General features: G+C 40.2%; 2 protein-coding genes and 1 non-coding gene across 5 annotated transcripts; 2 read left to right on the plus strand and 1 right to left on the minus strand.

The window, feature by feature from the left end:
- Nucleotides 1-346: 346 nt before the first annotated feature.
- On the minus strand, nucleotides 347-130,920 carry LOC126191961 (probable RNA-binding protein 19). Its single transcript, XM_049932567.1, has 17 exons — nucleotides 130,782-130,920; nucleotides 87,512-87,716; nucleotides 81,905-82,065; nucleotides 71,246-71,485; nucleotides 70,855-71,137; nucleotides 67,966-68,166; nucleotides 59,393-59,587; nucleotides 51,239-51,378; nucleotides 40,198-40,320; nucleotides 39,610-39,745; nucleotides 24,517-24,684; nucleotides 15,343-15,533; nucleotides 11,892-12,094; nucleotides 10,826-10,942; nucleotides 8,137-8,242; nucleotides 7,731-7,854; nucleotides 347-602 (listed from the first exon to the last, which is right to left on the minus strand). Exons 1-17 carry the CDS (start codon nucleotides 130,815-130,817, stop codon nucleotides 541-543), a joined length of 2,691 nt encoding a protein of 896 aa, XP_049788524.1. The 5' UTR covers nucleotides 130,818-130,920; the 3' UTR covers nucleotides 347-540.
- Trnat-agu (transfer RNA threonine (anticodon AGU)) lies at nucleotides 119,025-119,099 on the plus strand. Its single transcript has one exon. It is a non-coding gene; the product is annotated as a tRNA-Thr (tRNA).
- A 22,284-nt stretch (nucleotides 130,921-153,204) lies between the features above and the next one.
- On the plus strand, nucleotides 153,205-277,386 carry LOC126191977 (exocyst complex component 8). 3 transcript variants are annotated; one of them, XM_049932568.1, is made up of 13 exons: nucleotides 153,205-153,388; nucleotides 153,930-154,085; nucleotides 164,297-164,511; nucleotides 182,529-182,671; nucleotides 198,320-198,473; nucleotides 203,221-203,362; nucleotides 204,593-204,782; nucleotides 214,312-214,456; nucleotides 216,506-216,686; nucleotides 225,517-225,647; nucleotides 242,075-242,300; nucleotides 265,478-265,668; nucleotides 276,730-277,386. In XM_049932568.1, exons 1-13 carry the CDS (start codon nucleotides 153,334-153,336, stop codon nucleotides 276,937-276,939), a joined length of 2,139 nt encoding a protein of 712 aa, XP_049788525.1. In that variant the 5' UTR covers nucleotides 153,205-153,333; the 3' UTR covers nucleotides 276,940-277,386. The 3 variants fall into 3 exon arrangements, with proteins under 3 accessions (XP_049788525.1, XP_049788526.1, XP_049788527.1); XM_049932569.1 differs by lacking the exon at nucleotides 276,730-277,386 and having other exon boundaries at nucleotides 242,075-242,293; nucleotides 265,478-265,647; XM_049932570.1 differs by lacking the exon at nucleotides 153,930-154,085 and having other exon boundaries at nucleotides 153,251-153,388; nucleotides 164,400-164,511; nucleotides 276,730-277,384.
- The last annotated feature ends 10,972 nt before the right edge of the window (nucleotides 277,387-288,358 follow it).

Below are 288,358 nucleotides of genomic sequence, written 5' to 3' on the forward strand. Positions count from 1 at the left end.
TTGATGATGAGATAGAACACTACAAAAATCAAAATGTCCCTCTCTTCTGTCTGTTGACATGATACACTCCTTCTCTGTGTAGAAATATTTGAAGAGTGATTGTAGACACTGTATTGTTTCACACACACACACACACACACACACACACACACACACACACACACACACACACTATCTGTTTTAATTTTCTAGACATGTGAGTGAAGTAGCTCACTATTCAGGAGTAGTTAGTCATAGCATTCTGTAATGTAAGTGGACAGCACAGTGAAACATTGTCATACATTCACCAACTATAAAGCAAAATTAATGACTAACTTGGTTAATAAATAATTCATTTATGGAGCAGTTTCATACAGAAATAATATATTTGTACAAAGTATTGACTATTTTTACTTAATTTACATGCAGATTGTATAAAATTAACTGAAAGAATTCACCGATTTATTCAGTGACTGAATACAAAGCACGTTTTCAATTATGATGTCATCCACTACCTATTTCACATTTCCACTACCTATATTGAAAACTAGTTTTCATTCCTCAGCTATTTTCCATTTCTTCAATTGAAACTGTACTTTTCCTTATATTCTTGCTAGGCAGCTCTGAAATGAGAGGAAAAATGTGTGTATAAAATAGCATCCAAAAAATAAAGCAGACAGTGAATGCCACAACTTCCACTAATTCAAGGTAAAAAAAAAAAAAAAAAAAAAAAAAAAAAAAAAAAAAAAAAAAAAAAAAAAAACACTGATTGCAGCCAAAAATGCCTCGCACACTGAAATACACGATTATGTTATTTTCTGAGTAAAACAGTACTACCAATTAATTGTTTCAAAAAAGTTTTTAGTTGACTTCTGAAGATGAATTTTTCTGAAGTTTATTTAGTTGAGAAGGGGGATGTGGGGAAGGATTACCCATTACATTTTAATTTTTCATTCCGTACTATCTACAAAATAAAAAAAAATAATACTCAACAAGATGATGGATGCACCTAAGCTCACTTAAACAAAGTGTAAGTTCAGAAGAAACTTAAAAATATACATGCTACTGTCTGATTTTTAGATTTGTTGTCTATTGCTCCCTCTCAGGTCCTTGTTCCCAATAACTCTTGTGTCTATCCGTATCAAATCAACAAAACTCTGCTTAGTTTTGGACCATAATGTACTATTTTACAGCACCCACGCAGTTAACAAATACTGCAGATTATTTTAGCTTTAGTTTCCAAAAGATGAAAAACTGCCTGATTTTCTGAGCATTTTGAGAAATGAATTTGAGTGTATCTTCAAAATTATTCAAATTATAGAGATGCCTCTGATGCCATTTTAAAGTTTTTGAACTGTGCATTAATTTGATATTCAACAAAACACTGCTGTGAGATTAAATTATTGTTGCAAAAATTAAAAAACTCTGGCTTTTCAGAATCTCAAAAACACCCTTCCTACTTTTTATCAAAAATATGTTTTTCTTAACATTGCTATTTATCTTTGATAAAATTTGAAATGAAGGTAAGGTGGGTTGAAAAGGAAATTGACTTTTAAATAGAATACTGATTTTTCTTAAAAGTTCAATTGGCAAGTAATGGTCAACAACTATAGAGTGTGGAATTATTGGTTGTAGCTTTTACTCTGCTGTTAAGATTGTATATAGTTTTTACTTTGCAGTATTTGCAGATATTAATGCGTGTTTCATGATGGGAGACACTCTTAACCACTCAGGAGTGAATTAATTCAATTAGGTACTTAACTGGTGACATTTAATAGTCATCACTGAAGCTCCTTTTAAAAAAAGAGTGATCTCAGATTTTGTTATTATAATCCGTTCATCATAAGAATAAACCTGATGTATACAATGCACTATGTATTCTTCCACGTTTGCTGGAACCTCATTGGATTTCTGTTTCATGTGGGACTACAGCCAAGCTGTCTCGAGTTCTGTCAAGTACGATAATAAGGGTACGTTTTGTGCTGTGCTTTACGCGCTCATCGACACAGCGATAATATGGGATAACAGCTTTACCAGCGTGTTTAACTTTGACAGCACTGGCTGGTCAGTTGGTACAGCTAGCCTGCAATGACGTGGCCAGCTGCAGTTCACACGTAAAAGAGACGAGCACAGGAGCATACAGCTCTGGATGTCATTTAATTTTTAAGCAGAATGAAATAATACACTGTAAATCTCCCACAATATACCCCTTAGACGACTAGACGAAAACCGCAACATGTTATTGTTTTTAGCTAACGTACTATTGTAATTAAAAACAAGACTGATGAAAACTCCTGACTTAACCACAGGGTATTTTTTCTGCACAAGCTGTGTGTAACATAAGTGAGTATTGAAGGATTTCCTGTATAGTTAAATATTGAAGCCGCTGAAGGTATTACTTACAGCAGGTCAGTCTGGTAATCTCTTAGTTCCTTCCTTATCTGAATTAGAGAAATACATTTCAGTTCTCAAAGTGTCACCTGCTACTTTGATAATGAGCCTATCAACAACAGAATCCACAAAGCCAACCAGGTGCAGCATTTTCTCTTTTTTTTTATGATGAGCCGTTCTATATCCCGCCAGCATTCAGCAGAGACGTGTGAAAAAGCTGCGTGCGTCAATTCCAGGATGTCTGGCAGCTCAACAGTCTTATTACTTCTCGGGCCAAATCCCGCAGCTTGCCTCCAGATCAGTTCTGGTGGGTTCATATTGTAATGGTACAGCAGCAAATGTAAAAATGCAGCATTTGTATGATGTACTTGATGCTCTGAAGATGATTGTTTTTCATATTTCTATGGTACTTATCTACCTCTGGGGTATAAAACGATGGACATAGTCAAAATAAAGAGAATTTGGTTTTATGTTTTTGTCTTAAAAGATTAAATTGTTTGTTGTTGTTGTTGTGGTCTTCAGTCCTGAGACTGGTTTGATGCAGCTCTCCATGCTACTCTATCCTGTGCAAGCTTCTTCATCTCCCAGTACCTACTGCAACCTACATCCTTCTGAATCTGCTTAGTGTATTCATCTCTTGGTCTCCCTCTACGATTTTTACCCTCCACGCTGCCCTCCAATGCTAAATTGGTGATCCCTTGATGCCTCAAAACATGTCCTACCAACCGATCCCTTCTTCTAGTCAAGTTGTGCCACAAACTTCTCTTCTCCCCAATCCTATTCAATACCTCCTCATTAGTTACGTGATCTACCCACCTTATCTTCAGCATTCTTCTGTAGCACCACATTTCGAAAGCTTCTATTCTCTTCTTGTCCAAACTGGTTATCGTCCATGTTTCACTTCCATACATGGCTACACTCCATACAAATACTTTCAGAAACAACTTCCTGACACCTAAATCTATACTCGATGTTAACAAATTTCTCTTCTTGAGAAACGCTTTCCTTGCCATTGCCAGTCTACATTTTATATCCTCTCTACTTCGACCATCATCGGTTATTTTACTCCCTAAATAGCAAAACTCCTTTACTACTTTAAGTGTCTCATTTCCTAATCTAATTCCCTCAGCATCACCCGACTTAATTTGACTACATTCCATTATCCTCGTTTTGCTTTTGTTGATGTTCATCTTATATCCTCCTTTCAAGACACTGTCCATTCCGTTCAACTGCTCTTCCAAGTCCTTTGCTGTCTCTGACAGAATTACAATGTCATCGGCGAACCTCAAAGTTTTTACTTCTTCTCCATGAATTTTAATACCTACTCCGAATTTTTCTTTTGTTTCCTTTACTGCTTGCTCAATATACAGATTGAATAACATCGGGGAGAGGCTACAACCCTGTCTCACTCCCTTCCCAACCACTGCTTCCCTTTCATGCCCCTCGACTCTTATAACTGCCATCTGCTTTCTGTACAAATTGTAAATAGCCTTTCGCTCCCTGTATTTTACCCCTGCCACCTTCAGAATTTGAAAGAGAGTATTCCAGTCAACATTGTCAAAAGCTTTCTCTAAGTCTACAAATGCTAGAAACGTAGGTTTGCCTTTTCTTAATCTTTCTTCTAAGATAAGTCGTAAGGTTAGTATTGCCTCACGTGTTCCAACATTTCTACGGAATCCAAACTGATCTTCCCCGAGGTCCGCTTCTACCAGTTTATCCATTCGTCTGTAAAGAATTCGTGTTAGTATTTTGCAGCTGTGACTTATTAAACTGATAGTTCGGTAATTTTCACATCTGTCAACACCTGCTTTCTTTGGGATTGGAATTATTATATTCTTCTTGAAGTCTGAGGGTATTTCGCCTGTCTCATACATCTTGCTCACCAGATGGTAGAGTTTTTTCAGGACTGGCTCTCCCGAGGCCATCAGTAGTTCTAATGGAATGTTGTCTACTCCCGGGGCCTTGTTTCGACTCAGGTCTTTCAGTGCTCTGTCAAACTCTTCACGCAGTATCTTATCTCCCATTTCATCTTCATCTACATCCTCTTCCATTTCCATAATTTTTTCCTCAAGTACATCTCCCTTGTATAAACCCTCTATATACTCCTTCCACCTTTCTGCCTTCCCTTCTTTGCTTAGAACTGGGTTTCCATCTGAGCTCTTGATATTCATACAAGTGGTTCTCTTCTCTCCAAAGGTCTCTTTAATTTTCCTGTAGGCAGTATCTATCTTACCCCTAGTGAGACAAGCCTCTACATCCTTACATTTGTCCTCTAGCCATCCCTGCTTAGCCATTTTGCACTTTCTGTCGATTTCATTTTTGAGACGTTTGTATTCCTTTTTGCCTGCTTCATTTACTGCATTTTTATATTTTCTCCTTTCATCAATTAAATTCAATATTTCTTCTGTTACCCAAGGATTTCTATTAGCCCTCGTCTTTTTACCTACTTGATCGTCTGCTGCCTTCACCACTTCATCCCTCAGAGCTACCCATTCATCTTCTACTGTATTTCTTTCCCCCATTCCCTTATGCTCTCCCTGAAACTCTCTACAACCTCTGGTTCTTTCAGTTTATCCAGATCCCATCTCCTTAAATTCCCACCTTTTTGCAGTTTCTTCAGTTTCAATCTGCAGTTCATAACCAATAGATTGTGGTCAGAATCCACATCTGCCCCTGGAAATGTCTTACAATTTAAAACCTGGTTCCTGAATCTCTGTCTTACCATTATATAATCTATCTGAAACCTGTCAGTATCTCCAGGCTTCTTCCATGTATACAGCCTCCTTTCATGATTCTTGAACCAAGTGTTAGCTATGATTAAGTTATGCTCTGTGCAAAATTCTACAAGGCGGCTTCCTCTTTCATTCCTTCCCCCCAATCCATATTCACCTACTATGTTTCCTTCTCTCCCTTTTCCTACTGACGAATTCCAGTCACCCATGACTATTAAATTTTCGTCTCCCTTCACTACCTGAATAATTTCTTTTATCTCGTCATACATTTCATCTATTTCTTCATCATCTGCAGAGCTAGTTGGCATATAAACTTGTACTACTGTAGTAGGCATGGGCTTTGTGTCTATCTTGGCCACAATAATGCGTTCACTATGCTGTTTGTAGTAGCTAACCCGCACTCCTATTCTTTTATTCATTATTAAACCTACTCCTGCATTACCCCTATTTGATTTTGTATTTATAACCCTGTAATCACCTGACCAAAAGTCTTGTTCCTCCTGCCACCGAACTTCACTAATTCCCACTATATCTAACTTTAACCTATCCATTTCCCTTTTTAAATTTTCTAACCTACCTGCCCGATTAAGTGATCTGACATTCCACGCTCCGATCCGTAGAACGCCAGTTTTCTTTCTCCTGATAACGACGTCCTCTTGAGTAGTCCCCGCCCGGAGATCCGAATGGGGGACTACTTTACCTCCGGAATATTTTACCCAAGAGGACGCCATCATCATTTAATCATACAGTAGAGCTGCATGTCCTCGGGAAAAATTACGGCTGTAGTTTCCCCTTGCTTTCAGCCGTTCGCAGTACCAGCACAGCAAGGCCATTTTGGTTAATGTTACAAGGCCAGATCAGTCAATCATCCAGACTGTTGCCCCTGCAACTACTGAAAAGGCTGCTGCCCCTCTTCAGGAACCACATGTTTGTCTGGCCTCTCAACAGATGCCCCTCCGTTGTGGTTGCACCTACGGTATGGCCATCTGTATCGCTGAGGCACGCAAGCCTCCCCACCAACGGCAAGGTCCATGGTTCATGGGGGGGATTAAATTGTTATGTTTTCTTAATTTAATCAACTTTTATGAACAGTCTTTCATAAAACATCAATAATTAAGAATTTGTAATTGAAATGGAAACAGGAATTTCGCGTCAAATAAGTAATTAGAAACAAGAAGACCACATTATTCATAAAAAATGATGACGAGTTCAATAATTACGAGATGTAGATATTTCAAATAAAAATAAAAAAAGGCACAGGGGTAATTTGAAACAACGCACTAATAACCTCATGTGATTCACATTCTACTACGCTATCGAATGTACTATACATTCAGTGTTAAGATCATTGTCAACTGCAGTATATACAGCCCTGGGAAAACTTGAAAGCCGATTATCTCTGTAAATTCATGAAAAACATTAAGAACAGCTTACTTCTCAACACTTTTTAACCATGTTCCACGTGCGTGTTCCACTAAAGAACAGGAAGCAGCCTCAGCCATTTTCGTACAGCGCATTAACAGTGCGACAATCAGACCACAACTCTGCAGAGGCTGTGACTGTACACGATTTTTGAAATAAAAACTACGTAACTGAAGCTTGATTAAGAAGAAAAGTTAATAGCTGTTAACACATTTGAATGTCTTAAAGTTTCATTTAATGTAACTTAATAACAAGATATCTAATACATAAGTAGAACCTACTTCCAAGAGCATAACAACACCAGTGTACATGTGCTACGGCTTCTGACCAAACATCACATTTGTGTTTGTTTACATCAGGTTTAACCTTATGTTGAACTGATTATAGTTCATTTGATAAACAAAGTACTGCAAACCAGTTTTTGGTTGTATAAAATCACTTACAAGAGACAAATTTCTTTTAAGCTTTAGTGCTTGAAGATAAAAGTTATGTCCTGCCCCTGGACCACCAACTAAGCCACATTGTGTCCTTGTGTTGGACCTACAAAGAGGATGACTCTGAACTCAAACACCTGGATCAGGTTTTCATTTTTGGCAGGTTCAATGAAGGTACAGGGACACAGAAAATTTTCCAGTCAAAGCTGATATCAATAACAAAGAAAAACTGCTTAGCATAAAATGACATTCTGCTCTTTTGGTGGCAGTGTTGCACAACAGAAGAGCATAAAAAATTTCTCAACATGTGCCTTCACAAAACTCATTACAATACTGACACAAAATGGCCTTGTTTTGTCACATTATAGGGTAGAAGTCCTTGCAATGAATGTGAGGGCACTGTCACAAGGCATGCTGCTAAAGTAAGTTTATGAAGACTATTTGAAAATCAAATCATGACACCCAAGAAGCTGTATAGTTTTGCTCAAGAAATCATTCCTTGCATCCATTTTCAATTATATATGACAGAGGAATACTAACAATATTCCCCTAATTTAGTAATACAAAAACCATCCAAGAGACTGATAAACTAATTATTGAGTTCTAGATGCCAATCATTGATTTATTAAAATATTGATGAAATGCAAGGCAACTTTTGTGTATAGGGAATAGAAAATGTTTATTCATTTTCTGGAGAGAATGGTTTGGTGAAAAATATTTGCTCCAGTAAAAGTCACACCTGCAGTAAATATTACTAAGTATATTTACTTACCATCTAGGAAATGCTCAGCAGTTCTTTTCCTTAGTTCATCAACATTCTCCTCAGTTTCTGCCCATTCCAGCACAAGTCGTCGACCATATAAATGTGTGCTCTGACAAAGTGTCTTAAATGCTCTCTGAAACATAATATAATAATTAAAATGATGGCAACAGAATAAGGCATAACATGACAAATGTATCTCAAAAACATTTAATCTATGTTATAACTACTTTTTCCTAGAACTTCTTAACATACATATAGTTTGTCTCATCAAATATACATTGTACCAAAGTCTTTATCAAGGTTTCATCACGAAACCTACAAGTTTTAAAATTTGTGAATGATGCTACAAATGCCAACAGTTACAAACAACTACTACAACTACAGTTTCACACAGTGAAAGCTCTTATCATCTTACCTTTGCATCATGCTTTGTGTGATAGTCAATAAATGCAAAACCTCTGTGTTGTCCAGTGCCTACCATCTTTTTAGGAAGACGGACAGCCTTAAGTTCACCAAAAGTCCTGCGAATAAAGCCAATAATTACTATTCTTGGGCATTAAGGCATATCATAAGACAAAAAGGAAAGGATATTTGACAGTGCACAATTCTCACTTGATAGTTTATTTATATATTTATCTAGAAGAAAAAAAGGTTGACAATGTTTTTTTTATACTAGGCATTGCATACAGTCTTCCAATTGCCTCATTAATTGAGATGTTCTCCTTACAGCACATTTAAGCAGGTTAAGCATGTGTAAATCCTGCTACTGACCATATAGACATTGAGTTGCAGACAGGCTCAACGAAAAGACTGCTATACTTATAAGCTTTGGATCAAAAGACCTTCTTCTGGCCATTGTAGCTGGACTGTGGATTGGAACTGCACCTGATGGGTACAGCAGTCTGGAGTGGGTGAGGGGTAAGTAGGAGGAGGATGGGGAGAGGGAGATATAGCAGGGTAGGCGTGGGGGAAGGAGTAGTGCTGCTTGTGGGAGCATGCACGGATGCTGCTTGTGGGAGCATGCACGGACGTGGTGCCGACAGGCTAGGGCTGCTACTTGCAGTCGGGAGGTTTGGGGTGGAAGAAGAGGGGATGAGGAGAAGGGCAGCAGAAAAGTAGAGAAGAGGATAAAGACTAGTGGGTTTGTTGGTGGAGTAGTAGACTGTGTAGTGCTGAAGTGGGAGCAGTGCAGGGGATAGGTGGAGGAGGAGGAGATTACTGTTTAATGTCCCGTCGACATAAAGGTCGTTAGAGATGGAGCACAAGCTCAGATTGGGGAAGGATGGAGAAAGAAATTGGCCATGTCTTTCAAAGGAAACATCCAAACATTTGCCTGAAGTGATTCAGGGAAATCACAGAAAACCTACATCAGGATGGCTGCACAGGTTCAGAAAAAATGGTGTTGGTAGGAAGGATCCAGGAGGCGCATGCTGTGAAGCAACAGGAGACGCAGGCTGTGAAGCAATCATTGAAGTGAAGCACTCTGTGCTAGGCTGCATGTTCAGCAAATGGCTGGTCCAGCTGCCTCTTGGCCACAGTTTGTTGGTGGCCATTCATGCAGCACGTAGAAAGTAGCACAATGGTTGCAGCTTAGTTTGTCAATTACACGGCTGCTTTCACAGGTAGCTCTGGCTTTGATAAGATAGGAGATGCTTGTGACTAAACTAGAGTATATGGTGGTGGAAGGATATATGAGGCATATCTTGAACTAGGTCTATTGCAGGGATATAACCCACGAGGCAATGAGGAATGGACTAGGATATTGTGTAGGTTCAGTGGGCAGCAGAATGCCTCCGTGGGAGGGGTGGGAGGGATAATGGGTAGGATATTCCTCTTTTCAGGACATGAAGAGAGATAGTTGAATCTGAATCACATTCTCTGCCAGAGTTTCAACTACATCTCATTGTGTCCTGAAACAAGGAATAACCTACCAATTACCCTTCCAACCCCTCCCTCAGTGGCATTCCACTGCCACTGAATCTAGGCCTGGGTTCGAATCCTGGACTGGCACAAACCTCCTATCGCACCAAAAGTAGGGCTACCTGTCAACAAAGCCACGTGATCTAGTAACTATGCTGTAACCACTGTGCTGCTTTCAACAAGGGCACGACAACTAACAACCTGTCTGTCTGTGTCTGCCTGTCTGAATGGCCACTGGCAAACTGTTGCAAAGAACAGCTAGACCACCCAATTACTAAACATGCTGCCCAACATGGGGTGCTCCACTTCCATGACTGTTTCACAGCCTATGCCACCTGGATCATTCTTCCTAACAGCAGCTTCTCTGAACTGCACAGGTGGGAATTCTCCTTGCAGTATATCCTAAGTTCTAGTAACCTCATTGGCATCACCCATTGCTATTTCTGTGCTCCTGTTAATTAATTCATTTTTTGTATCTTTTACAGTTGATAAAATTTTCACTTACTTAATGATATGTCAGATGACTAATATTAAATCAACTTCAACAAAAAGGATTGGTTTGAACATCATAGTGCTTTACCAGGTATGATAATATGGAGGGGTATGCCTCTGTCTTTTGCAAATGTGGGAATTCACTCATCCAGTTAGTTAACAATTTAACATAGACCCCAAATTACAAGGGAGCATGTCTGCATCCTCCCCCCCTCCCCCCCCCCCCCAAATATGCAAAGTAACTTCCAGAGGTATTACATAAAAGACAAATAAACACAACGAAGGACTTACATGGAAAAATCATGCACACCCTGGATTTTTTACATAACGGATTATTCATTCAGGGTACCACAATACACTTGATAACAATGTTACAAATCTTTCTCAGTAATAAGGGCCTAAAGGAAACCAAATCCTGGACTTTTACATTTTCCCCATGCAGCCAGAAGACTGTATGCCATCAAAGAATTAATTCTTTTAGAAGGCAAATACTGAAATAGATGACAGAATTTTGGAAGAGCCGACTTATTCCAGCATAATGTATTTCCTCTCTCTCTCTTTTGTTTGTTTCACACAAAGTCAAATTCCATCATTTCAGTTAGACTGGGAAGAGTTATTTCTTTATTTCTTCTAGTCGCAATGGGACAGTGGAAACAATAACCGCAATCATCAATAAAGTGAGCAATACATACTTGAAGAGATCAAAGATTTCCTTCTTCGTAGCTTGAAAAGGAACATTGCGAACCAAGATTTTTGTTCCAGTTTGCTTTCCTATTTTTGTTTTCTTCCTGGCTGTAACAACTTCATTTCTGAAATTAAAATAACGACTGAAATTAGCTACTGAAAGAGATCAAAATATACAAAATTTAAGAAATAAGGTGGTAATGTTGCATAGTCTACAGAAAGTATATAAATGTGTCGAAACAACAGCATCTACAAAACTAAGTTTCCTTGTGGCCATTAACACCAATATTTTTACAAATTTCGGAGCTTACTTCAGCAAAATGATCACTTACAAGGAATTTACATGGCAGACTAAGCAATTATATAAATTTGAACTTTAATTCACATTTTCTGGCTTTTTGAAACCAATTATAAATAACATAATTTATTCTTTTAAGGTCATGATTACATTTAATAACAACACAGCATGTTATTACTGCAAAGTAATATCAGTGTTGTTAACTGTCACAAGGTTAGTTATTTACAGCCTTGAAGAAAATGGTCATGGGATGGGGAAAGGACGGTGGGAGTGGGAGAGAGAGAGGGAGAGGGAGAGAGATTTTTTGAAATCAGGTTTCTTTAAGTTGTGCTGTCTAATGTGAACTTACAATACAACTGTTTTGGAAGAAGGTGGAATCTAATATAAGAGTATGCTAAATGAAGGAAAGAATTACATGTAATACAGGGATGACTGTGCAGCACAAGGAAAAGTTGTAAAATAAGCCGTTTTACTGTTTCTGCAATAAGGAGCAAATAAATTGTAATGACAAATAACTCATGAACGAAATTTACAGCATTTGAAAATTGAGTAAAGAAGGATGACAACTGTGTAAAGCATTTTCAATCATGTCCATTCTGGCTAACCACTATATATATTTGTCTCGTGTCTCAGAAATTAAAATTTCTACACACACACACACACACACACACACACACACACACACACAAATATGTACTTTTTATTAGAATAAACTCCACAAGCCACAGTGCAGCATTGTTCCACTTCACTCTTTGAAGCTAACAGCTGTTACTTACTTTAGTGTCCTGTTTGAACGCTTCAGTTCAATGCTATGGCCATCAATAACAGAATGCTGGAGTGTCTTTAAGGCTTTATCGGCACTTTCCTTATGCTTAAACTGAATAAAGCCATACCCCATTGACAGCATCTTCCCTGGGCTTTTTGGATCTTTCTTCATTGCAATTGTCACATAATGTACTGGACCACAATGTCTGAAATGCTAGAAGTTGGGCAACAGTTATAGCAACTCCTTCTAGACTATCAAAATTAAAAGTATATTCATCTACACCTACATTCAAGACCTGAGTCAAAACAAGGCCCCGGGAGTAGACAACATTCCATTAGAACTACTGATGGCCTTGGGAGAGCCAGTCATGACAAAACTCTACCATCTGGTGAGAAAGATGTATGAGACAGGCGAAATACCCTCAGACTTCAAGAAGAATATAATAATTCCAATCCCAGAGAAAGCAGGTGTTGACAGATGTGAAAATTACCGAACTATCAGTTTAATAAGTCACAGCTGCAAAATACTAACACGAATTCTTTACAGACGAATGGATAAACTGGTAGAAGCGGACCTCGGGGAAGATCAGTTTGGATTCCGTAGAAATGTTGGAACACGTGAGGCAATACTAACCTTACGACTTATCTTAGAAGAAAGATTAAGAAAAGGCAAACCTACGTTTCTAGCATTTGTAGACTTAGAGAAAGCTTTTGACAACGTTAACTGGAATACTCTCTTTCAAATTCTGAAGGTTGCAGGGGTAAAATACAGGGAGCGAAAGGCTATTTACAATTTGTACAGAAAGCAGATGGCAGTTATAAGAGTCGAGGGGCATGAAAGGGAAGCAGTGGTTGGGAAAGGAGTGAGACAGGGTTGTTGCCTCTCCCCGATGTTATTCAATCTGTATATGGAGCAAGCAGTAAAGGAAACAAAAGAAAAATTCGGAGTAGGTATTAAAATCCATGGAGAAGAGATAAAAACTTTGAGGTTCGCCGATGACATTGTAATTTTGTCAGAGACAGCAAAGGACTTGCAAGAGCAGTTGAACGGAATGGACAGCGTCTTGAAAGGAGGATATAAGATGAACATCAACAAAAGCAAAATGAGGATAATAAGTGATGATGTTCGAATTAGAGAGGATGTAAAATGTAGACTGGCAATGGCAAGGAAATCGTTTCTGAAGAGAAATTTGTTAACATCGAGTATAGATTTAAGTGTCAGGAAGTCGTTTCTGAAAGTATTTGTATGGAGTGTAGCCATGTATGGAAGTGAAACATGGACGATAACTAGTTTGGACAAGAAGAGAATAGAAGCTTTTGAAATGTGGTGCTACAGAAGAATGCTGAAGATAAGGTGGGTAGATCACGTAACTAATGAGGAGGTATTGAATAGGATTGGGAGAAGAGAAGTTTGTGGCACAACTTGGAATAAAAGAAGGGATCGGTTGGTAGGACATGTTTTGAGGCATCAAGGGATCACAAATTTAGCATTGGAGGGCAGTGTGGAGGGTAAAAATCGTAGAGGGAGACCAAGAGATGAATACACCAAGCAGATTCAGAAGGATGTAGGTTGCAGTAGGTACTGGGAGATGAAGAAGCTTGCACAGGATAGAGTAGTATGGAGAGCTGCATCAAACCAGTCTCAGGACTGAAGACCACAACAACAACAACAACCTACATTCAGACTCTGCAGAAGGCATTTTAAGTGTCATTATCACTCCCTCTTCCCCCCCTTCCTGTTCCAGCTACGAATGGTGCACAGGAAGAATGGCTGTCGGCATGCAACATGCACAACACTTATTTGTAGCATCTGCCACAGGTTTAATGAGCATCTCTCTGTAGCACTCACACACTGACTAAATAAACACATAAAAATAACTGCTCTTCTTTTGCTCTTTTCTATAGCCTCTTGTATTTCTTTAGGCTTCTTCCAACAAATCCCAGCCTGGCATTTGATTCTCCTACAACTAGCTTTATGTCGTCATTATAATTTAGGTCACTCCAGACACATACTCCTAGATATTTAGCATAGTTAGTACATTCTCACTTCCTAGTTAGGCTCAAAATGTTATCCAGCTACAAATTTCCTTGAAGGTAATAGCAGGAGAAGATATTGCAACACAGTACGAACATTTCACAGGTTTTCAGAATCCCTCTTTAGAGACTGAATGTGTGCATCTAAAAGACAACAATCTTTCACCTTTCCCACACATGATGCAAGAGACTACACACTGTAGTGTAACATCACTAAACAAATGAAAAGATTCAATTTATTACATACAGTTAGCTCCCTTCCCTATGAAACTAACCCCCCATTATATACTATTATTCATAACTAAAGGTTGAAAACAATGGTATAATAACAAATGTCAAAACTTCAAAGCAATAACAGCAGTTACACAATGAATCTTTCAATTTGCAGTGGAGTGTGCATTGTTTTCCAGCATATTAAAACTGTGTGCCAAATTGGTACTCGAGCCCAGGACCTTTTGCAGAAAATTTTCTTACAGGCTGATTTATCCAGGCTTGGCCTGCCATCAAAGCATCACTTCTTACTTTCCAAAATTCACAGAAGTCTCCTGCATACCTTGCAGGACTAGCACTTGTGGAAGAAAGGATACTGTGGAGAAGTGGCTTAGCCATAATCAATCCTTTCACACAAGAGTCCTAGTCCAGCAAGGTATGCAAGAGACCTCTGTGAAGTTTGGACAGTACGAGAAGTTCTGGCAGAAGTGAAGCTGTGAGGGCAGGTCATGAGTTGGGTCTGGATAAATCAATTGACAAGAACACTGCCCACAAAAGCAAGGCTATGCTTCGAGTCCTGGTCCTGCAACAGTTTCAATGTGCCACTAACTTTAAATAATAGCACTGTTAAGATGATTACACTGATTTGATAACCAATTGGTTTGGGCAAGTGTTTTCTGGGCTAAAACTTCATTGCACCTTTACAACTTAGCAGTGAATGTCAATAAAAACAAAATGAATGGAAAGCTGCTAAGTGGGGAACAAATGACAAAAACCTATTATACAGCAAACACATAACCAGTACAAAAACATAGTGTATCATCCAAAAAGCATTTTCCATCATTTTACATAGGCAGGCAACACAAAACATGCTCTCAAGTTCACCATTAAGTAATAAAATGCAAGCAGCAATGGTATGAAGTAATTTTATCTGATGGGAATAAATCAAAATGAAATGAACTGTTGTAATGCAGTGCTAAATTTCTCATTAAAGTATCAAATCGGCTGATGATTATTTCAATTAAAGCTTCTCACGACATCAGCTGTTTAATGAAAATGACATTGTCATTTCTTATGACTGAAGAACTACCATAAATTTAAATAAAATTCGATCACAGTGCCTTTAAACAGATTAAGTATTAACTTCAATACAAAAATATGTATGAAAAAGGCATCAACACAGCAAAACATACAATTAACCAGAACCATATGACATACCTCTATCACATCTTTTTCCCTTGAGTTGAAATTAAGACCTTTAATGAACAAGACTGTATCCTGTTCAGGAGGTTCATCATCCTCCTCACACTCATCAGTTTCCTTTGCGACATCAGACTTTTTAGTCAGTTTATCACACTCTTTCACAGTTTTGGTTGCAGCACAAATGCTGTTTTCCCCCTTATTCTTTTCTAAAAATACAAAAGTAAATAAATTAACACTGTACAATACAACAGCATATAAAAATAACACACACACACACACACACACACACACACACACACACACACACACACAAAGACTTAAATGGAACACCATAAATAATGCCATTGTTTGCAGATGAAAAATGTACAGCTCTGTGCAGATGACAGCTATTATTTGTTGAACTGTGTTAGTAATGAAGCATACATTGTAAAGTGTATACTTGGAGTTTCCTCATACAAAATTGAACCAGAATAGCTGAGAAGAGAGATGTGAACATTGATGTAGCTCAAGCTTGGTTGATAACATAAAGGGGGAGTAGTAGCCAATCAAAATGAACTTTCCTTATATTTTTTTGCCATCATTGAATGTACTGCTGTCTCTGGCACAGACTTCCCCCACTTATCAACTGAACAAATAATTATGGTTGGGTAAGCTCAGTTACATTAAAGAGGCCAAGGCATGATATGTTGACTGTAGAAACACCTAATAAAATTGGACTAGTTTTGAATTTACTATAAGTAATTCTATCAAAATATCCACAAGCATGAACAAAATGAGAGTCCTATTTGATTCTCAGGTTCAATACATGAAAAAAATTGTTGTCTCTGTAACAGCATTTATCCACTGATCTGAATAACAAACTAAATTATGTAACCAAAAAAGCTATCAATACTTAAGAGAACTGAATCTTATTTTAAATCAAAATGTAATTCAAAGGCAAGATTTGGCATTGCATATGAGATCCAACAGAAAAGTAGTATTGTACAGCACCGAGAACAATGAAATAATGGAACTTGCAGAATGAATTTAAGCAGTTGGGACAATTTTCCTATTATTATACCAATTCTAAACCTTAAAAATTTAAAAGTAAATTTTGCACACAGATTTTTAATAAATGACAGTGAATCATTTCACAGAAAATTGTCACAAAAATTGTCACAAGACACAAATATACCAAAACAACAGAAACATCTATCACAGCAGTGGGTGAGATGTAGCATGAGCTATGATGTCAGCATGAGCAGTCTCTACCCACTGGTTTTTCGTGGTGGGGGGGAGCGCTGGCTTGCAACTACCTCTGTGCACATATCACTTATTATAACTGCCTCTGTGCACACATTATGTACTTGACTTTGATCAAAGCAATTTTAGGTAGCTGTGTATGCAAGTTCATGAGTTGCAAGGTTGCTGTAAACCACCTTACTCGTTTCAGAATTGTTGATGCTGTGGGTGTACTTGTGTATACTTTAATGAAATGGAATGTGCAGATGGGTCATATAGTTGACACAGAAGCTGGATCATTCACAAATACAAAACATCCCAAGAAGAAGTTGTAATGGAAATTGATGATTTCAATAGATGTCTCATTTACTGGACAATAAAATGTTACTTCCAAATATAAATGGTGAATGCACTGTTGAGAACAATGCTTTTATTTGGATTCTACAAAAGATTAGTAATGATTTAATATATAGATGGAATAGGATTGGGGAGAAGAGAAGTTTGTGGCACAACTTGACCAGAAGAAGGGATCGGTTGGTAGGACATGTTCTGAGGCATCAAGGGATCAAGGGATCACCAATTTAGTATTGGAGGGCAGCGTGGAGGGTACAAATCGTACATGGAGACCAAGAGATGAATACACTAAGCAGATTCAGAAGGATGTAGGTTGCAGTAGGTACTGGGAGATGAAGAAGCTTGCACAGGATAGAGTAGCATGGAGAGCTGCATCAAACCAGTCTCAGGACTGAAGACCACAACAACAACAACAACAACAACATAGATGGAGAAAAATGGTAGGAAACAGGAAAGGAAGACATAACAAAAACTGGCTGCAATTTTTCCAAGGCCTTGGGAAATGTGATAATTGTGCAAGATCTGTTATGTATGTTATTGAGACTAGAGTTCACTTCTTATACAGTAATCATTATTTTTGGAGTTGTGATGGGGACAAAGGCTTCTTGCACTTGTTTATAAGAGAAAGTGAGCTAGTACTGTGATTTTTGGTGATGAGAATGGGTTTGCACTAAACCCGTTATTATTATTTAAGTCTGGGATGAAATACTGTGATTATGCTTATTGTAACATTAAAGTTAATCCACCATCTAACTTTCTTTTCAGAAAGCATACCTTCCATGAAAATTTATTTTATTTCACAAAGCTATGGAAAAAGTTGTGGTGTGTTTCTATTTTAACAACAACACAGAAAGATTTGAAACATTTAAAACTGATGACATCAATGTATATGAGCACTCAGTTCTTGGATTGGTTGGTTGATTTGGGGAGGGGGACCAACTAATGAGATTATCAGCCCTATGATCTAAGATGGCAGAAATCCAAGAAGGGTCAACACTAACAACACAATCCAGTCAAGGAGAAGGGTTAACGTGCAAACAAGGAGGGGAAAAGGAACATCAGGGCAGCAGAAAAAGGACAGAACAGGAGACTAGTAGGTGGAAACAGGTAGATCCCCAGACAAGCCATGTATGATGGGGCACCAGCACTGCCACCAACAGGTCCTGACACCCCACCATACCATATCACTATACAATAAGGACAACACCAGGGGAAGAAGGCACAGGAAAAGGAAAAACAAAACAATACAACAGACCAGACAAAATGTAGGGAAAAGGCAGTTAGAGTCTTGCCGGTGTGGAGATAACATCAATTGTGGGACTCAAATTCCAGAGGTAAATTCAAGGACTTCTACCCGAGTTGAAAAATCACTTCTACAAAGAAAACTGATGACAGACGTAAGCATAAGAGAGTCGTCCACTAACACCTGAAACAAGGAAGGTGGTAGGGCACATTAAATGAGAATGGCCAAAAGGCGGGGGCAGTGCAGCAAAATATGGATCACCAGGAGAGGAGTCTTGCAACTACAAAGAGAGAGGGGGTGGGGGTGGGGGGGGTGGGGTAGGGGGACGATGGCCACTCAATGCAGAGTAAAAAAAGTAAAAAACCATGGGTCAACCTAGTATGGCCAATACAAAGATGGCAGAGGATGGTAGATTCCTGCCAGGAGAGGCAGAGGGAAAGAATGCCACATGGTGGTGGGAGTCTCATTGATGACATGAAGTTTATTCAAGAGTTAGCTCATGATCAAGCAAAAAGGGATTTGATGTAAAACTGCAGATCCGGTCCCAGAAGGGTTATGGAGAATGGGGAGGATAGGTTGCTGCCTCCCCCCACCCCCAGTCAGATGATAAGCAAATTCATTACCCACAATACCTACATGGCATAGAACCCAAAGGAAATTAACCGAACAAGCACCATCACCAAGATCAGCGAGTAGGTCGTGGATGGCAGAGACCACGCAACGCCAGGAAATATAATGAGCGATAGCCTTAAGGCTATACATTGAGTTTCTAGATAACAAAACTCAAGTGAGTGAGAACTATTTAATAAAGCAGAGGGCCGACAGCCATCAGTTCCACAGAAACACCCCACACTTGGCAGGCAAGAGATGGTGTTCTGTGCCAACAGAAGATGTGAAGGCATATCCCTCACGATCGGTGGTTTTGGAGCCATAGGTGTAAAAAACAACGGCGTCCTGAAACTCCCTTAAGAGGATTCGGAACAAACAACGGAACACCACTGGAGCAATGGAAGCCTTTGGTTCCCAGATAAGAGCTGTCCAAATCAGGGGCCAAGGAACTAACCAAGTGGGGATGGTCGGGAGAGAATGTGGGGAAGAAGACAAGGAGGGGAGATGGAAATCATGGTGGAGAGAAGTGAGGCGGAGCCCAACCGGTAAACCCACTAAGGATGCGCAGTGGGCAGGCAATGGCCCAAAGTCACTTAAAGATAGACTAGGAAGGGTGAGCAGGGGAAGAGCAGATAGTTATACCATAGGAAATCAGGAGCTGGGACCACTGAATCAGAAGGGGAGGGATCCCAGAAGACTATCGGTAGGGCTAGTGCAAAAGGTACCAGTGGGTAAATGGACACTACAATGGTAAAACAAGTCCAAGAGGAGCAGCGTGGAAGGGGCTGCTGATCCATAAACTCAACAACCATAGTCCAGACGAGACAGAACTAATGCCCAGTATAGGTGGAGAAGGGTCGAATGACCTGTGCCCCAAGAGGTGCGAACAAGGGAACAAAGAATACTGAGTTTACAAAAATCGCCAATCTTCAGATGATGAATACGGGGCAACAAAGTTAGCTTTTTGTCAAAAAGAAGACCCAAGAAACAGAACTGGGGGACCATGGTCACGCGTAGGGCACCGAGATGGAGCTCGGTAACAGGATGGACTGTGGTATGGTGACAGAAATGCACCACTCTCAACTTAAGGGGAGACAACTGAAAACGGTGCGAAATGTGCATGTGGAAGCACACTGGATGGCACCCCAGATCTGTCATTCAGCAGATGCGAATGAGTGGGAGCTAGCCCAACTACAGAAATCATCCACATAGAGAGCACGGGTGACCAAATGTCTGGTAGAGGCCACAAGTCATTAACAGTGTTGAGAAAAAGGACACTTAATTCGGAGTCCTGAGGAATGCCATTCTCCTGGACCAGAGGAGAGCTGAGAACAGTGCCAACCCAGACTCTGAAAGACTGGTGGGAGGGGAAGTGATGAATAAAAATCAGAAGGGATCCCTGAAAACTCCACTCATGCAGTGTAAGGAGGATGTGATGGTGCCAAGCTGTCACAGGCTTTACGAAGATCGAAGAAGACCGCAACAAGATGGCGGCGCTGAGAAAAGGCCTGCTGAACTGCAGTTTCCAATCAAAGAAGATGATCTTTCGGAGACCCACCACCTGTTCTAGTAACTTACAGGGGACACTGATCAGGCTGATTGGCTGGTAACAGTCAAGGGACGACAGATCTTTGCCAAGCTGATGGACAAGAATCACAATACTGCCTCTCCAATGAGAAGGGAAAATGCCTTGGAGCCAAATACTGTTAAACACCTTGAGGAGATCTGTAATTGTGGAGGATTGAGGTGTTGAAGCAACTGGTTGTGGATGGAGCTGGGGCCAGAAGCTGAACTGTGGGGAGAAGAGAGGGTCAGAAGATGCTCCCAAATTCAGTAAAAGGTTTATTGTAGGATTCTGCCCCTGACAAAGGGTAAAATAAGAGGGAAGCTTCAGCCCATTATTTCTGGAGGAGGAAGGCAGCTGGATGAGGGGGCTGACTCTGAAACCATCACAAAATGGGTCATGAGGTATACCGCGAGAACAGGAGGATCTGTACAATGGCCACCTGGAAGAGCACGGACTGGAATGAAAGACTGCCGCTGACAACCTTGGAAGGTGTGGAGTGTAACCCACACCAGTGACGGAGGGTCAGAAGAACCTAGAGAGGAAACAAAGTATTCTCAAGATGCCCATTTGATTTGTTTGATTAAGTAATGAGTTTTGGCATGAAGATGTTTAAAGGTAATAAGACCAGTGGAGAACAGAGGCCACTTAAGACATTGCAAGGCGCGACGAATATAATGGACAGTGGTGGAAATGGCTGTGCTCCACCACAGAACTGGTCAACAGCAAACGGGGTATGTCAAGGGGGGAACAGCAACGCCAGTAGTGTGGGTTATCTTATCAGACAAATCACAGACGACTTCATCAAAAGAACCCAACAAAGAAGGGGTAAAAACGACCTGGGAGGTATATAGAGGCCAGCCTATGTGATGCAAAGCCCAGTGGGGTATCCTGGTGATTGGGAGGTAGGAAGGCAATAACAAAATCAAGGGGAAGTGGTCACTATCACAGACATCATTGTGTGACGACCAGTGTAAGGAAGGAAGAAGGGGATGGGAAAAGAGCGAAGATCAATGGCAGAGAAAATGCCACTTGTGGCACTGAAACGAGAACCATTACCATAGGGGAACCATAATTAGGAAGGCACAGTTCATGGTTCGCGAGAAACGGGTCAATGAGGAGCCCCCAACTAGATGAAGAAGCGCTGTTCCACAAAGGGTGATGGGCCTTAAACTCCACGAGGAGTAGGAAGGGAGGGGGGAGCTGCTGAAGGAGAACAGTTAGGGCAGCAAATGAAGGTGGCCTGTCAGGAGGATGATACAGATTGCAAGACGTGACCCCAGAGCCCAAGTGGACCAGGACAGCAGCTGCTTCCAATGGGGTTTGAATTGGGATCCATGTACTAAAAATATCTGTACGGACCAACATGCAGGTGCCACCAGAAGCTCTCAAAGGGCCAACCTGGTTCCAACAGCTAGTACAGAATCCAAAACGAGTCAGTGAATGATTATCAGTAACATGAGATTTCGGCAGAACAACAAAACTGCTGAGTAAAAGGCAATTGCAACTCTGGGGGATGATGGTAGTAACCACTACAGTTCCATTGAATAAACACTGAGTAGGTATCCAAACAGGAGGCAAAAGCACTGGATCCAATCACATTGCCAGGTCACCATCTGTCACCAATGAGGACGGGGTGACATCCATAAGTACGTGATCAGACTCTAGTTGTGCAGGGGAAGATGGCACCTCTGGGCAGGAGTGAAGGTTTGTCCTGCGACTTATTTCTTCTTCTTCTTCTCTTTCATAGGTTGAGGTGGGCAGGGCACAGAGGGAGAGCAGGCTTCAGCATGATCCAGGACCAAAAAACAGTGGGTGGCCTTAGAGCACTTATGACTGTGCATAAGGTGGCCGAGATGTGACAGTAGGCCTCTGACCTGAGAGACGCCAGCCATGATGAGGGCTCCCAGGAGGGAGGCTCATCACTGGCAGGTGTTGAAGAATGGGGCACTTCTTTGGCCAGGGAGAGGGAGTGACACCTGGAGGAGAGGGCGTGGAAACTGCAGGAGAGGGGGAGACGAGAGGGAGATGGGACTGGGGTATGGAAGAGGGATGAGGGGAAAGGACGTAACAGAGGTAAAAATAGAAGTCATTGACACAGGATGAAGTCGGTCAAATTTCTGGCCAGCCTCAGTGTAAGATAAATGATCCATAGACTTTTACTCTAGCATCTACTTTCCCTTGTTATAAGCCGGGCTATCTGGTGAGTAAGGAAAGTGACAGTCATGAAAATTAACACACACGGGTGATGAACACAGGGGCTCCCTCATGGAGTGGGGTCCACAATCACCACAGAGAGTCTGCCCTACATTGGGAAGGCACGTACCAAAATGCAAGCACCGAAAGCAAACAAAATGAACGCCCCATCATTCCAGATTGACCTGGAGTTCCTCATCAGTTTGAAGGATGAGGTCCCTATGAAAAATTACTCTCTGGACCATATTCAAAGCATGGTGAGATATAATGCACACCAGGACATCACCAAGATGATCACAAGCACAAAGAGCTGCAGATTGTGTGTTAAAAAAGTTTGATCAATAGGGAACCCGACCACACCTTATTCTGACACTCCACTTTGCCAAACTTCTCTTTCACATTTTCTGTAAAAAATAATGGCTTTCTGGTGGCGAATGTGTGCCCGACTGCCCTAGTACAGACCAGGTAGCAGGGAAAGTATTTCACACCAAGTCAGTGTGTCTGGCTCTCCTCCCAGGATGTAGCCACGGAAAGGTAGGCCACAGGGTCAAAAGAAGCAGCATTCAATGATCCGTCACCATTCAAAGAGACAGCTGTAGAACAGCAACCAGATTTTTGGAGCTTAATATATTTCATATGCAAAGCATCCAACCTGATACTCCAATCAAGAGGGTCCACTCACGGGTGCCACCCAACCACACCAAGGGCCATCTGGCGCAGCGGCCACTGCCGGGAATTCGATGCTCCAGAATGACAAGCAACCACTCATAAGCATACATGGGGAGGCAACAGCTCAGATATCAGAAGTGTGACACCTGTGGTGTTCGGGGACTAAGCCAGAAGGGTACATGATGACAGCTGCACCACATGATATGGCTACACATACTGGTGGCCAAGCAGAGCAGAGGGTGGGCTAAGGAGGGGGGATGAATCCACACCATGGACACTAGGGAGGGAGCTCTCCCCAAATGGCTTACACTAGGGACTGAAAATTTAGAAGTGGAGGTCAGACCCCAAAGGAAGACCAAAAAGGCCAAAAAAGAAGGATGAAATAGAAAAGGCAAGGAGAACAAAACTGCATGGAATGCAGCAAAACCAGATGGGGAGCCAGGTTAACATAAGTAAGAACACTGAGAGATAGGAAGGAGGGGGCAGTGGAGAAGGAGCAGGGATGGGGAGGGAGAGGCACAGGGAAGAAAATGCAGCCTGGAAAGAAGAATGGGCTGCAATAGCTCGGGGACCCACGGGTGCCACACATGAACTCACAGAAGAACCGTGAGCCCCCCCCCCCCCCCCCCCCCTTGAGGGATTCAGTTCTTGGATTACCTCTTTACTTAAATCATATTTAAATGCAATAAATCTAATTTGCATAATAGTGAAACAATATTTACAAAAGGAGAAAGTTACTACTTTCACATTGGATGGTGCACTTGAAAAGTGAAAGAACAATTTCATATTGTAAAGATGATTAGGCTTCTCGTTAGAGTCATTTTCAAAAATTTTTAGAGGAATATCTATTGACACAATGGCAGAACAGTTTATTTCAACGTACAGGGCTATTGGGAGTGAGAGTACTAATGTAAACAGCAGTGTCATTTATATGAGTGGTGTTAGTGTCACTTTACAGGTAGTGTGTGTGCTATTTGACACCTTAATATTTTTACGGTGGGTTATAGCAGGAGTGCACAGCCTCCCTCCAGCTTGTTGTCACCATGTGTGGCTGCTCCTTCCCCTAACATGCAGTACATGCTAAACTTAACACACTATAGCACTGGCAATGGCTGCATGCAAGAATACACTTTTGAGGGTATGAAAATCATTTTGGTTGATGTCAAACTTGGCTCTTTCTTAGATCAAATTCAATGTGGCTTTATTGTGGAGTAAACAATCCTAAATGACTCACAAAGAGTGCAGTTCATTCAAATTTATAAAACTGGTACTAAACAGGAGAGAGGGAACAGAAAATCAAGTGGAATGGTAAATGTAGCCAAACAGAAATTACCTTCATTCACTGCTTGATGTACTGAATCATCATCTTTTTTCATTTGTGCTTCCTTCAGAGCATCTGAGGGAGCCCACTCTAAATAAAGAGGGAGATGCTTAAATTTTGTGTATGCTAACTTCATGAAAGCTGTTCGTGCTTCTGAAGGCTCCAAGAATTCAATAATTGCTGTAAAAATGAAGAAAAGTTAAAACCAAGTGTAACATACTATTAAATACTAATTAGGAGTAAAGGAGATCACTCACCGAACAGTAAAGGCAATGAGTTGCTGACAGGTTCACAAAAATGAGTGAAATCTCTACTAGCTTTCAGATGAATCCCTTAATGAGCTAGAGTACACATACAGACTATCTCTCTCTCTCTTTCTCTTCTCTCTCTCTCTCTCTCTCTCTCTCACTCACACACACACACACACACACACACACACACACACACACACAGCTACATTGTGCTAACTGATCACAAAATGCTGGGACAGCAGCTCGGCAAGCACACTGGAGTGAATGGTTGTGCTGATAGGGGTGGGTAGAGGAAGAAAGAGGCGGGAAACAGGAGGCGGCATTGGGGAGGGGTGGCTGACAGCTCAGAGGGAGGCAGTGGGTGTGCAGGATAAGAATGTGAGAGGAAGACGCAGTAAGTGCACGGGATAAGATCGTGATGACATACGGACACTGGAGCGAGTGAGTTCATGTTGTGCCCAAGACAATTCTGTGGAGTGAGCGAGCTCATGTTGTGTACAAGACAATGATGTGAAGACAGGGACTTGGACATGGTGACGGGACAGAGGAGGAGGATGTTGTTGTTTGTGGAGACAGAGGCCATGAATATTGTGGGAGTGAAGGATGTTGGAAGATGGAAGCAATGAACGGAGCAGGGAGTGGTAAGGTACTGGGCCCCAGAAAGTATAGTTCTTACAGAACAATATATAAAAACACAGATGATGTGACTTACCGAACGAAAGTGCTGGCAGGTCGATAGACACACAAACAAACACAAACATACACACGAAATTCAAGCTTTCGCAACAAACTGTTGCCTCATCAGGAAAGAGGGAAGGAGAGGGAAAGACGAAAGGATGTGGGTTTTAAGGGAGAGGGTAAGGAGTCATTCCAATCCCGGGAGCGGAAAGACTTACCTTAGGGGGAAAAAAGGACGGGTATACACTTGCGCGCGCGCGCGCACGCACACACACACACACACACACACACACACAAACACCCATCCACACATATACAGACACAAGCAGACATCTCACAAGCAGACATATCATGCATGCATTAAATATGTCTGCTTGTGTCTGTATATGTGCGGATGGATATGTGTGTGTGCGAGTGTATACCTGTCCTTTTTTCCCCCTAAGGTAAGTCTTTCCGCTCCTGGGATTGGAATGACTCCTTACCCTCTCCCTTAAAACCCACATCCTTTCGTCTTATATATCACAGGTGTAACAACTGAAATTTGGCACACTTTAAGAAAAAAAATCTTCAAGCAAGTCTTAATATAAGTAAAATACTACAAAGCAGAATCAATTACAGCTTCTAACAGTTGAAAAAATCTCCAAAGAAAATTTACCATGGTTGAGACAGGCAATTTTCAATTAAACTGATCACAGTTGGGAAAGCAGTTTCCAAGAAATTTTAACATTCTCTAATTAATAGTGAGTATTACTTTACCATTTGTACACTTAACAAATAGAACAACAACTTCAGTGATTAAAAGTAATAAAAGAATTAAAATCTGCTTCTTTGTACTAAGGGCGCTGATTCAACATGTTAACTGATGTCGTATTTATCAGCCACTTTACAACACAAAGAAAACAGAATGATATACTTGCCATGTATGAAATTCCATAAAACAGAACACACTCAGTTAACATGCCAAAAATAACTGCAAGCTAAGAAATGGGAGATATGATACTGCGTGAAGAGTTTGACAGAGCACTGAAAGACCTGAGTCGAAACAAGGCCCCGGGAGTAGACAACATTCCATTAGAACTACTGACGGCCTTGGGAGAGCCAGTCCTGACAAAACTCTACCATCTGGTGAGCAAGATGTATGAGACAGGCGAAATACCCTCAGACTTCAAGAAGAATATAATAATTCCAAGCCCAAAGAAAGCAGGTGTTGACAGATGTGAAAATTACCGAGCTATCAGTTTAATAAGTCACGGCTGCAAAATACTAACACGAATTCTTTATAGACGAATGGAAAAACTAGTAGAAGCCGACCTAGTTCAAGATCAGTGTGGATTCCATAGAAATATTGGAACACGTGTGGCAATACTGACCCTACGACTTATCTTAGAAGCTAGATTAAGGAAAGGCAAACCTACGTTTCTAGCATTTGTAGACTTAGAGAAAGCTTTTGACAATGTTGACTGGAGTACTCTCTTTCAAATTCTGAAGGTGGCAGGGGTAAAATATAGGGAGCGAAAGGCTATTTACAATTTGTATAGAAACCAAATGGCAGTTATAAGAGTTGAGGGGCATGAAAGGGAAGCAGTGGTTGGGAAGGGAGTGAGACAGGGCTGAGCAAGCAGTGAAGGAAACAAAAGAAAAATTTGGAGTAGGTATTGAATTCCATGGAGAAGAAATAAAAACTTTGAGGTTCGCCGATGACATTGTAATTCTGTCAGAGACAGCAAAGGACTTGGAAGAGCAGTTGAACGGAATGGATAGTGTCTTGAAAGGAGGATATAAGATGAACATCAACAAAAGCAAAACGAGGATAATGGAATGTAGTCGAATTAAGTCGGGTGATGCTGAGGGTATTAGATTAGGAAATGAGACATTTAAAGTAGTAAAGGAGTTTTGCTATTTTGGGAGCAAAATAACTGATGATGGTCGAAGTAGAGAGGATATAAAATGTAGACTGGCAATGGGAAGGAAAGCGTTTCTGAAGAAGAGAAAGTATTTGTATGGAGTGTAGCCATGTATGGAAGTGAAACATGGACGATAAATAGTTTGGACAAGAAGAGAATAGAAGCTTTCGAAATGTGGTGCTACAGAAGAATGCTGAAGATTAGATGGGTAGATCATATAACTAATGAGGAGGTATTGAATGGGATTGGGGAGAAGAGAAGTTTGTGGCACAACTTGACTAGAAGAAGGGATCGGTTGGTAGGACATGTTCTGAGGCATCAAGGGATCAAGGGATCACCAATTTAGTATTGGAGGGCAGCGTGGAGGGTAAAAATCGTAGAGGGAGACCAAGAGATGAATACACTAAGCAGATTCAGAAGGATGTAGGTTGCAGTAGGTACTGGGAGATGAAGAAGCTTGCACAGGATAGAGTAGCATGGAGAGCTGCATCAAACCAGTCTCAGGACTGAAGACCACCACCACCACAACAACAACAACAACAACAAGCAACACTCGGCACACCATTGCATATGAAAAGTAATATACATATATCATCAATTCCTATCTGCAAGAGAAGCTGTAGCAAAGCAAACTGGGACCCATTTCCATTTTGTTTTGTTATTTGCTCCCTAAAATATTTTTTTTTTTACTTTATTAATTATAGAGATGTGATATCATCCTGTAATTCTGAGTAAAAGACTAGGACCAACCTTGCTAAATTACATTAGAATAATTTCCTAATTAGTTTAAACCATTTTAGGTAACTAATTCTGCTAAAGCTCAGTTCAGTTACCTAGCAGTAATTATTTCCTACTCCAATCACAACATTACTGACATGTAAACAGGTGTAATTACTATATTACTGATAAAGTTAGGAAAATAACCCATAGAAATCCTTAAAGTATTCTTACAGCTAATTTCCAAAATGTGGTAGGAACATCAGCAAGTAATTAGTGTCCAGGTATTTAACACTTATGATATTGTGTATTTACCTATTGGGAGAAGAGATTGGGGAGAAGAGAAGTTTGTGGCACAACTTGACTAGAAGAAGGGATCCGTTGGTAGGACATGTCCTGAGGCATCAAGGGATCACAAATTTAGCATTGGAGGGCAGAATGGAGGGTAAAAATAGTAGAGGGAGACCAAGAGGTGAATACACTAAGCAGATTCAGAAGGATGTAGGTTGCAGTGAGTACTGGGAGATGAAGGAGCTTGCACAGGATAGATTAGCATGGAGAGCTGCATCAAACCAGTCTCAGGACTGAAGACCGCAACAACAACAACAACAACAACCTATTTTTGCAGTTTTCATCATCAGGGACGCTTATTTCAGTCAAAACTCTTATTGTGACAATGTTCAGACTGAAATCAAATTTCCTGCACTATTCAATTAATTTGAGATGTAAAATTATAATTGTAAATTATCAAAATTACGTATTTCAGAAAGTGAAACTTGAGTAGAGTTTCACAAAACTATATAAGCACTGGGCCTGAAACCATTTTAAGTCAGTCTGTTCTGAGATTTTGAGAGTAAAACTCATGTCAATCAGAACTGTAAAAATGTAATGGTGCAATGATGTGTTGTGAGTGTGGACAGTGAAGCAGGGCAATAAACAATGACTACTGATTAACTTTAATACATAAGTGCCATACATACCGTTCATCTGGGCAAGACTGTTGCCGATTGGTTAGGTTTACTGCATAGTGACTATTGTCATATAATTAGAAGGTTCAGAATGTGCACACTGGTTAAATAATGACTTAATCATGTAATTAAGACACAGACTGATCATAGCTAATTCAGTGAGTGGGGGAGGTCTGACATTTATGGAAGTGAAACCTGCAAAACTAAAAGTGTGTATGTCAACCACGTTACTGGATCTAGGTAGTGCTGTACTTACAGCCAATTTTTTGCTGTGATTGCTGCCACTGAGGAAATACAAGCTGATTTATGATCAGGTATGCAACACAGTTCATGTAAAGATACGAGCTTCTGGGGAAGCAACCAAATAGAAGTTGATGTCACCACATGAAAAACCTCATATAAAACATATTCATAACCTCTCACACTTACTTTAGTTTGCCAAAGAGCAGTCAAGGCCATTACACTAGAATGAGTCTCCAATGAATCAAAACCAATGGCACAAGTTTAACAAATTTAGGTTCACCAGACTCAACATAAACAAGTTACTTGGATGAAATTCCAGCAAATCAACAGCGAAATCCACCCCAGTAACCAGCAGCCAAGAGTTTAGGACCCATTCAGTGGTAACCTTCTGACCACTGCGGTGTCCTACTCACAAGGCCAATAACTGCTAAATTTGTTACACTTTCTCTTGATCTGTCACACAAAGAGTATGTAAATGGGTATGATCCACCTGCCATGTAACAAACTACTCCAGTCCTCAAGCGCCATCAACACCAGGCTGTGTACCAAACAAGGCAGACCTCGTGCACTTGCATCTGCACTACATTTTCTTACGCACCTCTTCAAGTGCTCCCTAACAGGACGCTGTGAAATCCACCACCCAACAATGAGGTACAAAGGTCTGGCCACAGACTTAACTCATCAATATGAGCGGGTGCATGGCTCAGATTGTGTTACAAGGGTAACTCCCACCTGCAAAGTTCAGAAAACCTGCTACTGGTGGGAAGAACTGAGATGATGCGGGATGCAAAGCAGTCACTGAACTCTATCAAGTTGTGCTCAGTAGCATGTTCTGCTACTGGGTGGTCTAGTCTTGGCCACAGTTTGGCAGTGGCCACTCATTCTGATGGACAGTTGATTGACGGCCATTCCTAAATACCACACTATGCAAAATGTGCAGCAGAGCTGGTATGCTGGTATATGATATGGCTGCTTTCACAGGTAGCCGTCTCTGGTGGGATAGGATGAGCCTGTGACAGGACTAGAATAAGATGTGCTAGGTGAAAAAAATGGGCATGTCTTGCACCAGAGTCTTTCACAGGGATATGTCCCCTGTGGCATGGGGATGGGAGAGTGAGTGGTGGCATGGGGATGGAACAGGATGTTGTGTAGTTTGGATGGTTGCAGGATAACAGTTCAAGAGGGATGGGAAGGATTGTGGGAAGGATGTTCTCCATTCCTGGGCATGATGATAGATATTTAAAGCCCTGGCACAGGACATGCCCGGTTGCTCCAGTCTGAGATGATGTCGCGTGATAAGATGCTCTTTAAAACCTCATCCTTGGAGGTGGTGGGGTATTAAGAGTGTCTGAGGATAAGGTAAGGGGTTTCTGTTTGTAGATTAGATTTAGGAGATAGCACCTGTCTGTGAAGACCTTTGAGAGATCTTCATCACACTATACAAGAGAATTCTGTCATTGCAGATATGTCCATGGGTGGCCATGCTAAATGGAAGTGACTTTTTGGTGTGGAATGGGTGACAGCTGTCAAAATTCAGGTACAGTTGGTGGTTAATGCATTAACTATTAACAGTATAGATGGAGCCATCAGAGAGGTAAAGGTGAATCTCGAGGAAGATGGCAGGTTGGGATAAGGAGGACAAAGTGAAGCAAACTGGAGAGGTGTTGAGGCTGTAGAAGAATGGGGATTAGGTGTCTTGGCCCTAGCTCCAGATCATGAGGATATCATCAGTGAACCTGAACAAAACAAGGGTTTGTGGTTTTTGGAGGCTAGGAAGGTTTCCTCTAGACGTCCGTAAACAGACTCGTATAAGAGGGTCCCATAGCCATACTTCCAATTTGTTTGCATATCTCCCCCTCAAAGGAGAGGTAGCTGTGTACCAAGATGTTAATTGTTTACATGTATAAGAAGTGAAGTAAAGGGTTCGGAGTAAGAAAGACATTGGGAGAGGTTGTGTTTGATAGCAGCAAGGCCACTAATATGAGGGCTGTTAGTATATGGGGAGGTGGAATCAACAGTGATGAGTGCAGATCCAGGTGATAATAGAGTGGGGATGGCCGGGAGTTGGTGTAGGAAGTGGTTTCCATTACTGATATGAGAGGCTAGGCAATGAGCATCTGGTTGGAGGCACTGGACGACAAGGGTGGAGTTCCTTCAAGTGGAAGCACATTAATCAGCTGTCACAGGCATATTCTATTCCATTAGCGGCTGGTATTAACAATTTCTGTACAGCATTTTATGTGGGCATTAGAAGTCTGCAAACTGGGCATTTTGCTTGCCAATACTCATTTGAGAAGACCATGCTTGGGAATGGCATGCACCAGTATGAATGCTCGAATAGGCAGACTATGGTTGAACACGGCACCGTGGGTAGGGCAGAGAGTGCACGGTCTGAGGTGCTTGCCGCATTACTTTTGTAGCTCTGTGTGCATACAGGCTGGTGTTGTTTCTGACATACTTCCACCAGCTGACGGAACTACACTCAGATCAATTTAGTTATGCTGTGACATATATTCCTGGATGGTAATGTCTATTCACAATTTCATTATCATACATAAGAAAAAAATAGACTGCCTTGTGCAATAACAAAAATTTAAATAGTTAAATGTTTCACAGAAAAATAACTTAAAGACCAATTTTTGTACTGATGGTTGGTCTCAGAATGAGAAATCACACTCGTTTTTTATAACACGATCTGATTATTGATTCAGATTTACATATGCGAATTTTACCCTCTAAGAAATTAGAAGTCTAACTGGAACAAAACTTGAAAAAAAGAGACAGCATTGGTCGTATATTTTTTACTATTGCAAAATCGATTTTCTGTCACTGAGTGACCATCTTCAGTGCTATATTGTATAACTTAAATTGGGATGCACTGTTGTCACTAAGCTTACGGCGATCACATAGACTGAAAACAGCGACCTCAGTCTATGTGATCGCCGTAAGCTTAGTGACAACAGTGCATCCCAATTTAAGTTATACAATATAGCACTGAAGATGGTCACTCAGTGACAGAAAATCGATTTTGCAATAGTAAAAAATATACGACCAATGCTGTCTCTTTTTTTCAAGTAAACCTGTTATCTGGTCGTGGTGCACAGGACAACATGGAGTCGCCAATCAATGGAACAAAACTGACTCCCAATTATGCTTTATTAACATTGCAATTACAATCACCTGTCAGGATATCATCATCTCGTCTCGTTGTGGATCAAGTCTGCTTACTCTGTCTGAGGTTAGGATTTCTGATGCCTTTTGCTAACTGCATTTAAGGCAAGGCTGTAACACACAACATTCTTCTTGTTACAGCAGACAGAATGAGAAAGAGACTACAGTTGCACTTACACGTCTCATTATGTGGATTGTGGATCGTTGTCGTCATCACTATCCACTTGGGTTACATACAAGTGAAATGCATCTGTAGATTGGAGACCACTCACCAAATGGCAGGACTGTTGAGCTGCTTATACATATAACATCGTGTGTGTGTGTGTGTGTGTGTGTGTGTGTGTGTGTGTGTGTGTGTGTGTCCGTCCATCCGTCCTCTAGGTCTTCTTCTGAACGTTACCAAAAGTTTCTTCTCTCTTGTGTGTGCCCTGTCGGTGACTCAACACTTCTGCTACTCGGTGAGTGGCCTCCCTTACTCATAAATTGCATACATTCTTCCAGAACTTATCTTGCTATATTTTCATTTGATTGAATATGAAGTGGCCGTAGTCTATAGTCCATTCCACGAATGATGGCGATTTGTGTATGTCGAGGCACAGACTGGGATTGCATTGTTGACTATTCCAAGCAACAATTGTGATACATGCATACACGTGCTTTCTGTTTGAAATCCTGCAAATCGTGTCTCTTGCTTGCTTGTGCAGAATTTGTCACTGCTGCAGTCAGCGATGAAAATTCGCAACAAATGGAATAGAAATTCATTAAACAACTCACTACAATCAAGTTTAATGCTCACATTAGCTACAGCATTTACAACAGAGTGTGCAGAACAGTACTGGCTGTCAAAGAATACGTGATGTAGGTGTGCAGAACAAGCCTAAACTCTACCGCCATTGTTCGTGACTCCAACTATAGTCATTCTGCAAACAATGACTACATTTTCTGACTGGTGTGCCCTAAACAAATGTTTAAAGATATCACAAAAACAGAGTAACACATTATTTTCATATTATAATTTTGCTGTAGCTCACCGGGAATAGATATTCCATCACAAATTTGAGGTACAGTATTCAACGTCTCATCTCTATCACAGACATTAGTTTTAATAATTGGAATCACTACAGTCCTGTGCAATGTCCAAATTTTGACCATCTCCTCTATGAGATGGAGACAGGGCTTTTAGTAGCTACAGTTAATACGACAGCTGTAATGAACTGCCAAATTCTAGTGACACTGAAACTGGCATTTTGGAGCATACAGTTTTCATTAGCTGCATATGCAGCACAAGTGAAACAAGAAAACTGGTTCTAAAGTAATATAAATGTACCTCTGTTTCTTCAAGCACTACGTTACAATGAAACTTGCAGTTTATGCACCCATAACAAAACAAACTGAATTGTACGATACCTCTGCTTAGGAGCACCTCCGTAGCATCTTTGAAAAGCTCTAAAAATGTCACAAACTCTTTCACAGGGTTGGTGTCATAACCAGTAAGTTTTACAGAGATGTCCTTCTCCACTAGCATTTCCAAGATTCCATCATACTGCCTAACTACAGTCTGTAACATTCAAAACAAGCTGTTCCATCTAGTCTTTGTTTCTTGCTTCAAGTTCTTCTGGATGAATTCTCTTTACCAGAGTTTGTCATAAAACAGAAAATTTAAATATAATTGGATAGATAAACAACTGATGATGGTCGAAGTAGAGAGGATATAAAATGTAGACTGGCAATGGGAAGGAAAGCGTTTCTGAAGAAGAGAAATTTGTTAACATCGAGTATAGATTTAAGTGTCAGGAAGTCATTTCTGAAAGTATTTGTATGGAGTGTAGCCATGTATGGAAGTGAAACATGGACGGTAAATAGTTTGGACAAGAAGAGAATAGAAGCTTTCGAAATGTGGTGCTACAGAAGAATGCTGAAGATTAGATGGGTAGATCACATAACTAATGAGGAGGTACTGAATAGGATTGGGGAGAAGAGGAGTTTGTGGAACAACTTGACCAGAAGAAGGGATCGGTTGGTAGGACATGTTCTGAGGCATCAAGGGATCACCAATTTAGTATTGGAGGGCAGCATGGAGGGTAAAAATCGTAGGGGGAGACCAAGAGATGAATACACTAAGCAGATTCAGAAGGATGTAGGTTGCAGTAGGTACTGGGAGATGAAGAAGCTTGCACAGGATAGAGTAGCATGGAGAGCTGCATCAAACCAGTCTCAGGACTGAAGACCACAACAACAACAACAACAGATAAACAACCTACTCGCCAAGCAGTGGCATGAGAAAACACACATAAAAGTTACGGAAATGTGCAAGCTTTTGGAGCTAGTGTCTTCTTCCGGCAAAAGGATTGAAGGAGAAAGAAGAGGCATGAAGTAAATGGAGTGGCAAGAGGTATGAGGAGAGCTATGGAAAAGTCGCCCAAGAAGTTACCGGACATGATGGGAAGGAAACGTTGATTGTTGGGAATTGTACTAGATAAGATATGAAAACCTAAGAGCTTGAAGGTGGAAAGTACGATAATAAGCAAGACAGATATTACTGACAAAACACAGTGCAAAAACTAATAAGAATAGAAAACTAAGTGCATTATATGTGGTAGATATGTGAGGTGAGGCAATAGACAGGTCAGAAGACAAAAGATACAGAAAACTAAAATGGAGCAAAGAAAGAAATAGTTACTGAAAAGAAATGCTAAGACCAAAGAAACTAATGTGAATTAAGGCCAGGTGATGGTGAGAACCAAGGACAAGTTGTAGCATTAGTTCTCACCTGTGCAGTTCTGAAAAACTGGTGCCAGATGACACACGTGATGAAACAGGTAGTGAGGTCAGGACTGTCATGTTGTACAGCATGCTCTGCTACAGGATACTATGTAGTGTTTACATAACAGCTGGCACATGAGATGTGTCATTTCACAGGTTCATCTCCCTGTGATACTATCCTCCCTGAAATCAGAACTGTGCAGGTGTGAAGAAGTGTCATTGGTTCTCATCTCCCACCAGGGCTTAATTCATGTTAATTTCTTCTATCTTAGCATTTCTTTTCAGTAACTATTCCTTTCTTCATTCACTTTTAGTTTTCTGTATCTTTTATTTTATGACCTGTTTATTTCCCCACCTCACATGACTACCATGTATAATGTACTTCACTTTCTGCTCTTATTAACTCTTGTACAGTGTTTTGTCAGTAATCTCTGTCTTGCTTATTACTGTAGCTCCCATATTTGAGCTCTCAGATGTCCGAATCTTGTTCAGTGCAGTCCCCAACAATCAGTCTTTCCTTCTCATCTCATCTGGTAAGTATCCCCAAGAGCAGGGGTTCTGGGAAAGTTTTCTGTAACTCTCACCATTTTCTCAATATTACAATTACTTTTCCTTTTCCTTCATCCTTCTCCTTCTATCATTCTGCCAGAAGAAGGAGCTGCTGGCTCTAAAAGCTTGCCCATTTCCTTGATGCTTATATGTGATTTCTCTGCTCAGTACCTTCGGTAGCGAAGTTGCGAAATCAACTACTGCAACCTTATTTTTCAAACAACTGTCATCAAAAATGTGTTGCAGGACAGTGCTTAAAACATGTGGAAAGCTTGAATAATGCTGAAAGGATTGGCAGTAGTTAGCATACATTAGCACCTCGGCCAGTGTCAAATGAAATCTTATTAAGAATTTGGGGAATATACCTAAGTTAAATATTGTTTCCTAAATATAGTTCATAATAGATTCCTTAGATTTTTGCTTCTCAAGAAAGTCAGTTGTCAACAATATCATATTTACACTATGAGATCAAAAGTATCCGGACACCTGACTGAAAATGACTTACAAGTTCGTGGCACCCTCCATCGGTAATGCTGGAATTCAATATGGTGTTGGCCCACACTCAGCCTTGATGACAGCTTCCACTCTTGAAGGCATACATTCTATCAGGTGCTGGAAGGTTTCTTGGGGAATGGCAGCCCATTCTTCATGGAGTGCTGCACTGAGGAGAGGTATCAATGTTGGTTGATGAGGCCTGGCATGAAGTCGGCATTCCAAAACATCCCAAAGGTGTTCTACAGGGTGTATCAAAAAGGATGGCACAAACTTACATCCCAAAATATGGAAACCAAAGAGCTTGCAGTAGAAGTGATCTATTTCACAATACTGAAAATCAAGAATATCTCACAGTTCTTAAGGTATGAGTTTTAGAGCCCGTGTTTACTAACAGTTGTGCTTCTATTATTGTGTATTTTCAGCCGTGTAAGCTTGTGCCATCCTTTTTGATACACCCTGTATAGGATTCAGGTCAGGACTCTGTGCAGGCCAGTCCATTACAGGGATTTTATTGTCATGTAACCACTCCAACACAGGCCGTGCATTATGAACAGGTGCTCGATCATGTTGAAAGATGCAATCATGACCCCCGAATTGCTCTTCAATAGTGGGAAGCAAGAAAGTGCTTAAAACATCAATGTAGGCCTGTGCTGTGGTAGTGCCATGCAAAACAACAGGGGGTGAAAGCCCTCCTCCATGAAAACTTGGTAAGTATTCCCAATACTAGGGGAATTTTATTGTTGGCACTACACAGGCTGGCAGGGGACGTTCACTGGGCATTCGACACACCCACACCGTCATCAGATCGCCGCATTGTGTACCGTGATTCATCACTACACACAGCATTTTTCCACTGTTCATTTTTCCACTGTTCAACTGTCCACTGTTTATGCTCCTTACACTAAGCAAGGCATCGTTTGGCATTTACCAGCGTGATATGTGGCTTATGAACAGCCACTCGACCATGAAATCCAAGTTTTCTCACCTAACTGTCATAGTACTTGCAGTGGATTCTGATGTACTTTGGAATTCCTTTGTGATGGTCTAGATATATGTCTGCCTATTACACATTACGACCCTGTCAGTCAACAGACAAGGTCGGCCTATACGCTTTTGTGCTGTATGTATCCCTTCACACATTTCCACTTCACTATCACATCAGAAATGGTGGACCTAGGGATGTTTAGGAGTGTGGAAATCTTGCATACGGACATATGACACAAGTGACACCCAATCACCTGACCATGTTCGAAGTCTGAGTTCCACAGAGTGTCCTATTTTGCTCTCTCATGATGTCTAATGACTACTGAGGTTGCTAGTATGGGGTACATGGAAGTAGGTGGCAGCACAATGCACTTGACATGAAAAACGTATGTTTTTGGGGGTGTCCGGATTAATACCTAATTTTGATATACAAAGTGCACAATAATAGATAGACAACAACTTTTCTGGCATGTATCGGTCCAAATATTTGTTGTACATGCACCTGCAGTTAGGCCTGCGGTCTGGACAATGGTGAGTATCATACTCACCTTTCATCTGCTTGCCTTTCAATTTTTCGTCCTCGTGTCATAGGATGAGGCAAAATGTTGGAGACATCAACATGTCCCAATTTTGAACTGATGGCATAAAATGATGAAATTCTCCACTCAATTTTAATATAAACGGACAAAGATTTCTTGTACACAATTTGACACACTTCTTAGATACAGTAACTTTCACTGAAACTGGTCGTGTTTCAGACCTTACAATCCGTTGTGTTCTGGAGACATGTGCCTTCAGGTGTGTGGGGGTAGATTTGTAAGATAGCAGAGAAGAGCACCTGACCACAATAAAAATAGCCAACAAGATTTCCATTCTTATCAGTCACTAATAAAAATCTCTCCCAACACAGCTCCGACCATCATTTTTTGCACTCAGAAGATATTCTTTCATCTCATGTTCACGCATCATGGTCCTGCAGCAGGCAAAAGAGTGGTGATCAGGTAACAAGATGGCTGAGGCACTTGAGTATGGGATGCTCAAACGGATGTGGAGGAAGTTGAGTGCAGTTGCCTCCTGCATTCAAAGTGGCTGTATTGACATCTGCCAGACATTCATGAAACTACATGCACTGAACAATTAAGTGAGCATAAATGATAAATGAAATGCTGGATGTGTATGTGAAATCTTATGGGCTTTAACAGCTAAGGTCGTCAGTCCCTAAGCTTACACACTACTTAACGTAAATTATCCTAAGGACAAACACACACACCCATGCCCGAGGGAGGACTCGAACCTCCGCCGGGACCAGCCGCACAGTCCATGACTGCAGTGCTCAAGACCGCTCGGCTAATACCGTGCGGTTGACATGCTGGATGTACGACAACCTACCAGCTGTCCTCTGGAATAAATACCACCACCAAACTGTGGTCAAGGTCAGAGCTACCATCTGGTGACAGAACACACTGTCAAGCACAACATACCTGAGATCTGAGTTCAATGGCTGCCCCAAAAACTGTTCCATCTGCCCCCCCCCCCTTCCACAGCACTAACTTTTCTGAATTGTGTAAATGGGAGTTATCTTTACAATGCATTCATATACTGTGTAACTATTGCTTCTCCCTCCCACATTCCTATCCTGCACATTTGCTGCCTCCCTCTGAGCCACTAGCTATCCCTCCCCACCCTTCTTCCACTTTCTACTTCTTTCTGCATCTACTGATCCCAGCCGACCCCAGTCTACCAGCAGAACTGCAGTCCCAGCATTGTATGTTCATCTGGGACAACATAGCTACACGTGTAAACATGAGGGAGTGACTGTGTGTGCATACTGTAATATATTGATTAAATACTGATTACACAATGACTTGTCTGTGGAACAGATGTTTTGAATTATTCTGGATGGAGTTGTATTGAAGAGTATATTCACTTTACTAAAATGTAGTTATTACTTAACTGACTGTCTTGAATTTGGCTTTGTTGTCTTCTTATAGAGGTATGATAATGCTGCAGTGTGCTACATCACAATCATGACATGTCTCCATTACTCTTCAACTTCCCGTCAAGTGTTCACACACAAGCAGTACAATGATAGCATTTAAAGCAATGAGATTTGCATTGTTGTCAAAGACATTAACTGATTGACAGATTTAAATTAACAGATTTTTAACTTAAGTCTTCATCGCTTTTTGTGTGCCTGTTGACAACTCAGTACTTCTACTATCTGGTGAGTGGTCTTCTTTGGTCCTAAATTATTTACATTTTGCCAGAACTTGCTTATCGTAATATTTTTACTTAAAAAAGACAAACAACAGTTTTTTAATCGCCAAAAATATATGTTAATTCAAAGTGTATAAAAAGTCATGTCCACATATTGAAATTTACCTGTAATGCCACTTGGTGGTAAAATCACTCTCCCCAGCTCTCCATATTTACCAAATAGATTTTGGATTTCTTGTAAGCTTGTCTTTGCAGGCAAATTCTTAGCTAAAATTACGGTCTTGGATCTTGCTTTCGGGGCCTAGAGCAAATGGCACCATTACAATCTGCTTAAGCGCTGCGCAAAAATGCCATGAAAAATCAGTGATTTCCTTATTAGCACAAATGTACAACTGTTTTGTAGTATGTATGACCAGCCATATCAAATTAAATCACAATAATACCATCACATCCACAACAGTGTCAAAGTGCATCAATGGCATATATACAAAAAAACTGTGAACATCTACATCTGCAAATATACTCCAAATGTGAATGGAAAGTGTATGGCACAGAGTTATTGGTATAAATACAAAACCCTTTTGAATAATAATATAAATCAGGTGTTGAGTATTTTGATTTCTTTTATAAATGTTATACTGACGACAACCATTTTCTTCAAATTCAATATTTGTTACAAACCGTTTTATATATACCTGATTTGTTTATTTTAGAAAAAATGCAAATTTTAAACCATAACAAGAAGTGCCTTACCTGGTTAAAAGCATCAAGATGAACACCATTTTCAATTAGGAAATCTCTTGTTTCTGTCACTATCTGTGTTTCTCCCAAAGCAAGACGGACAGCTAAACTTTCAGGTCCTCTTGGATCCAAGACCTTGAATAAATGAAAACAAGTAATGAAGCTAACATCAAATGTAGGCATTTACGACAAAGTATTTTAATTTCAGATTGAACTTACAGTCAATGATCCTGGACCTCTCAAGAATCTTTATAAATAACACATTTTTTAAGTATCTACGACTGGCATATATGGAAATTGCACTCAAAACTATAAAGTACAACAGAAAGTCTTGGAATTACAGGTAAGCTTGACATGGTAATGATTTAACAACCAAGCAATAGGCTAAGTGGTTTGAGTAAGGAACTAGGAGCACATACGTGAGCTCCTTGTCAGACAAAGCACTGAATCGAAGCAAAAGATGCTTAGTGAACAATCACTACTGTGCTGTACATGCAGCACGACTTGACACTTAGCTTGGGGACTTTGGGAGAAGATGTAATCTCTGCTGGACACATACAGTGCTTTTGCAGGGCAATCAGCACATAAAAAAATATGCACCTGTGTTTTTACGAAAGCAGAGAGGACAAATGGAAGTAACAATTGCTTAAATGATTTTATAAAATAGTCGAAACTGAAATCTTGTTGCTACAAATTACAAAACACTATAATACAATGCTCCTGTGAAAAGTATTGTCTGCTAATGTTGACATCAAATGGAAAGCTCTATATACCATCCGAATTTTATTGTTTCCCATTCTCCTATGTGAAAAGGGGCATCTTCTACTGCACATATAGTAATTTTGCTAGGACGTCTTTATAAATCTGATAGAAAATTAGTTACCAGCACAAAAATTGTACATTTCTTGGGACACGAGACAGACAAGGCAAAGGACAGAAATAAAGAACTGAAAAATAAGGTTCCCACCCCCCCCCCCCTCCCTCCCTCACTCTCTCACTCTCTCTCTCTCACACACACACACACACACACACACACACACACACACACACACACCAAAAATCTATAGACTCTGCTACGCATTTTCATAAATATTTTTCTTTACCCCATGTCAAATTTTTTCAAATGCATCGACAGAATTTATTAGCTCCTAATTTGACCACCTTAAGTTGAAGCACTTGCGCTGATATCATATGCCCAAAGCCAAGAAATAATTCAGCACTGCTATTATCTTGTGTTTGCTATATATGTTTCGACCTAAAACTGATTTACAAATGTATATTTTTGCAAAATAAGCTCAGTTCTGACCAGTATTTGGATACTGACACTTTACACTTGGTAACAATGTTCTGGCGGTTAACACTGTAGTAAGGTGTCTATTGCTATGTTATTATTTTCAATGTTAAATATGTTTTTAAAATTTGTTACGAGGCTTTTATACTAACTGAAAGGCAATTTTTCTTGTTGTTTCTATATATCTGAGGACAGCTGCTAGTCAACTGAAATCATTTGTCATCTATTGTGATCAATATTATTAAAATTTACAATCAGCAGTTCAAAGAATTGAGGACAGTTTTTTCAAAACTTGCTTTCTGCAAAATTGGTCAAAATGAGTTTTTTTGTGGCATACACTATTTGAGATAACCATCTTTCTTATGCAGAAAACCATTTTTTTCGAAACCCACAAAACTACTACCATGGTTAGAAGCTAAGCTACCAAGCATCCTCCATTATTCCAAAAGTCACTTTCTGCCACAAAACTGATAAAGCGAAACTTGCTTTCTGATTTTAATACTGACATTTCCAATGGAAGTTCTAAGACTTTTCTTGGATTCGTGAATGTCACAAAGCAAGAACAGTATTTTAATGAAAACTTTATCGAGATTCCTGGAAATACCCAAAGTCTTCACAAGTACTGACCATTACTTTCACATTTGGGGAGCACAGCTGTATGCCTCCTGATTGGATGTTTGGTAATGTGGAAAAAAAAGTACAGAGAGAAGGTTGAAATAACATCTTCCATTTTAAATTAGCCCTTTCACATTAAAGTGATCAAGATTCATACCCCTAGATATTCTAAAACGGTGACTGTTACCATGGTCTGATTGCCAATACAGCAAGTACACAGCGATGAAATCCTTCCATCTGTTTGTAACCAAAAAGTTTCATTCAGTTATGTTTAGGGTAACTGCCTGGCCATGCACACATCTATCCTATGAAGGGCTTCTTCACTTCTCTAATATTTTGCAGGATTACATCTGCCATAAACACAATTGTGCTGCCCATGAACTGTGCCACGATGCTTTCAGTGTTACACAACAAACCATTTTAATATTTGGGAAAGTCAACACATATCTGTACTCACTTTATGTAAATTATTGAAACAATGGTACAAGATATGTGATGACACTATTTTTCAAAATATTCCCCCAGGTTTTCAAGCAGATGGACTGTAGTGGTTTGCAATACAGTATTAGATATTACTAAAACAAATTATAATTATATTGTGAATGTAGCTGGAGAAAACAACATACTACATTTTTTATAAACAGATATACCATTTGTCAGGACTTACAGACATAATCATTATGTGTTAAAACAACATGCAGAGATACCAGTATCAATATTAACTTTTATATCAGTGCAATACACCATTGTCATTGTTTTCTTTAAAAACTGTTTTCGACTTAGCAGCAAATTACATATGGAGCACTTCCTCCACCTCTTGACCAAAAATATATGAACAGGTAGATCTCTGACATCTTTAAAGGGACCCTCAAGTGTGATACACTGATGAGATGAGATCAGAACAATATGCAGTATGCACCAAAACCTCAAAATGCACATTTTCGGCTGCTGCCACAGTAACATATCTGCTACTAAGATTGAAGGATCATAAAGAGTGACAGGCATTCACTATACAACATCAAGCTACAAAAAATTAAAAAAAAACTTTTAAAAGTTAACTCATTAAAAAACTTGAACTTGCAAAACAAGGATCAGTGTCACTACTAAAACCTATGCCTAAGCAGCATGTCAACTACAACTGGGTCAAAAATGATACAAGACGTACGTTGTAGCTGACAGGTGGCGTCAATGTGGGGGACTTGGCCATCAAATTTTTATTTCACTTTATTATTATTCAATTTTTTTTCATCTTCCACTTACCTCTACATTCACTGGATCTAAAAGTTCAGGCCCATTTTTCAACGGGAGACCTAAGACAATACCCTCTTCAAATACGCCTTCTCAGACTAAAATTACCTTCCCCACTTTGCCCAGAAACACATCTCCCACACTTTGTCTCCCTACCTATCATCCCCACACACTGGCCACAAAAGAATACACAGCTTGTTACTCAATACCACTCAGGATTTGAGCAAATGAGAGGTATCCACCCCAGCCCACCCACAGTGGTATTCTGCAAGGCCCCCAACCTTTGCAATATCCTTGTCTGTCCTTGTTCCACCCTTGTTCCCAACTTGCCCTGCAGCTCATATCCTGGTGAAGCAAGACCTTCCCCATTCGTTCCTTCCACTACCACCTTTTCCAGTCCAGTCACATGTATATCCTACATTATCAAGTGCAAAAGCAGCCATGTGGTCTACTAATTTATCCGCAACTACTGTGCAGCATTCTATGTGGGCACGATCACTAACAAACTGTCTGTTCACATGAATGGCCACAGTCAAACTGTGGCCAAGAGGCAGCTGGACACCTAGTTGCAGGTAATGCTGCATAACACAGTTAATTTGAATATGACTGCTACTTCATAGCCTGTGGCATCAGGATTCTTCCCAATAACAATAGCTTTTCTGAACTGCACAGGCGGTGACTCTCCATCCAACATATTCTTTGTTCCCATTACCCCCTGGCCTCAACCTACGCTAGTCCCTATTCTCTACCTAACTCTACCCCCTTCCCTGTTCCCATTCCAGCTTCAAGCATGCCTTCTATCGTTCAGTGCAACTGCATAGTCTTTCCTTCTTCTGTGCTTCTCTCTTATTTTTCCTCTCGTCACAGTCTCCCAATGCTGAAATATAGCAGTCACTGCCACATCCCAAACATGTCCTTGCACACACCCACAGCCAGTTGACAAAGGACTTTGTTTAGTCGCTTAACAATAGCCAAAAAATATCCCTGACTGTCACTCATTGCCTCCTATATGTGGCAAGCACCATTCTAGCCTAATTTATATTGTTGATAAGAACAAATAAAATATTCTACTGCTTGCACCTGCAACATATTTGCAAACCATATTAACTATCACAGAGTTCTGCCTAGCTACTAAAAGGAGGTAATTAAGGATGGTTATTTGATTAACTGTACTATTTGTCATGCTGCCACTCATATTATCACTGGTGCCTAGTCCACTTCCATAGAAGGCCAAGTTATTACTCCGTGTTTGCTACACCTGCTTCAATTTTGCAATGGATGCATCTCATGACATACTCAGTTGCAGGTCAATATCCTTTCGGAGGTGTTAATTGGTATGTTAATTCCTGTAGCTTCTTCTGTGTCGCTATGTCATAAGCCATTTGTTTGACTAATGAATGTGCTATTATCAAATATATTTTGATCTCCATTTTCCACAGCATGTTACGCTATATTTGAGTTCTTGGAGTAGTATAAGTGGAAGGTTAGCTGATTCCTGTAGACAGGCAATACTACATCAATCGTCAAGCCTCCACCAAAAATTGAGCAACTCTTGAAACTTGTGAAGGATGACAAGAGATTCACAATTGCCAATGGATATTTATTAACCCAAGTGTAGACCTCATCAGACCAAGTAGAGCAGTAGCAAAGGGATGTGTGAGGTGAAGAAATCTATAAGAAATTACACCACACAAGATGGACATCATACTGTACTCAATACTGTCAAACAAGTAACATCTGGGACACTCTTAAAGAAATTCTGGAAATTATAACAGCAATAGGACTGATGGCTCACAGTTATGTATAACATGCGACCTTGCATAACTGAGTTGAAATGGGCACAAAGGCTATGTAGTGAAACCTTTGTCCAATATCATAATGGACTAGTCACAACCAACAGTAGCAACAAGACTACTGTCGATGATGATGATGAAGTCCCATACTTCTTTACAGAGCGTAGGCGCCGCCTTACTAGGCAAGGTCCTAGTGGAGGTGGTTTGCCATTGCCTTCCTCCAACCGTAATGGGGATGAATGATGATGAAGACGACACAACAACACCCAGTCATCTCGAGGCAGGAAAAATCCCTGACCCCGCCGGGAATCGAACCCGGGACCCCATGCTCGGGAAGCGAGAACGCTACCGCGAGACCACGAGAGGCGGACCTACTGTCAATACTGAGTAGCAATCAACCCAGGGACTGTGGTGTGTGAACCACTTGGCACAGCTGGAAGCTCATATTGGCACAAGGATATGCTAAGTGCAATAAGAACTAGAAGGAAAAAGAAATGGAGGAGAAGAAGAAAAAATAACAATGGGGAAAGGGGGAGGAGAACAAAGATGAAACACTGAAAGCAATAAAGAAACCAGTCAAAAAAGACATAATAAATAAATGCACAAATAAAAAAAAAAACGACAAAAAAATAAAGGGGGGGGGGGTAAAATTTTAATGATTGTTAAGTCCAGGAGGATGTTGGGATGCCAGAATATGCTGGAAGGCAAGTTCTGTCTCCAGAGGTCATGAGAACCAGTACTGGGTAGGAGGATCTGTGGTGTAGCACACACACACACAGGTCCCTTGAGTCACACTGCAGAGCATGTGCAGCAGCTGGATACTAGGTTTCACCAACGCGGACAGTTCTTGTATGCCCATTCATGTGTTCAACAAGTTTGGTGGTTATCATTCCTCTACAAAAAACTGTACACAAATTAGTTGATAACCAATATTTGCAAATTTCTCTGCAAGTTGTGAGGGTGGAGTAGGTGGTTGGTTGGTTGGATTAAAAGAGGGGAGGGGGTGAATAAACTGCTAGGTCATCAGTTCCTTGTTCTGATTAAAATAATCTCACAAGGGTGGGTGTAAAATAATCGAGATATACAAAACACAGCTGGAAGAAAGGAGAAAACCACAAGAATGGCAGAAGGGCAACAAACACCAAAATTGACAACAGACAAGAAAATCACAGAGAGACGCAAGAAACATGTGTAAGAGATCAAAACAAGAGGGCTGGCTGACCATGAGAATAAAAAGGAGAAGCCAGCCACTGTGCGACACATTAAAGTCTCCACCCTAAAAGCACTAGGGTGGAGGACACAGAGAGACAAAGGACGTGCTAAAACTTAGATCAAATGATAAAACCCACCCTCACGAATAAAACATAAAACTAAAGCTGCTGTTGAGGCACTGTTGCCCAACACCGAAGGTAGGATGCTGGGAAAGTTAAAAGTCTGCTGCAGAGTGGCTAAAAGTGGACAGTCCAGCAAGAGGTGGACAACCGTCATTTGTGAGCCACAGCAACATCGAGGTGGGTCCTCACAACGGAGGAGGTAACCATGTATTAGCCACATATGGCCAATGCAGAACCGGCAGAGGACAACTGATTTCCTGCTAGAGGACCACATGGAAGACTTGACTCCAGGACCCAACCCAACCTCCAAAAGCTTATAAAGAAAGTTGGTGAGGCTGATGGGCTGGTAGCTACCCACATCAAGCGAGTTTTGACCAGGTTTGAGCACCAGAATGAGGGTGCGCTCCCGTCATTGCAATGGAAGGAAGCCATTGCACCAGATCTGGTTGAAGATTATCTGACTGTGGATCTGAACCAGCCCAGGAGCTGTGTCGGGGCAATGTGCAAGGGCATTGAGGAGCTCCCACTCTGTACATGGAGTGTTACAGGATTCACTGTGGCCTATAGTGAACAAGGGGACTTTCCTTTCCATCCGCCATTTGAGGGTGTGAAAGGCTGGGGGGTAGTTCTCTGACGCAGAGGCTTGAGCATAGTGCTCGGCAATCGTGTTTGTGTCGGCAGATAAAAAGCCATTGATGTTAATGCCAGGGACAAATGTTGGGGTCTGCTACCCAAAAAGACGTCTGATCTTTGTCCAGGCTTGGGAAGGTGATGTATAGCACCCAATGGTCGACACATACCCCTCCCAACACTCCTGTTTCTGTCGCTTTATAAGTTGGTGAACGCAGGCACGGAGCCGCTTAAAGGCTATTAGACGTGAACTCCACCTAACACTCTATTATAGTTACTACAGATCCTGTAATATCCCTTATAGCTGCGGAGGGCATGGGACCGCATTGTTGGGAACCGGGTTTCCTGGAGGGCAATGCAGAAAGCAGGTGTAAAGCTTAACAGTTGCTGTAGCTCAGCCAGGTGGTGGAAAAAACTGCCACGATTCCACTGGAGGATTACATGATTGTGAGATTGGGAAGGCATGAAACACTCAATGAGGCAGTCTACACCTCAGGGTCACCTGCTGCCACCAGATGAGTACCTGTGTGATTAACATCCATTGTGTCTGAGGGCCCAGCAAGATTTATGTCCTCAGCGGATGCCAGAATCTCCACCTCATCCTCAAATGCAGCTTATTGTAGGTAGTAGTGGTGGGTGCCACCGCAGTGCCTTGGCTCTTGGGGTCTTTTTCTTTTTAGGTTTCTCTTGCCGCTCCTTAGGTTTGTCCAGCTGGGAGGGTTTCACTGATTCAATCTCAGGGACTGAGGAGGACTGTGAAGCCCTACGACCAGCTACCTATGGTTGCTTCAGCCTCTGGTGGGTGTCAGCTTTGCCACTGGTAGGAACCTGGGAAGGGAGTGACGTAAGGGATCCCTTCCAGGTGAGAGAAGCTGAAGACATCTTACGCTTCTACAACTGAGAAGTGGGGACTGACATCCCCGATGGTGGGGGGTTTTGCTCCTGAAGTAGGTTGTGCAGGAGCAAATGGAAGTGCCCACCACCATCAAGGGGGTAGGTGGAGTCTGAGGGCTCTGAGAGTCAACTGTATGCGGCAGAACAGCAGATGGTAGAACCGTTGTTGTAGCAGTGGCGTAGGCTAACATCGTATGTACAGGATGTAGCCTCTCATATTTTCTCATAGCCTCAGTGTAGGTCAGTTGGTCCAGAGTCTTGTATTCCATTAATTTTCTTTCTTTCCGGAGAATCCTGCAGTCTGGCGAGCAAGGCGAATGGTGCTCTCCGCAGTTGACACAGATGGTAGGTGGGGAGAGGGAGTTTTGGGATGTGAAGGACATCCAGAATCCCGACAGGTGACGCTGGAAGTACAGTGGGAAGACATATGGCTGAACTTCCAGCACTTAAAGCACCATATCGGGGGAGGGATATAAGGCTTTAGGTCACAGCGGTGGACTTTCTCGTGTAATGTGTCATCCTCGAAGGCCAAGATGAAGGAACCGGTGGCAACCTGATTATCCCTCAGACCCCGGTGGACGCGCCAGACAAAATGGACACCTCGCCGCTCTAAACTGGCGCTAAGTTCGTCAGACTGCAAAAGAAGGTCCCTGTGAAATATCATACCCTGGACCATATTTAAGCTCTTATGGGGCATGATGGAAACAGAAACATCCAACAGCTTGTCACAGGTGAGCAGTGCATGTGACTGGGCAGAGGATGCTGTTTTGATCAAAACTGACCCTGATCACATTTTGGACAAGCCCTCCACCTCACCAAACTTGTCGTCTAAATGCTCCACAAAAAACTGAGGTTTCATTGACAAGAAAGAGTCCCCATCAACTCTCGTACATATGAGGAACTGGGGTGAATAAGCTTCGCTGCCATCCTTAGCCTGGCATTCCTCCCATGGTGCGGCCGGAGGAGGGGTGTTGGGAAGAGGGGGGACACGATTTGGGGTCGTATTTCATAGCACTGAAGTTAGAGTTTGACCGCTTAGAGACTGCTGCTGTTTGACCACCAGCAAGAGATGACATACTACGCTTCATGGCGTGTGATCTGCACAGGGGCCCTCCTCACGGGCCCACCCCAGCCGCAGCAAAGGCCACCTGGCAGGATGGCCATTGCAGGGATTCCCAATGCCCCAGGGTGAAAAGCATCTACTCCTTGGCATATGGGAGAAGTTAACGATGCAGGCATCAGCAGAGTGATCCCTGTGTGGTCAGGGGGCTACAACCAACAGGGTTCATGGTGGCTCCACCACAACGGCTGGCTACCATGCTAGATATCAGGAGCAAACAAGCTAAGAAGTCCATTGTCGTCGAAAGCGCAGAAAGCGATACTGCACAGAGGATGGAGGAAAACACACCCAGGAGGGTGACCTTGCCCAGCAGCTGGAGAATGAGTGCAAGTGCAGATCCATGTTGAAGAAGGATGTGAGAGGTCTCAGTGCATGATGGACACTATGCACCATGTAAGGTGTCCTTCCCCAGTTGGCTCGCTCTTCAGGAAATTTTTAAAAAATGGAGGGCAAACCCCACAGGGGACCATCACATAAAAGCCGAAACGTGCGAGACTCCTTTTTGTCGTCTCTTACGACAGGCAGGAATACGTTGGGCCTATTCTAACCCTCAGACCTGCAGGGGAGGGTGTAGGTTGTGGCTGGATGCATATGGCAGGTTTCTGCTGGAAATGTTTACAAGCGAAGGAACCTTAGGGTAGGATTAATGGATTGTCATTGTCATATGAGGTGACTACGATCATACAGAGGTTATGAGGGTAGCAGAAGGTGACAGTGGGTGGTGTGGGGAGGATATCAGGGAGAGAGAATTTCATTTCAGAGGCTGATATGAGAAAATCATAGCTTTGGCAGAGCAATCTATTGAGGAATTCACGGTCTGGGTGGTAGTGGGTAGCAAGTGGGGTGCTTCCAAGGTTTTTGAAAGTGGGAGCTGTATTAGTCAGTGGGTGAGAGGAGGAAACCACCTAGGAGATTTATTATTGGATAAGATCTTTATGACAGCTGTGAGGCAGCAAACCCTGCGAGAGGTTATCAGTTTAGATGTTCAGGAATCCACTGCTGTGGCAGATACATTTGCCATGGCTGCCTAGGCTATAGGGAAAGGAATGTTTGGTGTGGAATGTATGGCAACTGTCAAAGAGAAGGTATTGGTTGTTTTTTTGTTTTGTGTCTTGTGGACTGACATTTGGATGCAGGGTTCAGTCTGATGGAGGCCAAAATCAAGGAAGGTAGCGTTGGATTTGGAAAAGGATGAAGTGAAAATGGGTTGGGAAAAGCTATTGCAGGAAATGGAGTAACACATCTTCAACATGAGTTCAAAGATGCTGTCCACAAGTCTGTACCAAGCCAGGGATTCCAGCTTCTGGCTCTTCAGGAAACCCTCTGGCTCTTCAGGAAACCCTCTCCAACACAGCCCATGAATAGGCTCAACATATCTCTCTAATTTGATTGTACGCCTGGTGTCATGTACTTTTACTCATATATATGTCTATTGGCAATAGTAAAAATTTTGCAGCCTGAAGCATTGGCGAGCAGCTCTGTCTTATAATTTTAAAAGTTTTCTCGAGTGCATTTTCCCTTTGATACATTATCTTTCAAATGTACACTAACAGAACAGAATATATTATTCTAAAAAGCATTTTAAGTTAAAGTTATAATACTGGCATATACATTTATTTTTTCAGTTGGTGGGCTTCCTATCCAAACCTTTCATTACTCTTGCATCTTGTTCAGATAACAATGATAATTCTACCACAGATGGTAATAATACAACAGAACCAAACAGTTGTTGGGCTTGAAACCTCATGCAAGATGGCACTTCCAGTGGCTCACTTAGTCCTGCCATCTGGAGGGCATCTTGCCTTCATAAGCAGTGGCCAGAAGTGATACATGCAAAATGTCACTGAATGAAGAATGCTTACGTCCTCCACGTGGCGTACTTCTGGAACCTTGCTTTCCTCTGACAGATATCGAATTTGGTTCAATCAGCAAACTGTTACAGGAGTTTTACAAAGACATACAGACTTTCTTGTTTCATTCTTCTACAGTCTAGTTTGCTAGCTTGTGCCAATTCAGCATGTTCAGATTTTGCGAATTTCTACTTTGTTCTAAGGTTGCTTTAATTCAGAGTTAATAAAGATAGTGCATTTTGGTACACATGAACCTTATAATTGTGTATAAAAATTACCTTGTCTTTTGTAGTGTTGTATGTGTCTGCTATAACATCAGCTACAGCATTCTGACCCAAAAATAAAGTATTCCAGTTGTGTGAAGATGCTGCTTCTGCCTTCATTTTCAACATCTTTTTCTGCTTGAAGGTAAGGCCCTCTGAAACAAAGAACTCAGAACCATCACAAGAGGCACAAAAGAAGAATATCAATAAGAACAATAAGAGACTAAAAAGTGAACAGCTAAAATATAAATGTGTCAAAGAGATACGATGACACAATCAAGAAACATGGTGTTATTGTCACAATTCTTTAACAGATGAAAAGGAGTCCATGTGAACATTTTTGTGAACTGCCAATGCAATAAAAATATGTTTTGGTTACTAACAACATCAGTCTACAGGATATTCATATTGTCTCAGAAAACATATTACTTTCTCCCATGTTTTGGTGACGTGTCAGTACATCATAGTCTGTGTGTCATTGAATACTAACAGATGATGATTATTGTTTTTCAAGGTATGGCTCTTTATCTTTGGACGACTCAGCAGTGGTGAGACTTTTATCAGGTGTATCCTTATGTCTGTTCTGTTAGCTGTAGCTAGTGTAACAGCTGTGTGAGCAAGATGAAGATAACCCAGTAGGGAAACCAATATACTCTACCATATTTAACACGGTGCATCACCCAAGAAGAGCTCACTGTGAGGGTGTTAAGTGCTAAAGTTTGAACAAGTGCATAGCTGGAGTTTCTAAGGGGTTGAAATCAAATCCCTATTTTGAAGCTCCCCGCCAAAAGCAGCTTCAGCTGTACTCCTCTATCTTCCTGGTGATGACCGTACATGCATGTGGCATCTGGAAAATGGCAGTAAACCTGGCACACAAGCTATATGTTTTTCACCGATCATGCTTGAGCAAAATTTTGAATATCAGCTATTGCAACTACATTTCAAATGATAACGTGCTGGGAAAATATAGTCTACACAGCCTGTGCAAAATCTTTGCTGAAACGACACTGAAGCCTGTAGGGTAAGTCCTACACATGACAAATAGAAGGAACCCCAAATAAGCACTGTTGTGGAAACCAATGGATGGATACAAAATTAGAAGAAGATTTTATACCATCTGAAAATGAGTTTTTGCAAAGGATCTTTAATGCATGGACATAAACTGGGAGAAAACTGAAAACTTGACAGCTGATCAAGTTCACCGGAGGAAATTTATTGCCCAATGTGCTACATAGTATTGGAAAAACTAAGTCCAAGTCTAAGTCTAAGTAAAGTGCCATCTGTGTATGAAAGCTTCTTTAGTTGCAGTTTCCAAAAGCACCAGATGGATAGTGGAGAATCGCAACACGCAGAAACCAAATTAAAGCTGAGAGAAGAGGCCTTGGGATCTGAGATACCACAGTAGGCACTTTTATTCAAGGAGCTTGCATAATCTGTTGGTCACAACAGCAGTGTGGCCCTTTCTCTGGCCTCAACAGAAACAATGATTCCTTCTCATCACTGGAAGGGGACTCCCCCTTTACATCAGATGCGGTTGAATATCTTGAGAGTAACCTCCACCTCCCATTAACAATGGACCTTGCCATTGGTGAGGAGGCGTGCTAGCCTCAGCGATACAGATACCACTACTGTAGGTGCAACCACAATGGAGAGGTATCTGTTGAGACGTCAGACAAATGTGTGGCTCCTGAAGAGGGGCAGCAGCCTTTTCAGTATTTTCAGGGGCAACAATCTGGATGACTGACTGATCTGGCCTTGTAACATTAACCAAAACAGCCTTGCTGTGCCAGTACTGCAAACGGCTGAAGGCAAGGGGAAACTACAGCCGTAATTTTTCCCCAGGGCATGCAGCTCCACTGTATGGTTAAATGATGATGGCATCCTCTTGGGTAAAACATTCCGGAGGTAAAATAGTCCCCCATTCAGATCTCCGGGCAGGGACTATGCAGGAGGACATCATTATCAGGAGAAAGAAAACTGACACTCTAAGGATCAGAGGGTGAAATGTCAGATCCCTTAATCGGACAAGTAGGTTAGAAAATTTAAAAAGGGAAATGAATAGGTTAAAGTTAGATATAGTGGGAATTAGTGAAGTTCGGTGGCAGGAGGAACAAGACTTCTTCTGCTCAGGTAAATAAAGGGTTATGAATACAAAATCAAATAAGGGTAATGCTGGAGTAAGTTTAATAATGAATAAAAAATAGGAGTGCAGATAAGCTACTATGAACAGCCTAGTGAACACATTATTGTTGACAAGATACACATGCAGCCCACACCTACCACAGTAGTACAAGTTTATATGCCAACTAGCTCCGCAGATGATGAAGAGATTGATGAAATGTATTATGCGATAAAATAAATTATTCAGACAGTTAAGGGAGATGAAAATTTGATAGTCATGGGGGATTGGAATTCAACTGTAGGGAAAGGAAGAGAAGGAAAAGTAGTAGGTAAATATGGACTGGGGGTAAGGAATGAAAGAGGAAGCCACTTGGTAGAATTTTGTGCAGAGCGTAACTTAATCATAGTTAACAATTGGTTTAAGATTCTTGAAAGAAGGTTGTGTATGTGGAAGAGGCCCGGAGACACTGGAAGATTTCAGACAGATTGTATAATGGTAAGACAGAGATTTAGGAACCAGGTTTTAAATTTTAAAACATTTCCTGGGGGAGATGTGGACCCTGACCACTATTTATTGGTTATGAACTGTAGACTAAAACTGAAGAAACTGCAAAAAGGTAGGAATTTAAGGAGACGGGATTTGGATAAACTGAAAGAACCAGAGGATGTAGTGAGTTTCAGAGAGAGCATTAGGGAACGATTGACAAATACAGGGGAAAGAAGTACAGTAGAAGAAAAATGGGTAGCTTTGAGGTATGTAATAGTGAAGGCAGCACAGGATCAAGTAGGTAAAAAGATGAGGCCTAGTAGAAACCCTTGGGTAACAGAAGAGATATTGAATCTAACTGATGAAAGAACAACATAAAAAATGCAGTAAATGAAGCAGATGAAAAAGAATACAAATGTCTCAAAAATGAGATCAACAGGGACTGCAAAATGGCTAAGCAAGGATTGCTAGAGGACAAATGTAAACTTGTAGAGTCATATATCACTAGGGGTAAGATAGATACTGCCTACAGGAAAATTAAAGAGAAATTTGTAAAAAAAGCGAACCACCTGTACAAATATCAAGAGCACAGACGGAAAACCAGTCCTAAGCAAAGAAGAGAAAGCAGAAAGGTAAAAGAAGTATGTAGAGGGTCTACACAAGGAAATATTAAGGAAGTGGAAGAGGATGTAGATGAAGATGAAATGGGAGATACAATAAATTTTAAAGAAAGCAGATGGCAGTTGTAAGAGTCGAGGGGCATGAAAGGGAAGCAGTGATTGAACAGGGAGTGAGAAAGGGTTGTAGCCTATTCCCGGTGTTATTCAATCTGTATATTCAGCAAGCAGTAAAGGAAACAAAAGAAAAATTCAGAGTACGAATTAAAATCCATGGAGAAGAAATCAAAACTTTGAGGTTTGCCGATGACATTGTAATTATGCCAGAGACACCCAAGGACGTGGAAGAACACCTCAATGGAATGGACAGTGTCTTGAAAGGAGGATATAAGATGAACATCAACAAAAGTAATAGGAGGTTATTGGAATGTAGTTGAATTAAATCAGGTGATGCTGAGGGAACTGGATTAGGAAATGAAGTAATTAATGTAGTAGATGACTTTTGCTATTTGGGGAGCAAAATAACTCTTTATGGTCAAAGTAGAGAGGATATAAAATGAAGACTGTCTCTGGTGCTGAAAGCGTTTCGGAAGAAGAGAAATTTGTTAACATCAAGTATAGATTTAAGTATCAGGAAATCTTTTTTGAAAGTATTTGTGTGGAGTGCGGTCACGTATGGAAGCAAAAAATGGACGATAAATAGTTTAGACAAGAAGATAATACAAGCTTTCGAAATGTGGTGCTACAGAAGAGTGCCAAGGATTAGATGGGTAGGTCATGTAACTGAGGAGGTGCTGAATAGAACTGGGGAGAAGAGGAATTTGAAACAACCTGACTAAAAGAAGGGATCGGTTGGTAGGATATGTTCTGAGGCATCAAGGTATCACCAGTTTAGTATTGGAGGGCAGTATGGAGGGTAAAAATTATAGAGGGAGACCAAGATATGAATACGCTAAGCAGATTCAGAATGATATAGGCTATGGTAGTTACTCATAGATGATGAAGCTTGCACAGGATAGAGTAGCATGGAGAGCTGCAGCAAACCAGTCTCTGGACTGAAGACCACCACCACAACAACAACAACAACAACTGTTAAACTTTCATTGCTTGGGTGCTTTAGCATCTGGTTGCATACAGCTAGGGCATAGAGATATGCAGTGCTACAGTGGTAGTACACTGTGAAGCTTCCACTTACTGAATGAGTCATTTTAAGGTTCCACATGTTGTAAAGTAAAAGGTAGATGCAAAGAATCTGCCATGTGTTTCTGAGGTACAAGTGTTTGTTAGCAGTTACTATTTGTGAATACTCTGATAGAGATGTAAGGGTGGCTGCTATAGACAAAAGGTAAGTGGCAACACTGCAGTTGATAAAGAACCCTGGTACCATAGTGGAGGATTGGTGAACACGGAACATCTTTGTTTCACCCACAAATGCGACGATGGGGGGTGTGTCCACACTGTGCAGATGAAAATTAAAAATGAAACCATTTGTCAGATCAGTAAAACCCATGAAAAACCTGCCAGAAGTCAAGAGCAAATAAGTTCAAAAAATATATAGATAACAATGAACATACCTAAAATCAGTACAAAGTGTGCATGTCCAAGTTAAGTTAAAAGGCAGTACGACTCATCACCACCTTTCAAATGTGCATGACGTAAGTGAACGATGTAATGAGAATGCCGGCATGGGACTAGGATCAAAATAAGCCCAAACAGAGCCAATTAGACACTGTACAAAAGACAAGGCGCTACAAAGTAAGGCTTGAGACAAAAATAGCTACACTTATGGTACATCACTTGATGCCAAGTTTGCACAGCGCTATTATTGATAGGCAACATGCAAATTGCCATAACTGTAACAAACAAAAACACTATTCAAGTATCTGCACTATGTAACTAAATGTTTGAGAAATGACATGACTGCAATGTCTGCTACATACCAATTTCTCGTAGAAAGTGGCAATGTGACCATTGGAACAGAGACTGAGTAATGTGCCTTCAATGTGGACCAAGTCCAGCGTAACCAAAAAATATATCACCAGGTCATATAATTAAAACATATAAAATAATGAATAGCAGTAAGAAAACTTCTAAGACGGCATCATAAAAAGTACTAATGATGTCATTTAAAAGCATGTGACACCAGGACGAAAAACATAGAAATTGCGATTAGTAATCAAATCAGTACTGATGCAACCAGACATTAAATGGCCAACAATCATAAAAACAGATAAAGAACACTAGGAACAGGGGCAATGGAAGGACAACAGGAGTAAATTAGGTAAAAAATAATTGGCTACTTCAGCCATTGGAAAAAATTGCTCAGACTGTTTTCATATTTAAGCTCTACCTCAAAAACTAGTGCCCTTCTAATCTATGATTAACAGGTTGCATGAGGTACTGCTTAATAAAGAGGACACTAACACAGAATGGGGCACTTTAAACTTTCTAACATACATGAATGTTACACAATAAAGGAGGTCAAGAATACTCATAGGCAAATGATGGTAAAGATTAGGAACCAGGGGCTGAAGGCAGTAGGCTCATTGTACACAATGTAGATGAGAAGAAAAAGTTCATTAGGATTCCATACCACATGAATATTTTGGATTAAATGGGTAACTGGCTGAGGTGTCTAAATATTATTCCCGTATTCTTTATACCTAATAATAATAGACAGCAGCTGATTCGGCATGAATATAGAGCACCCCAGCCATTTAATAAAACAGATTTAACATATTAAGTGCCCACAGTGTGACTGTAAGTGTGTGGGGGCAAACTGGTACAAGTTTTTACTCCAGGCTCAAGGTGCATTCAAACGCAAGTAAATGCAACCCTGCATTATCTACGTGTCTTGTGCTTAATGATCACAGGTTGGATAATACCATGGAAGATCTGTCGATATTACATATCTATCCTAAGGGCTTGTCTCTGAACATCCTACAAGAGAGAGAAATTTTCAAAGGTACAACTAATATTCCTCAAGTTGCCGTGAATTAAAAGGCACAACTTAAAACATACAAATATTTTGAGTAATTTTATGCAATAGCTGTAACAGGCAATTATTTTTTACCTCTTCTGCTCCTGTTGGTGCTGTTCCACAGTCTTGCATAGTCCCTGTTCTTACCGTTCTTTTTTATTTTTATGTTTGTTGACCATTTAATGTCTGGTTGCATGGATACCGGTTTTGGGTACTCATTGCAATTTCTACACTTTCTGTCCTGCTGCCAAGGAGTTTTAGACTATGTCATTTACATTATTTATGGTGCCATCTTGTAAGTTTTCTTACTGGAATTTTTTTACTTTATACGTTTCAATTATTTGACCAAGTGGCTGATTCAGATTATATGCAGTTTTATCAAAGATTCTAGCCTGGGTTTTGTTGTCACAATTGCTTCTGTGCTTTTATTATAGCAGTCATTTACTCGACTTCCACATGCATCTCATGTAGTGCACTAGTTTGACATTATATATGATCTCTCTAAGTTTTTGCGTTTATTAATTTTACTGGTTTTACCTCAAGTTTTTTTATATTTTTTCTAGTTACTTTTGTCTTGGTCCTGTATGTTTTTTATGGGACAGGCACCTCTCGCACTTGTACCATTACCTTCACCTGCCCATTACTATTTTCACCGCTCCGAGCTTTATCTTGTTTCTCTTTTGTCGAATGGGGCAATCCTCACATAGTGTTTACTTTAGTGCAGCTTGTAGGCACATTACTCAGTCCCTGTTCCAACAATAGATGGATCACACTGCCACTTTATGGGAGAAAATGGTAGTGGCAGACATTGTGGATGCGCTGTTTTTCAGACTTTTAGTTGCTTAGTTACGGATACCTGCATAGTGTTTTCATTCGTTGTCAGTTTCCATGTTGTCTATCACTGTCGGCACTGTGCAAACTTGGCATAGGCTGGCCTTCCATATGTGTACCTATTTATTGTTCTGTTTTAACCTTACTTTGTATTTCCTAGCTTTTCGTATAGTCTCTAATCCAGCGCTATTTGGGTTTATTTTGACTCTAGGCTCTCACCGGCACTTGTAACATATGGCTCACTTATGTCAGACACATCTGAAAGGTGGATTTGACAGTCACTTTTCCATACTCCCTTAGATGAGCCATGCATGGCAGAGGTACTGCCTTTTAACTTGGACATGTACAATTCATAGCCGGCCGGAGTGGCCGTGCGGCTCTAGGCGCTACAGTCTGGAGCCGAGCGACCGCTACGGTCGCAGGTTCGAATCCTGCCTCGGGCATGGATGTGTGTGATGTCCTTAGGTTAGTTAGGTTTAATTAGTTCAAGTTCTAGGCGACTGATGACCTCAGAAGTTAAGTCGCATAGTGCTCAGAGCCACTTTGTACAATTCATACTGATTTTTGGTATTTTCGTTGTTGTCTATATATCTTTTTACCTTATTTATTCTTGACTACTGGCCTGTTTTTTGTGAGTCTTACTGTTCTGACATATGGTTTCACTTTTAATCTACAATTGTGCCTGAAGATGGGGATGAAAGTCCGAAACCGGGTTGTGTAAGACTTTGGTATTAATTTTGTACAACTGTAGTGGAAGTTTCAGTTAAAACAATTTATAAAACAGTTGTGGATGTACCACTAACAGATATTTATGCTCATATAGTGTTGTTGGCCACTAACAGACAAATCCAAGATTCAATTGTCAATGACTATTTCAGTTTTTTCTGGCATGGGAAGGTCTGCAACCAAATGCGAAGCAGCTGGAATAAACAGCAGTGAAGCCGACGAGCTAGCTGTCAAAGAGGTGGTATTAAAAACAAGAAAAATCACAACCCAGATGAAAAATCATGTTAAATGTCAAAGGATAATCTTAGGACCAGTTTTAGTCTGCATTATAAAGTAATATATGAACACAGCCACAACACTTAAAAGAGTTTCCTTGATGTTACAAAATTCACATCCATTAAACTTACCCATTTGTAACATCTCTTCCAAAGTCTTTTTTGCCTTTCCTGGTAGTAAATGTAGCATTCTGCCATGAAAAACAGATCCATCCAGTTCTGTATACGCTTTAGCTGCATGTTCAGGCATCAAGAAAGTCACTACTGCAAACCCTTTTGTTTTTCTGGTAAGCCTGTCAACAGGCATAACAACTTCCGTAAGAGGTCCTGCAAAACAGTGTAAGCTAAGAAAAAAAGATTCTGCATTTAAAGAGAGAGATTAAATGATTCAGTCATACCAGAAATTTGCACGAAACAGATTTTTAGCTTTGCTGCATGCATACAACGAAGTCTTTACTGCTGCAATACACAGCAGACTTTACCTTTTACTTAAATCATTGCTAATGCTCTTTTGAAGTAAAAACCTTCATATTTTCTCCCAATATTTCATACCCCTAAAACTGCAATCACAGTGAAACAAAAGATAAAGTGATAATCCAATAAGACAAATTGTCAGAGGAACTAATTTCAGATAACTTTATCAAGTTTCTTCAATTTATTAACAATTAAGGGTGAGCTTGCAGACACCAGAAGGAATTTCTCAGTTTGCCACCATCAGTTGCTATAGAACAGAGGACAAGTAATTAACATTTCTCATCTCTCCCACTCGATTGTTTATTGCATTAAATGCACATACGTAATTAAATCACATGTAATGCATAATTCTTAATACTCCTATGAAAAAGTTATTCTGCTGAAGCTTTCTGGCATACTAAACTGGGTGTCATATCAGGACTCGAACCTATGGCGTTTTGCAGACAAGTGCTCTACCAAATGAGCTATCCAAGCATGACACACAAGTGCCCTCACATCTTTACTTCCGCCAGTACCTGCAGGACTAGCATCACCGCAAGAAAGAATATTGCGGAGACATGGCTTATCCACAGCCTTAGAGATTGTTTGCAACAAATTAGGCCACAGAGTGAAAATTCATCCTGGAATTTCTTCTCTTTCTCAGCTTCTTCAACAAAAACTTTTCTTGATTGGGTATCAGTAAAAACCTGCTTGCTAACTGTCATTATGCACAGCATTCCCAACAAAAAATTCACGAGAAAAATTGTTTTCCATAAAATTCTTGACTTTATAATAAAATATGTTCTTCTTAGAGAAATGGGAAAAATCTGGGAAACAACCATTCATCTGTCGCAGATTGATGCATGGAGCAGCCTAATTATCTAAATGTTTATGCACTGGGAAACTAGAAAAACTAGGGTTGTTATAATTCCATTTGATAAAATTATCATCTTTGAACTGTTACAAGTCTTTGGCTATGGTTTTGCTTGTTGCTTCGACTCAGGTGTCAGATTAAGTCCAAAAATATGCTTAGATTCTAATGGACTGTCATTAATTCAGCTTCCCCTTTAACTATAAAATCAATTACCACAGCAGTAACAGTCACTGTGTCCGCAGTTACTGCCGCCTGCTGCTCGTTACGCGAGCACCAGCTCTACACCAGAGCTAAAATCTCATTACTTTTCTTTTTCACCTGCATTTCAGAATCTTCTGAAATGATAATCTGAAGATTTTCTTTTTTTACAGTAATCTTGCAGAATCAAACAAAGGCACCCAAGAACTCTCAACTCCCTAAGTCTGGTGAAAAGGGAGGGCCACCAAAATGATGAAAAGTTTCCAGGATGTTAACGAAGTTCTTGTAACCAATTTATTGCATCCTCAATACATTTCCCATTCCAGCAACATGCTGATTAGATCCAGGACAGTCAACTCATTATAGGTAAGCTGTAGCATACAAATACAGATGTACTGCTTCCCAATCTTCCCCCTGTGCAAATGGTAGGACTATTGGCGACACATTGTGTGGCATATTTATCAGTCTCATAAGCCGCTGCCATTGATCATTGTCCTCTTCTGCATAGTCCACGGTAGTAGAATGTTTAGCAGCTGTTCAGTTGAGTCCTTCCACACTTGTCTCATTACAACATATCCCTTTTTTTATCATGAGCATTAACAGTGGCAATTAAGTTTTTTTTCTGCTGCTATTTTGGAAGGGGCTGACCTGAGATTTGTTCCCAACATTTCCCATTTCTTCGCCTTTGTGCTTTGAATTTTATCTCAGTACATCTTCTTCGGTAAATATGGTAAAGTAATAATTGCCTTGTTCTTTCTGTTTCTTGAGTGTACTTTGGTGTCTTTGTTGTATCTGTACTGGAGGTGGCAAATAAACACAAGCACACATCTACAAAAAGATAACACATTATTAAGTTTATTTACAGTATATACACTTAATAACTGAATTATACATAACTCTGAATACAGTAGGTTCTTCTCTGGTACTGAGCTATATGCAAATGATGATAAGGTTACTGACTGTAACAACCAGTCTTTAATGCTGATTCAACATTGATTATATTTAGTAGTATTGTGCTGCTTCATTGCAATGTTCCTCACTGCAGTCATCCACATTTATGTCCATAAATCTCTAGATGTACTGTATCAGGGGCGAGCTCTGGATTGTGGATGCTGTCTAATCAGATCTGTGTGGAACGGGGTCACATGATCTGAGTGTCCTCTAGTGGCATATATGCATAGTACCCCTCACTGGAGACGATGGAAGGTGGCCTCGCCTGGCAGTACGCTGGTGGGAGAGTCAAAAGTGCTGTCTCTTGTGTAGCCACGAGCTGCACTCAGCACACAGGGTGCAGTCAACAGAGATGCTGTCGATACTGCACCTTTGGTCTTTAGATTGTGTTTAAGAGAGACTGGTTTGCACTTATGAGCAGACACTTGGTTCTATAACAGTTCAAATGCTGACCAACTGCTGAAAACCTCACAGTGCTTTAGGCTGTGGCAGCAAAAGATTGAAGAACTCCCAAAGAGAACAAAAAGAGGACATGGCTAGTGTTTCTTCACTTGATAAATTACTCCACTAGCTTCAAAACAGTATGAGAGGCCATTAGGAGAACTTCTGGCCCGCATAGGTTGTTACCAATCGCTGTCATACTCAAATAGGAATGTCTTTAAACAAATCCCAAAGACATTGTCGAAACAACAATGATGTGATACGTTGCAGCCTCTGAGGAAGGCAGTTGGAACATCTACTATAAGAAAATTCATGAATATATATGTCCTTTTTCTTTAAGGTAGCTGAATTAAGCAGTGACCGAGTCTCGTAAACTTGTTTCTCAATGTAATCAAACACAATGCAACATGCTGCAACACCTAAGAAATGAGATAAAGTCAACCACCAAGAAGTTTTCATAATACATGGCTGGATGGAAACTTTTCTGACTCATGAAAATAAGCTTTCTTGATGCCCCTCCTCAAACCAAGGAAGGCCACACACAGTCCAGCAGTTATTACAGAGTTGCACTCACTAAGTGTCTAGGAAAGGACCTTGTGCACATGGTCAGCTGACACCTCACTTGGGTCCTGAAGTCATGTAAACTATTCAGGTTGTTTCCAGTATGAGTTCATGAGATACCTCTCAACCTTTAACAACCTAACACCACTGTAGGTGGCTTTCTTACACAAACAATATCTGTCCACCAAGATGGGATTAGGTTCATCGCAGATACCCGCATGCCCACAGTCTGGCTTTGGCAGGTGAGTTTTCACTAATAACCTGGAGGAAACTTCTCATTATGCAACAAGCATATAGGTTCTTACCTGATAAACAATCCCTCATATTCCAACTAATTAAACATTTACCCATGGAAATGGATTTTTATAATCAACCTTGCAATACAAAGCAAACATGACCCTAATGGCACCTGCTGTCTTTCGCAAATTGAGCTTTTCCCCAGAGTAGAGACAACTGCCACTTTGGTTAGTTATGAGGTCCAGTATTACTGTAATCCACATTCTATGAGGGTGCACTGAAAAGTAATGCCTTCACATTTTATATGTGGAAACTCTTAAAGCTTTTAAAATAAAACAATCATCATTAACATTTTGCATCTTTATTCTTAATGTCTACATATTTGTAGCCCCCTGCCACTAGAGTGCTATGAATTGTAACATGTAACATGGCAATGTGTAATGTAACTTTGTTGGTGAGTGAGAAACAGCTTGCTGTAACCAAGTGTCAAATTCAAAGAGTTCGTCCACACATTAAGCACGGTCTCCTTCAGCATGACAATGCCAGAAAGATAAACAAGTGCTGCGACATCTGCAACGATCCAACACTTTGGATTCGCTGTCATCCATCATCCTCTAGACAGTCCCGACTTGGCTCCATCTGATTTTCTTCTGTTACCAAATCTTAGGTGGTTGGTTTGTGGGGTTAGAGGGACCAGACTGCAAAGGTCATCGGTCCCTACCAAACCTTAAAGAACATCTTCGACAACATCACTTTGATAGTGACGAAGCCTTGCAAGCAGAGGTGAGGTTGTGGCTCCATCAACAAAGTCAAACATTCTACAATGACGATATCAACAAACTGATCTCTTGGCATAAATGTGTTCATCGTCAAGGTGTTTAAGCTGAGAAACAAGTATGCAGACATGAAGAATAAAGATGTAAAATTTTAATAACGTTTGTTTTATGTAAAAAACTTTAAGAGTTTTCACATAAAAAATTTGGAGGCATTACTTTTCAGCACACATTCATAATTCCAGGCCAATATTTTATACCAGCACCACAACTGTATATTAGTCAACAATGTATGGTCCAAGTGGGGGACAATCTTGTCTGTTCTACAGTTTTCCCTGATGATGTGATCAAGATCCATTTACTATCTACAGAGGAAATATACAAGGAATTTCAAAGGCAATGTGACATTTAAAATGAATTTATGATACAAAATATCTCATTTCCCCCAACTCCCTGAGTACACTACAAGTCATCCATGATATTTAGCAGAAGAAGTAGACATGCACTACATTTATGATAGCACAGTATACCATCCACTGGGTTGCCATGTCATCACTCTTGAGGCACAAGGTCTAACATGAAAGAGAGTGAAAAATGATTACAAGTGAGTCACTGAAACCTACAACCAGGCTTCCCGCCACAGTTTATTTCTCCAGTGATATGGCCAACCCGTTTTGGTGCTTGTTGAGTACAACAACTTGTAACTACATTTTAGAAGAAAGCAACCGACTCACACATGAAAATACAATCCATAATTTGGTTGAGGACTATTTTAGGTGATGAAACACTGAAGTGTAAGATGTTTGCCAAACTTTTGTTCAGATTCCATCTTCCCAGCTTTTGCACAGAGTACTGGGAAGAAAAATACAGTTCAGTCCTCAGATTGGTTCAGTTAAACAACCTTTTCTGCTTTTAACATTTTAGATTTATTTTGGCACTTTTTATACCCTTTCATATTTTTATTCTACCACTCTTTTTCATTAAGTTTCACTCTCTGGTCGTAAGTAACACATTAGTGAAGTGTGGTCAATGTTGATCGGCATCCCTTAATCAATAAAACAGCAGCAACAGTAACACCCTGAGCTCATTTATGTTCACCTTTTTTTTTACGAAGAATGTTATGTACTCATTAGGTGATAAGTGCATACAGTATCAGCTCTCATACACAGACTCATTTAGTAATCTCTGATTGCCATATAATGAACTGTTCCCACAGTTTCCTGTATGATTACCTGATTTTACAGCACTCATACAATGCAAATGAAAATCTTTGGTAACTGAAAAAAACTCATTTTTCTCCACATCCAATTAACTACTTTAGGTGACTAACAAAAGTAGGTACCAACACTCATGCTGCTTAACAAAATGCTCCATTTTATGACTAACAGTTTAACATTGTGAGGAAGGGGCAGAAAACTGTAGCAGCAAAAATCAGATCTGAGCTGGTGAGCTACCAGACAATGCACTTATCACTGTGCCACACAACTAACTTGAAAATCATTGAAAAACAGTCCCTCACATTTTACTCAAAAGTCTTCACACAGGGTTTTACCTTTTCATACGACCCATTCAAGCAAGATATTCTAGGAACATGAAAGGGACATTATCTCCTCCTACTTGAACAGTCTTGGCCAAATTGATAAGGCCCAGACTGTAGCATTACTCTGTCAGTACTGAATACACATGATATCCAAGAGCTCTACATGTAACATGTCCAGATTCTTAAGTAACAATGCTGGGAACTTGGCATTTTTCACACTGACAAATCATTGCTGCTGGTGGTAGGATGAATTGGGGAGCAAACCCTGGACCTTAGGAGTTGTATTCTGGTACTTACCCATTGAACCAAACTTCAGGTTAAAAATTGGAAAAAGAAACTTTATTTAGAAATGACAACAATTTTCATTCAAAACTGTTGTATGAAAAGCACAGGGTATAAACACTGTAGGAAGTTTTGGCAGAAAGCAAATTAAAGGATTAAAGGAGACCATTCACTGAAAAGCAGAAGTGTTGAGTAATTGATAGGCACTTGCTATATTTTCCTTTTTTGAGCTGTAGTAAAACACACACACACACACTCACTCACACACACACACACACACACACACACACACCTCTATGCCCCTACAAGGGCAGTGGATGAACAGTACCAGTGCTACATTTCAGTAGGTGGGACATAGGACAGGTTATGGTGGGCATGGTATTGGGTAGGGTGCTTAGAGTCAGAGAGAAGAGAGAGGCAAGAGGCAGGGAAAAGGATTGGGGGGGTGGGCGGTTAGTGGCTTACAAGGAGGCAGCTGGTTTTCAGGCTAAGAATGAAAGAGGCAGGACGAGGGATTGGGAATGGTTAACTAGTGGCTCAGAGTGAGGCAGCTGGTTTGCTGGCTATGAATGTGGGAGGAACAGGTCGCAGATACACAGGCTAGGCATGAGATGCACAGCTGTCAAAGTTGTTGGGGAGCAGTGTAGACTGAAGGTGATGTGGGGATGTGAATATATGGAAGTGATGACAGAATGGAGGAAGAGGAAACTATTTGGTAGAGTTGTTTTTTTTATGATGCTGCTGCCATTTGACTGTAATAAATTTTTGTTTTATTGTTATATGATCCAGATATTGGCCTTAGGCCATTTTCGAGTATAAAAAGTTATTTATATGTACTTGAAAATGGTCAAGCCCATAATCTGGATCATGTAACAATAAAATAAAAATTGTGACAGCCAAATGGCAGCAGCATCATTCAAAAAATTTACCATCACTATGCCTCCAGCCAAAATAATTGGGTCATTCCAGTGGACAGCGGGTTGGTAGTCATACTGACATATCCTCACACACCCCCAAGAATAAGCTATAAACATGTGTCCCCCTCATCACCCATTATCACCCTTGACTGGAAAAACTGAACTATATCCTTTGTCAGGCCTTTCATTATCTGTCACCATGCCCTGAAATGAAGGACAGCCTACCCAAGATCATTCCCATTGCTCCTAAAATGGTGTTCCATCATCTACCCAACCTACACAACATCCTAGTTCATCCCTATGCCATCCTCAACCCCTTGGTACAGGGATTATATCCCTATGGTAACCCAAGCTGCAAGACCTGCCCAAACCACCCATGCAGCACTTCCTACTCCTTCAATTCATAGGCTTATCTTACCCTTTAGTCTTATCTTATCAGAGGACAGGACATGTGTGAATGCAGTCATTTCATATACCAACTTTGCTGCAAACACTGAAGAGCTTTTTATGTTGGTAAGATTACCAACCAGCTGCCCACCAGTATAAATGGCCACTGCCAAACTGTTGGCAAGAACAAAGTAGACCACCTGGTGGCACAACAAGCAGTTGGGCACAAAATGCTCAATTTCAATGACTGCTTCAAATGTGGACCATGTGGAATCTTCCCTCCAACACCAGTTACTCTGAACTACGCAGGTAGGAGTTATCTTTGCAACACATCCTTAGCTCCCACAATTGTCCTGGCCTCAGTCTCCAGTAATCCACTGCCCCCGCACCCTCCACCCAACAGTATCCCCTTCCTTCGTCCTGTCACCCCCATACTATTCAAGCCTCATATCACCTTACCTTCAGTTTGTCAGCGTGTGCCTCCCTACGCCCCCCCCCCCTCCCTCCAACAACCGTGCATCTCATGCCCAGCTGGCGTACCTGCCACCTCTCCCTCCCACATTCTTGGCCAGCAAACCAACTGCCTCCCTCCAAGCCACTAATATGCAGCACTGGCACTGTTTGTCCAGATGGCACTATGTAAGGGTGTAGGCAAGTGTGTGTGTGTGCTCGTTTGTTTGTTGCTTGAAAAAGTATTATTCTGAAAACTAGATAGTTTTCTTTTTTTGTGTATGCTTATTGTAACCCTTTTTGGTGAGTGATCTCCTTTAATTCTAAAGTATTTACAAAAGTATAAGGTATTTAGCCTCCTGAAAAGTATTGTATTTGATCAACACAAACTTGAGCCCATAAGCAAGCCATAATGCATGGCAAACACAATACAGTTAATATCTGTACAGAGCCAGGAAACGGTAATTACATATCTTCCATCAATAATATATATGGAATCCCAAGTGTTAAATCCCAAAGTAGTGTGACAGCACTGCACGTAGAAATACTAGTCTTAGTTAATTGTTTGGAGTACCCTGCTTGTTGTAACATCACTTAAAATTTATTGGTAATGTTAATATGTGACATTTTTAACAACTCACCGTATTTACTGAATAATTTTTCAATATCATCTTCTGTGACAGTGTATGAAAGATTTCTGATAAATATTCTCCCTGATTCAGCAATTGTTTCTTCATTTTTCAAGGTATTTTCTTGTTCCTTCCATTTATTCTCATGCAGATTTTCTTCAGCTGTTTCTTCAGTTTTTGAAATGTATTTCAGAACCCATATCCTCCGACCAGCTACAAAATAATGAAAGAGGAAGAACTTCTGAAAAATGGCATTTATAATGCTTTTATTCTAATTATCACTCAATGTTACAGCAACAAACAAGTCCATAAGTGAATTTTTTTTAAGAGGGAAGTTTATAATGGCTTATTCCATGATGCTATATTCAGTAAAATACGAATTTAAATTTGAGAATCTCAAAAACGGATAATAAAACATAGCATTTCAACATATTCCTTATGTATTATTTTCACAATACAATGGGAGAAGCTAGTGTTAATCGAATCTTGCACAGAAAACTTACATCAAAATGATGCCACTTGGTGCAACTATGAAAGTCAATAGCAGCTGATGAAAAAACAACTTACGACACCCCATATTGGATCTCACTGCATTTAGTTGTTTTTGTATTATAGCTTATGTGCTCTGAAAGAATACTGTTTCAAGTTAATGACACATCAAAGATTTATCACAAACACATAAGTGCTATAACTGAACACCAGTTAATGGCTCATCGGCAGTAAAAGCCTTTGGGAGTTGTTAACAGGAATGATAATTTCACTGAGAGTTGTAAGCATCCACTGTGGTATTGTGAGATAAGAAGTGGAATAATGAAGTTAAATGAATTAGTTTTCCATCCTTCTATTAGCTTTTTCGAGTTTGTAACAGATTCTGGGACTTTCTTTGTTATGTCATAGAAGTATGTTCTGCAATATTTGATACCATTTACATATAAGTCCGCACTCTCTCAGGAATGAATTTATTCCATTTTCTGATTCAATCTGATTAAAAAATGAAAGATTCAATTACAGAGAGTGAAAAGATCAGCAATGACATGTGCATTCTTGCTTGTCAGAAATGTCTGACCGCTTTTTCCAAATACTGTATGATTTCTGAGGGTGTGGTTAGGCAGGAGCCTAAGAGTGCAGCTTATTTGCTGCGAGTGATACCAAGACAAAACTACTGAACTTGGTATGCTAGATACATGAGACCCTCAAACTTCACGAAGAATGCAATAATTCGAATTGCAAAGGCACAGGTGCTGTCAGGTCATGTATTACCAAACCATCAGTTATAGTAACAAAGTATCAACAATATTATGAAAAGGATAGATTGAAACTCACTGTAAATATGACCAGTTGCGGTGCAGACAGGCACAATGAAAAGAGTTACACATTAGAACTTTCGGCCAAAGCCTTCTTCAGCAAAGAAAACACACACATTCACACACGCAAGCACACCTCATATACATGACCACTACCATCAGCACCTCAGACCAACAGTCACTACTCTTCCTCCCCCTCCCACTTGTACCCTGCTATCCCTTCCATTATCATGCCCCTCCACAATGCTGCTTCTGTGCTATGTGACAGCCTCATTCCGGTCCAAGCTGCTGGACATGGCACTCATGTGTGCATGAGGTGTGCTTGCTTGTGTGTGTTTTCTTTGCTGAAGAAGGCTTTGGCCGAAAGCTAAAATGTGTAACAGTATTTTCATTGTGCCAGTCCGCAACTCAACAGGTCTTCTTTACAGGGGGTTGCAATTTATCCTTTTCCAAATACTGTTCATATTCCAACCTGGAGTTCCCATTTTTTGATAGTTACAAAATTCTAAGAATTTTGTGGTCTGACTGGTAGGCACACACACAGTAACTGACAATTCCCAGGTTGTGTGTGTGTAATACTTTACTAGCAGAACACATAATAACAAAGGTAGATTCTGGTAGATCCTCATGATCTGGTAGGGAATACGACAAAGTCAGGGCCTATTGTGACACTGGTCATGACAGTCACTATTAGAAATAGATTCACAAGGTAAGTTCATAGAAGAAATATCAATCCAGGGACACTGGGAGCAAGGAAGACCAGCGTTGGAGAAGGTGATGGCTCTGAGAATGATGGCTGGCAGCTCAGTATTGATGCTGTAGAGTATCTTCGCCGATGATCCAGAGGCAGGGCTCAGTTAGACGGGCCTGTGGAGCTTGGAGAGACAAAAGTCGCTGTGGGCGGCCAGAGGGAGCTCCATTGGAGGGGCCACCGCACAATAACCCTGGGTTTGGTGTGGGGCAGCAGTGGGGTGGGTGGACTGCTGTGGCCTGTTGTGGGGTTGTGAACCACTGAGGGCTATGGTGGGACGAAGCCTCTCTTCCATTTTTAAGTCCCCGGTTTAATACATAACACACAAAGTACATATGGAATGGATGACACAATGACAGGATGCCGGAACAAATAATGAAAGGCAGATTGTATTCCCCCAGAAGGAAGGGCCGACTAATAGCTAGCAGGCTGGACAATGTGTCGGCTGACTTTACCAAGATGGAGATCCGAGGACTGAAAAGAAAAATTGAGAACAGAGATGTCTGTAGGAAGATTATTGAAGAGGTCAGTATCCATCAAAGGTTTTAGTGCTGAAGAAGAAGAAGAAGAAGAAGAAGATAGTGGTGAACCTTAAGAAAAGCAGACAGCCAATCTGGCTTCATACCATCCCAAAATGCCACTAACATGAAACTATCAATGCTCAGTCACCTAGATGCATAAAGAGGATCCTGCAAAGAAAGCGTCAACAGTCTTGCCAGTAATAAGAAGTGTCTCTTCTTTGATCATTTTACCTTTAAATACCAATAACTTGACTGTCTTCTACCAAACAAGAATATTACTATAATAAAGAGAGAATGAGCGCAACACCATTCATTATCACCTTACCCAAAAAGCTCTTATTTTTTACTAAAGCCTGCTTCATTTCCTTTTCTGTTTTGAAACAGACATATGCTATTCCTTTTATTTTGACAGGAATTCTGATTGATTTTGGCTTCAATGGATGAAAGAACTGTTTTATGTCTTTCTTTTTAGCACTGATGGCCAACCCACGGACTTTGACAGTAAAGAATTTCTGAAGTGGTTTGTCATTCTTCTTCTTTTGCGGAATATCTCCAGATGGTGGAACATCTGTATGGTCATCATTTTTCACTGTCTTCAGCTTCAGGTACTGTAAATGCAAGAATTCATTGTTAAGAAACAATTCATTGTTAAGAAACAATTACCCTGGAATGTCATCATTGGAAATCAAAGCGCAAAGCCCTTAACTACAAATTACCTCAAGATCAGATATATTCTTCTTTGCCACACTGTCATTGTTACTCAAAGTTTTCACATCCTCTGATTGCTGTTCTTCACCTTCACTTTCATTGCCAGAATCATCTGAATGTTTGCTGTCATGGGTAGCAAGTGTTCTTTCATTCTCAGGTTTAGAAATGAGAATATCATTATTCCATGGTATCTTACTTGTTTTTGCACGTACTTCCATAAATTCAGCAAATAATGGATCATCTTTATGCTGTTCAGAACAAAGTAATGAAAATAAATATTGTACATTACATGCTGAATTAGTTTATAACTAAATTAAGTAAGGACTTAGGCAAACATACAGTATCTATGCAGTGTCTATCCTACACACTTGGTTATATATTGTAGATCGATAAATAAAAATCTGCTCACCAAGTGGCAGCAGGAAGGGTGGGGGGTGGGGGGTGGGGGTGGGGGGGTGCGGGGTGGGTGGTGGGAACACACACACACACACACACACACACACACACAAAGGTTTAACTTCTGCAAACTTTCGGAGCCTGTGGCTCCTTGTTCAGGCAGAAGAGTTGAAGGGGAAGGGAGAGGGATGAAGGAAAAGGACTGAGTGACAGATAAAATTTGCAATTCACACACTTTAAGGTGCAATATTAAATGGATGAGTGAAATACTTTTTATGTACTTGCCATTATAAAAATTTGCAATTCACACACTTTAAGGCACAATATTAAATGATGAGTGAAATACTTTTTATGTACTTGCCATTGTAAGAGGCTGGTACTGCTTAAGAGGTACCTAAACAGCAAGATTGCAAATAAGAACAGTCCAAAATGCAACTGTATCCTGCCTAACTCGACAGTGTAGGATGCGTATATTACTTCTTAATATTAATATAATAGAGGGAAACATTCCACGTGGGAAAAATATATCTAAAAACAAAGATGATGTGACTTACCAAACGAAAGTGCTGGCAGGTCGATAGACACACAAACAAACACAAACATACACACAAAATTCAAGCTTTCGCAACAAACTGTTGCCTCATCAGGAAAGAGGGAAGGAGAGGGAAAGACGAAAGGATGTGGGTTTTAAGGGAGAGGGTAAGGAGTCATTCCAATCCCGGGAGCGGAAAGACTTACCTTAGGGGGAAAAAAGGACGGGTATACAATCGCACACACACACACACATATCCATCCACACATACACAGACACAAGCAGACATATTTAAATATGTCTGCTTGTGTCTGTATATGTGTGGATGGATATGTGTGTGTGTGTGTGTGCGCGCGCGAGTGTATACCCGTCCTTTTTTCCCCCTAAGGTAAGTCTTTCCGCTCCCGGGATTGGAATGACTCCTTACCCTCTCCCTTAAAACCCACATCCTTTCGTCTTTCCCTCTCCTTCCCTCTTTCCTGATGAGGCAACAGTTTGTTGCGAAAGCTTGAATTTTGTGTGTATGTTTGTGTTTGTTTGTGTGTCTATCGACCTGCCAGCGCTTTCGTTTGGTAAGTCACATCATCTTTGTTTTTAGATATATTACTTCTTAATATGTTTGTCAGGCAAATCCATATGATGTGCATGCACATACAAATAGTCAATAAGGTGGAGCAGATGATCTCCATGCAAATACAATTTCAAATATTAACTTTATTTAAGGATTAAGTCATCATTCAACCGTGCCTGTCATCAGTTATGATCCAGAAAGTTTGCTAAATGATGAAAATTAAGAACAGTGTTCCTTGCTGTGGAAAAATTAAAAACAAACTGCTAATTATAAATTGCTTTTTGTTGTTGTGTGGTTAGAAGAAGAGCACAAAACAGAAAAATAGTCTATAAACAGAGCACATTAAGTTGGAGTCTGTACAAAGTATGTTACACAATCAATCGCTACCCTGAAGACTATTACTTAAAAACTGCCTAAGGAGGATAACACGCCCCATTTCAAAGTCATCTTTCAATACACCAGAAGTGGTATGAAAAATGGTAGTGAAAGAAAGAAGAGATGGAAGCAGGTACCCAAAATCCCCACTTGGAAGCTATCCAACAGCTTCAAACAGCACCAATGACCTTCTACACATTGAGAAAGAAGCAGCTGTCAGATGCTCTTTCCATAAGGAGACATCATGTATTACCGCCTCTAACAAGGTTACAACATTGACAGCCAAGCTACATCACTGAAGCTATACTCAGGGCAACTAACCAGTTTCATAAAACAAGGATCTGGTTCAGCTCACCATCTACAACAGGTCTCTGATATGTGACCAGTAAGTGCAACACTATATTACTTTTTTGGATAGGGATGTTCTTCCAGGATTTTCAGGATGGAAAATTAAGGAATCTTGTTTCTACGAGTCACGGAATTTTCCTGTTTTTTGTAGTGAGTTATAATCTTATGGAGAATATTGTCACATCAAAACCACAATAAATGGATTTCCTGAATTCAGTGGCTGTGCGAGTGGCTGGGTGTATGTGATGGCAGCACCCTGATACTTCTGAAGAACTGAAGGAACAGACGCTGAAAGGTCATGTGAGCATGCGAGCCTTAATTCGTGGTCTGGGAACTAAACAATGAGGATTGTGCAAATATACAGGGGTAGGAAGAGATTGTGGCAAGATGTCTTGAGGTGCATTGCAAATGATAATACCACCAGAGAATGAGTGTATGTGGGTCAACGTCCATTACATGAAAAAAGAATATGATAAATTAGATGATCAGGAAATTGTTATATGATGATTTCAAAAGTGAGCAAGAGTTGGTAACATTGGAACTGAAGACGTAAAATCAGTGAAGAGACTATCTACATAACTAGTCCGGAAGGAGCAAGTGGCCAGTCTTACTCCATGATGATGTACTGGGGTGAGCCTTATCAAAGCACCAAAGGTGCCAAGAGGTCAGATTAAAGGGAAACAATGAACAAAGGTGTGCTGCTAGATTTGTCATTGGTTAAGTCCAATCAGCACATGAGTATTACAGAGATGCTTAGTGAACTTAAACAGAAATCCTCAGACGGAAGAAGACATTCTTTTTGCCAGGTGACTGGCAACCAAGTTCATTCAGGACAAGAACAGGGCACGATAAATATGGAGTAGATTAGTGTGACCCACAAGAGATACGGACATGGAAGCAGAGAGCATTAAGTTTTCATATGCAGATAGTCTTTAGTTGATGAATAGGGGGTAGCCAAGTCACATTTTCATTGAAGAGGAGTCTCACAAGTCAGGCCTGTGTAACGACAAATGTTGGGTACCCAGATAGCGTTCTGTGATATCACAACAGAACTAGAGGAATTGTGTTTTTGTGCGAGAAAACTGGAAGCTATGGTAAGGTGTCCAAGAGGAGGCTCTTTGGAGGGCTCCTTATAGCTATCATTCAGCCAAGGTTACAGATTGGGTTGGGTTGTTTGGGGGAAGAGACCAAACTGCGAGGTCATCGGTCTCATCGGATTACGGAAGGACGGGGAAGGAAGGCGGCCGTGCCCTTAAAAGGAACCATCCTGGCATTTGCCTAGAGCGATTTAGGGAAATCACGGAAAACATAAATCAGGATGGCCGGACGTGGGATTGATACAGATTGGGAGTGACACCAAATTCAAAAGTCGTCAACATTCAACAACTATCCAACACCCATTGGTGGGGATGAGCAGGAATATAACACTCAGCACGGTGAACCCATGCAGAGCTGGGCGATGTACCAGCTATAATCCGAAGCAACTAGATGAAAAGTGATGAATAAAAATTGTAGGGAGCCAACCACGGACTGTAAGTAAAATGTGAAGCTGCCAAACAGTGTTGTATGCCTAAGTGGGTCAAGACTACAGTGAGAAGTTGGCATTTAGAAAAAGACTGTAGGATTGCTGTTCCAAAATCTAACCAGATGGTCAGCTGTACATCATCCCTCCCAGAAATGACACTGATTGCAGGACAAAAAGCCCCACAATTCGAGAACCCAGCATGACAGTCCATCACGCTATCATCCTTTCAAGAACCTTGCAGAGCACATTGGTGAGGCTAATCAGTCACAGCTGTCAATAGATGTTGGGTTTTGGTCTTGTTTAAGGACCAGGGTGATGATACTATCTCTCCACTGTGAAGGGAAAACACCTTCTAGCCAAATACAGCTGAGGACTCAGAGTAGATCAAACTCTGAGTCACATTCAAATATTGTATTATCTGTATATCAATAGAATCAGTGCCTGGACAAGATGATTCAAGAGCTTGAAGCAGTTCACAGTCAGTGAAAGCTTCTTTATATAATCGAGAATAGTAGTAGTAGTAGTAGTAGTAGTAGTAGTAGTAGTAGCAGCAGCAGCAGCAGCAGCAGCAGCACAACCACAACCACTACCACCAGCACAATCATTTATTTTCTTCAGTACGAAGATTGGTTTGATGAGATCTACACAGTAATCCGCGATGATCAAGCCTCTTCATTTATACAGAACTATCTCAAGAAAGCCAGCAGAGCTCCACATTCTGGCACTGACAGGCCAACTGGGACTGTTTGACTGCCACGTCGCCCTCTGCTAATGGTATCACTGGACCAGCACACCACTCTCCCAGCTGTTGTCGGCTTTCTCGACCTTGGAGCTGCTACTTCTCATTCAATTTGCTCCTTGAGTGGTCTCAAGGATGAGTGCGCCCTGATCCAGTCATCTCACCTAGGAAAAATCCCCGGCAATACTGGGAACTGAACTGTGGTCCTTTGCACTACAGCCAGAGACACTCACCACTGAGTTACATAGGCAGATAAAACTATCACAATTAATGTCCATTTGAAATTACTTACTGTATTCAAGCCTTAATCTCACTCTACAATTTTTACCTGCCCCCCCCCCCCCTTTCCACACACACACTTCCATTACCATACTGACAATTCCTTGACGTCTCAGGATGTGTCCTATCAACTGACCCATTATTTTAGTCAAGTTGTGCAGTAAATTTATTTTTTCCAGGATTCAATTCAGTACTTCCTCATTACTTTTCCAATCTACCCATCAAATTCCCAACATTCTTCTGCAGCACCACATTTCAAAAGCTTCCATTCTCTTCTTGTCTGAACTGCTTATCGTCCATGTTTCGCTTTTGCAAAATGCTAAATTCCGTATAACTTCAGAGAAAGACTTTCTAACACTTAAATTTATATGCATTGAGAACAAATTTCTCTTTTTAAGAAACATTTTTCTTGCTACTGCCAGTCTGCATTTCATATGCTCACTACTTTGGACATCACTAGTTATTTAGCTGCCCAAATAGCAAAATTCACCAAATTACTTTAAGTGTGTCTTTTTCTAATCTAGGTCTATCAATATAACATGATTCAATTCGATTGCTTTCCGTGACCTTTGGTGGCCCACTAGATAGGAACTCGGCCCATATCTGGAATGAAGAGGCTACATTCCCCAGAAGGAGTCGTAGTGCTCCCAGCATTTCTTCTTGCTGCATTTAATCAGATGCTTTGCTGAGCCTTGGTCAACATGGTGATGACAAGGAAGTGACAGGATAACCAAAAATAGGTCACTGTCACAAGATTATCAATAATAACCATTTTAGCAAGGCCACAAGATTGGGGGAAGGGACTGTAAGGTCAATAGTTGAAAAGGTGCCACGAGTGGTGCTACAGTGAGTAGGAATATCATTATTGAAGAGAGACAGATTAAGACTGGAAAGAAAGTGATCAACCAGAAGGCGCTTATTAGATGACGTGGTACTCTCTCACATGGCGTGGTGTCCACTGAAACCCCAAGCAGGAGATAAGGGATGGGAGAATTTGCAGAATCAAGGAGGGCATCTCAGGGTAGTAAATGCCCTGTCCATTGGTAAATGAATGATCAATGGGGTCATTTGCACTCACACTGCTATTGTTTCCAATGTGGTACAGAGGGGAGTCCACTCACTCACAATATCTGTGGGGACCAATGTACAAATCCCTCCAAATGCTCCCTCAAGGTCAGTATTGATTCTGACAGGTCAAGTACAGTTGCGACGAAAGCATGGTAACCTCAAAAAGTTGGAGAATGGTCCCTAAGTGAAATGCAATTCTCTGAGATCAACACAGACCTAGAATAGAGCATTTGTTGCTGTACTTCTGGCAGGTGACAATAATATCCATTGCAGTTCCACTGAATTATCATGTTGAGGGCATCTTGGTTAGGCACGAAGGAGCAAGAAGACAGGTCACACCCCAGGATCATTCTCTGTTACCCAGCAGCAGTGGAACAACACTGATGAACGAAGGTACCAAGCTAACAGCATGTGGGGATCCAGCTGGTCTGAGGTCACTGGGTTAGCCTTCATCTGAAATTCTCAGGCTGAGGATACAGAATCAAATTCCCCAAAGATGGTGCTGCAGGTCAAGGTACTGCAAATGAATGGGCCATAATAGTGGCAAAAGTCAGTATCACTGGAATGGGACATAGCTGATTGTATCACTGGAATGGGACATAGCTTATTGTACTTCTTCCTAGCTTCATAATATGAGAGGGTATCAGAGAAATCAGTTTTCTGGATTTTGGGTTCCTTGATTAGGGTAGCACACTTTGAGGATCATAAAGTGTTGTCACCTCTGCAATTGATACATAGAAGAGGTAGCTCACATAGAGTGTTTACAGGAAGTTGTCAGTTATGGTCTTCACAAATTGGGTTGTTTGCCTACCAGGAAGACAGATGCCCAATGCATTGGCATTTGAAGGACTGCATTGGGAACGAGAGATATGGCTTTACAACACAATACTAGGTCATGACTTTTGACTTTCTCAGGAAGCAAATATCCCTCAAAAGGGGTGATGAATGCTCTGGTGTCATCCTTGTTGTCTATGAGCCTGGACATACAAACTGCACTACTCGTTTCGCCAAGTTTTCGCACAGTTCTTTATCTTCCAGCAGCGGCAAGTCTCAGTGAAAAATTAAACACTCTACCCTGTTCAAGCTGTAATGGTGTGTTACGGTAATAGATACATCAAATTTTTTACATGAGAGTAATGCTCAGGACTGGTTGGGGTTTTGCTGCTTTAAGACGAAACCATTTCATAATTTAGTAAGGGAAGAGTTTTCTCCAAATACATTTTCAATCTTCTCCCTAAAATACATTGGTTTAGTAGACAGCAAAGGCCCTCCATCAGTTTGGATGCAAGTCAAGAACTGAGGATGATAAATTTCTGCAGTTTGTTTAATCTTGCTTTCCTGCCATGATGTTGTCAAAGACAGAAAGTTAATAGGGTCATAATGATCTGCACTGAGGAATTCAAATTTGTCTGAGGAGACTGATCCAGCCAGAGCAATGAGTACCTGGCTTGGTGGCTATCGCAACAAGTCCCAGTGCTCATAAATGGACAGGCACCTTTGCATTTGTGCACTGTTGACACCTCTGGTGTCAACAGTGCATTCCAACATAGTCAGGGGACTAGCACACATCTATCGCACTTCTGTAACTTTTTTTTTTCTTTTTTTTTGATAAGTGCAGGGCAAATACAAATGTGGGGAAAGCACCTGGATTAAGCAAAATAGGTGGTGTAAAATACAGCAGGAAGAGTAATAATTAATGTCCTGCAAGACAGCTCAGTTGTAAGCAGGGAATCTGTTTGTCTTTGAGACCAAATCTAAGAAACAATACAGCCAGAGAGTAAGATTGCAGCACAGGAAAAGAAGAAGTACTGCAACAGTCTGCGGTTCCGTGCTCACCATGCAAATACTCATAAAGAGTTCTGAGCCTCCTACGTATAGATTCAGCATGTATGCCACGAATTCCCCTAAATTGCTCCCGGCCAATGCTGGGATCGTTCCTTTGAAAGGGCATGACCGACTTCCTTCCCTAATCCTATGAGGACCGATGACCTTGCTGTTTGGTCCCATCCCCCAAATCAACCAACCAATCCACAAATTCATCATCTGTCGTCTTGAGTGGTTTTCGTTATTACTTTTTCACATTTCATTGTCCTTAAGGCCTGATCTTGTGCAATCACTATTTGAGTTTCTGACTCTGCTCTCAGGTGTGTCTTATTTCTGGTAATGTTCCAGCTCTCCAAGCAGTTTAGATAATGCCCATGCCAATATTGCTGTCTCCAGGATTGTTTTAGCTTATTCTGAGTCTCAATTTCACTGTCACACTGCAGAAGTAAGTAAGTATCAACTCCTGCAAACTGTCAACACTTTCTTGCTTCTTCTTCACCTTGGCAAAAATTGAGTTTGCCTCTCAGAATGAATTATTTGATGGTTAGATGATGTGGTAGGTCACAAACCTGCCAAATCTGACTATGGAATTTTCAGCTCTGTCCTTATCCTCCATCTTCACTTGTCACACACAATGTCAACTGTGGAGTGCAAAGCAGCATACGTGTTACGCAATTTTCATGTCTTGTGATCTGCAGATAAAGTTACTTCTTGTATCTAACCAACCGGACCAAAGCAGTATTTGATTACATGAACAGCCAGTGATCTTATAACCATAATTTTGTTCCTGGAATGATATTGAATTCTCAGCACATGCTTTAGCCTCCTGAAGAACTCTTTTCTCAATGGTTTCTTTCATAATTTCATTATTTTTCTCTATACCATGGTAACAGTAAGCCTACATTATTTTAAGAAGCTGATGATAAAATTATGATCTGTACAATAGCTGTATGTAGCTTTAAGAAGAACAATCAATTTTGGTCAGATAACAGACCATCATGAAGTATAAAATGACATGTCATTCCCCAACAGATTTCACTGCTTCTCATCTAAACCACAGCACTGAATTACCATTCCATCATTTTCTTAACTTTTCACATTCCTGAGGCAGAAGAGATGTCTTTACAATTGTTAACATGCAGACTTTTGAAGTAGTTCATTTATGAAGGGAAAACAACAATGTGAAATATATAAAATGTACAGGAGCTAGATAGGGTATGGAATTATTGTAAACAATCATATCTACTGACCCTGCCTCCGAAAGGTGCCTGTAATGGGACTGGAATGGGAAGTGCTGTGTGTGTGGATAAGATAGGTCTTGCACTTACCCCGTCTGTGTAATAGCTTGTTCCAAACTCTTGCCACATGGGTCTTAACACTCTGGAAGACAAAACAAATCACAAGTTGCAATGACTTAAAAGCAACTGTCTTCCCCATTTTCTGGACATTTCACTTCCTCAGTTATCTACTGTCCCTCCCCCTCTTGTATATTTCTCTTTTCACTTCTGTGAATCCTGACAAACTGGAAGACAAGACATACTCCACTGTTCTTTACTAAGTTGTAATAATTCCAGTTGAAGGTGATTGTTCTCAAGAAATGACTTTCAGACCACAGTTAAGAACAAATATATCTTAAACAGCAGAATGCTACTCACGAAGTCCTTCTACATCTTCAGTCAAAAATGTGAAGCAGAGAAAAATGAGCTGAGGGACAAAAGATGGAAAGGGAATAAGAGAAAGATGACAAAAACAAAGATAGAGAAAGGTATGTTGATAGACAGAGAAAAATAAATGCATTGTATTACACGTGAGTAATCTTCATTGTTCTACTTCTTTTGGTTATATAAGGTTACACCAAGTTACCCCTAGAAAAGACTGGTGTGGTTCCAAAAGTTAATAAATATGTTACTATTTGAGATACATAAAACAGCATAAGCATCAGTAACTGCTTATGTTTTTGAGAAACTACGAACAGTTTGCCTTTTATAGTAACTGTGGGACAGTATACCACATTTTAAAAGCAGCATCAGGCAGTACGAAGTTTTCTGAGTCACTGCACTTGATGTGTCAAAACCTGTACTTATAGCACAGTGAGAGTTTCATGAACAGTTCAATAAAAAATTGTCACACAAACATTTCAAATGGATGGTGTCAACATTTTGTGGCAACTGGACACCTGTATAAGAAAAAAAGTAATATAGACCTTGTATGCCACAAATAAAGTAGAAAAAATGCATTAAGTGTTCTTTACATAGTTCCTGCAAGTCTGTCACATATGTGGGCATGATAACTTCATAAGAAATTGCACCTTAGCCTCTACAACCTTTTCTGGCGTACACTCTCAGACAATTAAATTTTATAGTCATTTTTTGTTTGTTTACTGTTACATGTCTGCAATCCTGGAACACACTGAAATCCTCACATCATGGTACAATAGCACACAACTTGAAGGGCCTAAACAAAATGATGTAGCCCACTGATGCAGTGGAGTATCATGGTGTAATTCATTTCTGGCACTTAAGGGGAACAATACTGCAATAATCCTTACTGAGTTAATGGAAATGTACAACAATAATCTGCCAACATACAACCCTGGTTACATGGCACAGACACTTCCACTGTGGTCAAACAAGACCAGATGACAAAGGACGAAGTGGTAGATCATCTCAGTATAAAGAAGTGGAAATAACATGAGAAGCGAGGCACGAATGCTCCAAGACTGACACATCCCAGTCAAGGTGACAGTGGGAAAAGTGGAAAACCAGTGCAATCCAAATTACTTCTTTAGTTGTTTCGATTATTTTGACACAGTTGCAAAATTTTTATTAAAATATAAAAGTTTTTTGAATGTCAGATGTACTCTTATAGTTTATGAAAATCTGACATAATTCTTTAAATCAATAATTTATAGTATACAACCTGTAACATTCATAAGTAAATATATATAACTTTTATCTGGTTAACAAGTAACAAATGTGGTTAATATCGTAATAATGTACAATTTAAGTACCTTATCAAGCACTTCCTTGATTATGTTGTCTCTTGCTTTTTTGTTCGAGTTACTTTTTTCCTTGCCATCTTCATTCACAGCATCTGTTGTCTCATGACTTTTCTTATATGCAGAACTATCAAATGAATACTTGCTCCACGCTTTTGGTTTTGTTGGATCACCTGAAGGAGAAAAATATACTACAAACAAGTTTTACGGACAAATTCAAGACCTTCTTTGAAAAAATCTGTATCTATCTGCTAATGTCAGCTATACAAATATTTTCTTTGCAAGCTCTCCCCCCCCCCCCCCCCACTCTCTTTACATGCACTCCCTATCCCTCTCCATTTACCAACACTCACTCACTCACTCACTCACTCTCTCTTATCAGAACTTCGGTCTGGAAATACTTTACACACACACACACACACACACACACACACACACACACACACACACACACACCTATGTCCCTACATTATGCTGACATTATGTAGGGGTGTGTGTGAGTGAGTGTGTTACTCTAGTTCGTCAAAGTTAACTCCGAAAGCTAGCAAGTTTTCTATCTTTTGTGTGTGCCTATTGACAACATAACACTTCTACTTTCCAGTAAGTGATTTCCTTTAATGCAAAAGTATTAAAATTCCCTCTTGGTTACAACTGGATCACTGTGAAAGTTTTGTGTTCAGTTACCCCAAAGATAATGTTGGAGCATGGCACATATCACTGCTTGTGGTGACATGTCACTCATTTCACTGCCTTTCTGACATGTAGGACATTTAATTATTGTTTCTGACGTGTGACTTACAAATTTACATGTTTTAATTTGTAATTCCTGTGCAACACATACCCACACGGTACTCAAAAATCATCCCGATGTTTTGTTTTTGTTTTTTATGTGAAGCACCCAGAAGACATGGTTGCAGGTCAGTGTAACTTCATACATGTACATGCCATCAGTGAATATGTAAATTATTAGAGTTGCAATTCTTTATGATGGGTAGAATGATCACCAAAGTGCATTAGTGTTTAGTGTTGTTACCGGGCCTGGCAGGGTATATAAGAGGCATGAACAGTGTCAGATATTGAGTGATTACTGTGAAGGACATGGAAATGCCACAAAACTCATGTGAGACAGCATTTTCAGTACCTAACTGAACTGGATGGGTGCTTCTTTATGGGTCTCTCTTTGGCTGGCTGGTTGAATCTTGCAATATCCAGATTTGTGGGGCATTTGGAACTGACAATGGTCCATGGGAAGATGTGAGCAGGCATAAATGCCATCAAGGTTCTGGTCCACAAAGTCTAACCACACAATGGAGCCATACTTTGCACCAAGCATGTTGTAATCTGTTCACATCTGTCTCTGCCATCAGAGAAAAAGAAATGGACTCCCTCCAGTATATTGGGTCATCCTGCACCATTGGTCAGAGACTGTCAGTGGTCAGACTAGGAAATTACTGTTTCATATGTACCCATTAACAGCACAACACAAATGGCTGCATTTTGAGTGATGACATTACTGGGACGCATTGACTGTTGATGAATGGGATCACATGGTTCTGCACTACTCTGGATGACCATCATCTGTGAGTAAAGTGGCGGTGTGGGAAGAGGTCCCATTCTCCCAATGTTTTGGAAGGAACTCTGGCAGCACAACAATATGCCATGGACGTCCTGCATACTCCTGAGTTACTACTCATACGACAGCATAACAATGTCATTTTTAGCAGGACAATGTTCATCCACAAGGTGCGCATCTCTTTATGAAATGTCTGCTTGATGATGTGGTACTCCTGTGGCCAGCAAGATCCCCAGATTTATCCACAATAGAAAACATGTGGGACCAGCTTAGATGTCAACTCCATTGCAGTGCCAGTGTCTAGGATATAAATGACCAATTACAACAGTTATGAGCCAGCTTGCGTCAAGAGAGGATACAAGGGCTTTATGACATCCTTTCCAACCAAATTAATCCATGCATCAAGCCCAGAAGGTGTCTAACAAGTGTCATACTGGTAAGAGGGCTTATACTGCTAAGTTCTTGGTAAATTTGACTTGATACTCCAATTGCTGATGTAACATCACATATCCGCTCAAGACATGTGGTTTCATTTCATTTCCTACTGCCCTTCTGAGTGCATGACATTTGTTGTCAGACAATTATTTGTCTGCAGACATACTTCCAAGGGCAAGATGTGTGTGTGTGTGTGTGTGTGTGTGTGTGTGTGTGTGTGTGTGTGTAAGTAAGGAATCTTTGGAAAAGTCCCAATACATTTCATGCATATATTGTTGTTGTTGTTGTTGTTGTCTTCAGTCCTGAGACTGGTTTGATGCAGCTCTCCATGCTACTCTATCCTGTGCAAGCTTCTTCATCTCCCAGTACCTACCGCAGCCTACATCCTTCTGAATCTGTTTAGTGTATTTCATGCATGTAAATCAAATAAATTGTAAATTTATCCAAACCATTATAACATTGAACTTGCAACTGAGGTTAAAATTGCAGATGGTTTGTATTAAAAATACAAAAATATTTTTACCCTCCACGCTGCCCTCCAATACTAAACTGGTGATCCCTCGATGTCTCAGAACATGTCCTACCAACCAATCCCTTCTTCTAGTCAAGTTGTGCCACAAGCTCCTCTTCTCTCCAATTCTATTCAATACCTCCTCATTAGTTATGAGATCTACCCATCTAATCTTCAGCCTTCTTCTATAGCACCACATTTCGAAAGCTTCTATTCTCTTCTTGTCTAAACTATTCATCGTCCACGTTTCACTTCCATACATGGCTACACTCCATACAAATACTTTCAGAAACGAAACTGCCATCTGGTTTCTGTACAAATTGTAAATAGCCTTTCGCTCCCTGTATTTTACCCCTGCCACCTTTAGAATTTGAAAGAGAGTATTCCAATCAACATTGTCAAAAGCTTTCTCTAAGTCTACAAATGCTAGAAACGTAGGTTTGCCTTTCCTTAGTCTTTCTTCTAAGATAAGTTGTAGTGTCAGTATTGCCTCACGTGTTCCAACATTTCTACGGAATCCAAACTGATCTTCCCCGAGGTCGGCTTCTATCAGTTTTTCCATTTGTCTGTAAAGAATTCGCGTTAGTATTTTGCAGCCGTGACTTATTAAACTGATAGTTTGGTCATTTTCACATCTGTCAACACCTGCTTTCTTTGGGATTGGAATTATTATATTTTTCTTGAAGTCTGAGGGTATTTCATGCATGTAAATCAAATAAATTGTAAATTTATCCAAACCATTATAACATCGAACTTGCAACTGTGGTTAAAATTGCAGATGGTTTGTATTAAAAAGAACATGTTTTACGAAGCATTATGAAGTGAGTGGTAGCAGTATTAAGGTAAATTCCCCAATAAATTGCCCCAAGAAAATTCAAAAGGGTGAATACTTCTAGCTCATACCTAAATAATAGTTGTGCATTAGAAACAGAATTATTTATAGTATTTGTTCTATTAACATGACATATGGCAGATTAAATTTTTTGGACTTCATGTACAACAGATACATCATATGGAAATTCCAGTTGATGTATCAAGTCATTTGTGTGGAGGGGAGTATCAGTCAGAAACTATTAGTTCCCCCCACTATTGGAAGAACAGAACCATTTGTGATTTTCCTGACAAATTGCGAAGTTGCTGTTTGGTGTAAATAGTTAAATTATTTTTTTCTCTTCGTGAGATGACTAATATTTTTGACTTGTCAGCTAAATGTACAGAATGTAACAAAAAGATAAGGAGAAAATATTTTATGGGTATGGGAACAGAAATACTTTATTTTCATGTTAGAACTCATTTACATAATCAGGAATAGAACACACTACCAGACCACATGAAACTCTTGCTAACACGGCATTTTCAAAATGCTATTTCCATTATGTCTGGTTAACTTGTAGTACTTAGACCCACAGCCAGTGCTGTGTGTTCCATTTAGTAAAAGCCAGTGCTGTGTGTTCCATTTAGTGAAAGTAATGTTAACATGCAACACTTAAGGATTGTCTTGCCCATTAAACAAATGTAGTGTTCACATGCAACCAACTACATCATCTTATTTAAACCATTTAATTGCGTACATCATGGACATCGTTTCCTGCATAGTACAAAGAAAGTGTGAGCAAATGTGAAGCTGGCAGATGCCTGTTTGTAGCAGGAATTAGCAAATAGTAATGGCTGTGCCACTCAGTGTTATGAAGAGAAATCACCTGAATGAAGGTGTCCAGAAAGGATGATACATGATGCAACTCACCATCATCATATTGAGCATAGGGTGTGTAAGGTCTGCTACTTGTGACAGAGAGGCCTAGAAGGATGAGACGAACTGGATGAGACAATTCTTCATGCAGCTGACAACCCTACTTGAAGTAGCCATGTCATTTACAGTGCCTATGAATAGTTTATTCAATGTGTCAGCTCTTATTATAGTGTAATGGTGCTATTCATGGGTGCAGAATCTATTCTATGCCATCACAATATAAATTTTTGTAACTGGCAACAGGACTAATGTGAATCTTCATGCAATTGTTGCAGTGCATCTGCAACGATTTTCTGTGAATGTCTGGACCAACATCGTTGTCGACTATGCTTCATGCCAGGCACAACAGGAAAAATTACAATGCTTCCTTAGAGAATATGCTGTCTAATCCATTAGCTGTGTATTTATTAGTATGAGAAACATGTATTCATGCATAATGAAGCTCCTCCATGTTTCAATATTATACTCATTTACCTACTACATTACACATCCCATGACAGAGGGATTGCAAGAGGTGGGCTAAGTCCCTGGCCTAGATATTCTCTGTAACTAAACCCACTAAAATATTTAGCTGTAGGGGCATCGGAAGATTGTGTGTCGAACCCTCACGTAGTGGTGGTCTGTGAAAACAGGGACATATCAGTGCATCCAGGATGCAATGTGACTAAGTTGACGGATGTATCAATTGTGCGGGGGTGCATTTTGAACATTTCACACAAGAAATTGTTTTATGTGGCACGTTAGTAAATTTTGTTCTTGTGTGTTCCCCATGAATAAAGTACTACAAAGAGTTGCAGATAATAACAACTAAAATGGACATAAAATGTTTCTGGATTTATGTTGACAGAATATATTTTCTTCTTCTACATATGAGGGGTTTGGCTATACATTTTTGTTAGACTTTGTATATTAGTGTGCACCACAGATTTTACAACATACATCCAGAAAGTGAGGTTTGATTTATGGTTCTCAAAGTTTGTACTCCCAAGCCAATAAAAATTTAGTGCTGAAAATAAGAACTTATTCTTCAATTCAATTTGCTTTCACCTTGTTTCTAACTTTCCATTCTCATTGCCATTATATTAATGTACTCTTCCCACTAGTTTTAATTAAACAATTTTGTAATTTTTCCTCCACTGAATGCTGTGAGATACGTCTTCACTATCTTTAGGGCAAAAAGAGATAATCAATTTTCTGTAGTTCCAATCTATCTACAAAATTAAAGTGTAAATACAGAATACACCAGTGCATATAACTGTGACAAAATAACCATAAAGTTATAATAAAAAATTAGTTTGTCTTCCATCTTAATATTTGTTAGTAATTTCAACTTTTAAACTAATACCATACCTAAGCCAGCACAGATCTCCACTTTTATCCTTGAAGCATTGATACAAGTATTATTGAAATATTCTAATGCTCTCAGAGCTTCCTCTTCTGTTTTATAGCCAATAAATCCAAAGCGGCGAAATTTTCCATCTTTTGTATATTTCAATTGCACATCAGTAATTATACCCTTTTCACTAAATATTTTCCTTATCTTCTCTTCTGTGACCTGAAAACAAATCATTTTTCATTAATGAGTGACAAAAATGTGCATCCTCAATATATTTCATTACAGTCTTAGATTCAAAGTTAAGACCAAAGTTTCAAAAACTTTCAATCTTGTATGTTTGTCTCTTGGAGCATGGCTGCAGACATATCAGTTTGCTTGAAAAAAGATTTCTGTTGCATGCTACAATAATCTCTGATTTTATAGAGTTAGGCAAATTCCATTACTGTAAAAAATTAAAACAATATTTTAGAATCCTATATAATTTGGGTATGCAGGAACTGAAGCAAGTTTAGAAAGAATAACCCTTATTCAGTAGTTTTCTTATGTGCTTCCCATTATAACTGAATGGTAGCTATTACTCATCTGTTTTCAGTTGTTTTATTTATTTTGATATACGAGTCAGCATATTTTGCAATCATTAGTGTAGAGCGAGATAATTTTGTAGAGGAGATTTTACTGCTACTTTTTATTTTTCTTGGTTATATTTTGTATGTCTCACTATTATAGCAGGGCCACATATAAGTAACATAATCTCTTGTTGTGCCCTGTTTGTTCTTCCTTAAACTGTCTCCAACTACTTTAGTTAGTAAATTTTTTTGTGGTTTTATATGCCTTTTATGTAGCAGGAAATGGATATGGACTGTGCTTCCTGTGTGCAGACACAAGCTAAATGGGCCACTGTCCAGAAACATCTATAAGCTCTGATGGCCATAACTGACAGGTTTCAGGCTGCTGTTCCCACTTTGCAGCTACACTGGGACACCAATGGCAAAAGCTACGATACTTCTAGTGCCATTGGAATCCCCTGGAAATCTCGATGTCACTAAATGTTCTAATGTATGACGTTATCATCCTCGCTTGAGGGTTGGTCGATTTGCAGGAGGGGAGCAAACAGCGAGGTCAGCGGTCCAGTCATATTAGGGAGGGATGGGGAAGGAAGTCAACCATTCCCTTTCAAAGGAACCATCCTGGCATTTGCCTGATGCAATTTAGGGAAATCACAGAAAACTTACTTCAGGACGGCCAGATGTGGGATTGAACCGTCATCCTCCCAAACATGGGTCCAGTGCACTAACGACTGTGCCACGTCGCTCGGTGACTTGAGGGTGAGTGGCAGACAGTGATGGGTTTGTTTATCTCCGGGTGGAGGAAATACATAGAGACTGGCGTCACAGTTCAGGAGGTCTCGTTTAAAACATGGAGAAGGCTCTGGCAGTGCCTGCCAAATACACAAAGTGCAACAAGTTGCAAATGACAGCTCATGTGGTCATGAATGAGGCCATCCCCAGTTCTGATAACTAGTTGAAAGGACTGGTGATGGCAGTTTGGCAGTTATCGCTGTTCATAGAATGCAAGTGCAGCTCACTATTTGCAAAATCATACTCATAATTGATCACAATGCTCTGGTTTGAAGCTGAGCGGCAGGTCTAAACTAGAAGCATAGATGATTCAGTGTATCTTGAATGCAAATTTCTCAGCCTCCACCATCAGGTAGATAATTGTGCCCGTGCCCGTGCCCCTTCCTCCCCCCCCCCCCCCCCCCCCCGCCCTCAATAGGAGGCCAGGTGTGCACTACACAAACAGAGCAGCTTCTTGGATTACAGAGTACATGTGGCATGCATTCTTTCAAGATTAGAGAAACCCCTTGTGAGTGTCAATGATGAGTTGGCTCTCGAAGTCAAAAATAGTTCAGCCACTTTATTCTCAGAAAAGAATTTTGAGCCTGCATATCAGAAAGAGAAAAATGTGGAAGTGATGTTAATAAAGTGCTGAAGCATTACTAATTCTGTGACTTTAACCATGGATATTACAGCACTTTAGTAACATCACGTTAACATTTTAAACACAATGGTTAGATATGCATCACAGCAGAGTATTTATTGCTGTAAAGTACTTGATAATATCTAATAAGGTAAGTTGGTTTTGGGTATAAAGGGACCAAACTACAGGTTCATCAGTCCCTTTTTCCTGATGCAAACAAAACTCAAGGTAAAACAAAACCCAAATTTAGTTTGGGAAAGTAAAAGGGCTAAAAGGAATGAGGAACCACAATAAAAGAGAAAACAAAAGTGTAGTGTTAGCAGTTAGCCAACACTACGCACACTACTTGGTTGAGGAGGCCGAATGCACGCGTTAACTCACGCAGGATGGCGTGAGGTCTGAAACAGGATACGTAATGAATGCTATAAAGAAAAGTACGTAGCTTCTGGAATACTTAACTTTAATCCATCATTTGTATACATCGTTCTTGATGAGACATGCTTCATACGATAACTATCAATTGCTATGGCGCCTTGCTAGGTCGTAGCCATTGACTTAGCTGAAGGCTATTCTAACTATCTGCTCTGCAAATGAGCGAGGCTTCGTCAGTGTGCATCGCTAGCTAAGTCGTCCGTACAACTGGGGCGAGTGCTAGTCCGTCTCTCGAGACCTGCCGTGTGGTGGCGCTCGGTCTGCGATCACTGACAGTGGCGACATGCGGGTCCGACATGTACTAATGGACCGCGGCCGATTTAAAGCTACCACCTAGCAAGTGTGGTGTCTGGCGGTGACACCACAAAAAGAAAGGAACAAAACAGGGAGAAAACATTTACCACAAGGAAAAGTAGAGGAAGGTATTAAAACCATAGAGCAGATGGTCTGGGCTGGGTGATCACAAGAATAAAAGAGGATGAGCCAGCCTCTCTGCAGCCCACTAGAATGTCCATCCCAGAAAGACAAGGCAAGATGGAACACACACAGAGAAAAGATGAACAACAAGGCAAACAAAATGCAAAGAAAGAGTGGCAGAGATATAAATTGGAGAGAGGGTGGAGGCCCTAGAGAGAAGGCCAGACACCCACCCTCAGATGGTACAATAAAAACCCCTCTAATGAATAAAATGTAAAAAGACATCTGTTACTGAGGTATCGTCACCACAACACTGTAGGTAGGGTGCTGGGAATATTAAAAGTCCACTGCAGAGCAGTTAAAATTGGGCAGTCCAGCAAGATGTGGATGACAGTCATAGGGCAGCCACAGTGACAACAAGGTGGGTTCTTGCAATGGAGGAGGTGACCATATGTTAGCCACACATGGCCGATGTGGAGCCGGCAGAGGACAACAGATTAACTGCAGGTGGCTTGCGTGGGTGACAGCCACACATTTGTTGACTCCTTGATAACACAGAGTTTATTTGGTGTACTGAGGGTGCGCCATCAGAATCCCGTAGTGCAAAAACTTTGTGGTGGAAGACCATAGCAAATCAGTCTCCTGTAGGCCAATCTCCAGAGTTGGTTTACTGGTAGCCTGTTTGGCCAGGCGGCCAGCAAGTTCGCTGCCCGCTATCCCAATATTTCCTGGAGTCCAAATGAAATTCACTGAATGTCCACTGTTGCAGAGGTCATAAAGAGACTCCTGAATAGTCATTACCAAAGGATGTTGAGGTAAGCACTGGTTGAGAGCTTGTAGGCTGCTTAAGGAGTCACTACAGATGACTAAGGACTCACTGGGACAGGAGCGAATATGCTCAAGAGTGCGATAGATGGCAACCAACTCTGCAGTGAAAAACTGCAGCCATCCAGCAAGGAGTGCTGTTCAGTATGGCCAACATCAGCATAAGTGAAGCCAACAAGACCAACAACCATTGATCCATCTGTGTGGACTATTTCTGAGCCCTGGAAGTCGCCAAGAAGAGAGAGAAATTGCTGGAGGAGGGCGGATTGAGCCTTTGGGGCCTTGCAAAAGCTCCAGCCAAAGCCGTGGCTGAGGTATGGACCTTGGAGGGGTATGGAAGTGGACCCACAGGAAAGGTGGTAGAGGGGAAGTGCCCAATTCAGTAAGAAGCGACCAGACATGGACAATGAGGGGATTCCCAGTTCTGGGCCACCTTTGTGGGAGACAGATCACTTGAGTTGGGGAAAAGGAAGTGGTAACTTGGATGGTGAGGTGAAATGTAAACGTGGGCAGCATAATTGGCAAGCAATAATTGCCACCGGAGCCGCAATGGAGGAACGCCAGCTTCCATGAGGAGCCTGTCACTGGGTTCGTTCGGAAAGCTCCTGTCACGAGGCAAACTCCACAGTGGTGGATAGGGTCCAGCAGATGCAGTGTTGAGGGCGATGCTGAACCATACACCAGGCTCCCATAGTCAATATGGGACTGCACGAGGGCTTTGTACAGCTGCAGCAGTGTCGGATGATCAGCACCACAGTCGGTTGGTTTGTCTGCTGGTTGAAAAGAAGGGGGGGGGGGGGGGACACCAAACTGCTAGGTCATCCATCCCTCATTCTGATTAAAATAATTCCACAAGAGTGGAAGTAAAATAACTGAGACATACAAAACACAGCTGAAAGAAAGGAGAAAACCACAAGAATGACAGAAGGGCAAGAAACACTAAAAATGGACAAAATCGGACAAGAAAAATCAGAGAGAGAGAAGCAAGTGGTATGGTGATGGGAAAGTTAAAAGTCCACCGCAGAGCGGCTAAAAGTGGGCGGTCCAACAATAGGTGGACGACCATCATTTGTGAGCCACAGCAACACCGAGGTGGGTCCTCACGATAGAGGAGGTAACCATGCATTAGCCGCATATGGCCAATGCGAAGCTGGCATAGAACAACTGATTCCCTGGGAGAGAACCTGTAGTGATTCAAGAATTTCTGTGTAAATTCTAGAACCACCCAGCCTTCTACCATCTCGAACACACGATATTCTAGATACGAGTGTGGGATGGTAAAATCCTACCTACTGCGCGTCACATGTTTGTGCGTGCAGGTTTAAAATCAGTCATGGGAAGAAAGTAGATGCGGCGGTCAAACGGCACCGACTAGTACCTGTGGGACAATCCACAGAGGTTTAAATGCATGTGTAAGGAAGAACCATGGAGTTTTTATGCCGCTCTGTGCTTATTGTGTCATTGACTATTGTTATGTGAAACAAGAACAGTTGAAAAAGTACTCTTGTAGACTCTTGACTCAGCCTTGGTAGAGGCAAGACGCAGTTTCTGATTCATTTTAAGAAAGTTATGGTTGTCAAGCCAACTTTCTTTTATCTGTAACTCACTTTGTTTCTAATGTTTGACGGTACAAGGTACTTACAGAAAGTTACATATGTATGTTGAAAATGTGAATTATATTGTGCATGAAAGTCAAATACATCATTGATTGACAAAACGTAAAGTTTGTATGTCTACTTTTGCACTTTAAGTTGTCACAACACGTTACAACAAGACAACCTGTGCGAAAAGACAAAAAAAAAAAAAAAAACAGGAATTTCCAGTCAAAAACAAGAAAAGAAGCTGTTTTGTGTTGCCATAGCAATCAAATATAATATGACAAGGGATTTACTCTGAGACGTTGGAATATGTTCAGGTATCTAATGGAGCAAAATTTGAATGAAAAATGGTGAAGACATGAAAAATTCACAATGATAAAACAGCAAAGAAGATTTTGACATATTTGTCTATGAAGAAATACTGCTTCAATCAAGAAGATGCAGTGCAGGGAGTATACAGCTCTCACACAAGTCGCGGGGATGCAGACGCGGAAACAAACTTGCATCCGACGCCGCCTGCACCAGCTGCTGTTCACCAGTGCTGACCTGCCTCCACACCCACACACCTAGGCTACGAGAATTTTACGCAGGGTGGGTGTAAACAAAACTTTATTACTTTAGTACAAAGTGGTACAAGATCTGCTGAGTGAACCTTATTTGTGTAGTTTTCATATTTAAAGTTAATTTTAAATGCTTACATGAGCTAAAGCATACAAGAGTATGGAAAACATACAACAGGTTGGGGAAACTCAAGACCCAGCTATGGCCATGAAAGTTAGCAAAGAAGTACCTGACTGGGCTGAGTTGGTAAATTTAATCAAAGCTCAGAGTGCGACTCTAAGTTTGGTAAATTCTCAATTAAATGCTCAAAGTGTGACTCCAAGCCCATTAAATACCCAGAGTGAAGCTTTAAATGCTCAGAATGTGACTAAGTAAAGAACTAGGTTTGTTAAAAGCCAAAGTCGACTCTCAAAGTACAGAATTTAGTAATCTATGCAAAGGCATGGGTGCTCTGAAGACTGAGTTCGACACTATAAGTACTAAAGTAGAAAATTTAAAAAAGGATTTAAAGAACGAGTTGACAAATTCTTTAACTTCTCATATAAATCATATGTTTACCGACCTTAGGCAGAAACAGAATGATACCTTTCAGGATTTATCAAAAAGGTTAGAACTTAACATAGAAAACAAATGTAATAATTTAGAATCAGAACTTATTGAAAAGTTAGGATCTTTTAAAAATGTGTACAATGTTAAATATAATGATGTAAGGCATGGGTTGTATACACTGCAAATGAGTGTAGATAAACAGAATGAGTAAATGCCAATCATTCAATCGCAAATTACAGGTATCAGTACATGGGTATGTTGTTGTTGTTGTGGTCTTCAGTCCTGAGACTGGTTTGATGCAGCTCTCCATGCTACTCTATCCTGTGCAAGCTTCATCATCTCCCAGTACCTACTGCAACCTACATCCTTCTGAATCTGCTTAGTGTATTCATCTCTTGGTCTCCCTCTACGATTTTTACCCTCCACACTGCCCTCCAATACTAAATTGGTGATCCCTTGATGCCTCAGAACATGTCCTACCAACCGATCCCTTCTTCTGGTCAAGTTGTGCCACAAACTTCTCTTCTCCCCAACCCTATTCAATACTTCCTCATTAGTTACGTGATCTACCCACCTAATCTTCAGCATTCTTCTGTAGCACCACATTTCGAAAGCTTCTATTCTCTTCTTGTCCAAACTATTTATCGTCCATGTTTCACTTCCATACATGGCTACACTCCATACAAATACTTTCAGAAATGACTTCCTGACACTTAAATCTATACTCGATGTTAACAAATTTCTCTTCTTTAGAAACGCTTTCCTTGCATTGCCAGTCTACATTTTATATCCTCTCTACTTCGACCATCATCAGTTACTTTGCTCCCCAAATAGCAAAACTCCTTTACTACTTTAAGTGTCTCATTTCCCAATCTAATTCTCTCAGCATCACCTGACTTAATTTGACTACATTCCATTATCCTCGTTTTGCTTTTGTTGATGTTCATCTTATATCCTCCTTTCAAGACAGTGTCTATTCCGTTCAACTGCTCTTCCAAGTCCTTTGCTGTCTCTGACAGAATTACAATGTCACTGGCGAACCTCAAAATTTTTATTTCTTCTCCATGGATTTTAATATCTACTCCAAATTTTTCTTTTGTTTCCTTTACTGCTTGCTCAATATACAGATTGAATAACATCGGGGAGAGGCTACAACCCTGTCTTACTCCCTTCCCAACAACTGCTTCCCTTTCGTGTCCCTCGACTCTCATAACTGCCATCTGGTTTCTGTACAAATTGTAAATAGCCTTTTGCTCCCTGTATTTTACCCCTGCCACCTTTAGAATTTGAAAGAGAGTATTCCAGTCAACATTGTCAAAAGCTTTCTCTAAGTCTACAAATGCTAGAAACGTAGGTTTGCCTTTCCTTAATCTTTCTTCTAAGATAAGTCGTAAGGTCAGTATTGCCTAACGTGTTCCAGTATTTCTACGGAATCCAAACTGATCTTCCCCGAGGTCGGCTTCTACTAGTTTTTCCATTCGTCTGTAAAGAATTCGTGTTAGTATTTTGCAGCTGTGGCTTATTAAACTGATTGTTCAGTAATTTTCACATCTGTCAACACCTGCTTTCTTTGGGATTGGAATTATTATATTCTTCTTGAAGTCTGAGGGTATTTCGCCTGTTTCATACATCTTGCTCACCATATGATAGAGTTTTGTCAGGACTGGCTCTCCCAAGGCCGTCAGTAGTTCCAATGGAATATTGTCTACTTCGGGGGCCTTGTTTCGACTCAGGTCTTTCAGTGCTCTGTCAAACTCTTCACGCAGTATCGTATCTCCCATTTCATCTTCATCTACATCCTCTTCCATTTCCATAATATTGTCCTCAAGTACACGGGTAGATAATGTAGAAAGGAATTTCAAAGAGAAAATAGCTGCGGAAAGACTTACCTTAGGGGGTAAAAGGGACAGGTATACACTCGCGCACACACACACACACACACACACACACACACACACACACACACACACACACACACACACCTATCCATCCGCACATATACAGACAGAAGCAGACACATGTAAAGGCAAAGAGTTTGGGCCTGATATTATAAATTTAATTAGTTTGGAGGAACAATTTGGGGAAATTATAGATCAAAAAGTTACCGAGAGAATAACATCTGGGAATGTATCGCCTATTCCTTCTTCTGTACTTAATGATACCAGGGAAGGTATGGACAACCTGTGGAAAGAGATTAAGCTTATCCAAAATAAAGTAGAAAAAAGGGTATCTTCACCTAACATTGTATTAACTAGTGAAGCTGTGACTGATTTACAATGGGGAGCTAATTCAGGGTCATCTAGACAATCCCCTAAGTTTAAGCCAGACAGAGAAGTACATCCGACCCATTTCTTAAAAAGATTTAACCAAGTTTTACCAAAAAATTGGGAAGATTCCAAGAAGATCGAATTTGCAGTGGGGTACCTTTTACGGGAAGCCTCAGAATGGTGTACAGTAAATATTGAGAATTTTTCTTCTTGGGAGGACTTTCAAAAGAAATTTAAGGAGAAATACTGGTCTGCCAGTGCTCAAGAAAAGTTGATATCAGATCCATGGGACCCAGGCGGAATCATCTGTCCCCCAGTTAATGGGGGAGTGACGACCGTCGGATCCCGAGTTGTTGTTTCTTCCAAAATAGTTTTCCTGCACAGCATTCCTTTAAAATCTAAAACTATCCTATAATATTACTGCTTTAAAAAAAACTGAATATGACCATAAAATAGAGACCAACTTGAGAGAATCACAGAAAAAAGTGACGTCTAGACAAAATAAACTGAATAAAGTAGTGTATTTGTAGAAAATGTAATATGATGTGACTAATTGAACAACTGTTATACCGAAGTGTATATCTTTTCTATTTGTATAGAGTATTTTATACCTTTTATGAGATGTGATATAGATGGGAGGGTTTGTATAAATTTTGAAAGGGGTGGGTATTGTAGCTAAAAGTTTGATTTACAAGAACAGATAATCATGACTAACACAAAACACACATCACACCTTTCAAACAACCCTCACAAACAAGTGTGCTGGATTCTTCTTCATTTGCCATTTCCATAGGGTTGTTAGAATTTCCTTTGGGGACCTCAAAGAATGAAGGTGGGACAAGTCCATTCTGTAGGAGATGATTTAATACCAAACCTCCTCTGGCGTCTCACTAAAGTACCCGAGAGGTAGGAATCCTGGGGAAGGAGTGTGGGAAGGGTTTCCTGTCTTTGGGGTTATCTTCTTTCTCTTCTGCGATCCTAGCAACCACATCTATTTTTCCTTTCTTACTTCTCATCTTGAGGACCTGTCTTATCTTTTCCCTCTTCCATATTCATAAACCTCTATTGCTGAGGTTCTTCCTTATTTCTGTGGTTACTAATAACCTACATCTTATCTTTAGATAAGAAGGCCGACGAATCAGACTACACGAACATACAGCCACATGTACACAAATATACACTTCTACTCAAACATTAAATTATATAAGACAAAGCCTGTCATGATGTGAGAACTGACAGGTGTTGTATGGGAAAAGGTGTGAGTATATAGGGGATTATGTGGACATATATGGGGAGTTATGACAGTTCTACGTTGAATATACATATATAAGGAGAGGTGCCCATACATAACGAACAACTACAAAATAGTAATGAGTCAGTGCAATAAAAACTTTGATGAACTGAAGGATAGGGGGATGTAAGTAGTATATATAGACACAATATCTATTACATTAAAAAATGAATGCGAAGTTTAAAATAGAACTATAACTTTACCAGAAGATGCTTAATTATGATATACATTATATTAGGGTAATGAACCGTGAGGCCTACTCAGAAAGGATAAGGGGGCGTACCCGGCATTCACTAAGTATAAAGGGCAGGCGTACCTACGTGGAGACAGGATGATCTGTGGCCTAAAAAACAGGGATGTTTATAAGGGGCGTACCTACCAGAATGGAAAGAGGAAGTGCTCTCATAAGGTCAACCCACAAGCAAAGAATAGGTGCTGATGCTAGGAGAACGGGAAAGTATCGTGACAAAAGTCACAAGCTTTATAGGAATTATTCTGGAAAGTGTAAATTCTATGAACAACTAGCATTATTATGTTTTTTGGAAGTAAATGAGGGTCAAAAGAACATTTTCATTTCGCCCAGAGTTCCTCCAAGCTACAACTAATGAAAATAGTACATACTAGGAAAAAGGTAGTACAAAAAGATAAGAATAGAAAATAGATTACTCATGTGTCATAAACACCCGAAGTTTTTTATTGAAAAAGGAAATAAAGAATAGATGAGAACTAACAATTCCTAAATATTAGTAAAGCTAACTAAAATAGAGAAAAAATGCTAATGTCTTAATAACAAAGTAAAATAAGAAAAGAACAGAGAAACAATAAGTGAAAGATTGTTCCAGAGAGGACAGAGAATTGTTATGGAAAGGAGTGATATGTATATAAACATACGTAAAAAAATGTATACTGTTAATATATGAAATGTTATTATGAATGATATTACTTGCATAATGATTATGTTAAAATATTGTGTGTTCGATCTGAGGGGGGAGGGGGGGGGGGATATGTAGTGATTCGAGAATTTCTGTGTAAATTCTAGAACCATTAAGCCTTCTACTGTCTCGACACAAGATATTCTAGGTACAAGTGTGGGATGGTAAAATCCTACCTACTGTGAATCACGTGTTTGTGTGTACAGTTTTAAAATCAATCGCGGAAAGAAAGTAGACGCAGTGGTCGAACGGCTCCGACAAGTACCTGTCGGGCAATCCATAGAGGTTTTAGTGCATGTGTAAGGAAGAACCATGGAGTTTTTATGCCACTCTGTGCTTATTGTGTCATTAACTATTGTTATGTGAAACAAGAACAGTTGAAAAAGTACTCTTATAGACTCTTGACTCAGCCTTGGTAGAGGCGAAATGTATTTTCTGATTCATTTTAAGAAAGTCATGGTAGTCAAGCCAACTTTCTTTTAACTGTAACTCATTTTGTTTCTAATGTTTGACGGTACGAGGTACTTACAGAAAGTTACATATGTATGCTGAAAGTGTGAATTATATTGTGCATGAAAGTCAAATACATCATTAACTGATGAAAAGGAAAGTTTGTATGTCTACTCATTTTATAAGCAGAAAAGGTTCAAAACTTCCTGTACCTAGCGCTATTCGAAGGAGAAGAAGTCAAGAGATTTTCCAGCAGCCGATTATCGCGTACAGAAGAGGGGCTGCAAAATCCCAAGTAAGTCACCTTGTAAAGAAGTGAAATGTGGTTTGGGGAAAAAAAAATCAGTATACCCCACACCCACACTCACACTTTAAGTCGTTAAAATGTTAGAAACTGCATGGAAAACTTCCACACATTCATAGTCTCCTTAATGACACGCAGTCTGTTGTGCGTACAGCTATGCCATTCTGTCTCCCAAAGCCGAAAAACCGTGTAGCATAAGACAGAACATAGGTGAGTTTCGGAGATGTCCGTCTTTTCGGAGATGTCTGTCTCCAGAAGTGGTTTCCGCGTAGCCTGTCAGCAAGTTCGTTGCCTGGGATTCTGGCGTGTCCTGGGATCCACACAAACACCACTGAATGACAAGACCGTTCCAGGGCATTGATGGACACCTGAATGGATGCTACCAAAGGATGGTGAGCGTAGCACTGGTCGATAGCTTATAGGCTGCTCAAGGAGTTAGTACACTGAGAAATGACTTGCCAGGGCAGGCGCCTATGTGCTCAAGAGCATGAGATATGGCAGCCAGCTCTGCAGTGAAAACACTGCAGCCATCTGGCAAGGAGTGCTGTTCAGTATGTCCTCCATGGACATACGCAAAGCCTACATGACCATCAGTCATCGAGCTGTCAGTGTAAACCACTTCATGGCCCAGGTACGTGTCGAGAATCAAGAGGAAGTGATAGGGGAGAGCCGCAGGGTTAACGGAGTCCTTAGGGCCATACAAAAGGTCCAGAAGAATCTGCGGCCTACGTGTTCACAATGGAGGTGTACGTGAATGGACCTCAAAAAGAGGTGGTAATGGGAAGGACTTCAGTTCAGACAGAAGTGGCCAAACGTGAACCACAACCGTAAGCCATGACCTGGTCTGCCGATGCGAGAGATGAACTGTCCTGGTTGGAAAAAGGAGATGGTAATTCGGATGCGCAGGAGAACTACAAACATGTGCAGCATAACTGGCGAGCAGTTGTGCACGCCGGCCTCCACCAGGACACTGGTCACCGGACTTGTTCTAAAAGCTCCCTTCGCTAGGTGAACGCCACAGTGATGCACTGGTTTGAGTAAACACAATGCTGAGGGCACCGCCGAACAGTAAACCAAACTCCCAAGGTCTAGGTGGGGTTGAACAAGGGCTCTGTACAGCTGCAGCAGCTTAGAGCAATCTACACCCCAGTTGGTGTTGCTCAGGCAGCTGAGGGCATTGAGGTGCAGCAGCACTCCCCCTAAAGCTGACAAAGGTGAAGTAGCCAGGTCAATTGGAGGTTGAAAAACAGCCCTAAGAATTGATATGTCTCCACTACAGTGAGTAGATCATTATTAAGGTAGTAAAGTTCTGGTTCTGGATGAATGGTACGACGCCAACAGAAGTGCATGACACACGACTTCACAGTTGAAAACTGGAAGCCGTGTGCTAGAGCCCATGACTGCACCTTGTGAATGGCTTCCTGTAGGCGCCGCTCAGCAACACCAATACTGGAGGAGGAGTACAAAATGCAGAAGTCTTCCGCATACAAAGAAGGTGAGACCAACAGCCCTATAGCTGCTACTAGAGCGTTAATAGCCACTAAAAATAGAGAGAGACACTAAATAAGGACCCCTGCAGAATGCCATTCTCCTGAATACAGGGGGAACTATGGGAGGCACCAACTTGAACATGGAAAGTACCGAGCAACAGGAAAGTTCGGATAAAAATTGGGAGCGGGCCCCAGAGACCCCACTCATACAATATGGCAAGGACACGATGGTGCCAGGTCATGTTGTATGCTTTACATAAGTCAAAAAAAGATGGCAACCAGATGCTGGCATCTGGAGAAGGCCATTTGAATGGCAATCTCGAGGGGGACAAGATTATCAGTGATGGAGCGACCCCGGTGGAAGCTGCCCTGATATGGAGCAAGTAGGCCACGTGACTCCAGGACCCAACCCAACCTCCGACACACCATACACTCCAGCAGCTTACAGAGAAAGTTTGTGAGGCTGATGGGCTGGTAGCTACCCACACCAAGTGTGTTTTGACCAGGTTTAAGCAATGGAATGAGGGTGCTCTCCCACCACTGCGATGGAAAGACGCCATCACACCAGATCCAGTTGAAAATGAGGAGATGTAGCTTGTAGTCAGAAGAGAGATGTTTAATCATCTGACTGTGGCTACGATGCAGCACAGGAGCTGTGTCGGGGCAATGTGCAAGGGCGCTAAGAAGTTCCCACTCTGTAAATAAGGCGTTATAGGGTTCACTGTGGCGTGTAGTGAATGAGAGGACTTTCCTTTCCATCCACCGTTTGAGTGTGTGAAAGGCTGGGGTGTAGTATTCTGACACAGAGGCTTGAGCATAGTGCTCAGCAAAGTGCTTGGCAATCGTGTTTGCGTCGGTAGACAACACGCCATTGATGCTAATGCCAGGGATATTTGTTAGAGTCTGGTACCCTAAAAGACATCTGATCTTCCTCCAGACTAGGGAAGGTGACGTATGGCACCCAATGGTTGACACATACCTCTCCCAACACTCTTGTTTCCATCATTTTATAAGCTGGCGAACGCGGGCACGGAGTCGCTTTAAGGCTATTAGCTGCTCTGGGAAGGGTGCCGCTTAAACTGCTGTAGAGCTCACTGACGCTCTTTAATTGTCTCAGCGACTTCCGGCAATAAACAATGGACTGTCTGTCGCCAGGGGCACCCTTAAGAACGAGGGATCGCGTTTTCCGCCGCAGAAACAATCGTTGCAGTGACCTGTTCAAAGACAACATCGATGGCACCATATGTGGGAGATTCAGTGGTGACATCAGAGGTGAGGGCTTCCCATACTGCCTTGTTTAAAGCCCATCTGAGGAGGCATACGTGGGAGTGGTCACTACCACACAGGTAGTCATGTGCTCTCCAGTGGATAGATGGGAGAAAGCCAGGAGTACAAAATGAGAGAGCAATTGCCGAATATGTGCCACAATGAAATGTGTGGGGGGCACCTGTATTTAAGAGGCAGAGGTCGAGTTGTGACAAAAAATTTTCGAACTCGCTACCTCAGCCAGTAAGCATGGCGCCACCCCACAAGGGGTTATGCTCATTAAAACCTTCCAAAAGCAGCTAAGGTTTAGAGAGATGATCAATCAGTGCAGCCAATACGTTCAGGGGTACTGCACCATCTGGAGGAAGATATACACTGTAGACAGTTATTTCCTGCATCGTCCTTATCCTGACAGCCACAGCTTCAAGAGGGGTTAGAAGGGGCACAGGTTCACTACATACTGAATTCAGGACATATACGCAAACTCCACCTGACACTATTACAGTTGCTGTGGTTCCTTTAATATCCCATAAAGCCATGGAGGGTAGGGGGTCCGCATTGCTGGGAAACAGGTTTCCTGGGGAGCAATGCAGAAAGCAAGTATAAAGCTTAACAGTTGCTGTAGCTCAGCCAGGTGGTGGAAAAAAATGCCGCAACTCCACTGGTGGATTATGTGATCGTGAAACTGGGAAGGTATGAAACACTCAATGAGGCAGTCTACACCTTAGGGTCACTTGCTGCCACCACATGAATACCTGTGTGATGGACATCCATTGTGTCTTAGGGCCCAGCAAGATCTATGTCCTCAGCGGATGCCATAATCTCCACCTCATCCTCAGACACAGGGCTTGTAGGTAGTGGTGGTGTGGGTGCCACCACAGTGCCTTGGTTTTTGGGGGTCTTTTTATTTTTAGGTTTCTCTTGCTGCTCCTTAGGTTTGTCCGGCTGGGAGGGCTTCACTGATTCAGTCTCAGGGACTGAGGAGGACTGTGAAACAGTAGGCTGTGCAGAGAGGGAGATGCCCCCAACCATCAAGGGAGTAGGTGGAATCTGACGGCTCTGAGAGCCAACTGTATGTGGCGGAATGGAACATGGTAGACCCATTGTCATAGCACATGATGTAGCCTCTCATATTTTCTCTTAGCCTCATTGTATGTCAGTTGGTCCAGGGTCTTGTATTCCACAATTTTTCTTTCATTCTGGAGAATCCTGCAGTCTGGCAAGCAAGGTAAATGGTGCTCTTCGCAGTTGACACAGATGGGGGTGGGGCACAAGGAATACTGGGATGTGAAGGACATCCACAATCCCAACAGGTGACACTGGAAGTACAGCGGGAAGACGTATGGCCAAACTTCCAGCACTTAAAGCAGGAGGGATGTATGGCTTTATGTCACAGCGGTAAACCATCACCTTGACCTTATTGGTTAATGTGTCACCCTCGAAGGCCAAGATGAAGGTGCCGGTGGCAACCTGATTATCCCTCGGACACCGGTGGACATGCAATACGAAATGGAATTGGCGCGAAGTTCATCGTCAGACTGCATAAGAAGGTCCCTGTGAAATATGATACCCTGGACCATATTTAAGCTCTTATGTGGCATGATGGAAACAGTAATGTTCAACAGCTTGTCGTGGGGGGGAGGGGGGGGGGGCGAGGGTGGGGGGGACGATTTTGAATTACTACGCTTCATGGCATGACATCCGTGCAGGGGCACCCCACCTCATGGGCGCCACCCGAGCTGCAGCAATGGCCACCTGGTTGGATGGCCACTGTGGGGAGTCCCAATGCCCCAGGGTGACGAGCATCTACTCCTGTGCTTATGTGATAAGTTAACGGTGCAGGCATCATCAGCAGAGCGATCCCTGGGGTCAGGGGGCTACAACCAACAGGGTACATGGTGGCCCCACCACAATGGACTGGCTACCATGCTGGATATCAGGAGCAAACATGCTCAGAAGTCCATTGTCATTGACAATGCAGAATGCAATACTGCACAGAGGATGGTGGAAAATGCACCCAGGAGGGTGACCTTGCCCAAAATCTGGAGAATGAGTGGAAGTGCAGATCCATGTCGACCAAGGATGCGAGAGGCCTCAGCACATGATGGACACTATGCACTGTGTAAGGCACCCTACCCCAATTGGCTCGCTCTTCGGGAGAATACTGAAAAATGGATGTCAAACACTACAGTGGACCATCAGATAAAGGCCAAAATGTGAGAGACTCCTTTTAGTCACCTCTTCCAACAGGCAGGAATACCTTGGGCCTATTCTAACCCCAGACCTGCAGGAGGGACCCCAGTCGGTGTGGCCTAGGCATCGAATAATATTAAGGTGCTGCCAGTATTTGTTGTTAAGCTGACGAAGATAGGGAAGCCAAGTTAAACGGGCACTGAATACCAGTCCTAAGAAAATGTTGTGTGACTAGGGCCTCCCGTCGGGCAGACTGTTCGCCTGGTGCAAGTCTTTCAATTTGACTTCGGAGACTTGCACGTTGATGGGGATGAAATTATGATTATTAGGACAACACAACACCCAGTCCCTGAGCAGAGAAAATCTCCACACCAGCCGGGAATCAAACCCGGGCACTTGGATTGACATTCTGTCACGCTGACCACTCAGCTACCGGGGGCGGACAATACCAGTCCTAAAAAGCAGTAAGTCTCCACTACATCTAGTAGTTGGTCATTGAGGTGAAGTTCTGGATGGGGATGGACAGTATGATGGCAACATAAGTGCATGACGCACGTTTTGGAAGCCGAAAACTGAAAGCCGCATTCAGCCACAACAATAGAAGAGGAGCAAAAGCAAATACAAAAATCACCAGCATATAGGAGGGGAGATCCTGAGTATCCTACTGCTAATGCGAGACCATTGACAGCAATTAAAAAAAGAGTCGGACACTGAGGAAAGCGCCTTGTGGGACCCCATTTTCTTGTATATGGGGTGCGCTATGGGAATCACTGACGCGAACTCTGAAAACATGGAGCGGCAAAAGGTTCTGAATAAAAATCGGGAGCAGGCTCCAGAGTCCCCACTCATACAGAGTAGCGATGATGTAGTGTCGCCATGTGATATTGTACGCCTTTGTCAGGCCAAAAAGGATAGCAATCAGGTGTTGATGCCAGGAAAAGGCAGATCGAATGGCAGACTCCAGGTGCACCAAGTTGTCGAGGGTGGAGTGTCCTTGACAGAAACCACCTTGGGACAGAGCCAGAAGGCTCCGACACTCAAAGAGCCAACTCAACCGCTGGTTCACCATACACTCAAGTAGCTTGCGCAGAACATTGGTGTGGCTGACAGGACGATACCTATCAACATCTAGTGGGTTCTTATGAGGCATTAGCACTGGGACAATGATACTTTCCCACCATTGAAACAGGAATTCATCATCGCTACAGATGCAGTTGAAGATGGCGAGGAGGTGGCACTGGGAATCTGTTGACAGATGTACCAGTGTTTGTGAATAGATGCGGACGGGGCCAGATGATGTGTCGGCAAGGGCACTGAGAAATTCCCTTTCACTGAAAAGAGCTCAGGGTGGTGTAGAGCAAAAAAGAGGTGTTGTCGTTCCCCCCTCCGTTTGCGGAGACAAAAGGTGGGGTGGTAATTCTCAGACATGGACATATGAGAATAATGCTCAGCAAGACTCTCTGTGATTACATCTGGATTTGTAGATACAGCTCCATTTGTGGAAATTCCAGGTAGACTGAGGTTTGTGTTACAATGGTGGAGACATAGTGTTCCTAGCATTCCTGCTTCCTTTGCTTGATGAGGAGCAGAACCTGGGCATGAAGCTGTTTGAAGGCATTAAGGTTCTCCATGGAGGGGTGGTGCTTATGATGATGGAGTCTATGGTCTCTAATGGCCACAGCAATTTCCAGTGACCACCAAGGCACTGACTTCCACTGGGGGAAACCAGAGGAACAAAGGATTGCCGATTCAGCTGCGGCAATAATGGTAGTAGTGATGGTGCGAATCACCTCATCGATGTTGGCACGCAACAGAGATTCAATGATGGTAGTGGATGTGAAAGTGTCCCAGTCAGCCTTGGGAAGAGCCCACCTGGGCAAGCATCGAGATGAGGGGTGCTGGGGTAGGGATAGGAAGCGTAAAAAGTGGTCATTACCATACAAGTCTTCATGTGCTCTCCAGTGAATAGATGGGAGAAGGCCACGACTACAAACCAAGAGATCAATGGCCAAATAGGTCCCATATGCCACACTGAAATGCGTGGGGGCACCTGTATTTAGGAGGCAAAGGTCGAGTTGAGTTAGTAGGTCCTGAACGTCTTTGCCACAGCTACTAACCTTGGTTCCATCCCACAATGGATTATGGGCATTAAAATCACCCAGAAGGAGAATAGGCTGGGGGGGGGGGGGTTGCGAAATGAGTGCAGCGAATATGTGGGGTGTTGCATCACCATCTGGATGTAGGTAGATGTTATAGATGGTAATTTCCTGTGTTGTCCTCACCCTAACAACCACAACTACTAAAAGTGTTTGAAGGGGCACAGGTTTGCTACAGACAGAGGTAAGGACGAAGACAGAAACTCCACCTGACTGTCTGTCATAGGCAGTAAGGTTTTTGTAGTACTCCCGATAGCCACAAAGGGCGGGGGTCCACATTGCGAGAAACCAGGTTTCTGGAAGGGCAATGCAAAAAGCAGGTGTAACACTTAAAAGTTGACTTAACACAGCCATTTGAGAGAAGAAGCCACCACAGTTCCACTGGAGAATGACGCTTTCTGTCATCTGGGGAGGCATGAAGTAACCAAGGAGGCAAATTAGGCCTCAGCATCACCTACCACCACGGTTGAATGTTGGCATCCAGTACCAATGCATCTGAGGCGTTGTCGAGATCTATGTCCTCAGGGGACACCAGAATCTCCACCTCATCCTTGGACGCAGAGCCGTGCGGGAGTGCTGGTGTGGGGGCCACTGTAAGCTCCCATTTCTCAGTAGACTACTACTTTGGTGGTTTGTCCTCTCACTGCTCCTTAGCGGCTTTCTGGGGGGCTTCTCGGAAGTAGCTTCAGGGACAGAGGAAGACCATGAAGCCCTCCAATCAGCAGCCACTGGCTCTTTCAGCAACTGGCTGGTGTCCACTTGACCACTGGGGAGTGGGGGGAGGGGGGACCATGGAAGGTAGAGTCCCAAGTGACCCCTTCAATTAAGAGGAGTTGGAGGAGGCTGTTTCTTCTCTGGCTGGGGGGAGGGGACCAATGTATCCGGCATTTGGGGGAGCAATGCTACCAAAGTAGAAGCTTTGGGAGCAACAGAAGACGACTTGCCCCCAGCCAGCTGGAGGGGGATGGAAGATGGGCGGCCCTAAGGGCCCACTGGAGTACCCTCAGATGATGGCGTCATCGATGGTGATGCCATCGTGGTGGCAGCATAGGAAGATAGCATTTGAAAAGGATTTAGACTTTCATATTTGAGTTTAGCCTCACAGTAAGACAGCTTGTACTCCATAATTTTCCACTCCTTTTTGAGTACCGGGAGGACATGTGCACGGGGAGGATATGTGCCCAAATTTCCAGCACTTAAAGCACCGCATAGGTAAAGGACATAAGCTTTGATGTCACAGCAGTACATCACCACCTTGACATTTTCAGGTAATGAATCACTCTCAAAAGCCAAGATGAAGGCAACAGTAGAACCCCTATTATCTTTGGGGCTCCTGTAAACATGCCAGACAAAATGAACACCCCACTGTTCTAAACTGGCACGTAGTTCATCATCAGACTGCAACAGGAGATCATGATGAAAAATAATTCCCTGGATCATGTTGAGGTTTTTATGGGGAGTGACCAAAACAGGAATATCTCCCAGCTGGGTGAGAGATGCTGTCTGAATCACATCTGACCCACTGCGCATTTTGGACAGTGCTGTCACTTCCCCAAACTTATCCTCCAGGTGCTCAACAAAAAACAGAGGCTTCGTATCGAGAAAGGAGTTCCCATCAGTTCTGCTGCACACTAAGTAATGAAGCAAATATGAATCCTGTGTTTCTGAGGCCCTCCATTCCTCCCAAGGTGTTGCTAGGGATGGGAACAATTTTGGGTCATACCTGTCAGCATTGAAATCAACCTTCCCTTTCTTAAGAGACTGCTGGGGCCATTTGGTCCTCAGCAAAAGATGACTTGGTCCACTTCACTGCTGGTCACACACCCTGATGCCACCCACTCTGATCAGGGGCTCTCCTCACATGCACCATCCAGCCACAGCTAAGGCCACCAGGCATGATGGCCTTTGCCAGGGTCCTGATGCCCCAGGAAGACAGGCATACGTGGGGAGTTTACAACTCAGGCATCAGCAGTGCAACCCCTGTGTTGTCAGGTTGCTACCACCAAATGAGTACATGACAGCCCCACCACAACGTACTGGGTATTGTGCTGGACATTGGTTGCAGAGAAATCCAATACTGTCATACGGGCGAAAGAGGACAGGAGACAAGGGAATTAGATGACATACGCTGGAAGATGTCCTCACCCAAATAGTTGAATTGTAGGTGGAGATACAAAGCCACGACAAGAAAATGTACAGGAGATCGATTCTAATGAGACTAAGGATAACTAGTGCACCACGTAAGGTGACCTTCCCCAAATGGCCCACACTTCTGTAGAATTTGGGAAGTGGGAGGTCAAACAATAAAATGGGACCTGAACTTATAGGGCCGAAAATTGGGAGACTCCTTTTAGTCACCTCTTATGACAGGCAGGAATACCTTGAGCCTATTCTAACCCCTGGACTCGCAGGGTGGTGATAGTGGTGGGGGGAATCTAATAAGGTTGTTACAAGTTCTGAACCGTATCCTTTTACACACCACCAGAGTCAGAAGCTGCAGTGGCAGACTGCTATAGAAAACTTTGACAATATTGCAATTAAATATCCTCATAATGTTATTGTAATAGCTGGATACTTCAATTTTTCATCTACAGAATGGGAGAATTATGGGATTAAAACTGGTGTAAAGAGAGATTGTTCTGAATGTGTTGTCTGGAAATGTCTTCAAGCAAGCACTTAGAAAACTGACTAATGAGAACAACACCTTAAACCTTATAGTAACTACAAACCCACAGTTTTTGAAATAGTGTAGAGGAGGGCATAAGTGATCATAATGCTGTAAATACATCATTCACTATGGGTCTTACAGCCCATCTGGCTAGCCGTGCTTAAAGTGTTGTTTCCCGAGCGGGAAGGCATGCCGATCCCCGGCATGAATCCGCCCAGTGGATTAGTATCGAGGTCTGGTGTGCCGGCCAGCCTGTGGATGGTTTTTAAGGCCATTTTCCATCTACCTCGGCAAATGCAGGCTGGTTCCCCTTATTCCACCTCAGTTACACTCTGCCAGCGATTGCTGTGCAAACACCATTCCCACACATGCGTACACCATAATTACTCTACCACGCAAACATTTAGGGTTACGCAAGTCTGGTATAAGACAGTGCCAAGAGTGTGCCAAGACTACCACATTTCTGGCATTACCCATCACCACAGACAATACAGTGGCGAATGGGTTTCACATAATGACCAATAGCAGCGGCATTTTCATAGAGTTGTCATTGCTAACACACAAGCAACACTACATGATATAACTGCAGAAATCAATGTGGCACATACAACGAATTAGATTAGATTTACTTTCATTCCAATTGATCAGTAGTGAGGAGATCCTCCAGGATGTAGAACATGCCAGAAAAACAATAATACATGACAAATATTTACAACTGAAACAAAAAAGCTAATGTACCTTCCACAGGTCCCAAGTGGAATGATCGTCTTTTTTTTTTAATGAACACTATATGAAAGAATCATTTTACAAACACTAATGCACTGAATTTAAAATAAAAAAGTTGTTTTTTTATTTATAAGGTAATAAACATGTAATAAAACTACTATAATACTTATTTACAATGAACAGATTACTGCACTGAAATGGTGCGGAAGTTAGATTGTACTTTTACACACACACACACACACACACACACACACACACACACACAAATCAGTTGGTTCTACTGAGAAATTCATCAATGGAGTAGAAGGAGTTGGCCACCAATAAATCCTTTAGGCTTCTCTTAAACTGAATTTCATTGGTTGTTAAGCTTTTTATGGCTGCTGACAAGTTATTGAAAATGTGTGTTCCTGAATAATGTGCACCTTTTTGTACAAGAGTAAGTGACTTTAAATCCTTGTGAGGATTATTCTTATTTCCAGTATTGATTCCATGAATTGAGCTGTTGGTTTGAAAAAGTCATATATTTTTAATGACAAATTTCATTAAGGAATAAATATATTGGGAAACAGCAGTTAGTTTCCCTAGTTCCCTAAACAGGCTTATGCAGGATGTTCTTGAGTTCACACTACATATAACTCTTACTGCACGTTTTTGTGCCCGGAAAACTTAAGCTTGGCTTGATGAATTACCCCAAAAAATAATACCATATGACATTATGGAATGAAAGTAAGCATAGTATGCCAGCTTTTTCATTTTTATAACCCCTATGTCCACCAACACAATTCACATTGCAAATAGAGATTTGTTAAGACGCTTCAGCAGTTCTGTGGTGTGCTCCTCCCAGTTGAATTTATTATCAAGCTGTAATTCCAAGAGTTTAACACTGTCCACTTCTTCTATCTGCTTGTCATCGTATGTTAGGCATATACTTGTGGGACACGCCTTACAAGTTCTGAACTGCATGTAGTGTGTTTTTTTCAAAGTTTAGTGACAAAGAATTGGCTAGGAACCAGTGATTAATGTCCACAAATATTTTATTAGCTGATCTTTCTAAGACTATGCTTGATTTGCTATTTATTGCAATGTTTGTATCATCAGCAAACAATACAAAATTGGCATCTGGTAATGTTACTGACGGAAGGTCATTGATAACACAAGAAAAAGTAAGGGCCCTAAAATGGAACCTTGTGGGACCCCACATGTAATTAGTTCCCAGTTGGATGATGCCTGATAGCATAATACATGTCTCTTTCCTAATAACACCCTTTGTTTCCTGCCAAAGATATAAGATTTGAACCATTTTGCAACATTTCCTGTTACACCATAATATTCTAATTTACTTAAAAGGATACTGTGATTTACACAGTCAAATGCCTTTGACAGATCACAAAATATATCAGTTGCTGCAATTTTTTGTCTAATAAATTGAGCATATTTTCACTGTAAGTGCAGAAAGGCTTCTCAATATCAGAACCCTTTAGAAATCCGAACTGCGACTTTGACAGTACATTATTTGAGATATGATGGTTATAAAGCCAACCGTACATTACTTTTTCTAACATTTTTGAGAATGCTGGCAAAAGTGAAATTGGACGGAAATTTGATGCTATTTCTTTATTTCCCGTCTTAAACAGTGGCTTAACTTTAGCATATTTCAACCATTCAGGAAATATTCCACTGATAAACAATTGGTTACACAGATAGCTTAATATGTTATTTAACTCAGAATCACATTCTTTAATTAACTTTGTTGATATTTCATCATACCCACTAGATGTTTTTGATTTTAAAGATTTTATGATGGAAATTATTTCTGCTGGGGTAGTGAGGGTCAAATTCATATTATGTAAGTCCCTGAAATGTCTGGTCTGTGGCATTCCATAGCAGCATCTACAGAACCTGACAACCCCATCATTTCAGTAACAGTTATAAAATGTTTGTTAAAAAGTTCTGCATCACTATAAACACCTTTCACCAATGTTTCATTTACTCTTAATGCTATTTGTCCCTCTTCATGTCTGGTTCTACCAGTCTCCTCCTTTACTACCAGGTGTACCGGTATGAAATGAGCACTTTTTTTTGTGAAAATGAAACACTATTTTGAATTGAAACGTAAAAACATGTTATTCAAAGTACTGACCATTGCTTTCTATACATTTTGACCACCTTTCTGGTTATTGGTGGACACCACGCCAATAGAAATGTTCGTCTTTCGAAGCAAACCAATCAGACACCCAATTTTTGACTTCTTCGTAGGAATCGAAGTGTTCCTCAGCCAATGTGTGTCCCACTGATGAAAACAAATGGTAGTCGGAAGGGGCCAAGTCTAGTGAACACGGCGGGTGTGGTAGCAGCTCCCAGCCAAGTGTTTTGATTGTATCCTGAACCAGTTTTGCTTTGTGAGCAGGCGCATTGTCGTGTAAAAAAATTACTTTGCCATGTCTTCTGGCCCATTCTGGTCTTTTTTCGATCAATGCATAGTTCAATTTGATCATTTGTTATGTGTAGTAATTAGTATTCACAGTTTCACTGGATTTTAGAAGCTCATGATACACCACACCTTTCTGATCCCACCAAACACAGAGCATTGTCTTCTTGCCAAATCAATCTGGTTTTGCAGTCGATGTTGATGGTTGTCCCGGATTAACCCATGATTTTTCCCATTTAGGATTCTTAAATAAATCCATTTTTCACCGCCAGTAATAATTCGATGCAAAATTGATTTTCTTTCATGTCTTTGAAGCAAAATTTGACAAATGGTTTTTTGGTTTTCCATCTGTCTTTCATTCAATTCATGTGGCACCCATTTTCCACACTTTTGGATCTTTCTCACAGCTTTCAAACGGTCAGAAATTGTTTGTTGTGCAACATTTAGCATTGCTGCCATTTGCTTCTGACTCAAAGTATCATCTTCATCCAACATTGCTTGCAATATTGCTTTTTTGGTGGTCTTCCAAGTTCTTCATTTCTTGCATCAAAATCATTATTTCTGAACTGTTGAAACCATCTTTTGCATGTTGCTTCTGATAGAGCATGATCACCATATGCCTCAACAAGTATTCGATGCAACTGTGCAGCACTTTTTTTCAAATGAAAAACAAAAAATTAATGCTTTCTGCAAATCATCACTTTCTGGTGCAAAATTCGACATTGTTAACACGATGAAAACATATGATGTTGTCTGTTCCATAACTTTATGTATACTAAATAACTTTGACAGATGTCATACCAACAAAACTAAACAAAAAAAAAAAAAAATTAAGGCTCGTTCACAACAAATGTTTCCTATCGACACAATTGTATCTTTCTGCTCATTTCATACCGGTTCACCTGGTATATCCCATATTGTCTTTATTTTGTTATCTGATATGACTTTTCTCCCTGTAATATATTTGCTTTGATGTGCGTATTATAGTCTAATATTTTGAAGTATTTCTTGTAATGTGCTACAGCATCAACATCAGAACTGTTTCAAATTGACAGATACAGTTTTCTTTTTGTTTTACAAGATACCCCTATTCCTTGAGTAATCCATGGTTTCTTTGTAGACTTTGCTCTACCCTCGGTTAGTTTTGGGGGAAAACAGTGTTCAAATAAGGTAAGATTTTACTAGCAAAAGTGTTATATTTTTATATTTTTCATTCATGCCATGAGCACTGTAAATATCGTTCCAGTGAATGTCTGAGGAGTGTCCTAAAATAATCAATTTTTGGCTTACTGATTACCCTCTTGAGCTCAGATTTAATTGTTTTTATATCCTGTTCAGTAGTAACATTTAAGAGAAGGAACTGCATGTCATTGTCTGAGAGGCCATTGACTATTGGTTTTGTAATATAATTTTGTTCATTGGACTTTTCGATAAAGATATTATTAATGGCTGTTTGTGAGCAATTGGCTACCCTAGTGGGAAACTTTACAGTGTGAATGATGTTGAACAATACTGTTACGAATTCAAATAAGTTCTTATTGGGAGGGTCTTTAAGGAAATCTACATTGAAATCACCAGCAACCACTATTGTTTCTGGTTGTTAAATGGGCCAGTACAGCTTCAAGGTGGTTTATGAACAGATTTAAGTTACCTGCAGGTGCTCGATACACCCTTAAAAAATTCTACTTCTGCTGCACATGCTTCCATATGCTGTTCTAGGCAAAATTTATGAATGTCAATGTTCTTAAATTAATGACAGTTCCTGATGAATGTGGCAACTCCTCCTTTCTCCATTTCTGCTCTACAAAAGTGAGATGCCAACTTAAGCCCTGTAACACTTAAAAGTTCTATACCAGTGGTCAAATGATGTTCAGAGAGGCAGGTTATGTCAGCTGGGTTTGAAGACTCTAATTTATCTATGTAGATAATTAATTCATTAACTTTATTTCTCAGTCCTTGAATATTTATTTCTCAGTCCTTGAATATTCTGATGCAATAAAGATAGCTGACATTTCACACTGACTAAGTTAAAATTGGGTAGAGTTGGAATATCTGCTGACTGTTGAAAATTCTTAACCAACAGCTGTTCATGCTGATGTAATAAGCTAGAATTATGTTTTTTGGTTTCTTTCTCAAACTGAAGGTTTGTCTCAGTCCTAACATCTCTTAATTTTTTTTTTCTGTCCTCCCTACCCTAAAAAAGGGTCTTTTCTGAACCCTATAACCACTGATATTTTATCACTCATGACGGTGCCTCCCCCCTTTAACTTTCCTGCTATTTTCCCAGCCAGTTTACCCTTCCCTTTTGAGGTGAAGGCCATGCCTAGTATAATCCCCCCTATTGAGAGAATCAACAGGAATCACACCAATGTGTGACCCTGCACCCAACATAAGCAGCCATTCCAACTCCAAATTAACTCTCTTGAAAGAAGAGTTCAAATGAGGTCAGTCATAGTGCCCAGGAACAGATACAAACTCAACACTAGTATGCTTCGATGCTGATGCAATCTTTGCCCGGTCACACTCTATACTGTTCCCAGGATCTCTGTCAATACTATTACCAGCCCCACCCACTATAATGACAGTGTCTTCCTTAATGAAATCTTTGCAAAGTGATCCTAAATCCTCTGTCACCTGCTCCAGACCAGCACTAGATTTAAAAAAAAATTGGTGACCTGGTATTCTGATCCTAGTTCATCCTGCAAAAGTTTGCCAACATCTCTTCCATGGGAACAGCCCAACAACAACACTTTCTTTCTCTTTACTGAGTTCCCTACATTCTTACTTTTCAATTTGCTGCCGTGTCTACAACTGCAACTGCTAGAGGCTCATCAGCTCCTAACTGAAGCAACAGGTCAAATCTATTTTCTACATTCACCATGAAGCTGTCAGACGAAGTTCTAGGCCTGCTCCTCCTGTTGCTTGTTGCCACTTCCCACCTCTCTTTACCCTTCTCCCTCTTTAATCTGTCAAGATCTCCCGTGGCCTTGTCTAACTCAGCCTGAAGGATGGCAATTTTTCTCCCCTTGTTCTAGTATCTTCCTATCTCTACTACATATCCTACAAAACCACTGATGAGTCTCATTTACTTCCCCGATTCCCACGCCACTACAGTCACCTACATGGAAAAAACTACAGCACCCGTCACACCAAAGCCCTGACCTAAAAATTCTACGGCAACTCAAACACTTTTCACTCATGATAAACATAATAGTTTATTAAGAATAAGTCAGTTAAATTAGAGATAAACACGAAAATTTGGGTCCACAAAATTGGCCTACACGCGACTGTGTGTAAACAAAACAAAAAAAAACAGTGCAAAGTTTCTGAAACAACAACTTAAACTTTACACTACTTTCCGGAAATGTGAGTTAAATAATGAAGAGGTATGCTACAGTTAAATTGCTGAAGAGAGCAAACAACAACTAAACAAAATTCTATAGATTTGCTGCGGCAAAACATAAACAGAAAATACGACTGTATGATCTTTTTGCGTTTTCTGCTATATTACGTAAAGAAAAATGAAACCTTTAATGGTACGCTTAAAAGGCACACCAATACACCTATTACCACGTAATCAGTACTAAACTATTTATTTTTATAATTTAAAATGACTTATCTTTACGAGAACACCAAAACTCGCGCTAGTCGCCTGGCTGCAGGGCTGCCAACGAATGTATCCCTGGCTATAGCAGCAGACAACGGGTGACACAAGTACCTTTGATAACAGCATGACATCACCTATAGCACCTCTCCTTGGCTTATGACCATATCAGTTGGACCCTAGATGATTGGAAAACTGTGGCCTGGTGAGATGAGTCTGGATTTCAGTTGGTATAAGCGGGTGGTAAGGTTCAAATGTGGCACAGACCCTAAGAAGCCATGAACTCAAATTGTCAACATGCTACTGTGCAGGCTGGTGGTGGCTCCATACAGGTGAAAGCTCTGTTTACATGAAATGGACTGGTTCACCTGGTCCAACTGGACCAATCATTGACTGGAAATGGTTACATTCAGCTACTTGAAGGCCATTTGCAGCCATTCATGGACTTTTAAGTTCCCAAACAAGGATGTCATGTCACACCCAACATGAATTCCATCGAACATTTATGTAACTTAAATGAGAGGTCATTTTGGGCACATCATCCTGCACTCCCAATACTTTTGCAATTATGGATGGCTATCGAGGCAGCACACCTCAATATTTCTGCAGGGGACTTCCAACGACCTGTTGAGTCCATGTCACGTCGAGATGTTGCACTACGCTGGACAAAAGGAGGTCTGACATGATTTTAGGAGGTATTCCATGACTTTTGACACCTCAGTGTATATAGAAGTAATATTAGGAGCTATCTAAAGCAGAGTGACCACATAAAATAAAATGCCAGGCTGGGATTCATTGGGAAATATAAAGTAAATGTAATTTATTCACGAAAGAAGTGGCTCACAAAATAATTGCAAGACTAATTCTTGAATATTGCTCACTAGTCTTGAAACCTGACAGGTTTGGGCAATAGGAGGGAGAGGGAATGGAGGGGGAGAAGGACAGAAAGGGAAGGGGGAGGAGGAGAGGGAGGGGGAATGTGAAAGGGGGAAGGTGTAGAGAAGGAGGGATGAAGAAGATCAGTGCATTTCCCTGGGGGTTGTTTAGCCAGTGTGACAGTGTTAAGGAGACACTCAAAAAACTCCAGTGGCTGATGCTGCAAAAGAAGCATTATGCATCATGGTGAGGTTTACATTTGAAATTCCAATAGTGTACATTACAAACAGAGACAGGCAACAAATTACTTCATCCCAAATATATTTCGTGAAATGACCACAACAAGAAATTCAAAGAAATTAGAGCTCTTATGAAGTTCTACCATAATCGTTCTCCCCATGCCGCATTTGACAATATAATAGAGAAGGGGAAATAATATAGCATCACCATAACTATCCTCCAGCACAAATAGGAAGCTGGCTCGTGGGATGCAGATGTTATGTTAGTTGTGCATTATTTCATAGATAATTTACAAAATATCAGACACATCATCTTAACTAAAAAAAGAAACATTTCTCTCTTTTAAATTGACTAATTCATGCATACAGTAATATGACCTCATGTACACCTACATTAACATGCTGCACTGTTAATCTTGATACAAATGGCTCAGAGCATAATGGGACTTAACATCTGAGGTCATCAATACACTAGAACTTAGAAGTACTTAAACCTAACTAACCTAAGGACATCACAGACATCCATGCCCAAGGCAGGATTTAAACCTGCGACCGTATCAGTCACGCAGTTCCAGACTGAAGTGCCTAGAACCGCTCGGCCACACTGGCCGGCAATCTTGATACATTTTTTACACATATTCATGAACAAGTGAACAATAACTAACAAAAAATACTTTTACCCTATTCACCTACTTGTACATCCTTGCTCTGGAGACCTCTGTAGCAATAATTAGGTTTTAAGAGGAGGAGGAGATTAGTATCCTGTCATTAGAGACAGAGCACAAGCTTGGATTAGGGAAGGATGGGGAAGGAAATTGGCCGTGCCCTTTCAAACGAACCATCCCAACATTTGTATGAAGCAATTTAGGGAAATCATGGAAAACCTAAATCACAATGGTCAGATGTGGGTTTAAACAATTATTTGATCCTCCCCCCCTCCCCCCAATTACATTAACATACAGAGTGCTGGAAGAATGAATAGTTTAAGTGTATGTGGGCTCCGTAATTGGTCTAATCTTGATTTTGCTATCACTAAAGCAGTAACAAGTAGGAGGTTGTACTGTACTCCTAGATTCATCACTTAATGTTGGACCGTGAAACTTATTAAACAGCCTTCAGGGGTAATTTGTGTCTATCATCAATCATTTGCCAGTTCAGCTCTTTCAGCATCTCAGTGATGTTCTCCCATGGGTCAAACAAACCTGAACAATTCATGCTGCCCTTCTTGGTATATGTTCAATATCCCTGTTAATTACATTTCATAAGTGTCCTTAACGCTAGACCAGTGTTCTAGGATGGGTCGCACGAGTGTCTTTTAAGCAATATACTTTGTAGACAGATTGCATTTTCCTAGTATCCTACCAATGAACCAAAGTGTGCCATCAGTTTTGCCTACAACTGAATCTACAGACTGATCCATTTCACATCCCTACAAATTGTTACACCCAGGTATTTGTTTGAGTTGAATGATTTCAATGACAACTCATTAATACTGTTGTCATACGACACTACATTTCTGCATTTTGAGTAGTTCACAATATTACAGTCCCACACATGCAAAGCATGTTGCCAGTCTTTGCACGACTTTGAAACCTTATGAAGATGTGACAGAATATTTTTGCAACTTTCTTCAGAGTGTACTTCATTGTAGATAATGTATCATAAGGAAACAATCGAAATTACTTGTAGTATGAAATTACAATGGAATCCAGACCATTAGTTGCTTACAGGCATTGATAAATATCAATGAGGACAGCTGAAAATGTGTGCCCCGATTGGGACTCGAACCTGCTTACATGGCAGATGCTCTATCTGACTGAGCCTGCTTACATGGCAGATGCTCTATCCGACTGAGCCTGCTTACATGGCAGATGCTCTATCCGACTGAGCCTGCTTACATGGCAGATGCTCTATCCGACTGAGCCTGCTTACATGGCAGATGCTCTATCCGACTGAGCCTGCTTACATGGCAGATGCTCTATCCGACTGAGCCTGCTTACATGGCAGATGCTCTATCCAACTGAGCCACTGAGGCCATGTCCGAAAGAACAGATACCATCTTCATATAGATAAGGCATACCAGCCAATGAGCTTCTTTTGTGCGAATGCACTCACAATGCCCGAATTCTTACGGGAATCGGTAGACTGACTGCCACGAGTAATTTGTATAGTGGGCAGGGGCAGTACAAATGTAGTATGTGGACAGTAAGTTGTAAGTGAGGGTCTCACAGGGATTGTGCCAGAGATAAGTGCCTGCAGTTGCACTATTATCTGTGTTCTCGGTGGCTCAGTCGGTTAGAGCATCTGCCAAGTAAGCAGGAGATCCCGGGTTCAAGTCCCGGTCGGAGCTCACATTTTCAACTGTCCCTGTTGATATTTATCAATGCCTGTAGGCAACTAATGATCTGGATTTCATTGTAATTTCATTCTTCGAGAGCTGTAAGATCACTAATGGTATCTGTTCTTTCGGACAAGTTTGAAAGAACAGATGCCGTCTTCATATACTTGTAATATTGTAATATTGTCCGTCAGTTCATTAAAATACCACATGAACAACAAGGGTCCCAACATACTTCCCTGGGGGACATCTGCTGATGACTCTCCAATGAAGATAACATGCTCCATCCTCCATACCAAAAAATCCTCTGTCCTGTCGCTAACTTCCCACGATATCCTATATAACCATATTTTTGATAATAAGTGTACATGTGGTACTCGGTCAAATGCTTTTTAGAAGTTGAGAAATACTGTATCGACCTGACTACCTTGGTCCACAGCATTCAACATGCCATGTAAGAAAAGTGCGAGTTGGATTACACATGAGTGATGTTTTCAGAATCCAGATACCACATTATATTTGAGCTCTGAATATGATCTAAGATTCTACAACAAATGGATATAATGGTAGGTTTGTAGATCACTTCTGCTCCCTTCTTGTAGACAGATGTGCTTTCTCCCACCCAATGGGAACAGTTTTTGTTTGAGTGATCTATTGCATTTTACACTGAAAGAGCGGCTGAGTCAGGCATGAATTTGGTATAAAATCTGATACAGATTCCACTGGGTCCTGGAGGTTTGTTCAATTTTAATGATTTCAGCTGTTTCCCAATGCCACAGCACTAACATCTATTTCACTCACCTTTGCAGAGGTACAAGAAATAAGTTGGTGCAAAACTCCTGAATTTTCTTTGTAAAGGAACATTTGAAAACTAAGTTCAGCACTTCTGCTTTTGGTTAGCTACGATCAGTTCCATTTCCCATCTTGTCCATCAGTATCTCGACATTTAATTTGAATATACTAACAGTCTTTACATTTTGGTCAAAATTTCTTTTAGGTTATGTGAGAGATCTTCTGGTAATATTCTGCTACAGTAATCATTGCAGGCTTCATGCATTGCCCTACAGAGAGCCAAATGTGTTTCATTCAGCATCTCTCTAACTAGAGCCCTATGCTTCGTTTTAAGTTTGAATCACATCAATGGACACACTATGCACAAACACAAACTATACCCCTTGTGCAAACGTGCGATCACTCACCCACGAGCGCGCGCGCACACACACACACACACACACACACACACACACACACACACACACACACACACACACACACACACACACACAATAAATGTTAATTTTTTACTCTTCCCTAATCCATATTATTAGAATAATCCTTTGCTTTGTAGTATGAGTTATTTAAGAGGCGTGCTTTAATTCACTTTTTTAAATATTTGGATTGTATTCATCTCTAATCTTCTTGGCAATTTATCGTTAAGTTTTCTGTCTTCTGTTTGTTTACTGATTCTTGTTCCATGATCATAAATGCTGCTCTTTGAGGGATAACTGCTGATCTTCTTCTTGAAAAGCATAACCAATGGGTAGGTGTACTAACATGGTGTAATTCAAATCCCGAGATGTTTAAACAGATATTTACAGGAAGCTCCATTATTGATTTTAGTTTTTATTCTAATGACCCTTTTCTATAGGCTGAAGACTGTGTCCACATTTTGTGTATCGAACTCTCAAAAATTATTCCACAGCTGGGGATGGAATGCATGCAGGAATAGTTTGTCACTATGAGACATTGTCTATTACACACTAAAGAAAGGTCTCTAAGGACATGGCACGCCAATGACATGTTCTTTGCTAGTGTAGTTGTGTGTTTATTCCACTTCAGGTGACAGTCAATATTAATTCTCAAAACTTTTGTGTTTACTTTGCAATCTATGAAATTTTCATCAGCATTCAACTTTACAGCTAATTATTTTCCCTTATTATGCAGAAATTCATGCCATTTGTTTTCTCTATATTCGGTGTAAGTTTATTGCATGATTAATTGTTAAGTTTTCGTTTGCTTTCTCTACTACAATTTCTGGCATTCTATCTGTGATTACAATGTTGTTGTCATCAGCAAAACAAAATTTTCTCCACGTAACATTTTTATATTGATCCCAACATGGTGCCCTGATGAATTCTTATGTTAGTATACTTGGAGATTACTGGCCAAACACACAATGCTGGGATTGCAGTTTGCAGAGATTGATGTGAGGGGCAGTGTTCAGCAGGATGGGTAGAGGGAGAAGAGGGGTGGAAAGCAGATGGAAGGTTTGGGGAAGAGTGGCTGAAGGTCCAGAGGGAGGCAGCAGGTGCGTGGAACAGGAATGCTAGAGGGAGAGGTAGCAGAGATACAACATAAGAACATGACACATGGGCACCAGAGCTGGTACGTTTGTGTAGCACATGATGATGATGGCACAGTGAAGTGTACTGGGAGCAGAGGTATATGAGACATTAGAATACAGGGTGTGGGTCAGATAGTTAGCAGAGATTGAAGCTAGGAGGATCACTGGAAAGAAGGATGTGTTGCAAGGATAACTCATATTTACGTAGTTCTCTACATAGAATCCAAACCCTGCTCAAATCCTTATGCCCATCTCAGACTCTCAGAATATTTCCTCTGAATCCATTTCCCTTTTCACCCCCCCCCCCCCCTGCCCCCACACACACACCCAGCTTCTTACTACATGATTGCCAAAATCCATAAACCCAACAATTCTGGGCACCCCATTGTATCTGGTTACTGTGCTATCACTGAAAGAATCCTATTCTTGTCAACTATCACCTCCAACCAACTGCTGACTGCCTTTTCTCATATAAAAGACACAAACCACTTCCTCAACTGACTTGAGCAGCCCCACCTCATTACCACCTTGGCCCCTATACATCACCATTAATGACACTTACCCACACACCAACATCTCCCATGCCCATGGCTTCACTACTATTCAACACTACCTCTCCCAATGTCCTAACTTCAAACCCTTTATCTCATTCCTTACACATCTAACAAATCAAATCCTCACAAGTAACTACTTTTCCTCTGAGGGGGAGATATGTACACAAATCTGCAGTGCGGCCATGGGCACCCTCTGATGTCCATCTGTTTATGGACCATTTAGAGGAAATCTTCCTATTTCCCCAAAACCCCAAACCCCTTGTCTGATTCAGGCTCATTGATAACATCCTCATGGTCTGGACCAGCACACGCTATCCTTATTCCTCCACAACATCAACACCTCTCCCATTCACTCAACTGATACTACTTTATCCCAATGTACCACCTTCCTACACATTATCACTCAGACTTCTGTCGTCATCAAGGCCATTAGCCATCAAGAGTACCTGCATTTTGACAACTGCCATCCCTTCACACAAAAACCTCACTGCCATACAGTCTGACCACCCACGGATGGCACATGTACAGTGATGAGAATTCCCTTACTCAATATGCTGAACATCTCACAAAGGACTTCACAGACAGGCACTATCCCCCAAACCTACTTTGGAAACAGATTTGCTGGGCCATATCCTCACACAGCCTAATCCTCCCACTACCCCACGCCAAACTGCGAAGCAGCACTCCTGTATCACCCATCATCCCAGACTAGAGCAACTTAACCACATCTTTCACCAGAACTTCGACTATCTACCATTGTGCCTGGAAATGAGGGATATCCTACCTATGATTCTTAATACCCCTCTTAGTAGTATTCTGCTGCTCATCATACCTACTACCTGCCCAATTCACCCACCTAGCACATCCTATTACACTTCTGACACAAGCTTATTCTATCCCGTCAGAAGCTACGCACTTGTGAAATCAACCATATCACATACCAGCTCTGACACAATTTTTGGACAGCATTTTATGGGGAAAGACTACCAACCAGGTGTCTACTAGAATGAGTGGCCACTGCCTAACACTGTGCCAGCAGAAGAATTGACAACCCGGTGGCAGAACATGCTGCAGAACACAAAATGCTCATGTTCAATGGCTGATTTACAACCTACACCACATGGATCTCACTTGCCCCCCAACACCCACATAGATGGGAGTTATTCTTGCAACACATTCTTCATTTCCATAATCCTCCTGGCTTCATTCTCCACTGCACCCACATCCTCTACTCAACATTTTCTCCTTCCTCTAACTTATCATACCTTCCCAATCAACTCATCATCATCATCATCATCATCAAGTGTTGCATGAACTCACCAAAAGCAGTGTCTGTATGCCACTTTTTTACCTGGTGCACCTACTGCCTCCATACAAGCCATCAGCCACACTTCCACCCAAATCCTTTCTCCCTCTAACCACCCCAATCTATCTGCTGAATTACAGTCCTGGCATTATCTGTTTAGCCGCACAATAGCACCAGTGTGTGTGTGTGTGTGTGTGTGTGTGTGTGTGTGTGTGTGTGTGTGTGTGTGTGTGTGTGTGTGCGCACGCGCGCGCGTTGCCTCCTCACCTCAGTGATTACACAGTGGTGACACTGCGTTACTAATAGTGTCATCTGTCCGAGCTGGTAGGGTGTATCACATTCTGTACTGCTCCCAAGGAGTAAATGCATCCCAAGTATCCATAGCTTTTTATATATTAAATTTCTTTATTCTGGAAACAGTGAGGGAAGATAGTTAATAACAACAGCTTGGATGGAAGTACAATAACTGCCATCCCAAGTATCCATAGTTTTTTATATATTCGATTTCTTGATTTTGGTAACAGTGAGGGAAGATAGTAAATAACAACAGCTTGGACGGAAGAACAAGAACTGCCATGAAAGCCAAGATGTTAAAAAGTTACCCCATCTAATCTACATTTATACTCCGCAAGCCACCCTACGGTGTGTGGCGGAGGGCAATTTACGTGCCACTGTCATTACCTCCCTTTCCTGTTGCGTATGGTTCGCGGGAAGAACGACTGCTGGAAAGCCTCCGTGCCCGCTCAAATCTCTCTAATTTTACATTCGTGATCTCCTCGGGAGGTATAAGTAGGGGGAAGCAATATATTCAATACCTCATCCAGAAACGCACCCTCTCGAAACCTGGACAGCAAGCTACACTACGATGCACAGCGCCTCTCTTGCAGAGTCTGCCACTTGAGTTTGCTAAACATCTCTGTAACGCTATCATGCTTACCAAATAACCCTGTGACGAAACATGCCACTCTTCTTTGGATCTTCTCTATCTCCTCTGTCAACCCGACCTGGTACGGATCCCACACTGATGAGCAATACTCAAGTATAGGTCGAACAAGTGGTTTGTAAGCCACCTCCTTTGTTGATGGACTACATTTTCTAAGGACTCTCCCAATGAATCTCACCCTGGCACCCACCTTACCAACAATTAATTTTATATGACCATTCCACTTCAAATTGTTCCGCACTCATACTCCCAGATATTTTACAGAAGTAACTCCTACCAATGTTTGTTCCGCTATCATATAATCATACAATAAAGGACCCTTCTTTCTATGTATTCGCAATACATTACATTTGTCTATGTTAAGGGTCAGTTGCCACTCCCTGCACCAAGTGCCTATCCGCTGCAGATTTTCCATCATTTCACTGCAATTTTCTAATGCTGCAACTTCTCTGTATACTACAGCATCATCTGCGAAAAGCCGCATGGAACTTCCGACACTAATGAAATAACAATCACTTTGTGTTATCTGTACATAGCAGACAACTTAATGTCTGAGAACAAAACGACAGTGCAAAGAAAAAAGGGAGAATTTACAGAACAAACTGCAATAAAGTGCCACTGGTGTTGGGAGCCAGGTGAAACTTAAGACATAGTGGCTAAGTAGTTAAATGTTTGACCTAATGTTGCTAACATACCTCAATACCATCTTCAAGTCATGGACATGGCAATCAGAAAGTTCCGCTTTAGAGTGCACCATATGAACAATATTCAGCAATATTAATTCAGTGGAATAAGAAAATTATCAGTTTTATGCAATGGTTTTCCATTACTGCATTCAACAGAAGAGTGATGCCAATTACCATTACTAGAATCTTCTATGAAGTGTATATTTAAGTAAAATCAAACAATCGTAAATCCAGGCTTGAATATCAACAATATAAGGGAAAGGACAGATTGCCACTCACCTTAAAGATGACATGTTCAGTTGCAGACAGGCTTGGACTGGGCCAAGCTGCCGGAGATGGTGGTCGTGCACACTAGCGAAGGTGGCAGGGGTAAAATACAGGGAGCGAAAGGCTATTTACAATTTGTACAGAAACCAGATGGCAGTTATAAGAGTCGAGAGGCATGAAAGGGTAGCAGTGGTTGGGAAGGGAGTGAGACAGGGTTGAGCAAGCAGCGAAGGAAACAAAAGAAAAATTCGGAGTAGGTATTAAAATCCATGGTGAAGAAATAAAAACTTTGAGGTTTGCCGATGACATTGTAATTCTGTCAAGGACAGCAGAGGACTTGAAAGAGCAGTTGAACGGAATGGATAGTGTTTTGAAAGGAGGATATAAGATTAACATCAACAAAAGCAAAACAAGGATAATGGAATGTAGTTGAATTAAGTCGGGTGATGCTGAGGGGTTTAGATTAGGAAATGAGACACTTAAAGTAGTAAAGGAGTTTTGCTATTTGGGGAGCAAAATAACTGATGATGGTCGAAGTAGAGAGGATGTAAAATGTAGACTGGCAACGGCAAGGAAAGCGTTTCCGAAGAAGAGGAATTTGTTAACATCGAGTATAGATTTAAGTGTCAGGAAGTCGTTTCTGAAAGTATTTGTATGGAGTGTAGCCATGTATGGAAGTGAATCATGGACGATAAATAGTTTGGACAAGAAGAGAATAGAAGCTTTCGAAATGTGGTGATACAGAAGAATGCTGAAGATTAGATAGGTAGATCACATAACTAATGAGGAGGTATTGAATAGGACTGGGGAGAAGAGAAGTTTGTGGCATAACTTGACTAGAAGAAGGGATCAGTTGGTAGGACATGTTCTGAGACATCGAGGGATCACCAATTTAGTATTGGAGGGCAGCGTGGAGGGTAAAAATCGTAGAGGGAGACCAAGGGATCAGTACACTAAGCAGATTCAAAGGGATGTAGGTTGCAGTAGGTACTGGGAGATGAAAAAGCTTGCACAGGATAGAGTAGCATGAAGAGCTGCATCAAACCAGTCTCAGGACTGAAGACCACAACAACAACAACAACAACAGCATATTTACCTCGTGAAGTGAGAGAGATCTGTGGTGAATGTAAAGGGTGTGCATATAGTGTGGTGTCACAGTCGTGTGTACGATTATGATAGAAGGAATAGTATGAAACCCAGTGTTAGTACATAGCCCACCCCTCTCGAGTAGCGCCAAAGGGGTTATCGATGGACTGGTTATCGATGGACTTAATGTCCCATTCCAACAGACTAATCATCATCAACAGTGCCACGTGCCCTCACTCCATAAAACACAGAACAGGAGTTTGGAATTTAATCCAGGACTTTGGCACATTGATCAGGAACTTTACCACCAGCTCTCTTCAGCTTGCAGCCAAGTACTACAGCTTGAATATAACAACTTCATGGCTGAAAGTTGCAGTGGCAGGGAACAGTGTTGCTGATGTGCAGCCAGCCACTCTAGGCAAGGCTCTGCATGCACCCACAAAGCAGGCAACACAGCAAGCAAATGACTTATGAGGGAAAACTACGACAGACTGGCAGTTGGCCCCTACCACTCAACTATCTGACATGTCAATCACAAAGTTGTTTGAATACAGGGACAGAATAATAAAAAAGCCTCAGGAATTGGCAAATTTTGTAAATTACTATTTCTCTGGTATTGAAGAGAAGTTTCAACAAAATCGTCTTAAAACAAATGTAGCACACTCAATAATGTACACAGGAAACACTATGTTAATGACTTTTCCTTTACAGGCATGTAGAACTTTACCGTTCATTTATTTCACACACTCATGATTTCGACTTTATAGCCATTCTCAAGTGCATGTTAAAATGTTGCAAAATATCTGAGGTGCCGACATGACACTCGGTGTCACTGTCGATGTTTGTTTCTCTCAAAGACAATGTTGTTGTTTGTCACAACTGAGCTTGAAAGCAGGAATACAACACAGAAATTAAAAAATAACAAGGCAGTAGACATAGATGAGGTTTCAGTCTCTGTTTTGAAGGCATGCATAGAGAGCACAAAAGCCCCATTAACCAACACAATAAACAAGTCTTTCAGTTCAGGCATTTTCCCAAAGTACCTAAAGCAAGCACACGAAAGATGATGTGAAGAGTACTGGAAACTACAGGCCAGTTTCACTACTGTCTGCATTCTCAAAAAGAATTGAAACGCTCATGAAAGATATCAGACTAATGAGTTATATGAATAAATACAACCTTCTAAACAAGGCCAAGTTTGGTTTCCAAAGTGGGAGAAGTTCACGAAAGTCATTATTGAATATCTTGACAAGGATAATTGTGTTACAGGTGTATTTCAGATTTGTCAATGACTTTTTGCAGCTTTGGCTATAAAATACTACTAAACAAGCTAGAAGCACTAGATGCACAAAGACTAGCAAACAAATGGATCTAGTCTTTCTTGGAAAACATCGTGAAGAAAGTAGAGATAATTCACATATCTGCTGACATTAAATTTGTAGTAAAACGATTGTCAGATAAGAAACATAAGTATAGGTGACCTTAGTGGTAGTGTATTGAGTCCAGGTCTGTTCATAATAAATATCAACGACTTAACAGACAGTGTAAGACATAAGAAAATGTTCTCTTTGCTAATGACAGCAACATCAGAGTTGCCGATAAAACACCAGAACTCCAATTAGAGAACGCTAATGAAACACTCAATGGGCAGTATATACTACAGTAACAATGAACATAAAGAAAACAAATAGTATGCACTTGAGCTTAAACAAGGAACACAACTGCTGCTGCTGAATGAGTCTTTAAGGAGACCAAACAGTTAAGGTCATCAGTCTCCTATTCACCTCTCCTCCACCCCTTCCCCCCTCCTCCAGACAGGAGTTGTGCAAACAATGTGCTTGCATGTAGAGTAAATACTGTGTGCAAGCTTGAAAAAGTGTTGTCAATGCTTGTATAGAGTGTATCTGAGGCGGTACATGGGAACTTGCACAATGTTCACCTAGTCGAATGTGAGAAACCACCTAAGAACCACACCCATGCTAGCCAGCACACCAACTCCTTGTCATTAAAGTGCCAGGTAGATTCGATACAGGACTGGCCCATCTCCCTGAACTGGAAGCGGTCATATTAAAATGTGTGGCCACCTGGGTGGATGGGGAACACAATTCTGTCACATTAAACACAGATGATAAATTTATGTATTGTGTAACATACACAGAGTTTTTAGGGATGAATACTGATAGTCAATTAAGATGGAATGAACACACAAAGATGCTGCAAAAAGTTCGCTCTTAGTGTTCTTTTATCATTCTGTAACAGCCAATATCTTGTAGTAACATACTATTCCTAAATACACTCAGTTCTTAGGTGTGGGATCCTTTGCTGGGGATTGAAGTTACAAAACATTGGTGTTACAGCTAAGCATCCAATTTCATCCTTTTGCTTTGACCCATGGTGTCATCAATATGGAGAGATGTTGACTCAGTTCTTCAGATAGACTGAGGGGATTACATGAAGACACGTATGGGGAACAGAGGCGTGTTTACACGCCTGGTGTCACTTTTCTGAACGGACTAGAGTTAGTGCAAGAGGCAGCGTAGCAAGTTCATGGTTCCGAAGTCTCCAGGGGGTGTCCTTGATAGTGCAGCAATGAAGAGTGAAACTGTACAATAGGGGGCAACTGAATGAGGCAGTGCTGTTGTTAAGACACTAAACTCATATTTGCGGGAGTATAGTTCGTTCTGTCTGGATATTCTCATGTAGGTTCTCCTGAACAATTTCAGGCAAATGATGGGACAGTTCCTTCATCAAGGTTTGGTCTGACAGCCTGTCCTATTCTCATAAGGCATTCTTAGACAGCCTGATTGGAGTGTAGTGTTGAAAATTTCTTTCACAATCAAGATTCAAACCCCTTATCTACGAGTCAAGGCCACTGCACAAGTGCATGTTAGCAACCTCAGTCAGAGAGACAAATTTATAATTACAGACACAACTGTAACTATGGAATGCACATTGTATTAATAAAATAAAAAAATTAAATTAAAATTAAAAAAAAAAAACTGTTCTGACATTCGTAGGGTTTCACCTGTGACAGCAAGCTACGACCTGCCATCCTAACCAAGTTCTCCAGCTATGGTAAAGATCCTTTGTTCACAACAATTTCCAAGAAAATAAATAAATAAAATAATAAGAAACTGGTGCTGACAGTGAGATCACTCTTCAAGGCACGATTGCTGTATCGCAACATTCAGTACTCACACTGACTTCACAGTGCTTAGATAGGTCTAATACACTTGATCCAAGCCATTATTTCCCTCAAAGGGTTTACTAGACCTAAAATTTTTAGTAAACAGCACAATCCAAGCTACTGTCCACAATAACTGAATGACATATTGTAAATACAAAACATCAAAAGCTGAGCACAACACCATGACAGATGCCATCTCTATAACACTTGACACCACACTTCAAAAATTATATGGATGATTTAAGTCGCTCACTAGTTATGAGGAAGCATATGTGTCAGGAGTGGTAAAGATGTGAATGAACCCACAAACATCAGCATCTTGCAACACGGAACTGTGACAGATATACACAGATGAAATTCTTGATGAAAGGCTCCTCGACAATTAAGCTGCATCCTCATCAGGTGCTCGACACAATAAGAATGGCTTGTTCCAAACATGGGATTTTAGTCCTGCTGTACTAATAGATACTGATATATTTTAATACTTCTACACAAAACTGACAAAATCACTCATCACTTTACATGTTCTGAATGTGAACATAAATTTGTTGCCTGCATTAAGTTCACACGTTTTGACAGAATAATAAATGAAATACAATAAGAGCATATCTGTGCAACAGAGCTTTGTATCCAAGGTTACATTTATATGATTCTTATTCCATATGTTTACTAAGGAACGGAAATATGCAAAGTAACTGCTTAAGTTTTCACTGAAAAATTTGGACGAGAAAGAATTTACGGACGCTAACAGTCTGTACTTTGCAATTTAAGAAAAACATACAAATCTTGACAAATATATTTGTTATCTTCATAGAAACCAGAATTTACTATGGTTTTAGATTCAAAATAATCTGCATATAGAACTGGTAGCAGTTCCTTCCGACTTATTTAAGCACAGAATGTATAGTTGGTTATCCATTAATCCTTTTTACTCAGTAATGAAATATATGAATGCGAAAATGTGACAGCATAGTACTTTTTCTTTAGGGAGTCTACCACAACTTCTTTACTGCAGTCCATGGAAAACGCTTTCTTCAAATTGTTTTACCTTCAATATTGTTCTTTATAGGAAATTTATTGTGGTTTTAGCTTTTATGAGCAAGTATTTTTATGTATATACTGTATATTTATATACAGCTGCAACCCAAAGGCTATTTCTTGAACAGCTGAACGGAAACAATACCTTATTTGTCTATTTATTTATTCTATACCGTTCGCGAGGAGTGTCATGTCGTTTCTACCATGCTATAACAAAAAGAGATATAGCGTACCACTTCGTAAATTTGCACCAACAAAATGCACAAAGTTAGTATTTACTCACACTCTGTGGAAGGTTCTTTACAACTAAGCGCGACATTCTTGAACACCATCAATCACATCGCACAAAAACAAAAATCGCCAGATCTCTTTCTATCACGCGTCGCTCTCCTACGACGTTGACAAACATAAACATTCTACACGACTCACGTGTACATAACACCAAAGATAGTATCTTCCAAAGATGGTCAAGTAGACGTTCGGGTTAAAAAAATCTCACGCGCAAAATTGAAGTGTAAAATTTAATTAAACTACTTTTATCGACTGAATCGTTTATAAAGAAACTTACAAATACAGATTAGCCACCGCAGTTGTCAAGATGTTTCCCTCGCCCCAATCAACATTGTGAAAATGACACAGTAGTAATGGCAAATTCACAATGGCAGTCACAACACATAACGTCGCGTCACATCGAGATATGTTAGACTGTGGCGATCCCTCAAAACATTTCGCAATGCATTTCAAATAGTGACATTCTCACAGGTCGTCACGGACCGTCACGTCACGCTCCGATACGTCACATTTCTTGGGTAAGAATGTTTTGGGGGTGTCGTTGTCAGGTAATATCGAAAGTTAACCTGTTACCAAAGCGCACACACAAGTTATAGTAGTGAATAATGTACCTTTGCGTCTTTGTAATCTCTCTCTCTCTCTCTCTCTCTCTCTCTCTCTCTCTCTCTCTCTCTCTCACACACACACACACAGACAGATGTATTAATTTACTTATTTCGTGTTCCAAAGATCCATACCCGAACAACGTAAGCGGATCAAGTTTTGCAAATTATTGTTTATACATAATTACATTGAATTTACGATATGAAATGTATAAATAATATATGAGTAACAGAAACTTATGAGTAACTTAAAATATGAGCCACCACACACTCTTATTTAGAAAAACACACACACACACACGCACACTCACACACACACACACACACACACACTTCGAAGCTATGCTTTGTACAGACTGCAAATGACATTATACATTGTGACTAAGAAATTCAACTTTGCTACAATAACATCCATCCAGAAGTAACTGTCTCGGTTTTTCTTTAAACTTTGGTATGTTTCCAACCAGACCTTGAATTTGTGACGGATGGGTATTAAAAATCTTGCTACAACTGTATAGAACTTCTCTTTGTGCTGTACTCTTAATTTTAGATCACAGTTCCTCCAGGTGTTATAATTACGGTATGAACTATTGGTTTTGAGTAAGTTGCAGTTTTTAGTAACAAAGGGGAAATATATTTCACAGTTGTTGTAAATATTTTAAGATTTTTAAACAGATTTCTCGACGAGTGCCTAAGATGGACTTCACATATAATTCTTACAGCTCGCTTCTGCCCACAGAATGCTTCTTCTGCTAATGGTCAATTTCACCAGAATGTTATACCCTAGCTTATAAGTGGATGAAAATAGCCACAGTATGCTGTTTCTATTGTACTCATCTCCCTATTGCCAGATATGGTACTTACAGTAAATGTTACAGTGCTTGATCTTTTGGACAGGTCGTGAATATGGTAGTGCCACTTAAGACTGCTGTCCATATGCATATCCAAAAACTTGGATAATTTTTTTATTGTTTCCCTTTGTTTTTGTAGCAAATTGTACTTGTCTCATAATGACTTGGATATTTTTTCGACTGAGTGGTCTTCCATCAGCAAGATCAGATATCAGAATGCAAAAATTTTTTTAGATTTTACAGTAACAGAGGAGAGATGACACTGATATTATATATAAATTAGAGCATAATCAGATGAAACTGTTTTCAATCAATTATTAGTTAAATGATACATTCAGCTCTGATTAAGGAGAAAAAGACAGTTGTTTATAACATTGTTAGCTACGCAAGAAATCATGACAAGGATAAGGTAAACGGATCTCTATTTGTTTCCTTATCAATATGTGTTCATATTTATAGATTTTTGTTAGCAAATAACTGTCGATGTTCTGAAATTCTTTTTCACTTCTCAGCACTTTACCACATAAAATTGATAAGAGCAAACGTTATGAAGTTTGCTTTGGCCAGTCATCTACTATAGTGTCGTTAGTTCTTCAGTTCTGATACTGTACTCCGACATGTTGTATCTCGAATGGTAACTCATAACACCACTTTTATTATTCACCAGTGGGCTAAGTGAACTGACAAGAAGTAACATGACAGACAGTATGAAACCATCCTGCCATGATGGTGTTGTGATATGATATAACCAGCTGGTCAATGTGAATTGTCCTTAACTTTGTGACAGAATATTGTTACTGTTGTAAATACCACACTGTGTACAAAGTTGGGACCTTGTATGGGCGCTCAGTTGAGTGGCCCACAAACCAAACATCATCACTAAACATCGATATGAGAAAACTATGATACAGTCAATCAGAGCTAGTTTTTACGAGTCAGAGTATCTTTGTACAACTTACTATTTCTGTTTTAAATGGCTGATGCCCCTCTTACTGGGATATTTTGTCCTAAAAGTCATAGAACTGTTCCTTTTAGAACAAACTCATGCCAGTATGTAGGACATCAGCCATTTGAAACAAAAATTGTGCTGGTTCAGTGCTTAAATACTAGACTACAAACCCTCTCAGTCAGTTTCTGCAAGCCGATGTGCTCAGGCACAAGTGCAAGTGACTATACAGTGAAGTTAGTAGAATATGTTGTGAACATGTTGATGTCCACAATTGGATGTACTAACATGAGCGTTTTTCAGATGATGATGTTACTGGAATTCAGTTCGATTATGAGATGGGAATGTTGCATCTTGAATGGAAAGCCAAAGCTACATGTCCAGAAATTGTGAATTGATTTAGTGATTGACTTATAGTGTAACATCAAACTCAAAGCAGTAGTAATCATTTGTATAGAAGGACTTTAGATAGAAATGTCAGAAATTTTAACACTTTGAAAAACCTAATTGATTTCTTGGGAATATGATACAAATACAAGTATATGGTACACTGATAGAGATTAAAAGCAAGAAATGGCTTTATCACCTTTGATACCATGTAACAGTGTACCAAGCATTGTGAAACTGTTTTTAGACAAGCATATATCACTCTATATAAGTGTTGAAGGGCGTATGGGTGTTGTAGAATATGATAGAAAATTCTGACAAACAAATACTGCAATTTTCAAAACCATATCATAGAGGACTGCAGTACTGTAAAAACTCCTCAACTATGACTGCAAATTGATACTTCAAGAACAGAAAATGAGACTACAAAATACTTTCTATAGCTATAGTGATCTCAAATGATCATCGTAAACAGAAACTGATCGCCAAACTGTTATTCAGTTTGAAAACGAGTCCAAAAATATACTCATGGAAGAAAAAACCATAACGAAGAAGCAACACAGACCAGTGAATGCAAGGAGTATAACATACAGAACAGACCAAACATGAAATTACAAAAATTACAAGACGAAAATGAGGTAAGAATCAAAGACAAACAAACTGAATGTGTATCATATAGGATGGTAGAAGACGACAAAGAGAATTAACACTTATAAGAAGAGGTTAACACAGACATTGTGTTAGAGGAAGATTAAGAAATGGTGACTGTTTATTATAAAAAGACTCATAGATGGAAATGAATATCGAAAACTGGCTTAATGAATCAATATTTGGTAACAAAAGATGGAAAATCTGATTTGAAAAATTAAACATATTTGTAAAGGAAGTACAAAAAAAACTAAAGTGGTGGGAAATAAACGAAAAGTTATTCTAAAAAAATTAAAGAAGCCTTACACTTAGTGAGTTCGAAAAATATCTGCCAGATTAAATGTTCAAATAATCAAATTAAATCGGAGAAAACATAATATAGATTCTAAGTGGGTCCAATATTACATCTACCAGAAAGTTTTAGAATTTCTGTGTGTTTTAGGTTTGTTTATAAATAACTCATCTACTATCAGTCACGATTTTCTATATTTTATTTTCACATGACGCGTTACGGGAATTATTCCAATTTTCAAGTGCGTTTTTTGTGTTTCTTATGTCATTCCTATGTGATGTTGTCAATGTATGAGATTCTACTTCATTTCGTTGACTTTACGGGTCTAGTGCGGCAGGGGATACAATCTGTCGGATTTGACCAATGACATCATACATTAGTTATAGATAATAATGTCTTCACTTTTAGCCATAGATAATAAAACAGTTTTGTGTTCTGCATACGCACTATCATTGTACATTAAAATAATTGAACGTGATTTTAAAAGAGATCGCAATATATTGCTCAAAATATTCTTCATGTGCATTTATTTAAATAATTGGTTGTTTGCAATTCATTCGGTGCTTAATTTAATTCTTAGTGGTACTGAGGAAATTTGTACTATTAATTGTACTTATTTTAGGACAATTCAAATATATCATTTTCGTTTATAGGTATGGATTTATCTGTTCCAGTGAACCTGGCTGATTTGAGAGAGGCTATGGGCGTAGACATGTTGGCCACGATTTGGTTTTTACAAATATGTGGTCTCGTTGCCAAGTATGTTCGATGTCGTGAGTGCAGCGAAGATATGCACGTCACAAGTGTATCTCGTCGCCGTACTCACGATTTACTCGTATGGCGCTGGAGCAAAGATCGTTTGTGGCGCTCCATTAGACGAGGGATGTGGTTCGAAAAATCTAAGCTCGCATCGAGAGACATTATGAGGATCACATACTGTTGGTGTTTGAAACATCCTGTGTGATTGTGTGTCCATGAATGTCGTGTGAGTAAGCGTACAGTTGTGGGTTGGTACTCTTTTTGTACGGAAGTTTATGGGGAATACATTAAATATAGGGGGCCATTGGGGAGGCCAGGTGTTATGGTCGAAATTGACGAGTCGCATTTTGCATAAGGAAGTACAACAGGGGGGAACCTCCAGTGAGGCTCAAATGGCTCTGAGCACTATGGGACTCAACTGCTGAGGTCATTAGTCCCCTAGAACTTAGAACTAGTTAAACCTAACTAACCTAAGGACATCACAAACATCCATGCCCGAGGCAGGATTCGAACCTGCGACCGTAGCGGTCTTGCGGTTCCAGACTGCAGCGCCTTTAACCGCACGGCCACTTCGGCCGGCGAACCTCCAGTGAGATTATGGGTTTGGGGGGATGTAGTTTCAGGTCAAGAGTGTGACAATGTGGTGTTTAAAGTAGTACCCAATCGAAGGAAGGAAGTTTTGGTCGACTTAATTGAAGATCACTTTGCAGAGGGTTCCATTGTAATTTCAGATGGTTTTTCTTCATATAGGGATTTAGGGGAAAGGGGTTATCAGCATCTCGTAGTTAATCACAATACTGAGTTCAGATTATTATCCACAGGGGCTTGCACAAATAGCATGGAGGGGTATTGGACAGCTGTGAAATCTGTTGTAGGGAAGGAGAAACGCCGGATTTCCACACTTCAAAGTGACTTAGACGAATATTCGTAGAGGTGTAGTATACCCCAAACATATTGCCCGTTTAAATATTTTGTTAAATGTGTTGGTCAAATGTACCGTCCGAAGCATGTTAGCTAATTTTACATTAGGATGGGGGGTGGGGGGTAAATGAGTGCATCTGTGCGTGTACGTGTGTCTGTTTCTCTCTCTCTCTCTCCCTCCCTCTCTCTCTCTCTCTGTGTGTGTGTGTGTGTCTGTGTGTGTGTGTGTGTGTGTGTGTGAGAGAGAGAGAGAGAGAGAGAGAGAGAGAGAGAGAGAGTATGTTTTCGTAATGTTTTGTTTGTTGTTGTGTATGTGGGTATGTGACTTTGGTTGATGTCTTTCTAGGCGAGCTTCGGATCTTTTAAGAAGTTCCCATGTAGTAAATTCAGTTTTCCATTTCTTCCTTTTACTGCATTTGACTATTTTTAAGTATTTCATTGTTGTATTACACCATTACATGTGTTTTTGTGTACTCCAGTACATAATAGAAATTTCGCAGCTGTCGTTCGTCTTTCGTTTCCAAGCACTAGTATCAGCACGATTTTTTCGAATTTGTACTAGCAATATTAAAGGCGAAACGCCCGACACAACTAAAATTTGTATCCTGTACTTTAGTTGACCTTTACACTGACACTACCTATTCGAGAAGAACGACATATGTAACATTGCTGAGATTTACCTTATATGTCGACTGGAAAGCAGGATTACGAATGTTGTGTATAGATATATAGCTCAACTACAGAATGGGATGCTATTGTCACTGCTGTGAACAAAACTATAACTTTCAGTCGATACTATTATCATCGAAGGCGAAAAAAAAACAGTACCTCACAATGAAGCATGGGGTACAAATGTCGTCTTATTGCCTCTTCGCGCATTTCAACTGAGGTACAGGTTGCAAATGTAATGTACTTCTATTTCCACGTTTTTGTTTGCAGTGTACATATACAGGGTGGTCAGAAAATGTCTGAAACGCTTCTAGGGATGCTGCAGGGCAAGTTGTACTGAGACATACATGTTAAGAAAAACATTAGATACGTTGAGCTGTTTTCGAGTTATGTAGCAGTGAAAGTAGTCAATCGAGGCGTCACCCGCTCATATTCAAGTGGCCTGTCAGGGGCGGTGTCGCCCAACGCGTGCTTTGTTTGGTTAACTGTAACCTGAACTTGCGCGTGCGATGACCTGATCGGCTGACTTCAGTGCCAAATAACTCGGAAACGGCGCAACGTAAAGAATTTTTTTCTTACCGTTTATGTGTCAGTAAAATCTGCCCTGCAACATCCCTAGAAGCATTTCAGACATTTTCTGACCGCCCTGTATATAGGTAAAGGGAAGTATGGGAAACAAATATTATGTACGTAGCTCCTTCTGCCGTCGGTAGCACTACTATTTACATAAGAACAGGCTATTAGTGGTAGTGGAGGCGAAAGAAACAACATATGTAAAATTTGTATCCATGCTTCAGTTGACCTATATAGTTCAACTGAACATCAGGGTATTAATGCTAACGAAAATGTAGAAATCGACGTACGCTAAACTTATATCCCATACTGCAGTTAACCAATACAAATCGAATGAGGTTCGAGATACAACCCATATATATATATATATATATATATATATATATATATATATATATATATATATATATATATATATATATACGATGTGAGGTATTCCATGCTACCAATATTTCCATCCATTTTTCCCCCTTCATGTTCCGCAGAAATAATACGATACAAGCATGCAATATCCTTAACGTGAAAATACTACTTGCCTTGATATATGTCAACTAGATTTTTCGAATCGCGTATTCCTTTGTTTCTGAACAGTCTTGTCAGCTCTTTCATCTGTGTAATAAATACACTTTGGCCAAATCTGACGTCATTGGTCAATGCCGACGAGTTGTATCCCCTGCATCACTAGACCCGACTTTACTGCAATATATAAGAAAACACTCGATTTTTAGTTGGTTGTCGATCTTTTTGTGAAGTTAGTGACGAAATTTAGAAGAGTTTCTACTTACAGTTTCCTTATGGTCCATTTGTGCAGAATCTCACACACACTAAACATCTCACACAACTCGTTGTACACTTTTAAACATCGAAAACATTTTACATAAACAAAATAGTGACACATATGTTCTTACAAGTAGTCGGCAAAGATGACATTATAGGACTTCCACAGAATATGATATGCCTTGTACAGAGATTATTTACCTTAACATTTTTGGATCATAATTCACTTATGTCTATTTAACAATTGTGATTATTTCTATGTGTTAGTATTTTTATGTAAATATACTATCGAAACATCTGATGAAATTCACTGATTCACTTTCAAGTTTTTCGTTTAATATTTTTACTTAATATTTTCTGAAATGTGAATATATCTCCAGCTTTCCTAGCAAAACCATTTTATGTCCTTTATTTAATTCATGGAGTACTTTGACATTTTGCTCTGTTTTTCCAAATGGGTATCCTGTATTATGTACATGTGTTGCTATGGCTGATGTGGTGTGTCTGTTGTGTGTATAGGCTTTCATGTGCTCTGTGTACCTGGTGTTTCAATTTCGGCCTGTTTGTCCTAGATAGAACTTGGAGCATTCCTGGCATGTGACCTTGTTTATTCCAGAGTCTGAGTATAGAAATGCTTACACTTTATATTGTGTATTAGTTTTTCTTGTAGTTTATTAGGTGTAGAAAATCCGATTTTTACTTTGTGATTTTTGAAACTATTTGCAATCTTCTGTGATACGTTGCCAGTGTATGGGATACTAGATATACATCTGTTTTTCTCTTTTTCTTCTGTGACGCAGTTTGTACATGGCCCTTTCTTTACTTTCTCTAGGATTGTGTCAACCATGGAAGCATTGTACCCATTGGCAACTACAATCTTTTTCTCTGTGTTTATTTCTTGTTGCGTGTTTTCTTGGTTCAATGGTATTTTAGCTGCCCTATGTAGCATTGACCTGTATGCTGCCTGTTTATGAATGTTTGGGTGACATGACGCTGCAGGGATTGTGGAGTCAGTCATTGTCTTTCTCCTATGAATTTTGAATGTGCATGTGTTGTTGTGTCTTGTAATATTTAGGTACAGAAAGTTGATGCTTTTATTTTGCTCATGTTCCACTGTAAATTTAATTTTCTCATGTATATTATTTAAGTAATTTAGAATATCTGTGATGTCTTTGATATCTCGTTCCACTAACAGTAGTGTGTCATCTACATATCTCCTATAAAAATCAGTTTTCTTTAGGCAAGGTCTTGGCTGTTAAATAATCTTTGTTCTAAGTGATTTATGTATATGTCAGTAATGGTACCAGATATTCATGATCCCATAGTTAGGCCATCTGGTTGTTTATATATGTTGCCATTAAAAGTGAAGTAGTTGTAACTTAGGGTTAGCTGAAGGAGTTCCATAAATTCAACAATTTCTGTGTATGAAAGTTTCTTGTGTTTCATAAAGTTCTTTTGTACTACTGTTACAGCTTATTATATGGGTATGTTTGAGTAAAGGTTGGTGACGTCAAGTGATATAAACTGAACATTTTGTGGGAGCTTTCTGGTTTTTAGTTACTTAGCTAGTATTGTGCTGTTTTTTATGGAATATGTTGCTTCATATGTATAATTTTTCATCAGTATGTTATTCATGTTTGTGATAGTTTGTATGCTGGGCTATTTATAGAGATGACCAGAGGACGTATCAGATTTTCATCCTTCTGTATTTTTGGCTGTGCTCTTAGGTGTGGTGCTTTTGGATTAATGCATGTAAGGTATTTCTTTTCAGTTTCTGTCAGTAGAAAATATGTGTTCCTTCATTGTTCCTTAATTTCATTTTGAAATTGTTTGGTTGTGTCTTTTTCAATGTGCTGAATATTACTAGCATCAAAAAATTTATGTGTTTTGTCTATGTATTCCTTTTCTTTCATCACAACTAGTGTATTGCTTTTATCTGATTTTACAGCTTCGGACTGGTTGTTTTTCAATTTACTTTTATGAATTTTAGAGTTTTTCATCATTTATTGTATATGTAGATCTTAATTTATCTTTATTCATTTCATTCTCAGGAAGTTTGCTTACTTTGTGACCTATTGCTGCTTTTGTATTAGAATTTAATTTAGCATCATCTGCTGCATTTTTAGGTGCAGCTATAATCTGCTTCAGTGTATGGTTGTTGAGGTTAGATTTTACATTGTATTTTAGTCCTTTTTGGAGCAGATCACTGTCTCTTTGTTCAAATTTTAAGACTATGTTGTTCACCACTCTATTGTAAATGGGTGTGTGTTTTTGCCAGTTATCTCAAATAAAGGAAATCTTGAGTGGTATTAGATGAGTTATTTATAAACAAACCTATTGTTTTCACAGTCGCAGGCTGTCAGAACGATTTATAATGGATCAAATCAGATTTATGTGTGTTTTCTGTGCTGAATGCAAGAGCTGTGATATAGGATGTTCCTGTAGAATTCATTTATGTAGTTTGGATATGTGACATTTAAGAACTCCCCTCTCCCCCATTTTCCCAGATATTTCGTCTTTCAAAGGATGAGCAATGTTATTTCTCTCTGCCAGCTGTACAGCCATTCTTCGCGAGTCATTCTGAGTAAGCATGAAGAAATAAGGTTACATAGCAAAACAACAGTAAACCAGCTCTTCTTCAAGGTATTTACCCAAAAATGTAGGTCAATCTCATTTTGTTTTCGCTGATTCTTCAGGTGTACTGTACTTCATGTTGGTCACCCTCATAAGAGGTTTTTTTTTTACATAAAGCTGTTCATTGGCCTTTTTTTGGCGTGTTTTTGAACTACATCAATAGCTTTAGTCATTTTAGACAGACTCCACTTCCATTGATAAACACTCCTTATTACCCTTTCGGAATCAGCAGGAGAATTTCAAGGGGATAAGAGTGTGCACTAATATGAGAAGATTTTAAACATGAAAAAGTAAGGGGCCCAGGTCAAGGAACTAAAGCCTACATTTCATAACAGAATAATTTTTTAACCAAACATCTCAATCAAAATGCAAGAAAGTTTGATACAACGAATGAATTAAAGTACAACAGCTATGCTTTGCGTAAATAATGTATCAAACATTACTATGAAAAATACCAATTTTCCATACATGCATTTACACTCTGTAAAAATGTCGCAATTTGTATAATTTATTTGGCGCCCAATTGATAGCATTTATGATGTAGGGTTTGTTTTTACCACTGCACTAACGTTCAGCTATGAAGTGGACCAAACATTCCCAATAGAAACTACGCTAGAAGCTTCACATTTCACTTCATAGTCATACACACATGCACACAGTTTATCTGATTTCACTACTTAAAACAGCAGTACGAGAAAAATACTAAACATAATTTTCATAAACAAGTACAATTATTGGAAATAAATGTAATTTTCACAGGAAACATTTTTCACACATAAATAGGCAAATTTTCATAGATGCAGTAGTGCTAAAGACGGTAAACAAAAATCAGCTGTTTTTACATGCATGTTGGTGAAACATAGCGTTTTCCGATTGGCCTTCCAATTTTGATTTTTCATTGGTTGCTTGGTTGGAGCTGGGACAATGTGGTGGGGTTAGTGCAAATCTCTCTCTGTCGTTTCCGTTCTCACTTTTTAGCGCCATGTCAAAGATCTTTGTCAAAGAAATTTGACGAATATTTCATTGTATTTCTTAGTCAAAGAAATATGATAGTGTATTATCAGCATAGGATAGGACTATTTTATGCACAAGAGGTAACATGGCGGTAACCCACGTAATGGTAATCGATGCTATGAAACAATAAAATGAGGGAAGTCAATTTTCGTAAACATCAGACCTACTTACAAGCATACGCATTTTAAAAACACAGTTGCCAATCACTCAAGTGACATATTTTTCGTATAAATAACTCAACTTGTACACAATGTGAATGTAAACTGCACTATGCAAGCTGTACAGAAAGTTGAATGTGATCCAGGGGGCGCACAAACGTGGGCAGGCATAAAAGGACATTACTAATCTTTATAGCGACATGAACTGGCAGACATTTGTCGAAGATGACACAATAGGACGCTCAAATTAGTGATATTGTAAGGACGCTCTAATGAGTGATATTGTAAAACTAAAATGTGCAAGATGACTAAGTGTACCACTTAAAATGAACAGCTTTTGGTTCTTAAACTCACTGTAGTTGGACTGGATTCCAGAAGACGTAGTTCCATGGATATGACTTGTCTTCTATGTGGATTCGCACGCTGACACATATACATGAAGACATATGTGACTTGACGAACTCAAATGAAAAAACTCAAGAGCCGCCTGTCAGTAAGCAAATATTGTGTAAATACACTGTCGCTTGTCGCCACAAATAAACTCTATACCTGTGCACCAAGGTATTTTCTAAAGTAAAAACAATAAGCAGTGACCCCACAGAGACATTATTTAAATGACTGTGGTGAACACTGAAGCTGTTAACGAGTACTTTTTGCTGACAAACACAGTGAATAGAAACTCGACTCACTCGGTTTGAAAATCTGCCATGTTCTTCAAAAAGGTACCACCACAGAACTAGTGAGAAACAAAATTACCAATTGACCTAATCGAAAAGACATCTGACGCGAAAAGCAGAGATGAATATGACTCATAATGTATTAATTACATTTTTCCCTGAGGCAGCGATGTTAAAATACTTTTGTAGTGCTGATACTGCCTTTTGAATTTTCGTGTGATACGAGGTCTGGGGCGACAAGATGGATTTCCCTAGGCTGCAGCCGATCGTCACATATTTGGAGCATGAAAGGATGTTAGAATACAACCTTCTTGGCAGCATGGGAGGTGAGGGTGTGACCGAAAGCCAACGCCGCCATGGGACAAGCCCCCCAAGCGTTGGCTGCTTAATTTGTTCGAAGAGTTGCCGTCACATACCGCCAAGCAATGCGGAATAGTTATCTCCTTTCACAACAGATAGCACCAAGTGGACGTTGAGTGGGAAATGTCAGTTCTACATGTTTCGTGTGTCTCGTATTTGCACTCAAGAGGGCAAGATACCATTATACAAAAATCAGTAAAAGGGTAAAACAAAAACAATAGGTTACTCAATAAAAGAGTTCATGTTCATAATGTTGTACTGATGGTTGTTTTATAAAGATTTATGGATACTCTATAAAAACAATTGTATTTTGTATGGCCTTCATGGAAAGATGCACTCAAGGGCAGTGCGATAGTGTTAGTGCGCAGAACAGTTTTCTTTAAATGAGATTCTAAAAGGACACAAAGTAAATGAGAATTTTGTTAATTAATCACAGTACAGTATAATGTTTGTTTACTGAACTACTGCACAATGTGTGAAAAACTTACTACAGTTGAACCCTTGTCATATATTTAGGTATAATACCAAGTATTCAAGGAGGCAATCAAATGTTACTTCATAAAGGTATAGAAAAGTACCTCCAATTTTAATTAATGTCTGAAAATATTATTAATAATTTTACATATATAAATAAATTTGTATATTAAAACAAACGATGTACTAATGAGATGAAGTAAATAAATTATTCACGAATAATTTTCTAAAGAAGTGTCTATGAGCTAAGATGTGCAAAGAAAACCCTGTGAAACAAAACATAATAGGTACCTTCGTTCGTCTAACGATATAAGAAAGCGGAGCATGACTTATTCGCTCTCTCTCTCTCTCTCTCTCTCTCGTTTGTCCTCCACTATCGAGATAAGCTATATAAGTGTCTCCTGTATGCTTCTGTTGAAATTATGTTAATTTGATGCTCAGTAGCCATGTTTCATTTTAAGATCCCTTCCTTTGCTATTCGCGCTATATGTGATTTTATTAACCACTGCTTAATTACAGTCAGGTTGCAGCAAAGAGAAGCTGCTGGTACATTGTCTCATGGCCATGGCTGGACACTGTTTGTGTTAATTCACTCTTTAATCAATCAGATTATAATTTATTGGTCTCTGAGATTATTTTTACCATTCTTTTTCTCTCAAAATCCGGGAAATGTTATTATGTGAACTGCATAATATTCAGATCGGTCATTGGCCTCAAAACAATATCGTCTAAGAACGTTATATCATTTCAATAGCATTGCCTCCAGCAAAGCGAGAAACACTCATGTAGTGTTCTCAAGTTATATTTACCAATTATTCAATGCTTTCTTAAGGTCATGTTTACTAGCAGAGAAAAATGCATTAACATTCCATTTTAATTAATTATTTCATATCTATATAACCAGTAATAATATAAAACTATTTTATTTTTTAATTTTCATTTTTGTATTGAGAAATGCTATCGATTGTCAACAGATGTGTTATCAGTATGCAGTGTAGTTACCAGTGAGATGTATGATTAGTTTCCCTGCTGTACATAAGTTACTGGTAGCTACTCACATGCCCCATACTCGCCATTTTTTACATAATGTGCAACACTATACGCAAACTGTTGTTTTTCTTATTTAATGTTTTACCATCTGTCTTTTCACTGCTAACAACAAACTTTTCACTTCAATCCAAGCTTCTTATGCTTATTTAAATGTGTGTTTGGGGAATAGCATTCTTTAAACTGGAATCGAGTTTATTAACAATCTGATCGTCCCTTTCGATTATCATGCTTTCCACTTCCTCAAGGTGAGTGCGATGTTGCTCTACCACATTTTCTACAAGTCAAATAACCAAGCATCATCACAATTATTAAATTTTTATGTGCCTTTACTGATGCATTTCTTTTCTAATTTATGAAATACCATATCTTCCGATATTTTTTTTTTGGTCCGGTAAATCACCATATGTTAGCTTGCTCTACAATACCGCCTCTGCTCCACTTCATGTTCTGTCTGTAAAGCTCGTCCTCCTGATGAGTATTTTTCTTCTGTTCATTTAAAAATTCGGAAAATTTTCAATTAAACTTGTATTTTAACTTAAGCTCAAAATAGGAAAATTCTGTCTTAAAGTTGTTTGACATTTGTTCCAAACGCATAGACAATATTTGTTCAGACAGCTTAAATGATATTTGTTTAGACTTCTTATCATTTGCTCAAGATATTGTAGGACAAGACAGTCACCGCCTGATGTCAGTCAGACAGGGTTTCCTACTCTTTGCTATTGTTTCTTTTCAGTGGGTAATTCCTGTTCATTTGTTTGTTGACTTGTGCATGATTCACACTCATCGTTATGATAAAAGCTGTCACACAAGAATGCACTCCTGGGCATCGATCCAGACGGTCACTTATCTATGAGTTATCATATATTTTCGACAAACCATTGGTTGTCATTTCTACTGAATTTAAAATCCGTTTATCATTAGCCCTGCTTTCAGTACTTTCTCGTATTGCTGCAGTTTCCATTGAAAACTCAGTTACCAATACATTCATTTCGTCAGACTGCATTATTTCGTCCAATGTTTCAGTTACATTGTTCACTTCCATAGTAAAATTCTATTTGTAATGTCTGTATTTACTAATAGATTCAACTTATTACTGTGGATATTAATAGTCTATTGGCAGGATGGTTTCTGTCTGCACATGGAATGTAACAACAATATAAATGGCTACGTGATCTGTCACTACATGTAGTACACTTTTTTAATAACTGAAATTATCAATACAAAAGAGAGCACAACTATTTGTCTAGAAATATTTTCTGAAAGAGTTGTAAAAATTGGATACAAATGTTCCCTGTATGATTTAGTTGATGTAATTAATCATATATTGCACCTTGGGTCCCTATTGTTACAAGAATTCAATTTTTAAATAATATACATGAAAGGGGAATAAAACAGTATAGTCGGTGCACCCACAAGGTTTAAACGAATTTACAGAACTAAATGAACAAATAGTTTTTAATACAAGTCGAAAATTATAGACCCTATTACTTAACTTTGACAAGAAATGGGTAGTTAATAAGGAAAGGATGCTTGTTGGAGGAAGGTTGAAGAGAAACTCAGTAACAAGAAAGAGGGAAATCGATGTAAGTATTGCACTACATACAAAGGTGTGCTATTTCATTTGCGAGGGCTGCTATCGAACTGTTTTTGAGTTCTGTGTACCTGAACATGATGTCACTGATTTAATTAAGTCTACACAGAGCATGTTATGCTATTATAGAGTAAGAAGTGAGAAAATTATGTCGTACTGTTACTCTCCAAATCTGTGCCACAAGATGCAAAGAGTAATAAAAACATGTATCATATGTCAGAGTGTCAAACACTCCAATCGATTCTACCAGAATGAGTTACATCCTATCATTACAACTAAACTATTAGAAGGAGTGTCACTTGACACAGGATGTGTCAAATATTTGATTCTATGTATGAAGACTTCACAAAACAAGTATGTATGTACACAATGAGAACCATTCTAACTAACACGATTATTAGAATCATAGTAGAGGGCTATTTTCTTTGAATATGTAAACCGAAGGCTATTGACAATGCATAATATTTTACAAATCCTAAATGGAAAACCTTTCTCAGAGAACAACAAGTAAAACATATTTTAGTAGCCTGATTGCACCCAGAAACAAGTCCAGTTGAATGTGTATTCAAAGAGTTTACGCTCTTTATTAGAACTTATCTACCCAACACACAAACAAAACGAGTAGAGGACATTGCTCCTTTTCAGCACATAGTTAATAATTTATCAAAATCATCTACCAGATTTACACCTACCGAACTAATGTTTGGAGAAAATGAACTTGATGGGCGGTCAAAGCCTTTGCCACATATGCCAGGGAGTGAACCTTCACTCAAAGAGAAAAGTAGAAGCTGCAATTATACTACATGAACAAGTACAAAAAAGGAACACTAGGTACAGTAAGAATTTAGGCAGGACTTGCACCTCCCAGATAGGAGATCCGATGTTGTTGTGAACACATGCAAAACTAATAGAGTTAAGAAGGTACACAAGTAGTGGAAAATATATTAGAGCATTTCCTGGTAATGGAATTTCCACATCCTGGATGTATTTGTTAGCATATCTGAAACTGGGAAAGATCAAAGGGGTGTATGCACACAAAGATGTGAAGAAGTATGTTTAGTGTTCATGTGAAAACATAAAATGTAGAAGAGAGTAAATTTAAATTATGACATTGTCCTGAAGGAAGACTTGATGATAAAGATCCATTTTGCATCACTACTAGGGAACATAACTGAAAATTATGTAGGTTGTATGTAACTTCACAAAGACCTTACATTATATGGGGAATATATATATATATAGAGAGAGAGAGAGAGACAGAGAGAGAGAGAGAGAGAGAGAGAGAGAGAGAATACTGCTATGTTATGACATTATGAGAGTTAGGAATATTTTGTGAGATACAATCGATTCATATAAATTGTGAGGCATATTTTTGTGATATGATCCAATGGGTACTATTATTTTAAGCTACAAGAGACATAAAAGTATGTATGAATATATACAGCTATATACAAAACGAACTACGGATATACACAGCTATGTTCATCCCAATGACCTACAACCTAACGACAAATGGGTATAGTAAGTAGGTATAGTAAGTTTAAGTTAACAACTGCATTCATGCTGAGGAAAATATTACACTTACAGCTAAAATCTGCAATAAAATACGGCACTAAAAACGAGCTGCTGCCAATGTAAAGGGGTACTACATGGAGGAAAAACTAAATGAATGATTACATATGTCAGAGAGTACAGTTATGCTCACCTGGCACCAAGCAGGATGTATAAACTCAATTGAAGTATTTGTAATGTGCACCAATATAAAGATGTTATTTTGTTGGCAGATATCCTTCATCTAGAAACCCTTTGAATGAATGAGTATGAATATATGAACAGCTAGTCGACCTTTATGGAACCAGAACCTAACTAGTTAGTTAAGTATTTTTTCAATAAAGACGATGCAAATGGCGCTTTACAAGTTCCACTTTCTATGAAGGGAATGTGTGATTGAGGCAGAGGTAATAACGTTCGGCTCTGCTTGTACTGTAGTTACAAGTATTTTGTGTGAAAAGGTTTTCTGAGTGAAAAAGTAATCATTATGGAACTCTATCATATTCTGCTATTAATGGAAAAACAAATGACTGTTAGTTGGGACAGGTAGAATTTTTTGCCTTAGTCTTGAAGGAACACAAAACACTGTGCCAGTTACTAATGTACTTTAAACTTTGTATACTTCCACATATACACAAGTGCGAGTACACCAATATACACTCCTGGAAATTGAAATAAGAACACCGTGAATTCATTGTCCCAGGAAGGGGAAACTTTATTGACACATTCCTGGGGTCAGATACATCACATGATCACACTGACAGAACCACAGGCACATAGACACAGGCAACAGAGCATGCACAATGTCGGCACTAGTACAGTGTATATCCACCTTTCGCAGCAATGCAGGCCCCACGTGTTGAGCAATTCGGCGGTACGTCCACCCGGCCTCCCGCATGCCCACCATATGCCCTCGCTCAAAGTCCGTCAACTGCACATACGGTTCACGTCCACGCTGTTGCGGCATGCTACCAGTGTTAAAGACTGCGATGGAGCTCCGTATGCCACGGCAAACTGGCTGACACTGACGGCGGCGGTGCACAAATGCTGCGCAGCTAGCGCCATTCGACGGCCAACACCGTAGTTCCTGGTGTGTCCGCTGTGCCGTGTGTGTGATCATTGCTTGTACAGCCCTCTCGCAGTGTCCGGAGCAAGTATGGTGGGTCTGACACACCGGTGTCAATGTGTTCTTTTTTCCATTTCCAGGAGTGTAGATGAATCTTATACAATTTAATGAGATGATGTTGTAGAATGAAGTGAGTAAAAGTAGTTGTTTTAGATTGCCTTAGCTACAGTTGCTGGAAACACTGAACACATAAACTGGTGCATTAATCAATGCTGTTTCAGACAATATGATAGACGAATTTCTACATAAAAGAGAACTAATTAGTTGCACAAGGAAAATACATCTGCATATGAGAACTTGTCTGGTACAAATTAATGATGATGTTGCTGCTTGACAAACAGATTGTGGTGTGCGTACTGTAAGACCTTCGGTACACACACTCAGATTATTTGACTTGTCGCTCTAACGAAGTAGGCGAGTGTCAGCAATATGTCTCGTGGTCTTAACATGGCGTGTTTATCTTCTGCTGTTAGGTCAGACGATAGAAATGCCACTTGCACGCTTAGAGTAGCAGATTGATGGTGACCAACATTAAACAGAACTTGATTAATTTTCACACACATTTATTAAAATAATAAAAAGCATAGACATTACGTAACTTGATTCTGGATGCTATCTACAATTGACAATCTGAAGTTCCTTTGGTCTTGGTACATTAATCTTATTCTCACAAAGTGTCTATTCATTTATCTTCATGGCTATGTACAGGAATATGATAATCTTATTAGGCGCAGACTGAAACTTGACTATAGACTTGTACAGACTAATGCAGACTGGTACAGACTAATGCAGAATAACTAATCGGAGGTCTGTACACTCGCTATAATACCTCATGCATTCAGGTATCACTGCGCGAGTGTGATCCGTGAGGAGAAAAGGTTCTATGTTAGCAGCAATCTCATTGGCTGCGTTACATATTTATACGCGGATCGGCGGAAGCAGATTTTGGTCAGTCTTTATGGCAGCGCCATCTCGTAGAGTGGAGATGGACGAGAGCTGCGCCTGCGCTGTTGTACTTATCGGGGCGCTCTCTAGTGGGAAAGTTCTGTACGCGCTGACTACACGGAACTATGTAATCATTGGGATGGGGATACCTGTCCTTGCCTGTAAGATAGAAATATACAATTATAGTATTATTTTTATTTGTCTCTTCTTAAATGTAAACCAATATGTACTTGTGCTGAGATTATTAATTTGATTGTAATTATTGTACTGTATGTGATATATTGTAATGTACTCATGGGAAATAAATGTGCAAGAATTAAGAAAAATGTGAGTGAAAGGCTACACCAAATGGCACATGGGTAAATTCTGTAGTACTATTCAAGTGGAAAGTGAGGTGTTGTTAGTGGAATTGAACTGTCGTCCTCCTGAATGTTTGTATGTGAATAATATTCTTAGTGAGTCTCAATATGGCTTCAGATCCAGTTTGTCAAGAGTAAAAGCAGTCAAACATATCTATACTATCATTATTTGAATCAAGGTTATCTGTTAATGCTATCCTTGTGGATCTCATCTAGACATATGACTCTGTAAGCCATAGAATGCTAGAAAAACTCTACTACTATGGTTTTAGATGCTCATAACTATCTTCTATCAGGTCCTAACTGACTGACAGAAAACATATTGTGCAGTTCAAAAAAATGGTTCAAATGACTCTGAGCACTATGGGACTTAACATCTTAGGTCATCAGTCCCCTAGAACTTAGAACTACTTAAACCTAACTAACATAAGGACATCACACACATCCATGCCCAGGGCAGGATTCGAACCTGCGACCGTAGCAGTCCCGCGGCTCCGGACTGAAGCGCCTAGAACCGCACGGCCACCGCAGCCGGCCTATTGTGCAGTTCAATGACATAAAGTTAAATGTCTGGGGTATCCCACAGGATGTGCCACAAGGTACTATGTTTGGATCTTTACTTTTCATAATATATGTAAATGACCTGCTCAGCACTATATTGTCTAAATCCACACTTAGAAGCATTAAAGCAAGAAAGTCGATATCCTCAGAGCAGCCAGTAAGTGGTTCCAAAGCAATGAATTCCATGTTAATCATGAGAAAAACTGTAAAATACTTCATTAGCTTATTATCAAAGGTGATAGGAGTGATTGTTCTCCAAATAAACTATGTGGAATCCATCTTGAGTCAAAATTAACGTGGGATAATCATACCAGTTGTATCTGTATTACGTTAGCATGTATGACTCATTTGTTAACTAAACTAAGGTCTTGTGTTAGTGATATGTCATTGATCAATGCATACTATGCCTTTTTCCACACCCACTTTACATATGCTGTTTTGTTATAGGTGATTTCTGCTGGAGCAAAATAAGTTCTAATTTGGCAAAAGAAGACAATCAGATCCTCTGTGGATTCAGAATAATGTCTTGTAGGCGATATACCAAAAAACGTTATTACCCTCTTTATACTAATTTGCCTAACTAATACAAAGAAACTCTCAAACTATGACAATCTTTTCAACAATATGACATATGCCTAAAACAGCAGATTAGCGTCACAGGTGTTAGACTTAAGAAAACTCAAGGAAGTTACAGGTACCTGGGGTGGTAAAGTTATTTAACATGTTGTCACAGAGTAAGGTGTGATCGAATATGTTTAAAAGCTCCACAGTGTAATGGCTTATAGAAAAGGTATTTTATACAATAGGGTAATAGAAGTGAGCCACAAAACTACCGTCCAATATTCTTCACAAGAATTTATTGTAGAATCGTAGAACGCATTCTGAGGACAAATGTAATGATATATCTTGAACACAATAACCTCCTCAAAGCCAACCAGCTTGGATGCCGAAATCATTAATCATGTGAAACCCAACATGCCTTTTTCTCACATCACATAGTGAAAGCTATGGATCAAGGCAGTCAGATAGATGCAGTATTTCTTGACTTCTGAAACGCATTTGACTCAATACCACATCTACGCTTATTGTCAAAAGTTAGATCATTTGGGGTATCAAGTGAAATTTGTGACTGGCTGCAAGCTTCTTGGTAGAGAGCATGTTATCTTGGATGGAGAGTCATCGCCAGATGTAGAAGAACTTCAGGTGTACCCTGGAGAAGTATGTTAGTACCCTTACTGTTCATGTTTTATATTAATGACCTTGCAGACAATATTAATAGTAACTTAAGCCTTTTTGTAGATAATGTAGTTATCTACAATGAACTACTAGCTGAAAGAAGCTCCATAAATATTCCATCAGACGTTTATAAGGTTTCATTGTGGTGCAAAGACTGGCACCTTGTTTTAAATCTTCAGAAATGTAAAATTGTGCATTTCACAAAGCGAAAAAACTTGGTATCCTACGACTATAATATCAATGATTCACACTTGGAATTGGGCCACTCATACAAATACTTGTGTGTAACACTTTGTAGGTATATGAAACGGAATTATCACGCAGGCTCAGTTGTGTACAAAGCAGGTGGTACATTTCTGTTCATTGGTAGGATTCTGGGAAAGTGCACTTATTCTACAATGGAGATTGTTTACAAATCTCTTGTCTGACCGGTTCTAGACTATTGCTCAAGTGTATGGGACCCATACCAAATAGGACTAACAGAGGTTACTGAATGAATACAGAGCAGGACAGTATGAATGGTCACAAGTTTGTATAATCTGTGAGAGAGTGTCACAGAGAAATTGAAGGAACTGAATTGGAAGGCTCTTGAAGAGAGACCTAAACTATCCCGAGAAAGTCTATTAACGTAGTTTCAATAACCGGCTTTAAATGATGACTGTAGGAATATACTACAATCCCCTATGTATTGCTCAAATAGGGACTCGTGAGAAAAAGATTAGAATATGACTACGTGCACAGAGGCATTCAAACAGTCATTCTTCCCGCGCTCCATATGTGAATGGAACAGGAAAAAACCCTAATAACTAATGCTATGGGACTTGCCCTCTGCCATGCACCTCATGGTTATTTGCAGACTTTAGATGGAGATGTAGATAATGTGATGGACAATTTTGCATATTTACAGACAATAACTATCTTAAATACGCATGATGGACAATTCTGTATCGCTATTAGAGAATAAAGATCTAACATAAGCCCTACTTCATGTATGTTATTTATGTAATTGTACATGACAGTGTGTATGGACACGAAAGATGGTATCGATTGTATTTTTAATGTTTAAAGATGAATAACAAATAAATAAATAACTCCAGCTTTAATTTTTGCACGTCTCATTTCCGCACAAATCTCCTATTTACATGCAACGATCTGTCTGCGCTGATATGTGCGCAGACTATTGCGCAGATAGATCGTTGCATGTGGTGCATGTGGTACTTTTTTGTTTAAGAACTTTGGATTAGCATTATCTGTGTGAGGTGTGTTTGTTTACATGTAATTCTGTGGTGAGTTGATAGTAGTTATGACAGTTAGCATTTTTTCTTAAAAAAATTTGGTTAACTGTTTTGTCCAGTGTGTTTGAAGAATACATCAACGTCCATAATGAGTGACACACTGACAAAGAAAATAGGAGCACCGGATTTCGCTCCTGAGAAGTGTAAGTATTTTATGTATAAACGCCTATATACTGGTGGTTGCTATCAAAGAGCATCGCGAAATAACAGTTTAGACACTGTCTTCTTTGTTAGATATCTGACAAGTTAAATATGTCACCTGAGCTGGAATGATGATACACAACATTCAGTTGGGTGTGGTGCACACACACCTGTTTGCGAGATTTTCATTGGCCATTTCTAAATATCAGTGTACAACACGTAGTGGCAACTGTTACTTGTAGCTCTTCGTACATTTTATAAACTTGTATACATTCTTTTCCTCTGCGAATTGCAGATTTTACATTCCATTCTTATTACCAAGTTGATACAATAATAATGTCGTAATTTGATTGACGGCTGAAACAGTGATCTCTGCATTTGTTTCTTGATGTAGAGCAGGAACTGTATATTTGCAGATTTATTGATGGCTGTTAGAAACCAGTCAAATTACACTCGGTTTCTTTATTATTCACTGTACCACCTGTCAGTGGTGGTGAGTAACATATTTAATTGCTAATTATAATGAAACTTGTCCCATTGCAGTTGTTAAGGAATTGACACAGCAGTGCGTTGGTGGAATAGAGCTGCAGCAACAACGGCAGAAGATCCAGCAATTAGCAGATGAAACGAACGTACTGCTGAAGAAGAATGTGTACCACAATTACATGCAGTTTATTGAAACTGCAAAAGAAATTTCTCGTATCCATTCTAAATGATTTCTTGGAGTTATTTTCAGATGATATTTAATACAGTTGTTTATATCTTCCTATTGATTAAGAGTGAATCTCTCTCTCTCTCTCTCTCTCTCTCTCTCTCTCTCTCTCTCTCTCTCTCTCTCTGTGTGTGTGTGTGTGTGTGTGTGTGTGTGTGTGTGTGTGTGTTTAGTTCTTTTGATGCAATATTGGCATATTCTTCTGACTATTTTTATAAAGGTCATCATCATTAGCCAGTTCTGTCATAAAATTAAATGAAGTAATCAAATGGTATCATTTCTCTTAGTAGTCACCGAGATGCTGAAAGAACTGAAGTGACTGGCCTACTCTTGAAGATAGACAGAAACTATCCTAAGAAAGTGTACTTACAAAGTTTCAAGATCCAGCTTTAAATGATGAGTCTAGGAATATACTACAATCCCTGCATATCACACTCGTAGGGATGACAAGGACAAGATTAGGTTAATTATGGTCTGTGCAGAGGCATTTGAACAATCATTCTCCATATGTAAATGGAACAGGGAAAAGCCTTAATAACTGGTACAGTGGAACAAACCCTCCCTGCTTTGGCCCTCACAGTGATTTGCAGAGTATAGACTTATGTGCAGAGATCTGATCTGGGATTGTATGGCCATTTGGGCCCTCTACTTGATACCACTTCATTGATTTGTTTGTTGATGGATATTATGAGATGATTAAGACAATACAGGAAGGAAATCTGTGACTCAAGAAAATTCATGGCTCAGTATTGTACCCAGGACCTTGCGATCTAGAGGCAGCTTGGACCTTGCAATCTACAGGCATGTACGCTATCCACTAGATCATGAGCTGTGGACTACTCTTCAGATGAGGTGTTAAGGTAAACTTTTTGCAGATTGCTGCAACTACCACAATCTTGAGCTAACTGCCACAAAACTGTTGTAACTTTCCATGTATCCTTGTGCCCATGTGACCTTTTGTGGGGACTGGAAGAAGTTCTGAGGAAGCAAACCGAAGATTGTGTTTTTATAGGCAGAACATGTACAAAGTGCAACAACTCCACTGAAGAGATTACATCCGGTGTACTTGCTGACCTCTGCTGGAGTGTTGCTGCATGGTATGGGATCCTTACGGAGTAGGACTGATGGAGGATACTGGAAAAAAGTTCACAGAAGGGCAGCTTGTTTTGTATTTGTGCAAAATGGATGGTGGAGTTTCATCGAAACATTGATTGGGTTGGCAATAAATCAAAATGGTGTCTTGCATTGCGGCGAGATCTTTACAAGAAATTTGTATCGTACTATCTTTCTCCTCTGAATGTGAAAATATTTTGTTGGCTCCCACCTAAAGAGGGAGAAGTGACCATCATGATAAAGTCAAGAAATACGTGATCACACAGAAAGATTTAAGTGCTCATTTTTACCATGTGGTGATTTTCTCTAGAATGGTTGAGAGTGAGTCTGAAAGTTGATCTATGTGTCCTCCGCCAAAGACTTGAGTGTGAATTGGAGAGTTATGATGTATTAAGTAGATAGACATTTCCATAGGTCCCTGTACTGTCGTGAGTTTTCCTTTGACAAATTCTTTCAGTTTTCCACTCTCAAACCTAATGGATATTTTACTTGGCTCGAACCATATATTAAGGATTCTTTCTTTTCCATGTACAGATGAAGTGTGGAAGTAGTGGGTACTTGAGCACCTCTGTGCTAGCTATTATTTCCCTAATTTTATTAACATGATGTCTGTGGGATAGATACATAGTGTATTGAATAATGTTTGCAGTTTCAATGCTGAACTGTTTTTGAAGGTTTGTAGGCATGTTCTTGTGAGATATATAGCACCTTGTCAGTTCTTAGCATTTCTGTTACGCACTATCACCATTCAACCAAACCTATTGCTATCCAACACTGCCCATGTTATTTTTGCTCTATGTATTGACATGATAGGGATCTCATACAATGGAGCAGTATTTGAGTGTGGGCTATACAAGTGTTTCATAGATGAACTGCAATTTCCTAGCATCCAAACAATGAATAATACCCTGCTAGTTGCTTTATCTTTGTCTGAGCCAGTGTTGTCATTCCACTTGGCATATCATCACACTGCGAATCCCAAATATTTATGTGACATGACTGACTCAAGTTGCAACTCGTTACTCCATATGTTTTTGTTTTCTGAATTGCACAACCTTGCATTTTTCTGCATTAAGAGCTAGTTGCCAAGCTTTGAAATAGGCTTGGGTTTTGTTGAGGTCAAATTGATTGTTATTGGAAATTTCACAAGATAAAATTTCCTTGTAGCAACTATATTATTGCGTTCTGGGGCACAGTATATATTCATTCAAGACATGTGCTGTCTGTGAGGTAATTTTTGAGCCAGTTAAAATTCTGGTTAGATTTCCAGTATTCTTTAGAAGGTGTTACATGATATCGACTCACAAGCTTTTTGAAAACCTGGAAACATTAAATTAACTTGATTTCGTAGTCCTGTAGCACTGAGGACATAATGTGTGAAGACCACAAATTGAAATTTGTATCATTGATGTTTTTGAAATCCATGCTGGTTTCCATCAAGAGGGTTATTGTTCCTAAAAAGTCGCAGTGCTTGAAACTGAAGTATATTCTAGTATTTTGCTACAGTTGTGTGTGAGTGATATACAGTAATTCTGTGGTTCAGTTCTTCTTCCTTTTCTGTGACTGGTGTTGTGACGTGTGTTATTTTTCAATCATAACGAACAAATATGTGCCCAAGGGATCTGTGGTAAATTGTGGATAAAAGCAGACTGAATTCAGTCCCAAATTCTGCACAGAAGTTGAGTAGGCCCAACTATCTTACTAAGTTCTGACAGCATAAACCTTTTTTAACACCACTAGTACTGATTATTAACTCATTCATCCCAGCAGCGGCACTGGTACTGAACATAGGTAACATTCCTAGATTTTCCTTTGTAAAAAAACATTTCATGACAAAATTGAAATGTTGAATTTTGTCTTTAAGTATTCTTTCACAAACGAAGCTCAAGGAATGTTGCCATCTGTGCAATAATCAATATTTCAGCTTTGTTTTCTACTTTTTGTTTTGGCTGTTTCTTGTCCACAAGTTTCTGGAAACCAACTTTTTGTGAACCTTTAACTTATGACCAAAATTTCTTGGGTCTTTTAGTAATAATAGTAATTGTCAAAAGCATGTTTATTTGTGTTGCTGTACTCTGATCATCATATACAGGGTATATATAAAATCTGGTAACACGTTGAATGATTTATTGCACAAGAACTAAACATCATACAGATGTCATACATATTGCATTTTGAAGAGAAACTCTGAATTTTTTTTTTTTTTTTTTTTTTTTTTTTTTTTTTTTTTTAACATACATTCGATATGCGAACCATGAGTGACCCAGCAGACATCAATATGGTAATCAAATTCTTGCCAAACCCATCCCAGCATGGCATCGTCGACAGGTAGCAGTTGCTTCCCATATTCTCTCCTGGAGCTCTGATACATCATGTGATAGAGGTCATACATACACCAGATCTTTCATGTGTCCCCACAAGAAGAAGTCACATGGAGTGAGATCTGGTAAGCGGGGAGACCATTTCATGAAACAGCTGTCCCCTTCTGTAGCACGGCCAATCCATCAATGCTGCATCTCCATGTTCAGGTTCCCATGAACTTCATGATGAAAGTGGGGTGGAGCCCCATTGTGCTGAAAGATGAACAGAGAGTCTGATTGTATTTGAGGCATCAGCCATTGCTGCATATTCAAGTAGGAATAACCAGTGACAGTGCTCTCAGTGAAGAAGACAAGGCACAAAAAACATTTACCATTGGGGAATCACACTTAAATTCAATGCATTTGTGTGGATGCTTTGTACCCCAGATTTGACAGTTATACCATTTCACTTTCACATTAGTGTGAAAAGTGGCTTTGTCGCTAAAAATTAAACGATCGACAATGCCATCCCCATCCCCATTCAATTGTTGCAACTGTGAACAAAACTCAAAACGCTTGCCTTTGTAGTCATCATTGAGCTTCTGTACTAGCTCCAACTTACACTGTTTCATAGACAGCTTCTGTTGCAGGACTTTCCACACTGTCATTTGAGCCGTTTCAAGTCCACGGGATGCACGATGCACCGATTTCTTTGGACTCCTTATCAATGTCTCTCATAAGAGCTCCACACTCACACTGGAACGTCCGCTTCTCTTTGCCAGACACAAGCAAACTGTTGTAACGAATTTGTTGTGCCAAAGGTGAATGGCCTTCCTTGTTGGTGGCTTCTTACTGTACTTGATTCCAAACATCTGTTGAACGTCTGTAGCACACTTGCGTTTGTCAAACTCCAACACGGAGAAAGCACGCTCCGCACCTGAACTCACCATGTTTGCGACTAGCGCTATCAGCAGATTACCAAACTACGCTGTGGCGGTATACATGAAAAAAACTTTCAGAGTTTCTCTTCAAAATGACCTACGTATGATATCTGTACAATGTTTGGTTCTTGTGCAATAAATAATTGAAAGTGTTCCTGGACTGTATGTACAGTCTGTACAAAAGAAGTCTTTCCAAAAATGTCGTCAGAAAGTACTAATGATTGCAAAATGTGCTTAAAACTTTACTAGTTTGTAAAGTTTTTTCAGTTACAGTAAGCATAGCTTCACCCCATGAACAGATCAATAAGTATAATAAATGTAGTGCGATTTGTCCATGCATGCTTGTATAAGTCTACAGCCCAGCCCACTGCTTTTTTTTTTTCAATGGGGCTGGAGTGTGGTAGCTCTCCATCCTCTACCCAAGAAGAAGGTTTTGATTTTGAACTGTAGGGCTTCATTTCCGAGGTATGTGTGCCAAAAGAGGGCATTGCACCAATCTGCTTCTTAAAGGAAGTCTGTGAAGCAACTGGGAATCAAATGCCGTAGTTGCTGAGTCTGCCCAGAATGTTCCTTTTAGAATATTGTAGAATACTCCAGAACAATATTTTTGTTACAGCAGGTTCAAGAATGTTCTAGAGTTTTCCAGGATGTTCGAGAACATTAGTGAATGTTCCATTAGCCTTTTGTGATGCTGGATACATTCCAGCACAGAACGGCTGTTTACAGGCAATGTCAGTATACATGTGTAAGCATACTATTGGAAATCAATTGGGATGGGTCAAGGTAAAGTGAAAATGATAGAAAGTGCAATAAATTTCAGTGAAGGTGATTTCTGTAAAGTAGGGTTCTAAGTAATATTAATGTTTAACAGGATGCAAGTGCTTCAACAAGACATTAGTGTAAGAGAAGTGCAAAGCAGAAAAAGAAGGGATTTAAGTTTGGCAGATGTAGTATTCTGTTATGAGCCTACTAAAAAGTACAACAAACACATTAACATTGGCAAGATGGATCAAATGTCAGTTCTTTAGTACCAAGAAATTCATTAGTTTTCTTGAGACTGTAGTGCGCATATTCACACAAATTATTGACACTTTGTGGCTTGTTATATTACCTGACCTATGTGATCATTGATTAAGCACACAGGACAGAAAATTGCTCACCTTTGGAGACAACATGCTAATACTGTGTAACACTGCCTCTAGCCTTGGTAATGGTCATAATTTGGCAAGGGAGAGAGTCTGCAAGTTAATAAGATCCAGTAAAGGTATCAAATTGAGGTTAGGTCGATTGACACGTTTCACCTGCAATTCCATTTACTTCCAAATTTTTTATAGGATTATAATCAGGTGATTTAGCAGGTCCTTCAAGGTGGAGTAAGGTGCCTGAGCATTCATTAAACCAGGACTGTTTGCGGACAGCCCAATGTACATGGTTGTTGTAAGCAGTGCCCTTTTGGAAGTTTCTTGACTCCAGATGTCTATTGCAAGCAGTACCCTTCTTTGATGGACCTACATATTCCCCCCCCCCCCCCCCCCCCCCACACACACACACACACACAAGTATATAAATCTGTATACATTCTCTGCAAACCACCGCAAAGTGCATGACGGAGGGTACACCCCATTGTACCAGTTATTAGGGTTTCTTCCCATTCCATTTATGTATGGAATACAAAAAGTATGATTGATTGAATGCTTCTGTGTGTGTGCTGTAATTCTTCTAATCATGTCCTCACAATTCCTATGTGAGTAATATCTGGGGGGGGGGGGGTGTAGTAAATTTGTAAAATCATCATATAAAGGCTGATTGTGAAACTTTATTAGTAGACTTTCTTGGAATATTTTACATCTGTCTTCGAGAGTCTTCTAGTTGAGTTTCTTCAGCATTTCTGTAACATTCTCTTACAGGTCAAACAAACATGGGACCATTCATGCTTCCTTTTTTGTATACACTCAACATCCCCTCTTAGTCCTATTTGGTATGAGTCCCGCACACTTGAGAAATATTCTAGAATGGGTCGCACAAGTGATTTGTAAGCAATCTCCTTTGTAGACTGACTGCACTTCCCCAGTATTCTACCAATAAACTGAAGCCTATCACCTCTCTCACCCACAACTGAGCCTATTTGGTCATTCCATTTCATATCCCTACAAAGTGTTACTCGCGGGTATTTGTATGAGTTGGTCGATTCCTAGTGTGACCCATTGATATTTTAATCATAGGATACTACATTTTTTCATTTTGTTAAGTGCAAAATTTTACATTTCTGAACATTTAGAGCAAGTTACCAATCTCTGCATCACGTTGAAATCTCATCAAGATCTGACAGAATATTTATGCAGCTTCTCTCAGATAGTACTACATTATAGATAAGTGCATCACCTGTAAATAGTCTGAGGTTACTATTAATCACTTCTGCACTGTCTACATCATTTCGAAGTGACCAATATTCTCTTTTAAGGGAGTGAATAATATTTTATCTGGTGGGCTTGTATAATGAAGTGGAACGAGAACATTGTCAGTTTCTGCTTTTGTTTCTCCTCATCCAATAAGGTAGCGTGAATTGTCAAGTGCCTTCTTTGACAAAATTATAAGCAATCATATTATTGTGTTTTATCACAATTAACTACTTGCAACTAACATAAATAGATACAACAAGCAATAATATTTTAGTACAGCAGTAAATAAATCCATTTATTTGCAGAAAAATGACATAAAGGTTGTTCATAAACTATCTTTATAACTTAAGGCATTAATAACTTTCAAACTATACTAGATGTCAACAGATGATTTTGAACATGTCGTAAGATACCTCATAAAGTTTTGTTTCCTCATTCATACAATTCAATGTGTGCACCTGTGCACCCTTAGTGGCATGAATGTTGTGTGGTCAGAATTCCATTTCTCTCCATGTATTGTAACATATTCAAATGCATTGTGAATGTTTGCCTTCAAGTCCAGATCCATTACAAAACTCCACAGAAAGAAGACTAGTGGTGTGAGATAAAGGGATTGTGGCAGCCATTGAATCAGACTATCTCGTCCTCTGCCCTTATACGAAAACTTTTCATCTAGAAATTGACGGACATTTAAGGACCAATAGGGTGGTGCCCTATCCTGCTGGAATATAACAGCAGGTTGCTGTTGTTCTAATTGTGTCATAGCAAACTCTTGTAACACGTCCAAGGACACGGCACTGTTGACAGCAGATTTGATGAAAAAGAATGGACCAGTGATGCAACTGTGCATCAGTCCACACTAAAACATTGACTTTGGGACTCTCATCTCATTTCACATGTAACATGAGGATGCCATGAACCCCATATACAAATGTTTTTCGAATATATGCAAAGGTGCCTCATCATAGAAAAAAAGTCTTTTCCAAAAAGTCATTGTTTGTGTCAGTCTTGCCTACCATATGCATTGCAAACTGTTCCTGCCGAGTTTTGTCTGTAGGCTTTAATAACTGAAGCAGCTATACCTTGTAGGGATATAGACATAATCTCTTATACAAGATATTGTGCACTGTTGATGGTCTCATTTCTAACTCTCTGGCCGCTGTACGCATTGATTTTGTCTGACTCCTTGCAAATACTTGCCGTATCTTGTCTATGTTCATGTCTGAAACAGATGACTGCCCCACCCCATTTTATGGAGAACACTACTTGTTTCCATAAATGATATATGCCAAGCCTGAATATTTGGTTGGGATTGTGGTTGCCTTGCACACCATGTTCGAAAGTTTTGTTGCACTTGGGTATCAAATAGTGTCTGTATGAACCTGGGCACATACTCCTATGGCACCCCAATTTTATCAGGTTTTCAAGATCAGTTTTGCTTCAAAAATGCATCACCCGAAAAAAAGAAAATTTTATCACATGCTGAAAATCATTTGTTATATATCTAGTACAGTTTTAAAGTTATTAAAATCTTAAGTTGTAAAGATAATTTACAGACATTGTGTATTTCATATGCTGTCTCTTTGCAATATAGCAGGGAAGTTGTGTTGTAAGCTAGACCGACAAACTTTTCCTCAAACAATTCTACGTAATGAGGTTTTATGCTTCAACAAAACTTGACCTTATGTGAAGCTTTCACTGTTGTTATAACTTTTGAATAATCGTTTTGGTGTTATAACTGTGTACAACTCCCTTGTGTAAACTTCCAATATAGTATGCACCTACTTTAAAATACAGAAATATGAATTTGTCACATCTGCTGTCAATTCTTGAAATAATCTTTCTCTCTCAAAAAAATACAACTATGCACCCATCAGTACTCAAACTCAGTTCCTTGACTTTCGCCGGCCGAAGTGGCTGAGAGGTTCTATGTGCTACAGTCTGGAACCGTGCGACCGCCACGGTCGCAGGTTTGAATCCTGCCTCGGGCATGGATGTGTGTGATGTCCTTAGGTTAGTTAGGTTTAAGGAGTTCTAAGTTTTAGGGACTTATTACCACAGAAGTTAACTCCCATAGTGCTCAGAGCCATTTGAACCATTTAAACCTTGACTTTCACTGACAACACCCCGAATTGAGTCTTCTCTCCACGAGTCGTCGTCGTCCACCTCACAGCTTTGTGCTTTCCTCAATTCCAAACTTTGCAGCTGGATCGTAAATTATGGTGAATTGGCTTAATCAGTTGGAAATTGCATGCTAAAGGCAAAGATTTTGGTTCCTACTCCTCCCAGACAGTCTGTTATCTATTTGATGGAAGTAAATACTATGCTGGTAACAAAATGTTGTACCTAGAATATCTGGAGTATTTGAACTGAACTGATACAGATGTGGATTTCGTGCATGCTGTATTAATAACAGGATAGCATCTTGGGTTAACCAGTTTGATATAGCAAAACAGCCAAAGTTGCAAAATTCAGTTCTTTTTAATTAAGTGACTGAAAAAACTTAACTTAGATTCAGGTATGTACAATTTTACCATGGTTTACATGCTGTGACAGAATACACCATTTTTCTGTTTGGATGATTCGAGAATGGGTTCTGATACCCAAATCTGCTCATTAACTGATACAGATATTTTAAATATAGCATAATTAACACAAAATAGTGCAAGAAAGGTTGATTTCATGGTTAATTAAAATTATTTAAACCAGTTTTGAATTATTCAGTTTAGATACACCTTAATTTTGAGATAACCTTTAATATGTTCAAGCTGTCACTGAGAATCGTGTATCTCACTGTGGGACAGTGTGCATATTCATGCTTTCCTGCATTTGGCAGAGCTGCTTTTCAAGTTTCTTGCCATGGGATGGGAGTTGTATTCAAATGCTTTAGGTTACTGTTTTAACATATTAATCTTTTATTGTGAAATTCCGTTCTTTTAAAGTTATGAGATATCACATAAAATAATTTTACACTAAATTGTGTGCTGTCTCACTTGTTCAGAAAGCTCCTATGTTGACGGGCACATGAAATTGTATTCACAGCTATTTGTTGCACCTGGCTGACAGGTAATACATTGTATGTTAGTGTATTACTGGTACCATAATTGGTAGAGTGGAGCATGAGCCACTGATGGTACATGTTACACAGAGGGAAAATCTAGTTTGAGCCACCAGTGGTACATGTGTGTGTGAACATGTCAAGTGTCAAATTTTATCAAGAATGTGAAAGTAAGTAACAACAACGTGTTTGACTCGTGAATTTTAGATAGTAGACAACTTCTGTTCCTTTCAGATGTGATCTGGATGTACACTTTAATACCAAGAAAAGGTGCAGATTACAACTTAATATTACACTGGTAATAATTATAAGTTTCTGTACATGTTTGTGTACTCTTATTGTGTTGCAGTAAACTCTTTCGGTTATGTCCTTAACCTTTTTCTTCAGATCTTGAAAGTGAAATGTATCAACTGTCACATATGCTGACAGAACAACGCTCTCTATTGTCTTCATTAGCTTCTATGTCACTGTTAGGTGATAAAATTTCTAGTGCACCTCAGGAAGCTGAATCAGAAACAGATGCCAAATCTCCCCAGGAGGATGGTGAAGAGGAGAGACGTCGCCGTCTTGCTGCAATTCTAGAAAAAGTTGAAGGATGTATGGTGAGAACTGCTATTATAATTGCTTTACATTCATAAAGTGCCCTGTATTTTTATGATGCATTCTAAGCTGGGACAGAGTAGTATTTAACACTTGAGTGGGCATGCCTATATATAAAATGTGCGAATCACAAATGACGTTGTCTTGTACTGTTCCATTGTTGTTTTCTAATTGTGAGCCCATACCTAGGTTTTAAATTGTAAGACATTTCCAGGGGCAGATGTAGACTCTGACCATAATCTATTGGTTATGACCTGTAGATTAAAACTGAAGAAACTGCAAAAAGGTGGGAATTTAAGGAGATGGGACCTGGATAAACTGAAAGAACCAGAGGTTGTACAGAGTTTCAGGGAGAGCATAAGGGAACAATTGACAGGAATGGGGGAAAGAAATACAGTAGAAGAGGAATGGGTAGCTTTGAGGGGTGAAGTAGTGAAGGCAGCAGAGGATCAAATAGGTAAAAAGACGAGGGCTAGTAGAAATCCTTGGGTAACAGAAGAAATATTGAATTTAATTGATGAAAGGAGAAAATATAAAAATGCAGTAAATGAAGCAGGCAAAAAGGAATACAAACGTCTCAAAAATGAGATCAACAGGAAGTGCAAAATGGCTAAGCAGGGATGGCTAGAGGACAAATGTAAGGATGTAGAGGCTTTTCTCACTAGGGGTAAGATAGATACTGCCTACAGGAAAATTAAAGAGACCTTTGGAGATAAGAGAACCACTTGTATGAACATCAAGAGCTCAGACGGAAACCCAGTTCTAAGCAAAGAAGGGAAAGCAGAAAGGTGGAAGGAGTATATAGAGGGTCTATACAAGGGCGATGTACTTGAGGACAGTATTATGGAAATGGAAGAGGATGTAGATGAAGATGAAATGGGAGATACGATACTGCATGAAGAGTTTGACAGAGCACTGAAAGACCTGAGTCGAAACAAGGCCCCCGGAGTAGACAACATTCCATTGGAACTACTGACGGCCTTGGGAGAGCCAGTCCTGACAAAACTCTACCATCTGGTGAGCAAGATGTATGGAACAGGTGAAATACCCTCAGACTTCAAGAAGAATATAATAATTCCAATCCCAAAGAAAGCGCACACTGGACTCGCATTCGGGAGGACGACGGTTCAATCCAGTCTCCAGCCATCCTGATTTAGGTTTTCCGTGATTTCCCTAAATTGTTTCAGGCAAATGCCGGGATGGTTCCTTTGAAAGGGCACGGCCGATTTCCTTCCCAATCCTTCCCTAACCCGAGCTTGCGCTCCGTCTCTAATGACCTCGTTGTCGACGGGATGTTAAACACTAACCACCACCACCACCACCCAAAGAAAGCAGGTGTTGACAGATGTGAAAATTATCGGACAATCAGTTTAATAAGCCACAGCTGCAAAATACTAACACGAATTCTTTACAGACGAATGGAAAAACTAGTAGAAGCCGGCCTCGGGGAAGATCAGTTTGGATTCCGTAGAAATTCTGGAACACGTGAGGCAATACTGACCTTACGACTTACCTTAGAAGAAAGATTAAGGAAAGGCAAACCTACGTTTCTAGCATTTGTAGACTTAGAGAAAGCTTTTGACAACTGGAATACTCTCTTTCAAATTCTAAAGGTGGCAGGGGTAAAATACAGGGAGGGAAAGGCTATTTACAATTTGTACAGAAACCAGATGGCAGTTATAAGAGTCGAGGGACATGAAAGGGTAGCAGCGGTTGGGAAGGGAGTAAGACAGGGTTGTAGCCTCTCCCCGATGTTATTCAATCTGTATATTGAGCAAGCAGTAAAGGAAACAAAAGAAAAATTCGGAGTAGGTATTAATATCCATGGAGAAGAAATAAAAACTTTGAGGTTCGCCGATGACATTGTAATTCTGTCAGAGACAGCAAAGGACTTGGAAGAGCAGTTGAACGGAATGGATGGTGTCTTGAAGGGAGGATATAAGATGAACATCAACAAAAGCAAAACGAGGATAATGGAATGTAGTCGAATTAAGTCGGGTGATGTTGAGGGTATTAGATTAGGAAATGAGACACTTAAAGTAGTAAAGGAGTTTTGCTATTTAGGGAGCAAAATAACCGATGATGGTCGAATTAGAGAGGATATAAAATGTAGACTGGCAATGGCAAGGAAAGCGTTTCTGAAGAAGAGAAATTTGTTAACATCGAGTATAGATTTAAGTGTCAGGAAGTCATTTCTGAAAGTATTTGTATGGAGTGTAGCCATGTATGGAAGTGAAACATGGACAGTAAATAGTTTGGACAAGAAGAGAATAGAAGCTTTCGAAATGCGGTGCTACAGAAGAATGCTGAAGATTAGATGGGTAGATCACGTAACTAATGAGGAAGTACTGAATAGGATTAGGGAGAAGAGGAGTTTGTGGCACAACTTGACCAGAAGAAGGGATCGGTTGGTAGGACATGTTCTGAGGCCTCAAGGGATCACCAATTTAGTATTGGAGGGCATCGTGGAGGGTAAAAATCATAGGGGGGGGGGGGGACCAAGAGATGAATACACTAAGCAGATTCAGAAGGATGTAGGTTGCAGTAGGTACTGGGAGATGAAGAAGCTTGTACAGGATAGAGTAGCATGGAGAGCTGCATCAAACCAGTCTCAGGACTGAAGACCACAACAACAACAACAACCTAGTCCTTCATTATTGCTCCACCTAACACAGTGATAAGTTGTGTTGTCATACGTCTAATCAAGCAGCAATAATGTGTGATAAACACCAAGGTAGGTGATAAACACCAAGGTTGGTGAGAAAAAACTTACAATCTGTGTAAGAAAATGCCCCAAAATTCTGAGCTAGTAACACAATCTCACAATGAGGCTGTTGTCTACAAGATAATTAGTAGTTGAATAAGCGTTTGGGTGGGATCTGATGCAACTGCACTGTTCAATGCTTTGAGTGGGGCATTACTATGGGATAAAATGCGGCAATAGTGTGTTCCAATGAAAGTGTATTTCATTACTATTTAATTAAACAGTGATTTCTCATATTATGTGAGTTTATTTTATCATTGTTTCATTAAGGTAAGATGAAATTGTGATTTTTTTTCATACATGTTTACCTTGGTTAACATATAGATATGTACTCTTTACATGTGTTCAGAGTACACCACATATCTGCTTGTGTTAAGAAAATTTGGGTGCCCCGAAGATTTAACTCATGATTTCCCACATCTATTGTTTTCATGTGATAACTCCCATGTTAGATTTTTGTAACAAAGATAATTTTTATGTTTTCAGCAGCAAGTTCTATACAATGATATATTTATCAAGCAAATTACCCATTTTTTCTTATTAACACATTATAAATACTTATAAACATAAAATGAAACATCCATCTTGCTGGAACTGAAAATATTTCCGTTTGCAATGATTATATGCAGTTGATCATGACAGTAACATCTCTCCTGACAGCACTTGAAAAAATCATAGTAAGTGGACAACTAAGGTTAACTTCACTACTGTTTTAATGACCCGGGCCAGGCCCAACTTCTTGTGCCATACTCACTTGGCAGGTAAGCACATTCAGTGCTGCCTGTTCTGCTGCTTGTGACTGGAATGAATATGGCAGTGACGCGTGTGTACCTGTTTTTTCTTCTTGGGCAGTAGTGCCCTATAGATTTTTCTCTTGATTCACTTGCTCCTTCTGCTGTAGCTAAGTTGTGGGTACCTAAAACACCTTTTATTTTCTTCAAGTGGCGTGATATTCTAGCAATTGACATATGTTTGGTTATTTAGTTTGGGGGAGGGGACCGAACACCCAGGTCATCGGTCCCAACATATGTTTGATCATTTGTGCTGTTGTAAGCACCATACTCACTTCTGTAAGAAATCTCCTCTTTGGCATTAAGTCATTTCTATTCATCTTGTATATTATTTGATTAGCTATTGGTCCCGTGCCCAGCAAGCTGAAAAATAGCGTTAGAGGCCAGCAGTTACTTATTCTAGCAACAGAATATTCTGATTTCAGGCAGTTCGACAATATATACATTTCTTTCTGTGAGATAGCAGAATGTCATTACTTCAGGTTTATTCGCCTTGTCTTTGTCAGCATCCATGCCATCATCACTGTGCATGAATTATGACATTAGTACATTCTTTTTCTTTCTCTCCTTTTTTTTTGTAATATATGAGAAAAAGAGGCAATTGTTATCTAGTTTCTCTCCAAATACAAAAAAGCTGCTGCTTACTGGCTCATCTTTTATTGATAGCTGTTCTGGTGGAATTTCCCTCGTATTTCTCTGCAGAGTATCTAATACTGTGAATTGATGATTACTGCACAATTTGTTAGAGATTAACATAGGTGAAAAATAGTTGTCCATCATCTTATTTCTGCATTTGTTGTCACTGGGTCAAATTGGTTGATCACCACATTACTTGTACACCATTGGGTACTTGATATGGACTATCATGCAGATACTTCCATATTTTGGATGTAAAACTAGCAACACAAAGTGCATATTTTGCCCTCTTATTTGTAACTCTAAACTGGCTAAATTTGCAAGACTTCCAAATGTCATCTATTGTTGTCAATGCTGCTACACTATAACGTTTCATGCACCATTCACAAACTCATTTGAATACTTCTCTAATTGGTACCAGAGTACCTGTTTCTTTCCTCTGTGCCCTCGTAGGGTTATCGTCAAATTGTTCACCTTAGAGAAGAGTATGAAACATCCATTTACCCATTTACACAATTACAAAAAATCTGGTGCAGCCCAATCAGTGGCCCATACCTTATTGGTATTGCATTTGAAGTACAAAACACCGAGGAAGAGAGATAATTCTTCAAAACACAAGGTGAAGGAAAAAATGCTGCACTAGGAGATCTGTGTGCAATTCCTCATCCAGATTCAAGACAATAGTTTATCTAAGAAAATCTTATAGTATGCATTTTGAAATCACATGTATGAAAATTAGGTGCTGGCAACACTGTCACATCATGCAGCACATCAGAATGTACAGAGGAACTTGTATCACCCCACACTACCACACCAGCTGTCATAGCTCCCTTAGTAGACTGCTGGACATCAAACCTGCATTTACTGTGGAACCATGATTCAAATCCTTGTCAGGTTCCTTTATTATTTTTTAGATGTCCATTTCCTGTTTCTCATTGCTTATAAGCAATATATCATTTTGTTACGTGTCAGTAGCCTATCACATGACAGTGGGATCCATTAAACTGAATGCATGTGCCTACTAACCGTGCAGTGCACAACCATAACTGGTCCTGTCAAGGTCACACAGGGTGGCTTCCCGATGGAATACACGAACAATGAATACTCAATATGCTTTTGCTGCTAGGTGCATCTGATAACCAAGCTGCTGATGCTGCTTGTGCGTATGCTGTACAGGTGTCATACTGATAACAATATTTTTGGTTGTGTAGAGCAGTGCCTTCAGGAAACAGGTAATCTTCATCCACAAGTAATGGACAGAGGTCATCCAAGGACTAGACATACTCCACAAACAGAGGACGCTATTCTTGAAACCATTCACCGATCACCTCAGCGAAGTACTTGTGATATTGCAAGCCAGTTCCAGATATATCAAAAGCTGGTTTATGAATTGTTGCACAATGAAGAACTGCATCCATATCATTACACATTAACTCAACACCAGCTACCAGAAGATCACATTCAATGAGTACAGTATTGTGAATAGCTTGTGCACAAAGTGAAGATAACAAGCATTTTATAAATAATGTGATATCTATTGATGAGTCTAGCTTCACTTGTGAAGTTGATTTCAACATCCACAACAGCCATTATTGGTTAGAACACAACCCACGTCATCTGTGAACGTGTATTTCTGGCACACTTTGGCATAAACCTGTGGGCTGAAATTGTGGGAGGAGTACTTTTTGGCCCTTACGTATCACCAAGCAAGTTCAGTGCACCCCTGTATTATACATTTTTTCACAATACTTTGCCTGATGCATTAGAAAACATTCCACTTGGTGTTTGTCAACAGCTATGGTTTCAGCAGGATGGTGCACTGCCATACTATGGAACAAGTCTGTGTAACAATTTAAATGAAGCATTTCCATGGAAATGGATTGGTCCTGGGGGGCCATTTCTGGCCTCCATGTTCCCCGTCTTTAATCCAATATATTTTTATTTGTGGGGACACTTAAAGGAATAGGTTTTTAGTACTCCACCCACGTAAGCACGTGACTAATAGCTTGCATGCATTCCACTTTCGCAGTGGTAGATGCAGGTGTGTTGTTTGGGGTCCAGAAAAGTATGATCCAGCAAATGACAAAATGTTTGCAAATGCAAGGTGGAAACTTTGAACATCATCTCTGAAGTGAACATTGCTCGTGCGTGTATGTACCAGCTTTGTGAAAATAAGCCTGGACGTCAAATGTACAGAACGTAATTATTGGGTGTAGCATAATGTACAATCTAGTGTACCTTATTGAGTACAGGTGCTGTTATTGTATCCACTATTATTTTCTATTGGCTTTATTTATGTAATGGATGAAACAAAGTGGTTGTTTATGTTTGGAAGGAGCTCATGTTGTGTCTTAATGTTTCAATTAAGGAAACAGTAACAGAAGGAAATACCCAAGATACTGCATTGCGGATGGGTAAATTGGATACAGTTTGATTCTGTAATGGGAAAAAAAGTTTGATGCAAATGTGATTTGAACATCGGCGACTCTGCATATCCATTTCCGAAGGCATTGCCTCATCTTGCTGGGCTAATGGGAGAGCACTACTAGAAAAAGTGCAGAGTTAATGCCATATGTTCTTGGCATTGGTCAAGCTGCATGCTGTTACAGTGTTGCCAGAGCCTTGTTTTTTAATTCACATTTCTATTAAATCAGTTGGTGAGACTAGGTTTTGTTAGGTACACTTTTGTCTTGAATTGGGATGAGGAATTGCATGCTGACCACCAAGTGCAGCAAATTTTTTTTATCTTGTATGTCTGTAATCAGTCTTGAGCATTCCATGAATAAGCTACTGTTGTTCTGTCCAGTTCTTGGTTTGTGTACTTTACAATGCAGTCATTTACACTGTCTAGAAAAGATAGTTTCTAGCAATCCAGAACCATTTTTGAATTTTTGCATCCTCTGTTACTCTCGCAAACTGTGCCTCAATATTCTGATGGACTTGTTTTACTGGAGAGACATTGTGCTTGAACCATGTTGTTTTTCCATCCCACCTTGATACATACCATAAATTGCAGAAGTTTGGGCTACTGTATACACAGATTCAGAATCATTGTCAGACTGCTCAGTTGCTGTGTCAATCTCTTAGTGCTCAAGTGTGTGTTGGTATGTCAAGGTAAGCCCCCTATGTGGAAGTTCTCATCTAATGGTTCGAGTGTTAGGTTAACCATGTAGCAAGAGTTAGTAAATGCCAACAAATGCTGCAGCCCCCACTCATTAGAGCCTCCCCCCCCCCCTTCCCTTGTCAGGGTGTAAAGAAATTAGTCATTTTAGATACGAGTGGTATACTACATTACGATCTGATGGAAAGATGGTGGTGTCTCAATGTACAGTGAGTATTAATTACTTTAGCTCATTTCTAAAAGTGAACTCTTGGCACACCACATACTGTGTGTTGCTGATTAACAAAACCACAGAACTTACTGGGGAATTCTGTAATGTTGTCCGAGCTAGTTGTAATTACCTGATCAATTAGAATAAGATTCTGTTGATTACTAATAAGAAAGTTGTAGTGTCGGCAGACTTGCCAACACTACGTACACTAATTGAAAGAGGCGGCCAAGATGCACGCGCTAACTCACGAAGGATGGAGTGAGGTCTGAAACAGGATACGTAATGAATGTTATAAAGAAAAGTACGTAGCTCCTTGAATACTTAACTTTTAATACATCCTTGTATACATCGTTCTTGATGAGACATCTGGAGATTGTGGCGATACAAGTGAGACTCTTTAGATACAAGCTATGTAAGGCTAATGGCGCCTTGCTAGGTCGTAGACATGGACTTAGCTGAAGGCTATTCTAACTGTCTCTCGGCAAATGAGAGAAAGGCTTCGTCAGTGTAGTCGCTAGCAAAGTCGTCGTACAACTGGGGCGAGTGCTAGTCCATCTCTCGAGACCTGCCGTGTGGTGGCGCTCGATCTGCGATCCTGACAGTGGCGACACGCGGGTCCAACATGTACTAATGGACCGCGGCCGATTTAAGCTACCACCTAGCAAGTGTGGTGTCTGGCGGTGACACCACAAAAGTAATTCATGGATGTCTTATTGTATTATATTTGTATGTCCACTGTAACGGTTGTTCATTCCTTCTACAGCGTATTTTCTTTTCTTACAGTACTTTTGACATGAGCCGTGTAGTGTGAATGGTCCTTTCTTTTTGGTGGACTATTGTTGTCTAACACATCGTAGTTTTGTGGTTCCTGCATTTATTTCTGTGTCTTGCTGTTGTTCTGTCATAATCTGCTGGTGATGGTTGAAGTGATTGCTATAGCAATCAGAAATCTGCAGATAACAGTATTTGAATGCTGGCCCCTATTTTGACTGGAACTGAGGTGGAATCTTCCTACATGTTGGTCAGAGCTCTGAAGACAGCATAGTAAATCGCCAAAATTGGTAGCCAGATAAAGTAAGTTTGGAAATTAGATGTCTGAAAGGTGTTTGATTTGATAAAATGTATGGGTGGACATTATCCCCAAGAAGAGATGCGTACCTGTTTTGATCCATTATCTCCTTCCAGAATGATAAGATTATCCTGTGAATGCCACAGAAACATTCCCCAGACCACTGTTGCATGGTGTTTGCTTTCAGACATTTGATGTTGTACATCTGTCCAATGGAGCATAAAATGTGATTAATCTGAAAAGGCCAGCTGTTGTCACTCAGTGGACATCCAGTTGTGGTACTGCCATGCAAATTCCAGGCTTCATGGCTAATGAACATCAGTCAGCATCATGGGTGCATGAACTAGATGCCTGCAATGGTGATCCATATACAGCAACATTCTCTAAACAGTCGTTGAGGGGACGCTCTTGGTAGCCCCATGGTTCATCTGGGTGGTCAGTTGCTCAACAGTTGCATGTATATTTGCCTGCACACATCCCCACAGTGTCATTCACCCTTGTCATTTATGGCCCACGGTTCACCACAGATTTGGATAGCGCCAGTTTGCCACGCACAGTATACTTTAACCATGGTGAAATGCAAACAGTTTACAAACATAGCCATTTCAGAAATGCTTCCACCCTAGGCCTGAAAGCCAATAATTATGCCCCTTTGGGCCCCGTTTCCACGTTATGACAATGACTGCACTGTTTTCGGTGTTCCTCTGACATGCTTTATATACCTTCCACTGTTAGTGTTGCTGCCTACCATCCGTGAGTGGTTATTGCAAGTTGATGTTGAATGTAGCTGGTGGTCACATTAATGTGACTGGATCATGTATTATAAGTAATAAATTCCTTTGTGTAATAGTAGGGCAGGCAGCTAACCAGTCGTGAAGTATGTCTTTGAACGCTCATACAGGAAGACCTTGTACAGCTGCTGAGAGCTCATTAAATAATTTATGCCCCATGAGTTCGTAGCTGGTAACTGGTTTTATCAATCTTAACCCTCTGCTTACAAGAAAAAATCTGTATAGTATTGCCTAACAGTTGAGTCTCTCAGGCTCATGTTGTTTAAACTGAAATTAATTGACACTATTTTGACCACTTACAATGTGAATGACTTTTGAGAAATAAATACTTTTAAAATAAGTTTATTTATTTAAACTTGTCATCTTAAAAAAGCCATTTTTACACTTTTACTGGTGGCTTTTATTCTTATTGCAAATTTGCGCAATGTCAATAAACAATAATAGAATGTTCTGAGCATACAAATTTGGTGAAATTATAACATGTAATTTGACTTCTCTTATCTTTCTTCTCTACACGATATACACACCTCCTTTTCTTAGCTGGTGCTTTCATTGCCCTTCCTGGTCCTTTGCTACTAACGAATTCATTGGAGCCCATACTACTAATGAATTCATTGACTTCTTTACTCCTTCTAGTTGCTTTCTCAAATTGATGATGAAAGTCTGACATCCCATTTTTTATAGATTGGCAGCATCATTCAATATGCACACACTCATTACAGTTACATCAATCATGTTGAAGAAAACCACCAATGGCCAGCGTCTTGTTTCTCTCTTCACACTTTAGCATCATATCTTCTGGTCCATGGTGTCAATGCCACTGTTTTTAGCCTTGTATGTCATTATAACGTCAGGCTTCTTTACTTGTGATGATGGCACTGTTGATTGGTCATCAAGAGAGCTAATGACAGTGAAAACTTTGTTTTTCTTAGGAACATAAGAGGTTACCATCACATCTGGTTGAAAGCCAAATCATGTAGAGTATCCTTCATGTCCTTGAGGTGTAGTGAAATTGGCAGGAACTTCATCTTTGTTTTATATATAATTATCACAGGTGATATTATGTCAAAGTTCAATCACCTAGGTTTTTACAACATTCTCTCCAAGTCGCACGGCTCTTGTTTCTTCCGCCTTCCCCAAAAACACTTTCATGTTCCAGCAGTAGCTTGTTGCACTGTCACAAATAGCCCAGAACTTTATTCTGCATATACTAGGTTTTGATGGGATATATTGTCAAAATAGTGACCTCGAAATGTGACCAACTGTTCATCCACACTCATGCACCATCCTGGAATGTAGGCATTCCTAGCGGTAATTTCCCACATCTCAAAAACTTTTCTGATTGGTTCCAATTTGTTACTTGACCTATGTTCACATTGGGATGCTGCATTGTCTAAGTGCAGCACCCTTAGAATAGCATGGAAGTGGTTCCGAGACATAACTTCACTGAACAGTGGTTGGCCATTCTCAACACTCCAAAGCTGACTGATGTCATCATTTCTTGATTTGTAAACTCCAGTCCAGATCAGAACACCAAGAAACTTTTTCATTTCCTGCATATCTATATTCACCCCATCCTCGTAAATGATTCAACTTTCCTTGTTGGTCTACATACACACTTCGTTAATGAGGGATACACGAAAGAATAACTTAAAACAAGACTCTTCATTATCACAATTCTTAATAGAATAACTTGGATGTCTCTGGTCTTCTTTCAGTACATTCTTTTTGCTCTGCCAACCAGCAATTCCAGCTTGAGGAGCTGTAGCCCATATTTCAATCCCATTATGAGAAAACAATAAGTCACACTCATCAGAATTTGCACTAAATCGCTGTTCTCCACTTCATAAAGGGATTCTTCATGATCATCATGTTCATGTAGTTCTGAGTTTTCAGTGACATCTATTTCATTATCGTCACTGGAAGATTCACATTCACTAGGTTGGTTTTCAGAATGAGAATACTGCTCTAACAATTCACTTATCTCCTCATCTGATAGTCCTCTTCTCCATAGTTTTTCAATTTGTATAACAGACATATGTTATGAAATAATGTATCAAAATAAACATGTGCCTATCGCTAGGAGGAATGTTGAACACTGAAAGAATACTGGCGTTAGTCAACAATGGCAAATGATGCAACAGACACTGTGCAGACAGATATCTGGTTGTTGAAAAATTGCTTCGAACCGCCTGGACCTGTGAGTCCCTTAAGGGAGGAAATGTGCACCAACAGCTTAACACAAAGTGATAGGTAAATTTTTATATTTTTTTTCTCAAAATTATGACTAAGTTGACAAATTAGGAAAAGTCATATTTCATTAAAATAAAATGTGTAGTTACTGATAGAGAAGATATTAAACATCACGGACGGGCATTAGAGGCTCAATAGTAGGTAAAGGGTTAAGTATCATGTATAAATGTGCTTATTACATCTTGTGTTTTAACAATGTACATTTTCTCTGCGTGGTACTTCTGGTAGCTGCTTCTTTATATGAATTAAAACAAATATTTGTATATTTTTACCACAATTGTGATTTTTTGTCCAGGATACATAGCTTTACAGTGTGCTTTATATGACAAACTCATAATTATTGTGATAATTTATTCTACAATATTAAATATGTCATGCACGCAGCTACAGTTTCCCCACAAAATAATTCCATATGATGTTAAGCTGTGAAAAAATGCAAAATAGGCTGTTCTAACATATAGTTCAGGTTGCTTGAATGACCACATTTTAAAGTCAGGTTTAAGACTACTGAGATTGTTACTAGTTTAAAGAATAATTGTGTCTTCTGCATGTATTACTGTTCTGGATGTAATTAATGAGGGCAAGTCGTTAATTGTAATCAAGAACAGGAAGGGTCCAGCACTGATCCCTATGGAGCACCTGCCTTAACTTGTACTATACCACCGGATATTTCTTTGCCAACACAGCTAACTTGCCTACAGCTCTTAATACTTTAAGGCTCTCTCTTTCTCTAGCTAATGTCATAAACAGAGGGCACATAGGAAAAGTTTTGTAGGTGAATAATAGCACCCATCTTCCTAACTAAAGCAGAACTGCTTCCGGCTACTGAAGTTATTTGCCTCCTGACCAGGAATACATGGATATATGCTGTACTGTAGAAGTTCCAGAGTGTGTGCTACTTGTGGTATGCAAACTTCAGTATGTGACTTTTAGATAGATTGCAACGAATTCTCTGAGTGGAGATGCTGTGATTTGGTTGGGAATTTGCCTTCTATTTTGGCCAGAACACATGTCAGATATTGTGTAAATTTTTGTTTAGCGTATCTCCATCTACCCAAGGAGCACAATGTAATTTACTTCATATGAATATACTAATTTATCTAATAATAGTGCTGTTGTGCGAAACACCACAACCCTGCAATAAGAAAATTGATTGAGGAAGAACACGGCATCCACCCAGACTGTTTAAATGGTTGTAAGTCTGGTGGGAAGCTATTTGGGGAAGTATGAGGAGACTTCTGACAGCACTGCATTTCATGGTGATAGTACAGAAAATCCCATCTCTGGGGGGGGGGGGGGGTAATACTGTGTGACAGTAGTCCACACTTTCTTTGAGATGCCTAGTGGATCAGACAGGCTAGTGCAGTAACCATTAGAAGTGAAATTAGATGTGAAACTGACTGTTTATCATTATCCAAACTCTGGTACCGAGCGCCACGGGTTTTGAATCTGCGCCAGACAGCATGGACCTCGTTTACCACTAGAGGTTTCTGCAGCTGTCGCGCCGTAAGCGTGTCTGTCCTTTCCTTTCGTCTGTTTTGTTTGTTCGTGGGCTGCTCCTATTCGGTCCTGCTGCACTTTTGTTCTTGGCAATCCTGGCAGCTACAACACAAACGAATGTGATTGCTAAATATGTCAATGTTGAAAGGGATGTAGTGTTGTAGGTGTAAACAGTATCAAATGTCAAAGTGCAAGTATTACTGTTGTTGGTGATTTGGGATGTGCTGATAAATCCTGTTTCCTTATCTCACTGATGATCAGCATCAAGGAAAGTAAGAAAAGATTAAGAAAAGAACAGCATGCAGTGTGTGCATGAAAATTTTTTCAGACCATCTACGACACATTCAGACCTTCTACAACACTCAGCACTTAAACCTCATCATAGATCTTTCACTGTGTTTTGGAAATGGACAGAGGACTAAGGATTCACAAGTTCCATATAATCCCTCTGTATGTGAGCTCCAAAGATGCTGCCATAAAAGCCAATTATACTGCTCAAAAGACCCAAATTCAAGATCCTGCATATACAGTTGTAAATAAACATGCATGACTGAGAAGCTTGGGTTGGCAGAGTGAGCTGTTGCTATGTCACACAGCATGACCCAAAAGTAGAAAATAAACTGAAAATAAATAGAGGAAGAAATACGGAAAAATCGATCCCAGTGATGAAATAAGTTCCTTCACCAAGAGAACAGAGAGTTGCGTAATTACCTGTAACAATAGTGAGCATTCAAATTACACAACACTGAATACTGTTTAGCTGTGGGAAATTAGTACCTTTTGATGATGTACACTGTCAGACCTGTAATGAGTTGCACATATACACCTTTTTTTTATATTATAATACTTTTTCTTTCTTTTTCTGATCGTACATGCACACTATTAATTCATAGTTCATGGTCAATTCCAGAATCTGTGAAGGGACAATCATCTTCATGACTGCAAATATTGAATTTCACATGATTTGGGGCACTGATATTTTTCGAGGAATCTTGTCATTTGTGGCATAATCACTAAAGTTTTCTGGATGTTAACAATGTTGTTAATTTCCTAAGTACAGTAGTTTGTTTGGAATGGTCTACATTTCAATGCTACCTGAATTTTCATTAGATGATCAAACAGGGGAATCTATTTGTTAGTCATGCTGATTATATTTAAAAGAGAGTTAAACACTCGTTAGTCAGTTTGGTGGACATTTGACTCCACAGTAGGCTGCAAAAAGAGCTCGGTGCATCAGTCAGAAAAATTTACCCTGCTTCCAGGATAGTGATCAGCGGGATCATAAACAGGAGATTGGTGAGTGACAGTTATATCAGTCTAATCAATTGCAGAATTAATGAGTATTTTGACAGACTAGGTGCAATATTTATAAACTCAAATAAGTTTCTGGGCAAGGAATGTCTAGCCAAGGATGGACTGCATCTAAAAAGATTAGGATCGATGACCTTTAGCAAAATGTTTATGGATGTTTGTAAAATCATTAAAACTAAGGGAAACTAATATTTACTGGAGGGGATGTAAAAGAAAAATGCCTGTTAGCTGACAATAAATCTGCTAAAGAGTGTCTATGAAAATGTATGCTTAATACCATTAAAACAAGCAAAAGTTCTTATTTGATGCACTGGAATATAAATGGCTTAAGTTTTAAATCTTCCAGCAGCCTAAGCTACAAACTCGACGAGTTACAAATTCTTCTCTCAGAATGTAAAGTCATAAAAATTATTTGTTTAAATGAAGACTGGATTAGCTCTAATACAGTAAATATTTTAAATAAAATTGAAAATTTCAATGTTGCAACCAGCTATTGTAGGGAGAAAAAATCTCACGGAGGTTGCTACATACTCCTGGACTCTTCTGTAAGCCAAGAAGTGAAAACAGATTTTAATTGTTTAAATGAAGATTGCATATTTGAAAATTGTTGTGTAGAACTTAAAGACCTTAAGATGTTGATCATTTCAATTTTTAGAATTCTGGAAAGGGCTTTAGTTGCACCATTACTCTCTAAATTCTAATGCATGCTAGATAAACTAAAGAAAGAAAAGAAGAAAAAAATTGTAATATCAGCAGATTTTTAATATAAACACAGCAAATGACAATATAAACACTGCAAATGACAATAACGAATCAACGACATTTATTGATTCAGTTAATAAGTCTGGTTTTAAACTAAGTTTTTTGGAGTTCACCAGAGAAAATATTCACTCAGCAACATGCATCGACAACATTGTAACAAATTACTGCTTTGATAATGTACATAAATTCTGTCTAGACTTGGGACTTCCTGATCACTCAGCCCTGTTTGTCTCACTGCCAAAAGCTGATAAACATAATATAAGAAAAACATATATCAAAAGAAGTGTAAGTAAAACAAATATTGAAATATTCTATGAGAAACTAAATAAAGTTAAGTGGTGTTTTGGTGATGGTGATTCAACAAATGATAACTTTAGTACATTCTTAAACAGTTTTCTTGAAGTATTTAATGAAGCTTTCCCACCAAGATCATATTGCAACAAAACATCAAGTAAGACAAGATGGATCACACCAGGAATAAAAATATCAAGTGAGAGGAAAAGGAAACTACACAATCAACTGAAGTACAACAAAGATCCTGATTTTGTGAAATGTGTTAGATACTATAAAACTATTTTTTAAAAAGTTGTGAAAGCTTCAAAACAAATGGTAAATAACATAATCATTCTAGTGCAGAAAAATAAAACAAGGGCAGTGTGGTACGTAGTTAAGTTTGAATTAGGTGTCCGAAATCATAAACAAGACATTTTGGAAATCAAACTTAAGGCAAAATTGGTTGTAAATCCAGCTCAAAAATCTGAGTGCTTCAATGAGCACTTCATAAATGTAGCAAAATCTGATTTAGACATAGCAAATTATGAGCAGAAAGTAAATGGTTTTGGGTTAAAAGGCAATACCAGTGTATGTCTCAAAAAATTCAACAGTTTCAGCAAAATTTGTTGAAAATGTCATACTCTCCATAAAAGACAAAAAATCTGCTGGTTGGGATGGGATACCCACCAAAATAATTTAGAAAAGTTTACAGCATAATAGCTCGTCCCCCCCCCCCCTGCCCCGTTCCCTCTCTCATAATAAACAAATACTTTGAAGAGGATTACTTCCCTGATCTCTTGAAATATACGGAAGTAAAACCATTGTTTAAAAAAGATTCAAGAGATGATATGGGAAATTATCGCCACATCTCTATACTCCATGTTATATCAAAAATATTTGAAAAAATTGCTGCTTTATAGATACAAAGCTTCATCACACAGAATGATATTTCACATAACCAATTTGGCTTCCAACAAGGCAAAAACACAGTAGATGCAATAAATGAGTTTATCGAAAAAATTACTTCATCACTAGATAGGAAAGCTAAGGTCACAGGAATATTCTGTGATCCTAAAAAATCATTTGACTCTGTAAACCATGCCCTGATGCTTTTCGAACTCAGCAGGTGTGGAATAAGGGATGTTGCTTTGAAATGGTTTGAATCATATCTCTTGGAGAGGAAACAAAGGGTAGTAATCACATCAAATGGGGCAGATCACTTCTCCGAGTCGAAAGCTATGCCACAAGGTTGTTCCTCAAGGCTCAATCCTTGGACCCATTTTATTCCTGTTCTATGTAAATGACTCGCCTCTCAGTATAAATACTCATTGAAGTCTGTTTGCAGATGATTCTGCTGCCCTAGTTGAAAATGGAAATTCTGACGATATACCACAGAGAGTCATGAATACGTTAAGTAACCAGGAAACATAGTTCAGTCAAAATGGCTTAAGGCTAAACATTTCAAAAATCCACATGATGAGTTTTAAAACCAAACAGTCACAAACTGAATAAATCCGTGTCACTCACAACAATCACAAAATGGAAGAACTTGACTCAGTCAGGTTCCTGGGAATAAACTTAGACAGAACTTTGAGTTAGAATTCTCATATAGAATATCTAGCAAATAAATTAAACAGCCTTGCATTTGCAATGGAAATTTTAGTCTGGGCCACCAGGAAAATAGCATATTATAGCTACTTTGAATCAGTTATTCGATGCGGAATAATTTTTTGGGGAAACTCGGGAAATGTTACACGAATTTTAAAGTTGCAAAAAATAATCATTCGCAACATGTGCTCTGCACAGTTGAGGGCATCATGTCGACCGTTATTTAAAGGCCTAAAAATATTAACTGTCCCCTCTTTATACATCTTTCAGGTGGTTCTTTTCCTATGCCGCAGAGCTGAGCTATAAAAAAAAATCAATTTGAACATTCATATGACACAAGACATAAAGAGAACTTTTATGCTCCCCTCCCATCACTTAAAACTGCGTGCTCAGACTCCTCAGTATATAGCCATGAAAATTCACAACACAGTGAAAGGGTGTGACATAATTAATATGAAGATAAATATTTTAAAAAGCAAGTTACATGATTTTCTAATTGAACGATGCTACTACTCTGTGGAAGATTTCATGAAGGAGCTGGATCCCTAAAATGGAATAAAAATTTATGATAGTTATAGTAGATGTAAATACTGTAAGTTTGACAAATTGCAAGTAAGTAAACACTCCTCAAAGTATTACTGTAAGTGTGACAATTTTAAGTAAGCAGATTGTAACCTTGACAGGTCTCCTGTACATCAGACATATGTTCTGAAATTGTGTACTTTATGAGATGAATAAAACACATTTCACTTCCTTCTCTTCATTACTCTTTTGTTGTGATGTCATTGAGCATCTCACTTTTTAAAAATATATATTCGTTGTTTTAATTGCTGTCTTTGTAGCTATAGTGGTAACTCAATTAATAAAATAAGAAATTTGTGTTGTGAAAGATCTACATTTAAATAGAAACTGTATAATGAAATTTTTAGGGACTGCTAGAAACGCCAGGGAGAACTGTTCTACATGAGGGTGATGTACTAGAGTTGGATCCAGTTGAGAACACTGCTTTACAAAGGGTGCATGCATACCTGCTTAGTGATGGTCTTATGCTAGCCACTTGGATACCTAACAGGTTTGTTGAATTTTACAGTACATTTCAACTGCTTTCCATTATTATTATTATTTGATTACTTTCTCAGACTTTTTAGAAGTCTGGTTAAGAATGGAGTGACGCGGACCTTTATCAAGCGTCACTTCCTTTTTGCTGTACGGTACATGTTATATTGCATTTAGGAACTTTCGGGTAATTGAACATGTATCAATAATTACGGATTTCTGTAATTGTATATATATGTTTGGATGTAGCTGTATTGCATTGATGTATTGGTGGATATTGTGTGGTATGACTCCTGTAGTTGATAGTATAATTGGTATGATGTCAACTTTATCCTGACGCCACATGTCTTTGACTTCCTCAGCCAGTTGGATGTATTTTTCAATTTTTTCTCCTGTTTTCTTTTGTATATTTGTTGTATTGGGTATGGATATTTCGATTAATTGTGTTAATTTCTTCTTTTTATTGGTGAGTATGATGTCAGGTTTGTTATGTGGCGTTGTTTTATCTGTTATAATGGTTCTGTTCCAGTATAATTTGTATTCATCATTCTCCAGTACATTTTGTGGTGCATACTTGTATGTAGGAACGTGTTGTTTTATAAGTTTATGTTGTAAGGCAAGCTGTTGATGTATTATTTTTGCGACATTGTCATGTCTTCTGGGGTATTCTGTATTTGCTAGTATTGTACATCCGCTTGTGATGTGATCTACTGTTTCTATTTGTTGTTTACAAAGTCTGCATTTATCTGTTGTGGTATTGGGATCTTTAATAATATGCTTGCTGTAATACCTGGTGTTTATTGTTTGATCCTGTATTGCAATCATGAATCCTTCTGTCTCACTGTATATATTGCCTTTTCTTAGCCATGTGTTGGATGCGTCTTGATCGATGTGTGGCTGTGTTAGATGATACGGGTGCTTGCCATGTAGTGTTTTCTTTTTCCAATTTACTTTCTTCGTATTTGTTGATGTTATGTGATCTAAAGGGTTGTAGAAGTGGTTATGAAGTTGCAGTGGTGTAGCCGATGTATTTATATGAGTGATTGCCTTGTGTATTTTGCTAGTTTCTGCTCGTTCTAGAAAGAATTTTCTTAAATTGTCTACCTGTCCATAGTGTAGGTTTTTTATGTCGATAAATCCCCTTCCTCCTTCCTTTCTGCTTAATGTGAATCTTTCTGTTGCTGAATGTATGTGATGTATTCTATATTTGTGGCATTGTGATCGTGTAAGTGTATTGAGTGCTTCTAGGTCTGTGTTACTCCATTTCACTACTCCAAATGAGTAGGTCAATATTGGTATGGCATAAGTATTTATAGCTTTTGTCTTGTTTCTTGCTGTCAATTCTGTTTTCAGTATTTTTGTTAGTCTCTGTCTATATTTTTCTTTTAGTTCTTCTTTAATATTTGTATTATCTATTCCTATTTTTTGTCTGTATCCTAGATATTTATAGATATCTGTTTTTTCCATCGCTTCTATGCAGTCGCTGTGGTTAACCAATATGTAATCTTCTTGTTTAGTGTGTTTTCCCTTGACTATGCTATTTTTCTTACATTTGTCTGTTCCAAACGCCATACTTATATCATTGCTGAATACTTCTGTTATCTTTAGTAATTGGTTGAGTTGTTGATTTGTTGCTGCCAGTAGTTTTAGATCATCCATGTATAGCAAATGTGTGATTTTGTGTGGGTATGTTCCAGTAATATTGTATCCATAATTTGTATTATTTAGCATGTTGGATAGTGGGTTCAGAGCAAGGCAGAACCAGAAAGGACTTAATGAGTCTCCTTGGTATATTCCACGCCTAATCTGTATTGGCTGTGATGTGATATTATCTGAATTTGTTTGGATATTAAGTGTGGTTTTCCAGTTTTTCATTACTATGTTTAGTAACTGTATCAATTTAGGATCTACTTTGTATATTTCCAATATTTGTAGTAACCATGAGTGGGGTACACTATCAAAAGCTTTTTGGTAATCAATGTATGCGTAGTGTAGAGACCTTTGTTTAGTTTTAGCTTGATATGTCACCTCTGCATCTATTATCAGTTGCTCTTTACATCCTCGTGCTCCTTTGCAGCAGCCTTTTTGTTCTTCATTTATAATTTTGTTCTGTGTTGTATGTGTCATTAATTTCTGTGTAATGACTGAAGTTAATATTTTGTAGATTGTTGGTAGGCATGTTATGGGGCGATATTTAGCTGGGTTTGCTGTGTCTGCTTGATCTTTAGGTTTCAGATAAGTTATTCCATGTGTAAGTGTATCAGGGAATATGTATGGGTCTGCAATGTAACTGTTAAATAATTTAGTTAGATGTGAATGTGTTGAGGTGAACTTCTTTAGCCAGAAATTTGCTATTTTATCATTTCCAGGGGCTTTCCAATTGTGCGTAGAATTAATTGCTCGGGTGACTTCATGTTGCAAAATTACCACTTCAGGCATTTGTGGTATCATCTTGTATGTATCTGTTTCTGCTTGTATCCACCGTGCATGCCTGTTATGTTGTACCGGGTTTGACCATATGCTGCTCCAGAAGTGTTCCATGTCTCTTATGTTTGGTGGATTGTCTATTTTAATGTGTGTGTTATCTATTGTCTGGTAAAATTTCTTTTGGTTTGTGTTGAATGTTTGGTTTTGTTTCCTTCTATTTTCACTTTTTTTGTATCTTCTAAGTCGTTTCGCCAAAGCTTGTAATTTTTGCTTCTTTTCATCTAATTGCTCTATTGCTTCTTGTTGTGAGATTTTACCTAACCTTTTTCGTTTTTTGTCTGATATTTCATTTCTTATAAATTGTGTTAACTGTCCGATGTCTCTTCTCAGTTTTTCTATTCTGATCTGTAGCCTGTGTTGCCATGCTGGTTTTGTGGGTTTCTTCTGTGTGTTGGTTGGTTCTGATATCTGCCTAGTGTGTATATTTAGTGTAGTGAGTGCTCCTACATAAACCAGTAGTTTTAACTCTTCCATAGTTGTGTATTCATTTATTTTGTTGTGTATGATTGTGTTGATAGTTTTTATTGTTGTTTCGACTTGTGGGCTATTTGGTGGTCTATGCAAGAATGGTCTAATGTCTGTATTTGTGTCTTTGTATTCTATATATGTCAACTGAAATTTTTCTTCTATATCTAACATGTATGTCACTTCGTGTTCTATTTGTGCTTGTGCTGGTGGCTGTCTTAAAATTTCATTTTCCTCTGATTGTTTAATTGATGCGTGTTGTTCTTTGTTTGTTTGCTCTGGGATGTTTGAGTCCATTACTGTATTGTCTTCTTCTTCTAATTGCACATTATTTTGTTCCAGTATTTGTTGTACTTGTTGTTTGATGTTTTCTAATTCTGACTGGGGTATCCTGTTATTTTTTATTATTACACGAATCTGATCAGCTAGACGTTGTTCTGTTAAAAATTTTAATTCTGGGTATCTGGTAATAAATGTTGTGTATACTTGTGATCTGTATCCAGTTGTGTTGGTTCCTAGGTTTGTTGCTTGGTAATAACAGAACATGAGGTGTCGATTAACTTCATCTGACCATCTCATCCTCTGTCTTTGTTTTCCTTCTAGGGTGGTTGCAGGAAGCATATCCTGCAAAACACCTCTATTTGGATTTAAATCATTTTCCAGTTGGCTAGCAGTGTCATTACCATTGTGGGCGGGCATAGGGTTCAAGCGCCGTCCCCGACCATGACGGCGCTTGTCCGAGGCTTCTTTAGTTCTGTCCTGAACCAAGTAATCACACTAAAAGGGGGGTTAGCCCTATTAGTGGTTATTATTATTAATTATTATTATTATTATTATTATTATTATTATTATGGAAGAAAGGTGGAAGGAGTATATAGAGGGTCTATACAAGGGCGATGTACTTGAGGACAATATTATGGAAATGGAAGAGGATGTAGATGAAGATGAAATGGGAGATACGATACTGCGTGAAGAGTTTGACAGAGCACTGAAAGACCTGAGTCGAAACAAGGTGCCGGGAGTAGACAACATTCCATTAGAACTACTGACAGCCTTGGGAGAGCCAGTCCTGACAAAACTCTACCATCTGGTGAGCAAGATGTATGAGACAGGCGAAATACCCTCAGACTTCAAGAAGAATATAATAATCCCAATCCCAAAGAAAGCAGGTGTTGACAGACGTGAAAATTACTGAACTATCAGTTTAATAAGTCACGGCTGCAAAATACTAACACAAATTCTATACAGACAAATGGAAAAACTGGTAGAAGCCGACCACCTACATCTACATCTACATTTATACTCCGCAAGCCACCCAACGGTGTGTGGCGGAGGGCACTTTACGTGCCACTGTCATTACCTCCCTTTCCTGTTCCAGTCGCGTATGGTTCGCGGGCAGAACAACTGTCTGAAAGCCTCCGTGCGCGCTCTAATCTCTCTAATTTTACATTCGTGATCTCCTTGGGAGGTATAAGTAGGGCGAAGCAATATATTCGATACCTCATCCAGAAACGCACCCTCTCGAAACCTGGCGAGCAAGCTACACCGCGATGCAGAGCGCCTCTCTTGCAGAGTCTGCCACTTGAGTTTATTAAACATCTCCGTAACGCTATCACAGTTACCAAATAACCCTGTGATGAAACGCGCCGCTCTTCTTTGGATCTTCTCTATCTCCTCCGTCAACCCGATCTGGTACGGATCCCACACTGATGAGCAATACTCAAGTATAGGTCGAACGAGTGTTTTGTAAGCCACCTCCTTTGTTGATGGACTACATTTTCTAAGCACTCTCCCAATGAATCTCAACCTGGTACCCGCCTTACCAACAATTAATTTTATATGATCATTCCACTTCAAATCGTTCCGCACACATACTCCCAGATATTTTACAGAAGTAACTGCTACCAGTGTTTGTTCCGCTATCATATAATCATACAATAAAGGATCCTTCTTTCTATGTATTCGCAATACATTACATTTATCTATGTTAAGGGACAGTTGCCACTCCCTGCACCAAGTGCCTATCCGCTGCAGATCTTCCTGCATTTCGCTACAATTTTCTAATGCTGCAACTTCTCTGTATACTACAGCATCATCCGCGAAAAGCCGCATGGAACTTCCGACACTATCTACTAGGTCATTTATATATATTGTGAAAAGCAATGGTCCCATAACACTCCCCTGTGGCACGCCAGAGGTTACTTTAACGTCTGTAGACGTCTCTCCATTGATAACAACATGCTGTGTTCTGTTTGCTAAAAACTCTTCAATCCAGCCACACAGCTGGTCTGATATTCCGTAGGCTCTTACTTTGTTTATCAGGCGACAGTGCGGAACTGTATCGAACGCCTTCCGGAAGTCGAGAAAAATAGCATCTATCTGGGAGCCTGTATCTAATATTTTCTGGGTCTCATGAACAAATAACGCGAGTTGGGTCTCACACGATCGCTGTTTACAGAATCCATGTTGATTCCTACATAGTAGATTCTGGGTTTCCAAAAACGACATGATACTCGAGCAAAAAACATGTTCTAAAATTCTACAACAGATCGATGTCAGAGATATAGGTCTATAGTTTTGCGCATCTGCTCGACGACCCTTCTTGAAGACTGGGACTACCTGTGCTCTTTTCCAATCATTTGGAACACTCCGTTCCTCTAGAGACTTGCGGTACACGGCTGTTAGAAGGGGGGCAAGTTCTTTCGCGTACTCTGTGTAGAATCGAATTGGTATCCCGTCAGGTCCAGTTGACTTTCCTCTGTTGAGTGATTCCAGTTGCTTTTCTATTCCTTGGACACTTATTTCGATGTCAGCCATTTTTTCGTTTGTGCGAGGATTTAGAGAAGGAACTGCAGTGCGGTCTTCCTCTGTGAAACAGATTTGGAAAAAGGTGTTTAGTATTTCAGCTTTACGCGTGTCATCTTCTGTTTCAATGCCATCATCATCCCGGAGTGTCTGGATATGCTGTTTCGAGCCACTTACTGATTTAACGTAAGACCAGAACTTCCTAGGATTTTCTGTCAAGTCGGTACATAGAATTTTACTTTCGAATTCACTGAACGCTTCTCGCATAGCCCTCCTTACGCTAACTTTGACATCGCTTAGTTTCTGTTTGTCTGAGAGGTTTTGGCTGCGTTTAAACTTTGAGTGAAGCTCTCTTTGCTTTCGCAGTAGTTTCCTAACTTCGTTGTTGTACCACGGTGGGTTTTTCCCGTCCCTCACAGTTTTACTCGGCACGTGCCTGTCTAAAACGCATTTTACGGTTGCCTTGAACTTTCCCCATAAACACTCAACATTGTCAGTGTCGGAACAGAAATTTTCGTTTTGATCTGTTAGGTAGTCTGAAATCTGCCTTCTATTACTCTTGCTAAACAGATAAACCTTCCTCCCTTTTTTTATATTCCTATTAACTTCCATATTCAGGGATGCTGCAACGGCCTTATGATCACTGATTCCCTGTTCTGCACTTACAGAGTCGAAAAGTTCGGGTCTGTTTGTTATCAGTAGGTCCAAGATGTTATCTCCACGAGTCGGTTCTCTGTTTAATTGCTCGAGGTAATTTTCGGATAGTGCACTCAGTATAATGTCACTCGATGCTCTGTCCCTACCACCCGTCCTAAACATCTGAGTGTCCCAGTCTATATCTGGTAAATTGAAATCTCCACCTAAGACTATAACATGCTGAGGAAATTTATGTGAAATGTATTCCAAATTTTCTCTCAGTTGTTCTGCCACTAACGCTGCTGAGTCGGGAGGTCTGTAAAAGGAGCCAATTATTAACCTAGCTCGGTTAAGGATCAGTTTGGATTCCGTAGAAATATCGGAACACGTGAGGCAGTACTGACCCTATGACTTATCTTAGAAGTTACATTAAGGAAAGGCAAACCTACGTTCCTAGCATTTGTAGACTTAGAGAAAGCTTTTGACAATGTTGACTGGAATACTCTCTTTCAAATTCTGAAGGTGGCAGCGGTAAAATACAGGGAGTGAAAAGCTATTTACAATTTGTACAGAACAGTCGAGGGACATGAAACGGAAGCAGTGGTTGGGAAGGGAGTAAGACAGGGTTGTAGCCTCTCCCCGATGTTATTCAATCTCTATATTGAGCAAGCAGTGAAGGAAACAAAAGAAAAATTCGGAGTAGGTATTAAAATCCATGGAGAAGTAATAAAAACTTTGAGGTTCGCCAATGACATTGTAATTCTGTCAGTCACAGCAAAGGACTTGGAAGAGCAGTTGAACGGAATGGATAGTGTCTTGAAAGGAGGATATAAGATGAACATCAACAAAAGCAAAACAAGGATAATGGAATGTAGTCGAATTAAATCAGGTGATGCTGAGGGAATTACATTAGGAAATGAGACACTTAAAGTAGTAAAGGAGTTTTGTTGTTTGGGGAGCAAAATAACCGATGATGGTCGAAGTAGAGAGGATATAAAATGTAGACTGGCAATGGCAAGGAAAGCATTTCTGAAGAAGAGAAATTTGTTAACATCGAGTATAGATTTAAGTGTCAGGAAGTCGTTTCTGAAAGTATTCGTATGGAGTGTAGCCATGTATGGAAGTGAAACATGGACGATAAATAGTTCGGACAAGAAGAGAATAGAAGCTTTCGAAATGTGGTGCTACAGAGGAATACTGAAGATTAGATGGGTAGATCACATAACTAATGAGGAAGTATTGAATAGGATTGGGGAGAAGAGAAGTTTGTGGCACAACTTGACTAGAAGAAGGGATCGGTTGGTAGGACGTGTTCTGAGGCATCAAGGGATCACCAGTTTAGTATTGGAGGGCAGCGTGGAGGGTAAAAATCGTAGAGGGAGACCAAGAGATGAATACACTAAGCAGATTCAGAAGATGTAGGTTGCAGTAGGTACTGGGAGATGAAGAAGCTTGCACAGGATAGAGTAGCATGGAGAGCTGCATCAAACCAGTCTCAGGACTGAAGACCACAACAACAACAACATTATTACTAACTTTAGTGTACAAGAAAATTTCTCCCATAATTTTTATCACGTGTGGTCTTCTTATTAATGGGACTTGTGAGAAACACTAACAGGCTGTTGTATAAAGTGTTTATGTTCTCATTGAAGTGCTATATAGTAATGTGAAATACAATTACAAGGGATAAATAATTGTCATCAGTTGTAAATAACACTTAAAAGATTCATGAAATCTGTGTATATGTTTGTTATACACATCATATGTTGATTTTAAAATCGATATTCATCAAGGTAAATTCTCATTTCACTGAGATTTTGTTAAGTTTTCTTGATGTGATCCATTGTACCATCATTAACTGTCTTCAAGATTAATGAGAGTTGTGATCTAAGAAAATATTTCAGTTTTGTCTGTAGGTGTAGGAAGTTGCACAGACACTTCAACACTTATTACATGGTTAAAATGAGCATATTTATTTACACTATTCACAACACTGATAGATTTACACATACACAATCATTAAAATGAAGAATGTGGTGTTGGGCAGTGTGCTCAGCAATAGGGTGGTCCAGTTGTTTCTTGGCCACAGTTTGTCAGTGGCCATTCATGCATACAGAAAAGCTTGCTGGTTCTGGTTGTCATGTCCACATAGAATGTAGCACAGTGATTGCAGCTTAGCTTATAGATCACATGACTGATTTTACAGGTAGCCATGATTTTGATGGAATAGGCAATGTTTGTGACCAGACTGGAGCAGATGGTAGTGGCAGTATACATGGGACAGGTCTTGCATCTAATCTATTACGGGGATATGAGCCATGAGGTAAGGGGTTGGGAGCAGAATGATTACTGCAGCTGTCACCTGTTCCACACCAAGAAGTCCCTTCCATACAGCCTAGCCACCCGTGAGGTCCATTATCAGGTGTAATTCATCTTAATACATGCTTTATTTTTTCTCTTGAGTGAGATGAAATGCATATTCCTATCACAAAAAAGTACGAGGGCAGTTCAATAAGTAATGCAACACATTTTTTTTCTCGGCCAATTTTGGTTGAAAAAACCGGAAATTTCTTGTGGAATATTTTCAAACATTCCCGCTTCGACTCGTATAGTTTCATTGACTTCCGACAGGTGGCAGCGCTGTACGGAGCTGTTAAAATGGCGTCTGTAACGGATGTGCGTTGCAAACAACGGGCAGTGATCGAGTTTCTTTTGGTGGAAAACCAGGGCATCTCAGATATTCATAGGCGCTTGCAGAATGTCTACGGTGATCTGGCAGTGGACGAAAGCACGGTGAGTCGTTGGGCAAAGCGTGTGTCATCATCGCCGCAAGGTCAAGCAAGACTGTCTGATCTCCCGCGTGCGGGCCGGCCGTGCACAGCTGTGACTCCTGCAATGACGGAGCGTGCGAACACACTCGTTCGAGATGATCGACGGATCACCATCAAACAACTCAGTGCTCAACTTGACATCTCTGTTGGTAGTGCTGTCACAATTGTTCACCAGTTGGGATATTCAAAGGTTTGTTCCCGCTGGGTCCCTCGTTGTCTAACCGAACACCATAAAGAGCAAAGGAGAACCATCTGTGCGGAACTGCTTGCTCGTCACATGGCTGAGGGTGACAATTTCTTGTCAAAGATTGTTACAGGCTATGAAACATGGGTTCATCACTTCGAACCTGAAACAAAACGGCAATCAATGGAGTGGCGCCACACCCACTCCCCTACCAAGAAAAAGTTTAAAGCCATACCCTCAGCCAGTAAAGTCATGGTTACAGTCTTCTGGGACGCTGAAGGGGTTATTCTGTTCGATGTCCTTCCCCATGGTCAAACGATCAACTCTGAAGTGTATTGTGCTACTCTTCAGAAATTGAAGAAACGACTTCAGTGTGTGTGTAGGCACAAAAATCAGAACGAACTTCTCCTTCTTCATGACAATGTAAAACCTCACACAAGTCTTCGCACCCGAGAGGAGCTCACAAAACTTCAGTGGACTGTTCTTCCTCATGCATCCTACAGCCCCGATCTCGCACCGTCGGATTTCCATATGTTTGGCCCAATGAAGGACGCAATCCGTGGGACGCACTACGCGGATGATGAAGAAGTTATTGATGCAGTACGACGTTGGCTCCAACATCGACCAGTGGAATGGTACCGTGCAGGCATACAGGCCCTCATTTCAAGGTGGTGTAAGGCCGTAGCATTGAATGGAGATTACGTTGAAAAATAGTGTTGTGTAGCTAAAAGATTGGGGAATAACCTGGTGTATTTCAATGCTGAATAAAACAACCCCTGTTTCAGAAAAAAAATGTGTTGCATTACTTATTGAACTGCCCTCGTATGTTAGGTTATGAATTTCATAAGTCAGATGCAGCAAATATGCGCGAAACAGTGGAAAAGATGAACAGTGTAAACTTATCAAATAATCCAAGAAAAGCATTTTTACGTTTTAGCACCAGCATACATTCTTTTCTCCATCATTTTCATACATATCACTTCATTCAAGAGGCATATTCACGTACACGTTTGTAAACACTTCAGAGATGTTTCTGTATATGGTGTGGTCAAGAATGAATTTATTTGTGGTGCATATACCTTGATTTCCATTTCCTTGAAGATTTTACTGCACAGTTGCACACTACGCTGCTTTTTGTTTGTAGCTGTCTGTGGATGAATTGTTCTGCCAGAAAACACACAGGAAAGGATAAACACTTTGGATTATGTACACTTGTTTTTGAAAGTTACATTAAATTTATTAAATGTTATTGACAGTGTGACATAGAACTGTGGTGTCCTTTTCTGACTGACAAGCAATCATTGGAAATTTAAGAAAAATATTGTCAAATTTCCTAACAGGACAAGAGATGTTCTGTGGGTACACCAATTATCTGTACTTAATATAGACAGGCAACCTATACTTTCCATTGATTAAGTACTCAGTTAGTACAGCAAAATAAATCATGAAGCTGCCAAATACAGTGAGCTGGCAAAAGTCATGGGATAGTGATATGCACAAATACAGATGGCGGTAGTATCATGCATACAAGGTATAAAAGAGCAGTGCGTTGGCAGAGCTGTCACTTGTACACAGGTGATTCATATGAAAAAGTGTCCAACATGACTACAGCCGCATGACAGGCATCAAATGGCTCTGAGCACTATGGGACTTAACATCTATGGTCATCAGTCCCCTAGAACTTAGAACTACTTAAACCTAACTAACCTAAGGACATCACACACATTCGTGCCCGATGCAGGATTCGAACCTGCAACCGTAGCGGTCACGCGGTTCTAGACTGAAGTGCCTAGAACCGCACGGCCACACTGGCCGGCGGTACTTAATAGAATTTGAATGTGGGATGGTAATTGGAATTAGACACAAGGGACTTTCTACTTTGGAAATCATTAGGAAATTCAATACTCTGAGATCCACAGTGTCCGAGAATACAAAATTTTAGGTATGACCTCTCAGCACGGACAACGTAGTGGCCTCTGGCCTTCATTTAATGACCCAGAGCTTTGGTGTGTGCATAGAGTTGTCAGTGCTAACAGACAAGCAACAATGCGTGAAGTAAGATCAGAAATCAATGTGGGACACATAATGAATGTATCCATTAGGACAGTGAAGCAAAATCTGTCATTAATGGGCTATGCCAGTAGACTACTAATGTGAGTGCCATTGCTAACAAAAATGGTTCAAATGGCTCTGAGCACTATGGGACTTAACTTCTGGGGTCATCAGTCCCCTAGAACTTAGAACTACTTAAACCTAACTAACCTAAGGACATCACACACATCCATGCCCGAGGCAGGATTCGAACTTGTGACAGTAGTGGTCTTTGCTAACAGGACATCACATGCAGTGCCTCTCATGGGTTCATGACCATATTGGTTGGACCCTAGATACTGGAAAACCATGAACTGGTCAGATGACACCCAGTTTCAGTTGGTAAGAGCTGATGGTAGGGTTTGAGTGTGGTGCAGACTGTAGTGGACTGAAAAGGCAGCCAGTCCACAGAGACGGGTAGCCGAAAGGGCACACGTACACACACGCCGACTGGCGCGAAGTCAGGAACAGGATTCGTAATGAATGTGATAAAGAAAAGAACGTAGCTACTAGAACACTTAACTTTTATATCGTCCTTTGGTGTACAGCATTCTTGATGATACAAGTGAGACTATCTTGAGATACATGCAGTGGTACAAATGGCGCCTTGCTAGGTCGTAGCCATTAACTTAGCTGAAGGCTATTCTAACTGTCTCTCGGCAAATGAGAGAAAGGCTTCGTCAGTATAGTCACTAGCAACGTCGTCGTACAACTGGGGCGAGTGCTCGTACGTCTCTCTAGACCTGCCATGTGGTGGCGCTCGGTCTGCGATCACACAGTGGAGACACGCGGGTCCGACATGTACTAATGGACCGCGGCCGATTTAAAGCTACCACCTAGCAAGTGTGGTGTCTAGCGGTGACACCACACAGACCCCACGAAGCCATGGACCCAAGTTGTCAGCAAGGCACTGTGCACATTGGTGGAAGCCGCATTATGGTGTGGGCTGTGTTTAGATGAATGGATCATTGATCATTGACTCGAAATGGTCATGCTCGGCTATTTGGAGACCATTTGCAGCCATTCAGTGCTGGAATTTTTATGGATGACAATGCACCATGTCAAGGGGCCACAGTTGTTTGCAATTGATTTCAATAACATTCTGGACAATTCGAGTGAATGATTTGGTCACTGAAATTGCCCGACGCGAATCCCATTGAACATTTACGGGACATAATTGAGAGATCAGTTCTTGCACAAAATCCTGCACCAGCAAAACTTTCGCGGTTATGGATGGCTATAGAGGCAGCATGGCTCATTGTTTCTGCAAGGGATTTCCAACAACTTGGTGAGTCCATGTTATGTTGAGCTGCTGCACTACACGGGTCAAAAGGAGGTCCAACATTATATTAGGAATTATCCCATGAATTTTGTCACATCAGTGTAAGGCTATACAATAAAACTGAAGTTAAAATGTTTTTAAATTTAATTCACGACAAATGCTAGTGAGAATGATGTCACATATGATCACTATATTCTAACGCTTTAGACGATCTGAAGTGATGTGAAGTTGGATTGCAAAATTCACACCTCTCTCACATCAGTTGACTTACTTCACTTGCACAGCTGATCTTCTTCTCTGGATTGTCAGCTCCATTGATCTCCAAAACCTTAGGTAACCTAGACAAAGCATCTGGTATTATATTCTCAGAACCTTTTACATACTGCATCCTAATGTCATATTGCTGTAGGAACAACATCCATCACATTAATATACTATGTAACAATTGACTACTCATTGGAAAAGATACAGCTTTGATGATCTGTATAGATATGGATTTCTGACCTCCATACTAGTGTTTGAAATTTCTGGATACTCCATACAATTGCTAACAGTTCCTTTTCAGTAGCTGTGTGATATAATTCACATTTATTCAGACTACGGCTAGCAAAGGCTATGGTTTGATGTTCTCCATAATCTAGATCCCACTGTCCTTGGAAGAGTTCTGCATAGTAAGGGATATTTCAACTTCCACCAATAACATATTCACCGTTTCTCACATTAATATTTTAATGTTTACAAATCATCCGATTCGTCTCGCTCTAGACTCGATAAAATACATCTGCAATAAAATTGGTTTAACAACCACGTAATTTATGAACCCATCTTCCCTCTAGAGAGTCCAATATGTGAAGTACTTAAAAGTTAATATTCAGTTGTCCATTTTTCTTTAACAATAATCGCAGTTACTAAAACAGCACAGAATACTGCATAATTACTCCTTGTTCTTTCATCACGGCTTCTGTGGCGCTAGCGGCAAACACTTTTCGGTGTTGTTTGACTGCCGCGCTTACAGTCTGCTCATAACAGATTTCCAACCTGCACACACAAAGAGGTGGCGCAGTGGATACTTTTCTACTCTCCCACTTATATTTAAAATATCGTGTGTTTGAGATGGTAGAAGGACGAGTGGTTCTAGAATTTACATGGAAATTCTGGAAGTACTACAATATTTCATGCACTGTATGATGTTACAGGATGCTTTTGACTACAAAACTAGAAATACTGCATCATTGATGGCTTTCTTCCTTTCCTTATTTTGCAGAGTGAAAAATACTTGCATTATTCTAGCTGTTATTGACATGCAGTTATGAAGGAACATTAAATTACTGAAGTGTAATGAAAGAAATGTGTAACTATCAGAAAGGGTTAGCAAAATCACATCGAAAACAATTGAAGGGAAAGGTATTTTAAAATCTCAGCAGTTTTGTAATAGTAATTAATTCGCAGACACCCTCAAAAAGTCAGAAACTAATTTTTACTTCTACATTTATGTTCCTCTCAGTGGTTATAAAACTTATAGCAGCAGAAAGAGACATTGAAGATAGCACTCCAAAAGTATTCAACAAAGGATGAGGCAAGCTACTCAAATAGCCCCAGCCTAGCTAAAAGCCTAGACACAGTCTACTTATCGCATTAGGTAATAATGAAGAGTGCTCAGCTTGATATGTAGCAAACATGTCAGCGTCAAACGGTTAACACTTTGCATTACTTCATAATTTTAAGTCCTGTTGTATAGCACTTTGATAAAATATACATGCTTCACTTTTTCCACATTCCAGAGACTCCTCTCTGTATGGGATTCATATATTATATTAGTGTAAAGTACAAATATGAAGATCAGGAGGAAGACTCTGGAATTTTGAGGATGTGGTTCAGGCTGTTAAGCCTGCTCAAGTAGCTCAGTTGGTAAGACTATCGCCTGCAAGAGACATGTTTCAATCCCAATATATCACTCTGAACCTGTCTGGAAGTATAACAACAATTATACTCAGCTGAATATTCAAGTTCATTGTGGTCAGATTTTAACCTCTTTTAAAGATTTTTGTTGTTGTTTGAATGCACCAACATTTGTACACATTGTTCCTGTTGTATGATTACACAGAATGTAACACACCTTTTTTAAACTTTTTGTAAAGCGCACTATACTGTTTGATTCTGCTGGATATGAGATCTAGCAGTGACATTTTCTATTTTTTGTTTCTTAAGTTTTACAGTTCTCGTTGGCCAGATTGTTACATGTCCTGACTACCCATTTCACATCACTTGAATCTTGTACTGACAATATTTAGTACAATGCTCCCCTTAGAGTAAAATCTGTTAAGTGCTTTAATTAAAATTTGTGCTTTTTTGTTCATCTTCATCTTAAGAAAGTAATTCAAGTACTCTTCACAATTTATCACAGACTCACTGACCTGTTATTGCCATGTGTCTGACCTTTTTCTTATACATATTGTCATACACATAAATTTACAAATATTTACAGGCATCTATTTAAAAAAATTATAGCTGGTATCACTTGAATGCTAAATCAGCGATTGATTTGACATTAAAAAATTGGAAGAATTCTTGAAGATTACTGAAATAATACTTAGAGTTAGATAGATCCAAGAAATTTATGGTACTCACTTCCCCTTTGGCATTCATGACATATTTCATTAGTTTGCTTCATATCCTACTAATTAGAAATTTTTAGTTCTGCAGTAACAAATTTCTATACAAAGTTCTAAACTTTTATCATGCAGTCACTTTTGAGGCCTTTTCACATATAAAGATTTTGGGTTGATTTTTTAGTCAGTTCTAGGTTTTTGTTTCTGATGCAGATAAACAAGAAGTTTAATATTGTGGCTAAGCTTCTGAACTTGGACCTCTTTTTTCCCCCAGACGAGGTCCTGTACGCTACAAATTTCAAGCCATTTATGAACTTGGCAGTCTTGCTGTAGTAAATGTTCGTGACATGGGTAATGTGAAAATGGCTTGGAAGCTTTTGGCATTTCCAGATACTCGAGTCTTCCAGTGTTCCAGCAATCAGAGTAAGGTAAGAAATGTTTCTTATCATTATTTGGAAGTGAGTTCCATAATTGCTGTGGATATTTTGTGTAATAATATTAGTATTTGCCGCGTGTTGGGTGTCTGTATGTGTGGATGGATATGTGTGTGTGTGTGCGAGTGTATACCTGTCCTTTTTTCCCCCTAAGGTAAGTCTTTCCGCTCCCGGGATTGGAATGACTCCTTACCCTCTCCCTTAAAACCCACATCCTTTCGTCTTTCCCTCTCCTTCCCTCTTTCCTGATGAGGCAACAGTTTGTTGCGAAAGCTTGAATTTTGTGTGTATATTTGTGTTTGTTTGTGTGTCTATCGACCTGCCAGCGCTTTTGTTTGGTAAGTCTCATCATCTTTCTTTTTAGATATATTAGTATTGAGATATGAATTTGGGTATTAGACAGAATACACATTTTTTATTTTTAACAACCGTGGAATGAATGAATATAACCATTCAACAAACAATGTAGGTCAGTTTGGTTGGTGTGGTCATCACAGAGACAACAGTATCAAAAAGATAGTAAAAATAAGTAGCAGATAATGAGATATGTCAATGAGGAAAAGGAATTCTAAGTCTGTAGGACCAAAAGCATGGGATTTACCCGCTAGTTGGACTGAACAACTAAGGAGTAGGACAATAGATGAAAGTGTGATAGAAGCTTAAAGTTGAGGGAGCAAAAGAGATTGACGATGGGTACATGTCACATGACTGGTGGGAACATAAGCATGCCTTGGAATGAAAGTGTGGGTTTAGTAGTATTTGTGCTTGTGACCAAATCTAAATAATTTAGGCGGGGTGCAAGAAGTACTCAGTTTCCATCACGTTGATTTTAATGCAACTTCAGAACTAACACCACTACTGTGCATTTCCTTTTAGTGATTTTTTATTGTCATTGAAAATTTCATATAAGTCACTGTGAAAAGTGTCTGCATGTGAGTTGTTTGTTAACATGAGTAGTTTTGCTGGTGGCTATCACCTAAGGTTGTTTAATCACCTTGTTACAAGTGGGTCAAAGGTAGGTGGACTTTGGTGGGTGCATCTGACATTTATATGGAAGTATTATGGCTGTTAGAGACAAATGGCACCAGGTAGCATTTTGCAACTGTGAGGTTTCAATTGATATGTTACAAATTTAATGGGTAACCAAATGCCATGCTGAGAAAATTGAACAGGACCAAAACAAATATTTAGTAGACCAGTGATGTTGAACAAAAAAAGGTTTAGTGGGAGGATTACATTGTGTGTGTTACAGATTATCAAGGAAAGCATGTATTTATCAATATTTTGTTACAGGAACTTTATTTATTGATCTAATTTTTGTATACATTGGAGTTGTCTGACCAAATTGCAGGCCTGGTTTAATTATTTTAGAATGGATTTGGCTTTACTCGTCTCTTACAGTTAATTCATCCTGACATCTCCAGAGATCTGAATTAAGTTCAAAATATGGCTGTTTTAATAACTCAACATTGCATCTATGATTGCTTTAGTCATTCTACATTGGTACTTGCATTGAAAAAGTCTAAACATTCAATTTAGTTACACATCACTTTGGCGCACTGAGAGAGTTTCCACCCCCAGTGGGGGAACTCATTCAAACTGGTTTTGAGAGCAGTTTACATTTTGTAATTTGTTCTAGAAAATGTACAGTTTGGTGTAACTGTTATCATTGCCCTCAGTGTAAATGAATCCTTGTTGGTGAACCTACTTGTGTCTGTACATAGAAACATATTGCCTTACATCATGATAGTTTCAATCACCAAGCCTTCCATAAAATGCAGTATTTCAACTTTATTTTCAGCCTGTAGCAGGAGACCAATGACCTCAACTCCCCCCCCCCCCCTCCCCCCCTTCCATCTTGGCAAGGTATATACTTTAAAGTGATTGATGATGTTCTTCCAGGTATGCATTCCCCTTGTCATATCCATTTTTACTCAATATTTTGATGACCAACTCAGTCTTCTTCTTCAGGCGCTGCGAGGTTCATCCTTATGTTTATTCACCAGACTGTGAACTGTTGTTTGTCCCACTCTGCTATTTGTAACTGAGTTTGACCACCAGCGCTCACTATGCCTTTTGATACTCTTTTGTTTTTACAGTGCATATGATATTCCCTGAAATGTACATTCTGTTAACATTTCCTAGGTCTGGTGGATGTGATGGCAAATCGGGTTCTCAGTTTATTAAAATTATCTGCTATCACATCCACCAGAGATAGGAAAGGCCAAGAGAATGTGTGTTTCGGGGAATCTTAGCAAGGGCTCTGAAAAACAAGAGAGGGTCAAAGGGTATAGTGGGCACTCTTTTGTTTTTTACAGTGCATATGATATTCCCTGAAATGCAAATTCTGTTAACATTTCCCAGGTCTGGTGGATGTGATGGCAAATCGGGTTCTCAGTTTATTAAAATTATCTGCCATCACATCCACCAGAGATAGCAAAGGCCAAGAGAATGTGTTTTTCAGGGAATCTTAGCAAGGGCTCTGAAAACCGAGAGTGGGTCAAAGGATATAGTGAGTGTTAGTACTTGAACTCAGCAGTAAACAGCAGCATGGGACTAACAATAGTTCACCATATGGTTGGAGTCCAGGCAGCAAGTACACATGACAGCACAACTCACAGCAGTTGAAGAAGATAACTAGCTCAATCAACAAAATATTGTGCAAAAAATGGAAACAACAACTCGGCTGTATATGAGGTTGCACACCATGCTCTCAGCTCCAAGCATCTACCAGAAATTTATTTCAAGTTGTGCTTGAAGTACCTGTCATCTGTTGCTCATTTTATCGCTGAGTGCACAGCATATTGTAGGAGGTGCACAAGCACATCACAGTTGGGTTTGCAATTCTTGACAATTGTCCATATGTTGTATATGAGGGAAATTTTCTTTGCTGGACTGTTTGGGGTAGTAGTGGCGAGTTGAATGATTTCCACTGCCATATTGACAGTGTAATAAAACTTCTGCCTGTATGTTTCTGTGTGTCACAAATCTACATAATTGAAGGTCTTAAATGTTGTTAGTGTTTATGCTGCAAAAACTGGTTATGTGTAGACAAAATTTAATTTGAACGGTACAAAACTGTCATAATGATGCTTTTACTACCTGTAAATTGGTAAACCTTCGCGTGTCAAGTTTAAATGTGGTGCGCACACTCTAAGACTCAAATTTACATGGGAGGTCTGTCACAAGGGCAGACATGCATTTAAAAAATCATAAAAGTTCAGAATTGAGTATATAGCATTGAAAGTTATTATGCATATTTTAGAAACTCTATACTGACATGTACCTGCGTCTTTTTACATTGCCAGCCAGTTTGGAATAATCATCTTGTACCGTGGCACACTGTACGACATTTTGTTGGATTCTTATTCTTTTCATTTACTGGGATATACATTGGAAAATGAACCCAATCAATTGCTTGTATACATTAAGGATATAGAATAATGTGTGTTGCCACAATGTTACACATTCTGGGAGCTGTACTAATTATAATAATTGTTATGCAGCATTTACTTGAAAGTCTGAGAACATTTTCAACTGTCACTTTATATGGTCCACAACATGGGCATTGATGAACACGCATATGTCCAGAACTACAAAAAAGATTTTGTGGCAGTTTGTGTTATTTCCACCTTTTGTAGCATCTCTAGTAAACATTAGAAGGGAAATTACTACCACCATCTGAATTATTACTAAATATGTAACTGTAGTGTAAAAAATGAGTTTCGAGATTTGTAATTACTACTTCTTCAGTAAAAACAATACTGCCTAGAAGTCATTTTGTATCTGGACTACTTATCAAACGTAGAAATGATATTTTGGACACATGAAGCTGCTGTAAAAATTATTTTTTATTTTATAACTGGTTTCAGTCAGACACTATTTTCCAGTATAATTTTTTGTTGATAGCAGGAGTTACACATTTACAGTGTGTCCTCCTAGGAGTCATCAGGCACTTGGTTGATTCTGCATATATTTGCAATTTCAGTTTTGTGATCTGTAGCTGGAGTCAACCTAAACAAATACTACTCATCACATCTTTCAGGCAACACCCAGTGTCGACTGAAACTTTTGGTCTGTTTCCAGCGACAAACAAAATTATTTTTAAAAGCAAAATTTTATGTGCCCATCTGGTAGAGGTGCCCCAAGTTAGTCTAGAAAACGAAAACAAAATTTCACATATCTGCCGAAACATCAGAGAAAATATGCCTGATGACTCTTAGGAGGGACACGAATGTCAAAATATAATATTTATAAATAGTGAAAGAGCTTTAATACCGCTGACTGCTTTGCACACCTTGTAGTTAAAATCTTCATCAGATCGTTGGTGCTGTAAAAGCTACATGCAAAATTTTTGGTCTCATTTGGGGGTTCCGTGGTTGAAAGTATAGTACTATCATTCATCCAATGTGAATGTGTTGCTATGTACTATGTAGTGTCATTATTTTTACAGATTTTTCAAAGAGAATTAAAATTAAAGGGTGATATTTACTGCACATGGCTAGTATTTGAAAATACTAAATATTTCAGAAATATTTAGTATTTGAAAATACTAAATATTTCAGAAATATTGGAACTGGAAGCCATTTTTCCTGTTACAGAGCAGAATATTATGGCCTTATGTATCATAACCAATATCTGCTCATATGTGTGATTTTGTAACTTTGTTAGTGAAAACATTGAAAATAACCTTTTCTGACTTGTCATCATTAAGGAAATATTCATTGCTATACACTTTCAGGAAGAATGGCTGGAAAAATTTGACCAAGCTAAAAAGGCCCGCCTTGCTCAGGAGCAGCAGAAAAGGGAATCTGCAAATACAGGTAGTGCCTTATCTCCAGTGAAACCAGTACGATCGGAATCTGTTGACTCGTCAACTAACCGTAAGTGCTGCATTGCTTTATTTGTTTATTTGTTTCAGATGAGGTCTCAAAATGCTAGAAACAATTTTTTGTGTGACTGGAAATGGAAAATAAATTTCTCTTCTGGATTGTCTTTTTCATTTTATGTACTCACTATTGATGTACTGCTCCGTGTGGCATTATTGAGAGGATCTAACCTGGATGTTCCCAGACATGAGCAGGTGGCACTAGTGTAGTTGAAGGTGTTGCTAAGTATACATATTCCACTCTGTGTGAAAGAAAATTTCTTGGCTGTTTGATGATTTGGACATAACATTGACTTAAATTCATTAACATTCAAACCTGACTACAGTATGGCAGAAGCAGGTGGAAACTGTGCAACACACTGTAGTGATGACAGTAAATTAACAACCCATGCAGTAGTGGTGCTTCAGTAAGTTCTGGGTAGGCTAATGTGGCTCTTTATAAATTTGATGGGGATTACATTATATCAGATTCTTGATTTTGCAACCGAACAGTGAGCAATCAAGAAGACACATGAGTTCTCCTTGAAGGCAGTGATCATCATCACATACGTACTCTTGAAGTAAGTATTTCTCCAAATTTTTCATAACAAAACCTTCTGGTGTTGCACAAAGCAGTGATCTGCAAAAACTGAATTAGACCATAATTATCATTTGTCTGGAGGGTAGTTAGATGCCAGAAAGTCCAGTCATATTAAAAAAATAAAGGTAAGCATGGTTGTTAGTTCTCTGCTGCTATTATTCGTAATTCATTTTTGTAAACTGCTGAAAGAGTTAACAACAAACACTACTATAATCTGTGATACAAAATATATAAAAATTGCTTGTTGAGCTCATGTGAGTGGTTTGTGACAATGTGAAAGTCCGAGGCAGCAATGAATCTCTTCTAGATTAATTATACACACCAGCTCTCTATTTCCAAACATTTGTATGATTTTGTGTGTGGAGAGAGTTTGAGCACTGGAATAGCTGTCACAGTGCTTTTGATATATTTCTGTTGGCCCCAGCACCAAACTATAACCAAAGCGGCGTCAATACACATATATTGTAGGAAATGTATACAATCAAAAAAATACTTACTTTCTTGTTTTCTCTGACTCTTCAATCTTTTATGTTTTTCTGTTACATGTATAATTTGTTAGTGTTAGTCACAGTATTTCATAACGTATAGCTCAAACAAATTACAGCGACATTTAATTATACTGTAAAATGCATTCTTATTTCTCAGCATTTGAGGACTCAGAAGACAGTATTCCTGAGCTAGAACTACCAGACTGGCTTTTGGAAGTACCTGAAGACCTTGACGTATGCATTGCCCAGCGCCATTTTGAAGATGCTTACAATTTGCTTGAACGAGCTCGAGATTTTCTGGACAAAAATTCTGGTAGAGGCAGTGATGCAGTAATTATTGATATCCGGTAAACACATACTTGTTCTTAGTTGAATTTGTTTATATGTATTGCGCATGTTACATAAATAATAAGGCTGCATTAAAACAAATTGTTTTTGTTGTGATGTCTTGCATGTAGAAGGTAAATGTGGAATGAACTCTGAACACTGAACTCTAATTACAGTGTGTTTTTTGGTTGCTTTGAATATCTATATACACAACAGTTTCCTTCATACAATTGTTCTTTGTGTAGGTGTAGGCTTCTGTGACCGTTTTCACAATCAATAAAATTTTTCTTGGTCTGTGGTGGCATTGTCAAAGTGGTCACAGCCTCCAAATAATTTTAATGAACTGTTCTTTGTGTTTGTCGCTCTGTGTTTGAATTACTTCATTTAGAAGTAATATAATACATTGCCTGATCGTTGAATTATGTTCAAGGGTCTTACACAAAATAGATTTTCCATTAGTGACCAGCACAGCAGTGTTACGAAAGGCTGTTGTTCCTGTTCTTGTGATAGAAACACCCACACTGCTTGTTACCGAGCGAGGTGGCGCAGTGGTTAGCACACTGGACTCGCATTCAGGACGACGACGGTTCAAACCTGCGTCTGGCCATCCTGATTTAGGTTTTCCGTGATTTCCCCGAATCGCTCCAGGCAAATGCTGGGATGGTTCCTTTGAAAGGACACGGCCGACTTCCTTCCCCATCATTCCCTAATCTGATGAGACCGATGACCTCGCTGTTTGGTCTCTTCCTCCAAACAACCCCAACTGCTTGTTAAAGTGTCTCAAAATATTGAAAGTGCAGTCTGTATTATTGAAATCATTCCTTGAAAGGACACATGTAATGAGTCAGTATATAATCATATTGGAAGGAAATGTAGCTACTTACGAAATCCATAACATTGCAGTTTGTAGCAAATATACAAGAAGATGGGAATATCATCACTCAGATGTCCTGCACAAAGAAGTTTCAGTATTTTATGTTTTAAACTTGTCCCTATGTCTTGTGACTTCAGAGGCTGTTGATACTGTATTGCAAATACTAATACCTTGAGTGGAGTTCACAAGGGTGTTTTGATAAATGTCAGTAACAAAATCAAAAGGTAAAATAAACAAAATACTAAATACATTATTGATTTATAGTGCAATTCTTATAACATGACCTTAATAGCAGTGCACGCTTCTTTTTGCAGCTGAAAAGTATTCCGTTGTACAAAGCAGTTGAATACTCATATCTTTGTACATCTTGCCTAGCACCCATCTTTGTAGTATGATGAGAAGAGCATGTGAATTCGTGTGCTGAGGGAGGTGGGAGAACCTTGTTATAGCAATTCCCCATCACACATCTCAGCTGCAAAGTGAGCGAGCTTTATCATTTTAATGGGATACATATCTTCAGTGCTTGCTTGTTTGTTGTATTTAAAAACTGTGTTAGTGTTTATAATCTTTGGAGGTGCATTGAAAGTTTCAAAACTGAAGGACACACACTCTCTCTCTCTCTCTCTCTCTCTCTCTCTCTCTCTCTCTCTCTCTCTCATTCTCCAGCGTAATTTTAGAAATTATTATTATTAATCATATGGCAGTTACACATCATATCGGATAAACAAAATAAGTACATATTTTACAAAGTTACAGACATATTATTTATATAATATATCACATTTTCTGTAGTGTCCAAGGAGACTGAAGGGTTTCCAGGGTACGAATTTTGGGGACACTCTTCAACAACGTGTCTGACAATCTGTCTCGGGAAGCCACAGACACAATTCATAGTGAAACTTCCTGGCAGATTAAAACTGTGTGCCCGACCGAGACTCGAACTCGGGACCTTTGCCTTTCGCGGGCAAGTGCTCTACCAACTGAGCTACCGAAGCACGACTCACGCCCGGTACTCACAGCTTTACTTCTGCCAGTACCTCGTCTCCTACCTTCCAAACTTTACAGAAGCTCTCCTGCGAACCATGCAGAACTAGCACTCCTGAAAGAAAGGATATTGCGGAGACATGGCTTAGCCACAGCCTGGGGGATGTTTCCAGAATGAGATTACCACTCTGCAGCGGAGTGTGCGCTGATATGAAACTTCCTGGCAGATTAAAACTGTGTGCCCGACCGAGACTCGAACTCGGGACCTTTGCCTTTCGCGGGCAAGTGCTCTACCAACTGAGCTACCGAAGCACGACTCACGCCCGGTACTCACAGCTTTACTTCTGCCAGTACCTCGTCTCCTACCTTCCAAACTTTACAGAAGCTCTCCTGCGAGGAGAGCTTCTGTAAAGTTTGGAAGGTAGGAGACGAGGTACTGGCAGAAGTAAAGCTGTGAGTACCGGGCGTGAGTCGTGCTTCGGTAGCTCAGTTGGTAGAGCACTTGCCCGCGAAAGGCAAAGGTCCCGAGTTCGAGTCTCGGTCGGGCACACAGTTTTAATCTGCCAGGAAGTTTCATATCAGCGCACACTCCGCTGCAGAGTGGTAATCTCATTCTGGAAACATCCCCCAGGCTGTGGCTAAGCCATGTCTCCGCAATATCCTTTCTTTCAGGAGTGCTAGTTCTGCATGGTTCGCAGGAGAGCTTCTGTAAAGTTTGGAAGGTAGGAGACGAGGTACTGGCAGAAGTAAAGCTGTGAGTACCGGGCGTGAGTCGTGCTTCGGTAGCTCAGTTGGTAGAGCACTTGCCCGCGAAAGGCAAAGGTCCCGAGTTCGAGTCTCGGTCGGGCACACAGTTTTAATCTGCCAGGAAGTTTCATATCAGCGCACACTCCGCTGCAGAGTGGTAATCTCATTCTGGAAACAATTCATAGTGGTGGTCTTTCTCCACCTGTGCAGTAGGTCATCATGTCTCCCATGATTAGTCCAGATCCTGTTGAGTGTACTCGGTGCCCTCTGGGGCAGATTAAGCTCCCATGGTTTGTTGCTGACTTGAAGAAAGCTATGGAACTCTGGTGAAGTATTATTATACCATTATTTTGGCCAAGCTTAGAGGTGATTCAACTTATTGGGAATTGCTATAACAATGTTCCCCCACCACTCTCAGCACATGAATTCACATGCTCTTCTCATCATACTACAAAGATGTATAAGTGGGGGTGCCGGAGCAGTCTGTTGTTTCAGGTCGTAAGTATGCCCTCATGAACTGGCAGCTGCTGGTTGTTGAGGATTTTTTTATATTCCCTCGAAAGGATATTCCTTCTCCTCAGGTTAAGTGATGGAATTCAGCTCAGGGTAGGTAGGCAGAATACTGGAGTGGACTTGATTGGGCACAATCCACATTGTTTGATTTAGCAGGCCTGCAGTATTCTGCTACTGAGTCAACAAGGTCCAGGGCAGATGATCAAAAGAACAAAGCTTCAGAACTCCATGTTGTGCCATATAATTTCTTGACTTCAGTTTAGCTGCAGTCTTTGTTAAATGCTCTTCAAATGACAGCATTCTGTCAAGTATAACTCCAAGGTACTGTGGATGTTTGTTATGGGCCAGGCGAGTACCCTGAAAAAATATGTCCAGTTTTCTGTTGGCTGGGATATTATTCAGTTGAAAGCAAGTCCATTCAGTTTTGTCATGGTTCGCTTGAAGTGACCATTTATGAAAATTTTGTTCCATTACACTTACTTCTTTTGTTAATATATCTGCTATAACTCAGCCACCAGCATAACCAAAATTCCCAGACGGAGTGGCTTGCTTATCGGCAATATACTAGTTAAACAGTGGTGGAGCTGAGATTGAGCCGTAGGTAGGTCATTGTTGAGAATCTTCTGCTCACTAGTGATACTGCATCTGATTACCTGAAATGGACTGATAGTCAATATGTTGTTAAGAAGTTGTGCAGGGTGTTGCACGGATCAGCTGATAGAGAGCACCCTGCATCCACTCAGTATCATAAGCTGCAGGCAGATCAATTAATAAAGCAGAGATCTTTAGATGTTTTGGGAATCCAGCTTCTACGTAAGTTGTCACTGAAAATACATGATTGTGTCACACAGCTATGGTTTGGTCAGAATCCAGTCTGTTCAGCAGGAATTTTTTCAAGTATTTTGATACACATTCTTTTATATAGGAGTCTCTCAAGTAATTTGTAAATCAGAAGGGCAATAGGACAATAACTTTGAGGTGTGATGTTAGGTTTACCTGGTTTTAAGATACCAGTGATATTTGTTTGCTTCATAAGTCATGGTCTGGACCCTGTTGGCACAGTGTTGGAGAAAAATTAGGCTAACCATGTTTTAGCATATTTGCAAAATTGTAGAATGAATTCTGGATGTATACCACCAAAACCTGAAGCTTCAGCTTATTGAATGTCTTGTGAAGTTGTTGAAATGTCATTGAGAGTGAATGGGAGAAAATATGGGCTGTGATGTGAAATTCCACCATCATAGTTCTTCGTTCTCACTTCACTTGTATAGCATGAGGTCGGGAAATAGATGATTTCAATCATGGGTGGACAACAGGTGGCCTGCGGGCCACATTCAGCCCGTGATTGGATTCAATCCAGCCCACAGAAGAAATTATGAGTGAACACAAAATGAATGTAATCTAAAAAAAAAACACGTTTTTAGGCATAATTTGTTGGCATGGCATGCCGGGGAAGGGGTGATATTCATCTCAATGTGTTACCCCCTCAACATTGACTTCATGGAAGCTATAGTTTTGACTTCAAGCACTAGGAGTGTTCCTGTCCCATTGTGACGAGGTAGCCTGCGATCTGAAGTAAGTAAGTGAATCAGGTCCACGGGCCACCAGCGGTTGCCCATGTGTGGTGTAAATGTTGGAGCAGTGTGTGGAGCCAGCTATGTTCAGTTTTATGAGGTGGTTGTTGTGTTATGTTATTTGATTTGTACCTCCCAGGTTTCTGCTTGATTGAAATCATGTTTTTCAGCAGTGTCCAGCCATTTCTGGCAGCGTGTGGTATCAAGACTACGCAACATTTCGTTTGCTATTTCTTGTTTTCCATTTGTAAGGAAGTCCCCATACAGTTTCTCACCAACCATCTAGGAATGTGCTCCTGCTGTGCATAATACTGCTCCGACAAATCTTCGATAGTTATTGTGCAAGGGAGGAATCCATCCCAAGATCTTATGAAGGTTGTTAGAGAAGTCGGACCAGTTTGCTTTCTGGAAGTTCCAGAGGGGGCGGGAATTAGAATCTGTCAGTGAGATCTGCAGGCCCGCTTCCATTACCACTAAATGATGCTGATTGTTTAGAAAGTCAGGCATAACTGTTTCTGTGGTTGCTAGTGGCTGGAGATTATCATTTGAAGATACAAAACATAGATCAGAATTGCACTTTGCCTCCAAGCAGCTGATCTAAATGTGAATTGGTTCTCGGCATTAAAAAATTGGTGGGGAATGTGTTCTTCTTCCCATGAAATTAAAGCTTCTCCATTGGAGACATACTTCCAATACTCATGATGGCTGTTGAAATCATATGTGTAAATAGAAGTGTGTGTGTGTGAAGGCCATGGAACTGCGGAAGTTTGTAGATATTTACAGTATGTAAATCTCCAGCTTTTGTAACTTCTCTGTGGATATTGTTAGAGGTTCCTGTTGAGAATAAGAAAGCTTTTCTTTCTGTGCATATTTATGGCGATCTCATAGGCTGGATGGTAAGTTGCACCAAGGAGTCACATCCTGATATTTTACTCTTGTCATTAGTTAATCTTCATTATTTGCAAGTGTTTCTTGGATAGCGATAGTGATCACATCAACATTATTTTGCAAGTTGAGAGTTGATAAACCATTGCATTTAGATCTGTTTACGTTCACTATTTTGATCTGCAAAATTCTAGTACTGGGTCCAAAATATCTAGGACCTTGGTCTTTAAAAGAACCGTTGTTGATGTTACGTGCTAAAGTGATGTGTTGTGTTAAATCACGGGGATTGTCTAGCTGCCAATTTCGTTGGTTGTGTAGCATCATCCAGAGGTGACTTGTTGCGTATTTTGAGGTTATATCTACATACGGGAAGTAACAGCAACCTCCAGCCTTGGAAAGAAAAGTAACTTTGTAATGATTTTGATATGCTTGACTGGGTTTGAGGTCTCGTTTCTCATGAATTATTCAGGGACTACAGTGCTACTATATATGCAGAACTCCATTCGGTATATTACGTACCCATTAATATGAGATGCCTACATTCTTAACATGTTCATGGTGGTTGTTTTCTGTCACATTTCCATTAATTCTGTTGGATATTTGATCCGAAGAAATCTCATGTGGCTGTATGGAGCATGCCCGACTAGGGTTGCCTGTACGACCACATTTAAATACATTTATCAGTGATGAACAGCTCTTTTTACTGGTGCAAAGATTCATTAAAATTCCCCTCAGTCAGTCTGTGTCTGGGCTAGACGTAAATTTTTTTTATTGCTGCTCAATACTTACATTAATCAGTTTTTAAGAAACATGTGACAACAATCAGTTAACGTAATTACCAACACAAGACTGTGTATTGTGTTTGGAAAATAGAACTAAACCATTGCAAGATTTTTCTTGCTGACAGTCATACTGCTTAACAGTATTTACTGCTGCCCGTTACTTACCTTAAGGAGACAAAATTCCAGGCCCTCCCAAGAGAGAGACAAAAAATTATCCAGAACTTTTATTTCCTTTCACAGGAAGGAGGGATAGGTTAAGGAAGGTTGGGCAAGAGGAATAGGTCACCGAGTGCCCAGGTTGAGGGGTCTACATGTAATTAGGATGGGAAGACAAAAATCTGTGTTTAATGACTTTAACGTAGAAACATAAAGCTCATTACAACTGATTCATTTTTACATTAATTGAGTTAGTCTGAGAGCATGAAAAGCATAAGTGTGATTTAGGCATGATTACATAGTGTTCAGTCTTTAACATTTTCTGTAAGCTGTAATAAATCAAACTTTAATGGTTGTTCTGACATGTCATACACTGATGAGCTAGAACATTATGATAACTGCACCTGCAAGACTGACTGCCACCTGGCAGTATTGTAGGTGAATGATATGGTAAGGAAAATATATAAGTGGAGATGACTTAAGATTATTTCTAGGAATGATGTGGGCTGCAAGTTGGGAAATCGATTGATGACTTTGACAAAGGGCGGGATTGTTATGGCCCGGAACCTGGGAATGAGCATCTCAGAAATGATGGAGCTGGTTAGCTATTCGGGGGTTACTGTCATGAGCACCTATGGAAAGAGGTTGAAGGATAGAAAAATCACAAGCAGACGATAAGACGGACGTTCACACTTCGTAGTATGGAAGGTCAGAGACTTGCCCACCCTGTAAATCAAGATTGGCATCATTTTATGACATACCTGACAACGGAGTACAGAATTGGTGCCAGCACATGTGTTTTGGAAGACACTGTTTTGTGCACATTGTTGAACATATGGCTGTGCAGCAGATGACACCTACATGTTCCCAAGTTGACCCGATGATATCACGAGTTAAGTTTGCAGTTGGCATGAGACCATCAAGACTGGGCCGTGGACCAATGCAGACATGTAACCTGATAGAGTGAATCACATTGTTGCATCCAGATACATCCTCAACTATGTGAACGGATGCTGGTAATGTGCACTGTGCCATGGGTGAAGGCCAGTGGGACCAATATTATTCTATGGGGGAGGGGACATTCACCAGGGCTCCATGGAGCCTGTGGTTGTAGTAAAAGATACTATGACAGCTGTGAACTACGTGAACATTGTTGCAGATCACTTACAACTCTTCATGCTTGATGTCTACCCTGATGGTGATGGCATTCTCCCGAAGGATAACTCTGCTTGTCACAAGGCCAAAAGCATGCCAGAATAGTTTGGGGAGCATAGCGAACTCATATTGGTGTCGTGGCACCAGATTTGTGTGACCTGAACCCTGTGGAACACATTGTGATGCTATCAGGTGTCATGTCCCTACCCACAAACCCCCGACCTGTCATTTACAAGAATTTCATGACCTGTGTGTAAACATCTGGTGCCACATTACTCTGGAAACCTGCCAAGGCTTTGTTGAATCCATTCCATACAGAATCTCCGCTATGTTGCATTCCAAAGATGGGCCAATGCATTGTTAAGTAAGTGGTCATAATGTTTTGGGTCATCTGTATACTTTATCCTTACATTGGTATTTGTTGAATGTTTCTTAATTGCAGACTAAAATTTATGCTTTTACCAGTTATAATGTGAAGCTTACTGAAAATTCAGACTAGTCCACCTTCCCTTATGGGCCATACAGTGTATAAAAATTGTTTGTATACAGTTTGAGCAACTCTTTTTAACTCTTTCTCTTCTGTATAATGTGTGCATACTTGACTTTAATCTCTTTTACTGCAAATAAACCCCTTTCCTGATTCAATGTATGCACATGTCCTGCCCGGTCTGAGCAAACAGTATGTCTGACTTATTGGGTGCTAGCCTCTTGGGGCCACTGAGATAGTGCATATAATCGATTATGGCCCTCCTGTATCCTTTGATTCCATATCTGAATAATAATAGTGGGACCCTGAGCAACATGATTAGCAGTATTGTGAAATGATAAATTATGTTTACAATAGATGATGAGCCTGGCATTGTCAAATTCTGATGTGTGCTGGTAGACGTTTCTCCTCCTTACACGAGGCTTAATATGATCCCACAAACAACAAAAATATTAAACTGTATTTCCTGAATGAGGAATCTGATGCATAAATTTTTCATAACTATAGAATGTAGAAGGAGTTACTTTTTCATATTTTGTGCAGTTTGCATAGTCATTCATCTAATATACTTATGTCAATGTGACGATCTTCAAGCTGTTGCTATTTTAATAGTCAATAGTGTATATTACTGTGCATGTTTTAGCAGAAATAATTATGTAGAAAGTTGTGGGAATATCAGTAATATCCCCTTCTGATACCTATAACAAGTGGTGGAAAACATGTCAAGCTATTTTTAAACTTAATCAAATAATGGAAAATCCAGGTTGGAAAAGGATAGATTGCTACCCACCATGTAGTGGAGATGTGTCAAGACAGGCACAACAAAAAAACTGCTGAACAAGTGAGCTTTCAGCCAAAAGGCTTTCTTCTAACATAGAAACTCACACACATTCACGCAAGCACAATTCACACACACATGGCCACATTCTCTGTCTGGTCTGTGACCAGAGACAGTTTTGTATGTGTGAGTTGTGCTTCCGGGAACGTGTGTGTGTTTTCTACGTAGAAGAAGACCTCTTGGTCAAAAGCTCACCTGTTTAGCAGTCTTTCTGTTGTGCATGTCTGCGACTCAACATCTCCATTATAAGGTGAGTAACAGTCTTTCTTTTTTTTATCCATACAACTAATTTATTTTGTCAAAAATTGATATTTTTCATTGTTATATTAGCCTATCTTTTTCATAATGTTGTCATTATTTTTAAACTTAAGAGACTGGCATATTAGCTATGTCATATTTTTCTTTTTTTTTCTGTCTTTTTTTTCCCGCCTAACCACGAGCTTATCAGTGCATTTTTATTGTTAACAGTATCATAAAGCCTATAGGTTATCTTTAACTAGGTACATAAATAAAGGCTTGTCTGTGTTAATGTCTATTGTCTGTTTATATTATAGGCGAAAGGTAGAAACTCGCGTGAAAGCATTGACTGATGTGTTGACAAAGGAACTGACTGTTTCACCTGACAAATCGTTGCAAGGAGGACTGAGAGCTGCAAGGAGAGCAGTTAGATTGCTAAACAAGTTATCATGTTCTACTCAGGTAAGTGGTTAATACTACAATAAAAAATTTTACACTACTTCTCTTATTTGAAAGATTCAGTTTCAAAACCAATTCTAGTCAAACCATGTTTAAATATCTGTTGCAATACCAGAGAAGGAAAGTTGCTACTCACCATATAGTGGAGATGTTGAGCCGCAATAGGCACAACAAAAAGATTCACACAATTATAGCTTTCAGCCATTAAGGCCTTTGTCAGCAGTAGACACACATACACATGCACGCACACACACTCACGCAAACGCAACTTGCACACTCGTCTGCAGTTTCAGAGAACAGAAACCACACTGAATCTTTTTGTTGTGCCTGTCGCGACTCAACATCTCCGCTATATTGTGAGTAGCAACTTTCCTTCTCTGGTATTGTTACATGCCATCCTGGATTTTCCATCGTTTAAATATCTGTTGGTTTTCTTGTGCCAGTAGTCTATTGTCCCTTTTCTGACTGGCAGTGGAGTACATATAGATTGATTTCTGGACTTATCATGTCAGATGAAAAGCCATTAGTGACTTCACAGCATATCACTGTGCAGTCCGCATCTAATGATATCCAAGGCACATCCGGAAAAATGAATGATGCACAATTTGTACATGGTAATGAGTCCAATTCTGTCTTGGTGCCACTGATTTTGAGAGCAGCACCAAATATTAAGGTGAGAACTATTGGACGGTGGCAGGCAGCAAATTGTAGATCCAAGAACCCATAGTTTGCAGTGACCATCTTAGGTATTTGTGGAGGAAGCACCGAACAATGCAGGATACATCCAGTATGTTATAAAGCCCATTCTGTGACCACTTCTATGATGTTAGGAAGAGCTGCTCTCCTAGCAGGATTCTGTTAATGCACACACTTAGCATTTTATCATAGTGTTCACCAACTTCCCTGACTGGCATGACTATCACACCTAACCACTGAACGTGTCTGTGACACTGTGGCATAGCATCTGATGCAATCTGTATTACTTGCAACATCTGTTGACCAACTGCTGTTACAAGTAGAATTAGTGTGGAATATCTCTTCCCAAGGTGACATCAAACACCTCTACCATCACTTTTATGCAGTGTTGAAGAACTGTATTGTAGTTAAAACAGGCCACACAAGATACTGTAATCATTGTACTGTAATCTTTCCATAAGTATGTGGATATCTTATCACTATTTATGGAAACAATTTGAATAATAAGAGGAGATTAAAATGCTTTAGTCATGTCAGATGATTGGTACAGATTGTTCATTTTCCACTACTATATTTAAGATTTGTGTGTGTGTGTGTGTGTGTGTGTGTGTGTGTGTGTGTGTGTGTGTGTGCGCGCTTGCATACATGCGTGCATGTGTTTAAAAACCTATGTGAGAGTACTTTCTGTTGTATACTTGTGAGCGGCTTGATGGTTCAGTGATAAAAGTACCAGGCTGTGGACCCGAAGGACTTGAGTTTGATCCCCAGTGAGACCTATGGTTTTTATCTGTCATGTATCACTTCTCTTACCTTTAGCAGTGTTTATTAATCTGAAGTCAATTTGCACCGTTGTCTGGAATCCATGTTAAATTGTAGATGCCAGCATATGAATAGCTGGCTTGGTAAGTCAGTTAAAAGGACGGATGGAGGCAACTGCTGGCCATCCCCAAAACAAGCATACCTGCTAAAACACTGTGGTGTTCAAACCAAACTTCAGGTTGATGAAAGCTTTGCTTTACTACTATTTTCATGACAGTTTAGTGAACTTATAGCCTTGTAAAGAAATTGGGAACAAGAAGTAAAGATACAGGACTTATAAGAATATTTAAAGTAATTTACCTGCATTTTGATATGTTATTGTGCATATAAAAAATTATTTTCTTACTTTGTATTACAGAATGGTATTTAAAATTTAGTGAGTTACCTGTGCCATAATGCAATTTGCAATTTTGTTTAACTGTTCAAAGTCCTAATTGATTCTCATTTTCTTTCAAATAGCTACATATTCCAATAGTTATTGGATAACTAAGATAATTACTTCCAATTCTTAGTCATAAATGTTTATTTTTCTTACAGGCTTGTGATTTGTTCCTGAAACTGTGTTCGAGTATATTGAAAGCACAACTAAAACATGTTAAGCGAGAAGGAGCCACTGTACTTTATGTACGTCAGCTTGGAGGCATATTCTTCACAAACTTGGCTGATATGGCACGTGAGTTTCTGCGTGCTTTTCCAAACTCACCGAGTTGCGCTTCAGGTACACCCATGCTATAACATATTCATTTTTTTACGAATCTGCTGTGGCTAGAAGAAATTTCTTGAGCTCTGTGTGGTGAATGTACATACCTACAGAACGTGCGAACTTCTGTAAAACTCAACAAACTGGTTAACATTCAACAAAATAATTTTGTTGTTAGGAACTGAGATATTAGAACTAGTCTTTTAAGTACAAGAAATCCAGATTATTAATATGTGAAATAAGTGAAAGGTAACCACTCACCTGTAGCAAACCGATGCATGTAGCACAAACACATAACAGTAATCAGCATCCACTCTAGCTTCAAGGTCTTGCTCTTTTTCTAGCAAAGCAAACATCGTCACCCATACAGTCACCCAAATGTGCACTCCCTCAACCACGAGACTGATTATTGATGCTCGATTCTCGAAAGCAGTTGTGTGAGCTGATGGAGGTGTGGGAGGAGTAGGACAAGACACAATTAGGGGGCTAGCAGGAAATAGGTGTTCGAATAGATGACTCTGCCACCACACAATAAGACAAAAGGAGTACAGAGACTAGAGCAAAAAGAGAGGTGGGAGGAGAGAGAGGAGTTGAAGGGGAAGGGTGGTGGAAGAAGAGGAAGTTGGAGCTGAAGAGGTACAATGGGATTGAAGGGTGAAGTACTCAAGAACTAATCCTGTCACGGCACTAAGCCAAAATGAAGTGCTTTAGTGAGTCCAGTTACGGGTTGTAATTGAATGAACTACACCAGCAGTCTGTCACCTCGATGTTCAAGAACACTTTTACCTTATTGAAGATTTACGGCTGCCTTCTCGCTCTTTCTTGATGCAGTGGACCTGCTATGCAGTGCCACTAATCATTTTGTGGGACTTTGTTTCCGGCAACAGTTGGCCCCAGGGCTGTAAGAGAGTTCACATCTCTGCCAACTAACTACAAAATGACCAGAATGGCACAAATATATTTTTAGAGAACTCTTTTGTATTGTGTTATTCTTGTACTCAATATTTGCAATGCTCGGTGACACATCTCTTATTATTCAGAACAAAATGCCTGAAGTGAAGTTCAGAACAGCACATAAGAGAATGACATTTCGCCACAGCTTCTAGCAATGACCCCCCCCCCCCTCCCCCAGTCGAGGTGCTTCCTCTATGTGTTCCAAAACACTGCCAAGCTGTAGGGCAGATGAAGACTCTCAACAGCATTGCCCCTTGCTGATGGCCTGTGCTCATGCTTCCCACACCGTCTCAGGGACTCGAACCCATATTTCCCATTTTACTTGAGTTGTTGCCTTAACTGCTTCGGCTATCCGAGCATGACTCATGGGTAGACTCAAACTTCCACACGTCATAGTCCACATGACATACCTGTATTCGTATATCCCATGAATGTTATTCCCATGTATGGAGAACATTTTATTTGTAAGTCACCAGCTAAGTATTGGCCAATAAATATGAAATTGCAGAGCCTGTATTGTGAAGAAGTATGGTGCAATGTTCATTTGGATATGCATGTGTTTTTTTAGGAAGAGGTACTGCAGCTACTACAGCTGCAATGAAAGACATGAAGTGTATTTGCATCTGCTTATATGAACCTCATCCAGCTGTATAATGGAATAATGACATTGGAAATTTGTACCAGACTGGAACTCGAACCTGGATTTCCCACTCTTTACAAGCATTCACCTTACCTTCAGGACCACCCCAAACTCCCATATGTAGCCTTTGTCCACATCTTGTAAGGCTTGCATACATGCTGTGAGATTCCTGCCAAAGAGGTACATTTGATATGATCATCATTTTAACCCATCAAGGCATGTAATGCTTATTATGTAATTGCACAGTGTCTCCTTCAGACATTCATGTGTGCATTATCTGGCAGGAATCAGATAGTTTGTGTGCGAGCATCACAAGATCTGGGTAAGTGTGACATTTGGAAGTTTTGATTGCTCCTGAAGACATGTTCAGATAGCTGAAGTGGTTAAGGCAACTGCTCACATAAAGTGGGAAATCAGGGTTCAAGTCCCATTCCGACACAAATTTTCATTGTTGTCATTCCATTATACAGCTGGAGGAGGTTCAAACTCGCAACTGCAAGTACATTTAATATCTTTCACAGCGGCTGTAGTCGTTGCAATGCCTGTCCCTTCATACATACATACGTACGTATGTACATACATACATATGTCATTCAACATCATCTTTGCCTCTTCACTTCCGCCTCGACTGACATCTCTGCCCAAACTCTTTGTCTTTAAATATGTCTGCTTGTGTCTGTATATGTGTGGATGGATATGTGTGTGTGTGCGAGTAGATACCTCTCCTTTTTTCCCCATAAGGTAAGTCTTTCCGCTCCCGGGATTGGAATGACTCCTTACCCTCTCCCTTAAAACCCACATCCTTTCGTCTTTCCCTCTCCTTCCCCTCTTTCCTGATGAGTCAACAGTTTGTTGCGAAAGCTTGAATTTTGTGTGTGTGTTTGTGTTTGTTTGTGTGTCTATCGACCTGCCAGCACTTTCGTTCGGTAAGTCACATCATCTTTGTATATATATATATATATATAAAAAGAAAGATGAGACTTCGAAATGTAATGTATATATATATATATCCCCGTCCTTTTTTCCCCCTAAGGTAAGTCTTTCCGCTCCCGGGATTGGAATGACTCCTTACCCTCTCCCTTAAAACCCACATCCTTTCGTCTTTCCCTCTCCTTCCCCTCTTTCCTGATGAGTCAACAGTTTGTTGCGAAAGCTTGAATTTTGTGTGTATGTTTGTGTTCGTTTGTGTGTCTGTCGACCTGCCAGCACTTTCATTTGGTAAGTCACATCATCTTTGTTTTTAGATATATTTTTCCTACGTGGAATGTTTCCCTATTATAACCATATCATTGTAATATATATATATATATATATATATATATATATATATATATATATATATATATATATATATATATATATAATGAATATAACAGAGGGAAACATTCCACGTGGAAAAATATATCCAGAAAGAAAGATGATGAGACTTACCAAACAAAAGCGCTGGCAGGTCGATAGACACACAAACAAACACAAATATACACACAAAATTCAAGCTTTCGCAACAAACTGTTGCCTCATCAGGAAAGAGGGGAAGGAGAGGGAAAGACGAAAGGATGTGGGTTTTAAGGGAGAGGATAAGGAGTCATTCCAATCCCGGGAGCGGAAAGACTTACCTTAGGGGGAAAAAAGGACAGGTGTACACTCGCACACACACCCATATCCATCCACACATACAGACACAAGCAGACATATTTAAAGACCAATATGTCTGCTTGTGTCTGTATGTGTGGATGGATATGGGTGTGTGTGCGAGTGTACACCTGTCCTTTTTTCCCCCTAAGGTAAGTCTTTCCGCTCCCGGGATTGGAATGACTCCTTATCCTCTCCCTTAAAACCCACATCCTTTCGTCTTTCCCTCTCCTTCCCCTCTTTCCTGATGAGGCAACAGTTTGTTGCGAAAGCTTGAATTTTGTGTGTATATTTGTGTTTGTTTGTGTGTCTATCGACCTGCCAGCGCTTTTGTTTGGTAAGTCTCATCATCTTTCTTTTTGGATATATATATATATATATATATATATATATATATATATATATATATATATAAAACAAAGATGATGTGACTTACCAAATGAAAGTCCTGGCAGGTCGACAGACACACAAACAAACACAAACATACACACAAAATTCAAGCTTTCGCAACAAACTGTTGCCTCATCAGGAAAGAGGGAAGGAGGGGGAAAGACGAAAGGATGTGGGTTTTAAGGGAGAGGGTAAGGAGTCATTCCAATCCCGGGAGCGGAAAGACTTACCTTAGGGGGAAAAAAGGACGGGTATACTCGCGCACACACACACATATCCATCCACACATATACAGACACAAGCAGACACATTTAAAGACAAAGAGTTTGGGCAGAGATGTCAGTCGAGGCAGAAGTGCAGAGGCAAAGATGTTGTTGAATGACGGGTGAGGTGTGAGTGGCGGCAACTTGAAATTAGCGGAGATTAAGGCCTGGTGGATAACGGGAAGAGAGTGAGATATATATTGAAGACCAAGTTCCCATCTCCGGAGTTCGGATAGGTTGGTGTTAGTGGGAAGTATCCAGATAACCCGGACGGTGTAACACTGTGCCAAGATGTGCTGGCCATGCACCAAGGCATGTTTAGCACAGGGTGATCCTCATTACCAACAAACACTGTCTGCCTGTGTCCATTCATGCGAATGGACAGTTTGTTGCTGGTCATTCCCACATAGAATGCGTCACAGTGTAGGCAGGTCAGTTGGTAGATCACATGGGTGCTTTCACACGTGGCTCTGCCTTTGATCGTGTACACCTTCCGGGTTACACGGCTGGAGTAGGTGATACCCGTCCTTTTTTCCCCCTAAGGTAAGTCTTTCCGCTCCCGGGATTGGAATGACTCCTTACCTTCTCCCTTAAAACCCACATCCTTTCGTCTTTCCCTCTCCTTCCCTCTTTCCTGATGAGGCAACAGTTTGTTGCGAAAGCTTGAATTTTGTGTGTATGTTTGTGTTTGTTTGTGTGTCTGTCGACCTGCCAGCACTTTCATTTGGTAAGTCACATCATCTTTGTTTTTAGATATATTTTTCCTACGTGGAATGTTTCCCCTCTATTATATATATATATATATATATATATATATATATATATATATATATATAGAGAGAGAGAGAGAGAGAGAGAGAGAGAGAGAGACTTACCAAACAAAAGCGCTGGCAGGTCGATAGACACACAAACAAACACAAATATACACACAAAATTCAAGCTTTCGCAACAAACTGTTGCCTCATCTGGAAAGAGGGAAGGAGAGGAAAAGACAAAAGGATGTGGGTTTTAAGGGAGAGGGTAAGGAGTCATTCCAATCCCGGGAGCGGAAAGACTTACCTTAGGGGGGAAAAAAAGGACGGGTATACACTCGCACACACACACATATCCATCCACACATATACAGACACAAGCAGACATATTTAAAAACAAAGATATATTTTTCCTACGTGGAATGTTTCCCTCTATTATAACCATATATATATATATATATATATATATATATATATATATATATATATATATATATATATATATAGAGGGAAACATTCCACGTAGGAAAAATATATCTAAAAACAAAGATGATGTGACTTACCAAATGAAAGTGCTGGCATGTCGACAGACACACAAACAAACACAAACATACACACAAAATTCAAGCTTTCGCAACAAACTGTTGCCTCATCAGGAAAGAGGGGAAGGAGAGGGAAAGACGAAAGGATGTGGGTTTTAGGGAGAGGCTAAGGAGCCATTCCAATCCCGGGAACGGAAAAACTGACCTTAGGGGGAAAAAAGGACAGGTATACACTCGCGCGCACACACACATATCCATCCACACATTGATGTGGATACCTCTCCTTTTTTCCCCCTAAGGTCAGTCTTTCCGTTCCCGGGATTGGAATGGCTCCTTACCCTCTCCCTAAAACCCACATCCTTTCGTCTTTCCCTCTCCTTCCCCTCTTTCCTGATGAGGCAACAGTTTGTTGCGAAAGCTTGAATTTTGTGTGTATGTTTGTGTTTGTTTTTGTGTCTGGCGACATGCCAGCACTTTCATTTGGTTCAAATTCGCAACTGCGAGTACATTTAATATCTTTCACAGCGGCTGTAGTCGTTGCAATGCCTGTCCCTTCATACATACATACGTACGTATGTACATACATACATATGTCATTCAACATCATATATACACTCCTGGAAATAGAAATAAGAACACCGTGAATTCATTGTCCCAGGAAGGGGAAACTTTATTGACACATTCCTGGGGTCAGATACATCACATGATCACACTGACAGAACCACAGGCACATAGACACAGGCAACAGTGCATGCACAATGTCGGCACTAGTACAGTGTATATCCACCTTTCGCAGCAGTGCAGTCTGCTATTCTCCCATGGAGACGATCGTAGAGATGCTGGATGTAGTCCTGTGGAACGGCTTGCCATGCCATTTCCACCTGGCGCCTCAGTTGGACCAGCGTTCGTGCTGGACGTGCAGACCGCGTGAGACGACGCTTCATCCAGTCCCAAACATGCTCAATGGGGGACAGATCCGGAGATCTTGCTGGCCAGGGTAGTTGACTTACACCTTCTAGAGCACGTTGGGTGGCACGGGATACATGCGGACGTGCATTGTCCTGTTGGAACAGCAAGTTCCCTTGCCAGTCTAGGAATGGTAGAACGATGGGTTCGATGACGGTTTGGATGTACCGTGCAGTATTAAGTGTTCCCTCGACGATCACCAGTGGTGTACGGCCAGTGTAGGAGATCGCTCCCCACACCATGATGCCGGGTGTTGGCCCTGTGTGCCTCGGTCGTATGCAGTCCTGATTGTGGCGCTCACCTGCACGGCGCCAAACACGCATACGACCATCATTGGCACCAAGGCAGAAGCGACTCTCATTGCTGAAGACGACACGTCTCCATTCGTCCCTCCATTCACGCCTGTCGCGACACCACTGGAGGCGGGCTGCACAATGTTGGGGCGTGAACGGAAGACGGCCTAACGGTGTGCGGGACCGTAGCCCAGCTTCATGGAGACGGTTGCGAATGGTCCTCGCCGATACCCCAGGAGCAACAGTGTCCCTAATTTGCTGGGAAGTGGCGGTGCGGTCCCCTACGGCACTGCGTAGGATCCTACGGTCTTGGCGTGCATCCGTGCGTCGCTGCGGTCCGGTCCGAGGTCGACGGGCACGTGCACCTTCCGCCGACCACTGGCGACAACATCGATGTACTGTGGAGACCTCACGCCCCACGTGTTGAGCAATTCGGCAGTACGTCCACCCGGCCTCCCGCATGCCCACTATACGCCCTCGCTCAAAGTCCGTCAACTGCACATACGGTTCACGTCCACGCTGTCGCGGCATGCTACCAGTGTTAAAGACTGCGATGGAGCTCCGTATGCCACGGCAAACTGGCTGACACTGACGGCGGCGGTGCACAAATGCTGCGCAGCTAGCGCCATTCGACGGCCAACACCGCGGTTCCTGGTGTGTCCGCTGTGCCGTGCGTGTGATCATTGCTTGTACAGCCCTCTCGCAGTGTCCGGAGCAAGTATGGTGGGTCTGACACACCGGTGCCAATGTGTTCTTTTTTCCATTTCCAGGAGTGTATATATATATCAGCACTTTCATTTGGTAAGTCACATCATCTTTGTTTATATATATATAGTTACAGTGCACGGCCAGCACATCTTGGCACAGTGTTACACTGTCCGGGTTATCTGGATACTTCCCACTAACACCAACCTATCCGAACTCCGGAGATGGGAACTTGCTCTTCAATATATCCTCTCTTCCCGTTATCCACCAGGCCTCAATCTCCGCTAATTTCAAGTAGCCGCCACTCACACCTCACCTGTCATTCAACAACATCTTTGCCTCTGCACTTCTGCCCCGACTGACATCTCTGCCCAAACTCTTTGCCTTTAAATATGTCTGCTTGTGTCTGTATATGTGTGGATGGATATGTGTGTGTGTGTGTGCGAGTGTATATCCGTCCTTTTTTCCCCCTAAGGTAAGTCTTTCCGCTCCCGGGATTGGAATGACTCCTTACCCTCTCCCTTAAAACCCACATCCTTTCGTCTTTCCCTCTCCTTCCCTCTTTCCTGATGAGGCAACAGTTTGTTGCGAAAGCTTGAATTTTGTGTGTATGTTTGTGTTTGTTTGTGTGTCTGTCGACCTGCCAGCACTTTCATTTGGTAAGTCACATCATAATCTGAAGGAACATTGCGTTACACTTCATTACAACACAGGCACTGCAATTTAGTATTTGTTATTTTCAGGGGGTTACATAAAGGACTGCCTGTACACAGTGCCAATCAGTGACATCGCTCTCCTATCTGCACAGGTGAAGCAGTCAGCATTGTTGATGCAGCAGTGCTGGCCTGTACACAGGCAGAACTCGAATATCGCCTTTATGTTCTTTGAGTGATAAGTGGGGGAAATATTGAAATTCTGGCACAACAGAAAACAGCTTTTAAAGCTACTAAATGTTTTATAAATACCATGATGGTGGATTTCTAACAGTTTTCAAGTTATGGTATTTTGAAATATTAACAGGGCTTTACAAACACCCGTGCATATTAGAAAGCAAACACAGATGAAAAGTGAGCTTCAACCAGAAAATTAACTGAATAAAATATTCTTAGTCTTCAAATCACAACACAGCTCTCACTGCAATGTCATTGTGAGTAGAAACCACTGACTGTCAGTGGTTTTTACTTCTGATAGTGACGATAGAGAGAGCTGTCAAAAGCTCAAGTGTTTTAGCCAAAGTGACACTGCTTGAACTGAGATAATTTTATACAGGCATACCCACACAACAGACTCAGGGAACACAAGATGAATTATTAGACAGTTTTTGACTTTTGTAGTCCTGTCTTCCCCAGTTGTGTGTAATATTAGACAATTGTTTATCGTAAAGCGATGAGGAATGAACTAACACAAAAAGATAACAATAAAAACCTATGTTCCTGGCTTTATTTGTGACTAAAATGTTTAATCATATTGGGCAGGCTTAACCCCCCACCCTTCCCTTAGAAAAGGGTTTTGTATGTATTAATTGGGGTGGTGTTCCTTTTTTTCCCTTTGAGTTTGTGTGTTAAATTAAATATGTAACAATTGGCATTGTCTCTCCAAACATAGTTTATAATAAAGCTCTTATGATAGTGTTAGTAAGTACCTATAACATGCATCTAAATTATTCTTGAATATTACTCTATTCTACTGACATTTTTGTATTTATTTGCAGCATTTGTGGTCTGGGCAAGTTCTGAGCTCACTTTATTCACATCTCATCTTATAAAGCAGGTTTTCATGCCACAGTCTGCTATAACAAGCCTTGCGGAAAGTGTAACTTGCATCAGAGGCCAGTGTGACCAGGTAAGTTGCTGTAGAATTTTTTTAGATCAGTATAGCAATAAACTTGAATTACATAAGTAATTAGATGATAATAATAATATTAGTTGAAAATTAATTTTCGATTTTGTAGAGTCTTGTATCGCAAGGAAAAGTGTGGGAGAGGATGTTGTTCTGGTGGCCGGTATCCTCTTTCTACAACACAAATGTACAGGTGGATTAATACAGTTCTCTATTAACATGAATTGGTTACTTTACTTAACTTGAATAGAGTCCATGTGTTGTGGTACAAGCTTATCAGTAATAGTCCTCTTGCAAACTGATGTGAAGTACAATTCTGGTTGAGGTAAACTAGTCCCGCTATAGTCACTAGTCTGGTTGCTATGTACTGTCGTAACCTGTGACGGACTAAACCCACTCTGTGAGTAAACTGACAGAAGCTAAACTGGATGATTGAGTGAGACTGAGAGATCGAGTGAGTGCCTTCTGGCCAGCGGTGGCGGCCTGAATACATGCTATTGAGAGGGCATTGGCAGCATTTTGCTTGTGGGTATGTCTCTGTAACTGCAGTTACACGAGCGTTGAGGATCGACAGAACTCATCTAGCAGTGTCCATCCACCGCTCTGGAGTCTGAAGATGACTCTTTCATAGAGTTGAAACCGGTCACTCACTCCAATAAAAAGTATTTTAACTAGATTGCTATCAAGACTGCCGGAACGCCTCCATGCATGCTCGAATCTCTCTAATTTTACATTCGTGATATCCTCGGGAGGTATAAGTAGGGGGAAGCAATATATTTGATACTTCATCCAGAAACGCACCCTATTGAAACCTGGACAGCAAGCTACACTACGATGCAGAGTGCCTTTCTTGCAGAGTCTGCCGCTTGAGTTTGCTAAACATCTCCGTAACACTATCACACTTACCAAATAACCCTGTGACGAAACGTGCCGCTCTTCTTTGGATCTTCTCTATCTCCTTGTCAACCCGACCTGGTACAGATCCCACACTGATTAGCAGTACTCAAGTATAGGTTGAACGAGTGTTTTGTAAGCCACCTCCTTCGTTGATGGACTACGTTTTCTAAGGACTCTCTCAATGAATCTCAACCTGGCACCTGCCTTACCAACAATTAATTTTATATGATCATTCCACTTCAAATCTTCCCGCACGGATACTCCCAGATATTTTACAGAAGTAACTGCTACCAGTGTTTGTTCTGCTATTATATAACCATACAATAAAGGATCCTTGTTTCTGTGTATTTGAAATAAATTACATTTGTCTATGTTAAGGGTCAGTTGCAACTTCTCTGTACACTACAGCATCATCCCAGAAAAGCCGCATGGAACTTCTGACATTATCTACTCGGTCATTTATATATATTGTGAAAAGCAATGGTCCCATAACACTCCCCTATGGCATGCCAGATGTTACTTTAATGTCTGTAGACGTCTCTTCATTGAGAACATCATGCTGTGTTCTGTTTGCTAAAAACTCTTCAATCCAGCCACTTTGTTTATCAGGCGACATGCAGAACTGGATCGAACGCCTTCCGGAAGTCAAGGAAAATGGCATCTACCTGGGAGCCTGTATCTAATATTTTCTGGGTCTCGTGAACAAATAAAGCGAGTTGGGTCTCACACGATCGCTGTTTCCGGAATCCATGTTGATTCCTACAGAGTAGATTCTGGGTTTCCAGAAATGACATGATACACAAGCAAAAAAACATTTTCTAAAATTCTACATCAGATCGATGTCAGAGATATAGGCCTATAGTTTTGCGCATCTGCTCGACAACTCTTCTTGAAAACTGGGACTACCTGTGCTCTTTTCCAATCATTTGGAATCTTTCGTTCCTCTAGAGACTTCCGGTACACAGCTGTTAGAAGGAGGCAAGTTCTTTCGCGTACTCTGTGTAGAATTGAATTGGTGTCCTGTCAGGTCCAGTGGACTTTCCTCTGATGAGTGATTTCAGTTGCTTTTCTATTCCTTGGACACTTATTTCGATGTCAGCCATTTTTTCGTTTGTGCGAGGATTTAGAGAAGGAACTGCAGTGCGGTCTTCCTCTGTGAAACAGCTTTGGAAAAAAGTGTTTAGTAGTTCAGCTTTATGCGTCTCATCCTCTATTTCAGTGCCTTAATCATCCCAGAGTGTCTGGATATGCTGTTTCGATCCACTTACTGGTTAAACATAAGACCAGAACTTCCTAGGATTTTCTGTCAAGTCGGTACATAGAATTTTACTTTCGAATTCACTGAACGCTTCATGCAAAGCCCTCCTTACGCTAACTTTGACATTGTTTAGCTTCTGTTTGTCTGAGAGGGTTTGGCTGCGTTTGAACTTGCAGTGAAGTTCTCTTTGCTTTCGCAGTAGTTTCCTAACTTTGTTGTTGAACCACGGTGAGTTTTTCCCATCCCTCACCGTTTTACTCAGCACGTACCTGTCTAAAATGCATTTTATGATTGCCTTGAACTTTTTCCATAAACACTCAACATTGTCAGTGTCGGAACAGAAATTTTCGTTTTGATCTTTTAGGTGGTCTGAAATCTGCCTCCTATTACTCTTGCTAAACAGATAAACCTTCCTCACTTTTTTTATATTCCTATTTACTTCCATATTCAGGGATGCTGCAACGGCCTTATGATCACTGATTCCCTGTTCTGCACTTACAGAGTCGAAAAGTTCGGGTCTGTTTGTTATCAGTAGGTCCAAGATGTTATCTCCACGAGTCGGTTCTCTCTATGAGCCAACAAGCATTCCAAAATGGTTTTGCAACGTTGATGTGCACTTGTTACCGTGAGGATAGTCTTAGGCCAAGCTGAGAATGCCTGTGACGGAGCAGATTGGTTTTCTGAACATGCGCAACACTGTGATGTCATCTGTTTAGTGTGGGCATCCATGCCCTGCCAAGTACAGTATTGGTGCACTAACTGTTTAGTGCAACAACTCTCCAATATCCTTGATGAGACAGTTGTAACACTTCCTTTTGCAACACTGTGGGAATAAGCAAACATGATTGTCCACTGTCATTTTGAACTGGAATCACACTCTGTTGAACTGAAAGGTTATGCTGACATGCCGGCCGGAGGCAGGCTGGCACACAATTGTTGTAATTAGTCCTTGATACCCTTGATACTGGCATTGGGCCAGTGTTGATGCCTGAGCTGGTCCTGTACATGATCTATTGGGCACAGATCTGGGTCTCTTACTGGCCGTTAGAGTGCCTCAGCATCATGCAGACAGCTCATAGAGACACCTGCTGTGTGTGTACAAGGATTGTCCTGTTGAAAAATGGCACCACAATCATATTGCATGAGAGGTAGCACATTGGGATGCAGGATGCCCTTGATGTGCTCTTGTGTCATACCAGGGGAAACCTGCGTAGTCATTGCTGATGGCTGCCAGCCAACACAATAACATCAAGAGTAACACCACTGTACCCCACCAAATCGTTGCACGAATGCGGCCTCTTCCCATATTGTCTTTCTGTTAGCTGATGTTGATCTTCCGGGATAGTGCAGAACCATTATTCATTGCTGAACACCAAGTAATGCCATTCATCAGCAGTCTGCCTCTTCCTGATCATAGCACCACTCCAGATGCAGCAATTTGTGTTGTGATTTTAATGGCAGTATATGCATGGGACAGTAGTTTCCTAGTCTGCCTGCTGCTAGTCTCTGACCGATGGTGTGTGACAGCACAGAGAATGTTTCAGGAAGTCCGTTACTAGTTCTTGGATGACAGACACATGTGTGAAGGGGTTACGACATGCTTGGTGCTCATTATTGTGATCCTTATGGAGGACAGAAGTGGTCGACCAAAGCCTTGACATTCCCATGCAGTCCACAACTGTCACATCCAAATGCCCCATAAATCTGGATATTGCACAATTTGACCAGTTGTCCAAAGCCTGTCACATCCCGATAATGCTGTCTCTCTCCAGTATGCAGCATCTCTTGTGTCCATCACAGTGATTGCTCAACCTCACACCTTTTTTATAACCTACCATGCGTGGTAACAACACTAAACATGAAGAGCACTAATGCACTCTCATGATCACTCTTACCTTTTGAGTGACTTCAGCACTATAATCATTTATGTACCCACTAAGGGTGAGTAAATGTACTAAGTTAAATTGACAAATAAAACAATGGAAACTCCAGGTAAAATATCAGCAATATAAGGAAATGATAGACCGCTGTTCACCATAAAGATTACATGTTGAGTTACAGACAGACAGAACGACAGGACTGTCACATCTTTAGCTTTTGGCCAAAGCCTTCTTCAGAAAAGGAAACATGCACACACATTTTCATTCACATAAGCAAGCACCCCTCATGTGCACATGACTGCCACCTCTGGCAGCTCTGACTGGAGTGCCATTCCGGCCTGAACTGCTGGAGGTTGCAGTTGTGTGTGTGAGAGGTGTGCTTGCTTGTGTGAATAAATGTGTGTGTGTGTGTGTGTGTTTGTTTACTTTTCTAAAGAAAGGTTTGTCCAGAAACTAAATGTGTAAAAGTCTTCCATTGTGCCTGTCTGCAACTCAACATATCATCTCTAAATTAAATTGACATCCAACCATGTCTTCTCAGTCCTTAACTTATGTCAGGCAGTGTATGTATCTGTAACAAATCATTCTTTACCTGGCGTGAAATACAGTGCTGTACTCCACCTCTCCACTCTGGCCTCCCTTTTCTTCTTCTTCTTCTTCTTCTTCTTTTTTTTTTTTTTTAAAAAAAGTAAAAATGCACTTATATTACAATGTACTACATGTTTGCTCACTACACTCTGTCCAGTTTTTTCTTCTTCTCTTCAATGAGTAGATTCAATCCATTTAGTGTCATTTTGAATGGATTGGAAAATACCTGTCTATAGCTGGCATATCCCCTTGGATAACAAAGATTTTCCAGCTATAAATTTCTGTATATATGGGAACAGGAGGAGGTAAAAGGGTGCCAAATCTGATTGAATATAGTAGATGTTCTACAATCCAGCTTTAAAATAATTCACTTTTCCTATTGCCAAATCACGTTTGTGTATAAGGTCTATTGGTCTTATCAAATGTGATACTTTTTCTTTTGTATTCCGGACTCTTCTTGTGTAGTTTTTCATCCACTCACTCCAAATACTTAGTGGTACTCACCAGTTATTGTTTTAGCCTTTGCAGGGTAATCAATAAGAAGAATCCCTTTAGTATTCCAGAAACATTAGCTGTAAGCTTTCCTACAGATGAAAAACAGGCTTCACCTTTTTTGAAGTAGGACAACTGACTTCCATCAACTGCTTTGATTTCTGTTCTGTTTCTGGTGGGAAGTGGGCAAACATTGTCTCATCTATATTAATGTATCTTCACATGAAATTAGTGAGATTTATTTTAAATTTATTCATTTGTAACAGAGAAATTTGTTATTGTATTTAATTTGGTGAGTGGTTGACAACTGTAGCTCCAGTTTTTCACAAAGCTGTCACACAGTTATGTCTTGTTGTCAAATGTATGATACTATTTAAGTGTTTTCTTCTTTTGTTGTAACTTCAGTGTGTTGTCCACTTCACTTAGTGTGCTTTCTCCTCTCCATAGCCCCCCCCCCCCCCCCAGGGGGGTCCACAACTCTTTTGTGGATACGTGCGTGGCGAGCACGGGGCCCCGAGCTATTGCAGCCTTCCTTCTTTCCAGGGCCCCTTCCCCTTCCCCTTCCCCTTCCCCTTCCCCTTCCACTTCCCCTCCCCTCCCCCTCCCCCTCCCCCTCCCCCTCCCCCTCCTCCTCCTTTACCCTCCTTGCTCCTTTCCCCTCGCCCTCTCCTCTCCCTCTTTTGGTGTCCTTGCTTATGTTGGCTCCCGCTATCCTCCTGGTTCTGTTTGTTTTACAATATGACTTTGTTGCAAAATCACCTCCTCCTTTTGGCACTCCCTGGTCCCCCTCTGGGGTTTGACCTCCATTACTAAATTTCTCTTCCGTAGTGTGAGCCATTTGGGGAAGAGCACCTTACCTAGTGTCTCCGACGTGTGCCCTCCTAGTACATTCCACCTTTTCTTTCACATTGTTATCTGATGCTAGGGTGCATAGCCAGCACGGTAGCCAGCCCGTGTGGTGGGGTACCCTTTTGGTTGAGACCCCTGAACACACAGGGATCACACTTCTGATACCTGAGCTGTGACCACCTCATGCATGCCTTAGAGTGGTTGCTCGTCATCCTGGAGCATCGGAACTCCCGGCAATGGCCGCCATGCCAGACGGTCCTTGCTGTGGCTGGGTGGCGCCCGTGAGGAGAGCCCCTGATCGGAGTGGATGGTATCAGGGCGGACGCTATGCAAATGAAACACATACGGGTCCAGAACTCTGGCCGTTCTTCTGCAGCCGTCTCTCTGCATGGAACTGATTCTTCTAGTGCTGCTTCTCTTGCCCCTTCGGCCTTCCCTTCCATGGCTACCCCCTAGGAAGAGGGTCAAGCCCGTCGGTTAGGGGCGAAACCTTTCGCCCGTTATCTGGTTTGCACCAGGACTGATGGGGATACTTTCACCAATACCAAACCTTTATTCTTTATGGAACACATTGAAGACAAGTTTGGCGAAGTGGACTCCCTGAGCAAGATGCGGTCAGGTTCGTTGCTGATCAAAACTGCCTCAGCTGTCCAATCTGTGGCCCTTCGTGCCTGTACCCATCTTGGCACAAATATGGTTCAAGGTGTGATTTTTCACAGGGTCCTCATCCTTCAAACTGATGAGGAACTTCGGGACAATCTCGGACGGCGGGGTGTTCACTTTGTACGGCGTGTTCAGAAGGGTCCTAAGGACAATCGCATTGATACTGGTGGCTTTATCCTGGCCTTTGAAGGGGATACCCTCCCTGAGAAAGTAAAGATCATGGTTTATCGATGCGATGTGAAGCCATACATCCCACCTCCTATGAGGTGTTTTAAGTGCTTGCGTTTTGGACACATGTCTTCCCGCTGTTCACAGGCCCCTCTCTGTGGTGACTGTGGACGTCCAATCCATGAGGGGAGTCCCTGTGTTCCCCCTCCTGTGTGTGTAAATTGTCATGGCAGTCATTCTCCAAATTCACCAGATTGCCCAGTGTATAAGAAGGAAAAGAAGATACAGGAGTATAAGTCCCTCGATCGTTTAACCTACACAGAGGCTCGTAAGAAGTATACACGTCTTCACCCTGTGTCCATGTCATCTATTTATGCTTTAGTTACATCTTCACCCCTTCCTCCCCCTTCCTTACCCCAATCCCGGACCCCTCTCCTTCCCCCCCTCCCCTGTGGCTCCCACACCTTCTCCTCTGGGCGCTGCTCCCCCTCCCCAGCCAGAGAAGTTTCCCACTCCTTCGGCGTCTGCCAGTCAAGGGCGCCTCTCCCAGGATGGCCCTTCCCGGCACCTTCCAGGCCAAAGGTCTGCTGCCACGCGACGACCGCGAGAGCCGCGGTCTGTCGGCCCCCAGGTCACCCGGTCTCTTTCTGTTCCCAATCTTGCTGCAGCTGGCTCCTTTATGCCACACAGCCCTCCTCGATCTCAGCCTGAAAAGAAGAAGAAACATAAGTCCCGGGACAAAGAGCCTCTGGTGTCACCAGAGGTCCCATCCCCGGCTTCACAACCGGATTCTGACCTGTCGTTCATGGATGTCGCCCCCTCCTTGTCAGTGACGGGTGGTGACCCGGCGGTATGACTGGCTTTAGCGTGTTCAGCCCACATTTAAATCATCGTTCTGTGGTTATCCAATGGATACTATTGTCACCTTCCGGAATTGAAATCCCTTCTTTCGTCTTAGTCTGCAACTTGTGTGGTTCTACAGGAATCTCATTTTACTGATGCTCACTCACCGACCCTCCGTGGGTTCCGTGTTTTTTGTCGAAATCGGGTCGGACTCCTGCGGGCTTCTGGTGGCATTTGTACGTTGGTCCGTACAGACATTGCTAGCATGTGGATTCCTCTTCAAACTACATAGGAAGCCGTTGCTGTTAGGGTCCACCTGGACTCTGAGGTCACGGTTTGCAATCTTTATCTCCCTCCTGACAGGACTCTTACACCTGCTGCCTCAAATGCTCTTCTTCAGCAACTTCCTCCTCCCTTCCTCCTCCTTGGAGATTTTAATGCTCATCATCCCTTGTGGGGCAGTGCATTTTCATCTAGACAAGGTCTTCTCATAGACCAGTTTATTGCAGACTACGACTTGTGCCTTCTTAATGATGGCTCCCCTACTCATTTCAGTGCCGGTCGTGGTACCTTTTCTGCCATTAATCTTTCTCTTTCTTCTCCCTCTCTCCTCCCTTCATTACACTGTTTGCCACACGACGACCTTTGTGATAGTGACCATTTCCCGTTGATTCTCTCTCTTCCTTCCTGCTCCCCGATGGACAGGTTACCTCGTTGGTCTTTCCACCACGCCGATTGGCCTCTATACACTGCACAGGTCGTGTTTTCTCCCTCTTTGTCGGGTTGTATTGATGACGTCCTGTGTGACGTGTCTGACACGATTGTTTGCGCTGCTAGCCTTGCTGTCCCGTGCTCATCTGGACCATTTAGTTGCCGGCAAGTCCCGTGGTGGAGTATGGCCATTGCCATTGCCATCCGTGATCGCCGTCGAGCTTTGCAACATTTAAAGAGGCACCCATCCGTAGCCAGCCTTACTACCTTTAAACGCCTTCGCGCGAAAGCCTGTTATTTAATCAAACAGAGCAAGCAGATATGTTGGGAACGATTTGTTTCTTCCCTCAGTTCTACTGTCCCTCTGTCACGGGTATGGGCTACACTTTGCTCTCTCCAAGGTTGCCATCGGCAGTCCACCCTCCCAGGCCTTCACCTCTCAGATGGCCTTTGTACGGACCCGTTAGTTCTTGCGGAACATCTTGCGACCCATTTTGCAATGGCATCAGCATCAGCCTCCTATCCGGCTGCTTTCCTTCACCGGAAACAGCGAGCCGATGCTTCCACCTTATGTTTTACCCCTTGTGAGTCAGAATCTTACAACGAACCTTTTACTGAATGGGAATTTCTTTCTGCACTTTCTTCTTCTCATGATATGGCCCCTGGCCCAGACTCCATTCATAACCAACTGCTTCAACATCTCAGTGCTCCACAACGGCAACATCTTCTCTGGGTGTTTAACCGTATCTGGCTCCAGGGTGACTTCCCTTCTCAGTGGAGGGATAGCCTCATGCTTCCTGTCCTTAAGCCTGGCAAGAACCCCCTATCTGTTGACAGCTATCGGCCAATTAGTCTGACCAATGTTGTTTGTAAGTTACTTGAATGGATGGTAGCCCGTCAGCTCAATTAGGTCCTTGAATCTCGGGATCTATCGTCCCCTTACCAGTGTGGCTTCCGAGAGGGATGGTCTCCAATCGATCATTTACTTCGCTTGGAATCCGCAGTTTGGCAGGCTTTTTCTCAGTGCCGCCATTTGGTTGCAGTATTTTTTGACCTTCACAAGGCCTATGACACGGCCTGGCGCCATCACATCTTACTTACCCTTCATCAGTGGGGTCTTCGGGGCCCACTCCCGATTTTTATCCACCAGTTCCTGTTCCATTGGTCATTCAGGGTTCGGGTTGGTACTGTTTTTAGTTCTCCACGGACCCAGGAGACGGGCATCCCACAGGGTTCTGTCTTGAGTGTCCTTCTTTTCCTCATTGCTATCGATGGACTTGTGGCCTCTGTCGGCCCTTTGGTCGCCCCTGCCCTGTATGTGGATGATTTCTGCATTTGGGTTAGTTCCTCTTCGATGGCCTCTGCAGAGCGGCAGCTCCATGTAGCTATACGGCGTGCCTCTGCATGGACTCTCTCACACGGGTTTCAATTCTCTCCTTTAAAATCACGGGTGGTCCACTTCTGTTGCCGTACTACGATCCACCCTGATCCAGAGCTCTATCTCAATGCACAATGATTGCCTGTGGTCCCACAGTTTCATTTCCTGCATCTTCTTTTCGACAACAAGCTCACTTGGCTGCCCCATATCAGACTTCTGAAGGTAGGATGTTTCCGTAAACTCAATGTCCTTCGCTTCCTTGCCCACTCCTCTTGGGGTGCGGACCATTCCCTCCTTCTCCGTCTTTATCGCGCTCTAGTTCTGTCTCGCTTGGACTATGGTTGTCAAGTTTATGGTTCAGCTGCTCCTTCCACACTGCACGTGCTGGATCCAGTCCACCATCGTGGTATCCGTTTGGCGACTGGTTCCTTCCCTACTAGCCCTGTTGATAGTCTCCTGGCTGAAGCTGGGATCCCCCCCCCCCTCCCCCCTTTCTGTTCGGAGGTCCCAGCTTCTGGTGTCTTATGCACTCGCTATCCGTTCCTCTCCCACTCATCCTTCCTATTCTATCGTGTTCCCAGACCATGGACGTCGCCCACCCGATTCCCGCCCTCGGGCAGGTTTACCGGTTGGGCTCCGCCTTGCGTCTCTTTGCCGTGATTTTCAGCTTCCTTCTTTGTCCTGTCTTCCTCGCTCCCTCCCCTCCACCCCCTTTGGTTAGTTCCTCGGCCTCGAATTCGGATGGATCTCCGCCGAGGTCCTAAAGGCCCCCCCCCCCGATGGTGTTCCGTTCCTTTTTCCACCAAATTTTATGGGAGTTTCGGGATGCTGTTGCTTTTTACACTGATGGCTCTAAATCTGCTGATCATGTGGGGTATGCCTTCATGTCCTCTGTTGGAACGGAAAATCATCTGCTGCCACCTACATGTGGGGTGTTTACTGTGGAATTGATAGCAATTTCCCAGGCCCTTACCTTTATTAAACAGTCCAAACACAACCGCGTTTTGTTATGTGGCCTTCTGGCTATTGACCGGTGTTCTTCACTCCATCCCTTGGTCTCTGCCATCCATGACCATCTCGCTGATCTTCACCATGCTGCTTGTTCCGTTGACTTCCTTTGGGTGCCTGGCCATGCAGGTATCCCAGGTAATGAGCTCGATAATTGTTTGGCTGGGGGAGCAGTCACTTACCCCTCCTTCTCTGTAACCCCTCCTGCAGCGGATTTACGGCTTCACATCAAATCCCACTTCGCACAGTCATGGGCCAACTCTTGGGAGGCTACTCCTCTGTCTAATAAACTTCGTGCGATTAAGGTGACACCAGGCCCGTGGCGTTCTTCCTTTTGCCTCTCCCGAAAGGACTCGACCACACTGTGCCGTCTCCGCATTGGCCATACCAGACTGACCCATGGTTTTCTTTTGTGTGATGAGCCACCCCCACTTTGTGGTTGTGTAGCCTTCCAGTCAGTAGCCCACATTTTGGTTGAATGCCCCCTTCTTTTGGCTCTGCGTGCTAAGTACAGCCTCCCCCGCACTTTACCTTTGATGTTGGCTGACGATTCCAATATGGTATCTCTGGTTCTCAGTTTCCTCTGGGAAAGTGGTTTTTATTCTCAGTTTTAAGGTTTTTAATCTCTCTCTGGTGTTGGGGCAGGGCAGTAAGTGTTGGGGTATCTCCCACTGTAAGCCATGTTTGGAGATTCCCGACTCACCTCCCTGACTGAAATCCTCTTTTCTTCCCCTTTTACTCTGTTGTTTTTTATGGATTGGTTAGTCTCCTTTTCTCATACGTACTTCTACATTCTAGCAGTTGCACCTTTTAAGTCACAGGTGGTCTTGCCTCTGCTGCTTCAGCATAGCGTTGGGTTCGTTCTCTTGCTGCCTTCCCTCATTTTGTTTTTGTCATTGACAACATGACGGCCCTTTTACATTTTTAGCCTTTTCCCTTTTATTGTTCTGACTTTCCTGAGATGTCACACTCGCGGAATGGACCACATTTGAAACAAGGGACTGATGACGTTGCTGTTTGGTCCCTTAAACCCCAAACAACCAACCAACCTGTCCATAGCTGTGTGAATTAGGTCTTGGTTTACGGTATTTTGTCTTGTGGCATGCCTATATTGTCAGCTATTTCACATAACTTTAATGGCTAATTGTCCAGTACCTTATTGTGCACTTTCTTTATGTTTTCATCTGCGGTTGCAGTTTTGGACTGTTTTCATACAGATCATTTTCAAGATAAGTATGGCCATGTTTGAGTTCAGCTGCCCATTTCTTAAATGTTGGAAATGTAAGTGAGGTGTCTTCAGATGAATTTTCGTTAGTGACAAACTGTCCAAAATTATTAATTTTGTGATAACAAGACATTTTAGTTTATACATTTTATGGAGCAGCAGAGATAATGATAATTTAGTAAGTTTATAGTTGGTTGTTATTCAGTTCGCCATCTTTCTCACTCGAGCCTGGCAACTAAATTTATGGTCAGCCAGAAAACGAAGGGAAACATACTGTCCACAGTCCACACGGCCACATTCTGATCCAGCCCACTGAAAGAAAAGTTTCTATTCTCCTTCTGCTTAGCGGGATCAGGACTATGATTTTAAATGAAAGTATAAACTTCTATTTTATACTTATATTGAGTGAAGTTTCTTGGAATTCACAATGTTCAATTGAAAATAAATCTTTCTATTCTAACAACACAACTAGCAGTTAAGAGGTGACCTCTGTGGTATGTTTCTACCAGATTATCTTTCGCCCTGACTAATAATAAAAGTTTGCAATAAATGTTCAAAATTAATGCTCGCCATAAAAGTGGAGATAATAGTCGCCACTTGCCAAGCGGATTTGTAATTCTCAAGGACGGCACACTAACAGTTACCTTGGTGAATTCCAAGCAATCCATTTTTATCACAAATACGCGATCCGTCACAGTCCGGTTCTGACATCATCAGAGGCATAGCGCAATCCGACGTTTAACAGACATGAATCTTATAGTGGCTGAGTGCAAAGTTAACCTTACTACTGCCTCTCAGGCTGTATTTATATAGGTGCTGGAGTGGACGGCTGAGGGAACATATGTTGTCTACGGCTTTCTGTGTACTGCAGCAGCCTCCGAACAACTGCTTTCTTGGGCACACAATCTTTAATAACCTAGTTATAAATTAATTTAGAAACTTCTCCATTTTTAAACTTATTCAAATAAGTTATTTGAAAGCACAGAAAAAGTTTCAGCTTGCTTGAATGAAAATTTTGCCTTCTAGAATTTTTATACTGGAACTAACAGTAGATCGTTACCTCTGGACCATACCTTTACTAGAACTCGTATTGGCTGTTATTAATACTACAACTCTAAAATTTAGTATAGCTCTATTAATTGGTAGGTTTTATCATCTGCTTTAAACAAAATTTTCTATCATTAAAATTACATGTACTTAATTTACTACAATTGGGTATATTTTAGTTACAAAATTGATTTTTACTTAATTACTAAAAAACTATAAGAGGTAGTTTAATGAGGTCTCTCAGTTGTGATTTTTAGGGTGAACCAAATTTTTACATTTCTAAGTCCAATTTTAGCGCCTTTGATTTTTCCTAAAACTTGGATTCCGGTGTTAATTTTTTGTTCTGTGGGCTTGAAACTTGCACCACTTATTTATAAGCTCTATATGCACATTCTGACCAAATTCTGGCTTTCTATCTTTGTTATTTAGTGCACTTATCTTTCTCTTAAAACGGCCATTTTACATAAACTATTAAGTCTAGGTACATAAAACTTTATCAGAATGAGATTTTTACTCTGCAGCGGATTGTGTGCTGATATGAAACTTCCTGGCAGATTAAAACTGTGTACCGGACCAAGACTCGAACAGCAGAGTGAAAATCTCATTCTGGAAACATCCCCCAGGCTGTGGCTAAGCCATGTCTCCACAATATCCTTTCTTTCAGGAGTGCTAGTTCTGCAAGGTTCGCAGGATAGCTTCTGTAAAGTTTAGAAGGTAGGAGACGAGGTGCTGGCAGAAGTAAAGCTGTGAGAACGGGGCATGAGTCATGCTTGGGTAGCTCAGTTGGTAGAGGACTTGCCCGCAAAAGGCAAAGGTTCAGAATTTGTGTCTCAGTCCGGCACACAGTTTTAATCTGCCAGGAAGTTTCATAAAACTTTATATTTGGAACATTATTATTCTAAAATATATTTTAACAAAGTTTTCAATGTAAATTTTGATTTTTAATTTCATACTTAATTGTGTTGCAATACTTGCACACTACACACGATGCGTTAAGGTGATGTGGCGCTACTATCAGTTAACTGGAGTAAGTCCTGGCACACTTGCTTGCCTCTGTATCTCACACACAATACAGTGCTTGCTTTGCTTCAATTTGACTGCAGAATGCACACTGCTAATTAAGAAAGGGAATAAAGAAACAGAACTTCTGCAGATTTTATTTCAGTCATATAAATACGAATTGTGTGGCAAGCTGAGAACGCTTTACTTTATCATTGTATGTTCTTACCCCAGTGTTGTGCAGATTTTTAAGATTCTTCAAATTATGGTATTCTGTATGTGCATAGAATAAGTAAATGAAATCATATTAACTGTGGGTAGTGTGGTCATCATATCTGTCTCATGAATGTAATTATTAGTGGCTCTTAAAAATTGTGTGAAACAGTTGTCAAATCTTACCGACCAGTGAGAAATTTGGATTCAGTACAGGTGCAACATTAAGACAGTTATAAAACTAAGTAATAATAATGACTGTATAAGAGTAGATAACTTTTCATGTAACAGAAGAGGGCTTGATCAACAGACAGGCTCGTAGACAGGGTGATAAAATTCTTACTTTTTGAGCATAGTTCTTCAGAGCTCTTTATCTATCCCTGGTCTTCTCTCTCCCTCCCTCCCTCCCTCCCTCTCTCCCTCTCTCTTCTCCACCTCTCTCTCTTCCTTCCATGCTTGTGGCTTGTGTGGAATTATTCCTCATTGGAGAGGCTGATCCACTGAGTTTCCTACACTTGGTGGTAGCTAGTATGAAACTCTGCCAGGGTTCTTATTGAAAACATGCATTTTTAGTGGAATTAAAATTCCTCAAGAGTGATGTTGCCCTAATAAGATACTGTGTCCAGATATTGTAGAAGAAATTTCTGGTATTTGTTTGATGTGTGTGGTTTTATGAAGAATTTCAAAATATTTCTCCAAATATCGAGCATTTCACTTTTCTTTGCAGAGAAATGCATTCCATATTGTGCTGCCGTTGCCTCCCATGCATCTAACTGCTCTTGCACCTCCTTCTCTCAATTTCCCCATAACATCAGGTCATCGGCAAAAAGCACTGCTTTCATTTTATGATCTCCAATTGCCTCTGATACTTGCTGTAGGATTTCATCCATAACAATAATAAACAATAAAGGCGAAAGTGCACTTCCCTGTCGCAGCCCATTTTCCAGCTTGAACCATGCAGTACGTTCCCTCCCCACTTTCACACAACTCTCACTTCCCTCATACATTTTTCTGACTTTTCGTGTTATCTCTTCATCTATCCCTTTTGCGTTCAGCACATCCCAGAGCTTGTCCCTACAGATACTGTCATACGCCTTCTCAATATCTAAAAAGGCCATGATTAAATCCTTCCCGTACTCATAGTGCCTTTCCTGCAGTTGCCTTACCGCAAATACGAGGTCCGTTGTTGATCTTCCCGGTCTGAAACCGTACTGCTCCTCTTGCAGTCTACTTTCAATACTGCTTCTTATTCTCTTCTCCAGGATCTTTTCATAGATTTTTCCACAGTGGCATAGCAGGGTGATTCCTCTGTAGTTCTCACAACAAGGAAGAAGAATAGGCCAAATGTGGATATAACTTGTGGAGGGGAAAAACTACAAGTGGTAGAGAACTTCAAGTACCTGGGAAGCGTGATTTAAAGTATGGGGGGAAACGCAATGGAAATAAATGAAAGGTGCAGAAAAGCAGGGCAGTTCTACAAATGCATTAGGGGGCTTATTTGGAGCAAGGAGGTGCCACAGAAATCCAAGGGAATTATATACCGAACCTACTTTGTCCCCATATTGGCATACGGAAGTGAGACATGGGTAATGCACAAAAGCGACAAAAGTAGAATACATGCTAGTGAAATGAAGTTCCAGAGGAGCAGGTTGGGTGTAACAAGACGAGACAGATTGCGAAATGTGTATGTGAGGGAAAGACTAAAGGAGGAACCAGTACAGGACAGGATAGAAAAATCAAGACTGCAGTGGTATGGACACATGAAGAGAATGGATGAGGGAAGAATTCCAAAGAGGATGTTTGATCTGCAACTGGAGGGGAAGAGGCCCAGAGGAAGACCAAGAGATAGATGGGTGAAGGGAGTGAAGGAATGTGTGATGAGAAGAGGAGAGAACTGGACGAAGGTGGAAGAGGGGGAATGGTGGAAAGACAGAACACGATGGAGAGGCTTGTGTTCCCGACAGACCCAGCCAGTGGCTGGAAACTGTCCAAGATGATGATGATCGAGCATTTATTTGACATCCTCCACATAAAAACCCCCAGAGAGCAGTGGGGAGCTACCATTAGTTAAAGCAATATCATATTCAGTTGCTGCTCATTGTCTAATTTCATTGGCCATTAACAATTTTAAATACTGTTTATGTTATATTGACTCTTCATAGTTTTCTTCGTGTGGTTCACTTCTCTTAGAGTGTTTTTCCCTCATCATAGCTGTGTGAACTAGGCCTGGATTTACGTTATCAGTTGGATGGCCAGTTGCGTCAGCCTCTAGTGCGACTGTTGCGTGAGACACGAGAAAAATTAGTAGATGCTGTGAAGATGCGTGCTGTTGAAGACCGTTGGCGTCCAACTAACCTGCAGAACAAAGCAGGTCTACAGCGTTTCTTGCAGGAAATGTCTGAAATCGGGATTGAGAATCTCGAGTCACAGGTAACAGGTAACTGTGTTTTCTTGCATTTCCTTGAAAGCTATATTTACTTTGTAATCGGGCATATTATATATTAATGTGCTACAAGGGCTGTAAATAAAGTAGTGAAAATGTAGTGCAGACACTCACAGGAGACTCGGCATGCACAAATAGGATGTGGTAGCAGTCAGCAGGTGTTGTTATTTGATGTGTAGTATGTATTTGAGGGGCATCCAGTTAAGAGAGTAGTTGCTGTGTGGCATTGAAATGAAAAGTGTTGATTTCTCTACTCTAAAGTATGTTTTCAAAAGGTGGTCTATATTTGTGGATTAAAATCGAGATTGCCCTTGGCAAAAGTGCATCAGAATGTTGTCAAGTATTACGTGAAGCCCGCAGTGAGAATGTGTTACGATCGCCCTATCATGTCATATGATAGCTTACATTACCTTTTCAGAAACACAATGTCAGGCTTTTATTGCAGTTGTGGCATTGTGAGGTTTTGGGACACCCTCCGCTCTCACCATAGATGAATCATTATGTCTTTGACCTGTTTCCAAAGATGAGCTCTTCCGAGGCCTCCAATTACCTGATGCAGCATTTTTACTCTCCATAGTAGGGCACTCAATATTTACAGCCCTTGTATTTTACTGTGTGTTCCTTTTATATCATTGGTTCATTGCCTGTCTGTGTATTATTGCTAAGCTACTGCATGTGAATTATACTTTCTGTTAGATGTACTCTGTTAACCTACATTATTATTTGTCTGATTTTGGCAACAGCCTTGCCAAGCAGTGCAGCACAGAGCAATGAAAATTTAGGGCAAATATATATAATGTTTGATTATAACACACACAGCTTTTATTATTTCTTTAAGTCAGTTAAATGTCTATTGTGACATGTGCGTTATCAGTTTAATCTGAATTATATGACACAACTAGTGTATACACCATGGGTAATAACATTGACCAACTGATGTCACAAAGACGTTAAACAGTAGTTTAGAAACCAATGTTTTATTGTGACTGTAACCTGTGGAATGATAAGTTTTGTCAAATGATACCATAGTCAAGTGGAGAAATGCAGTGAACCCACTGACTGAACTTTTCCCCCCTCCCTCTGTGTGTGTGTGTGTGGGGGGGGGTATTATTATTGTTACATCTTTTAAAAATTGTAATATTTTAAATGATTTCTTAGACATGGAGTCTTCAGTCCCAGGTTCAGATGCAGCAACTACTTAAATTTTGAATAAAAATCATCAGCAAAGGTGGCTGAAGACTTCCAGCATAAGAAGTCACCCTTGTTTAGCCAACAGTCTTGTCAAAGAGAGCAGAGGAGCAGACAGAGATTCAGGGCACTCTGTTGCCCTTGGGATGGGAACTGCCCATAAAAGGTGAAAGAATTGGTATTGATCAACGGCATGAGGATGCAGAAGACAATGGAATCCATTACATTAAAGACACATGGTGTGTATTTGCAGGACCTGTGGCCTGTAATTGAAAAAGTGGTATGATAATCTCTTCATTGGCAAAAGATTCTGGATTAATGCCCCATTTGGATCTCTGGGATGGGACTGACCAGGGGAAGGTGAGAAAGAGATGGAAGAACCAACAAAGGGATAACATTCTACAAATCAGAACATGGAACACCAGAAAGCTAGAAAATCTGAAATGGGAGATGCAAATGCTCAATCCAGATGTAGTGGGGATCAGTGGAGTAAAATGGAAAAAAGAAAGAAGATAATGATTTCTGGTCAGGTAAATATAGGGTAATATCAACAGCAGCAAAAAGTGGTATAAAGGTTGTAGGATTTGTTATGAATATGACAGTAGGGCAGAAAGTGAGTTACTGTGAACAGTTCAGTGATAGGGTTGTTCTCGTCAGAGTCGACAACAAACCAATGCCGACAATGAAAGTTCACATATACATGCTGATGTCATAAACAGAATATGAAGAGAAGGAGAAAGTGCATGTGGATATTTGACAGGTAATTCTTTATGTAAATTGAGATAGAAATCTGAAAATCATTAGGGATTTGAATGTGGTTATAGGGGAAGGAATAGAAGAAAATGGGCTTGGCAGCGAGAATATAGAGAGGAGAAAGACTAATTGAGTCCTGCAATTAATTTCAGGTGGTATTAACAAATGTTCTGGTCAAGAATCACAAGAGGAAGAGGAGATATATGTGGATAAAACCTGGAGACACAAGAAGATTCCGGTGGATAACATCATGGACATACAGAGATTCCAAAATCAGAAATTGGATTGTGAGGCATACCCAGGATGAGATATAGACTCAGATCACAATTTGGTAAGAGTGGACTGAAGTGTAAGACAGTTGTCTGCAAGAATCAGCGAGGAAGGAAGTAGGATAACGAAGTACTGTAGAATCATGAGGCATGATTGAAGTTCACTACAGATGTGGGTACTGCAATAGGATAACCAGTGTAGGCAGTTCAGCTGAAGAGGAGTGGACATCTCTGTAGAGGGCACTCACAGATGTTGGAGACTCAAACTTAATTACTAGGATACTAATTCTGAAGAAAGCTTGGGTAAAAGAAGAAAAGAAAAACCATACTTCCATTGATTTATGAAAGAAGAAAATGGAAAATGTTCAGGAAAAGACAGAAATATGGCAATGTAAATCACTTAGGAAAGAAATAAATAGGAAGTGCAGGGAAACCAAGGTGAAAAGGCTGTAGAAAAAATGCGAAGAAATGGAAAAAGAAATGACCGTCAAGAGGACTGATTCAGCATATAGAAAAGTTGAAACAACCTGTGGCAAAAAGAAAAGGAAGGGTGGTAACATTAAGTGTGCAACAGGAACTCCACTATTAAATGTAGTAAATGCAGAGGAGAGAGCGTATAGGTGGAAAGAGCACATTGAAGACCTCTATGAGGGGGAGGACTTATCTGGTGATGTGATAGAAGAAGAGATAGAAAAAGAGACAGGAGTCAATAAGAAAAAGATAGGAGATACAGTATTAGAATCAGAATTTACACTGAATAGCCAAAGAAACTGATACATCGGCCTAACATCATGTAAAACCCCCTCGAGCATGCAGAAGTGCCGCAGCATGAAGAGGCATGGACTTGACTAATGTCTGAAGTAGTGCTAGAGGGAATTGACACCAATGATGTCCATTAATCCATAAGAGTATGAGGGGGCAGAGATCTCTTGTGAACAGCACATTGCAAGGCATCCCAGAGACGCTCAATAATGTTCACGTCTGGGGAGTTTAGTGGCCAGCAGAAGTGTTTAAACTCAGAAGACCGTCCCTGGAGTCACTCTGTAGCAATTCTGGAAGTGTGGAGTTTCACATTGTCCTGCTGGAATTGCCCAAGTCCATCGGAATACATAATGGATAAGAATGGGTGCAGGTGATCAGACAGGATGCTTACATATGTGTCAGCTGTCAGAGTCATATCGAGGCGTATCAGGGGTCCTATATCACTTCAGCTGCGCACACCTCACGCTATTATAGAACTTCCACCAGCTTGAACAGTGCCCTGCTGACATGCAGAGTCCATGTATTCATGAGGGTGTTTCCCTATCCGTACATGTCCATCCACTCAATACAACTTGAAAAGAGGCTTGTCTGACCATGCAACATGTTTCCAGTCATCAACATTCCAATCTCAGTGTTGATGGGCCCAGGCGAGGTGTAAAGCTTTGTGTCGTGCAGTCATCAAGATTACATGAGTGGACCTTCAGCTCCAAAAGCTCATATTGATGAATGGTTCGCACACTGACACTTGTTGGTGGCCCAGCATTTAAATCTGCTGCTATTTCCAGAAGGGTTGCACTTCTGTCACGTTGAACGATTCTCATCAGTCATTGTTGGTCCCGTTTTTGCAGGATCTTTTTTCGGCCACAACGATGTCAGAGATTTGATGTTTTACTGGATGCCTTATATTCACGGTACACTCAGGAAGTGGTCATAAGGGAAAGTCACCATTTCATCGCTACCTCAGAGAAGCTGTGTCCCATCGCTCATGTGCCGACTATAACACCACTTTCAAACTCCCTTCACCGGGCGAGGTGGCGCAGTGGTAAGACACTGGACTCGCATTCGGGAGGACGACGGTTCAATCCCGCATCCGGCCATCCTTATTTAGGTTTTCCGTGATTTCCCTAAATCACTCCAGGCAAATGCCGGGATGGTTCCTCTGAAAGGGCACGGCCGACTTCCTTCCCCATCCTTCCCTACTCCGATGAGACTGATGACCACGCTGTCTGGTCTCCTTCCCCAAACCAACCAACCAACCAACCATCAAACTCCCTTTAATCTTGATGGCCTGTCATTGTAGCACCAGTATCCGATTTAATAACTGCACCAGGCACTTGTTGTCTTATATAGGTGTTGCTGACTGCAGTGCTGTGTTCTGCCTGTTTAAATATCTCTGTGTTTGAACACGCGTGTGTATACCAGTTTCTTCAATGCTTCAGTGTAAAAGAGCTTTGGAAGATTCAAGGTCAAATAAGGCAGAAATGATGGATAACATTCCACTAGAATTTCAAAAATTATTGGTGAAGTTGGCAACCAAATGACTAATCAAATTGGTGTATAGAATGTAATGAGATTGATGATGTACTATCAGACTTCTGGAAAAATATCATCCATGACAATTCCAAAGATTGCAAGGGCGTATAAGTGTAAGAATTACTGCACAATCTTGCACCCAAGCTGCTGACAAGAACAGTATACATAATAATGGATAATAAAATTAAGGAATTGTTATATGACAGTCAGTTTGGCTTTAGGAAAGGTAAAAGCAAAGAGACAGTTCTGACATTGCCTTTGATAGCAATTCGGAGAACGCTCATGAAGCAAAGGCAGTTGCACTCGCGGTACAAGAAAGATCGAGAGAATGAGGACAGGCAAAAGTTAGTAGAGATTCGTGCTGCTGTAAAAAGAGTGATGCGCGAAGCATTCAACCACTACCACCGTCGTACCTTAGCAAAAGATCTTGCTGAAAACCCAAGGAAACTCTAGTCTTATGTAAAATCGGTAAGCGGGTCAAAGGCTTCCATCCAGTCACTCACTGATCAGTCTGGCCTGGCAACGGAAGACAGCAAAACGAAAGCTTAAAATTTTAAATTTAGCATTTGAGAAATATTTCATGCACAAACATACCGCCATTTGGGTCTCATACAGATTCCTGTATGGAGGACGTAGTGATAGACATCCCTGGGGTTGTGAAGCAGCTGAATGGGTTGAAAATAAATAAATCGCCAGGTCCTGATTGGATTCCAATTCAGTTTTACAGAGAGGACTCTACTGCATTGGCTCCTTACTTAGCTTGCATTTATCACGAATCTCTTGCCCAACTTAAAGTCCTGAGTGACTGGAAAAAAGCGCAGGTGACGCCTGTATATAAGAAGGGTAGAAGGACGGATCCTCAAATTTACAGACCAATATCCTTAACATCGGTTTGTTGCAGGATTCTCGAACATATTCTCAGTTCGAATATAATGAATTTCCTTGAGACGGAGAAGTTGCTGTCCATGCATCAGCACGGCTTTACAAAGCATCGCTCCTACAAAACACAACTCGCCCTTTTTTCACATGATATCTTGTGAACCATGGATGAAGGGTATCAGACAGATGCCATATTCCTTGACTTCCGGAAAGAGTTTGACTCGGTGCCCCACTGTAGACTCCTAACTAAGGTACGAGCATATGGGATTGGTTCCCAAGTATGTGAGTGGCTCGAAGACTTCTTAAGTAATAGAACCCAGTATGTTGTCCTCTATGGTGAGTGTTCATCGGAGGTGAGGGTATCATCTGGAGTGCCCCAGGGAAGTGTGGTAGGTCCGCTGTTGTTTTCTATCTACATAAATGATCTTTTGGATAGGGTGGATAGCAATGTGCGGCTGTTTGCTGATGGTGCTGTGGTGTACGGGAAGGTGTCGTCATTGAGTGATTGTAGGAGGATACAAGATGACTTGGACAGGATTTGTAATTGGTGTAAAGAATGGCAGCTAACTCTAAATATAGATAAATGTAAATTAATGCTGATGAATAGGAAAAAGAATCCAGAATCCTGTAATGTTGGAATACTCCATTAGTAGCGCTTGACACAGTCATGTCGATTAAATATTTGGGCGTAACATTGCAGAGCGATATGAAGTGGGACAAGCATGTAATCGCAGTTGTGGGGAAGGCGGATAGTCGTCTTCGGTTCATTGGTAGAATTTTGGGAAGATGTGGTTCATCTGTAAAGGAGACCGCTTATAAAACACTAATACGACCTATTTTTGAGCGGATTGAGGGAGGACATAGAAGCAATTCAGAGGCAGGCTGCTAGATTTGTTACTGGTAGGTTTGATCATCACGCGAGTGTTACAGAAATGCTTCAGGAACTCGGGTGGGAGTCTCTAGAGGAAAGGAGGCATTCTTTTCGTGAATCGCTACTGAGGAAATTTAGAGAACCAGCATTTGAGGCTGACTGAGGTACAATTTTACTGCCGCCAACTTACATTTCGCGGAAAGACCACAAAGATAAGATAAGAGAGATTAGGGCTCGTACAGAGGCATATAGGCAGTAATTTTTCCCTCATTCTGTTTGGGAGTGGAACAGGGAGAGAAGATGCTAGTTGTGGTACGAGGTACCCTCCGCCACGCACCATATGATGGATTGCGGAGTATGTATGTAGATGTGGATGAAGAAAAGTCAAGACACTGTTATAGGATTTACCAACATAAAAAGAAAAAAAATGACAATGAAAAATAGTGCAAGGTGTTCTAAACTTTTGAAAAAAGTTGGAGTAAGCTGTAGGGAAAGGTGGGCAATATATCTTATGAAGAAGAACCAAGGGGGAACAATAAGATTGAAGATCAGGAATGAAGTGCTTGGATTAAAAAGGGTGTAAGACAGGGATGCAGTCATTTGCTACTGTAGTGCAACAATCTATACATCAAAGAAGCAGGGGGGGGGGGGGGGGGCAAAAAAAAAAAAGTTTCAAGAGTGGGATAAAAATTCAGGAAAGGATACCAGTGATAAGATTCACTCATGACATTGCTATTCTCAGTGAATGTGAAGTAGTATTGCGGTATGTGTTGAGTGGAATGAACAATCTAATGACTACACTAATGAGAAGCAGCAGAAAAGAGAATAGTGAAAAACTTAATATCAAAATGGTGGACATAAAGAAGACAAAGTTAAGGAATTCAGCTATCTTGGAAGAAAAATAACCCATGGTGGATGAAGCTAGGACGAGATAAAAAGTGGACTAGCACATGTAAAGAAGGTATCCCTGGCAAAGTGAAATATACATAGACCTTAATTTGAGGAAGAAATTTCTGAGCAAGCATGTTTGCAGCACAGCATGGACAGTGAGAAAATCAGAACAGAAGAGAATCAAAGTGTTTGAGATGTGGTGCTACAGAAGAATGTTGAAAATCAAGTGGACAGATAAGATAAGGAATGAGGAGGTTCTCCACAGAATTGGTGAAGCAGGAAACATGTGGAAAACATTGACAAGAAGGGACAGGATGACAGGACATGTGTTAAGGAACCAGAGAGTAACCTCCATGATATTAGATAGAGTTGTAGAGGATAAAAACTGTAGTGGAAGACAGTGATTAGTATAAATCCAGCTAATAATTGAGGAATTAGGTTGCAAGTGCTGCTCTGGGGTGAATAGGTTAGTGCAGAAGAATAATTTGTGATGGGCTGCATCAGAGCGTTTGGAGGACTGATCGCTCAAAAAATGAATAATAAAAAATTTGCTGTCCACAATTTTTATGAAATTATTAAGTGAAAGTGATCAGTTAGTAGAGATAATGCGTAAGAACGCAAATAATTTAGATTTTACACACGTTGTTATATAAATTATCTGCAGATACTGATAAATTATTAATAGTCATGCAGGCTGAAACCAGCAGATTGTGATAAACTAAAAAATACACCCTATTTAAAGATCCAAATATGTTAAGAAAACAGCTAGTTCCCCGTCTGTACACCTTCTTTTAATACGTTTGTTATTATATGTTCTATTGTATGTGGTTTTTAACTGATTTTTTTTTCACTCACTACACTAGTAATTTGTACCTACAGGTTTTTTCATGACATCCAGCAGCCTATTTGAACACTTTATCTATGTTTTACACTAGTCTGCTTTTGCCACAGTAAAGTTTTTATATTTTTGTACTAATTCTGCCACAATGATAAGATTTGATTTTTATTGTGTTTGACATGAACCTTATTATGTATGGATTTACATTGAATTTTGAAAATGTTTTGTTTCACTCAGTCTTGGTGGATCTAATAACAGTGTTTCAACTCTGGAGCTGATAACTGTTCTTCTGTTTCTGTCGTCGGTACAGAAAAATAAAAAATTCAGCAATTTTACCATTTATCTATCTAATAATAATTCTTGTTTTGTTTCTCAGTGCTGATGTTTTGTTCCTTTTCATTCTGCTATCCTCTCTCGTCTTTGTAAAAATTAGTAGCTTGCTTCTATTCCCTCTGAAGTAACAGAGAGAAAGTAGTGAAATTTTTTGATTCTTTCTTGTCTTTCATGACTAGTGTAATTAGAGATTGTTTTTGCATTGGGAAAGAGTGTTCCATTATCACACGTAATAGAATAGTACTAACATCTGTATCTGTGCTCTGCAAACCACAGCAAAATGCATGACAGAGGGTACATCCCATTGTACCAGTTACTATGGTTTCTTCCCATTCCATTCAAATGTGGAGCATGGGAAAAAATGATTGTTTGAGTGCCTCTATGAGTGCTGTAATTATTCATATCTTACCTTCACGATCCTTATGTGTGCAATATACAGCGGGTTGTAGTGTGTTACTAGAGTCATCATTTAAAACAGATTCTTGAAATTTTGTTAGTAGACTTAATCAGGGCAGTTTAAGCCTATCTTCAAGAGTCTGACAGTTCAGTTTCTTCAGTATCTCTGCGACACTGTCCCACAGTTCAAACAAACCTGTGACCGTTTGTGCTGGCCTTTTCTGTATACGTTCAATATCCCCTGTTACACACACTTGAGCAATATTCTAGAACTGTTGGTTGTATGAGGGATGATGCTGTGGTGGCGACTTAAATATTAGGTTGACAGTGGTGAGGACAGGCACATGCCAACCTGGACACACATTCCAGCGGATGGCTCCCAACATAGGGTACTGGGATGGCCAATGGCAGTGCGCAGTACGACTGATAGCCTCTGCATGTGTGTTCATCATCTGATGGGCAGCATAGCTACTTCTCTTGCTACTGATTTGCATTTCTGTGCTATTGGTTCTGAAATTTGCACTTTCATGCCTGTGTAGTTTCTACTCTGATTGATCATAAATAGGAGGCTTCGGTCACAGCCTGAGCAGTATGTTCACCATACCTGAAGATGTCAGGTCAGTTGGCCAATGAAATATTGTGGAATTTTCAAGACAGCATCCAAAGTCTTGCTGAAGAACCGTATTTACATTCTAGAACCTTTCACACGAGTGATTTGTAAGCAATCTGCTTTGTAGACTAATTGCACTTGTCCAGTATTCTGCCATTAAACCAATGTCTGCCACCTGCTTGACCCATAACTGAGCTTATGTAATCATTCCATTTCATGTACGTGCAAAGTGTTGCTCCCAGTTATTTTATGAGTTGGCTGATTCCAACAGTGACTCTTTGGTATTATAGTATTAGAATACTGTGTTTTTTCAGTTTTGTGAAGTGCATAGTTTTACATTTTTGAACATTTAAAGCAAGTTGCCAATCTTTGCACCACTTTGAAATCTTTTCAAGATCTGACTGAATATTTATGCAGCTTCTTTTGGACAGTACTTCGCTACAGATAGCTGCATCATCTGCAAAAGCCTGTTTGTACTATTAATATTGTCTGCAAGGTCATCGATATACAATGTGAACAGCAATAGTCCCAACACACTTCCTGGGGCACACCTGAGGTTACCTCTACATCTGACGATGACTCCATCCAAGATAACATGCCATGTCCTCTCTACCAATAAGTCTTCCATGCAGTCAGAAATTTCACTTGATAGCACATATGATCATACATTTGATGACAAGTGTAGGGCTGGTACTGAGTCAAATGCTGTTAGGAAATTGAGAACTGCTGTATCCAAAGCTTTCATTATGTCATGCGAAAAATTTGTCATTTGGGTTTCACATGGACAATGTTTATGGAATCTATGCGGTTAGCATGGAGGAGGTCATTCTGTTTGAGGTATCTTCATTATGTTTGAGCTCAGAATATGTTCTAAGATTCTTCAACAAATAGAGGTCAAGTATATTGGACGGTAGTTTTGTGGATTACTTCTACTAATTGTGTTATAGATTAGTGTGACCTGCACTTTTTTCCAACAACTGGGTAACATTTTTTGTTTGAGGGATCTAAGATATAGTTAGAAGAGGGGCTAACTCAGCCACAAATTCAGTACAGAATCTGATAGGTATTCCATTGGGCTGTGGAGTTGTGTTCAATTTTAACTATTTCGGCTGTTTCTCAACACCATTGACACTAATACTTATTTCACTCATCTTTTTGGTGATAGGAGGATTCAGTTGGGGCAATTCTCCTGGGTTCACTTTGCAAAGGCAAGTTTCAAAACAGAGTTAGCATTTCAGCTTTTGCTTTGCTACCCTCGGTTTCAGTTCCTGTCTCGCTCGCCAGGGACTGGACTGGATGCTAACTTTGGTGCCACCAAATAGCCTTTACATATGGCCAGAATTTATTTAGTTTTTGTGGAAGATCATTTGACATTATCCTGCTATGTAGTCATAAAAGGCTTCACATATTACTTTCTTGACAGCTAAATGTGTTTCATTCAGCATCACTATCTATAGTCCTATGCTTTGTTTCATGCCTATAATGCAACAGTCTCTCTTTTCTTTAGAGGTTTCTTTGCAGTGACTATACCACAGAGGGTCTTACCTATTATGAACTGTTGTACCGAGTACATATCTATCTAGTGCATGGTCAACTATTCTTTTGAACTTGAACCATATTTCCTTTACTTATTCCTGCCCTGTGCTGAAAATTTCAAATTTCTCATTGAGGTGTGACACTACTGATTTTTTATCTAGTTTACTGAACTTATATATACTTGATGTCTGCTTGTGTCTGTATGTGTGGATGGATATGTGTGTGTGTGCGAGTGTATACCTGTCCTTTTTTCCCCCTAAGGTAAGTCTTTCCGCTCCCGGGATTGGAATGACTCCTTACCCTCTCCCTTAAAACCCACATCCTTTCGTCTTGGCCGGCCGAAGTGGCCGCGCGGTTCTGGCGCTGCAGTCTGGAACCGCGAGACCGCTACGGTCGCAGGTTCGAATCCTGCTTCGGGCATGGATGTGTGTGATGTCCTTAGGTTAGTTAGGTTTAACTAGTTCTAAGTTCTAGGGGACTAATGACCTCAGCAGTTGAGTCCCATAGTGCTCAGAGCCTTTCGTCTTTCCCTCTCCTTCCCTCTTTCCTGATGAGGCAACAGTTTGTTGCGAAAGCTTGAATTTTGTGTGTATATTTGTGTTTGTTTGTGTGTCTATCGACCTGCCAGCGCTTTTGTTTGGTAAGTCTCATCATCTTTCTTTTTATATATATATATATATATATATATATATATATATATATATATATATATATATATATATATATATTCTGCTTGTTTTAGTTTTCCTTTGTACTTTGGTAATCATTGCTGCTACAACTACATCATGGTCACTGACACCACTTTCGATGTGTACATACTCAAAGAGGTCAGGTCTGTTTGTTGCCACTGGTTCCGATGTATTTCCATCATGAGAGGGTTTCTAAACTATCTGTTCTAGGTAGTTTTCAGAGAAGGCATTTAGTAATGTTTTACAGGATGTCTTATCACATACACCACTAACAAAACTGTAATTATCCCAATTGGTTGTTGGATGAATAAAGTCTCCACCAATGATTACAGTATGATTGGGGAATTTACAAGTGAACTGAGATTTTCTCTAAAGTTTTTGTTTACATCAGGAGATGAGTCTTTCTGGTGGGCGACAGGATCCAATTATCATTTTATGCCTACCCCGATACTGAGTCTTGTCCAAACAATGTCGCATGCAGTCTCAATTTATATCTTGGTGGATTTGAGTTTCTTGTCTACTGTGACAAATACACCACCTCCATTTCCCATTCGCCTATCCCTTTGATAAACACTTAAATTTTCCCCAAAAATCTCACTGCTATTAATTTCAGGTTTCAACCAGCTCTCTCTACCTAGTATTATGTGAGGTTAGCTGCTTTTCAGGAGTGTTATAGACTCTGGCAATTTGTGTGAATGCTTGTGCAGTTAACCATTGGGACTATTTATTTTGATCTTTTACTGATACTTCTGTGTTTCCTACAGATATTGTTATCTGTATTGGTTGAAGAGTCACATAACCTAAAAAAACCCTTGCATGCACTCCACTTAGTCAGCCACCTGAGAAGCAGCCTCTGATGTGTAGTGCACATGTGACCCATTTAGGGGGATCCTACAGTTGTCAACCGTATGGTGCAAGTCCGGGAAGTTGCAGCCTAGCTTGTCACAGAACCTTTGAAGTCTCTGTTTCAGTCTTTCTACTCAACTTGGAACCAAAGGCCCACGATCAATTCTTGGGACAATACTGCAAATTGTGAACTTTGTTGAAACTCTATGCACAAGGCTTGTCTTCTCAGCCTTCTATGCCAGTTGTTGAAATGAACAAAGTATTATACCTCAGAGCCCAGATGACAGGCATCATTTGTTGCAACATGTGTCATGATCTGCAGTTTGTTGTCCCGTTCCCTCAGTGGTTGCAGTAATAGCCTTTTCAACGTACCGAATGAGGCTCCCAGTCATACACGTCGAATGCACCTGGTGTCCTTTACTGTCCCTTGCTGCCATTTCCCTAAGAGGTAACATCATTTGCCATACATTTGAACTGCCAACAATTAATAGACCCCTGACCTTTTGCATTGCCTCCTCTTGACTCTGGACAAAATGAGAAAATGCATTATTAACCATCAGCCCTTTATAATAAACCTATATGTGTACTGATTTTGGTCATAGAGCATCATCACAGGCAGTAAGATAAAAACAGAACAGATGATAGCATTTTTCGTGTTCCTTATGGGCTCACATAACATCAAAGCTATTATAGTGTAAGACCACAGTCAATAGTAAAGTGCAGTACTTACAATAGTAACACAGTATCACAGTGATTAATACCCTAAAAGAATAGTTCAGTGTGACACATGACTAGGATGCTGTCAAATCTTGCATTGGTCATTGACATGACAGGCAGAGGCAGGATGAACAAGAGACACAGTATTAGTACATTTCATTGTGGTCAGATTGTGGGTGCCCAATACATGGGACACTCTCTCTCTGAGGTAAAAGGACAGTCACAGAACTTGTAAAGGACAACATAGGTACAAAGAAAGTAACTGTGAAGAAACCATGGCAAATATAAGAAATACTTCAGTTATTCAATGAAAGAAGTAGTTCAAAAATATTCAGGGAAATTCAGGAATACAGAAATACAAGTCACTGAGGAATGAAATGAATAGGAAGTGCAGGGAAGCTAAGATGAAAACTTTGAAGAAAGGATTGTCGGAAGGACTGACTCAGCATACAGGAAAGTCAGAATAACCTTCAGTGACATTAAAAGGAAGGACGTGAAGGGGTCAACTGCCCCTTACGTATTGACAACATTATATCTTGCCTCACACAGGTCGCAGCAGGTACTATCGATAGTCAAGCACCCAGTGTGCCAAAGAGTATTCAGGGTTGAGGCTCCGAGCAAGTAAGTTGTTGACTGCTAAGTGAGCAGGGCGGATTTTGACAATATGGCCAACTGCTTTTACAATTGTTTAATGGCTGACCTCCAGCAAATACATAAGTGGCGTTAATTGAGTGATTTGTTTGATGTGTTTAAGTGTCCATTTGTGCACCTTGATTATGCGACAACCGTGCCAAGACAAAAGATATAGAATATTAACAGCAAAGTATGTACCCATTATTGCTACCTGACATCCTAATTACCTTTGTTGGATTTGATATGAAACAACACCCGTGCAAATATTAACCGATCAGCCTTTATCAGTTGCACACTGTCAAACCATTTTAAAATGTTAGGCTATAATTCACTAGTCAATAACGGGGGGGTTTAATAGGGAGAGTTTCAGGTGGTAACATAAAGAGTGGAACGGGAATGCCACTGTTAAATGCAGAGGAGAGAGTGGATAGGTGGAAAGAGTACATTGAATGTCATTATGAGGGGTAAAATTTGTCTGGTGATATAGAAGAAGAAACAGAAGTCGATTTAGAAGAGGTACAGGATCCAGTACTAAAATCAGAATTTAAGAGAGCTTTGGAGGACTTAAGATCAAATAAGGCAGAAGGGATAGATAACATTCCATCACAATTTCTAAAATCATTTGGAGATGTGGCAACAAAAAGATCATTCACATTGGTGTGTAGAATGTGAGTCTGGTGACACACCACCTGACTTTTGGAAAAATATCATTCACATAATTCTAAAGACTGCAAGAGCTGACAAGTGTGAGAATTATCACACGTAAGCTTAAAAGCTCATGCATCCAAGTTGCTGACAAGAATAATGTACAGAAGAATAGAAAAGAAAATTGAAGATGTGCTAGATGACAATCAGTTTGGTTTTAGGAAAGACGCGGGCACCAGAGAGGCGATATTGACCCTGCGGTTGATAATGAAACCAGACTAAAGAAAAATCAAGAAATGTTCATAGGATTTGTCGACCTGGAAAAAACTTTTGGCATTGTAAAATTGTGCAAGATGTTCAAAATTCTGAGAAAAATAGGAGTAAGCTTTAGGGAGAGATGGATAATATTCAATATGTACAAGAGCCAAGAGGGAATAATAAGAATGGACAACCAAGAACAAAGTGCTCAGCTTAAAAAGGATGTAAGACAGGGATGTTCTCCCCCCTCCCCCCCCCCCTCCCCCCCTCCCCCCACTGTTCAGTTTGTATATTGAGGAAGCAATGATGGAAATAAAAGAAAGGTTCAGGAGTGGGACTAAAATTCAAGATGAAAGGATATCAATGTTGTTGTTGTTGTTGTTGTTGTTGTTGTGGTGGTGGTCTTCAGTCCTGAGACTGGTCTGATGCAGCTCTCCATGCTGCTCTACCCTGTGCAAGCTTCTTCATCTCCCAGTACCTACTGCAACCTACATCCTTCTGAATCTGCTTAGTGTATTCATCTCTTGGTCTCCCTCTATGATTTATACCCTCCACACTGCCCTCCAATGCTAAATTTGTGATCCCTTGATGCCTCAGAACACGCCCTACCAACCGATCCCTTCTTCTAGTCAAGTTGTGCCACAAACTTCTCTTCTCCCCAATCCTATTCAATACTTCCTCATTAGTTATGTGATCTACCCATCTAATCTTCAGTATTCCTCTGTAGCACCACATTTCGAAAGCTTCTATTCTCTTCTTGTCCAAACTATTTATCGTCCGTGTTTCACTTCCATACATGGCTACACTCCATACAAATACTTTCAGAAACGACTTCCTGACACTTAAATCTATACTCGACGTTAACAAATTTCTCTTCTTTAGAAACGCTTTCCTTGCATTGCCAGTCTACATTTTATATCCTCTCTACTTCGACCATCATCAGTTACTTTGCTCCCCAAATAGCAAAACTCCTTGACTACTTTAAGTGTCTCATTTCCCAATCTAATTCTCTCAGCATCACCTGACTTAATTTGACTACATTCCATTATCCTCGTTTTGCTTTTGTTGATGTTCATCTTATATCCTCCTTTCAAGACAGTGTCCATTCCATTCAACTGCTCTTCCAAGTCCTTTGCTGTCTCTGACAGAATTACAATGTCACTGGCGAACCTCAAAATTTTTATTTCTTCTCCATGGATTTTAATATCTACTCCGAATTTTTCTTTTGTTTCCTTTACTGCTTGCTCAATATACAGATTGAATAACATCGGGGAGAGGCTACAACCCTGTCTTACTCCCTTCCCAACAACTGCTTCCCTTTCGTGTCCCTCGACTCTCATAACTGCCATCTGGTTTCTGTACAAATTGTAAATAGCCTTTCGCTCCCTGTATTTTACCACTGCCACCTTTAGAATTTGAAAGAGAGTATTCCAGTCAACATTGTCAAAAGCTTTCTCTAAGTCTACAAATGCTAGAAACGTAGGTTTGCCTTTCCTTAATCTTTCTTCTAAGATAAGTCGTAAGGTCAGTATTGCCTAACGTGTTCCAGTATTTCTACGGAATCCAAACTTATCTTCCCCGAGGTCGGCTTCTACTAGTTTTTCCATTCGTCTGTAAAGAAGTCGTGTTAGTATTTTGCAGCTGTGGCTTATTAAACTGATTGTCCGGTAATTTTCACATCTGTCAACACCTGCTTTCTTTGGGATTGGAATTATTATATTCTTCTTGAAGTCTGAGGGTATTTCGCCTGTTTCATACATCTTGCTCACCAGATGGTAGAGTTTTGTCATGACTGGCTCTCCCAAGGCCATCAGTAGTTCTAATGGAATGTTGTCTACTCCCGGCACCTTGTTTCGACTCAGGTCTTTCAGTGCTCTGTCAAACTCTTCAAGCAGTATCTTATCTCCCATTTCGTCTTCATCTACATCCTCTTCCATTTCCATAATATTGTCCTCAAGCACATCGCCCTTGTATAAACCCTCTATATACTCCTTCCACCTTTCTGCCTTCCCTTCTGTGCTTAGAACTGGGTTTCCATCTGAGTTCTTGATATTCATACAAGTGGTTCTCTTTTCTCCAAAGGTCTCTTTAATTTTCTTGTAGGCAGTATCTATCTTACCCCTTGTGAGATAAGCCTCTACATCCTTACATTTGTCCTCTAGCCATCCCTGCTTAGCCATTTTGGACTTCCTGTCGATCTCATTTTTGAGACGTTTGTATTCCTTTTTGCCAGGTTCATTTACTGCATTTTTATATTTTCTCCTTTCATCAATTAAATTCAATATTTCTTCTGTTACCCAAGGATTTCTATTAGCTCTCGTCTTTTTACCTACTTGATCGTCTGCTGCCTTCACTACTTCATCCCTCAGAGCTACCCCTTCTTCTTCTACTGTATTTCTTTTCCCCATTCCTGTCAATTGTTCCCTTATGCTCTCGTTCCCTTATGCTCTCCCTGAAACTCTCTACAACCTCTCCTTAAATTCCCACCTTTTTGCAGTTTCTTCAGTTTCAGTCTGCAGTTCATAACCAATAGATTGTGGTCAGAATCCACATCTGCCCCTGGAAATGTCTTACAATTTAAAACCTGGTTCCTAAATCTCTGTCTTACCAATTATATAATCTATCTGATACCTTTTAGTATCTCCAGGATTCTTCCAGGTATACAACCTTCTTTTATGATTCTTGAACCAAGTGTTAGCTATGATTAAGTCATGCTCTGTGCAAAATTCTACAAGGCGGCTTCCTCTTTCATTTCTTCCCCCCAATCCATATTCACCTACTATGTTTCCTTCTCTCCCTTTTCCTACTGACGAATTCCAGTCACCCATGACTATTAAATTTTCGTCTCCCTTCACTACCTGAATAATTTCTTTTATCTCGTCATACATTTCATCTATTTCTTCATCATCTGCAGAGCTAGTTGGCATATAAACTTGTACTACTGTAGTAGGCATGGGCTTTGTGTCTATCTTGGCCACAATAATGCGTTCACTATGCTGTTTGTAGTAGCTAACCCGCACTCCTATTTTTTTATTCATTATTAAACCTACTCCTGCATTACCCCTATTTGATTTTGTATTTATAACCCTGTAATCACCTGACCAGAAGTCTTGTTCCTCCTACCACCGAACTTCACTAATTCCCACTATATCTAACTTTAACCTATCCATTTCCCTTTTTAAATTTTCTAACCTACCTGCCCGATTAAAGGATCTGACATTCCATGCTCCGATCCGTAGAACGCCAGTTTTCTTTCTCCTGATAACGACGTCCTCTTGAGTAGTCCCTGCCCGGAGATCCGAATGGGGGACTATTTTACCTCCGGAATATTTTACCCAAGAGGACGCCATCATCATTTAATCATACAGTAAAGCTGCATGTCCTTGGGAAAAATTACGGCTGTAGTTTCCCCTTTCAGCTGTTCGCAGTACCAGCACAGCAAGGCCGTTTTGGTTAATGTTACAAGGCCAGATCAGTCAATCATCCAGACTGTTGCCCCTACAACTACTGAAAAGGCTGCTAGCCCTCTTCAGGAACCACATGTTTGTCTGGCCTCTCAACAGATACCCCTCCGTTGTGTTTGCACCTACGGTACGGCCACCTGTATCGCTGAGGCACGCAAGCCTCCCCACCAACGGCAAGGTCCATGGTTCATGGGGGGATATCAATGATATGAGTCGCTAATGACATTGCTATCCTGAGTGATAGTAAAGAAGAATTATATGATATGCTGAATGGAAAGAACAATCTAATGAGTACAGAATATGGATTTAGAGTAAATTGAAGAAAGATGAAAGTAATTAGAAGTAGCAGAAATGAGAACAGTGAGAAACGTAACATCAGGATTGATGGCCACGAAGTAGACAAAGTTAAGGAATTCCGCTACCCAGGCAGCAAAATAACAATTATTACGGGCTGAGCAAGGATAACATCAAAAGCACACTAGCCTTGGCAGAAAAGAGCATTTCTGGCCAAGAGAAGTCTGGTAGTGTCAAACATGTGCCTTAATTTGAGGAAGAAATTTTAGAGAATGTACATCTGGAGCACAGCATTGTATTGTAGTGAAACATGGACTGTGGAAAAACCGGAACAGAAAAGAATCGAAGCATTTGAGATATGGTGCTACAGGTGAATGTTGAAAATCAGATGGACTGATAAGGTGAGGAATGAGGAGGTTCTGCACAGAATTGGAGAGGAAAGGAATATGTGGAAGACACTGAAAAGGAGAAGGGACAGGATGATATGACATCTGTTAAGATATCAGGAAATGACTACCATGGTACTAGAGGGAGCTGTACATGACAAAAACCATAGAGAAAGACAGAGATTGGAATACATCCAGCAAATAATTGAGGATGTAGGCTGCAAGTGCTACTCGAGGTGAAGAGGTTGGCACAGGAGAGAAATTCGTGGCAGGCTGCATCAAACCAGTGAGAAGACTGATGAGGGAAGAAAACTATGAGATACAGAAACCACCAGCCCACATGTGCACTTCTCTTTACTCTGTGTTGGGGGTTGCAGGTTAGCATAAGTACAGGAACACTGCCATTAGCTGATGAGTCACAATAAACTTCAGTACAAGCTCAGCATTGTCAAAAACCACAAAATGTGATACATTCAATTTGCTAACAAAATATCTTTCCTTTCAAGCAGGGGGCACAGGTTTTCTGTTATGGGGTATGTTAACAAAAGATGAAATGGTGCCTGAGTTACGTCTCTCATCATCTCTCAGCGGTGATTAATGCAGAAACCTACTGTCCAATCATATGCATCGCTTGCAGCAACCTGCAGGTGACCAGTTCTTTCAACAAGATAATGCACCTCTCAGTTGTGTTAGATTGGCTTAAGGGACACTTCATGGACATGAGGATCACCTTATCTCAGTCATATTGAGTACATTTGTGATGTCATTGTACTACCCGTGCATGCATTGAACTCAGTTTCAGGAGTTGAGTGGTTGTGCATCAGAATGACTCCCCAGTGCAGGGTAAGCCCAGTAGTGGAGCTGCCACCTTATTGCCTCTGGTCTGACTGGATTTGTTTTTGTGTCTATTCCCTTAGAAAAGTTGGCTGCTCCATGCCTAGGTTTCCCAAGCTGTGTTCCGAGGGTGTGAATAAGTTATCCACGAAAAACTATTAATAGCATGGTTTTTTTGGCACTTTGACAATACTAATTGTCTTTTTAAAATTTTATTATGATTTCTGTGTTATTAGTTATGATTTAAAATTGAAATAACCGCTGAATAAAACAAGTTTATCTCATTTCTGAAAATCTTAATAACCTTCAAAATAACAAAGTGTGCTGTCAAAGTATCAAGATTGTTAAAGTGTTCCATCAGAGGGAAAGTTTGGGAATCCCTGCTCTACACCTCTAGAGCTCTTTCTGCCCTGTGTCGTAGGACACACTTTGTGTGGCTTCTCCATCCAGACCTGTTTGTCTTAATTAACTTGGCTAGTAGCTAAACTATCGCTATGATAGCCCTTGCTTTCACCAAAGCACACAAACATCCTCGCATGTGTCCTTCGGTAATGCAGTGTCTCATGGGAGGGACTGTAGTATTTAACATGTTATTTGTGGTATATGCAGTAGTGTATACAAAAATTAATAAGTTATAGTGTGAGGTCTGCACAAGTGTGAGGAACTTCTGTACAGAATAAAGAGAACATGTGGCAAGGAAGCTTTTCAAATTAGAGTTGAAGATCTCGGGTTCATTACCCAAAAAATGTTCAGTTTTGCTGTATCATGAATAAGTAGTCATAGCTTTTATGGTGTGCACTTTATAGCTCATGTTTACTTGACTTTTGTTGTTGTTTTGGTCCATACTACCTCCTCCCAAAATAACGACTCCATCGTTTCCGGACCAGAGCCCCTCAACTCACATTGATAGTCTGTAATATCATCACAGAATCATGGTGCAGACTGACTTGTCAACAGCCTCATGGTTGTTGCTTGAATGAATTCTCTTAATCTGCGCAGAGTTTATGTATGATGAGGTCGTTACATGTGACGAACTGAAACTTGGTGCTGGGCCAGTATTCAAACCAAAATGGCAGTGCACTCCCCACGAAAGGGTTCTGATGTCTGTCCTGCACACAGTTGTACTGACGACACATAACCATTGTTGCTCTGTGTAAAACAGTTCGTTGTGGATTCTGTCTGTATTTAAAGGATTCATACTGGCAATCTTTGGAACTGATAAGGGAAACATGGGATAGCTGATGCTTGAAATTTGGTTTGAAATGTGGATCACTCTTCTTTCCGATTGCGGATCAACCTTCACTACAGCGCGACCTGATTTGATGGAGAGTGGTCAGCATTTAAATTTTAATACAGCTTAGTTGCAAGGTCCTACACCTTCTGAATCACTATCTTATTTTGGGCTGGTTTCTCCCTGCATCCACTGCTTTCACTCACTCACTCCCGGACGGTTCATGCAGCAGTAGTCACAGGCGAGCCTTCAGGCAGCGACCTAGCAGAGAGGTTATGCCACAGACCGCCCACATGACGCAAACGAGGTGACGCGAAGCGAGGCCTGCTGACAAGGTGGTAGGCCGTCCAGTCATCCGCGCGCTGACATCACGCCCGTGACGTCGCTTGCCTAGAAACTGGACTCGGCGACGCAAAAAGTGTCTCGTGGCATCGGTGCAGTCTCGTACGCGTGGCCAGACGTCCGTCGCCTGCTGACATGTGCAATTTACCTCTGATCACGTTGGTCCCAGTGCTGTTAATAAATCTAATTCGCCGAGCCGAGCTGTCCGCTTTCAATTACCGGCAGCTTCCTCCTTTTTTTTCCTTTGCGCTGCTTCTTGTCATGGGTGGCTCAGTACTCTTCTAATTAAGGCTTCGTGTTTGGCTGCCTCTGAGCAGTGGTACGCTTTCTTAACAGTTCAGAAATTGTATGTCCGGGACGTGTTCAATTAACGGAGTCAGTAACGGGACGAATGGTGCATTGCAACATAACGCAATCAGCGCTTCGCTGCTTGACAGCATTTGGCATCATCGTCTCCCGCTCAGCCAGTTCTTCACGCACTATAAACGAGGTGGTGGTTGTCTGCAATCCTGTCATCGTCATTATTTCCTTGACAGCACTATTGTCTTCATTCTCAACATCTTCATTTATGACGGAAAAAGAGGAAATACTGAATTATTGTAATAAGCGTCGTACAGGGTAGGATATTTGACTCTGAGTGACGTGTGTTATGTAGCTTTCAATGGGGAAGGGTAGGTGCAGTACCAATGCCCACGTCTTGTGTGATTTCAGTCAGTCTTCTCTTCTGTTAAGGTTGTTTATGTACTTTTGAATTTCTGTGGCCTCTCTGTACATCTTAGCATACAAATGGATGTTGTTAAAATCATAGTATTGGAGAGAAGAATGTGTTGGTTTCTTGGTCCCAGTGAATGATCTGCTGCTGCCAGTTTAGGCATTTTTCCCAGATGACAGTTTGTTGTCGTGTTCCTTAAGATGAGTGTTAATGCTTCTTTTAGTAGTTCTCACGTACAATTGACCACAAGCACAAGAGGCTTTTTTTTATATTCGTGCTGTGGCAAGTGGCAAGAGTAGATCCTTTGCAGTGTTCAAATATTCACATTTTTGTTGTTGGTTGTCAATACTGCGTCTTTTTTATTGCTTTACTCATGAAATTTGTGACTTTTTTACAAATGTGAGGAAAACTTCTTGTTTAGTTGATTGTTTTTCACCAGAAGTTTCATATTTTTTAGGATGTTGGCCCTATTTATATGTTGGTTAGAGTAGCCATTTTTCAAAAAGTTGTTGATAAATGATCAAGCTCTTCCTCCAAGTACTGCGGATCACAGATTGTGTCAGAAACATCCACGAATGTTTTGATCCCTCCTCTTTTCTATTTGTGACAATGATTGGAGTTTATTGAACATATCTAATTGTGTTAATCGGCTTTCTGTAAATTTTGTGCCCTAAAGTTCTGTTCAATTTTCTAAGTACCTTTACATAAAAAAATGAAATTTTGCCTTCTTTGTCTTTTTCTTTAGTGAACTTTATAACTAACATCATTAAGAAAATTTAGAAATTCCAAGTGTTCTCTTTATCCATTAGGCCATATAACAAAAGTATCATCAACATATCAAAACCAACAAGAATAGTTCTTTTTGACAGTGTGAAGGGCAGATTCTTCAAGAAGTTTCCATACAGAAATTCATTACAGCTATACTGAGTAGGTTCCCCATACCCACACCATTGCTTTGCTCATATAATTTTTGTCCGATAAAACAAAAATCACCAAGGACACAAATGCCAGGTGTGAAAGCCTACATTATGTGGTCATATTGGGAAATTATTGTTGTTCATGTTACATGGATGGAGACTGCACATTTAATTATGTAAATATGATGGAATGTAGCATTTGAATGACTGGTGGAGAACTGATGTTGCTTTTGTGATAAAATGCATAATTTGCAGCTTCATGTTTATGTCAGCTAGCTGATCTATAAATGTTTCATGGTTTGCTATTACTCTGACAAATTTTGATGTAATTTCTGTTTACTTAGGTGAGTGCTGGGTTAATTTAACCAGTAGCACTGTAGCGTTCACTAAGCTCTACCTGCCACTACTGGATGACTGCCTGAGGCTGTCCACCCCTGAGCTCCAGCACACTGTCGATGAAATTTTAGGCGACGTGTTTCAAGCACAGCTCAAACATGTGGAAGCTTCAGTGGCCAGTGACAAGCTCCGTGCTGAGGTATGAGTAGATTTTCTCATATATGTCAGTGCACCTTTATCTGCAATCTTGTTTCTGGAATTTTGACCTTAGATTGTTGCCTGTGAATGCTGTTATATGTGCATGAGATGTGCTCACTTTTGAAGAAGGCCTTGGCCGAAAGTTAAATGTGTAACAGTCTTTTCACTGTCATCTTTACAGTGAGTAGCAATCCTTTTCCTAATATTGTTTATATTCCAACCCTTAGTTTCCTTTGGTTTATAGGTCTTGTGACGTAGTCACTAGAAAGATAAGAATCCAAGGATGTAAATAAATATTTGGACATATCACTGGGAACTGCTGTAGTAAGCTGAGTACTACTTCTGCCTGTTGGGATACCGGCTTAAGATTTACTGCTCATGTCTAGGGACAGGAAAATTTAACAAAAGTGATAAAGCAAGGAATAACACAGAATTATCGGCTTTAGCAAAACAAAGTGAAGTCAACAATTTTTAAGAGATATTGTGAAATTTGTAATTTTGCCATACACGAATGTAAGTGTCCTCATACCTGTATTTGTAAATGATGATAATTATTGAATGTTAAAACTGCAATTTGACTTCTAATCTTCTCAAGTATGAGTTTCCTGCATAATCTTAAACTTTCAGTTTGTTTCCTGTGTAACAAAAATAGATGTGCCACTGAAAATAACACAGAATTTGGCCAAAGAAAAACAGAATTTGGTCAAAACACGGAATTTGGCAGAAAACAATATCGAATTTTACAAAAACATTGAATTTGATCAAAAAACACCGAATTTGTAAAAATAAATGACACAGATTATAATAAAATAAACAACACTGAATATGACAAAATAAATGACAGCAAATTAGACAAAAGAACACCAAATGCGTGAAAAAAGCCAACACCAAATTTGGCAAAAATAACATTGAGTTTGATAAAAAAGGCCACTAAATTTGGGGAAAAACTAACATCAACTTTGACAGGAAAAATGAGAATGAATTGTGCAAAAAATGCTGAATTAAAACAACAAATTTTGAAGAAAACAGGAAACAGAGAGAGATTGGAGGGGGGGGGGGGGGGGCAAGGAAAGGAAAGAAAACCAAAAATGGCAAAAAGTAACACTTGAATTTGACAAAGAATATAACACCAATTTTGGCATGAAGACTCTGATTTTGTGGAAAAGTAACACAAAATTTGACCACCGAATAACAAAACGTTTGGGGGGGGGGGGGGGGAGTTGGAAGCCCCAAATCTGGTGGAAATTAACCCCAAGTTTGGTAAGAAGAGTCACCAAACATGGCAAAAAATTGCACTATTTCTCAAAAACAACACTGAAAATGCACCAAATCTTGTCAAATAAATATGCCAAATTTTGCCCAATTTGGCAAAAACTAACACCAGATTTGGAAAAAAGCAACCAATTTGTAAAAGTAACAAAGAACCTAGCAAAAAATAACACCGATAGAAAAAGAATAACAAATGTGGCAAAAAATAAGAGTGAATTAGGCAAAAAATAAATAAATAAAAATAAAAAAATAAAAATAAAATGAAAGATATGGCATGACAGCCAACATTTTCCTGTCATAATAAAATAAAGCTGGACTTATGAACGCAAAAGAGGGATGCTCTAACTCTGAACACAATAAGAAACACTGTTATAAGGAGCCAACAACCTTCATCTGAGTCACAGTATGACAGCATAACAACAACTGAACATGATCATTTAGTAATTTGTACAAGAGGGACTGGCCATAACTAGTGCAAGACAATATAAAGGGTATTCTATTCATCTGCCAGGGGCCGCTGGCTTCCTGTTGTGGGTGACTGATGTGCTGTCCACAGTTTCCAAACAGGCAAATCCACCTTGTTAAAATGAGATTTGTAGAGGACATATGAGGCACTTTCTGTAAAGGGGTTTGATCTCAGTGAACGTATATTCCACTTCTTTGTCTCCACTATTTTTGGCTGTTTGAGCATAGTAACTGATAAATCAGTGTGTGTGTGTGTGTGTGTGTGTGTGTGTACACCCTGCTACAACCCCCTCTCGGTTACACCTGTCATGTCTTAGAAAGATGCAGCCATCTAGATTTACCAAACTCATGGGAATACTTGGTTTTAACCAGGTCTCTGAGATAAGTATTAAATGGGTGTCTATGTCTTGATATAAATTACTAAACTTGTCGAGATGAGCTGACTGATATTCAACATTTGAATGTGCGACATGGAATTCAGTGCATTCAGCACTATGACTTGTGAGGATGCTGCTGATGGATACTTCTGGCTCTGGGTCAGGGCTGGCAAGGGAACAAACCATAAGAAATGTGTCAGGGAGAGGAAGTGCTGGTTTGAGGAAGTGAAAATGGCAGGTAGCTTCAGGGAAAATGGAGATTTTGTGACCAAGGCCAGCAGGGTTTGCAGCAATTGTCAAGTAGCCGAGTTGTGACAGGAAAAGAATCTCGCTAAACGGAGCTAGAATAATCTGTCCACAGTAGTATTAAAAGCAAGATGAATGGGGAAAAAACAACAGATTGCACCATTGATGGCACTAATGATGAGAATCAATGATAATAAAAGTGGAAGTGAGGCTAAGTTGGTACAATAATTGACAAAGGTTAGTTAAGTCAAGGTCCCATCACTCTATCGATTAAAATCTTGTGTTTTATCTCAACTCGTGTTCAGGTCTTGGTGGCTTATCGACAAGAACACTGTCAGTCTGCCTAACCAAATTGATTCTTTACTTTGAACATTTTGATACAGTGAAGCTTCTGTTAGCATTTACTACAGATGACGCTCTCTACTACTTGAACTTGCTGTTGCACCCACTCTGCTGCTCCACATCATAATAGCCTCAAACTGCCTTCACTCATTTTTTTATTGGTTGCAGCTATCAAATTTTGCATTAGTCTCTGCCTATAGCAAGAATCGTGGTTCCTACAGTTGTGTGTTCCCCATAAAATGTTGTAATGCCTGGAAGATGAGCTTTAAAGAGCCAACTGGCCCTCCATTGTCACTTCACTGACTGTCACAAGTTGGCCAGATGGCCAAACTTTCCCTTTCATGGTGTCCACATGCCACATCATTGGCCACGGCTAACTATTTGCTGTGTAACACTTTCTGTAGACTGCTGCCACCTCCTCCCATTCAACTCAAGGTCTGCAGAACAGCAGTGACGAAATACAAGTCTCAACTTCTTGGAAGAAGTCAAGCTCACATTTATATAATGATAACAACAGTAACAAAAGCTGTTACTGAATTTACTAATAAAATTGCTACTTAAAGAAATGCTACTGTGAGTAATTATGGATCCAGCAACATGCTACTAGAGAGATGTAACTTTTCGAGTGATTGACTGCGACTGCAGTTGTCGGTACTTATACTATCCACGTACTTGAAGCTGCTTTCAAGGCCATGGCATTAGGCAGTGCTCTATCTGTCTTATCTTACCCCCTGCTCAGAGTTTGATAAGAAAAATGTTTAGAGTCTGCAATGTTTTAGTCTTTGGTGAAAGAAAAATCAGAAGTTCAAAACACTGCTTATGAAAATTATGTTTCCATGAACAATTGGAATTGTTTCTGAACCTGTTTCACATAGTTAATGGCTGCTGTTAGATAGTTACCCAGAAACCGTATTCATTTACAGTCCTTTCTGAAATACAGTAGCAATGTCCCATGAAATTGCTGCATATTTATGGCTGGGACTCTCCGTTAAACAGCCTAGGCTTACATGTCGACTTACCTCATGTTTCTAACTGCAGTCTCCCAAACTGACAGCAGATATCTCGCCAACAATGGCAGCTGGAGATGGCCCGCTGGACTGCGTTTTTGGGTGGTGGCATGCGTTGTTGCAGCTTGCTGATGTGTCAGTCGCTGCTTCAGATTGCTGGCCTTGTATCATGCTACATTAACAAGCAACCTTCCTTCATAAGGACACTCATGGCATTGCTCTGCTCCACTCCTTCTCCGACCAAGGAGCATCCCCATAGTTGGTGTTCAGCCTCCTTGTCATGTTAATATTTTTAACTCTCGCATGACTGAGAAAATCATATACAGCTGGTATTTACAGTCTGTGGTTAATACCAACTGTTTTAGTCTTTCTTGATCTTAAATCTAACATTATAAGCACTCATGATTTACTACAAAAAAGTGCTGCTTGAATTATAACCACTCATGATTTACTACAAAAAAGTGCTGCTTGAATTTGTCTCATTACTTCTCCACCAATGACAAGCTGACATGTACACTCCCCCCTCCTGCAAAAGCTGCTAAGGTGTCCATATTTATATTAGTCAGTTAAAAAAATTATCTAGTTATGTATCATAGTCACTACAGTTTGTATAGACACATTTCATTATTTATTTTTACCCTTAGTAATCAAGAGAAAGTGCATCACCCTGAGACCGTTTATTTCTATCATTTATCTTTGCTCAACTAATAGTCTGACAAATTTCTAACTGTGAGTCTCTTTTGATCCAAAGTTTGGAATGACTTTCCTTTCTCCATACCATCAGTCTTTTATTTTCTGTTTCTTGTATTTATCTATCTCCATATGAAGAAGAACTGGAGTATTCATTCTCTCCCTTAGCACTCCACTGGCAACTATATTTACTTATCTCTAGTTCAAGCAATAGAACTAGTAAAGGTCATCACTCATTGTACAGAGGATGAGTTTAATGGTGTATAAGCACGTAATCATGAAACTGAATCTCAGCCTTGAACTTATCATTTTCTTTGGAGCATAGCTCGCAGGCACATATGCACCCATAAGTACATTTTCTGATCACTCTTTGCCATGCCTTGAAGTAGTATACAAGCTGAAAGCTGAGCTGTTGTTCTTACAACTTGATACTGTGTTCCGCTGGGAATAGTGTGCTACAGAACTGCCTAAACAAATCTTTATTTGCAATGTAGATATTGTAAGAAATGAAAAATATAGTATACTTCAGTTACTTTCATTCCATAATGTCATTTGGGGTCATTTTTTGGGAGTAACTCATCAAGCCAAGAAAGAGTGTAATATGGCAATGGAAATAATTAATTTTTAGCAATATAATGTAATTGGATAGATAAAAAAACTTACTCACCAAACAGTGGCAGGAGAACACACACACATAAAAAAGATTTTACTTGTTTTATTTGTGCAAGCTTTCAGAGCCAGTGGCTCATTCTTCCAGCAGAAAGGTTGAAGGGGAAAGAAGGGAGGTGAAGGAAAAGGACTGGAGAGGTTTAGAAGAAGGGGTAGAGTTTGGAAGAGTCACCCAGAACCCCAGGTCAGGGGAGACTTACCGGATGGGATGAGAAGGAAAGTCATCTACTGCAAGAAGGAGCCACCGGCTCTGAACGCTTGCACAAATAAAACCTTTTCTACGTGTCTGTGCTCCTACCGTTGCTTGATGAGTAGATTTTTTTATCCATCCAATTACATTAGAATGTAATATGAACTCAAAATAGTCCTGCAGGTCTTGTTCAGGAAACAGGGGCTACTAACTACGGTTTCCCAATATGTTTATTGCTTTATGAAATTTGTTGTAAATAATATACACTCCTGGAAATTGAAATAAGAACACCGTGAATTCATTGTCCCAGGAAGGGGAAACTTTATTGACACATTCCTGGGGTCAGATACATCACATGATCACACTGACAGAACCACAGGCACATAGACACAGGCAACAGAGCATGCACAATGTCGGCACTAGTACAGTGTATATCCATCTTTCGCAGCAATGCAGGCTGCTATTCTCCCATGGAGACGATAGTAGAGATGCTGGATGTAGTCCTGTGGAACGGCTTGCCATGCCATTTCCACCTGGCGCCTCAGTTGGACCAGCGTTCGTGCTGGATGTGCAGACCGCGTGAGACGACGCTTCATCCAGTCCCAAACATGCTCAATGGGGGACAGATCCGGAGATCTTGCTGGCCAGGGTAGTTGACTTACACCTTCTAGAGCACGTTGGGTGGCACGGGATACATGCGGACGTGCATTGTCCTGTTGGAACAGCAAGTTCCCTTGCCGGTCTGGGAATGGTAGAACGATGGGTTCAATGACGGTTTGGATGTACCGTGCACTATTCAGTGTCCCCTCGACGATCACCAGTGGTGTACGGCCAGTGTAGGAGATCGCTCCCCACACCATGATGCCGGGTGTTGGCCCTGTGTGCCTCGGTCGTATGCAGTCCTGATTGTGGCGCTCACCTGCACGGCGCCAAACACGCATACGACCATCATTGGCACCAAGGCAGAAGCGACTCTCATCGCTGAAGACGACACGTCTCCATTCGTCCCTCCATTCGCGCCTGTCGCGACACCACTGGAGGCGGGCTGCACGATGTTGGTGCGTGAGCGGAAGACGGCCTAACGGTGTGCGGGACCGTAGCCCAGCTTCATGGAGACGGTTGCGAATGCTCCTCGCCGATACCCCAGGAGCAACAGTGTCCCTAATTTGCTGGGAAGTGGCGGTGCGGTCCCCTACGGCACTGCGTAGGATCCTACGGTCTTGGCGTGCATCCGTGCGTCGCTGCGGTCCGGTCCCAGGTCGACGGGCACGTGCACCTTCCGCCGACCACTGGCGACAACATCGATGTACTGTGGAGACCTCACGCCCCACGTGTTGAGCAATTCGGCGGTACGTCCACCCGGCCTCCCGCATGCCCACTATACGCCCTCGCTCAAAGTCCGTCAACTGCACATACGGTTCACGTCCACGCTGTCGCGGCATGCTACTAGTGTTAAAGACTGCGATGGAGCTCCGTATGCCACGGCAAACTGGCTGACACTGACGGCGGCGGTGCACAAATGCTGCGCAGCTAGCGCCATTCGACGGCCAACACCGCGGTTCCTGGTGTGTCCGCTGTGCCGTGCGTGTGATCATTGCTTGTACAGCCCTCTCGCAGTGTCCGGAGCAAGTATGGTGGGTCTGACACACCGGTGTCAATGTGTTCTTTTTTCCATTTCCAGGAGTGTATGCTTTTTTCAAACCAACAACTCTGCTAGAAATAACAATAATCTCCATTAAGATTTAAAGCCACTTTGTCAGAGGAACACATGATTTTCAATAATTTACCAGCAGACGTAAAAAGTTCAGCTACTAAAAAGTTCAGTTTAAGTGGCCAACTCCTCCTACTCCATTAACAAATTTACTGGTACAACCAATTGATATATCTGTTGTTAATAACATCAGATGTGACTTTTATGGACAATTTAACTTTTGCACATTTTCAGTACAGTAATGTGATTAATGAAAATATGTGTTGGAAACTGATTTTCTGTTTGATGATGCACGGATATAATAGCCCAAGAATTATGTTATGCAGCTACGTGTATTATACATTTACAAGTTCTGTGGCAGGTTTGTTGAGTGTTAGATTGTTTTGACCTGTTTCACATTCATTGGGACTATTTAATTTACAATCTTTGGAAGGAACAGTTTAGTGTATAACATTTTTTTGTAAATATCTATTCTGTACTCTTCTTTTATGATATGATCTAGATACTTGATGATGTCTTAACAATGCATCTATGTAACAAAAAGTCAATCTTATGTAATTTAATCTTGTTTATGTGCCTTTCAATTGCTCATTGCCTCATGTGTATAGGCTCATTCCATTATTTGTCTTTACCTTTTGCTATTCAAGTGCAGTTGTACTACTCAACTGATATGTTGTAAATGTTGCTGAGTGTACATTACAGATATGTCAAAGCTGTGTTTGTTGCATCAAACCTGATCTGTCCCAATATTATTATGTAGGAAATCAAACATCAGTTTTTGTTTGTGATGAAATATCAATTTGTATGTATATTAAAAAGATACCAAATCATTATCTGTACTAGAGGATCAGGAGAAAGAAAACTGGCATTCTACGGATTGGAGCGTGGAATGTCAGATCCCTTAATCGGGCAGGTAGGATAGAAAATTTAAAAAGGAAAATGGATAGGTTAAAGTTAGATATAGTGGGAATTAGTGAAGTTCGGTGGCAGGAGGAACAAGACTTTTGGTCAGGTGAATACAGGGTTATAAATACAAAATCAAATAGGGGTAATGCAGGAGTAGGTTTAATAATGAATAGAAAAATAGGAGCACACGTAAGCTACTACAAACAGCATAGTGAATGCATTATTGTGGCCAAGATAGACACGAAGCCCACGCCTACTACAGTAGTATAAGTTTATATGCCAATTAGCGCTGCAGATGATGAAGAAATTGATGAAATGTATGATGAAATAAAAGAAATTATTCAGGGAGTGAAGGGAGATGAAAATTTAATATTCATGGGTGACTGGAATTCGTCAGTAGGAAAAGGGAGAGAAGGAAACGTAGTAGGTGGATATGGATTGGGGGCAAAAAATGAAAGTGGAAGCTGACTGATAGAATTTTGCACAGAGCAAAACTTAATCATAGCTAACACTTGGTTCAAGAATCGTAATAGAAGGCTGTATACATGGAAGAATCCTGGAGATACTAGAAGTTAGCAGATAGATTATATAATGGTAAGACAGAGATTTAGGAGCCAGGTTTTAAATTGTAAGACATTTCTAGGGGCAGATGTGGACTCTGACCACAATTTATTGGTTATGGACTGTAGATTAAAACTGAAGAAACTGCAAAAAGGTGGGAATTTAAGGAGATGGGACCTGGATAACCTGACTAAACCAGAGGTTGTACAGAGTTTCAGGGAGAGCATAAGGGAAAAATTGACAGGAATGGGGGAAAGAAGTACAGTAGAAGAAGAATGGGTAGCTCTGAGGGATGAAGTAGTGAAGGCAGCAGAGGATCAAGTAGGGAAAAAGACGAGGGCTAGTAGAAATCCTTGGGTAACAGAAGAGATATTGAATTTAATTGATGAAAGGAGAAAATACAAAAATGCAGTAAATGAAGCTGGCAAAAAGGAATACAAACGTCTCAAAAATGAGATCGACAGGAAGTTCAACATGGCTAAGCAGGGATGGCTAGAGAACAAATGTAAGGCTGTAGAGGCTTGTCTCACGAGGGGTAAGATAGATACTGCCTACAAGAAAATTAAAGAGACCTTTGGAGAAAAGAGAACCACTTGTATGAATATCAAGAGCTCAGATGGAAACCCAGTTCTAAGCAAAGAAGGGAAAGCAGAAAGGTGGAAGGAGTATATAGAGGGTCTATACAAGGGCGCCTTACTTGAGGACAATATTGTGGAAATGGAAGAGGATGTAGATGAAAATGAAATGGGAGATATGATACTGCTTGAAGAGTTTGACAGAGCACTGAAAGACCTGAGTCGAAACAAGGCCCCGGGAGTAGACAACATTCCATTAGAACTACTGACGGCCTTGGGAGAGCCAGTCCTGACAAAACTCTACCATCTGGTGAGCAAGATGTATGAGACAGGTGAAATACCCTCAGACCTCAAGAATAACATAATAATTCCAATCCCAAAGAAAGCAGGAGGTGACAGATGTGAAAATTACCGAACTATCAATTTAATAAGTCACAGCTGCAAAATACTAACACGAATTCTTTATAGATGAATGGAAAAACTTGTAGAAGCCGACCTCGGGGAAGATTAGTTTGGATTCCATAGAAATATTGGAACACGTGAGGCAATACTGACCTTACGACTTATCTTAGAAGAAATATTTAGGAAAGGCAAACCTACATTTCTAGCATTTGTAGAGTTAGAGAAAGCTTTTGACAATGTTGACTGGAATATTCTCTTTCAAATTCTAAAGGTGGCAGGGGTAAAATACAGAGAGCGAAAGGCTATTTACAATTTGTACAGAAAGCAGATGGCAGTTATAAAAGTCGAGGGGCATGAAAGGTAAGCAGTGGTTGGGAAGGGAGTGAGACAGGGTTTTAGTCTCTCCCCGATGTTATTCAGTCTGTATATTGAGCAAGCAGTAAAGGAAACAAAAGAAAAATTTGGAGTAGGAATTAAAATCCACGGAGAAAAAATAAAAACTTTGAGGTTCGCCAGTGACATTGTAATTCTGTCAGTGACAGCAAAGGACTTGGAAGAGCAGTTGAATGGAATGGACACTGTCTTGAAAGGAGGATATAAGATGAACATCAACAAAAGCAAAATGAGGACAATGGAATGTAGTCGAATTAGCTCAGGTGATGCTGAGGGAATTAGATTAGGAAATGAGACACTTAAAGTAGTAAAGGAGTTTTGTTATTTGGGGAGCAAAATAACTGACGATGGTCGAAGTAGAGAAGATATAAAATGTAGATTGGCAATGGCAAGGAAAGCGTTTCTGAATAAGAGAAATTTGTTAACATCGAGTATTGATTTAAGTGTCAGGAAGTCGTTTCTGAAACTATTTGTATGGAGTGTAGCCATGTATGGAAGTGAAACATGGACGATAAATAGTTTGGACAAGAAGAGAATAGAAGCTTTCAAAATGTGGTGCTACAGAAGAATGCTGAAGATTAGATGGGTAGATCACATAACTAATGAGGAGGTATTGAATAGAATTGGGGAGAAGAGAAGTTTGTGGCACAACTTGACAAGAAGAAGGGACCCGTTGGTAGGACATGTTCTCGGGCATCAAAGGATCATCAGTTTAGCTTTGGAGGGCAGTGTGGAGGGTAAAAATCATAGAGGGAGACCAAGAGATGAATACACTAAGCAGATTCAGAAGGATGTAGGTTGCAGTAAGTACTGGGAGATGAAGAAGCTTGCACAGGATAGGGTAGCATGGAGAGCTGCATCAAACCAGTCTCAGGACTGAAGACCACAACAACAACAACAACAACAACAACTAGAGGATAAACTAAATTTGAACAATAGTTGAAGACAATGAACAATAACAACTGCCTTCTAGTGTTAAAGGGTTTTTTTATTTTTTTTTTTTATGCTAGAGAGTGTTGGTATAAATGTGTTCATGACCCACATTCCCCCTTTCCTCTTTCCCATCCTCTTTTTTGTTCCTCACCCCCATCGCCTTCCGCACATACAAACTCACTCTCTCTCTCTGGTCTTGATTAATTAACAGTAACAAAAAATGTACTGACAGGATTCACTGTGATGTCTCACAAGCTCATGAATTTGACTCATTTGAATTTTTTCTTAGATTCTCTCTGATGTGTACCTGTTTCCTCATTTTTCAGAGGCAGTTCATTCACAAAAATGCTGTGTTCCTCTTCGATACACTGTTGAAATTAGTAGAACAGCGTTATGCAGAAAAGATTGGTCATCCTTGTGCGAGGCTAATTTCTCTACGTGATGAGTATTCATGGCTGAAGGGTGAAGGACACTCTCGTATGTCATCATCAAGCAGTAAGGCAGCCAAAAAATACACATCCCCAGAATTTGTATGAAAGAAGTTTTGGTATTTATCAATTTTTGAGAAGTTATAAACTGATTTTGGTACCCTGAGAAATAGAGCAGTATGTACACTTGTATGTGCCAGTGCAAGTGGCATGTGTGTTTACATTCATAGAAATAACAGGCTACAGCTCAGTTATAATGTAGAAAGAAAGCAAAACATGAAGAAATCAAAACATCTCAGAGAATGTATGAATTATTATTGTCATAATTATTATTTGTAAATATTTGGCAAACTGGAGATAGCTGTTGCTGCTGAAATGAACTGTTATGATTTACTGTAGTAAATAAAGATAACTAAGTGCAGTTTTCTTTACAGTGTACATAAATGTGTAATTTTGAAGATTTATATCATAATTTTCATAACATTTTGGATTGAAAAAAATGTATATTTTATTTATTTATCAGAATATAGCACTAAGATACATACTGTCAGAAAGTTATGAAATATAAAAGGTCATTAAGTGCCTTCTTAGTTTGATCTACTTCAAATGCATTCATCTGCTGATTTGTATTTCATAATTGCTCTTATAAAACAATAGTACAAGATTATACAATTCATTACACAATAAAAGAATTTTGGGAAGAACTCAACAGTGTTGCTTTTATCTACTCAAAATAGTAAAAAATGCTTTAACACTTATTTTAATTCTCACACTTTTATTTAGATGCCAAGTCTGTAAAATCATTCATGCAAGGTCTGTTTGAAGATCTACTTCAACAAAGTGCTTTTTCTGAATTGGTCAACTGTTTTAACATAATAGCAAAAATTATCTTTCCTTCTGTTACAGAAGATGTGTTGCAGTCTTTAGTAAGAAGACTGGTTTGAGGCAGCTCTCCATGCTACTCTATCCTTTGCTTTCATCTCTGAATACATATGGTAACCTTGAACCTTCATACTGTACACATCTCTTTGTCTCTTTCTGCATAAATTACAATGTCATTGGGAAACCTCAAAGTTTTCTCTTGCTGAATTTTAATTCCATCTCCTATTTTTTCATTGGCTTCCTTTATTGCTTGCTCAGTGTACATATTGAATATCAAAAGGTATAGGCTACAACTCTGTCTCTCTTCCTTAAACCACTGCTTCCCTTTCATGCTCTGTGACTCATGAATGCCATCTGGTTTCTGCTACAAGTAAGGTATAACCTTTTGTTCTTTATGTTTTACCTCTACTATCTTCAGAATTTAAGAAAGTGGATTCCAGTCAATACTGTCCAAAGATGTTACTAAGTCTACAAAAGCTATAAATGCAGATTTGCTTATCTTCTAAGATAAGTCATAGGATCAGTATTGCCTTGAGTATTCCAACATTTCTCTGGAACCTACACTGATATTCCCCAAGGTTGGCTACAAGTTTTTCCATTCTTCTCTAAATAATTCATATCAGTATTTACAACCATGACTTATTAAACTGATACTTCGGTAATAGACATAGTGGGAATTTCTGAAGTTCGGCAGGAGGGATAGGACTTCTGGTCAGGTGAATACAGGGTTATAAATAAAAAATCAAACAGGGGTAATGCAGGAGTAAGTTTACTAATAAGTAAGAAAATAGGAATGTGGGTAAGCTCCAGTGAACAGCTTAGTGGATGCGTTAGTGTTGCCGAGATAGACACAAAGCCAACACCCACCACAGATGTAAAAGCTTATATGCCGCCTAGCTCCGCAGATGAAGAGAATGAAGAAATGTATCATAAAAGAAAAGAAATTATTCAGGTAGTTAAGGCAGATGAAAATTTAATTGTGGTGGGGGACTGGAATTTTATAATAGGAAAAGGAAGACAACGAAAAATAGTAGATGAATATGGACCAGAGGAAAGGAATGAAAGAGGAAGTCACTTGGTAGAATTTTGTACAGAGCATAATTCAATCATTGCTAACACTTAGTTTAAGAATCTTGAGAGAAGGTTGTATACATGGAAGAGACGTGGAGACGCTGGAAGTTTTCAGATTCATTATGTAATGGTAAGGCAGAGTTTTAGGAACCAGATTTCAAATTGTAAGACATTTCCTGGGGAAGATGTGGACTCTGACTGCAATTTATTGGTTATGAACTGTAGATTAAAACTAAAGAAATTGCAAAACTGTCGGTAATGAAGGAGATCGGACCTGGATACGTTGAAAGAACGGGAAGGTGCTGAGAATTTCAGAGGGAGCATAGGGCAACGATTGACTAGAACAGGGGAAAGAAATACAGGAGAAGACAAATGTATAGCTTTGAGAGATAAAATAATGAGGGTAGCAGAGGATCAAATAGGTAAAAAGGCAAGGCCTAATAGAAATCCTTGGATAACATAAGAAATATTGAATTTAATTGATGAGAGGAGAAAATATAAAAATGCAGCAAATGAAGTAGGCAAAAGGAAATGCAAATGTCTAAAAAAATGAGACTGACAGGAAATTCAAAATGATTAAGCAGAAATGGCTAGAGGAAAAAAATGGTTCAAATGGCTCTGAGCACTATGGGACTCAACAGCTGTGGTCATAAGTCCCCTAGAACTTAGAACTACTTAAACCTAACTAACCTAAGGACATCACACACATCCATGCCCGAGGCAGGATTCGAACCTGCGACCGTAGCAGTCGCGCGGTTCCTGACTGAGCGCCTAGAAGCCTAGAACCGCTAGACCACCGCGGCCGGTGCTAGAGGAAAAATGTAAGGATTTAGAAGCTTATATCACTAGGTGAAGGATAGAAACTGTCTACAGGAAACTTAAAGAGGCCTTTGGAGAAAGAAGAAGCAGACACATGAATGTCAAGAGCCCCTAAGCGAATAAGGGAAGGCTGAAAGGTGGAAGGAGTATATAGAGGGGGTGTACAAGGGAGATGAATGTGAAGGCAATATTATAACAGTGGAAGATGGGAAATACCGTACTGTGAGAAGAATATGACAGAGCAGTAAACAACCTAATTCGAAACAAGACTCTGGGAGGATATGGCATTCTGCCAGAACTACTGATAGTGTTGGGAGAGCCAGCCATGACAAAACTCTTTCATCTGGTGTGCAAGATGTGTGAGATAGGTGAAAAATTTTCAGACTTAGAAGGGAAGCAGTGATTGAGAAGGGAACGAGCCAGGGTTGTAACCTATAGCTGATTTATTCAATCTGTACATTGAGCAAGCAGTAAAGGAGACAAAAGAAAAATTTGGAGTAAGAATTAAAGTTCAGGGAAAAAACATAAAAACTTTGAGGTTTGCTGATGACATTGTAATCCTATCGGAGGCAGCAAAGGACTTGGGAGAGCAGGAGGATACAAGATGAACAGCAACAGAATCAAAACAAGGGTAATGGAAATAGTCAAATCAAATCAGGTGATGCTGACACAATTAGATTGCGAAACAGGACATTTAAAGTTGTCGATGAGTTTTGCTATTTGGGCACCAAAACAACTAATGATGACCGAAGTAGAGAAGATATAAATTGTAGACTGGCAATGACAAGAAAAGTGTTTTGGAAAAGAATTTTGTTAACGTCGAATATAGATGTAAGCGTTAGAAGTATTTTCTGAAGGTATTTGTCTATATTGAAGTGAAACATGGATGATAAACATTTTATATAAGAAGAGAATAGATGCTTTTGGAATGTGGTGCTACAGAAGAATACTGAAGATTCATGGGTAGATCATGTAAATAATGAGGAGGTACTGAATAGAACTGGAGAGAAAAAGAATTTCTGGCATAATGTGAATAGTAGAAGGGATCAGTTGATAGGACTCATTCTGAGACACCAAGGGAACACCAGTTTAGTGTTGGAAGAAAATGTGGGGGTAAAAATTCTACAGGGAGAGAAAGAGATGAATACAGTAAGCAGATTCAGAAGGATGCAAGTTGCAGTAGTTATTCAGAGATGAAGAACCTTGCACGGGGTAGAGTAGTATGGAGAGTTGCATCAGACCAGTCTTTGGGCTGAAGATCCCAACTCCTACTTCAGTAATATTTTCACCTGATGGTACCTGTTTTCTTTGGAATTGGAATTATCACACTCTTGTTGAAGTCTGAGGATGTTTCCCCTGTCTTGTAGAGCTTGCACAGCAGGTATAATAGTTTTGTTATGGTTGGCTCTCCTAAGTATATCAGCCATTCTGGGAAATGTGGTCTAAACCAGGAGCATTTGTTTTGGCTTAAGTCTTCCTGTGCTTTTTCAGATTCTTCACATAGTATCATACCTCCCATCTCATCTTCATTGACTTCCTCTTCCCTTTCTATAATATTGCCTTCAGTTTCATTTCCCTTGTATAGTCCCTCTATATATTCCTTCTAACTTTCAACCTTCCCTTCTTTGCTTAGTACTGGCTTTCCATGTGAGATTTTGATATTCTTACTGCTACTTCTCTTTTCTCCAAAGACCTCTTTAATTTTCCTGTAGGTGGAATCTATCTTTCCCTTGGTTATACATGCCTCTCTAGACGTAACATTTCTCCTCTAGCATTCCGTCTTAGCTGTTTTGGACAAGGTGTCAGCCTCACTTTTTAGAGATTTAAATTGCCTTTCAACTGCTTCATTTTCTAATTGTTATATTTTCTCCTTTCTTCAGTTAAATTCAATATCTCCTGTGATTTTCTAAGGATTTTTACTAGGCCTTGTCTTTTTTTTTTGCTTTCTGTTTTATTCCTTTCCCCTGTCTCAGTCAACTGTTGCTTAATGCTCCCTTTGAAACTCTCAACAACCTTTGATTTTTTCAAACTATCCAGATCCCATATACTTAATTTGCTAACTTTTTGCAAGTTCTTTATTTTTAATCTACAGTTCACAAGTAAATTATGGTAAGAGTCCACATATGTCTTACAGTTTAAAATCTTATTTCGAAATGTCCTTCCTTCGAGCATGACAGTTCTTCCTTTAACGGTTAGAGCTACTTTGAGCTGTAAAGAATAAAAACAAGAAGAAATTTCTCACTATTAATTAATATAATTCTTGGCAGAAGGAGATTTGACAAAAAAATCTGATAGTGAAAAACTGTTGAAGGACCAACTCTGTTTCCTCCTAATCATTAAGGGCTTGATAGTTATCAGGTTTACACAAATTACTAACAAAGTGAGTAGCATCTTTGGTTCATGAGTTCTGTGCATTCAGAGCTCTCATAAAGATAAGAGTTTAATTGCATAGTAACAATTAATTAAGGCAATATTACATCATAAATAAGTAAATTAATACCTATTGTAAGCTATCAATTGAAGGTTTCACATTTATTCGGGTACTTCTTGGGAAAATGAAAACATTTCATAGGCACGAATTTTGTATTAGGTTTTGTTTAAGTTATTGTATACCGGTACTGTAAGTTACGTGATTATATTGATAAAGTACAATTTATGTATGCTTAGACACTATTCAGTTCATTCTCTAGTAAGTAGCTGAAGTGAAAACTTCAGAAGTAAGTGAAAAGTTCATGTAGTGTAGGCTCAGTTCTTTGTTTACTTTTGTTTTATCACATAAACAGTACAGATTTAATCATTTCTATTTCTCCGGAAGTTTTAAATTAGTATCCAAACTTTAGGCCTAAGGTGTCTATGAAATTTAATGTATTAATTAAGTAGTGTTGGAAGTTATTCTTGTTTAATTTAGACTAAAGCTAAAGTTTGTTTGCCATGAGTGAGAGGTGTATGACATGCTGTAGGACTGTTAGTTATGGGGTATGATGTGAGGGTTGTTGCAGTTTTTTATTTGGGTGACTGTATCAGCATGGGAATTGGGGAAATAAACAAGTGGGTTCACTTTTCAAATAATATACAAAAGAAAACACCATGGTAATAGTGGGCGGGGGGCAACGGCATAGACAGGGATTCTAATTACTCAGTTGAGGGTGACCTGGTAAAGATAGCTACAACAATGAGACATACTGGTGTTGGAATTGTAATTGTTCTGAGATGCCATGACTGTCCTCATTTAAACTTTTCTGGTAGGAGAGTTAATTTAGAAGTGGAACTGCTGCTTGGATCAGATATGGAGTTTCATATCAGTGTAGTTCCTGTTGATTCTGTCAGTATGTGGGACTATACTAGTCAAGGCCTTCACCTCAACAGGAAAGAGAAGGGAAAACTGTCTGGGCTGATAGCAAATACCTTAACCTCTTTGTTACCTTGGTCCACATATGTGGACCTTCATACATTATGTTTTTTCTGCGTGAATAGGCATATTTTTTCCATTTATAGACCAATCATCTGTGATTGTGGGCCTTGTAGTACGTAATTTTAAAACCAAGGCGCAGCACATTTAAGGAACAATTCATGTGTCAGTGTATAGCTGGTCATATGCAGGAAGTGGTTACTTCTCCAAATCAAAAAGGTGTGTGAATAATTATTGTGTCTAAACTGAAATTCTGTCTTTTTTCCTATCGTTCACTAACTATACTAGATGTTGAGAAATACTTCAAATTTATTTAACTTTTGTTTGTTACTATGAAATAACCTGTTTCCTGAAGGTCCTTGTAAGTGGATCTCTATCCATAAGACATATTTCCTAATTATAAATTGGTCTTTAGATAATGGAATAACCGTTATTTTTACATGCTACAGTAATACATAAAATATTAATTAATCAACAATTAGAAGGTGTCCTTAATGATAGCAATGTTGAATAATTTGATTGGGAAGATGAATTCTCATGTTTGACTGAAGATTCCCCTGCTGAGCTTGATGAAACTGAGTGGCACACAGTAAGAAGTCATGCCAGTAGGTAGGGGGTCATCCTTGTGCAAGTGGATTCCTCTGACAATGAGGATGTAGAAAACATGAATAAAAAGCAAAGAAGTGCTGTGCTGGAATCAGTTTCAGAAGTTATGTTTTAAAATGCTGGCCAACTACCAAAATTTGTGGAGGCGAGGAGTGCCTCAAAATGCAGGAAACTTGGCTTCAATTCCGAGGTAAGAGGCATACGCATCAAATATGAAATGCATTTTAGTATTGCGAAAAATAAATATTCTGCAGCTTGTCATAAAATGTACCTCAAAGATTTATCTACTGGTGGTAGAAAATACGAGGGTTGTTTTTTAAGTAAGGGCCGTTCGCGCGTATAGTCCCGTAGTTCGCGTGGACGCCGCAACAAGCCACCGCGCCACTTGCCGGCTTCCTTCCCGTTCACACTGATGCAAGTTGCAGCTCTGTAGCTGACGTGTACGCATCGCTGTGCTACTTTATAATGTTTATGATTATTAAATCGCCCGCCGGGTGTGAGATACGGTCAGTGATACATTTTTTGACCGCGAGAAGCCTATCAGCTGCAGAAATTCATCGTCAGTTAACGGAAGTTTATGGCTTGAATGCAATGAGTGAAGGTAAAGTGTGTCAATGGGTTAGAGAGTTTAAAAATGGCCCTCTGTGATCACTGATGATTTGGTGGCTGCAGTCGAAACAAAGATTCGTGAGGACAGAAGATTCACAATTTCCACTCTTTCTTTGGAATTTCCACAAGTTTCAAGATCGGTTTTGTACAAAATTGTGTCTGAAAACCTAAACTTTAAGAAACTGTGTTCTTGGTCGGTACCCAGACTCCTCACAGAGGACCACAAAGGGAAGAGATTTGCCACTTCATTGGACTTTTTGATTCGTTATGAGGAAGAAGAGGATGACATGTTGAGTCAAATTGTCACTGGAGATGAAACACGGGTATCCCATATCACTCCCGAAAGCAAGCGACAATCGATGGAATGGCGACACACAACCTCACCCGTCAAGGTCAAAGCCAAACGGACACTGTCAAAGCGCAAGATTATGGCAACTGTGTTCTGGGACCGGCGCGTTGTTTTGCTAGTGGACTTTATGCCACGAGGAACGGCAAGCAACTCAGATGCCTACTGTGCAACTCTAAAGAAGCTCCGCAGAGCAATTCAAAGCAAAAGGCGCGGCATGCTGACAAAAGGAGTTTTGCTCCTGCACGATAACGCTAGGCCTCACACCTCTCAAAAGACTCGGGATTTGATTGATTCTTTTGGCTGGGAAGTTTTGGACCATGCACCATACAGCCCCGACCTTGCTCCTAGTGATTTTTGCTCTTTTCAGGTACCTGAAACACCATCTTAGCGGGCAGCACTTCAATGACGACGAAGTGAAAGCAGCCGTGAACTCTTGGCTGTTGAAGCAGGCGGCCGAATTCTTTGAAGAGGGAATTAAAAACTTAGTTGTACGGCATGACAAGTGCTTAAATAAACAAGGCAACTATGTAGAAAAATAGGTAAAAGTGTAGAATCAGAAAATAAAAGTTTTTTTACAAAAGTATTTGTATCTTTTTTTAAAAGTAAAAACGGCCCTTACTTAAAAAACAACCCTTGTAGCTTGCACAGAAATGATTGTATGTTTATTATTATCTTGCATTTGTGAAATTGTTTTAAAGCACCAACAAAAATCTGTATTGAAAATCATATAATTAAAACTTTTTGACATTAAGAATCCAATTTTTCTGTTCATGTTAGCTAATACAATTTACTGTTTAAAGAAAATATGTAAACTGCTGAATAAAATGTTCTAATTGAAGAAAGGGGGAAGAAAACACAAATCAAAGACTCATGAGTTTTCATAATCTGAGGTCCATATACGTGGACCTCCATTTATGCCTTAGTGAATCATCAAAAAATAGGGGGACACTATCACAAGTGGTAAAGTACCTGTGGTTAGAAGTCACAGAACAGCAATTTTTGTACGGTAGGGAGGGCAGAAACAAAAGACATTCAGAGACAAGCTGAAAATGACATTCACTTTTTTGATAAAACAGGCAACCAGAAAGCAAATTTTAATGTAAACATTTCATGTAAACAGCCCATGATTGAAACTGGAGATATTAAAAAATTGACCAAAAAATACTTTCATCCAGTTGTAATTTAGCTAGTGCACAAAATCAGTTATCCTTACAGCATCAGAATATCCGAGGACTAAGGGCTGAGCTTAATGACTTGCTTATTTGCGTTGAAGAATTAAGAGTTCAGCAAGACAGTTGATGTGATCTGCCTCTCTGAACATCTTATGGTCCATGGTATAGATATGTTGAATGTTACAGGATTCATGTTAGCTTCTTACTTCTGTAGAGAAACTTTGGAGAAAGGAGGAGTTGCCACATTTGTCATAAGCTGTTTTGATTTCAAGAATACTGGTATTAACAAATTTTGCTCAAAGCAGCACTTAGAAGATAGTCCAACAGAAGTATTATTTCATAATAAGTCCTTTATAATAGTAAGTATATGTAAGTATATACAGAGCCCCTTCAGAAAACCTTAACCTCTTTATAAAAAATCTGGAAGCTCTGTCGTCCTATCTTACATTAAAAAACAGGGACATAGTGGTTGCTGGTGATTTTAATGTAGATTTATTGAAAAGCCCCGTCAGTGAACAATTATTGCAATCAGTAACACTGTCATTCAATTTAATTCCTACTGTGAACTTTACAGCTATGATACGTAAATGCTCTGAGACTTCTGTTGATAATATCTTTGTAGACAAATCTAGGAAAAAAGGTCATATCAGGAAAAAGGTACTAAATAGGCTGTCTGATCATGACATGCAACGTCTTGCATCAAATGTTGAAACTTGTGAGGATAAAAAAAAATTTAAATCGGAGTACAGGAAGTTATTAAGCAGCAAAAAATTGAGAATTTTAGAAGATTGCTCAAAGACATGAACTGGATGGGTGTTTACAATACTTCTGACTTAACTAGAAAATACAAAGCATTCATTAATAAAGTTACTTCCTCTTTTGGAAATTGTTTTCCCCCTAAAGGTAACTCAAATCAAACAGAAGTCTAAAAATAAACCATGGATTACACAAGGAAAAAAGATATCACATAGGACAAAAAGGAGATTGTATACTATCTAGGAACAGCTCCGATGTTAGCATTGTAATCCATTACAAAGAATACTGAAAAATATTGAAGCAAGTAACTGAGAAATCTAAGCTGCTTTATTATGAGAAAATGATAATTACATCAGGCAACAAAATGAAACCTAAATGGGACATAGTGAAGACAGTGACATATGGAGCCAACAAGGAAGAGCAACAGATAGCTCTAAAAATAAATGTAACATTGGTAACAAGTACATGTACCGGTAGTGTTGCAAACCTCTTAAACTAGTACTTTGTTAAGTTGGGATTATCAGGTTTGGTAAATGGTGCAATGGAGTATCTGTGACTACTCTTTACAAGTAACTCCAGTAAAATGTAATTGACACATCTCCCACAGAAGTAGCACCCATCATAAAATCCTTAAAATCTATGTATTCTACTGGTTACGATAACATATCAACAAAGTTAATCAAAGAGTGCTGATGTGAGTTGAGTTGTTCCTTAAGTTATTTGTGTAATCCATTTTTTATCAATGGAACATTTCCAAACTGGCTAAATTATGCTGAACGTAAGCCTCTCTACAAGAAGGGGGATAAAGAGATACCATCAAACTATTGACAAACTTCACTTTTGCTGGCTTCTTCAAAAATATTTTAAAAAGTTGTGTTCAAGCATCTCCTTAAGCATCTGACTGCAAATGATGTATTGTCCAAGTCACAATTTGGGTTCCTTAATGGTTCTCATATAGAGAAAGCTATTTACACATACAGTGAGAATGTACTTAATTCATTAGATAACAGATTAGAGGCTACTGGCATTTTCTGTGGGCTATCAAAAGCCTTTGACTGTGTGAATTACAGCATTCTCTTCAGTAAATTAGAATATTATGGTGCCACTGACAGTGCTGTGAAGTGGTTCGAGTGTTACCCAATCAACAAGAAACAAAGGGTGTCATTGTGAAATATGTGTGCAGTAAGCAGTCAGCCTTCATCTGATTGGGAATTAATTACATATGGTGTTCCACAAGGTTCCAAATTGGCTCTGTTGCTTTTTCTTGTGTACATTATGATGTCTTGTCTGTTACATTGAGTGGTGATAAGTTTTTTTTTTTTTTTTTTTTTTGCAGATGATACAAACTTCGCAATAGGTAGCAAGTCAAGTATAGATTTAGAAATTGCTGCTAATCAAATTTACACTGACATTAATAAATGGTTAAAAGGTAATTCAACGTCATTAAACTTTGAAAATACCCTCTACATACAGTTCAGAACCTGTAAGAGATTTCCTTCCAACATAAGAAGACAAGCAGACTGAAGAGGTTGACAGTGTAAAATTTCTGGGGTTGTAACTTGATATAAATTCAGTCTGAAGGGCATACCACAGAAATGCTGAAGTGCCTAAACAAGTCTGTATTTGCAGTGAGAATGATGTCGGATGTTGTTGTTTTGTTGTTGTGGTCTTCAGTCCTGAGACTGGTTTGATGCAGCTCTCCAGGCTACTCTATCCTGTGCAAGCTTCTTCATCTCCCAGTACCTACTGCAACCTACATCCTTCTGAATCTGCTTAGTGTATTCATCTCTTGGTCTCCCTCTACAGTTTTTACCCTCCACGCTGCCCTCCAGTACTAAATTGGTGATCCCTTGA

This window comes from Schistocerca nitens, chromosome 1, assembly GCF_023898315.1.
Source record: "Schistocerca nitens isolate TAMUIC-IGC-003100 chromosome 1, iqSchNite1.1, whole genome shotgun sequence".
NCBI lineage: Eukaryota > Metazoa > Arthropoda > Insecta > Orthoptera > Acrididae > Schistocerca > Schistocerca nitens.

Bases quoted from the DNA above. Each gene is read 5' to 3' on its own strand.
- LOC126191977 (XM_049932568.1), top strand. From the start codon at position 153,334: ATGAGTGACACACTGACAAAGAAAATAGGAGCACCGGATTTCGCTCCT. The intron at 198,474-203,220 runs GTAAGAAATGTT...ATACACTTTCAG, and splicing joins GTTCCAGCAATCAGAGTAAG to GAAGAATGGCTGGAAAAATT. The intron at 265,669-276,729 runs GTATGAGTAGAT...CTCATTTTTCAG, and splicing joins GTGACAAGCTCCGTGCTGAG to AGGCAGTTCATTCACAAAAA.
- LOC126191961 (XM_049932567.1), bottom strand. From the start codon at position 130,817: ATGTCGCGCTTAGTTGTAAAGAACCTTCCACAGAGT. The intron at 51,379-59,392 runs GTAAGTTTAATG...TCTTTGTTTCAG, and splicing joins GGAAGAGATGTTACAAATGG to AGGGCCTTACCTTCAAGCAG. The intron at 24,685-39,609 runs GTAAATTTCAAT...TCATTTTTACAG, and splicing joins ACCACCAAGTGGCATTACAG to CAATTATTGAATTCTTGGAG.